The 288,358-nt window shown below is 39.2% G+C and overlaps 14 protein-coding genes, 1 long non-coding RNA gene and 1 other non-coding gene across 17 annotated transcripts; 8 read left to right on the forward strand and 8 right to left on the reverse strand.

Moving 5' to 3' along the window:
• The first annotated feature begins 12,530 nt into the window (after nucleotides 1-12,530).
• LOC134660425 (leucine-rich repeat neuronal protein 3-like) lies at nucleotides 12,531-22,609 on the forward strand. The gene is made up of 9 exons (XM_063516166.1): nucleotides 12,531-12,537; nucleotides 13,060-13,209; nucleotides 16,802-17,016; nucleotides 17,818-18,015; nucleotides 18,422-18,621; nucleotides 19,248-19,455; nucleotides 20,521-20,702; nucleotides 21,701-21,834; nucleotides 22,452-22,609. Exons 1-9 carry the CDS (start codon nucleotides 12,531-12,533, stop codon nucleotides 22,592-22,594), a joined length of 1,437 nt encoding a protein of 478 aa, XP_063372236.1. The 3' UTR covers nucleotides 22,595-22,609.
• Nucleotides 22,610-35,681: 13,072 nt separating this feature from the next.
• Nucleotides 35,682-40,471, forward strand: LOC134660463 (leucine-rich repeat neuronal protein 1-like). Its single transcript, XM_063516213.1, has 8 exons — nucleotides 35,682-35,800; nucleotides 36,032-36,252; nucleotides 37,019-37,216; nucleotides 37,760-37,947; nucleotides 38,446-38,650; nucleotides 39,228-39,415; nucleotides 39,938-40,068; nucleotides 40,329-40,471. Exons 1-8 carry the CDS (start codon nucleotides 35,683-35,685, stop codon nucleotides 40,442-40,444), a joined length of 1,365 nt encoding a protein of 454 aa, XP_063372283.1. The 5' UTR covers nucleotide 35,682; the 3' UTR covers nucleotides 40,445-40,471.
• Nucleotides 40,472-41,018: 547 nt separating this feature from the next.
• On the reverse strand, nucleotides 41,019-48,025 carry LOC134660426 (uncharacterized). The gene is made up of 8 exons (XM_063516167.1): nucleotides 48,022-48,025; nucleotides 46,431-46,497; nucleotides 45,527-45,588; nucleotides 44,940-45,003; nucleotides 44,148-44,173; nucleotides 43,623-43,794; nucleotides 43,106-43,176; nucleotides 41,019-41,173 (listed from the first exon to the last, which is right to left on the reverse strand). The coding sequence occupies exons 1-8, from the start codon at nucleotides 48,023-48,025 to the stop codon at nucleotides 41,019-41,021; spliced, it is 621 nt and encodes a 206-aa protein (XP_063372237.1).
• Nucleotides 48,026-48,296: 271 nt separating this feature from the next.
• Nucleotides 48,297-49,884, reverse strand: LOC134660553 (uncharacterized). The gene is made up of 3 exons (XR_010097887.1): nucleotides 49,794-49,884; nucleotides 48,968-49,037; nucleotides 48,297-48,359 (listed from the first exon to the last, which is right to left on the reverse strand). It is a non-coding gene; the product is annotated as an uncharacterized LOC134660553 (long non-coding RNA).
• A 2,013-nt stretch (nucleotides 49,885-51,897) lies between these two features.
• On the reverse strand, nucleotides 51,898-54,877 carry LOC134660427 (uncharacterized). Its single transcript, XM_063516168.1, has 4 exons — nucleotides 54,789-54,877; nucleotides 54,518-54,604; nucleotides 53,001-53,124; nucleotides 51,898-51,934 (listed from the first exon to the last, which is right to left on the reverse strand). Exons 1-4 carry the CDS (start codon nucleotides 54,871-54,873, stop codon nucleotides 51,898-51,900), a joined length of 333 nt encoding a protein of 110 aa, XP_063372238.1. The 5' UTR covers nucleotides 54,874-54,877.
• A 3,341-nt stretch (nucleotides 54,878-58,218) lies between these two features.
• LOC134660535 (arginine-hydroxylase NDUFAF5, mitochondrial) lies at nucleotides 58,219-70,262 on the reverse strand. Its single transcript, XM_063516312.1, has 6 exons — nucleotides 69,849-70,262; nucleotides 68,555-68,706; nucleotides 64,998-65,105; nucleotides 63,783-63,928; nucleotides 61,316-61,499; nucleotides 58,219-58,416 (listed from the first exon to the last, which is right to left on the reverse strand). The coding sequence occupies exons 1-6, from the start codon at nucleotides 70,165-70,167 to the stop codon at nucleotides 58,219-58,221; spliced, it is 1,107 nt and encodes a 368-aa protein (XP_063372382.1). The 5' UTR covers nucleotides 70,168-70,262.
• A 334-nt stretch (nucleotides 70,263-70,596) lies between these two features.
• On the forward strand, nucleotides 70,597-72,616 carry LOC134660428 (small integral membrane protein 12). The gene is made up of 3 exons (XM_063516170.1): nucleotides 70,597-70,726; nucleotides 71,085-71,214; nucleotides 72,489-72,616. Exons 2-3 carry the CDS (start codon nucleotides 71,085-71,087, stop codon nucleotides 72,614-72,616), a joined length of 258 nt encoding a protein of 85 aa, XP_063372240.1. The 5' UTR covers nucleotides 70,597-70,726.
• Nucleotides 72,617-75,716: 3,100 nt separating this feature from the next.
• Nucleotides 75,717-84,239, forward strand: LOC134660479 (odorant receptor 85c-like). Of its 2 annotated transcripts, XM_063516243.1 has the most exons (10): nucleotides 75,717-75,776; nucleotides 76,547-76,672; nucleotides 77,828-77,964; nucleotides 79,301-79,440; nucleotides 79,810-80,193; nucleotides 80,822-80,921; nucleotides 81,458-81,553; nucleotides 82,757-82,855; nucleotides 83,564-83,623; nucleotides 84,185-84,239. In XM_063516243.1, the coding sequence occupies exons 1-10, from the start codon at nucleotides 75,728-75,730 to the stop codon at nucleotides 84,227-84,229; spliced, it is 1,236 nt and encodes a 411-aa protein (XP_063372313.1). In that variant the 5' UTR covers nucleotides 75,717-75,727; the 3' UTR covers nucleotides 84,230-84,239. The 2 variants fall into 2 exon arrangements, with proteins under 2 accessions (XP_063372313.1, XP_063372314.1); XM_063516244.1 differs by lacking the exon at nucleotides 81,458-81,553.
• Nucleotides 84,240-84,841: 602 nt separating this feature from the next.
• Nucleotides 84,842-122,195, forward strand: LOC134660484 (MAP kinase-activated protein kinase 2). Its single transcript, XM_063516251.1, has 8 exons — nucleotides 84,842-84,931; nucleotides 107,402-107,527; nucleotides 117,044-117,181; nucleotides 118,179-118,385; nucleotides 119,116-119,247; nucleotides 119,720-119,842; nucleotides 120,722-120,874; nucleotides 122,084-122,195. Exons 1-8 carry the CDS (start codon nucleotides 84,842-84,844, stop codon nucleotides 122,153-122,155), a joined length of 1,041 nt encoding a protein of 346 aa, XP_063372321.1. The 3' UTR covers nucleotides 122,156-122,195.
• Nucleotides 122,196-127,519: 5,324 nt separating this feature from the next.
• On the reverse strand, nucleotides 127,520-127,591 carry Trnat-cgu (transfer RNA threonine (anticodon CGU)). Its single transcript has one exon. It is a non-coding gene; the product is annotated as a tRNA-Thr (tRNA).
• A 7,171-nt stretch (nucleotides 127,592-134,762) lies between these two features.
• Nucleotides 134,763-190,892, reverse strand: LOC134660510 (serine/threonine-protein kinase BRSK2). Its single transcript, XM_063516282.1, has 26 exons — nucleotides 190,512-190,892; nucleotides 184,876-185,016; nucleotides 181,639-181,733; nucleotides 179,262-179,347; nucleotides 178,884-179,024; nucleotides 178,182-178,332; nucleotides 169,024-169,140; nucleotides 168,560-168,658; nucleotides 167,138-167,272; nucleotides 166,521-166,585; nucleotides 165,399-165,534; nucleotides 160,973-161,046; nucleotides 159,451-159,506; nucleotides 157,864-157,929; nucleotides 155,888-155,959; nucleotides 152,624-152,725; nucleotides 151,346-151,432; nucleotides 149,355-149,471; nucleotides 148,870-149,039; nucleotides 148,084-148,188; nucleotides 146,970-147,051; nucleotides 144,577-144,708; nucleotides 140,029-140,150; nucleotides 136,997-137,056; nucleotides 135,599-135,686; nucleotides 134,763-134,912 (listed from the first exon to the last, which is right to left on the reverse strand). Exons 2-26 carry the CDS (start codon nucleotides 184,949-184,951, stop codon nucleotides 134,779-134,781), a joined length of 2,568 nt encoding a protein of 855 aa, XP_063372352.1. The 5' UTR covers nucleotides 184,952-185,016; nucleotides 190,512-190,892; the 3' UTR covers nucleotides 134,763-134,778.
• Nucleotides 171,522-174,429, forward strand: LOC134660360 (kinesin-like protein KIF23). Its single transcript, XM_063516091.1, has one exon. The coding sequence runs from the start codon at nucleotides 171,734-171,736 to the stop codon at nucleotides 174,344-174,346; it is 2,613 nt and encodes an 870-aa protein (XP_063372161.1). The 5' UTR covers nucleotides 171,522-171,733; the 3' UTR covers nucleotides 174,347-174,429.
• Nucleotides 190,893-196,612: 5,720 nt separating the features above from the next.
• LOC134660429 (uncharacterized) lies at nucleotides 196,613-199,583 on the forward strand. The gene is made up of 3 exons (XM_063516171.1): nucleotides 196,613-196,652; nucleotides 197,252-197,492; nucleotides 199,449-199,583. Exons 2-3 carry the CDS (start codon nucleotides 197,253-197,255, stop codon nucleotides 199,581-199,583), a joined length of 375 nt encoding a protein of 124 aa, XP_063372241.1. The 5' UTR covers nucleotides 196,613-196,652; nucleotide 197,252.
• A 1,649-nt stretch (nucleotides 199,584-201,232) lies between these two features.
• On the reverse strand, nucleotides 201,233-202,555 carry LOC134660554 (zinc finger protein 26-like). Its single transcript, XM_063516328.1, has one exon. It carries the CDS (start codon nucleotides 202,286-202,288, stop codon nucleotides 201,305-201,307), a length of 984 nt encoding a protein of 327 aa, XP_063372398.1. The 5' UTR covers nucleotides 202,289-202,555; the 3' UTR covers nucleotides 201,233-201,304.
• Nucleotides 202,556-203,403: 848 nt separating this feature from the next.
• LOC134660430 (uncharacterized) lies at nucleotides 203,404-214,353 on the reverse strand. The gene is made up of 5 exons (XM_063516172.1): nucleotides 214,335-214,353; nucleotides 205,325-205,434; nucleotides 204,094-204,225; nucleotides 203,703-203,895; nucleotides 203,404-203,582 (listed from the first exon to the last, which is right to left on the reverse strand). The coding sequence occupies exons 1-5, from the start codon at nucleotides 214,351-214,353 to the stop codon at nucleotides 203,404-203,406; spliced, it is 633 nt and encodes a 210-aa protein (XP_063372242.1).
• A 13,466-nt stretch (nucleotides 214,354-227,819) lies between these two features.
• Nucleotides 227,820-260,410, forward strand: LOC134660431 (IQ and AAA domain-containing protein 1-like). Its single transcript, XM_063516173.1, has 21 exons — nucleotides 227,820-227,930; nucleotides 228,680-228,855; nucleotides 230,849-230,951; nucleotides 231,506-231,613; nucleotides 232,563-232,620; nucleotides 233,664-233,742; nucleotides 234,382-234,507; nucleotides 235,667-235,784; nucleotides 236,461-236,609; nucleotides 236,879-237,029; nucleotides 237,700-237,867; nucleotides 241,136-241,293; nucleotides 241,768-241,915; nucleotides 253,224-253,333; nucleotides 253,813-253,976; nucleotides 254,645-254,793; nucleotides 255,622-255,721; nucleotides 256,304-256,427; nucleotides 257,772-257,891; nucleotides 259,054-259,126; nucleotides 260,270-260,410. The coding sequence occupies exons 1-21, from the start codon at nucleotides 227,820-227,822 to the stop codon at nucleotides 260,408-260,410; spliced, it is 2,634 nt and encodes an 877-aa protein (XP_063372243.1).
• Nucleotides 260,411-288,358: the final 27,948 nt, after the last annotated feature.

Below are 288,358 nucleotides of genomic sequence, written 5' to 3' on the forward strand. Positions count from 1 at the left end.
CACCCCACCAGCTGGTAAAGACTCTCTTGATAGTTCAAAAACTATATACCTCTTTATCTTTATACCTTATATTGTAATACAAAGTTTCAGAGCAATCTAGCTAGTCGTTTTAATATGAGAGCGTAAAGGATGACTCACGTTAGACCGGGCCGTGTCCGGGCCGGAGCTTCCGGAGCTTCTTTTTCTATAGAAAGCATCACGTACCTGTCATCTGTCATACAAAAGTAAGCGCCGGAAGCTCTAACGTGAGTCATCCTTAACTACGTTTGTATGGAGAACGGAGCTTGCTGCGGATAGTTTTTAAGCAACTCTAGAATTAGAACTCACAATTACTAGATGCAATTACCTCGTTTGAATGCGTCTTTTTATTCATTAATAATTTAATTCTTCAATAACTACACGACGTTTAAACCCAGTTTACAAACACGTGCCCATAACAATTGTGTATGAAAACAAAACGATTGTTACATGTATCCCACGGGCAATTTGAACGCATTGTGGTGGTGTCGGGGGGAAACTGGGGCGAATTGGGACAAATTGGGCGCAAACCTAATTTGGCCAGGGGCTTTGTTGGGAAACTGTTCGATTTGAGAAGTGATGGAAAGAAAGTTAAACTTTGTTCATAATGAACCTAAGCTAGTCGGTAGTGACCCTGCCTACGATTCAGGAGGTCCCGGGTTCGAATAATGGTACAGAGTTTTTAACAAGCTTTTATTAGGTCGACCTGTATGTAACTAACTATGTAATGGAATCTAAGGTAACTAATTTAACCATCTTCCAAGGATCGTAGCGTCATGAAAATTGGCAGCTGTATGTAGTTTTGATGACAATACAATAATATGGTACTGTCGAACTGATCTGATGATGGAGACAGGAGGTGGCCATAGGAACTCTCGACCTGTATGTAACTAACATGTAATGGAATCTAAGGTAACTAATTTAACCATCTTCCAAGGATCGTAGCGTCATGAAAGTTGGCAGCTGTATGTAGTTCATGACAATACAATAATATGGTACTGTTGAACTGATCTGATGATGGAGACAGGAGGTGGCCATAGGAACTCTGTGATGAAACAACGCAACCTAATTGTGTTAGGGGTTTTTAGAATTATCTCGATGAGTATTAGTTGTCTGTTGTAAGAAAAGTACAGTCAGCGATAAAAGCTTGTACCAAAAATTTAATTTTTGCCAAAAACTTTTTTATTTGCGAGAATTATGGTCAGGTACTATGTGATGGACTTAAAATAATTAACACAGCGTGGCTCATCGCCATTTTAGTGCCATGAAAATTAAATTATACAATTTATGCATGGGTTATTTATGGTAAGGACATTTATGCATAGCCCGACATGGTCTTGGCTAGTTTATTTAATTAATAAATCCAACGCATTTAATACTCATAATACAAATTTTCAAAGTTAAAGATATTACGTGAGATTCCCCGCCCGATTCGAACTTTAAGAAACGTCAATTAATAGATCTAAACACCATATGGACTAGATGTGTCAGTGTCAAAAGTGACGTTTCTGTTTAAAGAAACGTCACATTTGATACTGACCTATCTAATCCATATCGTTTCTAGATCTATTATTAATTGACGTAAGTATCTTAAAGTTCGAATCGGGATATTTAACATTTACACATCGAATACGAATGCCATGCTCATAAAGTGCAAGCTTTAATTAAATCAATTTTAATCAATATTGTCATAACGTTCTCAAATTGAACATAATTCGTGTAACAGGGTGCACGCGGGGCGCCGTCATTGATGTTTCTAATAAACCGAATTAAGTGCAGCTCTATTATTCGTTTCAGAACGTATTAGTGGACCCTTGACATGACACTTGGTGCCTTACCATGATGTCCTTATTGCGATTCTGTTTAGGACCTAAACTGAATCGCAATAAGGACATCATGATGGTATGGCCCCTGGTGTATAGTCGGATATTTCCTCACATGCTTAAATATCTGACTATAGGCACCAGGGGCCTTACCATGGTGTCCTTAGGGCGATTGTGCACTACAATGAATTTTACTGTCCGGCAGTCCGAGTTTTTACGGTCCGATATGGCACGCCATTAAATGTATATAGTAGCTTGTGCACTAGACGTAATTTTACCGTCCGACATTTTACTTTTCCCCATTCCGGACAGTTTTTTTCCGGTCCGAGATGACAGCCATGAAAAACGTGTTTATGCTTGTGCACTGCGTCTGGAATTAGTATAATTCATGACTTGGCCGAGCGGGGGCGGGCCTCTCTTTTAGTAAAAAGACGGACAAGTGCATAAGCCAATCATCCGTTTTTTTCATGACACTGCGCCGCACCTGCGAGTAAAAAGACGGACAAGTGCACAAGTCAATCATCCGTTTTTTTCATGCCATATCGGACCATGAAAACTCAGACTGCCGGACAGTAAAATTCATTGTAGTGCACAATCGCCCTTATTGCGATTCTGTTTAGGTCCTAAAGAGAATCGCAATTAGGACATCATGGTAAGGCCCCTGGTGCCTATAGTCGCATATTTAAGGGTGTGAGTCACCGGATAAAAAGAAAATACACGATAAAATCTACTTGGATCAAGTGTTCGGAAAACGTGCTAATAACGGTTTATTAGCTATTAAGAATGATCTTTAACAATCCATTTTCCGAACACTTGACCCAAGTAGATTTTATCGTGTATTTTCTTTTTACGGTTTTCAATGACGAAAAAATCTAGCGTTATTGCAACCCAAAACAAATCATTTAAGCACCATTAAGATCATTGAAGTACTATTTCAACCCTTCATAAGCGCAGGTAAAAAGCGCAATCGTGCATTTTCATAATTAACCCTCGCACTGCCGTGTTGACACAACACCAGACGTGTGTTATCGGCCATCGGCAGCGCTTGAAGTGTTAAGTGCTCGTTAGTTTTTGTGGGAAACTAATTAGTGTACACTCTTATTCGTGGTTTTGCACAGTCTATTTCGTCGTTTGGGTCGCGAGATTCACGCCAAGGGCGTAGCCAGCCAGTGAACTAGGGGGTGGCGAGTTGATAGGCCAGGGGGGGGGGGGGCAGAGGCCACAGAGGGACATGCATTGTATGTAAAATTTGAGTTCCAGGGGGGGGGGGCTGCTCCCCCCTGCTTGTACCTGCCTACGCCCATGATTCACGCTCCACTTCTGTTTGTTGTCAAAACCACAACAACTTTTGACGCAAAATACTGGTTCTGTGTGCCGGGTCTATACGTAGTAATATTAGTTCAATGTGACGAATCTGAATCTCAACAAGGTCAGGCGTGTCTCACTCCGCGATTTCGTCGCTTTGCTACAGGTAGCTAAAAGTACATCCGTTCGGCCCCATTTTTGGGGAAAGCCATAAGGCGCGCGTGGCGCTGTTGCCACCTAACGGCCATATCTGTGCTGATCGTAACAGACGCGTTTTGTTAGAGAGTGAGTCTTCTGTACTTAGTACTATTATTTATTCTGTGACAAGGTCTAGATTCTAGTCGTGTTTTTGTTAAAATTAGTGCCTATTCTAAATCTTTGAAAAGGTAGAAATTATACTTATTACCTACCGAGCTGCATAATATCTAATACCTTTAAACAAGCAATTCTTGTATATTTATTTATAATAATATACCTATATATTTATATAACGATTTCGATGGAATTTGCTATATAGGGGTTTTGTGGGCGAAAAAATGATCTAGCTAAGTTTTATCTCTGGAAAAATGCGCATTTTCGAGTTTTTATATGTTATCTGAGCAAAGCTCGGTCTCCCAGATATTATTAATAAACCGGGAAAAACTCTGAAGTATACTTAAACATCACTTCCGTCTATTTAAGAGTCAACGCTCTAATAGATCTTTAAAAAAAAAGCTTAATTACATGTCAAGACACCACGCGTCTTTAGTAAAACGGCAGGATATCCTAAACAATGGTGAACAAGCAACTTGAGTGGCGACACGCGCCGCCACGCGGCGAGTAGCGGAACTAAATCCTACAACGAACAATAGGTAACCTCAAAATCAAACCAACTTAAATATATTGCTAAATGTTTTGCAATTTTGGACTTTGTACATGAATAGTTAGGGTTTAAATTGATTTGGTTGTATGACTGTTGTTAATATTTTATGGATTTAGGCAAATTTGTGAAGTAATTGTAACACAAGCATGTAAGTATTTATAGAATCAGCTGTTATTTTGTACTTTAAGTACAGGTGTTAGAGTTGAAATTTAATTTGCTTTCTATATTGGAGTTAGTACATTATGAGTTACGCGTTTTTTTGAAGTAATCCGTAATTCTATCTAGTATGAGGGGGCTGTATCAGATTTGACTCTTTGTTAAGCTTGTTTTGTTGGTGAAATATTGTTTAGTTGAATAGATTTAGATATATTCATTTTGCTAAACGCTGTCGTAGCCAAAAATTGACAAGTTAAGGTGAGTTAAGTCAGAAAAAACTTATAGGTAGGTATCAAGTTTTATTAGTAAGTATTTTAAATTCTCACGCACGGCACGACTTTCACATCCAGACCATTAGAACGTAGACTGTCATCAGAGTGATATCTGAATGATGTCATTTAGTTATAGTGCGTTTCGCTCGCGAGCAAAATGCACTAAAGCTTTGGTTTCCTCCAAAAGCGGTGCCGTCATATAGCGGCCGTCTCCATACAAATACTACGACATCCATATTTAGCCGTATTATTTAGTATGGAGACGGCCGCTATATGACGGCACCGCTATCCTAGGAAAACCGATCTTAACTGAACATATTACGTTGGCCTATTAATTTCACTTACACCAATCAGCGTGAGCGATCTTTAATAGTGATGGGTAAGACATCAATTTAAAATGAGTTTGTATGAGTACCTCATTTTCTAAAATGAGGTGTTACAATGTCTTACTTCAAATGAGGTGAGGTACTAGCATATTTTCAGCATCGACTATTCCATTAATTCCAACAGCGACAATTTTTCAGCGATATTCAAGTACGTCGCGTGTCTGTCTCACTCCCTCTTTGGGTATTTCTAATTCATTGTTTCATTTGGAAAGGATTTTTGAGGGGTTCATGTCACAGAGAGGCGGTGAGTGGTACAAACTCAACGCATTTCTCGGTGGACCTTTTGTCGTTGCAATAAGGTTTGTAGTTTGGTAGTTGACAGTGTGAACCATTACTCGTTTCTTCATTTGAGACATTTGAGTTTTGAGTGTCGGCGAGCAGGCGAGCACCTAGCGCCTCGCGCGATCCAGTGACTCTCTTGCGAGTTGTACGAGTTTTGAGGATCGCGAGACTCGCGAGTGAATTTGAACGGATTTTTTTTGAAATTTGAAGTGTGTGAATGATTTGTGTGATGGTGGCAAGAGGTGTTTGTGATGCGCGCGAGTAAATGAGTGAAATGAATAGAGGAGTGAAGTAAGACATTGGTACGAAGTACTGCGACAAATTAACAAAATGAGTGGTACAAATGAGGTGCCTCACGAGTGAGCGACTCAACACTAATCTTTAAGGTCGTATCAAAACAATATCAAAACCATTACAAATTGTGAAATCAGAATCGGGCTTCGGTTTTTATAGGAGACTGATGCTATTTATAAATATAAATTAACCTCTAAAGAATGAGTAAGTCTTGAAATGTATTGTTCTAAAGAATCTAAAGTGATGATAAGAAATACTAAGAACTTACGTAAGTAGGTACCTATGTTCCTCGTATTTATCTAGGTACTTACATATATAAGCAACTAGCTATTGCTCGCGATTTCGCCTGCGTGGAAGGATATAAAAACTATCCTATATCGTTCGCGGGCCTCAAACTATCCATACTAATATTATAAATGCGAAAGTGTGTCTGTCTGTCTGTCTGTCTGTCTGTTACCTCTTCACGCTCAAACCGCTGAACCGATTTAGTTGAAATTTGGTATAGAGATAGTTTGAGTCCCGGGAAAGGACATAGGGTAGTTTTTATCCCAGAAGTCATCCTTTAAGGGGGTGAAAAGGCAGGTGGAAGTTTGTACGAGGAATCGATAAAAAGCAGATTGGATCAAAAATAAGCTACCTACCCAAATTACTAACTCCACCCGGACGAAGTCGCGGGCAAAAGCTAGTAGAGAAATATGAGTAAAGAAAGAGTGGTAACATACATCAGTTATTTTTATCAAAACGCGAGTTATTTCGTAGTCGACATCTAACGACATCTACTCAAGATAATTTTTCAACGATTTTGATAGCACACGCAGTGCAATACGTCATAATTTCATAGAAGTTTGACGTTTAAAATAACACTGCGTGTGTTATCAAAATCGTTGCACACTTATCTTGGTCTTACTCTGCACAATTTACTATGTCTGATTATAAATCATTCATTCAGAAGTCAGATACCTTATTCTACCTCTGGACAGCGGACAGTGATGACGCAGGTTATCTTATCACGGCAAGCTAAAGCATAAGTAAAACATTGATATAGTTATAAATCAATAAATATTAGCCTCCTGCGGCCCAAATAGAATAGAATAGAATAGTTTTTTATTCGTAAACACACAGACAATACACATAATTACACAAAAAGAACATACTTAAAGTCTATTTTTTATTCGGTAGACTAAAATGACATTTCATAGTATGAAATGACATTTTATGTTCATACTATGAACTGTCATTTCAGTCTACCGAATAAAAAAATAGACTTTAGTGAGAATAAAGGTCACAAACTGGCCCCATCTCAGCATGTTGCTGGCGACTTCCAGCGCTGACCTTCCGATGAGACCATCAAGTGAGAAATAATGAATGAAGCCATAGAAATGAAAAATGAAAAGTTTGCCACGGAAATTTTAACCTGTAGTGTAGGGAATAGAATTGATTTTCTTTTGTTTGAAAACTGTACTTTATTTCAATTGAATATGATTTATATTTCATTGAACTGAATAAGTAGGTACCTACTATAGCTATAATTAGGACCGTGTAAGGGTTTTAGTCATACAGTAAACTCAATAAAGCTTATGTTGTTACTAGACGATGATATATATAAGATATAGCTACATACAAAAAAAAATAGCTACATAGAAAAATTATTCGTGATATACACTTACCGGGATTCGAACCCGGGAACTCTTGCTTCGTAAGCAGGGTCACTACCGGAGCTAGAATAAATAAATAAATATAATAGGACATTCTTACACAGATTAACTAAAGTCCCACAGTAAGCTCAAGAAGGCTTGTGTTGTGGGTACTCAGACAACGATATATATAATATACAAATACATAAATACACAGAAAACACCCAAGACTCAGAAACAAATATCTGTGCTCATCACACAAATGAATGCCCTTACCGGGATTCGAACCCAGGACCGCGGCTTCACAGGCAGGGTCACTACCCACTAGGCCAGAGCAGTCGTCACCTAAAAGGCCGTCAGATGTTTGCAAAATACAGATACCTCGTTATACCTCTCGTCAGCATTGATAAGACCGCGCCCAATGATAATAAAGATAAGATAGCGTCCATTTTGTCAGTGTACTGAGTTTCTATATGTGCATAACACGCTTTCTTGAAAAACTATTAATTTATGTGATTTTTAATGTGTTTTAGTGATTATTAGGTGTTAAAGGTGAGTTTGTGTTTCAATTGTTTTTGAAAAATGAGATACCTAACAGATAGAACCCGCTTAGTAGGATTTAAATCGATTTTTTGCATAATACGCCATTTTACAGGTCTCTACAATTTGTTTTCATAGATTCTTATATGGTTAATACGCTTTTCCGCTTTAGACGTGAAGACTTAAAAAAGTCCTTTCAGAATGTTAATCTGATTTTACTTAAACTAGCAACCCTCCCGCCTTCTCACGGGTTACAAAAAACCTTAACCATGTAGGTGAAAACCGCATGAAAATCCGTACAGTACTTTTTGAGTTTATCACAAATATAGACAGACGTGGCGGGGTACTCGTTTTATAAGGTGTGAGAACTGTGAGATACTAACTACACACAGTGAAATCAGTTAAATTATCAGTACTTGGTAATCTTCGTGTATCTAATAAACTTGAGTGACAAATAATTATAGGTGCGAGTGTGAATGGAACATGGAAAGTTTTTACTGTAGTCATCTACATATAAATCGATAGCTATATGCACCATACTGTTGAAAATGTAGGTAGGTATATGTTTCCTGATAAGGACTCATTGACTTACCTATACCTGCATAGCATAAACTATCTTACTCAGTCTAAAGGAGACGTTTGGATAACTGCTGTTGTATTTAGTAAGTAAAAGCAAAGACATATGTAAGTCCGTATAAGATGAATAAAGTCTATCTAAAGGGGCCCACTGATTAACAGTCCGCCGGACGATATCGGCCTGTCTGTTAGAACAAAAAGTTGACAGTTCCGAACAACTGACAGGCCGATATTGTCCGGCGGACTGGTAATCAGTGGGCCCCTTAAGGAAAAAACGTGCCTCGGAAATCAAGAAAAAGTCATTCTCGGATAGATATTACCTTTGGCCTATGCTCGGCTAGATGGCGTTGACGACACCGTTTGATATTCAACAATTTTAACACATATTAGTGAAATAACATGGGTCAAAATCATATAAAAATTAAAATGTATGAAAAAATTAATGAATGAATATCTGTTTTAAAACCCGTACAAAACTATAAAGAGTAGGTAATTTGATCGTGACGTCACATGCTAGTGTTTAATATAAATTCCATAGTAGCAAATATTAAGCTTAGAATTGGATGACTTTAAGTAATAACAAGTATAAATTTAAAAGTGGAAAATTACTGCCTTGGTTGAGACGTGAACTCACGGCCTCTGGATCGTTACTCCAGCGCTCTGCCAACTAAGCCACCCGGACCTAATCCATACCCATACCCAAGGCAGTAATTTTTCCACTTTAACATGCTAACAAGCTAATTCTCCTGCAAATTTATAATAAAAAAAATAAACTGATTTGACTAGTAGTCAGATACCCTATTGCAGGCTATTGCATTACGACCTCTAAATGTATTCGCCGTATCTATGCAATCTAAGAATTTTAATTATTTGTGAAGTTATCTATGAAAAGGGACCTTATTGTCGATGGCGCTTACGCCATTATTAGCGATGCTCCGATATAAATACAAGGCCACGGGACGCTGTGCTGCGTAAGCGCCATCGACAATAAGGTCCCTTTTCGTAGATAATGCCCCATTTATATTTTTATGCGCCAGCGCAAGTAGGTATGCGCTGACCGGTTATTGTTTTGGTCGCAGCCGGTCGTGTGATAGCGATGCGCTCAGTTTGTGATTTTTTGCAGTCGTTGTGTTGTTAAGGAATTAAGGGCCCACTTCATTGTCCCATTAACTCGGGGCCACTGACAATCCAACCTCTAGACTGAGCTTAGGCCAATTCTTTCATGAAACCGATGCTGCCAAAAATACGGGGGTGCGGGGGGACGAGGTGAGCGAATCCCGTGCCGTGATTGGCCCCTTCAAAGACACGGACCAATCACGGCACGGGATGGACTCGAAGATGGAGTAACGCTACCGTATGTGTGGCAGAGGGGGTAGCGCGACTATGCTATGTCTAGAGGTTGGATTGTCTGTGCTCGGGGCTAAGTGATTAAACCGTTAAGCTATTGTCAAATTGTACTGGTAACCATGGTAACTCCAGGTTTAACCGGTTAACTCGGGTTAGTGGAATGGTGCAAGTGGGCCTAGAGCACACCTCCTATTCAGAAAAGAGCTTTTTCTTCCTTGCTAGGAGGGATCAAAGTGGCACTTTTCCTCCCTGCTAGGAGGGATCAAAGTAACACTTTTCTGTTCTAGCACACTATTTTTGCATTTTTTTGCACATAATTTTTAAGTGAAAACTTCTTTAGCGGCGCTGGGCACTTTTTGAGGTGGGGAAAAATTATAAACTCGAGACAGCGTAAGGCGATCACGTGACCGTAAGGGGCGTAAGGTGGCCACTCATAATTTAGATGGCATTTAAATCAATAAAGAAAAACTCAATGTTATTTGACATTTATGTTGCGGACTCGTTTTCAAGACTCTTTACCTATGTTCAAATAATTTGACGTTGTCATGGCAGTATGTAAATAAACATGTCAATGAAAAAGTGTGATCGTATTTGAGAATGATAACGTAATATAATAATAAGTAAATAGAATACCTCCGCTAAACGTATGTATCGTGTTACCGGGCGTCGGTAACATAGTGAGGTGAGTTTTCACTTCTATCGGCACTCCCGGAGTGCAACCGTTGTTGCTTGTTTTTGTCTTCCTCATAGTTGATGTGAAAAGCAGTATGTGTCACACGGTATCAAAATTATTTCGTTATGGGCGTTAACACATGAATCCCTCATTACGCTTAGGATTCAATGTACGCCCTTGACGGAAATATATAATTTTGATCCCTTGTAACACATACTACTACCTATTAAATACAGTTAAATACCCTATTGTTGTTGCTGGTACTAACAATGAACCCGACCAAATTACATAGGTACCTAGGTTGTTTTTGGTAGGTAGGTAGTTTTTAATTTCGTCGCATTCCGTATCGATAGTATAAAACGATGGTCTAAAACGCTAACTTAATACAATATCACTACACCTTATAAAACAAAGTCCTCTGCCGCGTCTGTCTGTTTATGTGTATGTTTGCGATAAACTCATAAACTAACGAACAGATTTTCATACGGTTTTCACTTATCAATAGAGTAATTTTTGAGAAAGGTTTAGGTGTATAATTTGTTAAGGTTTACCCGTGCGAAGCCGGGGCGTGTCGCTAGTTGTCAATATTCTTTGACGTTAAAAGGTTTAACAGTATTCCATAAATTGTGACGTTATCTATTAAAAGGGACCTTATTGTCGATGGCGGTTACGCCATTTTTAACGACGCTCCTATATAAATACAATGCCGCGAGACGCTGTGCGGCGTAAGCGCCATCGACAATAAGGTCCCTTTTCATAGATAATGTCCCAATTGTGATTGTATTTCTAGGTACAGATAATATTACTGATTATTTTTATCGATAGCGATAGCTTGTATGAGTCAGTATGTCAAACGTGTTTGTGGATTTCAGGGAAAATGGACCGATACACATCCTGTTTGGTTTTGGCGTTATTTCTCATTGGAGCCAACTGTCAAGGTGAGTAAGATTGTTAATTAGATAATTAAGATACTGTATAGAAGTATATATGTAATTATGTATATACGTAACTTGTCCGGCGAGCTCTGATATGTATTATTTGAGAACAATATAAAAGCAAATGGCCAATTCACTAGGTACCCAATCGTCCTGAATATTCTACAGTCAAGTGTAAAAATATGGGTGCACAACTGCACACATCTTATGTCGGCGAATTTTGAGAAGTTGTAGGTACCTATACATCCATATTTTTACACTTGACTGTACATATTAGAAAAAAAATGATTAGTTAAGTCTCAGCAACATAATTAATTGACCACTGGAGACTTATAAGGAGCAAGAATGGTAAAATTACTGTGTTAACAGTAGACGCACATCACTCTTTTGTGTAGTTCATAACGCCATCTCTTTCCGAGTAGATGAACTGTTGTTTTGATCTTAGACAAGCAGTTTTCAAGATTACAACTTTAACAGTTGTCAGCGCCATCTGCGGTTGAGTAGCAAAACTAATAAATGTCTAGTTATCTACCTACAAAGTTTGGGCAGATGGGTAGAACATTGATCAGTCGAATTGTTATTTTAGCATCTAGGATAATAATCGTATTTAAAATGTCGTGAGACTGTGAGTCATACTAATATTAAATCAATTTATTCTAAGATAAATACTCCGCTTTAAGGATGACTCACGCTAGACCGGGCCATACCGGGCCGAGGCCGATGACATTTTTGAAGTGAAAACTTCTTTAGCGGCGCCTGGGCACTTTTTGAGGTGGGGAAAAAATGATAAACTCGAGACAGCGTAAGGCGATCACGTGACCGTAAGGGGCGTAAGGCGATCACGTGACCGTAAGCCCCGTAAGGTGGCCACTCATAATTTAAATGGCATTTAAATCAATAAAGAAAAACTCAATGTTATTTGACATTTATGCTGCGGACTCCTTTTCAAGACCTATGTTCAAATAATTTGACGTTGTCATGGCAGTATGTAAATAAACATGTCAATGAAAAAGTGTGATCTTATTTGAGAATGATAATAATATACCTATAATAAATAAATAGAATACCTCCGCTAAACGTACCTATGTATCGTGTTACCGGGCGTCGGTAACATAGTGAGGTGAGTTTTCACTTCTATCGGCACTCCCGGAGTGCAACCGTTGTTGCTTGTTTATGACGGCTGATCGGTGATCACGTGGTACTTTCCATAGAAAACGAAGCGCCGGTATTAATACTATTCTGTGGCGCCGGAAGCTCCAACCCGGTCTAGCGTGAGTCATCCTTTATTACATGGTAAATACCGCAATATTAACACATTCAGTGCCGAAAACCCGACTATCGGGTATTTTATGATTTCGTTCCCTGGCCAGACGACCCGATAGTCAGGATCGTGGTACTACAGCTTTATATGACGAAATTTTTGTGGCATGGCGCGTATGTCTTGTTTGGATGGCAATGAATGTGTTAATAGACTCTTATTAATAGTAATTAGAACGCATCAAAATAATTTGTTTAGGTGTCCTTGCCTCCGCTTGAACCACATATGTTGGTAATACATCAAACTAGTTTCCATGTTGCTGGATTCGTCAATCTATGCGTCCAAAGTTAAAACGGCCGTTTTTGTTTTGAGTTTATAGATTGACGAATCCAGCAACATAGAAACTATACTTGGTCAAGCAGATCTTGTCAGTAGAAAAAGGCGGCAAATTTGTAAAATGTAGGCGCGAAGGGATATCGTCCCATAGAAAATTTGAATTTCCCGCCTTTTTTTACTGACAAGATTTGCTTGACCAGCTATAGTTTGATGTATTCAAAAGGTACTTTAATACAAGATACAGTCCGTAGCGGCCCCCTTTTTTTAAATATGTTTCGTTAAATTGAAATAATCACGATTATTTAGCAGTGGCGCTAGTGTGCACGTTGATGGGCTATTAAATTATTGTGTTTTTCTTTTAGATGAATCTAACACAGCGCCAGACAGCACTGCAAAAGACAACGCAGTGTCGAAAGAGACCGGGATCTGCCGCGTTTGTGTTTGTAAAGACGGCAAGGTGAACTGCAAGGAGCAGAAGTTGGGCGCTTTCTTCAAATTAGAAGAGTGGGCAGGTAAATCTTCTTTTCGTGTCGAGGTTCTTTTTTAGGGTTCCGTACCTTAGAACGGAACCCTTTGTTTTCCGTCCGTCTGTCTGTCAAGAACCTTTATCTCGGGAGCGCGAGGAGGCATCGAGTTGAAATTAAAACCATTTACCCAAGTTTACGGTCCCTTGAAGCTAAAATCAAACTTCTAAGTTAACGCAAAAAAAAGATACGGCCGTTTATGCCGCAGAAAAAGTATACCTATTTCGACACTCTCAACTCTCAAGGGAATCAAAATTGTTAGGGTACTTCCCGTTGACCTAGAACTATGGGCAAGTAATATCGTCTTAAGCTTTGGTTTCCTCCGAAAGCGGTGCCGTCATATAGTGGCCGTCTCCATACAAATACTACGACATCCATATTTAGCCGTATTATTTAGTATGGAGACGGCCGCTATATGACGGCGCCGCTATCCTAGGAAAACCGATCTTTACACTACAAATATAGGGAATATCCCGAATATCTGAAATCTATAAATTTGTAAAAAATAAAAATAGTTACATTTATACGGAACCCACGGTGGGCGAGTCCGACTCGCACTTGTCCGGTCTTTTATACGATGGATGCATAGCAGGCAGCGGTGATGACAGCCCTGGGTAAGTTTTAATTATTTATTTATTTTAATACTTTTAATTTATTTATTTTGTACTTAAATATAATAATAGCTTATAATTAATTGTTATAGAGTCTGTGCGGAAAGAGAAGAGTCGTGAAATGTATTGGGCCCCATACATTCCACGACTCTTCTCTTTCCGCACAGACTCTAATAGTTATGTTATTGTATTTAAATATCTTATTCTCTAAAACTATATAAATAACATACCGTCGAGTAGTAATGTTAAACAAGCGAAAATTTAACTTCTAAAATATATGTTTGTTCAACGTAAACATGCTACCACATGGTTCTGTCCCGCGCCATTAGTCGCTGCCACCGCTGCCACCGCCGCCACTGCTGCCACCGCCGCAACCCCTGCCACCATAATAGGCCGCCGCCATGCGAGAGCGGCCACTGCAGCCACCGCTGCCACTGCCGCCACTGCTGCTACTGCTGCCACCGCCGCCAGTGCTGCCACCGCCGCAACCCCTGCTACCATAATAGGCCGCCGCCATGCGAGAGCGGCCACTGCAGTCACCGCTGCCACTGCCGCCACTGCTGCCACTGCTGCCACCGCCGCCACTGCTGCCACCGCCGCCACCGACGCCACTCCGGCTATAATAGGCCGCCTCCACGCGAGAGCTGCCACTCCCGCCACTGCCGCCACTGCTGCCACCGCGGCCACCGCCGCTACCGCCGCCACTGCTGCCACTGCAGCCACCGCCGCGACTGCAGCCACCGCCGCCACACCCGCTACTGCCGCCACCGCCGCTACCGCCGCCACTGCTGCCACGGCCGCCACTCCCGCTACTGCCGCCACTGCCGCCACTGCTGCCACCGCCGCCACTCCCGCTATAATACGCCGCCTCTACGCGAGAGCCGCGACTCCCGCCACCGCCGCCACTGCTGCCACCGCCGCCACACCCGCTACTGCCGCCACCGCCGCTACCGCCGCCACTGCTGCCACGGCCGCCACTCCCGCTACTGCCGCCACTGCCGCCACTGCTGCCACCGCCGCCACTCCCGCTATAATACGCCGCCTCTACGCCAGAGCCGCGACTCCCGCCACTGCCGCCACTGCCGCCACTGCTGCCACCGCCGCCACTGCTGCCACTGCCGCCACTCCCGCTACTGCCGCCACTGCTGCCACCGCCGCCACTCCCGCTATAATACGCCGCCTCCACGCGAGACATGAGGAGTAATGCGTCCCCGTCCCAAAATAGATTTTAAGCAATTTTATTAGTGTCTAAAATGAAAGTAGATTAAAGGATTAATATTATGAATGGGTGGAGGGGTGTTATAAGTATATACGATTAGCGTATGCATGTGTGCGTGGCTGCGCACACCACGATGCCAATACATCAATAAACCAGTGCATAACTAGCTATCTACCGACCGGTGGTTTCATTTGAGTCCATGTCTACTTATCCTCCTAAGACCTAAGGCCTAGCCATACAAACGAAACATCCAAAATTTGCCACTGAAATTTGAACCTAAACTGTAGGAAAAGGAGGTGATTTTGAATTGATTGAAAATGAACGAAACAAAGCAAAAGCGACTCTGTTCCAATTGAACATGGTTTAAATTACATCGAACTGAATATGTACTATAGGTAGGATCTTGGGCCGTAGGAGGATATCTAAAAATATCTTTACTTAGATACCTATTTACCAATTTAGTGAACGAAAATATCCCAATTCCCAATAAAGGGTGACACGCTAAACCTAGGCCTCCGACATGTCATTTCCTATGACGGCTGATCAGTGATCACGTGGTGATTCCATAGAAAATAAAGCCTCGGAAGCTTCGGCCCGGACCCGGCCCGGTCTAGCGTGAGTCATCCTTTTTTATTTCCTTCCTGTTTTGTAAGTTTAAATGGCATTGTTCGCTGCAACAGCCAGTGAAGCATGAATCCGTGGAGGGACAACAAATACTGTTACTAGCACATAAATAAATACACACACACACACACACACACACACTCAAATAATAATTCAGGAACATAGTTATACTAATATAAATTATGTAGGTACTTAGGTATGGAAGAGCGGTGCCTCCTATAGCATAGGTTATTTTGTAAATAACTTACAGAGAGACACCAGCCATTGTAAATAAGTAACGGTTTACAATGAAATAAAGAATTTTGATTTTGTTTTTTTATTTTATTTTTTACTGTTAAGCTGAATAGGCTCCCGTCATTGCCCTATCCTAAATGACCGGTGCAAATCCCTAGATCCTGACATTTTAATTTTATACTTTTGACCATGCCGCCTCGAGCTCCCCTCGCTGTGGTAGTGGTGCTTCCTAGGGGCCCGCTGGTTGCGCCCGCCCCTTAGATCAGCAGTGAATGTGGCCGACGCTACAACATTTTTTGTGATAGTCAGCAAACGAGCAGACGAGCCGCCTGATGGGAAGCGGTCATCGTCGTCCATGGACATAAGTTGAAAGTTACGTTTTATTTCTGATTATTTCTCACTGCACCCACATGGACGCTTTTCTGTTTCGCCCTATGGTGGACTGGTAGAGAATGCCTATAACGGCATTAAGTCCGCCTGTTGTACTTATTGTTTGTGCAATAAAATAAAATAAAAAATAAGCAACATTACAGGAGCCACTTAAGCGTTCCTCTCCCTGAAACACTCCTACTGAAAGATACATAAGATTATTATACTTTTCCGTTCGGACATTTCCCCCCACCGCTCATGTCTGATCCAGTTATGCTAGATTCCTGCTATGAAATGATACTGAATAATGGCGTATCCATGTGGCGGCATGTCAGTGCGGTCATGGTTCCGATAGTCATGACTGCACTGCCATGCGCGCGTTCTTCCGCGTCAAGGGTCGGGTTTGCTCTCTTTTTTTCTTAAATACTATACCTGACCAACTAAAGTTTAGGCTGTATTCATCCGGTGGCTATTATGCATCCGGAAGCTACCTTCGAATTTAAAACTACTTTCAATATTTCAGAGCTAACCGACATCAAACCCACAATAGTTGACCTGAGTGACAACGTCATAACCAACATCACATTAATGGCGGATCTTCCGATTGAAGAACTGAATCTCTCAAATAACAAGATAGAGAACATCGAAAACGCCAGCTTCAGAGATCTGCAGGAGATGAGGGTCCTGGATTTGAGCTATAATAGGCTGACGTCTAAGCTTAGTCCGCATGCTTTTGAGGTAAGACCACCTGCCTAAAACTCCTTCTTTCTGCCCTTATCCCACCTCACGGGGGGTCGGCACAACATGTTTTTCTCTTCCATTCTCCTCGATCTTGCGTCACCTCAGCACTCACTCCTTTCTTTCTCATATCCTCTTTCACACAAATTTTACACAATCCATCCATCGGTTTTTGGGTCTTCCATCCTCTGTCCATCAACATTCATCCCTAACATTATTTTGCCTATATGGCATTCATCCCTCCTCATTACATGTCCATACCATGCTAGAGTCTTTGCGGAAAGAGGAGTCGTGGAATATATAGGGACCAATAATGCCACGACTCTTCTCTTTCCGCACAGACTCTTGCCTAATACTGACTTCCATAAATACTTAATATTAGGCTATCATAATTAAGGCCATCAGAATGATTCCAACAGTCTCAAGAACGTCTTCAAATTGATTAAAACAGAGATTAAATAACAAAATAAATAAATAAATCATAAATCTAAACTAGCCTGAAAATACTAATATTACTTATTTATACTTACTACTTACTTACTCCAAAAATGCTAGGAGGCTTATTTTAGTGTCATTAAGTTCTAGTTAGAGAATAAAATCTGTAACTAAATGTATACCCCTCCCCCTCCCCTTGGCCATCGACCATATCAACTGCCTTGCTCTTGTTACACGATTATCGGTCAATCTTGTTTAGAGCTTGTTATAATATAGTTGTTGTTAGCAGTTCACCACGACACTGTAAAGAGTATAACGAACAAGAAGAAATCCGTACTTCATCATAAATAATTCACATTGTTCCAGGGTAAATTCTCCGCCGAAGAATACGAGCCACTCTCCTCCATGCGCACCCTGAACTTGGCCTACAACCAGTTCCACTCCCTCAACCAGGATCTGTTCGAGCACCTTCCTGAGCTGACGGCCCTGGACCTTACTGGGAACCCACTGACTACCATCGACCATGTCACCCTTATTGCTATCTCCAGCTTACCTATGTTGAAGGTACGTAAAAGATGCCTCGTTTTTGCAGCGCGTCAGGACTACTTCGGTGCGATAATACCGCAATAGAACTGCCTTCCTGATGCGTCGCGTGCGTAACAGTTCCAACAGCCTCTTGCGCCTAGTGCTAGAGTCGCTTGCTTGCGGCTTCTGGAAACACTGGGACAATGTACATATGGGATCCAGAAGTGTAGTTTATAATTTATATAATTTAGTATAGGTTTCACTAACATAGGATTATGAGAATGTATGACTGCTAGGTGACGCAAGCGCGAGCAGGCGTCCGTTCCATAGCGGTGCGTGGCAACTACCATGGCTAGACACCAAACTTGGTGTTGGCCACATGTACTTGTAGCGACGCGAAGAAATCGCGGAGTGAGCCACGCCTAACACGATGTTTCCTCCCCAGGACCTCCGCCTCCGCTCCTGCCAGCTGACCGAGATCCCGGACAAGTTCCTACACACCCCCCGGTACCTGGAGTACCTGGACCTCAGCGACAACAAGCTGACCATGGTGCCCCAAGAGCTAGAGGAGACCAAGAACCTGGTGTATCTTAACCTGAACCAGAACCCGATTGTGGAGCTGGATATGGACAAGGAGGATGCTCTGTGAGTGCTACTGCTACTTACCTAAGGTTGTCTGGAAGAGATCGGGGATCGGATTTAGCGATAATACCGCCTGTTGTTTACCTCTGCTTGTGTTGTTTTTCTTTTTGCATTGTTTTCTTTTATTGAGGTGTGCAATAAAGAGTATTTGTATTGTATTGTATTTATTGATATGTATGTCTATTTTGAGTTTTCCTTATCTGTGTACGTTTATTTACTGTAATTGTGGGTATGAAAGTAGGCTTCATGACGATTTATGCAACATCTACTCTTTTTGACTAAATTATTTGTTTCCGCTACCCAAAGTTTGTCTGGAAGAGATCGCTCTTCATCGTTGAAGAGACCGCCTGCTGTTGTAAGATCCTTAATCAATTGTTTTCTGTAAAATGTATCTTTGACAGAGGTGTGCCAATAACTACCTAACCATCTATATCTTATATCTCTATATCTATAGCTTATAATCGTTTGTCCATCTGTCCGTATGTGTTTGTAAGAAAGGGATAAAACATAATTTAACTAAATCAGGCCCGTAAGGTTTAAAAAATGATTGACTATTACTCCACCGATAAGAGCAAAGCTCTTATGATGATGATGATGAGGTATTGAACAAGTTCTTTCCCCTATTCCAGCGGTTTCCCAATCCTGCGCAAACTGCAAGAGCTACACATGTGCAACATGCCAGAGCTCCGCCGCATTGCCACCGGAGCCCTAGCTGGACTGAAGACGCTGTCCAAGCTGCATATCAGCTTCAATCCCAAGCTGGCTGAGATTGCGCCTAAAGCGCTGGCGAGGCCTGATGATCAAGGGGAGACCTACGTTTGGCCGGTGGTAAAGGAGGTAGGACTCGATGATAAAATAGCTTTTATTAAAAAAGAATTTTTTATCATTTATAAAAATATTTGTCATTTATCTTAATAAATCCAAGGGAGTATATAGTGGAGTGCCACAAGGTATCATACTAGGTCCACTCTTCTTATTTACCTAAAATATAATTGCTTTGATATTTATAGCGGCAAAATCATTATTCGGTATTTCTCTAAGATTCCCACGATGGCCACGATACAGGTGCCTAGTGTGGGGACCACTGTACTGCTTTTATTGATACTTCTGTATTTCATGAAATAAATATATTTTGAATTATAAGACAAAGATAAATAGAAGCGGACCTATGCATCCTAAATGAGTTCAGCCAGCCTATTATGGATAGCTTTATCCATCTTTATCCACGTGATAAAATAACTGTCACTGTTTAACACCGTGGGAAAGAAAGTGACGGACACCGTTTTATCACGCTGTCACGTAGACAAGAACGACCATCATATCCGTACAGGGTCCGTTTTTGCAGCCTAATAAAAGCCACCCCAAGAACTAACTTATGAAAAAGTAGATCTTGTTGGAATTACTCCGATTTACTTGTAATATGACATTTATCCACAAGTATGTTGAATTGTAGCGAACCTATATAGTCCCTTAGTAGTGGAAATCAAAGGGAAGAGGCCTTTACGCAGCAGTGGGACATTCAAATTATGGGTAGTAAAATAAATTTATTTTCTACTCATCATCTTCCTCGCGTTGTCCCGGCATTTTGCCACGGTTCATGGGAGCCTGGGGTCCGCTTGGCAACTAATCCCAGGAATTGGCGTGGCCAGTAGCTTTTACGAAAGCGACTGCCATCTGACCTTCCTACCCAGAGGGGAAACTACGCCTTATTGGGATTAGTCCGTTTGCCTCACGATGTTTTCCTTCACCGAAAAGCGACTGGTAAATATCAAATGATATTTCGTACATAAGATTCGAAAAACTCATTGGTACGAGCCGGGGTTTGAACCCGCGACCTCAGGATTGCAAGTCGCACGCTCTTACCGCTAGGCCACCAGCGCTTCTTATTTTCTGCTGTTTCAGCTATACCTACAATCTAACAACCTGACAGAGATCGACCGCCGTTTCCTCTCCCGCTGGGAACTGGTCGAGAAACTAGACGTCTCCGACAACCCGTGGTTATGTGACTGCTCTACGCAGTGGATGGTTGACGATCTGGTTACCTACGTCGAGCGTCGGGAACCCAACGCGTCAGAGAAACTAATGTAAGTTTATATAGAAACTAGACGTCTCCGACAACCCGCGGTTATGTGACTGCTCTGCGCAGTGGATGGTTGACGACCTGGTTACTACGTCGAGCGTCGGGAACCCAACGCGTCAGAGAAACTAATGTAAGTTTATATAGAAACTAGACGTCTTCGACAACCCGTGGTTATGTGACTGCTCTACGCAGTGGATGGTTGACGACCTGGCGTCTGCGTCAAGCATCGGGCAACCAACGAGTCAGAGACACTAATGTCAAGTTTATACAGCTTGTTGAAGAAGAAGAAGATGAATTCTATAGTAATTTAAATTGTATTTTTTTTCCTTATTTTCTCGTAATGCATGTTAATTATAAGATGTAATTATTTTTGAAAAGATGTGTCCCGCCGAGTTTGTTGCCGGTCCCATATTGGGATACCCTCCTCCAATTGAGGGGGGATTTAAATCTTCTCGGGGCAGAGGTGTAGGGTTGGAGCCGGTTAGCTTTATTTGACGTTCATAAGCGCATAGTAACTATGCCTACTTGAATAAACTATCTTTTATCTTTTATCTTATCTAAGCGACGTGTCTTAAATTCCATGACTGATAAGTATGTGCCTATCTTCGGATGTGTGCGCGGATGTAGTGAGTGTTGTGTCGGACTATTGACAATAGTTATCATATGTGTGATAGATGGTTTGAATGTTAGATGTCTTGTAGACTTCGTCGGGTTTTGCTTAGACATCAGTTATCCGCGAGTGATTGTCTTAGGGAATATTAGTTGCCTGTACAGTCATCAACAAAAGCTTATATTAAAAACTTAGCGACCCGCCCCAGCTTCGCACGAGTTATCAAATTATACATAAACCTTCCTCTTGAATCACTCTATCTATAAAATAAAACCGCATCAAAATCCGTTGCGTAGTTTTAAAGATCTAAGCATACATAAGGACAGACAGACAGCGGGAGGCGACTTTGTTTTATACTATGTAGTGATTAATTGTCAATAATCTTTATTCAGTTGCCAGGAACCGATCGAGATGCGAGGTCTCACCATGAAACAGCTGCACGATAAGAAGAGCCACATGAGATGTGTAGACAAGTACGGCAACAGGCCAGAGAGGGACGGCGCTATACTCCTTGGCACGCTTATTGGTGAGTGATTCTATATGGGAGTTTCAAGTCTTGTTCTTCATAAACTGAAATAAATGTACATATACTAAGAAAAAGTGACCAAGGCCTCCAGTGCCCCAGGTTGGAATCGAACCAGCGTCCTCTGCTAACGCGGTACGCGCCTGTGCCATTCGGCCACCGGGCCACAGCAGCATAATTAGGTCGATTTTTTCCAAGATGCACTTTTTACTGAAGGCTTATAGCGCCCCCTGGTCTCAAAGTATTTTTCACCACACCAACTGGTAAAGGCTCTCTTGATTGTTCAAAAACGGATAGCAAAGTTGTATTTTATTCACATGTGAGGCAAAGTAATCAAAATCAAATTTTGAGTTTTTTTCTAATGTTTGCTGGTAGAATTGACTTTTACATGATAATTTTGAATGATAAATATTTAATAACATTCATTTAAATTTTAACGCTCGTGCTTTGAACCCTCGCAACGCTCAAGATTCCATTTTTCGAACCACTCGCTCGGTGTATTTAAAGCAACCTGGGGTACTAATGGTAGTGGTGGAGGGTATGGATACCCTGAGCTACGAGAAGTAGGGCCCAAGAAATAGCATACCTAGTCGAAAACTCATTGAACCTATGTGTTCCAGGCGTTCTTCTGGCAGTGCCCATAATGCTGTCGCTGATGTTGCTCTGGAGACGCGGCTACTTCGGCTGGCTCGGGTTCCCGGGGCCCGTGGACGTGTCCCGGGCCTTCTACAAACGTGCCCCGGCCGAGGACAACTATATATAAACTATAATGCAGTCCCAAAGTTGACTGGGCTCCGACCCATCTAACAAAACCTGCCAAATATTAACTCACATTTATAGACGGGTCTATCGCCACGACCAGTGAAACCTGTGTCGAAACGTCGGTAAATAAAGGTAATTAAATAAATTTCGCGATAAATGTGAGTTAATATGTGTTCAAAACGCGAAAGTTTTAAATATTCGGGACCTCTTGACCGTCTTAATGAGCATGAAATATAGTTGGTCAAGCAAATCTTGTCAGTAGAAAAAGGCGGCAATTTTGAAAAATCGCGGTTAGCAACACTACGTTTGAATTGTTTGAAAATCGCGTGAAAATTTTGTTTACATATCATCGTTGTTCATGTATACTTGGTCAAACAGATCTTGTCAGTAGAAAAAGGCGGCAAATTTGAAAAATGTAGGCGCGAAGGGATATCGTCTCATAGAAAATTTGAATTTCGCGCCTTTTTTTACTGACAAGATTTGGTTGACCAGCTATACATTGCTGTTTTTTGTTCTTTTCCTAGGGATACCATTCTTTAGTTTGCTTTACATTGCTACTGACATATCCAGCTTGACACACTATATTATTGATAACGTTCAGATAGCCCCAGCCCCCATCGGTCAGAATATCGTCTTATGTCCCAATGGGTCGCGACTTATAGTTTGGGAAATGCTGCTATATATAATGTATGAATTCCAATTATATGGATTTTCAAAGAATGCAAACAAAAATCCACGTGACACTGTCTTTCAGCCAATGAGGTACAACATTTTGTATCTATGGAATAATGTCATTGGAGGAAGGACTGAGTCCCGTCATTTGTTTGTTTACATTATTTTAAGATCCATAATAGACTAAGTATTACTTAGTAAATGATTATTTTTACTGTTTTATTAATTAAATTAAACTTAGAATAAAACAAGGTATTGTTATATTATAAGGTTATAAAATATAATATAAAATGTTTAATTAAAGTATGTTTTGTTAAAATAGTTTATTTATTTTTAAAGTACCTAACCAATCCGTTTTCTCAACCGCCCATTTGTTGTATATAAAATTCACGCACACGCCAAAATCACTGCAAGCTAGACATACAAACCTTTAAAATCAAAATCGTTAGGTACTTTCATAAGTAGAAACCATCCTTAACTGAATATCAAATCTGTGGCCCTGGTGAATAGGGCTTATTTAGACGGGACGAGAACTTGCATGCGAGTTTGATTACATTGCGTCGTTTGATCGGTCGGCTGAATTGTTGTAACCTAACTGGTCCGCAATGTGACGACTAAAGTCGCATGCGGGATCGCGCGCCGTCTAAATGAGCCATTACTTTAGAAACCATCAGTAACTGAATATCAAATCTGTGGCCCTGGTGAATGGGATGCGAACTCGCATGCGAGTTTGGTTACATTGCGTCGTTTGATCGGTCGGCTGAATTGATGTAACCTCAATGGTCTGCAATGTAACCAAAGTCGTATACGAATTCGCGCGCCGTCTAAATGAGCCCTAAAGGGACCCACTGAAGCGATTACCAGTCCGCCGGACGATATCGGCCTGACAGTTGTTCGGAAGACTAGTGTAAGACAAAGATAGTATAATTCTCTCTGTCTATGTTTGATATGAGACAGTCCTTTGACAAACTATAATTCTAGTAAATTAGATTTTGATACCATTCCCGTGCTCGCGGGTAATAAATAATCAATAGCAGATTACTATCAGATTTTTAACCCCCGACACAAAAAGAGGGGTGTAATATGTTTGACGCCAATGTCTATCTGTCTGTCTATATGTGGCATCATAGCTCTCCGACAGATGGACCGATTTCGATGCGGTTTTTTACGTGAAAGCGATTGTCCTTGCGGTGGTCCTTAGCTATGTTTGATTAAAATCGATCCAGCAGTTTGAAGAGTATCCGCTCTTTTCCAAAATGATTGAAGGCATTTTTGGAATAAAATCGATTTATTTGGCATATGCGTTGGAGCGTAGGAGGTTTAACATTTTTAATTTAACAGTTAATATCTGGGAGAGCTAGCTTTGCTCGGAAAACATAAAAACTCAAAAATGCGCGATTTCCCAGAAATAAAACCTAGCTAGAACGATTTTTTGCCTCCGAAAACCCCCATATAACAAATTTCATCGAAATCGTTAGAGCCGGTCCCGAGACTCCGAAATACATCTTCTATCTATCTATATATATAAATGCACGTGTCCTGACTGATTGACTGACTGACTGACTGACTGACTCATCAACGCAGAGCCGAAACTACAAACGCTAGAAAGTTGAAATTTGGACACTAGGTTGCATTTATAAAATGTATAAGAGCTAAGAAGCGATTTTGAGAAATTCAACCCCTAAGGGGGTTAAAAAGGGGATGAAAGGTTGTATGGAGTGCAAGTTTTATTTTAAGCTAGGAATTTAAAACTTTGTAAAAATGTACTATATTAAAAAACAAGAAAACTAATTTCTGCGTTTTCGAAAATTCATCCCCCAAGGTGGTGAAAAAGGGGTTGAAAGTTTGTATGGAGATCAAATATTTTTGTGAGTGTTGGACTTGAAACTTTGTATATGGGGATATTATTATAAGACGGGAAAAGTAATTTCAGCGTTTTTGAAAATTCATCCCCTAACAGGGTTAAAAAGGGGTTGAAAGTTTGAACCCATTACAAATGCTTTGAAACTTCTTAGAAAGACATAATAGCCGATGACAAAAAAAAAGGAATTGCGACGTTTTAGGTAATACAACCCCTAAGGGGGTAAAAAAGGGGATGAAACTTTGTTCTGGGGTGCAAATTTTATTTTAAGCTAGGACCTTGAAATTTCGTAAAAAGGTATTAAATTAAAAAACAAGAAAACTAATTTCTGCGTTTTCGAAAATTCATCCCCCAAGGTGGTGAAAAAGGGGTTGAAAGTTTGTATGGAGATCAAATATTTTTGTGAGTGTTGGACTTGAAACTTTGTATATGGGGATATTATTATAAGACGGGAAAAGTAATTTCAGCGTTTTTGAAAATTCATCCCCCAAGGTGGTGAAAAAGGGGTTGAAAGTTTGTATGGAGATCAAATATTTTTGTGAGTGTTGGACTTGAAACTTTGTATATGGGGATATTATTATAAGATGGGAAAAGTAATTTCAGCGTTTTTGAAAATTCATCCCCTAACAGGGTTAAAAAGGGGTTGAAAGTTTGAATCCATTAAAAATGCTTTGAAACTTCTTAGAAAGACATAATAGCCGATGACAAAAAACAGGAATTGCGACGTTTTAGGTAATTCAACCCCTAAGGGGGTAAAAAAGGAGATGAAACTTTGTCCTGGGGTGCAAATTTTATTTTAAGCTAGGACCTTAAAACTTCGTAAAAAAGTAATTAATTAAAAAAACAAGAAAACTAATTTCAGCGTTTTTAAAACTTCTTCCCCCGAGGTGGTAAAAACGGGGTTGAAAGTTTGTACGGAGATCAAATATTTTTGAGAGTACGGGACTTGAATCTTTGTATTTGGGGATATTATTAGAAGACAGGAAAAGTTATTTCAGGGTTTTGTAAAATTCATCCCCTAACAGGGTTAAAAGGGGGATGAAAGTTTGTATGGAGTTCAAATTTTATTTTAAGTTAGGAACTTGAAACTTCGTAAAAATATATGTTATTAAAATACAAGAAAACTAATTTCAGCGTTTTTGAATTATCATCCCCTAAGGTGGTAAAAAGGGGGTTGAAAGTTTGTATGGATATCAAACATTTTTTCGAACGCGGGACTTGAATCTTTGTATTTCGGGATATTATTAAAATACAGGAAAAATAATTTCAGCGTTTTGTAAAATTCATCCCCCAACAGGATTAAAAAGGGGTTGAAAGTTTTAATCCATTACAAATGCTTTGAAACTTCTTAGAAAGGCATAATAGCCGATTACAAGAAAGTAATTGCTATTTTTTGGAAATTCAACCCCTAAGGGGGATAAAAAGAGGATGAAAGTTCGTCTTAGGGTGCAAATTTTATTTTAAGCTAGGAACTTGAAACTTTGCAAAAAGGTATTAAATTAAGATACAAGAAAACTAATTTCAGCGTTTTTGAAAATTCATCCCCTAAGGTGGTGAAAAAGGGGTTGGAAGTTTGTATGGATATCAAACATTTTTTCGAACGCTCGACTTGAATCTTTCTATTTGGGGATATTATTAGAAGACAGGAAAAGTTATTTTAGCGTTTTGTAAAATTAATCCCCTAACAGGGTTAAAACAGGGGGTTGAAAGTTTGTATAGGGTTCAAATTTTATTTAAAGCTACAAACTTGAAACTTTGAAAAAATGTATTTTATCAAAAGAGAAGAAAACTAATTTCAGAGATTTTGATAATTCATCCGCCGAGGTGGTGAAAAAGGGGTTGAAAATTTGTTTGGAGGCCAAACATTTTTTTGAGTGCGGGACTTGAATCGTTGTATAAAGGCATATTATTAGAATACAAGAAAAATAATTTCAGCTTTTAAAAAATCATCCCCTAAAATGATTAAAAAGGGGTTGAAAGTTTGTATAGGGTTCAAATTTTATTTAAAGCTAGGAACTTCAAACTTCGTAAATAGGTAGTTAGGTAGTAGGTTTTATTAAATAGAGGACATGAAAATCTTCTAAGGGGGTTTAGAGGGATTATATCGAGGACAATTTTATTCAGTTAGGGGCTTGAAACTTCGTAGGTTGTGAAAGACAAAGTCTCATGCGTTGTATAATATTAATAATTAACAAATGATTAACCGTCCTACCGCAATCACTTGCTGCACAATGTTCTAAGCTAATGTAGAAATATATAACCACCAATATACAAATCCACGCGTACGAAGTCGCGGGCAACAGCTAGTATATAAATGCAAGTGTCCTGACTGACTGACTGACTGACTGATTCATCAACGCAGAGCCGAAACTACAAAAGCTAGAAAGTTGAAATTTGCACACTAGGTTGCATTTATAAAGTGTACACGAGATAAGAAGCGATTTTGAAAAATTCAACCCCTAAGGGGGTTAAAAAGGGGATGAAAGGTTGTATGGGGTACAAGTTTTATGTTAAGCTAGGAATTTGAAACTTTGTAAAAATGTATTATATTAAAAAACAAGGAAACTAATTTCAGCGTTTTCGAAAATTCATCCCCCAAGGTGGTGAAAAAGGGGTTGAAAGTTTATATGGATATCAAATATTTTTGTGAGTGTGGGACTTGAAACTTTGTAATTGAGGATATTATTATAAGACAGGAAAAGTAATTTCAGCGTTTTTGAAAATTCATCCCCTAACAGGGTTAAAAAGGGGTTGAAAGTTTGAATCCATTACAAATGCTTTGAAACTTCTTAGAAAGGCATAATAGCCGATTACAAAAAAAAGTAATTGCGACGTTTTAGGAAATTCAACCCGTAAGGGGGTTAAAAAGGGGATGAAACTTTGTCTTGGGGTGCAAATTTTATTTTAAGCTAGGACCTTGAAACTTCGCAAAAAGGTATTAAATTAAAAAACAAGAAAACTAATTTCAGCGTTTTTAAAAATTTATCCCCGGAGGAAATGAAAAATGGGTTGAAAATTTGTATGGAGATCAAATATTTTTGAGAGTGCGGGACTTAAATCTTTGTATAAAGCCACATTATTAGAACACAAGAAAAGTAATTTTAGCGTTTTTAAAAATTCATCCCCTATAAGGGTCCATAACGGGTTGAAAGTTTGTATAGGGTTCAAATTTTATTTAAAGGTAGGAACTTGAAACTTCGTAAAAAGGTATTTTATTATAAAACAAGAAAACCTATTCAGCGTTTTTAAAAATTCATCCCCCGAGGAGGTAAAAAAGGGGTTGAAAGTTTGTATGGAGACCAAATATTTTTGAGAGTGCGGGACTTAAATCTTTGTATAAAGCCATATTATTAGAGCACAAGAAAAGTAATTTCAGCGTTTTTAAAAATTCCTCCCTTAAAAGGGTTAAAAAGGGGTTGAAAGTTTGTATAGGTTTTAATTTTATTTAAAGCTAGGAACTTGAAGCTTCGTAAAAAGGTATTTTATTAAGAGAAAAGAAAACTAATTTCAGAGTCTTTGATAATTCATCCCCCAAGGTGGTGAAAAGGGGGTTGAAAATTTGTATGGAACCCAAATATTTATTTGAGTGCGGGACTTGAATCGTTGTATAAAGGCATAATATTAAAATACAAGAAAAGTAATTTTAGCGTTTTTAAAAATTCATCCCCTAAAGGTTTAAACGGGTTGAGAGTTGGTAGAGGGTTCAAATTTTATTTAAAGCCAGGAACTTAAAACTTCGTAAATAGTTAGTTAGGTAGTAGGTTTTATTAAATAGTGGACTTGAAAATCTTCTGGGGGTTGAGAGAGATTATATCGAGAACAATTTTATTGTTAGGGGCTTGAAACTTCGTATTAGCGAGGTTGTAAGGGGTAAAAAAGGGGATGAAACTTTGTCCTGGGGTGCAAATTTTATTTCAAGCTAGGACCTTGAAACTTCGTAAAAAGGTACTAAATTAAAAAACAAGAAAACTAATTTCAGCGTTTTTAAAAATTCATCCCCTGAGGTGGTGAAAAAGGGGTTGAAAGTTTGTACGGAGATCAAATATTTTTGAGAGTGCGGGACTTGAATCTTTGTGTTTGGGGATATTATTAGAAGACAGGAAAAGTTATTTTAGCGTTTTGTAAAATTCATCCCCTAACAGGGTTAAAAAGGGGTTGAATGTTTGTATGGAGTTCAAATTTTATTTTAAGCTAGGAACTTAAAAGTTTGCAAAAAGGTATTAAACTAAGATACAAGAAAACTAATTTCAGCGTTTTTGAAAATTCATTCCCTAAGGTGGTGAAAAAGGGGTTGAAAGTTTGTATGGATATCAAAAAATTTTTCGAACGCGCGACTTGAATCTTTCTATTTGGGGATATTATTAGAAGATAGGAAAAGTTATTTCAGCGTTTTGTAAAATTCATCCCCTAACAGGGTTAAAAAGAGGTTGTAAGTTTGTATGGGGTTCAAATTTTATTTTAAGCTTGGAACTTGAAACTTCGTAAAAAGGAATTATTTTAAACGGGCAATAAACTAATTTCAGCGTTTTTGAAAATTCATATCTCAAAGTGGTGAAAAAGGGGTTGAAAGTTTGTATGGAGATCAAACATTTTTGTGAGTGCGGGGCTTGAATCTTTGTGCAGAGGCATATTATTAGAATACTAGAAAAGTAATTTCAGCGTTTTTAAAAAATCATCCTTTAAAAGGGTTAAAAAGGGGTTGAAAATTTGTATGGGGTTCAAATTTAATTTTAAGCTAGGAACTCGAGACTTCGTAAAAAGGTATTTTATTAAAAGACAAGAAAACTCATTTAGTGTTTTTGAAAATTCATCCCTCAAGGTGGTGAAAAAGGGTTAAAATTTTGTATGGAGATCAAACATTTTTGTGAGTGCGGGGCTTGAATCTTTGTAAAATGGTATATTATTAAAATACGAGAAAATTAATTTCAGCGTTTATAAAAATTCATCTCTTAAAGGGTCGAAAGGGGGTTGAAAGTTAGTATAGGGTTCAAATTTTATTTAAAGCTACAAACTTGAAACTTCGTAAAAATGTATTTTATCAAAAGATAAGAAAACTAATTTCAGAGATTTTGATAATTCATTCCCCGAGGTGGTGAAAAAGGGGTTGAAAATTTGTATGAAGGCCAAACATTTTTTTGAGTGCGGGACTTGAATCTTTGTATAAAGGCATATTATTAGAATACAAGAAAAATAATTTCAGCTTTTAAAAAATTCATCCCCTAAAATGGTTAAAAAGGAGTTGAAAGTTTGTATAGGGTTAAAATTTTATTTAAAGCTAGGAACTTCAAACTTCGTAAATAGGTAGTTAGGTAGTAGGTTTTATTAAATAGAGGACATGAAAATCTTCTACGGGGGTTTAGAGGGATTATATCGAGGAAAATTTTATTCAGTTAGGGGCTTGAAACTTCGTAGGTTGTGAAAGACAAGTCTCATGCGTTGTATAATATTAATAATTAACAAATGATTAACCGTCCTACCGCAATCTCTTGCTGCATAATGTTCTAAGCTAATGTAGAATATATTACCACTAGCTGTTGCCCGCGACTTCGTACGCGTGGATTTGTATATTGGTGGTTATATATTCTACATTAGCTTAGAACATTATGCAGCAAAAGATAGCAGTAGGGACGGTTAATCATTTGTTAAGTATTATACAACATAATTATTAGATTTGTCTTTCACAACCTGGCTACGAAGTTTCAAGCCCCAAACTGAATAAAATTGTTCTCGATAATAAGTAATCCCTCTCAACCCCCAGAAGATTTTCAAGTCCACTATTTAATAAAACCTACTACGTAACTACCTATTTACGAAGCTTGAAGTTCCTAGCTTAAAATAAAATTTAAACAATCTTTCAACCCCTTTTTAACTTTAACCCTTAAAGGGACGAATTTAAAAAAAAAACGCTGAAATTACTTTTCTTAAGTTCTAATAATATGGCTTTATACAAAGATTCAAGTCCCGCACTCTCAAAAATATTTGATCTGCATACAAACTTTCAACCCCTTTTTCACCACCTTGGGGGATGAATTTTTAAAAATGCTGTAATTATTTTTCTTGAATTCTAATAATAAGACTTTATACAAAGATTCAAGTCCCGCAATCTTAAAAACATTTGATCTCCATACAAACTTTCAACCCCTTTTTCACCACCATGAGGGATGAATTTTTAAAAACGCTGAAATTATTTTTCTTGAGTTCTAATAATATGGCTTTATACAAAGATTCAAGTCCCGCACTTTTAAAAATATTTGATCTCCATACAAACTTTCAACCCCTTTTAAACCACCTTAGGGGATGAATTTTTAAAAACGCTGAAATTATTTTTCTTGAGTTCTAATAATACGGCTTTATACAAAGATTCAAGTCCCGCACGTTCAAAAATATTTGATCTCCATACAAACTTTCAACCCCTTTTTCACCACCTTGGTGGGTGAATTTTTAAAAACGCTGAAATTATTTTTCTTGAGTTCTAATAATACGGCTTTATACAAAGATTCAAGTCCCACACTCACAAAAATATTTGATCTCCATACAAACATTCAACCCCTTTTCCACCACCTTGGGGGATGAATTTTCGAAAACGCTGAAATTAGTTTTCTTATTTTTTTATATAATATATTTTCACAAAGTTTCAAATTCCTAGCTTAAAATAAATCTTGAACCCCATACAACCTTTCATCCCCTTTTTAACCCTTTTAAGGGATTAATTTTTAAAAACGCTGAAATTACTTTTCTTGAGTTCTAATAATATGGCTTTATACAAAGACTCAAGTCCCGCACCCTCAATAATATTTGATCTCCGTACAAACTTTCAACCCCTTTTTCACCACCTCGGGGGATGAATTTTTAAAAACGCTGAAATTAGTTTTCTTGTTTTTTAATTTAATACCTTTTCGCAAAGTTTCAAGGTCCTAGCTTAAAATAAAATTTGCACTCCAAGACAAAGTTTCATCCCCTTTTTTACCCCCTTAGGGGTTGAATTTCCTAAAACGTCGCAATTACTTTGTTTTGTAATCGGCTATTATGCCTTTCTAAGAAGTTTCAACGCATTTGTAATGGATTCAAACTTTCAACCCCTTTTTAACCCTGTTAGGGGATGAATTTTTAAAAACGCTGAAATTACTTTTCCTGTCTTATAATAATATACCCATATACAAAGTTTCAAGTCCCACACTCACAAAAATATTTGATCTCCATACAAACTTTCAACCCCTTTTTCACCACCTTGGGGGATGAATTTTCGAAAACGCTGAAATTAGTTTTCTTGTTTTTTAATATAATACATTTTCACAAAGTTTCAAATTCCTAGCTTAAACTAAAACTTGAACCCCATACAACCTTTCATCCCCTTTTTAACCCCCTTAGGGGTTGAATTTTTCAAAATCGCTTCTTATCTCTTGTACACTTTACAAATGCAACCTCGTGTCCAAATTTCAACTTTCTAGCTTTTGTAGTTTCGGCTCTGCGTTGATGAATCAGTCAGTCAGTCAGTCAGTCAGTCAGTCAGTCAGGACACTTGCATTTATATATATATAGATAACCACCAATATACAAATCCACGCGTACGAAGTCGCGGGCAACAGCTAGTAGACTATAAATAAACAAATTATTTGAATTAATGCCACTCCTTATTTGCTTAACAAGCTTATCCTTTTAAGCAATAAGTATCAATAGGGTTTCATATCGAAGATGCGCACATCCCCACAATGTTATTGAATATTCAACGTTATTTACTCTCCATTAAGTATCTATATAGCAAAGCACACGGCTCTGTGGATGGCTTATCTTAAGATAACCAAATCTATAATCTTGGGCATAGAATAAAAGTTATTGAAGTCAGAGGCGACATTTCTACGTAAATTGCTAGTAATAGTAGCACAGAATAAGTAATAGTACGTGGGTCATACTGAAAGTTTCTGGATTCTGATATATGAGACGACTTATTTTTTCTAAGTGGCCAGTCCAGGAATTTTCAGTATGCCCTAAGTATTATCATACAGAACGGCCACGCACCGCCCCGCCCCAACTCGCATTACCTCGCCCCGCGACTGGCCGCGACATGAATCTGGCGGACTTCTGGCGTCCTCTCAGTGAAGCGACTTACCTACACATACACAATGACGCGTGTACAGACGTGACACATATAAACGCAAATTATTTTTGATGTATGGCGTGTCCGCCCTGTGGTAGTAGTTTACACTGTATGGAGGATAAAAAAACCGGCCAAGTGCGAGTCGGACTCGCGCACGGAGGGTTCCGCACCATCAACAAAACAGAGCAAAACAAGTAAAAAAACAAGCAAAAAAACGGTCACCCATCCAAGTACTGACCCCGCCCGACGTTGCTTAACTTCGGTCAAAAATCACGTTTGTTGTATGGGAGCCCCACTTAAATCTTTATTTTATTCTGTTTTTAGTATTTGTTGTTATAGCGGTAACAGAAATACATCATCTGTGAAAATTTCAACTGTCTAGCTATCACGGTTCGTGAGATACAGCCTGGTGACAGACGGACGGACGGACGGACGGACGGACGGATGGACGGACGGACAGCGGAGTCTTAGTAATAATAGGGTCCCGTTTTTACCCTTTGGTTTATCATTCTAACCTATCTTCTTCTTCCTGCCCTTATCCCACGTTACGCGGGTTCGGCACAACACGTTTTTCTCTTCCATTCTTCTATTGCGTCACCTCAGCACTCACTCCTTTCTTTCTCATATCCTCTTTTACACAATCCATCGTCTTTTGGGTCTACCATCCGCTTTCCGTCTACGATTCACCCCTAACATTCTTTTTCATTCCTCCTCATTACATGCCCATACCACGCTAACCTATTACTTTTGAAATGAAAATGAAATGAATAACTATATTTTCAGGCAACTATTGGCCCATAGATAAATACCTTAAAACTAGCATACATATTATTATTATTTCTGCACAAATTTCTTATTATGGCTGCAATGCAGTTCGCAACCCCGCAGTGTCAGGGAGCCGGCCGCGGAACCGCCGGAACTTGACGCTCTTCGGCCAAAACTCCTCCTTAGTGAAAGTCCCTAATAGGTGTTCAGTCGGACCGCTCACCGCAAAGGAATTAAAACTCACAGTGTTCAGTTCATTCAGTTTAACCTATCTGTTCTTAAAATACTTAATCTCTGATGCCGTATTCGTCTTGTCGAATCGTTATCAGCAAGGACCAACGTTTTTCGTCAGTTGTCGGTTGTCGATTGTCGCCAACGCGTTGGACAAACCATGAAGCTTGGTTGTAGTGTGTGCTATTTGTTCTTATTGTTTTGTTTGGTGAGGTCACAAAATGCAGGTATGTTTGAGAATATAAGTATAATATAATAATTCAGCCTATATACGCAGTGCCGGCCCGAACCCTTGATCAGGGTAGAGCGAAATCGGGTTTTGGGGCCCTTCGTTGAAGTTTTCAAGCGTATTTTGGGCCCCCTCCACACTCGCGTCTTTTAAAACTTGTTTTTTTCCTTTGCCATTTTGGCGCCCCCCTTGCCATCCGGCGCCTAGAGCGGCCGCTCCACTCGCTCTACTTACCCTAGATCCGGGCCTGTATATACGTCCTACGCACTGCTGGGCACAGGCCCAGACGCCTACTCTTATGCACGAGAGGGCTTGGGCTATAGTCCCCACGCTAGCCCAATCCCAATGCGAATTGGGGACTTCACCTTCACCTTTGAATTTTATACAGATGTATTTATACTATTTATGTAGGTTTCCTCACGATGTTTTTCTTGTCCGAAAAACTAGTGCATTTGTATCATCAACCCTACCAGCGAACATGATAGCAACTAAAATTTGCATAAAATTACTTAGCCAGTCTTCTTGTGGATAAAATGCAACTTTCTCATCAATTTGAGAAGAATAAAGATAACCTTTACGCGATGATGTAGTGCAAGATATATTATACAAACATACACACATACATATTATACTCATACTATGTAGTAGGTACCTAACTAAAAGACATCCTATTGTTTTTGAAATCATAACTTTTTTATGTGTTGTTTTGAAATTAGGTATTTTATGAATGAAGTATGTTGTGTGGCATATCTACGGATTCTTAGATAATCTCAGATTATACTGATTTCGATGACTCAATACAACACGGAACAAAGTATTTTATACTTCATATACTTGTGAAACATATAGCATAATAAAGTGTCATTCAATAGAACTTGCTAACTATGTAAACAAAAGTTACTAGTAATTTGACATTCAGTGTCAATTTTAGTATGGCGGTTTGTTTACATAGTTAGCAAGTTCTATTTATTGAATGACATTTTACATGAAAATTACATTAGCAAATTGCAGCGGATGCGATACTATAACCTCGTGAGCGGCACGAGGCACCATACAAAATTATAGCCATATTATTCCTAAAACATTTTTTCAACGTATTTTTGGGCAAACCTGTACAAATCATATTCCTCAAATATACAGCGCCTTCTATTGAACGAATTTTGAATTAAGGTCTAAATAATATGATAGACATTGTCTGTCTTGTTCAATTCGTCCATACAAATATGAAATAACATGATGTATGTTACAGAGGCGCCCTCTGGCGTGATTTGCACAACATGCTCGTGCGCAGACAACCGCGTCGACTGCGCCAATAAGGATATCCGGGCGTCTTTTTCTGTGGATGAATGGAAAGGTATGCCAACATTTGAAATCATGGTTACATTACACGTTAAAAATAGAGCCATATGCCATGTATAGGCCAGCGTGTGTTTACTTAGTTCTAAAGTACAACCAACTTTAGTTAGGGTGTTCCTTAGAGATACACTCGAATATGCAGGAGCGATAAAATACACAACAAAATTTGGATTTTCGTTTTTCGCGGTAGCCCCTCTGATTAGTTATTAATGTGACGTAAATTTTTCAGCTCTAGAGACCTTCCGACCAACCGAGATTGACCTCAGTAGAAACCGCATAGCCACCTTATCGGAACTGCCGGCGCTCCCAGTGCAGAATCTAACGGTGTCGAACAGTGAGATCGAGGTTATAGAGACTGCCTGTTTCAAGCATCTGAGAGATGCTCTTGTTACTTTGGATTTGAGTAACAATAAGATAACTACGTCATCGTTGGATAGGAGGATTTTTATGGTATGTTATTTTAATTGGAACATCTGTCGAGGATGTACATCACTTCCAAATGGAATGTGTCCGGACTCGAGACAAGAGGGCACAACTATTTCAAGAAAAGGATTATGCAGTAACGGATATTGGGGTTTTTCAATCAATATTGGCGGAACCCCTGTCTAAAACTGCGAAATTCGTGTACAGTTTTTTTGATGTCGTTGTCATAATAGTAACACTTATTAAAATTCTGTAACATAGAGGCCCAACGGAGCCGACATGTCTTATTGATAAAGGCTTCCTTTAAATATGTAGAAAAAAAAGCACGGCAACAATTTATTATATTAAATTAGCAGTTAGCCTCAAGCTGTAATTTCTGCCAATGCCAGGTTTTTTTTTAAATTATAAATGGGCTTACATGAGTAAGAGCCATGAGGCCACAGACTAGGCGAGGCGAAGACGTGGCCTACGATGGAGCGAGCCTGCCCAGAAGGTGCCTGTTCACCCTTACAGATTCACAGATTCAGTGCAAAGTCTAACGGTGTCAAACTTAAATCCTAATTATATCTTCAGAAAAATGTTGAGAAATTAGTTTTAATCTGGTTTTGATTTATGGCAGATTAAATGCCTCTTATGTATTTTAAATTATATTGAATCCTAATTATATTTTAGCACATTTATAAAAAGAAATGCTTATAACATGTTTTTATTTTGATTGATTATTTACATTAAAACTTAGAGAATGGTTATAACTTTGTTAAACCATTGCTATGTATAAACTATTTAATTTCAGACTACAGTGGAGGAAGACAAACTTCTCCCATTCAGTAAACTGACGTTCCTCAGCCTGGCCAGCAATGATATCCACTCTCTACCCAAAGATATGTTCATGACCACCCCAGAGATAACACATCTGGATCTCAGTGGGAACCCACTGGCTTACGTCGACTCTATTACGTTGGGCACTATCAGTGATTTAACTATGTTAAGGGTGAGCATTAAATTATAATTAATTAGAATACAATCATCCAATGTTATCGATTTCATTGATTATAGAAAGAGAGCCGGGTCCAGAACTCTACCTTGTGGAATACCGGAATCCACAGGAGCTCGAAAGTTACTATTGTGTTTAATTTTCCCACATTTATGGGATAAATTTATATCTGATATATAAGTACTGAAAAACTAATCAAGAAGTTGCCTGTGATTCCGAGAACTTCAATTTCTTTGAAGAATCAGGACCGAAACAGACTCGAAAGCTTTAAGAAAGTCAAACAATTGAATTACAATACTCACCTAATTTGGACGACCATGAAATTCTAAAACTTGTGAAGTTGAAAGTGATATGAAACATGAAACAAATCGATATTATTATTAGGAAGAATTTAAATTAATTACAAGTTAATTTGCTAAATTCTGGCTCATTTTAGTGACCACTCTGTTTTCGTGTCAAATCGTGCTTCGGGATTGTTACGTTACTGCTAAGTGAAAACTTAGCGTAGTCAAAGAGCTAAAATATATTTAACTCTTTCAGAACCTGTCCCTCAGCTCTTGCGACCTTGAGACCCTGCCCGAGGGTATATTCCGACGGCTGCGGCAGCTGCAGGGTCTAGACCTCAGTTCGAATAGATTCACCACCGTGCCTGCCACCATTAATGAGGCTCCGAAACTTCAGGTCCTGATCTTGGACAAGAACCCTTTTGAGACTATTAATGACAATACGTGAGTTACACTTTATTATTGCGACGTGGAAAACCTCCTATTTCGGTCAAAAATAATATTCAACACTTCGGGAAAGGCTAGAACTTGCGACATTTCAAAACACAGGTCCGATCGCTTTTAACCAACTCGGCTACCTTTTACCTAAGAAATTAGCGAACACACTTATCCTCTAGCCGCCCATACGTCAAACCTTGCCAAGCAAAATGAAGTTTTATTTTGTCAACACAAAGTTCAAATTAGAATGGAACAGGAGACCTTTTTATAGGTCTCTGGGCGGCTAGAGGTTATAATAACAAGATCCTTAAATATGATTAAATGAAAATCTACTGATGTTCCGTCGGTTTAAATTTTCACATGGAAACATTTCGGAAATTTCTTATATTTTTGTATCATAATCTATATTTTCGAATTTTTCGATAGTTATGTTTTCTGAACTGCACATCTGTATGAGAACCTAGCCTCCTTCAAAGGTAACCTTTAAACTGTACTTGTTTTCAGTCCCTTCAAAACATTAATAAAACTCCGTGAGCTCTACATCCGCCGCTGCAGTAAGCTCAAATCCATCACCGATGGGGCACTCGGGGGGCTGGAGAGCCTCTCCATCCTCCACATCTCTTATAACCCTCGATTAAGCACTCTGGAACCCAAGTTCTTGGTCTGGGAAGACGATGATGAGGTGGAGCAACATCCATTAATCAAAGAGGTCAGTATCAAAGGGACCAAATATATTAGGCTTGTTTTGCGACTTAGAGATTGTTTCATATAAGCAATAGATTCTGTGCGGAAAGAGAAGAGTCGTGGAATGTATGGGACCCAATACATTCCACGACTCTTCTCTTTCCGAACAGACTCTATTACTTGTATATTTTCTTGATTATTCTATTAGTTCTTGAGGCCTCCGTATCACTTATAGCCCTCGAGTACGCTGGAACCCAAGTTCTTGGTCTGGGGAGACAATGATGAAGTGGAGAAACATCATGAGTTTGAACCGTATAAGTGGTCGCTAAAACTAATTTTAAACTTTTTAATTTTAATTACTTTTTGTTTAAGTGGGTACTAGCAAATTCTATGGTTCAGAAGTTGTCTGAAAATAAACGCGTTCTATTTATTTTTTATTTTAATAAACGGGCTTGATCCTTCTCTCTCATGTCATATTTGGTAACTACCACGGTGCATAAAAGAAGCAATATATTGCCTTTTGTTTAACAGATTATGGTTTGAGCCGAAAAAGTCACTCAATCCTTAACTGCATTGCCTTTTCATCTTTCTTCTCCTTGCAGCTATACCTAAACAACAACAACATAACCGAAATCAGCGCGTACTACCTCGACCGCTGGAACCTTCTGGAGAACGGGGACTTCACCAACAACCCTTATGACTGTGACTGTGATAGCCAGTGGATGGTCGACGTGCTTATACCACTGCTGCAAGATATGGTTGGCTGCAGGGATCAGATGGCCTACATGACGTAAAGATTAATAAACTTATTCATTCATCCATCCATCCGTCTGTCCGTCCGTCCGTCTATCCATCCATTCAGTGGATGATAGACGTGCTCATACCGCTGCCGCGTTGCTGAAAGACATGCCCGGCTGTAGACCGGTGGCATATACATACTTGTAAGATTTAATACCCCCAATAATTGCCGAAAGCTCTAAACAAACTCTTGTGTAGCTTTCATAACGATTTAGTTTTTCCGTGGGAGGCCGGGTGTTAACCCGCCGCACAATGGAAACCTCGAAAGGATGGGTTAAGACTGAAGATCGGTCAGTCAAAAGGGCCGACTTGCATATAATGACGCCTACTTTGACACTTGGGTCGACCTGGACGCCGTCCTGTTAAAAGTCGCATTTTCCCTATTCTTGCAATTGTCCTGTCCTGACTGACTTGAATCAGCAGTTACTTAGCAGAACTGAATGTCGACGTTAATAAAATATTCCTTGTGTATTTCACTACATTAAGCAAAGTTTATATCATGCCTTTGTTTCAGATGTAAAACTCCGGAGCCGTTCCGTGGGCTGACATACAATCAGGTCATAAATTCGACGAGGCAGCTCGTATGTTTGGAGAACCTCGAAGAAGCAATTCCTGATTCCGCCATTATGTTGGGGATTATGATAGGTAAGTCACGTGTGTGTGTGTGTGTGTGTGTGTGTGTGTGTGTGTGTGTGTGTGTGTGTGTGCGTGCGTGTGTGTGGGTGTGTGTGTGGGTGTGTGTATGCGTGTGTGTGTCCTTTTAATGATGCGAATGACATATACGTTAAATTTTTGCCACCTTTCAAAAATTTGGTTCTGAACTGATTCGAACAATGCTTATAAGAAGACATAGCTGTACGATACCGATCTGTAGCCGGATTCTTGATAAGTTGTCCTTGTTCCAGGTGTGTTTGTCACATTCCCGATAGTGATCCTAGTCGTGTTGCTGTGGAGGCGTGGAATCTTTACTAAATGCAGGAAGAAAGTGATAGAGACGGACGAAGAAAAAGACATGTTTTAGTCGTTTAAGAATAAATTGTATTTTAAATTGTGCTGTTTTTATTACATTTGTTTACCATATACCTAAAGCTGGCCATACACACTAGGGTATGCCTGCGGAGTTTTGCCAACTGCACAGGTAAAACGTAGCGTATGTGGCATTCTGACTGTGCAGTTGAACTATACGTTTTTTAACAGGCATTTCGTTTCGTTTCCTGCAAACGATTATCATTTTGGCTAGTTTCCCTAGCCTCCTAAAGCCCAGACATAAAACTAAACATCCTGCCACTGAAATTTTAATCTAAATTTTTCGTTGTTTGAAAATTGAACAAAACAAAGCAAAAGCGACTCTGTTCCAATTGAACATGGCTTAAATTACATCGAACTGAATTTTTTGGGATTTTATATGTTTTCCGAGCGAAGCTCGGTCTCCCAGATATTTTATTTAGTCCCTGTCAATGATATAAGTTTTGGGTAAAGACATATTTCGTCGGGTGACAAGCAAAAGTCACTAAGTACTATCAAAAAATTAAACTAACAATGCACTTTATTCCACTTGTAACACGGTTTATTGTCCAATTTTAATTTCAATGGTGTTAGTTAGTGACTTTTTTACTAGTCACCCGACTATTTGGTGAGTCGTGATGCCTCTGCTCATGACTCCGTGATTTTGAGGTCCCTGAGGTCCTGGGTAGTCCGCCGTCGCTCTTGACACGGACCTCGGGCTTCGCTATGGCTGGGGCCTTATTGTCTGTGAGGATATACATACTTATTGAGATCGTTAGTGCTCACTCCATACAACTGGCTATTAGCCCAAAAGCTTGACATCACTACATAGTATAAAACAAAGTCGCTTCCCGCTGTCTGTCTGTCCCTATGTACTCTTAGATCTTTAAAACTACGCAGCGGATCTTGATGCGGTTTTTTTAATAGATATAGAATAATTCAAGAGGAAGGTTTATGTACCTATAATTTGTTAACCCGTGCAAAGCCGGGGCGGGTCATTATAAATAAATATAGGCCATTCTTACACAGATTGACTAAGTCTTACTAAGCTCAAGAAGGCTTGTGTCAGACAACGATATATACCTACATATAATATATAAATACTTAAAAAGAAAACACCCATGACTCAGGTACACATATTTGTGCTCATCACAGAAATACCTAAATGCCCTTACCGGGATTCGAACCCAGGACCATCGGTTACGGCGGCTTTATAAAAAGATTCTAGCTACAACTACAATAGACTATCGAATCCTAATGCTTCCATTATATGTATACTGTATTTGACTACTAGTCAATCAGTTTCCTTTTTCGAACTGTCAAAACGATTTTGCTACTACGGAATTTATATGAAACACTAGCATGTGACGTCACAATCAAATTACCTTACGGGTTTTCAAATAGAAATTGTGTCTAAAAGTAACTTATGTCTACGTAACTGTGCAAGTGGATCGCTAGCTTTTTGTCCGGCAGACGCATACGAGCTGTAGTAGACGGAAGCTGCTCCGATAGCATGGGCATTAACGCTGGCGTCCCGCAAGGTTCTGTGCTATCCCCAACGCTGTTCTTGCTGCACATCAATGACATGTTGTCTATCGACGACATTCATTGCTATGCGGACGACAGTACTGGGGATGCCTTTTACACAGGCCGTGCCAACTGCCAACATCCCTCGTTCTGTGGTGCTTGAGAGTCGTGAAAAGCTTGTGTCGGACATTGAGAACACTCTATCCAGAGTTTCGGTGTGGGGTCGGGACAATTTAGTCCGATTCAACCCCACCAAGACACAAGTTTGCGCCTTCACCGCTAAGAAAACCCCATTTACTGTGGTCCCACAGTTCCAAGGCACAGCCCTTACCATGTGAGGGAGTATTGGGATCCTTGGTGTCGACATCTCCAGTGACGTCCAATTCCGTAGCCACCTGGAAGGTAAGGCTAAGCTGGCATCGAAAAAACTCGGTGTGCTCAATAAAGCGAGGCAATACTTTACTCCGGGGCAAAGACTGTTGCTTTATAAATCGCAAGTCAGACCCCATATGGAGTACTGCTGTCACCTTTGGGCAGGACCACCTGGATGCCAGCTTGGACCCTTCGACTCAATCCAAAGGCGCGCTGTACGAATCGTCGATGATCCCAAACTCACAAGCGGTATTGAACCTTTAAGTCTGAGGAGAGACCTTGCCTCCTTATGTGTGTTCTACCGCTTGTACAATGGGCTGTGCTCTGAAGAATTGTTTGACATGATGCCAACGGCAGCGTTCTATCACCGCACCGCTCGCCATCGGCAGGGTGTTCATCCACACACCCTAGAACCTAAATGGTCGCGTACTGTGCGGTTTAAGAGGAATTTCCTCCCGCGGACGCTCCGGCTGTGGAATGAGCTCCCTTCCGAGGTTTTCCCGAGGGTCTACGGTATGCGGTTCTTCAAAAAAGGAGTGTACAGGTTTTTAAAAAAAGGTCGGCAACGCGCATGTAACACCTCTGGAGTTGCAGGCGTCCATAGGCTACGGTGACTGCTTACCATCAGGCGGCCCGTATGCTTGTTTGCCACCTATGTGGTATTAAAAAAAAACGTTTCTTTATTAATCTTCTGGTTATAGGTTTCATGCATGGTGTAAAATAATTTATTTTAAATACAGTCAAATACCCTATAGTACTTAATCTTTTCTTTACTCACATTGAAAGGATATTCTTTTCAAAAACTCAGGCACTACGAGCTTCTTGATTTTTCTACGGAAGATGTCCATTCTGCAAAAAACATCTTTAATAAAAATAAAAATTTGGCTTGGGTGCCTAAGTATATAGCCAGGGTACATCGCTTGCGCTACTACAACGAAACACTTTGTGTCTGTATCACTGTTCTAGGTGTCTGATGTGTATGGAATGCAAATTGGTGATTAAATTGTGTACATACACTAGATGAGATTGGCGCCAATTATTTTCCTGATCAAATCGGTCGATTTGCCCAGCCCGTCTGGACACAGCTTAACCTTTTCCACGCCGTGTCAAACACAAAAGCTGTCACTCAGACGCCATAATTGAAGTGTCAAAACTGGTTGAACTTTATGTATGCACGTAGGTAGATGTTGCTCTGTGGTCTGTGACCGATCGGTCTTTGGCGTGGAACCTACGGTGCGGATATATCGGTCATTTGGCGTCCAAAAGGTTAACCAGAATAGGGTAAATGTACTTACGTGCTCTTGGTTGGTCCGGCGAGACGCATGACCTGCTTTCTCATACACCGGTAACTGTGACACTGATGATAGTGTCTGCACCTGTCAATCAATAACGTTCTTACAACTACCCATACCAGCTGCAGAGATAACTGACCCTCTGCATTAAAATTTGCTGGGGGGTCAACTATGCCTGCAGGTTGACGGTACATTATAGTTATTAAAACCACTTTCGATGCATGAACGTTTATTCCATTTTAAAACTGATGAAATTCTATTCAATTCAATACCCGACTACTAGACTACCCGACCAGTACTTAGTAGGTATTTAGTATTTATTTGACAAAAATTAAATACGAGTAACAACAGATAAAAGGTGGGTCATTCTCAAAAAAATATGTCTGCTGTCTAATTACCGCGACCCATGCAAAATGTATGAAAAAGGGTCGTGGCAATTAGACGCAACCGCAACATATTCTCAGAGAATGAGCCAGTTGATTCACTAATCTATTCCAGAATATAGCCGTACTTACGGGGAAGTTTTACGGTCACCAGGAATATCCGCTTTGAGCCTAGAAAAAGAAATCATTTCAAGGCCCGCCCTGAAGGCTTAGGTACCTATTTACATAAATCCGAATTTTTGTTTAGTATCTGCTATTAATCTACTCATATCGCACAAATACGTAAGTGCAAAGCTGTGTTGCCTCCCTGTCACACTTACGTACAAATTTACAAGTGCGACAAAGAGACAACACGTCGAACGTGGTTCGCGGTAGACCCTCTGTAGATTTGACGCGTGCGGCTAAGTGTAGGGCCCGAGTGGACGCTCGAGTTGTGCGTGCAGCGGGGCGGGGCGTGCGGCGTGCATGTTAAACAAATGCAAACGTATAGGAGCGGCCTTAGTGCACGCTGCTCACATCACGCTGCACGCCCCGCCGAACGCTCCGCTTCGAGCGTCCACTCAGGCCTTACACTAATACAGCCCAATGTCAACGTTCGTGCATTCTGGATTTCGGAAGACCTTTTTGTGGACCCCTGGGCTACAGGATAGTTATGTGAAGTGTTAACCTATTATAGACACTTAAAAATATTTCGGATTTTTAGAAGCTGTGAACAGCTTTCATTTGCAATTTTACCTGATTGAATAATGTGACGCCTTTACCGTAGCATAATACAATACAAATCCCGTTTATTGCACAACCTCAGAATAAATGTACATGGAAATACAAATAATACAAGAAGCAGAGGTAAACAAGTTAAACAACAGACGGCCTTATCGCTAAAGGGCGTTCTCTTCCAGACAAACTTACCTACACTGACTGTTATTAAGGTACTTACCATCCTAGTTTGTAAGGCGTCATTTTCTTATTTATAGTTGAATAAAGTTTCTTGTATCCATTATCTGAAAGGAATAAGATTTTAAGTTATTAGTACTATCAAACTGTCATAATTTAATCATTAATTCTTGAACGTATGTCTTGAGCGTCTAATCACCACCTCTTTTCATCTTTGAGTATATAGCTTTTCATAAGTTTTATTTGGAATCGTGGCAATTAGGCCTCATACATATTTTTGGAAGCTGTAATTTAGTATTTTGGAATGTTTCACTTGCTCGGTTATATTAGTACGAGGATCGAGTTAAGCAACAACTTTAATACAAGGGTGTATTATAAAATAAATAACTACATATTGTTATATTATCCTCCTAAGGCCCAAGGTCCTACCTACAGTACCTATTCAGTTCGATGTAATTTAAACCATGTTCAATTGGAACAGAGTCGCTTTTGCTTTGTTTCGTTCAATTTTCAAACAACGCATAATCAACTCTATTTCCTACAGATTTGGTTCAAATTTAAGCGGCAAATTTTGGATGTTTCGTTTGTATGGCTGGGCCTTAGGAGAATATTGTCTTTAGTGACACTAACGTTGGTGGTCCACGACTTCATCATGGAATAGCATTCTGAGGCGTTCGTAGGCTGATCTGTAACTGAGCATACTATACAATTTAATTGTCGAATTTAAACTGTTGTGAGACATCGCAGCAGACACAGCAGCGTTCACGACGGCCGTGTATCGCGTACTTAAGCGATACACGGCCGTCGTGAACGCTGCTCGCACTGTTAGTGCTTGAGAAAGGAGACCTAGGCTCTCCGAAACATGTCGCGCGAGTGACTTAAAACAAGTGAGTCTAAACGGTAAAATTATTCAATATAAATTGTATTATAAACAATAAGTTCTGCCCGCGACTTCGCCTGCTAACAGTCAGCTTCAAATGACAGTCATGGCCAAACTGGATCAGGGATGTTGCGAATATCCGCATCCGCATCCGCAACCGCGGAACTTCCGCATTATTTTCAACATCCGCATCTGCATCCGCATCCGCATAAAATCGATGCGGAGTTTAATGCGGATGCGGATGTGGAACAGGTCGGTACAGGAACGTCTTAGCATCGGCGTAAGTGCTAGACTGCTAGGTAATTTAGTCATTAGCCAAAAAAACCTATTAGAAATGAGCAGTCAAGCGTGAGTGGGACTTAATGTACGGAACCCTTGGAACGCGAGTCCGACTCGCACTTAGCCGGTTTTTTGAAATAAAAATTACTAAAATGTAATATTTGACGTTTTTTATGTATCTATCTTGACATCCGCATCCGCGGATGTGGGCCTTTAAAAATCCGCATCCGCATCCGCGGATGTCAAAAAATCGGCATCCGCAACATCCCTGAAATGGATCTTGGGTACGAACCCCGATAAGGGAATTTATTTATATAGTGAGCATCTGAGCATAATGCTTCAAAAATATATGAGAAAAAAATATACAAAACTCACTCTTTCTCGTCGTTAATTCCAGCGATCACGCTAATGAGGGAACTGCGTTCTAGAATCTTCTTTTTGACTGGAAATTAAATAAATTATCAGACGATATTGTAAAGTGTACAGTAAATATTTGCATCCCTAAATAATTTCATAGAATCTTTCTTAGGGAAAAACTAAACTAAATTTGTACCGATTTGGCAAAGGACAACCACCAAAAATTTTGTCAACTTTTTGCATATTTTACGAAAATGATATTTCTGCTCTAGATAGCACAAACATAGCACAAACGAGGTTTGAACGCACGACTTTTTACCACCACACACAAAGGAAAGGTTAAGTCAAAATGCTGCCCCAATGTGTCGCTTGCCTAGTCTTAAAACTTATATAAGTGAACGTAGACAGACTGTACCTATGCGTATAAATACTTACAGACTTTACAAGGATGTTTAACAATGTATTTAATTATTTGGTCCGGTATGCCCCTGAAAAGAGAGGGATGAAAATACGCTTATGCAACAAATAGCCTGAAGAAAATTAAGGTAATTCAGAGTTCAAAGTTCAATAGGGAATATTACGCGAAACTCGGCGTGACTTAATAATTCATATTAATATAAATACAACTCAAATAAAAATATAAAAATTACAGTTTAGAATAACGTCTATCAACGAGTAATTTCTTTACAATGCTCTAAGTAAACAGTATTTCCAGTAGAAAAAGACGCGTAATTCAAATTTTCTCTGAGAAGTCAACTCTTCGCACCTATATTTTTAATTTTGCCGCCTTTTTCTACTGACAAGGGCGCTGTGCCAGAGTATAGTTTATAATTGGCATCCCAACATTTCCAACCCAAGAATCATTTTAACTTTACATGTACTTATATATAAAACTGCTTATAATAAAATTAAAAACTAAACGAACCTACATTAAAATACATCTAAATAAGGCCCCCGCGGCATTGTTCCAAAGATTCTGGCAGCATTCCGTCGTTGAATGGCAATACTTATGCGCTGCGAGAGAAAGCTGCCAGCTCTCTGGTCACCCGTAGTATCAATGAGCTTTTTAACTAATAACAATCATTGAGATAAAGAGATAATTTTCCAGATTTTCCTATTGATATTGACGTGAAGCTGGCAGAAATGTCTAAAGACGATTGCCATACTTAAAAAAAACATTTTGATTACCCGTCCAACTCCTTCGTTCCACGATAATCTTGACATTCTGAATCTAAATATTCTTCGTCACTTGTGTGGCAAATTGCTGAAATATAAAATACAAACTAGAACAAATTTGGATGAAGCGAAAAGATTTGTAAGTACAAAAACTAGTGCAAAAGATTTTTTTTGTGTAGGTTAGTTAGGTAGGTACAGTCAGTTGCAGAGAGACCCCCCCCTGCATAGAAATTTGTTTGCAGGGGGGTCACCTCTTTGTAGCTGACTGTACATACCTTTTAGTTTAGTTTAGGTTAAGTTACTTTAATTTATACTGCAATAAAGGTGCTCACAAATATCTGATCACGCCTCTATTGTCAAGGCGTTAGAGTGCGTGTTCAGATATTGTGAACACCTTGGCCGCTCCGATATATCTGATGGCGATTGTACATACACATGTAGTTACAGATGTGCAAGTTGCGGAAAGTTTCCATAAAATTCTATAAATTCTCAGAAATTTCATGAAACTTTCACTAGGAAATATGGGAAATTTAATTATAAAATTGGAAAGTTTCAATTCTCATACAAAAATGTAAGAAATTTTCCGAATTTTTCCTACGTTAAATTTCCGAAACATTTCGCAATTTTGGAAAGTTTCCTGAGGCACATCAGTACATGTAGTAGGTACCTAAATAAATAAGCAGCATAGAAAATAAAACAAACGTACCGGAATCAACGTTGGTGAACATACTAATGGTTTCAGGTTCTGCAGCATTCTCCGTTATTTTTAATCTGTAAAATAAACATAAAACATAAACATAACTTATTTAAAAAACACGTAATTCATGGTTACATTCATATAAAACAAACATACTTAATATAACATATTTATAGCTGGTCAACCAAATCTTGTCAGTAAAAAAAGGCGCGAAATTCAAATTTTCTATGGGACGATATCTCTTTGCGCCTACATTTTTCAAATTTGCCGCCTTTTTCTACTGTCAAGATCTGGTTGACCAAGTATAATAATATTTATACAATTGGTCGTATGAAAATGTGCAGTATACGAGTAAAATACTAAACCAAGTTTCCAATGTTTTTTTTTTAGAGGGAAATCATTAATTTACTAATCAATTTTTAACCATATCTAGGGTTTGCACGACGGATCCGAAATGTATGGGGAGATCCGCGGATCCGGATCCAGATCCGGATAATTTCATACATTTCGGATCCGGATTGCAAACCCTAACCATATCATAATAATAAGTCTCGTACAATCTGAAAAAATAAATTTGTATGCAACCTAATTGCCGCGACTCTATATATCAAATGTATGAGAGTTTTCGCAAATAGACGCGTAGTCGGAAACATTTTTAGAAAAGTAAGGTAAAAAAACTTACTTAGATTGCACTTTTTTTGTAGACGTCTTTCTCAAAGCCATATTGGCGATCTCAAAGGAAGTGCCAATTTCTAAAAATAACAACGATATTAGTAAATATAGTCATAATATATCATGAAATTCATGAATAACGTATTGCTTATCCGCATTTTCGTTAGTCATTATTTGTTGTTTCTCAGAAACGCGTTACTTTTCAGGATTTCCATAAAACAAACCTAACCTATCTAATCTGCCTATAGGATAATTAACCTTACGAAAATCCTGAAAACTTACGGTTTCAGAATTATGACTAATGATATTCTGACAATCATTACATTATGCCTTTGAATAATTATGTCAAACAAATGGATCCTTAAGCGGCCCACTGATTAACAGTCCGTTGGACGGTATCGGCCTGTCAGTTAGAACAAAAAGTTGTCAGCTCCGTACACCTGACAGGCCGATACCGTCCCGGACTGGTAATTACCTGCTATTATAGTTCGTTTTTTTTAGCATTAGAAAGAACTTGAAAGAAGGTAAGCGATTTTGACATGTCTTTTAATTGAAAAACACTTTTTAAAAATCAATAACTATTATTTATGAAAGCAGAAGACTATAAAAGATCGTATTACTTAGATTCATAATTGTTACATATTTACCGTAACTTATTTTTAAAATGTGTTTTTCAATTAAAAGACACATCAAGATTGTTTACCAAATTTCTAATGCTAAAAAAAACGAAGTATAATCCACTAAATGTAAATGTTGTGAATTTTTCCACTTTTAATTTATTTCGAAGCTTAATAGCATCGTTCGCAGACGTTTCTGCTTAATACAAAATTAATTACCTGCTATCCTTAGATCGCTACACGGTTTTTCTTTTTTCATCTTCTTTTTGTCCTTTCGGTTTTTAGGGTTAAAGCGGGACGGCGAGTGAGATGTGCCCATTTCTCTGGAGCTCATTTTCTCTGACATCGAATCCCTTTTTAGAAAAACAAAACACATTTGTCCAAGGTATTGGAATCCTAAAAAGATTCTTGACAATTGTACTTATCTGGGGGCACGGCCGTGCCCCCGCCAAGACGAGGCAAAGGGCAAAAGGCAGTGCATACTTTTTCTCGGCACTTTCGTCGTATTTTCAAACCCCCGTAGTTTCGGCTTGGATAATGCTAGAGAGCTGAAATTTTTTGTTAAGTTATTCTCGGAAGATTTGGCAAAATTTCACAGAGATTGAAAGAAGGTTGAAGTTTTTTCATTGGGCGAAAGCTCACCATAGGAACATTTGAGAGATTTGATAATAACAATTAACTAATAATCATAAAAACATAAAAAGCTTAGGTACCTACGAATAAAAACAATTTATAGCAAAACAACGTGGTAATTACTAATTACATATTAAAACTTCGTTTGTATGAGAGAAATGATTATACAGGATGTTTGGTACATCGTTTGCCAAATGGCAGATATTAGGTTGAATATCTTCTCATCATGCCTTTAAAAAAAATATGCGCACGTTTTTTTCGCCTCTACGCCAGTTTTTCGTAAATTTCAAATTGCTACGTGCGCAGTAGTGAGAAAAACCGTGGGCATTTTGTTTATAGGCATGTGAAGATAGCAAATGACTCAACCTTTATGCCGTTTTAATTTGGCAAACGATGTACCAAACACCCTGTATTAATGACTTGGCAATTGGCTACTTTCCTACTAGTCAAATCAGCTTCTTTTTTAGAACTGTCAAAACGATTTTCTAATATGGAATTTATATAAAAACGTGTGCAGTGACGTCACGGTCAACTCGCCTATATATACTTTTTCTACTCCAGCACTTAAATGTGTCAATTAAATGTGACAGTGATATCTAAAGCAATGTCATTTGAATGATTTGTCTATAGGCTCATAAGATGACTGCTAGCAGTCATCTTATGAGCCTTATTATATCATTCACTGTTGCATAAACTACTATTTTATACTTCCATCCGATTTATTAAATAGAAATTGTGTTTAATAATAACTGCTATCTATGTTTTTCTAATAATTATCTGGTGCTTTATTTCGTGCACGGTGTGAAATAATTTATTTTAAGTAGAGGAAAGTACCCAATTATAGAGGACACGGTAATTATACCTATCAGGTTGCGGAGGTATCGGGAACGCCTGTGACCTGGGTTCTGGTAGCATACACTTCACATCTGCCAGCATACGTTGACACATTTCAGTACAATGGGTGATATCTGTCAATATAACAAATGTCAGATCTGTCAGATCGAGGAAGTCCTGAAGAAAGGCCAGGTCAGGAGCACCCTAAACCGGCGAGCGTGTATGAGGAATGTTATCAAAGTAACGGAAGCGAAAGAGGTATGTCAGGATCGTAGCAAGTGGAAATCCGTGGTCTCTGCCTACCCCTCCGGGAAATAGACGTGATTATAATTATATGTATGTATGTATGTAAAACAAATGTTTTGGTAAATAAAGGTACCTAACGTTAAAAAAATCGAAAATAAATAAACAGGCAATATTAATAATTTTAATTTTTCGATTTTGGCTTTAATGTGTCGCGAATTTTATGCTTTCATATGTGTGTGGTGAGCATTAAATCGTGATTCAAATTTCGGTTGGGCTATATCAGAGCAAAAAAATCGTTCTTGAAAAAAAATGCAAAATGATGACAAAAAATTCGAATTTCTAAGGTGTATAATTTGTCAACCCGTGCAGAGCCGGAGTGTGTTGCTAGTTTAGGATATATTCCCAGCGTACCGGCTGTATCGCTCTTGATGAGATTCTGCGTCTGATAATAGATGAAGTTGATGAGCCGACGCGCCTGAGTGATGACGTCAGGCACGCAGTAGCAGTCAGGGCAGGTGCGAGGGTCCCGCGCCGGCACTGCGGCCTCTGTCTTACTGACAAACAAATACAAACACACTATATTCATTCTAAAAGATACATTCTGTCAAAGTCAGGAGGGAGTATTGAATGAAAGACCTCTCAAAACCCTGAAAAAAGACATAACATCTGATTATGGCTAAAACAGCCGATTGCAGATAAAATGAGAGAGAAAAAACTGTACCTATTAATTCCTACGTATATGTATAGATGGCCAACCAGATCTTGTCAGTAGAAAAAGGCGGCAAATTTGAAAAATGTAGGCGCGAAGGGATATCGTCCCATAGAAAATTTGAATTTCGCGCCTATCGGAAATATAGGCCATCGGAAGGTTTCTAAAATATCAAAATTTCAAACTGAAAAAAATCGGTTTATCATAGTTTTGGATAGGGTTTTATTTAATTTATTTATTAGGCACACAAAACAGATAACATTTATTACATGAAATAATTATTTTCAGTAGAGGTCTATAGGTCTATAGTCTATAAGTTGATCCCATAGTAAAAGTTGCTCAGTATAATCCCAAAACCTCCCCGGCAACGGGAATGCAGTTATTTTTTAGCCACCCTGTGTATCGAGCGTATCACCCAGTACCACCTGTCTTGTGAGGAGGCGGTGTCAGAACGTGCGCGTAACCCAGTGTAAATTTGAAAGCTATCGTTTATAGTGATGTTATGAGCTCAATTCTTGTAATCAGTCCGAAAAAAAACGAAATTATTCCAATCTTATTCGGCTCGCATATTTTTATCCTAAATATCGTTGGCCGGACAGATCAGTGGAGGCAGATCTCCGTGAGCTCGACGTCGGCGAAAGCTGGCGTGATACCGCTCTGGACCGAGCAAAGTGGCGTGCTCTTGTGTTGGAGGCCAAGACTCATTTCGGGTCATCGCGCCAGCCAAGTAAGTATTTTGAAGCGAAAACTTCTTTAGCGGCGCTGTACACTTTTTGAGGTGGGGAAAAAATGTTAAACTCGCGACAGGTCACGTGACCGACAGATTCGACAGATTGAAAATTCGTAAGACAGACACGTGACCTGATCGAAAAACTGTTACAATGTTTGTGTTATTTGTTACTGTTACATGTGTGTGTGTGTGTGTCACTGTTACATTGATTTTTCACTTCTGCCGGCACTCCCGGAGTGCATCCCGTTGTTTTTTTATCGAGCGTATTACCTACCTGTTGTCTTGTGAGGAGGTGGTGTCAGAGTGTGCTCGCGCACGCTCAATAACCCCGTGCACGGGCGCGCGCCGCCGACGCCGCTGCGTGTGCGCAGGCCGTGCTCGGCGGGCCGTTGAACAACCTTGTACAAAAGTAACATATATAAACTTTCTTTCTTCTTATCGTTTGAAGGGATCATAACTAGATACTATTTTGCCAATATCTTGCCACCTCTAAGCCCCGGGAGTAGCTCTTATGAGGTCTTCTGTAGTGCACGTAGTTGGACATAGGGAATACTGCATCATATGTTGAGTTGTTTGTAGGTCGCCACATTCGCATAGTGCAGCGGTCGGCAACAAGCGGCCCGCGCGCCACATGCGGCCCGCGAACCTCTCACTTGCGGCCTGCGAGCCTCCCTGGCTCTTTTGTATGTAATATTGACTATGACAATGCCTGATAAGGTCACAATGTGCGGCCCACGTCAACTTCTTTAACTACTATGTGGCCCTTGGCTGCTTAAAGGTTGCCGACCGCTGGCATAGTGCATCACTTTGTCCCGGGTTGATTCCTTATTTCCCAACTACCTACTAAGTTTACTATACATATAGGCCCTATTGATTGTTCTAGATATTTGTATTGTAAGATAATTTCAAACGATACAGTTAAGGCAAACGTTACAAATCATTCGTCAGCTATAAATACATTAGAGATGCACCGGATATCCGGTTACTATCCGGTATCCGGCCTATCCGGCCGTTATTTTAGTATCCGGCCGGATACCGGATAGTGACCTACTATCCGGCCGGATACCGGATAGTAAAATTAACACATTTTGGGATAAAAAATGGAATCTAAAAAACAGTCATGGTCATAATGCTAACGACACAGTAGAAAGAAATGAATACGTAACCAATGTCACACAATACATTTATTTGTTTACACAAAAATACGCGCGCGCACTTGTAACTATAAACGAACTTACTACGTAATGACATGATAAAACTCGTTACGATCCTAGAAATGTGTCCGCGCGAACGTTCACTACGAAATGTCGAAACCTGCACGATGCGTACCTGCAAAACTCAAAATGGCCGGATACCGGATATCCGGCCAGTGTCCAGGCCGGATATCCGGTATCCGGTATCCGGCCAAACAACTATCCGTTGCATCTCTAAAATACATACAATACAACCTACATATAATCACGCCTATTTCCCGGAAGGGTAGGCAGAGACCACGGATTTCCACTAGCTACGATCCTGACATACCTCTTTCGCGTCCGTTACTTTCATAGGTACCTAACATTCCTCATACACGCTCGCCGGTTTAGGGTGCTCTTGACCTGGCCTTTCTTCAGGATTTCCCCGATCTGATCAGAGAAAGTCCGCCGAGGTCTGCCCCTTCCAACTCCCTCTACTACTTCTCCCTTATACACTCTCTTCGTCAGCCTTCTTTCATTCATTCTTTCTACGTGTCCAAACCATCTCAACATACCTTCTCAGCTTTAAATGAACAAATAAAGTGAAGAAACACACCTCTGAAGATGCGTCTGGCGCAGCTCGCACAGAAAATGACGCCTCTAAACACCTCCGCGCCGTGCAGGTCGGTGTCGCTGCACACGTCTGCAATTTAATATAGGTACCTACATAATAACATACATCACTACATAGTATAAAACAAAGTCGCTTCCCGCTGTCTGTCCCTATGTATGCTTAGATCTTTAAAACCAGGTACGAGTAATCATATCCATAATTTCGAACCCTGTTGGTACGGGACTCTTAAAAAAAGAGGGATTGAACAACTCACAACACTTCCGACAACGCCTGTGGTAGCTGTATCCCCTGAAAGCAGCCTCGCTATTCCGCACGGAGCGACTGCAGTGCTGGCACATCTCGTAGCTTCTAGAATAGGTACCATTGAGATTTCACTACCTACTACTAGAGTCATAGAACCCGCTTAATACGATTTCCCACAACCTAAATGAATGAAATCTTTATTTCAGGCAACTATGTAGTGGCCCATTCATAAATCTACCTTAAAACTAGCATACATGTTATAAAAATATAACTACACTAAAAATCACATTATGATTGCGACGCATTACGCAACCCCGCAGTGTCAGGGAGCCGGCCGCGGAACCGCCGAAACTTGACACCCTTATTCGGCCAAAACTCCTCCTTGGTGAAGGTCGCTAGATTTTCAGTCGGAGCGCTCACCACAAACGAATTAAAATTCGCATTGTGTCGAGATTCCAACTTCGCGACCCTCAGGATGGATCCGGTTTTTGCTTTCACATACTTTACGATATCATCGACCAAAGCTGGCCATACACACTAGGGTATGCTTGGTTTGCAAAAAATAAGCATACGATCATGATTATTACTATATCTTTAGGGACCTAAACTAAATCACTTTGAACCAAAACTAGGAATAAGTAAATTGTAAAATACTTACGGCATTTTCAGTTTTTTTCTACATTTTACGTTTTTATTCTATGTTTAATTTACACCAAAATTTTGATCTTCTAGCCGAATATGACGGATGACATGATTTGTCACAAATATTTTATAAATAGACAGACGTTTAGTGGCCTGTCATGTTATGTTTGGAGAAAGGATTTCTTCTCGTATAATAAATAAAAAAATGGCAAATTAGAGTCTGAACATCTTAGATGGGTACAGTCAGCAGCAGAAGTTGCTATGCGAGCGAGGTGTTCAAATTGCCTTGACACGCTCTTATTTTCTTAACAATAAAGTCGCGTCAAGATCATTTTGAACACCTGGCCCGCTTAGCAACTTCTGATGCCGACTGTACATAGGTAAAGTCGAAGAGTGAATTCCCGTATCATTTCGGACCTTATTGTTACAGTGACAATAAATATGAAAGTCGCTAGGGACCTCATACTATTGTCACTGTGACGACTGACGAGATACGAAATGGTACTGAAATTCAATTCTATGATCGTACATCATATACTTTACTAGGACCATCTAGGACTTACTCAAAAATATGTCCCATAGTTCTTAATTCGCTGACATAAAATCTATGGGACATATTTTTGCGTATGATGAGTGCACTCATATTTTTACACTTGACTGTACAAAATCTATGGACTCTAGTGTTAGAACTAGACATGCCACGAATATTCGGCAACTATTCGGTAGCAGTGGTGGCCGAGTGGATATGACGTCCGACTTTCAATCCGGAGGTCGCGGGTTCAAATCCTGGCTCGTACCAATGAGTTTTTCGGAACTTATGTACGAAATATCATTTGATATTTACCACTAGCTTGTCGGTGAAGGAAAACATCGTGAGGAAACCTGCATACATCTGCGAAGAAATTCAAAGGTGTATGTAAAGTCCCCAATCCGCATTGGGCTAGCGTGGGGACTATACTATAGCCCAAGCCCTCTCGCGCATGAGAGGAGGCCTGTGCCCAGCAGTGGGACGTATATAGGCTCAAATTATTATTTTATTATTATTATTCGGTATTCGGCCACTCGGCCGATCGATCGATCTAGCTAGGTAGTATCTCTGGGGAAACGCTCATTTTTCAGTTTTATATGTTTTCCGAGCAAAGCTGGGTCTCCGAGATATTGTCATATAAAGAGCATTGCATATCTGTCTATCGTGCATGGGAGACATAAACTTTTCTCTTAAATTAAACAAACGAAACACATTCATCAATTTATTTCTTATCTTCATCACTAAGTTCAACAGTTTTCACATCTTTAACTATTTCATCAATCCGGTGCAGGTCCTTCAGGGACAGCTGCCCGGAGCCCCGCGGCAGGGGCTGCGGCTGGTCGGGGGAGGGTTTCCAGCCGAGCAGGTTCACGATCTCGAAGGTCACGGGGACTCCGTAGGACTTGTGTTCGGGTAAGTTTGGAATCAAAAGTAATTTTTGTAGGTAGGTTGTCTGGAAAGATCGCTTTTTAGCGATAAGACCGCCTGTTGTTACCTACATATTTGTAGCTGTTCGTACTTTTGTACCATTTTTTTGTAGTGTGCAATAAAGCATTTTATTATTATTGTCATTTCATTTTTTTTTTTTCATTTATTTATTGCAATCATGTTCATTACATACAGGTGTTAAATAAAATATAGTTAGTACATGATTCTCTGTTAGGATTGCATATCTTTCTCTTGGTCATGGGAGATGGGAGACATAAACTTTTCTCTTAAATTAAACAAACGAAACACATTCATCAATTTATTTCTTATCTTCATCACTAAGTTCAACAGTTTTCACATCTTTAACTATTTCATCAATCCGGTGCAGGTCCTTCAGGGACAGCTGCCCGGAGCCCCGCGGCAGGGGCTGCGGCTGGTCGGGGGAGGGTTTCCAGCCGAGCAGGTTCACGATCTCGAAGGTCACGGGGACTCCGTAGGACTTGTGTTCGGGTAAGTTTGGAATCAAAAGTAATTTTTGTAGGTAGGTTGTCTGGAAAGATCGCTTTTTAGCGATAAGACCGCCTGTTGTTACCTACATATTTGTACCTGTTCATACTTTTGTACCATTTTTTTGTAGTGTGCAATAAAGCATTTTATTATTATTGTCATTTCATTTTTTTTTTCATTTATTTATTGCAATCATGTTCATTACATACAGGTGTTAAATAAAATATAGTTAGTACATGATTCTCTGTTAGGATTGCATATCTTTCTCTTGGTCATGGGAGATGGGAGACATAAACTTTTCTCTTAAATTAAACAAACGAAACACATTCATCAATTTATTTCTTATCTTCATCACTAAGTTCAACAGTTTTCACATCTTTAACTATTTCATCAATCCGGTGCAGGTCCTTCAGGGACAGCTGCCCGGAGCCCCGCGGCAGGGGCTGCGGCTGGTCAGGGGAGGGCTTCCAGCCGAGCAGGTTCACGATCTCGAAGGTCACAGGGACCCCGTGGGACTTGTGCTCAGGTAAGTTTGGAATCAAAAGTAATTTTTGTAGGTAGGTTGTCTGGAAAGATCGCTTTTTAGCGATAAGACCGCCTGTTGTTACCTACATATTTGTACCTGTTCATACTTTTGTACCATTTTTTTTGTAGTGTGCAATAAAGCATTTTATTATTATTGTCATTTCATTTTTTTTTTGCAATCATGTTCATTACATACAGGTGTTAAATAAAATATAGTCAGTACATTCTCTGTTAGGATTGCATATCTTTCTATCGTGCATGGGAGACAAACTTTTCTCTTAAATTAAACAAACGAAACACATTCATCAATTTATTTCTTATCTTCATCACTTAGTTCAACAGTTTTCACATCTTTAACTATTTCATCAATCCGGTGCAGGTCCTTCAGAGACAGCTGCCCGGAGCCCCGGGGCAGGGGCTGCGGCTGGTCGGGGGAGGGTTTCCAGCCGAGCAGGTTCACGATCTCGAAGGTCACGGGGACCCCGTGGGACTTGTGTTCGGGTAAGTCCTGAAATCAGTCATTATTTGGGGCCTTATCTATGAAAGGGGACGTTATTGTCGATGGCGCTTCCGCGGCACAGCGTCGCGCGGCATTGTATTTATATCGGAGCGTCGTTAATAATGGCGTAAGCGCCATAGATAATAAGGTGCCTTTTCATAGTAACGTCACATTTAGCCTCGTAAGACCCACGCATAGACAAGACATCGTCTAGACTGAGCATAGTAGCGCCCCTCTGCCACAAATATACGGTAGGTTTACTCCATTTTCGAGTGAAAGTGTCTTTGTGTGACGTCCGTGTGTTTGAACGGACCAATCACGGCACGGGACTCGCTCACCTCGTCCCCCGCACCCCAGTATTTTTGGCAGCATCGGTTTCATGAAATAATTGCTCTAAATTCCGTCTAGAGGATTCCTAGTCTATGGACCCACCATATAAAGTTTACTAATTTTTAATTTTGATTACATGTAAATCAGAGCGAATTTCGTTTTAAACTTAAATAAATGTCATATAAATCAATTTTTTAAACATGCAGATTACGTCTGCGAGCGATATTCCAAATTTTATATTAAAGGAAAAAATGGAAAAATTACGCTTCCGGCAGGACTTGAACCCGCAACCTCCGCAATCCGTGCGTTAGCTCTGCCAATTGAGCTACGAAAGCCTACCAGAATCTTGCGAATTTTTCCATTCCTTCCCTCATGCATACACGCCTTTGGGGTGGCGTATAGCGACATCTACCGAGAGACGATTACATCTTTTTAACGGCACCGGAGTCTCAAGTTGCATTGAGAATTCACCAGTAACAATGTGCTAACCCGTACTAAATCAATTTTTTAAATTTTTTTTTAAATTTTTTCCAATTTTTCCTTTAATATAAAATTTGGAATATCGCTCGCAGACGTAATCTGCATGTTTAAAAAATTGATTTAGTACGGGTTAGCACATTGTTACTGGTGAATTCTCAATGCAACTTGAGACTCCGGTGCCGTTAAAAAGATGTAATCGTCTCTCGGTAGATGTCGCTATACGCCACCCCAAAGGCGTGTATGCATGAGGGAAGGAATGGAAAAATTCGCAAGATTCTGGTAGGCTTCCGTAGCTCAATTGGCAGAGCTAACGCACGGATTGCGGAGGTTGCGGGTTCAAGTCCTGCCGGAAGCGTAATTTTTCCATTTTTTCCTTTAATATAAAATTTTAAATGTCATATACTAAGAAAAAGTGACCAAGGCCTCCAGTGCCCCAGGCTGGAATCGAACCAGCGTCCTCTGCTATCGCGGCAGGTGCCTGTTACCACTCGGCCACCGGGCCACAGCGGCATAGGTCGAATTTTTCCAAGTATATGCACTTCTTACTGAATTTAGTTTGTTTTAAAAAGCAATCTAACAAAAGAAATGCAACTTTATCTGGTTCATGTAAGGTTCAAATTAGATTGCACGAATATGTACATTTTAATGTACATTTAGTCTCAGGAGGTTAAAGTAGGCCATATTTGACGCTTAACTTCAATCAAATTCGGATTAATCCATCTGTCAGAGTCGGAAATTATGCGATTTTGGTATTAACACATTCAGTGCCGAAAACCCGACTATCGGGTATTTTATGATTTCGTTCCCAGGCCGGACGACGGAACCCTTGGAACGCGAGTCCGACTCGCACTTGACCGGTTTTTAGGGTTCCGTACCTCAAAAGGAAAAAACGAAACCGTCCCGTTGTCACAGCCTTGTTTTCTCCGAAACTACTGGCCCAATTAAGTTGAAATTTGGCACACATATATACTTAGACTACTTATATGTAATTAATTCTGTTTACATATATTTAATTAAAAGTTATATTATAAAAAAGTAATAATATGTATATGTGTATGTTAATATTATTATATTACCCATATTGCAGTGTCATCGCTCCAATATTTTATTTAAGTACTTAACGTACCTACATACTATAATTACTGTTAAGATAAGGATATTGGTGTCTTGAAAATGATGCCCAATAATATAATATGTATATGTGTATGTTAATATTATTATATTACGCATATTGCAGTGTCATCGCTCCAATATTTTATTTAAGTACTTAACGTACCTACATACTATAATTACTGTTAAGATATTGATATTGGTGTCTTGAAAATGATGCCCATGAATGCGACTTACGACGTTTATACTGCCCATTATGTGTGAACGAACTGTTTTGTAGACGTAAGGAAGAGTAACGCATAACTATTCTAAAATATTGTAGCTCTATATCAACCTTAATGAATAATAAACAGTTTTAATATCTATGGAATATCGTTTTAATATGTCGAATACGTATTACCAATGTTTATAATCATAGGTTGCATGTCTTAAGTACTTTTTTAAGTGATAGGCCACTTATGATTAAACCTCTTTACCTAAATATGTGTATGAGTAAATCAGATGTCACATTATGTCATGAATATATAGTTACGTATTTCGTTATTGTGATGATCGCTGATATTTATTAGGTCTAGAGCTGTACATAATTTACTTGTACTTAATTAATGAGGATGAGTATGAGTATGAACTTAATTTTAATGTTAACAAAGACTCCATAGCTCTCCTTAGTCTTACCGTGCTAAAAAAACTCCGAGGCCTGTTTATGACCCAAAGATGGACGTGTAACGTAAACAAATTAATTTTAAATATGGAGGCCAGTTATTCAAGAAAATAGGCAAAAAATTACCATTCCCCCCCCTTATCTACGAAACTACTGGGTCTAAAATTTAAAAAAAATACACAAAATAGTTCTTTACCTATAGATGACAGGAAAACCTATCAGAAATGAGCAGTCAAGCGTGAGTCGGACTTAATGTACGGAACCCTTGAAATGCGAGTCCGACTCGCACTTGATCGGGTTTTTAGTTTACCCTACGATGACACTCACCTTCCCGTACATCTCTTCGTAAATTGCCGCGGCGGCAAACTGCACGTCGCGGTTCAGCCGCAGCGGGCGGTTAAACGCGGCGTTTGCCTCGCCGAGCGCGCGCAGGTCGTGCATCACGTGCCACGCGCTCGGGTACCACACTGTGATTGTGTCCACGTCTACGGTCTGTAGCGTGTAGCCGCTCCTGAATAAACGCGCGTTTTTTTAACCGCCTTCCTTTACTTCACTACATAGTATAAAACAAAGGCTTCCCGCTGTCTGTCTGTCCCTGACCCTATGTATGCTTAGATCTTAGACTACGTAACGGATTTAGATGCGTTTTTTTTAATAGATAGAGTGATTCAAGAGGAATGTTTATGTATAATTTGGTAACCCGTGCCATAGAGAAAAAAATACATAGAGTGCTCACTCCATACATCAGTTTTAGTACCAAAAAGACTATTAGCAACTTACTACTATTAGACTTGACAATAGATGTAGCCACCGACCGGAAAGTCTTATGCTGTTGAGATAAGACTTTCCGGTCGGTGCTACATCTATTGTCAAGTAGCAGTACTGATAGTTCCGCTACTCGATGCTAGATGTAGACACTGAAATTAATAGTCTGAACTGATGTATGGAGTGAGCACTCTATGTATTTTTTTCTCTATGCCCGTGCGAAGCCGTGGCGGGTCGCTAGTTACCTATATGTATGTGTATGTGGCTAGGTTGTTAATGAATGGCCCATTCGCAAAATTTACCTTTGGGAATAACTCCTCTTCTCTAAATAGGTCTATCAAGAAAGACTTGCCTAATAACTGCCCCATTAGATAAATGATTCTCCTAAATTTTCGCCCGATTTGCAAAAGAGTCTAAATTATTTTATTTCTCTTGTTTCTGACTACTCTTTTTTTTTTAATACCACATCGGTGGCAAACAAGCATACGGGCCGCCTGATGGTAAGCAGTCACCGTAGCCTATGGACGCCTGCAACTCCAGAGGTGTTACATGCGCGTTGCCGACCTTTGTCACGCTTTTGCCCCTCTCGCCATATGCCATACTTATGAAGTTATGTCGTTTTGCGTTGTCATACTAAAAAACTAAAAGAAGTCAAGCGAATTTACTACAACTGTAACTATCACTAAAGTGATAGTTACAGTTGACAACTGTGATTATCACTAAAGTGTCATTCAATAGAACTTGCTAACTATGTAAACAAAAGTTACTAGTAAATTGACATTCAGTGTCAATTTTAGTATGGCGGTTTGTTTACATAGTTAGCAAGTTCTATTGAATGACACTTTATGTTAACATACTTACGCATTCAATAGCCCGCCTATGTCCCTCACCCGTACGAAAGGGGAGATGTGAGGGGTCATGCCCCCTAATCGTAAGTAACGAGGACTCATAATCACAATAATTGTATATTATTGTGATTATGAGTCCTCGTTACTCGAAATAAATGAATTTTATTTTATTTTATTTATTATTATTTTTTTTTATTAATCTCTCAGTATCTGCTAGTTGGAGGGACTGTCATAGCTCCATGAGTGTGCTACTGTTATACTAAAATAATTACTATGATGTAAATATAGCTATGTTAACAGACTTACGCATTCAATAGTCCGCCTATGTCCCTCACCCGTACGAAAGGGGAGATGTGAGGAGTCATGCCCCCTAATCTCTCAGTATCTGCTAGTTGGAGGGACTGTCATAGCTCCATGAGTGTGCTACTGTTATATTAAAATACTTGCTACGATGTAAATATAGCTATGTTAACATACTTACGCATTCAATAGTCCGCCTATGTCCCTCACCCGTACGAAAGGGGAGATGTGAGGGGTCATGCCCCCTAATCTCTCAGTGTCTGCTAGTTGGAGAGACTGTCATAGCTCCATGAGTGTGCTACTGTTATACTAAAATACTTGCTATGATGTAAATATAGCTATGTTTACATACTTACGCATTCAATAGTCCCCCTATGTCCCTCACCCGTACGAAAGGGGAGATGTGAGGGGTCATGCCCCCTAATCTCTCAGTGTCTGCTAGTTGGAGAGACTGTCATAGCTCCATGAGTGTGCTACTGTTATACTAAAATACTTACTATGATGTAAATATAGCTATGTTAACAGACTTACGCATTCAATAGTCCGCCTATGTCCCTCACCCGTACGAAAGGGGAGATGTGAGGGGTCATGCCCCCTAATCTCTCAGTATCTGCTAGTTGGAGGGACTGTCATAGCTCCATGAGTGTGCTACTGTTATATTAAAATACTTGCTACGATGTAAATATAGCTATGTTAACATACTTACGCATTCAATAGTCCGCCTATGTCCCTCACCCGTACGAAAGGGGAGATGTGAGGGGTCATGCCCCCTAATCTCTCAGTGTCTGCTAGTTGGAGAGACTGTCATAGCTCCATGAGTGTGCTACTGTTATACTAAAATACTTGCTATGATGTAAATATAGCTATGTTTACATACTTACGCATTCAATAGTCCCCCTATGTCCCTCACCCGTACGAAAGGGGAGATGTGAGGGGTCATGCCCCCTAATCTCTCAGTATCTGCTAGTTGGAGAGACTGCCGTAGCTCCATAAGCGTGTCACCGCCGAATAGAGACGCTATGAACGCCTGTGAAACAAACAAAATTAATGAAATCACAAAAAAATATGTGTGAAAATCGTACAGGTTAAATCACAAAATGAAACACTTATCACCCGATATGATACTCGTAAAAGCGTGGTAACGTTTTTCAAATCAGTCCATCCGTTTGTCTGTCACCAGGCTGTAACTCATGAACCGTGATAATTTCACATGACGTATTTCTGTTGCCGCTATAACAACAAATACTAAAAACAGAAAAAAAAATTAAAATTAAAAAGTGGGGCTCCCATACAAACGTGATTTTTATTCCGTTTTTGCGTAATGGTACGGAACTGTACGTGCGCGAGTCCTACTCGCACTTGGCCGGTTCTTATTCATAGACCATTTCCTACCTGGGGCCCCGTTTCTTAAAAGCTTGTAACTTGTAATATTTCATATTTATATTTCATATTTCTTTATTTCGTATATGCACGGATACATTACACGTCAAAACATTGTAGGTACTTAGAGATAAGATTAAATTAACACTTATTCTTAATTACATTTTCCATTATTGATAACAGAATGAGCAAAGTTTACTTTGAAACAAATTATACAATGTCAGGTTAACTAGAATAAGAAATAGCCATAAATTTAAAAATTAAACTAAAGTAAATTCAATTTAAATGTCACAGAATTCTCGAATGTCATAAAAAGCATTATTAATTAGCCATTTCTTTAATTTCCTATAAAATGAGTTATTATTTTCTATGTTTTGTATGTCATTTGGGATAGCATTGTATATTTTCGGACCGATTACATAGCTGGTTTTGGCAGACTTGGTTAGTTTGCATTTTGTTGTAGTTAGTTTGCCCCTTGGTCTGTCTCTCAAACATCGCAGATTGTCGGGCCTTAATGGGAAGTGATTAATGTTAGTCCTTACGAATTTTGCAATATTGAAAATGTATTGTGACGGAATTGTCATTATGTTTAGAGATATAAACAGATATATACAAGTGGAAGTCCCTTTCTAACAAAAGGTGTCAAAAAGTAACATCCTCTTGGATTACAAGTTACAAGCTTTTGAGAAACGGGCCCCTGGGATTTGAGTACTTACGCCGTCAGGTTTCAGCACGTTCATGATTTTGTCAAAGGTGCCAGGGAGGTCATTGACCCAGTGGAGGCACAATGATGAGACCACCAAGTCCATACTGTCTTCGGGTAACTGCACAGAGATTGAATAGGATTATTCCGTAACACACTGCAAGCCTCAAGCATAGAGAAAAAAATACATAGATTGCTCACTCCATACATCAGTTTTGGTACCAAAAGTTTTTGGCAAAAATTTAATTTTTGGTACAAGCTTTTATCGCTGACTGTACTTTTCTTACGACAGACAACTAATACTCATCGAGACAATTCTAAAAACCCCTAACACAATTAGGTTGCGTTGTTTCACCACAGAGTTCCTATGGCCACCTCCTGTATCCGTCATCAGATCAGCTCGATGGTACCATAATATTGCATTGTCACCCGACTTACATGTGTATGCAAAATTTCAGCTCAATTGGAAACCGGGAAGTGGATCAAATTTAACTTGCAAGATTCCATTACATAGTTACATACAGGTCGACCTAATAAAAGCTTGTTAAAAATACATAGATTGCTCACTCCATATCAGTTTTAGTACCAAAAAAAAAAAAAAAAAAAAAAAAAAAAAAAAAAAAAAAAAAAAAAAAAGCTTGTTAAAAATACATAGATTGCTCACTCCATATCAGTTTTAGTACCAAAAAGACTATTAATTTCAGTGTCTACATCTAGCATCGAGTAGTGGAACTATCAGTACTGCTACTTGACAATAGATGTAGCACCGAACTCACTGAAATTAATAGTCTTTTTGGTACCAAAACTGATGTATGGAGTGAGCACTCTTGTCTTACTATATTTCTCTATGCCTCAAGTAGCTTTTAATCTTTTGTCTTAATCTGTCATTTTGACTTTTGTATTTGTAAGAAAGGGATAAATTTAAGTTTGTAAAAATTTATGAATAAGGGACTAAGAAATCTTATTGAAGTACTGCTGAATATGTAAAAAATTGAGAGGCTGTGTCAGGGACACAGCCGCAATGGTTGAAGTGAAACTGGTGTGGATAGCTAATGAGAAAGCCGAAGGCCGAGCTCTGTGTAGCGCCGAAGGCCCGAAGCGTCATAGTAGTAAACGTGTCCAAATGCGAAGGCCGAAGGCCGAGTTCCGCGTAGGGCCGAAGGCCCGAAGCGTCCAGGATGCGTGCTTAAACACAGAACAATAGTAAATGTGTAAGTGCCAAGGCCGACGGCCGACCGAGTGCCGCTGGCACATGAACATTATTAGTCACACTTAAAGAATGCAGCACCCTTCACACTTAAAGGTCGGGCGAAGCCCGACATTCAGCGCGCTTCGCGCGCTCCTTCATAATACAGGTAGGCGCCGTTCACACTTAAAGGTCGGGCGAAGCCCGACATTCAGCGCGCTTCGCGCGCTCTTACATACAGAGCGCCCTTCACCCTAAAAGGTCGGGCGAAGCCCGACATTCAGCGCGCGAAGCGCGCTCTTACATACAGGGTGCCCACGGCGCCCTTCACACTTAAAGGTCGGGCGAGGCCCGACATTCAGCGCGCTTTCATACAGGGCGCCTGCGGCGCCGTTCTCAGTTAAAGGTCGGGCGAAGCCCGACATTCAGCGCGCTTCGCGCGCTCTTAAGTATAGGGCGCCTGCGGCGCCCTTCACACTTAAAGGTCGGGCGAAGCCTACGCTTAAGTAGAGTGCTTGCTTTCTTGTGAATTTCTAGCACGGAGTTGTACATAAACAATGATGTGACCGTCATTACTTCCAGCTTAAACACAGAACAATAGTATTAGTGTCTAAGTGCGAAGGCCGAAGGCCGAGCTCCGCGTAGGGCCGAAGGCCCGAAGCGTCCAGGATGTGTTTTGACACACTTATGTGTGTTGTGTACATCCACTTAGGTACATCCTTCGGCCTTCGCATTTCGTTAGACACATGTACTATGTACTATTGCTTTGTGTTTGAATACCGAAGTCGCGCATCTCGCGGAGTTTGATGTATTATAATAATTAATAATTATGAGTAATATCTTAAATGTTATCTGTAAAGATTATTTGGGGTGATAATGATTAAGAAATGAACACGGCATTTATGGGAAATTTTAAAATAATAAATTACAGCGTCACACCTGTTTAATTATAAATGATCAATTCATTTTGGAGTAATTAATGTAATAATTAGGTACAATTTTTTTGTAAATTACACACCAAAATTACGAGAATAGATATTTTATACGGGTAATACACGTTTTATAGCAATCTTGTTCGCGTCTTTCCTGTAGACATCGCAAATTTAAGGGAATCTAAAATCATTTTTTTACGCAGCACCTTTACAGGCGGAATACATGTTTTCAGTTCTTGAGACTCAGATGAGAAAAACGGGATATATACGTACCAGAGCCGTTACCTTTTAATGTATTGTCCACAGAAGTGACCTTTTCTAAAATTTGTTTGACCCATACAGCAGAAAGTACTCAACTAAGATAGTAATTAGGAATAGAAACTCGAGATTGTCAAGCAGCCGCCATACGTTCGTTCTACGTATTCTTACTAACTCGCGCCGCCGCGCCGCCATAGATTCTAATGAACTATTTGAGGAGATTAACAGGTTTCACTAGAGTAAAAGTGATATGTAAAGAACCGTATTTGCGTTATCTTACTACTTCAGGTAATTTGCGTCAGTTTTGCGCCTTAATTTTCGCACACAGTGGCCTCAAACAAGAGCAGTGATAAAATTTCTGTAAAAACTGTCACTCTTTTACCTTTTTGCAGCTTATTATAATTTCGCGTGTTTTATTTTTCTCCTATTTCGTTAAAATGGAATAAGATCTATCAAATGACTCCAATTTTACCGAAATCGGTTAATGGGCTGATGAGTAATTACTAAATGAACACTGAAAATAGGGGTCATTTTAGCTCCTATTGCTAGCGTAGAATCAGCGCCATCTATGTCAGCGGAACATTTCCGAGTAATGGCTACTTTCCTCTATACATTGATGTTATAACTAAATATATAGGTAATACAGTTACAGAGATATAAGCCACCGCGCCATAACACTTTTCGTTACACTTGGTTTTTGGTCCGGCACCTCTACTACGAGTTTTTAAAGACGTTTCACGTCAAAATTATTAAAGTTCAATTTGAGTAGTGTTTGTGTGTGTGTGCATGCGTGCGCGTGTGTGTGTAAGTTTGAGTGAAAACATGTAGGATGTAGGTTAAAATACCAAATTATCTCAAAATAGGAATGCTGATGGTAAATCAAGTTCTATTCCCTGCCATTATAACTTACATCAATATTATATACTTAAATAAATGTCATATACTAAGAAAAAGTGACCAAGGCCTCCAGTGCCCCAGGCTGGAATCGAACCAGCGTCCTCTGCTATCCAATACCTGCCGCTATAGCAGAGGACGCTGGTTCGATTCCAGCCTGGGGCACTAGAGGCCTTGGTCACTTTTTCTTAGGATATGACATTTATTTAAGTTTATAATTTATATAGTAGTGTGTCTACTTGAAATAAAAACAAATTAAAATATTTTCTGAAAAATAATTTAATTTGTTCTAATACGTACATCAATATTCTCTTCGTCCATAACCCGTTTCTCAAACTGAACTCCATCCCCAATGATAGCTTTGGTGAGGTGTGTCTGCGATGTGTCACAGAGTGTGACCTTCTCTACGGAGTCAGGTAGAAGGTGTCTGGACACGTAGCCGCGACCAGCACCTGGAATATAATGGTTGTTGTTGTTGTTGTTGTTGTCCTATGGCACCCCAGAGGTGCAAAGGGCCTTCACAAGCTCGCGCCACACCTTCCTATCTTCAGCGACCCTTCTGGCCTCGCTCCAGCTCAACCCGACTGCTCGTAGCTCATTTGCGACGGACCGTTGCCAAGAGTGTACAGGGCGCCCGGGTCCACAGCTCCTTTTGTCCGGCGGTTTCCAAACGAAAGCGATGGTTGCGTTATTCATTTCCCCTCTTCGAATCGTATGTCCTATCCGTCTCCATTTCCGTGTCGCGATTTCTTCGCCAATGGGTGTTTGCCGGCATATACTCCATAGGTCTTCATTCCGAATCGTTTTTGGCCAGAAAACGCGAAGGATCGACCTGAGGGACTTGTTGATGAAGACTTGCAGTTTATTCGTTAGGCCCTTAGTCACTCTCCAAGTCTCGCAGCCAAAAAGCAAAACTGATTTCACGATTGATTCTTCGAAGAGGGAAAGATAATGGTGATGTAAAAATATTATTACCAGATTGTAAATTAAGGTGGAGGGAAGAACTCTTTTTTCTATATTATCAGTCTTAGACATACATCGGGGTTTTCGGTGCGGGAATGATTTCGTGTATTTGTAACTGTTTGTTGTAAAATAATTACCAAACTATGAATTAAACGTAGGTAAGGTCCAAATGTGCTTAGAAATGTTAAATTAGTATCGTTTTTTACAGTTTTTACCTGTTATTTGGCTAGTGTAAAACATTCCCGCACCGAAAACCCCGATGTATAGTCATAAAATTTGGAAATTACAAAAAGAAACTAAAATGTTGAAACTTTGGAGGTCTTGTAATTTTTATCTTTTTTTTTTGTTGATTGATTGATTTATTTATTTATTAGTAAAATTGGTTGTTTTACAAGTCAAGATTTCTACATTGTGTCCAATTTACTGTGATAAATTGCTCAATTTCTATCTATTTAACTAGATTTTGTTATAAATTCAACGTGTATCATCATTCCAATTGTACACATACTTCTTTCTTATTTACTTTGAATCTGATAAAATAAACCAGGAGCTTACAGAAATTTTCTTCTGCAAAAAAGAATTAAAGAGCTATTTATACATTAATTCAATTCTATGAGGTTTCTCCACTTACCAAGTTCCACGGCGTTTTTGAATAGCCTCTTAATATCCAATATTCTATCGGCCGTACGCCACCCAACCTCCTCTTTTATATATTCTGCCAAATGATAATCCTCCCTCTGCGCCGACCGCTCCCGCTGAAGAATCTTCGCCTGTCTGTCGAATATGTTCATAGTACGGTACACAGAGCTCGCAGTCTTCTTTCTAGCAGCATTTGTGCCTTTATATCTTACTAAAACTTTGGTTGTATTACGTAAATATTTACACTCGTATTTCATGCTATTTAACCAACATAGCCGGGTTGTGACGGTAAGTAGTTGTGTGTGAGACATTTTGATAAATGTTTTAACTATTTAATACTATAAATAACACAGTTTTAACATATTTTATACACTTTGAAGAACTGCGAAGATCGTTTTGAGGTTGTTTTTGTTGATTGACAGTTGACACTGACAGTGACATACTAAGTGCGTTCAGAAACAACTGAAAATAAACCAAAACAATTTAAAAAAATGTGTATTTTAAAACAATACACACGATCATATACGATAAAACCATGATAAAACTGCTATTCTATGCTAGCACATCCATTAATATCATCTGGAAAAAAGTTATTGGCGAATGTTGAAAAACGCTTCAAAACTGTAAATAGTGTTGGCTTATAGGACTCGCATCCAGACCATAATATAATTGTTTAAAAAAATGTCCTGGCTTAAAGGTCTCGTAACCAGGCCATAAAATAAAAAAAAATGTCAATAGTGTCAACTTTGAAGTCTTAGAAGGTTATGCCGATTTTTCATTCAAAGTTTATTTTACAGCATAAATAAACGTTTATTAGCTATTTACATCACTATTTAGAGTCGATAGACACGCTCCTATAATCTAATCACAGTAAGTAGCCACAATTCCAACTCAATATTTATTAAAAAAACCTCAACATAGGTTATGTTTCTAAGTTTACTAGTTATAAAAGTAAATGATATAATAGCACAAAACAAGTAATAAATTAGATAAATAGACTTATTTCTTACAACGTGCTTTTTAGTATTGCATATCTATTATACAATTCATATTAACCAGTGTTTAATCATACATCAGCTGCTGTTGATAAAATAATTATTTGCCAGTGATAAAGAAGAACTGTTACAGGGACAATATATAAACATTATCCTTGAATTACCAACATTATTTCAAACTAATTTGATCGAACACACAATATACTTATACTTACAATAATTTAATTTTTCAGATGTGGCCAATACTAATGCAGTTTCTCCGGAGCAATGCTCCCTATTTGACACTCCCCTTTGCAGCCATCATCGGTGTTGTAGGCTACAACTTAGAGGGATACTTCTCTGATAGATACACTCCTTATAACAGTAAGTACTCCTTATATCTTACTCAGGTTGAAGGGCTTCCAGTTTTATAGTCAGCGAGGCTTAGAAAAATGTCTATTGGTGTCCTAGACCCAGCCCAAGGTCCAGTCTCTCTAAATTTAAATCTCATCAATTTCGTGATTTATTCTTCTTTATTTATTTTAGTATTATAAAAACGTGTCTTTCATGTAAGAAATGGCTCTTCGTATTTATTTATTAAATTGAAAAAAGGGTTAAAATTGATTTGAAAAATTTCTTACCGACTTTAAAACAAAAGCTAAATAAAAAGTGTGTGTAAAAGATCTTATTTCCATCAGAATTCTCATTATCGGCAAACTTCATGCCAGAACCATTCAGAAGTGAAAGAGCATTCATCATGATCACCTCCGATGGTTTAGATCAAGGAATCATTGGCACAGTGACCCACCGATTCGAAAGCAAAGTTCTAAAGCTGGTCGCTCTAAAACTGATGAAATCCGAAGAGTTACAGATACACTACAAGGATTATAAATTGGAAATATCAGGACCTGTTGTTCCTATGGTTTGGGAAGGCCTAAATGCTGTGAAGACTGCACAGGCAATGCTTGGTACTTCCAAACTTCGGCCGGGGACTATTAAGGGAGACTTTTGCGTTAAAGTTAATTGTAATTTAGTCTATGGATCAGATAGTCTGGAGACAGCAAATAGAGAGATAGCTCTATGGTTTTCAGATGAAGAACTTGTTAAATGGAAACCAGCTGTGGAAGAATGGATTTATGAATAAGTTTTGTTTTTTTTTTATTTTGTCTGATACTTATAAAGATGAAGGCTAGAATAAAAAAAAATGTTTTATAAGCGTTTTTTCTTGAATATCACCCATGTTTGATTTTTATTATTAAAAGAAAAGCGTTGGTGTAGCGGTAAGAGTGTGCGACTTTCAATCCGGAGGTCGCGGGTTCAAACCCCGGCTCGTACATACCAATGAGTTTCGGAACTTATGAACGAAATATCATTCGATATTCGCTTTTCGGTGAAGGAAAACATCGTGAGGAAACCGGACTAATCCCAATAAAGCCTAGTTTCGCCTCTAGGTTCGAAGGTTAGATGGCAGTCGCTTTCGTAAAAACTAATGCCCACGTCAATTCTTGGGATTCAGTTGTCAAAGCGGACCCCAGGCTCCCAGGAGCCGCGGCAAAATGCCGGGACAACGCGAGGAAGTTATTCAGATAGTTCCTTGAAAAAATTTTTTTTTTTCCGAAATGTTCCCGACTCCTGACATAGACTATTTATTATTGCAGAAGCGATAGAAGACCAGAGGCTAGAAAGGCAGGAGGATAAACTGCTTGCGGACCCGACCAATGTTGAGAAGTTGAAATATAAGGAAAATGTTTTAGGGAAAAATGTATCGCCGTCATTACAAAAATAGATAAATAGATAACAAGTATGTATATGTACCATCAGCCGCAAAAGTGCTGGCGACTTTATGAACGAATTCATTAATAATTTCTCCATGCATTTTGGCAGCTCACTGTACACTTGTACAGTCACGCTCCATTTAGGATCCTAGCTAAAATGGTTGGTCAACAATCACGGAGTGTACTGTAGGTAGTCTTACATAGTGTTGGCAGGAACTCGAGTCTTTTGAGTTTAAATTTGAAGAACCCTACCTATTTTTACGAGACTGCGCTAAAAAAATCCGAGTCTCAGAGCCACCCCACACTAGCGTCTCCCGAGCGTCGGCGTATAGTCGACTCTTTGGCTGCTGCTCGACGCAACGCTGGCGCAACTGCGCAGCGACGCCGTTTTCCATAGCGCTTTGTGGTTAAATTGCTTAATTAAAAAAAATTGTAAACTGTACATTATGTACCTAAGTCACACACAATCCAACCTCTAGACATAGCATAGTCGCGCTACCCCCTCTGCCACACATACGGTAGCGTTACTCCATCTTCGAGTCAATCCCGTGCCGTGATTGGTCCGTGTCTTTGAACGGACCAATCACGGCACGGGATTCGCTCACCTCGTCCCCCGCACCCCCGTATTTTTGGCAGCATCGGTTTCATGAAAGAATTGGCCTAAGCTCAGTCTAGAGGTTGGATTGTCAGTGACCTGAGTATATGTACATGTACATAGACAACACTACATAGTTACCGTAAAATGGACTTATCTTTGCTCCCCTGTGGGTACTGTAATGATAAAGGTACCTACTAGGTACCTATAAACTGGGAAAATTACAAAGGAGTAAGGTGCAAAAGTGTAAACATATCTTTGGCGTTGACTGTACATCTCGATCTAATCCCAAGCAAAATACCTCAAAACTATAAACTCTAAACGTGAAACCTTAAGGTCGTATTTTGACTGGCCGATGTCGAGACCCTGGGTTGGACGGGAAAGATATATAGAGTCAGACCACTATAAGTCTGCAGCGATTTCTATAGCACAGTTGTGTTATACGTCATAATTTCATATAAGTTTGACGTTTAAAATAACGTTTTGTCTATAAAATATTTATTTATTTTATTTTCTCTATAAAATTCGCTGCAGGTTTATCTTGGTATGACTTTGCAGTTATATAATACCATATAATACTTAAGTGTACCTTACCTACTCAAATGCCAATATTATTTTAAGCCCCGTCTCCATATCGCGCGGCAAACCATCGAACATTGGCTCGCGCGGCAGCCGCGCGCAATGGATACCGGGCTGCCGCGCGAGCCAACTCGATGTGCCCGGTATCCATTGCCATAGAGAAATATAATAAGACAAGAGTGCTCACTCCATACATCAGTTAGACTATTAATTTCAGTGTCTACATCTAGCATCGAGTAGCGGAACTATCAGTACTGCTACTTGACAATAGATGTAGCACCGACCGGAAAGTCTTATCTCAACAGCATAAGATTTTCCGGTCGGTGCTACATCTACATCTATTGTCAAATAGCAGTACTGATAGTTCCGCTACTCGATGCTAGATGCTAATAGTCTTTTTGGTACTAAAACTGATGTATGGAGTGCGCAATCTATGTATTTTTTTCTCTATGCCATTGCGCGCGGCTGCCGCGCGAGCCAATGTTCGATGATTAGCCGCGCGATATGGAGACGGGACTTTAGGTTGTATAATGAAAATATGAACTTAATTGTAAATAGTAGTTAGACAGTCGTTAATTATATAATAAACGTTTTGTTTTAAACATTTGTTCTTATTAATATCCTTATACCACAGAATAAGTAATGGCATAGAGAAATATAAGTAAAGGAAGAGTGGTAACTCCATACATCCTTATTTCTCTATGCTTGAACTGACTAGTAATTTTCAACATGTGTTATTTCACGCATTCATGTTATGTAAGATTGACATGTCCCTCATTAACCCTCTTTAATCTTACAAGTCTTTTCAACGCCATGTCAAATGCAGTTGGCAACGCCCCATAACTCCATATCAGGGATGTTGCGAACATCCGCAACCGCGGAACTTCCGCATTATTTTCAACATCCGCATCCGCATAAAATCGATGCGGAGCTTATGCGGATGTCGAACAAGTCGGTACAGGAACGTCTTAGCGGCAGCGTAAGTGCTAGGTAATTTCGTCATTACCTATAACGAAATCGTGAGATCCAGAAAAGTCGGCCAAGTTACTGTTTATTAAATATAACGCACCTATAATTCTTGCTCAAATACTAAACGTTTCGTTTTTTTTTATAAAAAAAATACTAAAAATGTAATATTTGACGTTTTCTAAGTACCTAATCTTGACATCCGCATCCGCGGATGTGAGCCTTAAATATCCGCATCCGCGGATGTCAAAAAATCTGCATCCGCAACATCCCTGCCCCATATCATCGTGAAAGGCATGTTTGTCTGCATGTCTTTAGGTAACTCTTTCATATTTGAAACTAGATATTCTTTACCACCGCACGTCGCTGATAAACAACCCTGTAGGGTCTGCCTGATGCTATGTGTTCACCGTAGCCTATGGAGGCCTGCAACTCCATGGGTGTTATATACGCGTGCCTCTTGCGCATTGGCTTTCCCTCTTGGTCAGACCATGTAAGTAAGTATAATAGTGATAACACACTATCGCACCGCACCGCGACCTTGGTGCGTCGCACCCAAAGAGTAGTATAATATTGGTCGCACCCATAAGTGTGAGCGAGAAAGAGATATCTGTTTCTCGCTCTCACTTATGGGTGCGACGCACCAAGGTCGCGGTGCGGTGCGATAGTGTGTTACGGCTTTAAGAGAAAACGTACATACGCAGTAACGACATCTGTTGTGAAGTGGCTGAACATAAAACGTTTTGTCGGTAACCGTAGTTCTGCCACTCGACGCTAGATGACAATACTTAGCAAGTTTGTATTTCAGAAACCTTATTGTTATTTCTGAAAAAGTCGTGTAGATGTAAAATGAAAAGGAGGATGGAAGCGCACAAAGTCGCGGGGAAAACTAGTAAACTAAATTGCCTTAGGCGGAACACTATTGCGAAAGATATTGTGGTAAGTATGTATATTGTATGATGGCACTCAATCGAAAATAAAAATGGATGGAATGAAGGCCTTTTGGACTAGTGATAGTACAACCGTATTTGGTAAGTAGTAATAGTAATATTTTATTTTATTAAACTGGTTTTTTCATTGGCCTTTGGTTGGCAACTTCAACCCCCATACTTTAGACACCCTTTACTTTACCCCCATACTTTAGAGGCCCTTTTCATGAGACATGTCTTGCTCCTATCATTCAGAGAAACCAGCGAGAAGATTTTGTATACCTAATCATGTCCATGCATGCAAGTAACACCTGACTGGGAACATTTTTTTAGGATCGTAGTTAGGATGCCAATTAGGACGACTGAATTAGGTTTAGGTTAGGTGTGCCTGTGTGAAGCGTTTAAGCTCATCTATAATCTCGAAAATACAGATATAAGTACAGGTACTAGCATAGTCCCTAAGTCCCTTCGGTCGATTCTCCGCATATTCTGGCCGAAGACCATAAGAAATGAGGATTTGTGGAGTATGTGCCGACAACCTCCGGTCGCCCAAGAAGTAGCGCTGCGGAAGTGGAGATGGATCGGTCATACCCTGCGAAGAGGAGATACAAACATCGCCAGTATCGCGTTCGAGTGGCGGCCTCAGGGCGGGAAGCGAGCCCGCAAACGCCCTGTGCACACCTGGAGGCGCAGCATAGAGAACGAGCTGACAGCCGTAGGACTGAACTGGAACGAGGCCAAGACGGTTGCTCAAGACAGGAAGGCGTGGAAGGATCTTGTGGAGGCCCTATGCACCTCCGGGGTGCCCTAGGACAAACAACAACTAGCATAGTATTCGTAACTCAGGTAAATGTGCCAATAACGGTCTACAGTTCCAGTGTCCGACGGTGTGGAATTCAAGCCGTTTCGCGAAACGTACAAGATTATAACGTTCAACATGGTAGTGGGTATGCTGTATCCCACCCCGGAGACCGCCGTGTGCAGGCTTGTTGGAATTGGTGAAGTTTTTTAATAGTTATTAGACAGTTCCCACACTAGCGTCTTTTGAGCGTCGGCGTCTAGTCAGCACAATCATAGAGAAATATAAGTAAAGAAAGAGTAGTAACTCCATACATCACAGTTTTCTTAACAAAACGCGAGTTATTTCGTAGTCGACATTTAACGTCAAGTACCTAGTGGAACCATCAGTACCGCTACGCTACTTGATACCAGATGTCACCAGTTTCACTACTGACGAAAAATGTACTACTAAAACAATTTACAACTTTATGAGCAGAAGGAGTTGAAAAAAGAGTTCCGGTTATAATATTAGGTAAAAATTGTCGAGCATTACAGTTTTTGTTTGCCGCGACATCTATTGTCAACTAGCAGTACTGATAACGTCCGCTACTTGACGCTAGATGTCGACTACGAAATATCTCGCGCTTTAGTAAGAAAACGGATGTATGGTGTTACCACTCTTTCTCAGTACGTAGTAGGGTTGCCAACAATTTTAGTGTTTACATACATACATTTTTTGGTTTTACATACATACATATTGTATTTTCCAGAATAAGGCATCAAAAATATAGTAATTTCAAAAAAATATAGTACTTTTAGATAAAATATTAAACATAAGTGTAAAATACGTTTAATCGGAAATATAGTATTTTAGCGTAAGTACTATATATTTTTCCAAAATTATATACTATAGAGAGCCAAAATATAGTACAATACTATATAATATAGTACGGTTGGCAACTAGGGTTGCCAGATGGTCGGGATTCGGCGGGATTCTCCCGATTTTTAGCATGTGTTCCCGATTCCCGACAAAGTGAAAATTGTCCCGAAAAACAGCATCACGTTATAAAACAATAATTTCAAGTTCTGAACTGTCGTCGAGCGAACCAGCGACCCGCGTCGAGCCCGTCAGCGAGCGCGCGGGGCGCGCGTTGCGAGATTGGGCAGAGCAGCTGACGTAGTGCCAATACTGCCAATAATGTAAAATATCGTTGTTTTTAATACAATTAATTTAATTTGAATGGTTCATTTTCCCGGCTTAAGACCCAAAATCCCGAAAAATTTATATTTTTTCCCGATAATAGCGCCTTTCGATCTGGCAACCCTATTGGCAACCCTAGACGTAATAGCTTTAATTTAGCATTTTCCCGCAGTTCTGGTACTGATATCAATTGCACCAGCCGCTCTCATCGCTCTTCTAGACGTGTGGCACAGCTGGCAGAGAGGGGACATCATCAACATCGTCAGACATATCACCGTGCTGGGGCCGTTTCTTGCAGTTGTTTTTAAGGTATACTCTGGCAGAGTGACCTTGTCAGTAGTGTCCACAGACATAGAATCCGCGCTCGCATAGTGTCAATAGGGAATAAAGTCTGCATAGGGGGCGCCACTCCAATAATAAGTGACAATCTAAGGGTCTACCGCAAACGACAGTCGAAATTTTGTTATCTAACCTCTCCGTCACTCTTGCATATTCGAGCGATAAAGAGACAGATAGCTGAGTATCGATTTCGCGTTTCCCGGTAGGCCCTTTGTAAACAAACCGCCTTGATGTGTATCAATGTCATATTTGATTGTCTGTGAAAATTTGTCAAAAAACAGTTTAAGGTACAGTATGTATAAGTTACTCTATGGTATACTTGCTGCACTCTGGCGGAAAAACATTGCAGTAATACATTAAAAAATTTAGGCGAGTTAGGTTGACTTCCCATAGAGAATTTGAATGTCGCGCCTTTTTTGACTGATTGGGCTACGAAGTGCGAAAAATGAATGTGCGACAAAATTTTATCGCAACAAATGTTAGTTCGAAATCACGAAACTGCGACAAATTATTAGTCGACGCACAGAAGTGCGACGAAATTGGGCGTGTTTCACCGACGAACACCGATAGTATCGCTCGCTAAGAGAGCCTATTAGTTCCGCTTGATAACTTAAGGCCATGCAAGAATGTCTCGGAAAGCCCCATAGATCTTACAACTCTACAAAAATGCCTTGTGTCTAGCAGTACCTATTTTAGTTTAGTCTGCTAATAATATGCCGATGTACCTACTCACAGTAGGTACCTACTCAGTACCTACTTACTCACAGTTCTCCCAATTTGAACGACAACACTAAGGGTCAACCCACACTAGCGTCTCCCGAGCGTAGGCGTCTGCGCAGCAACGCTCTATTTCCATACCGCTGACTAGACGCCGCCGACGCTCAAAAGACACTAGTGTGGGTTGGCTCTAAAAATTCAAGCCCCTGAAAACTATTTTTCACGGATCTATATCTGAATCCCTAAAGTCTTTTCTCCTAGCTTTGCATTCCCTAATATTGTTTGTCATAATGATCAGTTGTCCTAACACTAAAAGCCCTAATTTTGGTTTCCCTAATTCTTGATTACTTATCCTAATGTTATTAAGCATATTTTCATTTTTGCGAGGGTCGCAGTTCTAACCCTAACCTAACCCACTTGTGTGGCAGCAAGTTCTAAAACTTAACCATTTTTAGAACCTTACATTATGGAAAATAATCGTTATGACAATTGATCGTTAGGGCATGTGCCCATTAGGACAAATCAGTTAGGGCAAGTGACTTTAGGGCAAAAGTTGTTAGGGATTCAGAATGACACCCATTTTTCACAGATGATGCTATTCTATTACACACGGAACGAGGCGTGGCGTGTCATCAAAAAGATTGATTCAGATCACGCAAAATACAACATGCTTCCAGAATCGCATAAAGAAATCGCCCGTCGTCACATACAAAATACACAATACTACAGGTAAATAATAGTTATTATTAGGGTCAAAAGCCTTATTAACTCTAATATGCTATAATCATAATGAGTTTCAAAAATTATAGCAATTAATATAGGAAGCGAAAATTTTCTGACTACGACACGGCCAACCTGCAAGACACACGCCCCAGTATGTCCAAACATTGAAATTTAAAACTTAACATATATAGATCGTTTTATATGTGCACATGTTTGTCAAAGTTTAACTTTCGGCACCTCCGTCTATCTTGCTCTTACCATTTCGTGGAAATAGACGAAATTCGAAGTTCAAATTACCTCCTCTCTACAGAATTTCCTTTTTATTCGATATAATATTATCAGTGTCTCTAAATCTATATATATTTTTTATTACAGCGAAAAATGCTGGGCCATAACCGTCGTCGTTACTGTCCTCACGTTTCCATTCACCGCCGTCGTTCTCAACTTCTACAATTTCGCATTCAAAGAGGAACCTGTCAAATACATGATACATGACCTTGAAAAACCATTTTCACCCCCCGAAGACAGATTTACGTCCCCTTATTTTGAAATAATGTTTGGCTATATGGCGTACTGTTCGCTGTGGTATATTATTAGTTTTACAGGATTTGACGCGTTTTTCGGTATAACTATTAACCATGCTTGTATGAAGTTGGAGTTGGCTTGTAAAATAATGGAGGATGCTATGTTAGAGAAGGATAGAGATAGTAGACAGAGGAGGATGAAGGAAGTGATATTGGAGCAGAATGACTTTTTCAGGTACTTATTTAAAACCATTAAAATATTCTTTAGTTCGTTTTTTTAGCATTAGCAAAAAGGTAAACAATCTTGACGTGTCTTTTTATTGAAAAACACTTTTGAAAAATAAGTCACGGCAAATATGTAACAATTATGAATCATGATTATATACATTATTTTGCTTTCATAAGTAATAGTTACTGATTTTTAAAAACGCGTTTTTCAGTTAAAAGACACGTGTCAAGACCGCTTATAAGTTATAACACTTGCTTTTGGGCTATAACCGCAAACACCTAATTTCGCAAATTGTGGGCATCTTTCTCTGTCACTCTAATTACGCCTTAATTGGAGTAAAAGAGAAAGATGCCCGCAACTTGCGAACTTCGGTGTTCGTTTTAGGCCCTCTGCTATTACATTATTTTTTTATGTATGTACCTACATATGTATAAACTCTTTATTGTACAAAACACATTACACAAATTTATGGGACAGGATAGGCAGTACAAAGGCGAACTTATCCCTTTAAGTGATTTCTTATTTCTTCCAGCGTTATAGTATCTAAATTAATACCCGCCTTGGCCCATCTTTTGTTTGAGAATATTGCCTCTCATCTTAAGTTATCAGAATATATTATTTTGTTTGTCCACAGCATGGTGGAACTAATACAAGAAACTTTCAACTTTTGGCTTGGTTTAATTGTCATAGCAACAATGTGTCAGATATGTAACTGTATGTACCAGATTATTGAGGTAAGAACGATGCTTTAAAGAGAATTGATTAAAGCATCAACATAAATAATTATTACAGGGTGAAATTCACTAGCCATACTCTGCGTAGTAACTTTATATAAAAATTGGCTATTTCAATTGTTTTCGTAGTACATTTTTCGTCAATAGCAACACTTGTGCATCTGGTGTCAAGTAGCGGTACTGATAGTTCTACTACTTGACGTTAGATGTCGACTACGAAATAACTCGCGTTTTGATAAGAAAAGGCCCCAGTACCATAGAGAAAAAAAAACTATATTTCTCTATTGGGTCCTCTACACAATAGGCCAGCGCCGGCCACACCAAGGGAAGCATTTATGCGTTAGAGGGAGCAAGTGATATTGCTATCTCATTCTACCGCATGGCTGCGTCCCTTGGAGTGGCCGGCGATGGCCCATTGTGTACTGGGGCCTTTAGGCTTAGATTTCTCTATGGTATGACCTATATAAAGTCACTATGCAGGGTATGGCTATGTCATCCTCTATGTTAGTACATAATTAAATGAATTGAATGTGCAGGGCTACGGAATTGATCCCAAATACATAATTTTTATTTTGGGCACCATCGCGCACATCTATCTGCCGTGCCGGTATGCAGCCAAGTTACAAGTCAGCGTAAGTATAGTCTGTCAAGCTGGATATATCAGTAGCAATGTAAAGCAAACTAAAGTATAGTATCCCTAGGAAACGAACCAAAAGAACAACGATGAAATATAAACAAAACAATTCCATAGATACCTAAGATATAAATGACACGCGATTTTCGAACAATTCAAACGTAGTGATGCAAACCCGCGATTTTTCAAATTCGCCGCCTTTTTCTACTGACAATATTTGCTTGACCAAGTATAGGATAAAAATTACATTATAAGGGCCTGTTTTACAATGTCCAAGTGAAGTCCCGAACTCCTGGTTCGGCAGTTGACAGTGTGGATTACTCGTTTCTTTATTTGCGGCATTTGAGTTTTGAGTGTCGGCGAGCACCTAGCGCCTCGCGCGATCTAGGGAATCTCTTGCGATTTGTTAGGAGTGTATGAGTATTGAGGGTCGCGAGACTCGCGAGTGAATTTGAACGGATAAGAGTTTTTTGAAATTTGAAGTGTGTGAATGATTTGTGTGGCAAGAGGTGTTTGTGATGCGCGCGAGTAAATGAGTAAAATGAATAGAGGAGTGAAGTAAGACATTTTTGCGGTACGAAGTACTGCGACAAATTAACAAAATGAGTGGTATAAATGAGGTGTCTCACGAGTGAGCGACTCAACACTACTCCCGAATAAGCTACTTGCCACTTCATCTTCCTCGCGTTGTCCCGGCATTTTTTTGCCACGGCTCATGGGAGCCTGGGGTCCGCTTGGCAGCTAATCCCAGGAATTGGCGTGGGCACTAGTTTTTACGAAAGCGACTGCCATCTGACCTTCTAACCCAGATGGGAAACGAGGCCTTATTGGGATTAGTCCGGTTTCCTCACGGTGTTTTCCTTCACTTCACCGAAAAGCGACTGGTAAATATCAAATGATATTTCGTACATAAGTTTCGAAAAACTCATTGGTATGTGCCGGGGTTTGAACCCGCGACCTCTGCATTGCAAGTCGCATGCTCTTACCGCTAGCCCACCAGCGCTTCAAGCTACTTGCCACTTGTATGACGAATAAAGCCATCGTTGGCTTTTCACAATCTTCAAATAAGCTTAACTGGTAGATAAATACCTTTACAATTTAAGGTAGTTTTATCTAGCTTTAGTTCGTTGTATGCTACGCAATAAATGTAGAGCAACCTTATGAATTTTAATTCTAATGTATAAATAATGTCTCCATTCAGGCACTAGATGTCGCCACACGTCTATACTGCTGCGGTTGGGAGAACGTGAACGACGAGCGAGCGCGCAAAATGATCGCCTTCATGATTGCACGAGCACAAGTAAGTAATATTATACCATACAGAAATATAAGTAAAGAAAGAGTGGTAACACCGACTGTACATCAGTTTTCTTACCAAAACGCGAGTTATTTCGTAGTCGACATCTAACGTCAAATAGTGGAACTATCAGTACCGCTACTTGACACCAGATGTCACAAGTGTCGCTAGTGACGAAAAAACTCACTACTTAAACAATTTACAACATGATTATACCAAAGAGAATAGATAGTATAGAGGGTTACTGTCATGTAAAATTTTGTAGTCACAGTAATTTACTGCCATATTTCGACACACGATTAAAACTACATATAAATAAAAATGTATTAAAACTATTTTCAAAATGTTTATTTATTATTTTTATATGATTTTGACCCATATTCTTTCACTGATATGTGTTAAATATCAAACGGTGTCATCAACGCCATCTAGCCGAACATAGGCCAAAGGTGTGACGCCATCTATCCGAGAATTACTTTTTCTTGATTTCCGAGCCACGTTTTTTCCTTAGACTTTATTCATCACGGTGTTATATGTCTTTGATCATACGTAAACGTCAACGTCATTTGACATTTATATGATAGACATCCCACACTTTTTATTGCAAAATAGAGTTACTTTGGTCCGAGTCTAGCTCTGTTCTTTTCCAGTTTTTAAAATATTTTTTGATTTTCCTACAGCTCTTTTTAAGTAAACATTGCCCTTTTTCAGGTTCCATTAAAGATCACAGCCTTCAACATGTTTTATTTCGATATGGAGCTCTTTGTTTCGGTGAGTATACTTGAGTAGGTACACAAATTGCCACCTCGGCCACCAGAGGGCTCGGCCACCTGCTAGTAACTGGCCACCCTAAACTAAAAATGATTCTATTCATCTATAAACAGAATTTATTTCAGTATAAGGTGGTTAGTTATTGAAGGCTGCTTATGCTAAAATGAATTCTGTTTATAGGTGAGTAGAATAAATTTTAGTTTAGGGTGGCCAGTTACTGCCGAATTACTCTATATGACATCATATGTGACGTTATCTATGAAAAGGGACCTTATTGTCGATGGCGCTTACGCCATTGTTAACGATGCTCCGATAGAAATACAATGCCGCGTGACGCTGTGCGGCGTAAGCGCCATCGACAGTAAGGTCCCTTTTCATAGATAATGGCCCATATGACATCTAATTCAGTTTAAAAGTAAGCACCATAACACACCATACCTAGGTAGAATTAATTTAATACTTAGTCGGCAATGTCTCGAAAATCTGTGGAACGCTTTTTAAACAATAGTAAATTGTGTCATTTCTAATTTATGTAATAATCAAATATTTATTTTGTTCCAGATATTACAAACATCATATTCACTGTTCACATTACTAAGATCTTAATTAATAATTAAGTTCCTTATAAGGTTTGTTTAGAAGAATTGTTAAGGTAGAAAACTCATTAATGGACAATAAAGTTTAAATCAATCACAGACCATGTGTTTTGTTTTTGAGCGTTGAATTTCGGATCGGCTAATGTGAAAAACCAAGTAAAAACGCTCTTCCTGAAATTAAAGACATCTAGCAGTGTACAACGGAACTATTTCGTTTAGGTCATGAATGCCATTCATGACACGCCAAACCAGTTCTGCTACGCGCCACTAGATGTCTATGGCGTCGAATAATGTTGTCTATGCCATTCATAATATTTATGCGTCGCAGTTGGTAGCATTGTATGAATTACTCATAGAATTTCACGCTGACGCTGTAGTATTTCTAATTAGTCTGTGGTAGGGTAGCGTAGTATAGTGACGACAGCGATTGCTCAACGAGTGTTTGTCATCCGTACGAATTTAGATAAAAATTTACAACCGAATAATTGTTCATTGAACACACGCGAGTGTAGTGAGTAAGTGCAGGATCAAATACAGTGTCAGTGACGAATCTTGTGTTATAAGTTAACAAGTATATGTGTGTAGAAGGAATAGTTGTTTAGAAACAATTGTAACTTTGAACATGAACAGTACGAGGCAGCCGAAAACTACGCCTATTACAGACGATTACGATATATCGAATACCGTACTCGGTCTAGGCATCAATGGAAAGGTGAGTTTTTCATTAATTACGGTAGAAATCTTGAAAACGCCGTTTCGAAGAACGATATTTTTTGATTGTTTACCCGTATGACGTAAATGTGTAATTTTAGACGGGTTTTTTTTTATCTCGTTTCCGCAGACGCCTGGTTTGAGTAGACGGTAAATCAAACATTTTTGAGGAAGATTTCACATGTTTAGTTTGCATCTATGGTTTGCATTGAGGATGTTTACATGTGCTATTTACTCATTTTATAGTGTCTTGTGTAATTGTTACTATGTGTATAAAACAAATTTCAAAGTTAACCAACATGGATATAGACTTGTGTATTGTTGCTGAAATCATATGAGAACATTATGTACTAGCATAGCATCATACTAGCATTATTATTTACATCTATTAATAAGAAACGTAAACAAATTCATAAAATTGCATTGCATGCGCGCTGTGCAGTTGTGGAACAAGTTGCCGTTATCCCTTAGACAGTCCCAGTCGGTAGCATCACTCAAGACTAAATTGCATAAACTATGGCTATCCAATGACTCGTGTTCTGGTTGAGTACTAAGTATTTTTATTTCATCATCATCATCATCATTTTAGCCTTCGGTCGCCCACTGCTGAGCATAGGCCTCTCTTATTGTACGCCACTTGTCCCGGTCCTGTGCTAGTTTAATATTTAATTATGTTTATGTATATATTTATTTATATGTATGTATTCATATTAATATGTATTATATATGTGTATTTATATTAGAATGTAGGCTAAAGGTTTTAATTATTTACTTGGGTAATAATTGACCCATAATTTGCTTTTCAGTACATGTGTTCATTTGTCTGTCATTTTCATTTGTCTACTCTCAATTGCTCAAAGGTTGACTGGAAGAGATCTCTTATATCGATAAGTTCGCCTTTGTACATTGTATACTTTCTTTTAATTGTATCTTAACCTGTCTTATGTACAATAAAGTGTTTACATACATACATACATTGCCGGTTGGAATTATCATGTGCTACCACGTCTACCACTGTACAATAGCACACGCAAAGCGCATAAAGTATGGTTGTTACACGGTTCGCCTTCTTCGGGTCCTACCTACAATATATCAACATCCAATAAACTATAGTTATTTGTTTTACAAGGGGTCAAAGTTGTTGTTTAACCTCTTGTGCTAATATTAATAACCGAGCAAGCAAAAAATGGAATCTTGAGCACTGCGAGGGTTAAAATTTTTTGCCCCCAAGTGAAATAATTTTTCACCACACCAACCCAAAGAAAATATTAACTGTAAGATATCAAACAAAATCAAATCCAAATGAATGTTATTAAATATTTATCATTCAAAATCATCATTTAAAAGTGAATTCTACCAGCAAACATAAGAAAACAGCTCAAAATTTGCATTTGATTACTTTGCCTCACATGTGAATAAAATGCAACATTGCTATCAGTTTTTGAACAATCAAGAGAGCCTTTACCAGTTGGTGTGGTGAAAAAAAATATTTAAAAATAAATTAAGTTGGTACAAAAGGAACCAAGAAATTATTAAAATGAACATTAATAGCATCCCATAGGTCTAGTAGTTTTTTTTCTCGAAATGATAATTATTGTGACATAGATAACAGTATGCGACATAGGTAATACCAAGGAAATACACAGATAAGTGAAGCGATCAATTTTGTTCCCACATACCAACAGCAAAACATAATTGATCATCAGTGAACCTTATTATCATTACCATAAGGTGCTAAAACTGTCAGTAAATATGTATGTTAGTTAGTACCATCGCCAACACTGTTAACTGATCATTGGTGGACCTTATTACAAAGGCATAAGGTCCATGGACAGTTAAGAGTGTTGCTGTTTGAACTATTTACATTAGATATCTTATCTTCACGTGATATCTGCAGAGCTTATGTCCATGGAATAAAGATCATAATTGTGTAAATATTGGTGTGATGGCGTTATGCAGTTACAACCTATATTATAATAACAGGTAGATATGTAGACATTTGAGAAATGGCTAACAATTGGGTAGATATGACTACTACTATAGTTCGTTTTTTTTTGCATTAGAAAGAAGGTAAGAGATCTTGACATGTATTTTAATTGAAAAACGCTTTTTGAAAATCAGTAACTATGTTTATGAAAGCTGAAGAATATAAATGATCGTATTATATTAATAATTGTTACATATTTGCCGTGACTTATTTTTAAAATGTGAGTTTCAATTAAAAGACACATCAAGATTGTTTACCTTTTTTCTAATGCTAAAAAAAAACAAACTACACATGAAGTGTAGTGCATAATTATTTTCCATCGTATTTTAACGGTAACGTACGAAGTTACGAACGTGTGAAACGTGTCTTTTAATTTCAATCAGTCTCGGGTCTCGGTACGAACAGCCCTAGTAGCACGGTCGCATTTTTATCGTTTATCACCATGTCTGTCACGTTCTAACAAGTATGTAAGTGCGAAAGTGACGGGCATAGTGATAGTCGATAAAAATGGAACCGTGCTGAGCCCGCTGTACTGAGTTTGACTGAAGTAGCATGCCAAATACCAACGTTTCCGAGAAAATACGATGGGAAACTATTATGCACTACATCTGTACTGTAGTCGCCATCAGATCGGAGCGGTCAAGGCACTCATAAATATCTGAACACGCCTCTATTCTCAAGGCGTTAGAGTGCGTGTTCAGATATTGTGAACACCTTGGCCGCTCCGATATATCTGATGGCGACTGTGCTTACAGGTCATAAGAGCATTTTTTTACTAGCTTATAAGATTTCATAGAGTCCACGAGGACAATGCCGTCCTCGAAACGTCGGAGGTAATTTTAAAGCGTAAGTATACGCGGAAAAGGGGAGAGGCCTTTGCCCAGCATTGTGGCACCATAATTTATTTATTTATATAATAGGCTAGTAAACAAGTATACGAGATTAGAACCCATTGAAGTAAGTATTAATATCACTGCGGTGGTAATGAGTGTCAAAATTAACAAAAAACCAGCCAAGTGCTAACGGACTCACGCACGAAGGGTTCCGTACCATTATCTATTGTTTTTAGTATTTGTTTTTATAGCGGCAACAGAAATACCTACATCATCTGTGAAAATTTCAACCGTTGCTATCACGGTTCATGAGATGCAGTGACAGACAGACGGACAGTTGAGTCTTAGTAATAGTGTCCAGTATTTACCCTTTGGGTACGGAACCTTAACAACTATGATCTAACTTAAGAAGATGTTTTTAGAACCGGTCGGTTTCAAAATGAGAGGTCTTCTATTTGACCCTTTGTAAATATAATATTAAGAATACAATTATGTATTCATTTTTAAGAAAAATCTTAGTATGTCTCAATATTGTTTTGTTACCTACCTACCCACGATCAAAATCTATGAGCTAACCACAAACCTATAACTATATTCTAAAATTAAAACAATGCTTTGCATGGCGCCAAGCCTTTTTTATCAGTTTATAGTATACTAGCGTCCCGCCCCGGCTTCGCACGGGTTAACAAATTATACATAAACCTTCCTCTTGAATCACTCTATCTATTAAAAAAAATCGCATTAAAATCCGTGGCGTAGTTTTAAAGATCTAAGCATACATAGAGACAGTCAGACAGCGGGAATCAACTTTGTTTTATACTATGTAGTGACTAGCTTCTGCCCGCGACTTCGTCTGCTAGGCATGATGATTGATAAAAACTACCCTATGTCCTTACTCGGGGTCCAAACTATCTCCATACCAAATTTTGTCCAAATTGGTTCAGCGGTTTAAGCGTGAAGAGGTAACAGACAGACAGACATTCGCATATATAATATTAGTATCATTAGTATGGATTACTATGGATCTGATAAAACAATGGACTATCAGGCGGACGAATGGATAGTAACAATTAGACTAATCATGATTATTAGTCATTATTATGTTTAATCGAAAATACTATAATGAATTACTAATAATCATGACTCAGTAGTATTTTGAGTTGTAAAATAAACCTACCTACTATTTGAAAAACGAAAGTTATGCAAATAAATATTCAATCAGAAAACTTACTAATTGGTACTTTCTGGTTCGGTTTTTATTTTGGTTGTTTTTTTCGTAAGATTACGATAAAATTTGGTGGATAGATCGAGTTCCCTATTCTGTACAATATAAACGCAATGTCAGCGTATGTCATCAAAATTAGGAAAACGTATAGTGTTTTCGTGACTCAACGGAATATTATATTACACACATCTTTTGAGACAATATTTGATTTCATATTTATTTAGTTCAGAGTTTTTCTAACCATCTAAATTGTATCCAAAGGTAAAATAATTCGCAAAATAATAAAAATCCCTTCTAATATGTCCTATTCTGTGTTTGAGCACTGAAATTACCTCCTGGACGCTTCAGGCCTTCGGCCCTACGCGGAGCTCGGCCTTCGGCCTTGCAATGTTGTACCTTGTACCACATAATAATACATTATGATACAAATGCAAAAAATAGGAAATTCGGAGGAATATAAACACGAAAATACGGCCGAAAGGAGTGTTTTAAATCGACAGTAGTTAAATTTTCGACATTATTATTATTCTCTTTATTTATTTTTCCTCTTAAGTTAGGTTATTTATAATATGAATATAAAAGTAAAATATAAAAACACTTACAAAACAATAAAAAATACATATAAACACATTATAAAAAACCCTAACCTAGAATGCCGCCGGCAGCGGGGCAGGGCCCAAGCCACCGGTGGTCAGGGCCGCAGAGAGAGGAACCGGCGGACTATCCGCGCCGTGTCCAAGATCACCGCCTTCTGCATCTGGCCCTTGATCCAACCACCTAGCGAGAGTCTCTCAAGATGTTGGTCGAGACTCTTCGCTATTAGACCGTTCGCTGAAACAACTATCGGGACAATGATCGTCGAATCAACATCCCACATGGCGGTTATCTCGTGAGCCAAGTCTAGGTACTTACTGGACTTGTCCTTCTCGGCTTTCACGAGATTCTCATCATGGGGGATGGTAATGTCAACGAGCACGGCCCGGCGTTGCGCTCGATCTATTATCACAATATCAGGCTTATTGGCTACAATAGTCCTGTCAGTGATAATAGATCGATCCCAATAGAGCGTGGCACGACCATTCTCAAGAACTGGCACAGGTGAATACTTGTAGTACGGTACTTCGCGGTCCACAAGACCGTATAGAAGAGCAAGCTGTTGGTGAATAATCCTGGCTACGAGATTATGTCTGTGCAAGTACTCGCCGTTAGCAAGATGAGAACAACCGGAAATGATATGCCTGAGTGACTCTCCGGGACGGCGGCATGCCCGACAAATGTCGACCGTACCGTCCTTCAGGATATATTTCCGATAGTTGTTCGTCATTATTACTTCGTCCGCAATTGCACAGGCAAAACCCTCGGTTTCTCCGAAGAGGTCCCCGAATCGTAGCCAGTTCACCGACGCGAGCAGGTCCACATCGGGTCCCGTGAGGGCCTTGTAGAACCGCCCGTGTAGCACCTTACTCTCCCATGCCGCCTTGCGATCCGCAGTACTTAGTACCACAGGTTTGCGCCAGTTCTCGTTTGCCAAGGAGAGCGGCGTGAGGTTTCTGTCTACTGCCACCACATCACGATGCATCCCACACTGGTTGTTAAGGAAATAATTCCTGAGATTGTACACCTCGCGGTTGTGGAGATCCTTGGCGTTTAGGAAGCCTCGGCCTCCACATTTCCGTGGGATGTACAATCTCATAACTGACGAGCGTGGGTGTAGCATCCGATGTGCGGTGAGCAGTGACCGGACCCTCCGATCCAGGGCATCCAGCTCGGTCTGAGTCCACCTTAGTATGCCAAAGGAGTATGTGAGTAGGGGCATTACCCAGGCGTTGAAGGCGCGCACTTTGTTGCCTCCTGACAAAAGACTGTTAAGAACTTTTGTGAGCCGACTGAAAAAGCGCTCCTTCACCGACCGTCTAATACCCTCGTCCTCAATACCCAACGACTGTGACATACCAAGGTATTTATAGGTTTCTGATTCAGAGATAGATCTGAAAGACATTGTCTCAGAAGGTTGTAAATTTGTTGAATTTACAACCCCCCCCCGCTGTACATGCATAACCGCACATTTATCGACACCAAACTCCATGTTGATGGCACTACTGAAGACTTCGGTGGTTTTCAGTAGCTCCTTCAAGTCTTGGTTATTTGGTGCAAATAATTTGAGGTCATCCATGTATAGAAGGTGAGAAATGACTTCACCCTCTCTCCGAAGCCGGCAACCTAGTCCCAAATCCTTCAGCAGGGTGCTGAGGGGATTCAGAGCTAGGCAGAACCATAGAGGACTCAGACTATCACCCTGAAATATTCCTCGCTCAATCCTTATGAAATCCTGCGGGCCAGGGCGGTCATCCCCGCCTCCTGGTTGACGAAGGACTGTGGTCCACTGCCTCATACACGCGCTTAGAAAGGCTCTCAAAGCTGCATCAACTTTATACAGCTCTAAGACCCTCCCCAGCCATGAATGAGGCACCGAATCATAGGCCTTCTTATAGTCAATCCAAGCGGCTGAGAGGGCCTCCCTGTTCCGCCGGGTTTGTTGGCAGATGGTCATGTCTATGAGGAGGAGCTCTTTAGTACCACGGGACCCAACCCTACATCCATTTTGAGCGGGGGCCAAAATATTGTTAGCGACAATGTGCGCGTTGATTTTTGTCCTTAAAATGGATGTAAGGAGCTTATAGAGTGTAGGTAAGCACGTGATGGGTCTGTAGTTCTTCGCTTCCGTGGTACTACCGGACTTATAGAGCAGGAAGGTGACACCAGTTGTTAAGGAAGGTGGGAGAGAACCAAGCTCAAGGGCTTGTTGAAATTGTGCTGCCAAGCACGAGTGCGAGCATCGGAACCATTTTAGCCAGAAGTTGTGCAATCCATCCGGCCCAGGACTTTTCCAGTTCTGGGTCGTGCGGATGGCACAACTTACGTCATCGGGGGTGATAGTGACTACCCCCATAGGTTCGATGGACTCGCATTCACGCTCGACAACATTCATCCAACTCCCCTCGGTGTGTCCGACAGGCACCGACCAGATGCTACGCCAAAAGTCAGTCATGGCAGTAGGATCCGGCGGCTGCGTGTCGGACTCACGAAGGTTAGTTTCCTCCCACTTTCGGTACACCTTCCTTTGGTCACTCTGGAAAAGACGATTCTGCTGGAATCGATCCACACGCTCTCTGTAGCGGCGAATACGGTTTGCCCATGCATAGACTTTCTGCTTAAGAAAGTCGATGCGCTCCGTGATATTGGCAATATAGTCGCGGGGCTCAATACCCGTCCCCACGAACGCCTGATTCACAAAGCGCATTACTCGGGGGCGGTTATTGCCCCCCTTATTATTATTATTATTATTTATTCAGGTAATTACAACACAATATCTAATCTTAATTACAAAAGTATCGGTAAACCAGTAAGGTTTGTCTCGATACTCCATCCGCGGTAGATTTTATACAACAATAGAATATCATATCTTTTAACTTAAGAAACTACTTACATTCATAACATGCTCAACTTAATCTATCATTTAAATTACAACAACCGACACCACTGCACTGAGCGCTAAATAAATAACATTTTTCCTTATCCTATTGTTCTGCCGACCGGCCGCTCTGGCCGGACCGGACTGCACTCGCCTGGGCACAGGATGCTCCAATTTTGTTTGAGTATTTAATTATTTTATTACGTACCTATAGTTAACTAATGACCCTACCAATGATTTCAAATTTTGTAGTTTAATATTTGAAATTAATTACTATTATTACTTATACAATAATATAAATACCTATAAGTGCGAAGTTGACTCTGCCTGTCGGTCTGTCTGTCAAGTCATCACGCTCTAACCACTGAACCGATTTTGATGAAATTTGATATGGAAGCTATAATTCTTAGGAAGCGAAGGGTGGGGGGGGGGGATGCAATACGAAAGTACTAATTCTAATTCTACAACTAATTTTCTTACAGCTGATTCAATAATGCTCTTTTAAGGTAGTTTGTAATATTGTTAGGTGAAATTTCTGCCTTCCATTCAGTTGGGAGTTTATTTATGAGATCTGGTAGTATAAATTGCGATGTACGTCGTCCATAGAAGTTTTTAAATTGAGGTTTCTTTAGCACGCTATTTGTAACCCGCCTGGTCGTTTTTGGATGATCAACTATATGCTGTATTTCGATCCTAAAATATTGTTCTTTCAGCATTTGGTATTCAAATTTCGTGTGTACTGGTAATACTTTGCACATTCTAAAGAGGTCTTTGTCAGATTCACGATTATTTTTAACATTGAGGGGTACAACAAGCTTAAGTAACCTAACCTGTAAATTGTATATTTTGTCAAGATAAGACTTAAAGGTGCGACCGTAGCTACTTAGACCGTAAGAAATAATGCTTTCAACAAGCGCGTTATAAATATCTAATCGTATTTTAAACGGGATTCTATTACGTAAGATATACATTTTTGCCATAACTGCCCTTAACTTACCACAAACGAGGTCAATATGAGCATCCCAATTAAACCGGTTGTCAATTATAAGGCCTAGATATTTTTGTTTTAGAACTTGTTCCAACTGTGGACATTTGCAGCTATTCGTTGAGTCTATTTTTCTTGAGTGCAGACAGTCGTGAACATGACCTACAATGTGAATTGCGCGCACCGTTCTCGATTGGCTAGAATGCACATGTAGAAGCTTCGTTTTTTCAGCATTTAAGACGAGACCTGCGTCATGAGACCACATACAAATCAGGTTAAAGTCGTTTTGCAGGTTCCTTTCAGCAAGCCCTATGTCTTTGTCTGCAGCTACAAGACACGTGTCATCAGCAAACTGATAGACACTACAGTTTTGGACACAGTTGTTCATGTTATTAACGTATGTCAAATAGTGGAGTGGGCCGAGCACAGACCCCTGTGCTGTGCCCTCTGTCACCAGAACTTTGTCACTGACAGTGTCTCCTATTTTTACATGGTAAGACCTATTACGTAAGTAACTCATGCACCACTCTAAGAGTTGACCTCGTACACCAGTGTCATCTAACCTTTGAATTAACGTATCATGCCGTAAAGTATCAAAAGCCTTACTGTAGTCAATAAATATAATAAGCACATGTTTTTTATCATTAAGGTGTTGGTTAATCTCGTCTGTGAACCTGGACAGCAGCATGGACGTGCTTTTGTTTGGCTGGAAACCATACTGATTTTTAGAGAGAACATCATGGGTTTGGTAAAATGTATGAATCTGACCACTAATATATTTCTCTACTATTTTGTCGATGGTAGGAAGCATTGTGATAGGCCTATAATTTGAACACTCCTTTATAGCACCGCCCTTATAAATTGGTCGAACTAGTCCTACCTTAAGCTCGTCAGGAAATAAGCCAGCGGCCAAGCTACTATTTATTAAGTGGGCTATCGCTGATGAGATTTTGTCAGCTATGAGCTTTAAGTCCACAGATCGAACACTATCTATACCCGGGGCTTTAGAGTTGTGAGTTTTCATAATTATATTAAATATATCTCTAGAAGTTGCCTTTTTATGTAACATAGACCTATCTATTGGTTTTCTATATCTACCCGAGTTAAGCAACGGAACACTGCAGTTGGGTATTATGTTTTGCACTGTTTGTTTGAAATTTCCCGCAAATAAGTCAGCAATCTGTTTATCCGAATGTAAAGATTGAAATGCACTACGTATGGTATCATTTATGGATGACGAAATTTTCCCCGACATTTCCTTTAAAACTTGCCAAAGTTTCCTAACATCTCCCTTTAGTGCTCCTATTTTATTCCTATAATACAAATTTCTCTGGGTTTCCACTAGCTTATTTGTTTTGTTTCTTTGCTTGTTATATTCAAGTCGGTTAATCATATTATTTGTGTCTTTAAGCCATTTTAAATACAACAAATCGCGCTTTTTACATTCCTTTTGAACCTTTCCGAAAACCCACGGTTGTTTATCTCGTCGGGAATCGTTAACTTTACAAGTATATCTTGAGTTTTTGTAGCAGTTTGACAGATTATCTTGGATGAATTTATAAATAGCTAATGGACAATTTAAATCTTCATGTGGAGTCCAATTGACCCCCGCTAGTTCAGTTTGCAATTTTTTATGACTAATTTTTGTAACATAATTAGGAGCAGCCTGTACGCAGGGCGTTCCCACGAGTGCCACCGCGGTCATTCTATGGTCGGCCAGTTTAGTGCAGAGCGCTACATCGTTAAATAATGTGATAATTATCGCACTAGATCGACATGATCTATCGAGCACACATTACAATGATTTCATTACGATTAACTGCTTTTACAATATCAACAAATGTACGTCGTACGTACGTACGTAACGTGAAACAGTAAAATTTAAGCTCGGGAGTCGGGACACACTTATCCCACGTATGCAACGTACCTATGCAATGCATTATGACATCTGCACCCTAAAATTTGTATGCTTAGAAACATACTTGTCATACGCAACGCAACGCATGACAAGTACCTATGTTTCTAAGCATACAACTTTAGGGGTTCAGATTGTCATAATGCATTGCATACGTTACGTACGTGGGATAAGTGTGATAAGTTGTAAAAACAACATGAAGATGCAATAAATATACTGAATACTGAATACTGAAGTGTGACCCTGCCTTTACTGCTTGGCTCGATAGGCTCATATGGAACTGTTTAAAGCATTAAACGTTAATGCAATTTCAATTGTTTAAACGATTTTTTTCTCAGTGTAGAAGATGGTATTTTTTAAACCTATGCATTGTTTAAACTACTTTCATTTTTTTTTTATACCACATAGGTGGCAAACAAGCATACGGGCCGCCTGATGGTAAGCAGTCACCGTAGCCTATTGACGCCTGCAACTCCAGAGGTGTTACATGCGCGTTGCCGACCTTTTTTTAAAAACCTGTACACTCCTTTTTTGAAGAACCCCATATCGTAGACCCTCGGGAAAACCTCGGAAGGGAGCTCATCCCACAGCCGGAGCGTCCGCGGGAGGAAATTCCTCTTAAACCGCACAGTACGCGACCATTTAGGTTCTAGGGTGTGTGGATCAGGGATGTTGCGGATGCCGATTTTTTGATATCCGCGGATGCGGATGCGGATGCGGATTTTTAAAGGCTCACATCCGCGGATGCGGATGCGGATGCGGATGTCAAGATTAGGTACTTAGAAAACGTCAAATATTACATTTTTAGTATTATTTTATTTAAAAAAAAACGAAACGTTTAGTATTTGAACAAGAATATAGGTGCGTTATATTTAATAAACAGTAACTTGGCTGACTTTTCTGGATCTAGACGATTTCGTTAAAGGTAATTATGAAATTACCTAGTACTTACGCCGCCGCTAAGACGTTCCTGTACCGACTTGTTCGACATCCGCATCCGCATAAGCTCCGCATCGATTTTATGCGGATGCGGAAGCGGATGCGGATGTCGAAAATAATGCGGAAGTTCCGCGGTTGCGGATGCGGATGCGGATGTTCGCAACATCCCTGGTGTGGATGAACACCCTGCCGATGGCGAGCGGTGCGGTGATAGAAAGCTGCCGTTGGCATCATGTCAAACAATTCTTCAGAGCACAGCCCGCTTTCATCCGCTTAGTTTAATTATGTCATAGTGTTAATACACAGTCATCAATTCATTATCATTTTGTAATGAATAATGATCTTCGAAGAACCGCGTCACGGTTAAACGATTTCCCAATCGATTTGTGACGAATCGATTGGGATTTTCGAGTGTTCAATCGAGTCGAGATCCTTTTGTTGATAAATCTATTGAGGAAAATACCTACTTTATGTCTTGCTGTCTGTCTGTCTGTTATCTCTTCACGCATCGCGGAACTGATTGGCCGTATTAGAAAATCGAGTCCCTTATCCTTATATTCTTGGATAAAAATTAGATAAAAATATAGTCGGACAGACAGACGCACGAGTGATCCTATAAGGTAAATCCTTTTGAGGTACGGAACCCTAAAAAATACCCTTGGTATTTTATTTTATTTTATAAACGCGTAGGTATATAAATTTAATTGAAAACGTCCACAAATATCAGTGATGTCTGCCATTGTTGGATGACTCATCGTGAAACCCAAGGGAGCTAATGCTGTAGAAATTCCCACTTTGCTCACTGGAAAAATGACTATCACAATACTGCATCGGTGTCTGGACATCGGATGATGGTAGCAAAACGTAGGAGGAAACGGGGTCATTTGAAGCATGATTTTTGGATGATTTTAGGGGCTGACAGTGTCAAAAAACTGACATATACGCTATCGTATACGTAATTTACTATCTATACATCTCGCTCGCACTGATGTGCGAGTACGAGCGAGACGCATAGAAAGTAAATAACGTTCTCGATGGCATTTATGTCAGTGCCAAACTGGTGGTAGCTACACAGTTCTCTTCTTTTGAACTTGGCTTGACACGCTGCCGCGTGTATAGATAAAATGGGGCATTATCTATGAAAAGGGTCCTTATTGTCGATGGCGCTTACGCCGCACAGCGTCGCGCGGCATTGTATTTATATCGGAGCATCGTTAATAGTAGCGTAAGCGCCATCGACAATAAGGTCCCTTTTCATAGATAATGCCCCAAATATCAATGGCGCTCTGTACTTCGTCACTGCGTTAGGTAATAGATGTTACTGTTGGAAGGGCGATGACTTTAAGATGAAATAGCAATAACCGGTTATTATTGTGTTTCACTCACTTACTTAAACGACGAGGAATTTCTTAGCACATTTGAACTCTACGAGTACTTCCCCAATGAGGCTGGCATTGTCATTAAAAAACCGTCCAAGTGCGAGTCGGGCTCGCGCACGGAGGGTTCCGCACCATCAACAAAAAAATAGAGCAAAACAAACAAAAAAACGGTCACCCATCCAAGTACTGACCCCGCCCGACGTTGCTTAACTTTGGTCAAAAATCACGTTTGTTGTATGGGAGCCCCACTTAAATCTTTATTTTATTCTGTTTTTAGTATTTGTTGTTATAGCGGCAACAGAAATACATCATCTGTGAAAATTTCAACTGTCTAGCTATCACGGTTCGTGAGATACAGCCTGGTGACAGACGGACGGACGGACGGACGGACGGACGGACGGACGGACGGACAGCGGAGTCTTAGTAATAGGGTCCCGTTTTTACCCTTTGGGTACGGAACCCTAAAAATGTAGAATAAAAAAAACAATCTGATTACCAGCCCGCCGGACGATTTCGGCCTGTAAGTTAAACGCGCTGAGTCTGACAGGCCGATATCGCCCGGCGGACTGGTAATCAGTGGGCCCCTTCACCTTTTAGGTAAAGAATAAGAAAGGTCACTTAACACGAGGATTTTAATACATGGACTGTATACTATTTTCCTGCTGGACGGAGCCGGAAAGCGGCAACTTTGTTCAGCGCAGCGGGCCGAAAGTTGATGCTTTCCGGGCTTTCCGGCCGTAGGGCAGAAAAGGCTTTAACAAACTAGTTGTCTACTTGTTTTAATAGTAAATTCTAATAATATTGAATACAAATACAAAACTTATAAAAGCGAGTTTCGTTTATTTCCATAATGTCAACATTTACTTTACCAAAAAATACAATAGCCCGTACCCGAACACAATACCGGTACAAGCCAATTTGAATTATATTTACATTGGTGAAGGTCAGAGTTCTGTTTAACAATTATCTGCCGACATAAAATTGCGTTAGTATTAAAAGGCCTTAAGCGTTCTGCACTCCTAGCACATGATTGGCGCGACAGTATCTTGCGGCGAGATAGACTAGCCGTCCCTCTTTTATTGACATAGTTAGAAAAAGACGGCTAGCCCGGCTGGGTTATGTGTTAACCCCGATGCAAAAAGAGGAGTGAAGCTTAACGTGTGTATTTTGGCTCATTTTTATTTTGTTGTAATTTTTTCATCAGATTTCGATGTTTGGTATATAGGGGCCCACAGATTACCAGTTCGCCGGACGATATCAGCCTGTCAGTTAAACGCAATACGTTCAGAAACAGGGCTATAGCTATAACCCCGAAAATCTAAGTTCGTCAATTGCGGTAATTTTTCTCTGTCATTTCTAAAGAGAAAGATCCCGGCAATTCGGTTTTCGCGGTAGACCCCCAGTTCGGAACAACTGATAGGCTGATATCAGTGTTGGCCGAAACGTTAATGCAATTGAAAATGTTGGCCATTAACCATTATAAATTGAATTGTAAATTGTAATCGTCCGTTACTGTTTAAGGTTCAATTTATAATGGTTAATGGCCAACATTTTCAATTGCATTAACGTTTCGGCCAACACTGGCTGATATCGTCCGGCGGACTGGTAATCTGTGGGCCCCTTAACACTTTCTTGTTGTTAATTATTAAACACATTCACTGCCAACGTTTTCGTAGTGCTACGCTCGTAGCCGATCCCAGCGTTTTCCCGCTTTGTAGAGGAAAGCGACTACGAAATTTGAGTACGAATAAAGTACATACCCGTCCAGCGGGTTCTCGACACTCAATGTGTTAATTTAATAGATATAGATGGTCAAGCAGATCTTGTCAGTAGAAAAATGGCAAATTTAAAAAATGTAGGCGCGAAAGGATTTCGTCCCATAGAAAATTTGAATTTCGCGCCTCTTTCTACTGACAAGATTTGCTTGACCAGCTATACTTTACCTACGCGATAGCCCGAACATAAAACAAGCTCTTTCAGAATAATGACAGAAAGTAGCTGTTTTCGTAACCTACTGTTTAGTTATAACACTTTAAACTCTCGCGCTTTGTACACATATTTAATTACACAAACGGGTCTAACGGTACGGTACGTTTTATCGGTAAAATTATTTTTGGCTAATTTTAGGTGTTTTAAGTATTTTTGGTATCTCTTCGTAATTAAAACAATGCATTTATTTACCATTTGGGTTATTTAGTTTTTTTGCATTGTAGGTATTTAAGTATTATGTTAATTAATTTCAAAACCATTTGAGTAATTCCCCATCGTAAGATTTTAATTTAGAAATATTACATTGTTTGTATTGTTTCTAATATGTATTATATATTTTTCTACTCGTCGACTGCAATGCTTGAATTAAGACTTCGTATACCAAAGTGAAATCGCATACTTTTTCCACTATGGGACCCCCAACTCAACTATAATATTCATTTCGATACAGTTTAGTCAACTATAATGAAATTGACCAATCGAAAGCGCGGAGCAAGTACCAGTGCCTCATGAGTCACGAGAAGGTGTCGTTGACCAACCGGCCGGGGGCGCGGGGCGCGGGGGCCGGGTCGCGTACGAGTATGAAGGTATCGCGGCTGCTCGCGCATCTTAGCTGTATACTTTTGGTATTTTTACCTACATATATGATTCTTCTACTAGTTTTAAGTACTTTTTTTGTTGACTCGTAGAAAAAGTATTGTATACAATAGTAATATAATCAAGCTTTTCAATCTCGTACCTTACTTAGGCAACTCAGCAAGCTTCGTTGCCTAAACACGGTACTCGACTGAAAAGCTCTCCATTATATCACGATTGTATAAAATTCTATTTTTCATTTGATATTAAATATTACTTACTCAAATATGCAATCTGTGATTGACCATGCTATGATCCGTTTTCGTTACTAGTTACTATAGGCATAAAAATCACGATAATTATCAAGGTAATTATCAATGATACTTAATTGTGACGTTATCTATGAAAAGGGACCTTATTGTCGATGGCGCTTACGCTCATAACGATATGCTCCGATATAAATACAATGCCGCGCGACGCTGTGCGGCGTAAGCGCCATCGACAATAAGGTCCATTTTCATAGATAATGCCCCATATTTATTTATTTGAAAATGTTTATGTCGGCGGCCGATCGTAAGATGAGGCATATCGTGAAATTCCTAGGCATATCGTGAAACGTGAAAATTTTTGACCCGTTCCCTGAGTCGAGCTCCTATTTCTGGGCAGTTTGCCCTTCGGTCATCTAATGCAACCTAAAGAAACCTATCCTACGAGGGGTATTCAAAATATTCTCGGTATGAGAATGAAAACAAACAAGTACGAAAAGTTTGATATTTTTATTTTTCAATATACTCCCCCCCTATGTTCATACACTTAAAAGATCGATCAATTATTTTTTTTAATCCCTCGTAAAAATATTTTTTATCTTTCGTGTAAAAATGCTCCTCCACTGCCGCCTTCAATGCTTCATCGTCAGAAAATTTATTTCCACGCAGATCCTTTTTAAGATTGGGGAGCAAAAAGAAGTCGCTGAGGGCTAAGTCCGGACTATACGGTGGGTGAGTAACAGTTTTAAACCCACATTCAACAATAGCTGCCTTGGCAATATGAGCAGTATGGACGGGGGCGTTGTCATGCAGAAGCAGAATACCTTTGGTTAACTTTCCTCGCCTCTTTTCTTTAATTACATCCTTTAATTGACGTAGAATGTTAGCGTAGTACTGTCCTGTGATATTTACACCTTTTTCTTTATAATCGATTAGTAATACTCCTTCACAATCCCAAAATATCGTGGCCATGACCTTGCCAGCTGAAGGGATGACCTTGAACTTCTTGGGATGAGCTGAACCCTTAATGTGCCACTGCATGGACTCTTGTTTACTCTCTGGGTCATAATGATGAACCCAGGTTTCATCTCCAGTAACTATTCTTTGCAGCACCTCATCAGGATTTTCACCGCACAGGTCAATAAAATCGGAACAACAAGCTACACGCATGTCTTTTTGAAGCCGAGTCAGCATTCGCGGAACCCATCTTGCACTTACTTTTGACATATTAAGATGGTCATGTATAATATCATGTACGGTACCAATAGAGAGATTGGTTACTTGTGCTATAGATTTTACCTTCACTCGACCATCTTCCAATATAAGTTTTTCCACTTTATCAATATTTTCTTGTGAAGTAGCTACTACAGGCCGGCCAGGTCTAGGGTCATCTTCAATACTCTCCCTTCCGCGTTTAAACTCGCTTGACCACTTTTGAATGGTAGATAAAGAAGGAGCAGACTCACGGTAAACACAATCCATTTCCTCTTTTATGGTTTTTTTATTTTTACCCTGTTTTGTCAAGAATTTTATCACGCATCGATGTTCTAATTTAGTTAACATTGTCAATTCGCACATGATGTTCATGTTTGTTCAGCAATTGCAGAAAAACAAAAGACCATCTGGGTTCGAATTATACTTTTTTTTAATGTCAATGAATAAACCTTAGCGGCCAGTAACGAAAGAAATTTTAGAAGAGGTCGTAAGATATCAATACCGAGAATATTTTGAACGCCCCTCGTACCTATATATTGGTTTAATGTCACTATCGTCAAAACATTACACAGGAACATTACGATCTGCCTGATCTTACGATCGGCCGCCGACATTTACATGACCTTACAGACGCAATGCGCCACGAAACTTAATACATATTAACATATAACAAACAGGTACATATAACTATTACAAATAACATCTAAATGTTTTAAACCTGGTTTTAACATACATCATTACGTCATGTTAGCACGTAATGTGCTCTGCGCAAATCGAATGCGCAGTGTGGGAAATAGAAGCAAATATTTACTTACCGAGAACACAGATTCCTGATAACTGCGAGAGGTAAATAATGCATCCTCTGAGAAATATCCTCTAGCCCAGCGGTCGGCAACCTGCGGCCCGTGAACCTGTCACTTGTGGCCCGCGAACCTCCCTGGCTATTTTGTATGTAATATATTGACAAACAACAATGTCTGATAAAGTCATAAATATTAAAAGTATGGCCCGCGTCAACTTCGTTAACTACTATGTGGCCCTTGGCTGCTAAAAGGTTGCCGACCGCTGCTCTAGCCGCCCAGAGACCTATAAAAAGGTCTCCTGTTCCATTCTAATTTGAACTTTGTGTTGAAAAAATAAAATTTCATTTTGCTTGGCAAGGTTTGACGTATGGGCTAGAGGTTATAGCGTCTTACATTACATATATACAGGTGATGTGTGTGTTGTATAGGTTAATTGTGTTAGTATTCGTCCAGCACCAGTTTTCGTCCACTTTAGGAAATTTGAATAGACTTACATTACTGCACATATACATATTGCAATCCTTAATGTCAAAACAATATATCTACTTATCTACGTCACTACATAGTATAAAACAAAGTCGCTTCCCGCTGTATGTCCCTATGTATGCTTAGATCTTTAAAACTACGCAACGGATTTTGATGCGTTTTTTTTAAATAGATAGAGTGATTCAAGAGGAAGGTTTATATATAATTTGTTAACCCGTGCGAAGCCGGGACGGGCCGCAGACTCGCTAGTATATATACAGAATGATTTCTGAGTCGTGATCCAAAACCACTTTCTGACTGTAAATGGTCTACATTATCATAATGGTAGTATTTAATTAAAATATATACCTAATTATTTTAATTTTTCAAGTAAAATTAATCTCATACTAAGTAATCACGGTCACCCTATGACTTTTGACATACGCTGTATGGAAAGCGGCAAGACGTCACATTGATTAGGGTGACCAAATTGTATGCAAAAATGTTTTTTCTACTTGTCATCTGAAAAATCGCAAATCACACAGGCGCGTATTCCGGGCGGGGCGTGAGCGTTTTATATGTAAAAGCGGCACGCCCCGCTCACTTCCCGCCCGGAAAACGCGCCTGTGTGACGGAACCTTAACAGAATCTAGAATTACAATTTCCTAGATCTAGATTTTCTATGCTAGGCATTTAAGCGGATTCTTTCAGCGATGTATCAGCATAGTGTATGTTATTGTTACAATTCTTATGATAAGTGAGTCAGGTCAGGTGTTACGTGGGTGGGTATGTGGGTAACAAACGTTTTACATTCACACGTTCGAAATAACAGGGCCTTGTCGTTCCAAGTATGGATAACGAGAGTAAATCGACCGATTTTTACAAGCTTTTATTTAACTTGTAATGTACCTATGTATGATGCATAGACTAGGAATCCTGTAGACGGAGTTTAGAGCAATTATTTCATGAAACCGATGCTGCCAAAAATACTGGGGTGCGGGGGACGAGGTGAGCGAGTCCCGTGCCGTGATTGGTCCGTTCAAAGACACGGACGTCACACAAAGACACTTTGACTCGAAGATGGAGTAAAACTACCGTATATTTGATGCAGAGGGGGTAGCGCTACTATGCTCAGTCTGGAGGATGTCTTGTCTGTGTTATGATGTAACTATGTTTGTACGGGTCAAATCTTGCAAGTTAATTTTGACCCACTTCCCGACTTGAAATTTTGCATAAGTAAGTCGGGTGACAATACTTTTACTACTACTGCTTTATTGTGTTTGGGGGTGGTTTGGGGTTTTTAGAATTGTCTCGATGAGGTTTAGTTGCCTGTGAAAATAAAAGTACAGTCAGCGATAAAAGCTTGTACCAAAAATGAAATTTTTGCCAAAAACTTATTCATTTATTTTTTGTACAAATTCTAATTTGCTTCAATAACGTACAATCGGGCGCCTGTCGCGCACATAGCCTATACGAGCAATGTAAACCTGAACGCGTTTGTTGTACAATATATTAATGTCTACTAAATACGCGTACGATGCCAAGTGCGACAAGAATTAGGTCATAATATTTATAAAAGCTATTTATATTATCATTTTATACAATGGGGCTTTTGTGTAAATTGTATCTATTTTTTATAATTATAATCATGTTGAATACCGTAAAACGGGGTGAATAGACACGATTTTCAACTTCAAGGACGATTTTCACCAATAATCCAAATGATAAAAGTAATAATTTCGACATCATTATTTGAGTCTTGCTTAGTTCTTCAATTCTGTTTACGTATTTTTAATTTCAACCCGCTTATTTTAGAGAAAATCAAGAAAAACTACCCGATTTCGACATATCCATAAAACGGGGTCGATTGATACGTCATATGGGGTGATTAGAAAAAACAGGCAGGGCTGTCACAAACTTCAAAAAGTTTTTTATTAGAATAAAAGTAAATATATAAACTGACTTTCAGTAAATCACTTATGAGAATTGTATGTAAAAAAATTAACATAGCTTACACTAGACGCGTATTCTTTAAGTACCTATCTATTATTTAAGGAGCAGTGATTCATATCAAAATACATACAATCAAAATTGGTCGGGTCTTTTCACCCCATACGACGTGTCTGTTGACCCCATATGACGTGTCTCCTCACCCTGTGGTAGTGTCTATTCACCCCGTTGGGAAGTAAAAACGGTTATGATTTGTTTTTTGCACATTTATCTTTAACTAAAAAGGAAAATCGGCATCATCTTTCATTATTTAAACACTAGAAGAACTGCTTTACTTAATACACTATAAATAACACAATAACTAACCTGTATTTCACTGCTATATCAAAGTTCAGCCAGGCAATATATCTTACTTTCACAAGGCCTCACTTCAAACTAAAATATGTATTACTTGTGATCAACTTCATGCTTGATTCATGTTACCAGATTAAAGATTGAAAATTCTACTATAATTGTACCTCAAAATAATTGGCAATGGTAGTCTAGTTTTTAAAATATAACAATGTAAAGGAAAGTACCGAAATTGTCTCTATTCACCCCGCGATTTCTGGTGACCCCGTTTTACGGTAATTGTGTTTATAGTTTGTCAAAGGACTGTCTCATTTCAAACAGACAGAGAGAATCATACTATCTTTGTCTTACACTTGGTACTAGCACTCAAAAGAAAATGATGAGTATAGTTTTTTTTTTTGTTCTTATTTACTGACAATTTGGTTTGACCAACTATATATAAGTTTACCTATAGCTATAGCTTATACTCAGAATCACTTGTATATTTGCATGTAATTATGAAGACTTCGGCCTCTGTTTTTAGTCAAAAAATCTGAATGTGCCACGGTCGAGCCGTGACCGTGACCCAGTGGCCGACAAAAACGTCAACAATGGCCACTTTTGCGTGCTAACTCCAATTAAACGTGAATACTAAATACAGTAGAAGAAAATTAATCACATAATATGCCAATAATATCTGGGAGACAAAACATATAAAAACTCAAAAATGCGCGTTTTCCCAGAGATAAGACCTAGCTAGATCGATTTTTCGCCCCCGAAAACCCCCATATACCAAATTTCATCGAAATCGTTGGAGCCGTTCCGAGATCCCCGAAATATATATAAATACACAAGAATTGCTGGTTTATAGATTCTTAAATGGACCTTATTGTCGATGGCGCTTACGCCGCACAGCGTCACGCGGCATTGTATTTCTATCGGAGCATCGTTAAAAATGGCGTAAGCGCCATCGACAATAAGGTCCCTTTTCATGGATAACGTCACAAATGTCCCTGCCTTATGTATGGCGGCGGCTCCCTGAGTGTTTATCCTCATTCAATCTTGTTTCGATTATGGGATTAACAACTTAATTTAACTACGTGACAATAAGCCAATGTGTGGTTTATTTGGTAATATTGGTAATTAATAATTTAATAGTAAAAAAGGTAATTAATAATTAAACGAGCAAAGCCAATAGATTATGCGCAAATAAATAAAGTTAATTACAAAATTTCTATAGGCTTATTCAAGTCGTTGTACTGAAGAATGAATATACGTTTCATTTCATTTCTTTATTGCAACCATAGGCTTCAAGGCTTTTCGCTATTTTCAAATCGACCTGACATAATCAATATCGTTAGGTATTGCAAAAATAAATATTTAAGTGGGGCTCCCATACAACAAACGTGTCTTTTCTGCCGTTTTATGCTCGATATTACGGAACGGGACGGAACCCTTCGTGCGCGAGTCCGACTCGTACTTGGCCGGTTTTTTAGACGCGTGTTCTTTACAGTTCTAAGCATATATCTATAAGTCAAAGTAGTTTTAAGAATTTCTTGTATAAAAACGCTATAGTATAGTCTCATAGTACAGTACAGTAGTTAATTTTTTAATTTTTTTACTCGTATAATAACGCTAGCTACATATATGCTAATAAGTTCTAATTTAACTATAAATATGTTATATTACTTTATACTTTAGGTCTTAATTAATTAGATATGTACTATAGTTCGTTTTTTTTTAGCATTAGAAATAAGGTAAACAATCTTGATGTGTCTTTTAATTGAAAAACACATTTTAAAAATAAGTTACGGTAAATATGTAACAATTATGAATCTAATACGATCTTTTATAGTCTTCTGCTTTCATAAATAATAGTTATTGATTTTTAAAAAGTGTTTTTCAATTAAAAGACATGTCAAAATCGCTTACCTTCTTTCAAGTTCTTTCTAATGCTAAAACAAGTTCTTTCTAATGCTAAAAAAACGAACTATAAGTATTAACGCATGTCGTGTTTACCTATAATTGGATAGACACTTATTATTCATGTACTTTTGGCTTTAATCTGTAATTTCTGTAGTGTTGTATCTGTTGGTAAACCTTAAATAAAAAAATAAAAATTAAAAATATGTTCTTTTCCAGGTGGTAGAATGCAGAGAAAAGCGCACAGGCGCAAAGCGCGCGCTGAAGGTTCTCCACGACAACGTGAAGGCAAGGAGAGAGGTGGAGTTACACTGGCGGGCCAGCGGGTGCATACACATCGTTGAGGTACCTAATCATAAATAAATATAACAAATAAATATTATGGGGGTTTTCAGAAAAAACGGTACCATTTACTTTTTTTCGAAAAACCATCCCATCAACTCCCTTCGCTCGTGTTTTAACGAAGTGCGCTTACAGTGCTCTGCGTGTCTAGTTCAATAACGGCTTCAGGATGCTGTTGGGGTTACCACGCTTTAGTACTGCGTCAGGCATGTTTGCGCAAGCAAGAATGGACGATTTTCATGCCATAACGAGGAAAATTAGAATCGCCTCTCAAATGTATCGCCTGCGGGGTAGCACCAACACTACCAACAGCTTGGGGACTCTCCGTGTACTAAGACACTGGGCGTCTGCTCATTGTCCTGTGTACCAAGACCCCAAATGAGTTTATTATTTAAAATTTGTGAGACCTAGGTTAAGATCTACTAACACTAGTAATGTAAGTCTGTATATAACTAACAATCTATGGGCAAACTGGCCTGAAATAAAGAATTTTATTATTTAAAATTCGCCACTCGCTGCACTTTTCGCACTTGCATCGTAAATAACTAATCATTTTGGCCGTTACGTGGGCGTGGCCTTACTCATGCGTTCATAATCACATGTGACGTTATATATAAAAAGGGACCTTATTGTCGATGGCGCTTACGCCATTATTAACGATGCTCCGATGGAAATACAATGCCGCGCGATGCTGTGCGGCGTAAGCGCCATCGACAATAAGGTCCCTTTTCATAGATAATGCCCCATACCGTATGCTCAAAATATTTCGAAACATTTGTGAAATAACTTCAATTGTTGTACAATAATGCGAAAAGTGCTCGGTCACTGTTACATTCAAAACACGATTGCGTCATCGTTGTATTGAATTTTGTCACTGAAACCGATGTGGGGTTCTATTCAGAATTTGTATAATTTGTACTTTTCTAGGTTAACGTTTTCCATGTACCTATAAGTATGTAGGTTATATTTTCTTATTGAAGTACGGTATGTACTGCAGGGGATATTTATTACATAATAATGTATTACGCGAAACTCTGCGTAGGGGGCGCCACTCCCACAATAAGTCTCAATCTAAGGGTCTACCGCAAACGTGACAGTCGAAATTTTGTTATCTAACCTCTCAGTTTAAGGTACAGTATGTATCAGTGTTGGCCGAACGTTAATCCCAATTACCATTAAAAATTAACCATTGAAAAGGTTAATTCGAATTAACCATTAACCATTGAAGGAAAATTAATTGTCAATTCGCATTAACATCAATTTGCATTAATATTAATTTATTTCGAACCATTAAAAATTAAAAATAATTAATGGTTAATGCTTCACAAACCATTAAAAATTAAATCAATTTTTAATGACAATTAAAAATATTATTGATAATTATCAATTAACAAAAATATATCGTAATTTTATAAAGGCGCCCGTAATTTTTATCTAGCTAGTGGACCTCAGGTTTGGTGCAACATAGAAACACGCCGTTTGGTCATCCGACTCGTCTTGATGAGCACTTGGGAGACCAGTACCCAAGATAGAGCTGATGCTGAACCCTGGGTGTACCTAGTGGAACTCAGGTTTGGTGCAACATAGACACACGCCGTTTAGGCTATTCGACTCGTCACAATGAGCACTTGGGAGAGCAGTACCCAAGATGGAGCTGATGCTGAACCTTGGCTGTACCTAGTGGAACTCAGGTTTGGTGCAACATAGACAAACGCCGTTTTGGTCATCCGACTCGTCTTGGTGAGCACTTGGGAGAGCAGTACCCAAGATAGAGCTCATGCTGAACCCTGGCAGTACCTAATGGAACTCAGGTTTGGTGCAACATAGACAAACGCCGTTTTGGTCATCCGACTCGTCTTGATGAGCACTTGGAGAGCAGTACCCAAGGTAGAGCTGATGCTGAACCCTGGCAGTACCTAATGGAACTCAGGTTTGGTGCAACATAGACAAACGCCGTTTTGGTCATCCGACTCGTCTTGGTGAGCACTTAGGAGAGCAGTACCCAAGATAGAGCTGATGCTGAACCCTGGCTGTACCTAGTGGAACTCAGGTTTGGTGCAACATAGACACACGCCGTTTAGGCTATTCGACTCGTCACAATGAGCACTTGGGAGAGCAGTACCCAAGAGGGAGCTGATGCTGAACCTTGGCTGTACCTAGTGGAACTCAGGTTTGGTGCAACATAGACAAACGCCGTTTTGGTCATCCGACTCGTCTTGGTGAGCACTTGGGAGAGCAGTACCCAAGATAGAGCTGATGCTGAACCCTGGCAGTACCTAATGGAACTCAGGTTTGGTGCAACATAGACAACCGCCGTTTTGGTCATCCGACTCGTCTTAATGAGAACTTGGAGAGCAGTACCTAAGATAGAGCTAATGCTGAACCCTGGCAGTACCTAGTGGAACTCAGGTTTGGTGCAACATAGACACACGCCGTTTTGGTCATCCGACTCGTCTTGATGAGCACTTGGGAGAGCAGTACCCAAGATAGAGCTGATGCTGAACCCTGGCTGTACTTAGTGGAACTCAGGTTTTGTGCAACATAGACACACGCCGTTTTGGTCATCCGACTCGTCTTGATGAGCACTTGGGAGAGCAGTACCCAAGATAGAGCTGATGCTGAACCCTGGCTGTACCTAGTGGAACTCAGGTTTGGTGCAACATAGACACCCGCCGTTTTGGTCATCCGACTTGTCTTGATGAGCACTTGGGAGACAAGTACCCAAGATAGAGCTGATGCTGAACCCTGGGTGTACTTAGTGGAATTCAGGTTTGGTGCAACATACACACACGCCGTTTTGGTCATCTGACTCGTCTTGATGAGCACTTGGGAGAGCAGTACCCAAGATAGAGCTGATGCTGGACCCTGGCAGTACCTAGTGGAACTCAGGTTTGGTGCAACATAGACAAACGCCGTTTTGGTCATCCGACTCGACTTGATGAGCACTTGGGAGAACAGTACCCAAGATAGAGCTGATGCTGAACCCTGGCAGTACCTAATGGAACACAGGTTCGGTGCAACATAGACAAACGCCGTTTTGGTCATCCGACTCGTCTTGATGAGCACTTGGGAGACCAGTACCCAAGATAGAGCTGATGCTGAATCCTGGCTGTACCTAGTGGAACTCAGGTTTGGTGCAACATAGACACATGCCGTTTTGGTCATCCGACTCGTCTTGATGAGCACTTGGGAGAGCAGTACCCAACATAGAGCTGATGCTGAACCCTGGCAGTACTTAATGGACCTCAGGTTTGGTGCAACATAGACAAACGCCGTTTTGGTCATCTGACTCGTCTTGATGAGCACTTGGGAGAGCAGTACCCAAGATAGAGCTGATGCTGAACCCTGGCAGTACCTAATGGAACTCAGGTTTGGTGCAACATAGACAAACGCCGTTTTGGTCATCCGACTCGTCTTGATGAGCACTTGGGAGAGCAGTACCCAAGATAGAGCTGATGCTGAACCCTGGCAGTACCTAGTGGAACTCAGGTTTGGTGCAACATAGACACACGCCGTTTTGGTCATCCGACTCGTCTTGATGAGCACTTGGGAGAGCAGTACCCAAGATAGAGCTGATGCTGAACCCTGGCAGTACCTAATGGAACTCAGGTTTGGTGCAACATAGACAAACGCCGTTTTGGTCATCCGACTCGACTTGATGAGCACTTGGGAGAACAGTACCCAAGATAGAGCTGATGCTGAACCCTGGCAGTACCTAATGGAACACAGGTTCGGTGCAACATAGACAAACGCCGTTTTGGTCATCCGACTCGTCTTGATGAGCACTTGGGAGACCAGTACCCAAGATAGAGCTGATGCTGAATCCTGGCTGTACCTAGTGGAACTCAGGTTTGGTGCAACATAGACACATGCCGTTTTGGTCATCCGACTCGTCTTGATGAGCACTTGGGAGAGCAGTACCCAACATAGAGCTGATGCTGAACCCTGGCTGTACTTAGTGGAACTCAGGTTTGGTGCAACATAGACAAACGCCGTTTTGGTCATCCGACTCGTCTTGATGAGCACTTGGGAGAGCAGTACCCAAGATAGAGCTAATGCTGAACCCTGGCTGTACCTAGTGGAACTCAGGTTTGGTGCAACATAGACACACGCCGTTTTGGTCATCCGACTTGTCTTGATGAGCACTTGGGAGAGCAGTACCCAAGATAGAGCTGATGCTGAACAGCTGGCTGTACCTAGTGGAACTCAGGTTTGGTGCAACATAGAAACACGTCGTTTTGGTCATCCGACTCGTCTTGATGAGCACTTGAGAGACCGTACCCAAGATAGAGCTGATGCTGAACCCTGGCTATACCTAGTGGAACTCAGGTTTGGTGCAACATAGAAACACGTCGTTTTGGTCATCCGACTCGTCTTGATGAGCACTTGAGAGACCGTACCCAAGATAGAGCTGATGCTGAACCCTGGCTATACCTAGTGGAACTCAGGTTTGGTGCAACAGGCTCACCCTATTTAGGTCATCCGTCACATCTTGAACCTGCAGGTACTGCCAGGGTTCAGCATCAGCTCTATCTTGGGTACTGCTCTCCCAAATGCTCGTCAAGATGTGACGGATGACCAAAACGGCGTTTGTCTATGTTGCACCAAACCTGAGTTCCATTAGGTACTGCCAGGGTTCAGCATCAGCTCTATCTTGGGTACTGCTCTCCCAAGTGCTCATCAAGACGAGTAGGATGACCAAAACGGCGTGTGTCTATGTTGCATCAAACCTGAGTTCCACTAGGTACTGCCAGGGTTCAGCATCAGCTCTATCTTGGGTACTGCTCTCCCAAGTGCTCATCAAGACGAGTCGGATGACCAAAACGGCGTTTGTCTATGTTGCACCAGACCCGAGTTCCATTAGGTACTGCCAGGGTTTAGCATCAGCTCTATCTTGGGCACTGCTCTCCCAAGTGCTCATCAAGACGAGTCGGATGACCAAAACGGCGTTTGTCTATGTTGCACCAAACCTGAGTTCCATTAGGTACTGCCAGGGTTCAGCATCAGCTCTATCTTGGGTACTGCTCTCCCAAGTGCTCATCAAGACGAGTCGGATGACCAAAACGGCGTGTGTCTATGTTGCACCAAACCTGAGTTCCACTAGGTACTGCCAGGGTTCAGCATCAGCTCTATCTTGGGTACTGCTCTCCCAAGTGCTCATCAAGACGAGTCGGATGACCAAAACGGCGTTTGTCTATGTTGCACCAAACCTGAGTTCCATTAGGTACTGCCAGGGTTCAGCATCAGCTCTATCTTGGGTACTGCTCTCCCAAGTGCTCATCAAGACGAGTCAGATGACCAAAACGGCGTTTGTCTATGTTGCACCAAACCTGAGGTCCATTAAGTACTGCCAGGGTTCAGCATCAGCTCTATCTTGGGTACTGCTCTCCCAAGTACTCATCAAGACGAGTCGGATGACCAAAACGGCGTGTGTGTATGTTGCACCAAACCTGAATTCCACTAGGTACACCCAGGGTTCAGCATCAGCTCTATGTTGGGTACTGCTCTCCCAAGTGCTCATCAAGACGAGTCGGATGACCAAAACGGCATGAGTCTATGTTGCACCAAACCTGAGTTCCACTAGGTGCAGCCAGGGTTCAGCATCAGCTCTATCTTGGGTACTGGTCTCCCAAGTGCTCATCAAGACGAGTCGGATGACCAAAACAGCGTTTGTCTATGTTGCACCGAACCTGTGTTTCATTAGGTACTGCCAGGGTTCAGCATCAGCTCTATCTTGGGTACTGCTCTCCCAAGTGCTCATCATGTCGAGTCGGATGACCAAAACGGCGTTTGTCTATGTTGCACCAGACCTGAGTTCCATTAGGTACTGCCAGGGTTCAGCATCAGCTCTATCTTGGGCACTGCTCTCCCAAGTGCTCATCAAGACGAGTCGGATGACCAAAACGGCGTTTGTCTATGTTGCACCAAACCTGAGTTCCATTAGGTACTGCCAGGGTTCAGCATCAGCTCTATCTTGGGTACTGCTCTCCCAAGTGCTCATCAAGACGAGTCGGATGACCAAAACGGCGTGTGTCTATGTTGCACCAAACCTGAGTTCCACTAGGTACTGCCAGGGTTCAGCATCAGCTCTATCTTGGGTACTGCTCTCCCAAGTGCTCATCAAGACGAGTCGGATGACCAAAACGGCGTTTGTCTATGTTGCACCAAACCTGAGTTCCATTAGGTACTGCCAGGGTTCAGCATCAGCTCTATCTTGGGTACTGTTCTCCCAAGTGCTCATCAAGACGAGTCGGATGACCAAAACGGCGTTTGTCTATGTTGCACCAAACCTGAGTTCCATTAGGTACTGCCAGGGTTCAGCATCAGCTCTATCTTGGGTACCGCTCTCCCAAGTGCTCATCAAGACGAGTCGGATGACTAAAACGGCGTTTGTCTATGTTGCACCAAACCTGAGTTCCATTAGGTACTGCCAGGGTTCAGCATCAGCTCTATCTTGGGTACTGCTCTCCCAAGCGCTCATCAAGACGAGTCGGATGACCAAAACGGCGTGTGTCTATGTTGCACCAAACCTGAGTTCCACTAGGTACAGCCAAGGTTCAGCATCAGCTCCATCTTGGGTACTGCTCTCCCAAGTGCTCATTGTGACGAGTCGAATAGCCTAAACGGCGTGTGTCTATGTTGCACCAAACCTGAGTTCCAGTAGGTACCTACTGCCAGGTTTCAGGGTCATTTTGTTGTCTCATTTTAAAATATCACGACCTGATAATTCACTGAAGCTTGTATTCATAATAATATGCTTATTTTTAATTTTAATACCTAGCTCCAAGTTTCTAAGCAATAGTAACATTAATTATTAGTTTATGAAAAAATTGATTTAATTGCATTAAACGTTAATTTAGATTGACAATCAATGTAATTAAACGTCTCAAAATTCAATTCTAATTAACTTAATTTAAATTGATGCGTAATGCAATTGACTAATTGCGGATTTAATGGTTAATGGAAATGATTAATTGTTAATTAGAATTACACATTACGGCCAACACTGGTTACTCTATGGTATACTTAAGTCGCTAGTGCTGCACTCTGGCGGCAAAACATTGCAGTAATACTCCCTATTGTAATAAATACAGGAAGGTTAACTAATGCTAAAGATCACATCGTATGCCTTTGCTGCAGCAAGAGTAGATTGAAAATATATATATTTCATATTAGCATTCAAAAATATGTAAGGTCACTGTGGGCAAGACCGTCTACAAGGCAAGTCCGTCAACACGTTATAACTTTTGAATTTGAAGGCGTATGCCGCTTTGGCAGAGATGCGATTTATTTGAAATACTTCTATTTAAAATGCAAATACAAAATGCAAAATACCTATTTTGTATTTTGCATTTAAATGCCTTTTAGTAAAAAACATTTTGTATTTTATTTGAAATACTTTTCGAGATGTATTTTGCATTTTTAATATTCATTTCAAAATGCAAAATACTTTTTCTACTCCAGCACTTAAATGTGTCAATTAAATGACTGACAGTGATATCTAAAGCAATGTCATTTGAATGCTTTGTCTATAGGCTCATAAGATGACTGCTAGCAGTCATCTTATGAGTATAATACAACTGCTTTATTTTTTTTAAAGATACAAGTTCCGATCATCTTGATTGAAAGAGGTATGTTTTCATTTACAATAATAACTCTTTTTTTTTTTGAAATAATAACTCAATTTTTTTTAAATAATAACTCTTTTTTTTTTAAATAATAACTCTTTTTTTTTTAATAATAACTCTTTTTTTTTAATAATAACTCTTTTTTTTTAATAATAACTCTTTTTTTAATAATAACTCTCTCTTTTTTTTTTTTTTTTTTTGCTGCAGCTGTCATAGAAAAAGTAATGTATACAACAGCTCATAATTGGTTCTTAAAATTCTCGGGTCTTTTTTTACAAAACTCGACTTTTTTTTTTTTTTTTTTTTGCTGCAGCTGTCATAGAAAAAGTAATGTATGCAACAGCTCATAATTGGTTCTTAAAATTCTCGGGTCTTTTTTTACAAAACTCGACTACGTCTCGTTTTGTAACTTCGACCCTTGAATTTTAAGAACCCTTATTATATCACTGTTGCATAAACTACTATTGTGATTAAGTTTAGCCAACATTACCAGTCAAACAAAATGAAATGAACGAATGACGCTTGTATTGCCGAATTTGACCCAAAGAGGTGCCTGCTAGCGCCTGGCGCCAGGTATTGTTAAAAAGCGTAATAAATAAAAATTGATGTTTATTTCTTTCACATACACACTGCCTGTAAATCTTAATTTAGTGCATGGTGCATGCTAATTGCTATTAGCAAACTTAATTTCGTATGCCCTTGGGTACGACATAGTGGAACAATTTTTCTTTTTTACCATCATATGCAATATCATGTGCACACCTATGATCGACGAATAAAGCATTTGTATTTTGTATTTGTATTTTTTTTTCACTTTTTAAAAATACCAGTCCGTCCAGTTGTTATTAATAAAAGAAAAGTGTAATAATAATAAAATAAAAACTAGATGCACAATCAACCGAAATAAATGGCCACACAAGTCACATAATGGAGCCATGGCTCTCTTTTCTTTAGTCTAGTTTTTTACATTATTTTAAGTGAGTATTATTCTCTTTATTCATTTTTCGTCTTAAGTTAGGTTTTATTACAATATGGATATAAAATTAAAATATAAAAACACTTACAAAAACAATATAAAAATATTATAAAAAACCTAATCTAGGGTGCCGCCAGCAGCGGGGCAAGGCCCAAGCTGCCGGTGGTCAGGGCCACAGAGAGAGGAACCGGCGGACTATCCGCGCCGTGTCCAAGATCACCGCCTTCTGCATCTTGCCCTTGATCCAACCACCTAGCGAGAGTCTCTCAAGATGTTGGTTGAGACTCTTTGCTATTAGACGAAGTATTATTATTAATAACAGAATTTATTGATACGCGTACTGATAAATATGACCAAAATGTCATGCATAAGGTGCCATGTTATTAGACGTTTTTGTTCGGCTCGGCATTGTGTCTCTATTTCTCATGACAAATACCTAAAATAAATAAAAATATCTGAGATTTGGTCAAAAGGTATTTTATTTTGAAAAAGTATTTTGAAAATACCTATTTTGCATTTAGCATTTGAAATACATAACGCAAAACTATTTGGTATTTTGCATTTGAAATAGTAAATCTGAAAAGTATTTTGCATTTTGTATTTAAATGCTTTTTTAAAACCATTTTGTACATCTCTGCGCTTTGGAGTCTAGTCGATTAATCAGTTTTGCGCGTTAGTTCCCTCACTCTAAAACAGATGGCGCTGTGACAACCAATTTCAGAGCCATCAGCCTAAACAAGTCATTTCGTGTTTTGAACTCGAAGTCATAGTTCGACAGCCGTTCGAAAAAAAATTGTACAAAACGAAAACCATTTTTACTTATTTTTATTATCGTTTGTGGATATACATGTGTCCTCTTTGCTCTAGATTCCTCACTCTGACAAATATCTAAAATAGATACAATTTTGTCCACAGATAATCGACGTATACGATAACACATACAGCGGCAAGCGATGCTTACTCGTAATCATGGAATGTATGGACGGCGGCGAACTTTTCCAACGTATACAGGACAACAGAGAGGGAGCATTCACGGAACGACAGGCCGCTGAGGTGAGTCCAAAGTTGTGCCGCAACATTCTAATAGATGGCGTTAGTAGCGCTATTTTCATATAAAGAGTGTAGGGAATGCAAATCGGTTATTTTTTGTATGGAAATAACCGCGGTTTCGGTTAATAATAATAAATAAATAATAATAAATTCATTTATTTAAGGACCATCAGGGATCATTTTTTGTTAGTACTTACGACTATGCCTTATAAAATATTGTTAGTATTATGCTCTATAAACTATACAATGTCATTTTGTAGCAAAATATAAATAAATTAAATTAATTGAAATTAAAAAGAAATGAAATTAAATTAAATTAACCGATTATTTCCATACAAAAAATAACCGAAAATAACCGATTTGCATTCCCTAAAAGAGTGCAACGTACATTCCCTGCACCGCGCTTACGGACTTCCGAACGTCAGTTACAATATATACGTCTTCTAAACAATTGTCATTGGACTTCAGTCCGAACTCATAACACCTTTAATGCAAGGCCTTTAATGCACCTTTAGGCTGGCTTTAGTGTCACGCGGACCGTCCGTGCACCGGACCAATATGTATCAAGTTCAGGGAGCGTTCTAGCTTGAGTATAGCTGACAGCTTTCTCATACTATTTGTCGGTGCGGAGCGATCCGCATGGATGGTCCGCGTGACACTAAGATCAGCCTATAATGTCTATTTACAGTTACGTGTGTTGCTATAGTTCGTTTTTTTTAGCATTAGAAATAAGGTAAACAATCTTGATGTGTATTTTAATTGAAAAACACATTTTAAAAATAAGTTACGGCAAATATGTAATAATTATGAATCTAATACGATCATTTATATTCTTCCGCTTTCATAAGTAATTGTTTTTGATTTTTAAAAAGCGTTTTTCAATTAAAAGACATGTCAAGATCGCTTACCTTCTTGCAAGTTCTTTCTAATGCTAAAAAAACGAAGAAGATTAGGTAAGTAGATTTTTTCAATATTCACTTATCAAACCTCTCTATTTCAGATAATGCACTCAATATGCGTAGCCGTCCGTCACCTGCACGAGTCCAACATAGCCCACCGCGACATCAAACCCGAGAACCTTCTATACACTTCCGCGGAACCCAACGCCATCTTGAAACTAACCGACTTTGGGTTCGCCAAGGAAACACTTACACCGGCAGACACGTTGCAGACACCGTGTTATACACCTTATTATGTCGCTCCTGAGGTAAGCATACAAAATTACATCTCGGTAGCAACAGTAGTAGACACAGCCAAGACCGTACGGAGAACTTTTACACGTCAGCGGAACCCAACGCCATCTTGAAACTAACCGACTTTGGGTTCGCCAAGGAGACTCTTACACCCGCAGATACTTTGCAGACACCATGTTATACGCCTTATTATGTCGCTCCTGAGGTAAGCATATAAAATTACATCTCGGTAGTAGACACAGCCAAGACCGTACTAAAAACCTTGACACTTCAGCGGAACCCAACGCCATCTTGAAACTAACCGAATTTGGGTTCGCGAAGGAGACTTACACCCGCAGACACGCTGCAGACACCATGTTATACGCCTTATTATATCGCTCCTGAAGTAAGCATACAAAATATACACAAATATCGGTACCAACAGTAGTAGACACAGTCAAGACCATACTTACAACCTTTACACGTCAGCGGAACCCAACGCCATTTTGAAACTAACCGACTTCGGGTCCGCCAAGGAGACCCTTACACCCGCAGACACGCTATAGACATCATGTTATACACCTTATTATGTCGCTCCTGAGGTAAGACAAAATATAAACAAATCTTGGTACCAACAATAGTCACAGCCAAGAACCTTATATACGCTTCAGTGGAACCCGACGCCATTTTGAAACGAACCGACTTCGGGTTCGCCAAGGCGACCCTCGCGCCGGCTGATTATTAATTATATTTAATTGGGTACAGGTCCTAGGCCCAGAGAAGTACGACAAATCCTGCGACATCTGGTCCCTCGGCGTAGTGATGTACATCTTGCTGTGTGGTTTCCCCCCATTTTATTCCAACCACGGCCTCGCCATATCACCCGGAATGAAAAAGGTAAAAAACTAGTTATTTGTGAAGGTTCTGTACTTGAATGTCCCCTTATTTCTATCAGATTTAAGAACAACCTTATGTTTAAAAACATTAAAGTAAAAGGTTAATATATATTGCCAAAATAGTATCCTTAATGTTGCTCAAATAGTCAAATACATATAATCTCCAACTGTATCTTTCAGCGCATCCGACTAAGCTAAAACTTACTCGTTCATTTGCCAATGTAGTCTCTCAATAACAGTTTTGAATGATTCACGGTTAGTTTCACTAGACTTCTATCGACCGGGATATGAACCGTGATTACCTTTTGATGATGATTTTTTTTGTGATGTTTTCGAGCTCCCGATATTTCGACGCAGCAAATCACCGAATGATTTTCGGTGCATCTAATCACGGTCCATATCCGGGTCGATATAAGTCTAGTCTCTCAATATTGTCCAAATAGTCTTAAATAATACTCAACTTAATCTTTCAGCGTATCCGACTAGGCCAGTACGACTTCCCCGAACCGGAGTGGTCCAACGTGTCGTCTGAAGCCAAGAACCTTATTCGCGGCATGCTTTGCGTGGACAGTGCCCAGCGTCATACAATATATCAGGTATTTAAATTAAATCTACCTTGCAATAGACACCTAGATGTGTCCAAGTAATTTTCAAATACAAATTTCTTTATTAACAGTATTAAAGTAGGTAATTATACATTTATAATACAAACATTACAGTTAGATTAACAGTAGCACTCACACTAGGTCAAGCCTGTGTCGTGAGGACTGTGGTGAGACAGTAATAGCACATATAATCCTTTATTCCTTCATTTTGGACAATATAATCCTACTAATGTTATAATGAAGAGAAAAAACAATAAGAGAACATTTTCTTCAAATTCTTTTTCTGGAAATATGATAAGTACGTACGACAAATACATTCAAAGGTAAAATTGAATACTATGGAACCGACCCTGAATATGTAAAAAATATGTTAACAATTTTGGAACCTACGGTCCAAATAATTTTTGGACTGTAAGTGTTATCACTAGGCACAACCATAATAGTTATTTTCGATACAAGTGCGAAAAAGAGGAAATTCGACACGAGTGGCGATAAATTAAAACACGACCGAAGGGAGTGTTTTAAATCGACACGAGCTGCGAATTACCTATTCGCACGTGTATCGAACAACGTTTTACAGTACATATGGCACTTTAAAGTTTCGACATCGCACGAAAAGTCCTATTTTACGCACTAGTGCGGAAAAGTAGCCCCATATGTACTGTAAATAATGTTTACAGTACATATGCCTACTTTTCCGCACTAGTGCGGGAATGAGCACTTTCCGTGCCTATGTCGAAAGTTTAAAGGGCCATATGTACTGTAAAACGTTGTACGATACACGTGCGAATAGGTGATTCGCACTTGTATCGTAAATAACTATTTTCTGTGTTTGCATTACCCAACTGTATATTTAATTTTAATCCTCAGGTGATGTCCAGCCCGTGGATCCGCCAATACACCCAAGTACCCCAAACGCCCCTATACACGAACGCGTTACTCCGTGAAACAGGAGAGGCTTGGGCCGACGTGCAAGATGAAATGACTCGGTCGCTCGCCACCATGCGCGTCGACTACGACCAGGTATGTTGCAGCGCTAGTCTCTAATATTGCCGCGGTAGTCACTGACAATATGATCAGTTAGGTGTAACGTGCAGGAAATGACGCGATCGCTCGCCACGATGCGCGTTGACTACGACCAGGTATGTTGCAGCGCTAGTCTCTAATATTGCCGCGGTAGTCACTGACAATATGATCAGTTAGGTGTAACGTGCAGGAAATGACGCGATCGCTCGCCACAATGCGCGTTGACTACGACCAGGTATGTTGCAGCGCTAGTCTCTAATATTGCCGCGGTAGTCACTGACAATATGATCAGTTAGGTGTAACGTGCAGGAAATGGATCGGTCACTCGCCACCATGCGCGTTGACTACGACCAGGTATGTTGCAGCGCTAGTCTCTAATATTGCCGCGGTAGTCACTGACAATATAATCAGTTAGGTATAACGTGCAGGAAATGACGCGATCACTCGCCACAATGCACGGTGACTACGACCAGGTATGTTGCAGCGCTAGTCTCTAATATTGCCGCGGTAGTCACTGACAATATGATCAGTTAGGTGTAACGTGCAGGAAATGACGCGATTACTCCCTACAATGCGTGTTGACTACGACCAGGTATGTTGCAGTGCTAGTCTTTAGCAATATGAATAATATTGCCATGATAGTCATTGACAATATGAAACCATGTGTAAGAGTGGATCAGATATTGATGTTGTTGCTAAGGCTGCTCTAATCCATTTGCATTGTAACTAATATTACCGCAATAGTCATATTGATAATATGACAAGCATACATTGACTCTAGTCTCATTTCATCTACTGCGGATCTATAACAATGTAACGTGGCAGTAATGTTGGCGTGGCAGTATATATAGGAAAATATGTGGAATTATTTATAGTTTATACAATGAAATAGTTGTACCGTTATGCCCACATTGCTGACGGTCTAATATTACTGATGACTTTAAGTATTCCGTAGCCAAAACGCCAATAACGGAACCATTATACATTTTAAACTGAAATAGAACATATATTTTACCATGACATTTTTTGCAGTTTATAATTTATCGTATATATCGTTCACTACTTTAAAAACAACCCAAATGAAAATATATAAAAAAAAAATTGGTAATTTTCAGTTGAAAATATTTTACAAAATTATTTGTTTCCTTAATTTTCTTATAAGTAAAATAATGTAAGTTGTATTTATGTTTTCCTTTTTAATTGCAGGTACAGATAAAAGCACTGGAGCAGAGCAACAACTCCCTACTGAACAAGAGACGGAACAAGGTCGGCGCCTGAGAGACGGACTACTGAGCTTCCACTAAACTATAATAACGGCTCACTTCGTAACGACCATAGACATAAGTACCTAACTAGCGACCCGCCCCGGCTTCGCACGGGTTAACAAATTATACATAAACCTTCCTCTTGAATCACTCTATCTATTAAAAAAAACGGCATCAAAATCCGTTGCGTAGTTTTAAAGATCTAAGCATATATAGGGACAGACAGCGGGAAGCGACTTTGTTTTATACTATGTAGTGAAGAAAGAGTGGTAACTTCATACATCAGTTTTCTTACCAAAACGCGAGTTATTTCGTAGTCGACATCTAGCGTCAAGTAGTGGAACTATCAGTACCGCTACTTGACACTAGATGTCACAAGTGTCGCTACTGACGAATGTACTGCTAATACGATTTACAACTAATATAAGTGGAAGGAGTTGAAAATAGAGTTACGGTGCATCCGGTTATTAGCTGAAAACTGTTAAGCATTAGAGTTTTAGTTTGCCGCGACATCTATTGTCAACTAGCAGAACTGATAATGTCCGCTACTTAACGCTAGATGTCGACTACGGAAAAACGCGCGTTTTGGTAAGAAAACTGATGTATGGAGTTACCACTCTTTCTTTACCTATATTTCTCTGTGGTAACAACAAAACTCGGTTCCTACCGGCTTGCCAACTGACCACCTTAGGGGCTGTTCATAAATTAATTTGAAATGACGTAATTTATGAATAGCCCCTTCGTACAAAACTTTGTTCACGTAAAACTTGAATATGGGATCACTTCGGTCTTGTTATTACACGTCGGTGGCAAATAAGCATACGACCCTATCTGATGGTAAGCAGTCACCGTTGCCTATGGAAGCTTGCAACTTAAGGGGTTGTTGTTATACGGGTCTCTGGGTAAATAATATAAAAGTGATGAATGTACCTTCCGGTACTTTATATACACAATTATTATTAAGCTTTTTGCTCCTATTAAGCATAAATATATAGAAAAATACACGGGGGTACTATATGTAACCCTTATTTATTACAATGTATTAAGCATCACTAGTTTTAATATTAAGTGTAAAATGAAAACAATCACAATACAACATTTAGACGTAAATATAATTATATTTATGATGAAAGATATTTTAATTTAAAGAAACCCGCATTTTTCTCCAAATGTTAGCACTAATTTTTGTTGTATACATTAAAAAAAAATTGTCTCACATTTTCCCGAAAATTAATGAATTTTAGGTTGTGACTGTTAGCCTAAAATAGATCCAGGCCTGTATCAAAATTTTAGGCATTCTCAAAAAAAACTTTTGGAACAGAAATAAAATATTTGAAACTTAATTTAATACCTATAGCGACATAGACAAAGAGAATCTTAATTCTCTTAGAGAGTCTATAGAGGCAGTAAATATGTAAATTTAGTAAAGATGGCGGTAAATTTACTGTGGGTACAAATTTTACTTTGACAATCCGCCTCTATATTAAATTCTCTTTGGTAGATAAATGACCATAGTAATTTTTAAACGTGTCAACTTTGCCTAAAGCATAATTTTCCGTTGTAGTAATTAACTAGTAAAATTATTGGATGCTATTATTATTAGACATTAACAATTTTATGATTATGTGGGCAAAGTTACCCAATAGTTGAGTGGGCAAAGTTTACGATTGGAAGTAATTTAATAATTTCATTTACCATGGTCGTATGTTTGGACTAATAAATGAAAAAGGTTGTAAAACGCCATTTAAAGTCGAGTGTAATGTCAATTTCTACTCTTAGGTGCTGTCGCTAAGATTTCTATGCTTTTTGACGTCTTATAGTAGATATAGCGATACTATTAGTAAATGTTTAAAAAAAATCGTTAAAATTAAATACTTATTTTATTGAAATTGTATTGTATCTATATTACAATAATAGTAAATGTTAAATGAAAGACGAACTTCGCATTGCCATTTCGAAATGGTTCCAAAAACTATTGTTACGTAATAAACTTGAAATTATTCGCGTCAATATTTTCGCTATTCACTCATGTGTGAAAACTACCCAATGAAAAATAAGCCTGTAATAGTACATTACGATACAAGTGCGAAAAGTAAGAAATTCACAACGAGTGGCGATAAATTGTCACACGACCGAAGGGAGTATTTTAAATCGACACGAGTTGCGAATTACCTTTTCGGACATGTATTGTAGAACGTTTAACAGTACATATTTTTAGGCCCCTTTAAATTTTCGACATACGCATGTTGCTAGTTACCGCATTAGGGTAATAAATTAGCACCATACATGTACTGTAAATTTAAATGGGCACCAATAGGAAACGATATGATTATACATACGTATAATATAAATACAAATATTTATAATAGCCGCCATATTTGATAGGTACAACTAGTAAATGCTGCTTATGTCCAGATATTCGTCAAAATGTTGCTTTTTAGGGTTAAGAGGGTGTGTTAATTTTATGTTTGCCGTCCAAACGAGAGATGTAGGGAATATTTTTCTAAAATTGGAAAATGGTGCATCATTTTTATATAGTTTATTAAATGATGAACGAAATGACATGAAATTAAAGTATTGTATAACTTTCGATTATTCTTAAATACTACAATAAGATTGGTATGTTTACTAAATATAAAAAAATAGGGCCAAATAATGTGCTTGGAAGATGGAAGTTAGTATTTTTACAGACAATACTTACTTTCGTATAAAAAAAATCGTGTAAAATAATTAAGAAAAACGGGCTTTGTCTCATTCAGTATAATTAGCACAATTTGTAAAAGTCACAAATATAAAAGCTGTATATATGACATCACATTGCCATTATGTATGTAGGTATATGTACGTAGTTTATAGTATACTTATGTAATTTGCATTTGTTTTTGCTGAAATCCTATTTTTGCATTATGTAACTAAACTACCTACTTAATAAAAAATATCATTTGTATTACGATATAAAAAGTAAAAACATCACAAAATCAGGAAGATATTTACGAAGAAATATTATTTACGAAGGATTTTGGTAAAAACTGTAACCTTAGTTGTAACAGACTTAATTATTGTGAATAAGATGCGTGATTATTGGTTATTAAAATTGTACAATAATCATTATTTTTTATTTAATAACCCTGTGACTTTGCTCCAATTAACTTCAACTTTTCCCCAATTACTTTCAACTTTGCCCAATTTCAATTTAATTTCATAGAAAGTATTCATAATTTGATCACCTGTCATGTCATGCGTCACTTTCGCACACACATACTTATTAAAACGTGACAGGCATGGTGACAAATGAAAGAGCCGACCATCTTAGCCCTGATGTGTTGAAATGAAACGAAATAATTTAAATAGTTGTTTTCTTTATTATTTTTTTATTAACCAATACCTTAAGCAATACAGTACAGATAGCGATGCTTATAATACGAATGTACAGCAGTCGCTTTAGAAAAGGCATAAGTCACATTATAAGAGCTCACGCCTTCTCCGGGAGTACAGTCGGCAGCAGAAGTCGCTAAGCGGGCGAGGTGTTCAAAATTACCTTGACGCGCTCTTATTCTCTTAACAATAAAGTCGCGTCAAGATAATTTTGAACACCTCGCCCGCTTAGCAACTATTGCTGCTGACTGTAGGTCTCCAAACAAAAAGCTCTAACTTCGAAGACCTTAAATATATTACAATAGTCACAAACACATCAAAATAACAATTTATTATTAGTATTACATTTTGCCCGTTCAGTGCGCACTAGAAGCATTTAAAGGTTTTTATAGCAATTTAAAAGACGTCGAATGCCTCGAGTTTGTAAGGTTCCTATATTCATCGCCCATATTAAATGGTATATGTACAAGGAACGCTAGAAAAAGTCACAAATGAAAAGTTTTTAAGGGAAACAAAAAATTTAACAAGCTTTTTTTTACAGTCAACGTAAAGAAGTATGAATTGGGCAAAACAGGAAGAAGTTATCGTTCAGATATTTGAAATTATAGATTAAATGTGACAATTCATGAAAAGGTTGATTGTTCAATGTTTTTTGTCAACTTTGCCTTGAATCAATACGTTTACTAATTAACATATATTGACGACTTATTTTTTAGCGTAGCCTATTAGGGGTCTTCTTTTTTTACATTTCAGGCCTTTTCATGTTGTCACAAGTAGAAAATGAATATTTTGTATTGGCCATTTTTGCTAAACGCTTTTTTATATCATAAAAAGCTAAATTACCAATATACTTTCATCAATTGAGTACAAAAATTACATTTCACAATGTTTAAATCGTCCAAATTAGATGAGATCATGCATAACTTATAAATTATAAGTTATAATGCAATGAGTATTAAGATACAAGATCCCATATTATTCAGACCACATTTTTGAACACAAAAATATATCATATTTTTATTTATACACGTGGGGTCTGACTTAAAGGCAATATCATTACAATAAACAATATACAATTTATTTAGGATTTAAATGATCCATCCATTCTCTCTATGACATAACCTACCTTTACCGACTTATCTTTTTTAAGGCAAATTCTATTGCATTTTTTAAGCATACCTAGAGAGTTGGGAAAATACTGGACGCCATATTAGGACAAGTATCTTGGTACAAGATTTTTTTGTACTTTTTATCTCTTATTTTTCTTTTTTAAGAGTCAGACGATGAAGATTGACAATTGCATGTTTTAGACTTATGACTTATCTAATAATAAGCAATCCAGGATGCGTTTCTATACAATTTTAACGTACCCTTACATCCACAATTTTAATAACAAAACTTCCGTGAGACAGACATACTAAATATATTAACAACGCAACGCAACGTTAACGCAAGCTCCTGATGATACTCCTCGGTACGGAGTGAAACATGTCGAGCGTTTTCGACTTAAAATGCGTGAGTGATCCGTTTTTAATATATTTAATATATTATTCAATCGTTAGGTGTTCTTATACGGCAGGATTTTTTTTTGCGATAAAAATCACAAACATAAGCACATGATAAAATGATCGGTCACATACAGACAAGTAAGTCTTATAGATGGCTGACTGGTCATCATTATTAATGTTATTACTCAAATAATCTGAAAAGCAAGATGGAAGAAAATAGTTAAGTGCGGTAAAGATATATTATACCTGACATATGATATGTGACTTCAGGTAATCAATGATATATGCATGACAGGGGCAATTTGTGATGATAAAAAAATGTACTTATGTATTGTAATTAATGTATGTAAAAAAATGTACAAATGTTTTTCGCAGTTGACGAGGTACAAGACTACTTTGTATTCAATTAAAATGAGCAACTGATTTTTGAGTTGTGTAAGATATAAACTGAAATAGATACCATACACTAAAGAAAATGTGACTAAATCCACCGGTGGCCGAGGCGGGAATCGAACCCGCGTCTTCAGTTTACGCGGCTAACGTCCTGACCACTAGACCACCCGGCCACGGCGGTACCCGTCCCAAATTCCCACGTGTATGCTATCTTTGAAGCGCCTATATTGTGTAAGGTAGATCTTATTTCGAAAAAACTGGTGTAAACCATTCAGTAAATTTGTTATAATTTTTGTGTTACCTATAATAAGGTATTTTGAATAAGTTGGAAAAGTCATGTATTTATTTAATGTGTCAAAAGGAGTTTTAATTAATTTGCATAACCTTAGTAAATCATTGTAGCCTTGTCAACTGCCAACGCTTACAATAAACTTATAAATAACGAGATCATTATTATAAACTAGCACCTGAACATAAATTACAAACTAAGTGTAATTGATACAATTATAATAAATGTACAAATATCAACGAGTATAGTAACTTAACATCCAATACTGCAATGTTCCATCAACAATTTAGCTAAGTGAAACCTGAAATTATTGATAAGTAACTTTGCCCATAAGTAATTATAACTTTACCAAATACCATAATCGCACTTTATTTTATTCGAATAAGTGAATTTGCTTTGTTTAATATTTCGCGATTTTTAAAAAAGGTGGGCAAAGTTACATTAGACGGGCAAAGTTACATAAACTTCATGAAAATTATATAAATTAGTGACTAGATTTTATGTTATGTTTTGGTGATTTTTGTATATGATAAAAATACATGATTCTGTATTTCACTTTGACTGAGATCTCCAATAAAATTAGACTTTCGCGTACTTAATACAGACAGACACATTTATAGCTCTCTGCTATTTCATAATACAGTAATATTCAACTATATGGTTTATACAGCATTAAATTATGTTTTAACAGGTAAAACAAAATAATGGTTTTAATTTAATTAAATATAAATCGGTAATATAGATAACCCTTTCATTTGTAACAGGGTGGATCAACTATTTCTTGTTGTTATTCTGTCCGGTCAGCCAAGAGACAATTGTAGCATAGTTTGTTAGAAGACATTGTCCACCACCTTCTTCTGACACGCTTGGTAGACGACCCTCTATGGAAACGGTATATAAGTGTTACAAAAAAGCGTGTTTGGAGAATTAATTAAAATGCCTAAAAATCAGGTTTTAAAGAGTGACCCAGGGGAACGTAACCATGGCAACGAGTGACAAGAAAAAATTGATCCACCCAAAAATTTAATGATGGAATACGATTATACTTTCGCCATTTAAAATTATGTGTATGTATGTATGTCGGTGCTATGAATATAATCATTAATATCATTATACAGTCGCCATCAGATACAACGGAGCGGCCAGATTGCTCAAAAACGTCTAAACATGCCCTTTAACTTCTTGATAATAGAAGCTTTGTTCAGATACTTGTGAACACCATGGCCGCTCAGATATATCTGATGGCGACTGTACCTACTATTAGATATCTTCATCAATTATAATCATGACCACAAATGAAAGGGTCTCCAAGTCAGATTAAATTGACATATTTGTTACATATGGCAAGTTTCGCCCCTGCATCGTACAGTAATAGTATATAACCGGACATATAAGCATTTATACATATATTTAATGTGGACATCGGTCTCGACTAAGTTATGTGCACACTATATAATCTATTTATACATAGGAGGCAGAAATCGGAATGGTAACATGTATTATTGGACAGTTTTTTTTGTTTTAAGTACTGTAATCCACTTTGATTATACAATATGACGATCAGCCCTAGTAGCACGGTCGCATTTTTATCGTTTATCACCATGCCTGTCACGTTTTAACAAGTATGTAAGTGCGAAAGTGACGGGCATAGTGATAGTCGATAAAAATGGAACCGTGCTGAGCCCGCAGAAGTAGAAAATACATTAATATATACGTGTATGGTGTACCGTTAACCGATTTCTGCTGAATCTCTAAGCAATGCCTATGGTTACTATGGCAGTAGGTAGGACAAGACAGATGACCGAAGGCAGTCGCTAAAATGTATTGCTTTTAAGTTTGAATAAGGCTGGGAATTTAAAAGCATCTGTCAAGGTTATAGCATACTTATAGATATATACGTTTATGACTTGACAATTGACAAGGAATGTCACCAAACATCGTCATTTATGCTTTTACATAATTTTTATTTTAAGTGGTTCGTGGGCAAAGTTATATTTTATTTTTTCTTATAACTTTGCCCACAACAAAATCATAGCTCTTGACCGTCGATCATAAATCTTGTCCGAAAATGTAATAGGGTTTCTTTAAACACATTCTTTGCAAAAATACAGCGTTAGGTTTATATCTCCAGGACTTACCTATGTTAATTATAATTCAGTACATGGATAGCATTTAACATACAATGGGCGGTTTCAATATTGTTACACGTTGGGGATACATCTTAATTTAACGATCGGCCCATTTTGGTTATTTTAACTGGTGACCTAATGAAGTAATAAAGGTTGACTGGTAGAGAATGCCTTATGGCATGAAGTTCGCCTTTTGCAGTGTGTTTTCTTATGTGCGAAATGACTTACAAATCAAATAACACAATTCAGTTAAGTACCTAGTTATATTTAAGATTATTTAAGTCCTTTGAGGACTATGCTTTAAGACTCGACTGTGTTTTTCAGACTCGTAAAGTCGAATCTCGAATTATTTTCTACTAGTTGAAGACCCGAGTCTTTTGTAGAGACTTTAGTCCATTTCAGAGGACTACCATTTTTTTTAGAAAAAATATTTAGAATGAAATGTAAAACTCATGACTTAGGTAAGTACATCATAAAATAACGCTTAGATATTTTATTTACTGCTAGTATTTAGATAATATTTATTATTTCTAAGTGAAATAATAAATTTACAACATAAGTATGAGGAATTATAGAAAATTAGACCAGCTCCTCCAAGTTTCGATCTTATAACTAAGGTGTGCCCCCAACGCATATAACTTTTAACGTACATCGATTAAGCTTACTAGATACAGCTATTATGTATAGTATATATAAAAAAATTCGCTAATTCTCATTGGGCGTTAAAAACTCGAATTTTGGCTTCAAAATACCTTTTAAAAAACCGACTCTGATACCGAAAGCACTGTTATATTTGAAGATTTTTGGGATTCCTTTTTCAATTATTTGGTTTTCATTTTTCAATTTATATGATGAATTGAGAGAAAAGGCCTTTATTTATAACTGTTTAACCCTTTGACCGCTAAATACTAATACCTACCTTCGTGCATTCCGATAAGGTTCACGACCTTACCGCGCACTACAGGCGTGGCATTCAAAGGGCACAAGGTCACAGAATAAATAATAGTACTAAGTACAGAAGACTCACTCTAACAAAATGCGTCTGTTACGATCAGCACAGATATGGCCGCTAGGTGGCGACAGCGCCACGCGCGGTTTATGGCTTTCCCCAAAATTGGGGCCGAACGGATGTACTTTTAGCTACCTGTAGCAAAGCGACGAAATCGCGGAGTGAGACACGCCTGACAAGGTGTTAGTTCATGAAAAAGGAAATAATATAATATTATTATTTAAAATAATTTCCCAAAAATCTTCAACAGGCCGCGAAGCCAACATGCCAATCGCTTACGCTCCGTAGCGATTGAAACGCAACTGTCACTAATATTGAAGAGTAATAGAGACACAAAGCGTTTCGTTGTAGCGATAGCGATTGTCACCTTGACTAGGCCGGCAGTGTATCGTTATCGTTCAGCATATTCGCCAAAAAGTATATACATCATAACTACCTACTCCAGAGTCGGTTAAAGATTGGAAGTTCGCCGAATTTTCTCGAAAATGGTGTTCGTAAGGAAGAGTCGGTGAGATTTCTAAAATCTTATAACCGTCATTGGCGTAACTACGAGTATTATCAGATATTTGCAACAATTTCGTCGTGTTTTCGCAGTTTTGCTATACTTAAAGGGATAAACATTGTAAACAAAGTGAGTTTTCCGCAAAAAAGTTTTTTTTTGAAGTGAAAACTTCTTTAGCGGCGCTGGGCACTTTTTGAGGTGGGGAAAAAATGATAAACTCGAGACAGCGTAAGGCGATCACGTGACCGTAAGCCTCGTAAGGTGACCACTCATAATTTAGATAGCATTTAAATCAATAAAGAAAAACTCAATGTTATTTGACATTTATGTTGCGAACTCCTTTTCAAGACTCTTTACCTATGTTCAAATAATTTGACGTTGTCATGGCAGTATGTAAATAAACATGTCAATGAAAAAGTGTGATCTTATTTGAGAATGATAATAAATATAATAATATAATATAATAAATAAATAGAATAACTCCGCTAAATGTATGTATCGTGTTACCGGGCGTCGGTAACATAGTGAGGTGAGTTTTCACTTCTATCGGCACTCCCGGAGTGCAACCGTTGTTGCTTGTTTTATTTACGTCATAGTTACGCCGATGTCAACTGTAAATAGCCAATTTATAAGTCCATCCGTTTCCATTTTTGTGCACTCCATAACAAGCCTAAGCCAACTAATTACCTATATCTTAATACTTTATAGTTTTTGGCGTAAAAAACGAATTTGACTAGATGCTAATAATATCTCTGGTGTAAATGCCATGATGTGTTTTCGAATTTTGCCTATTTTTTACAACTTTGCCCACCCAAGTTCGCAATTATAACTCGCTAAGTAACAAATACCTATCGACCTCGGTTATTCGGTATTGATTAACCCCTATTCATAAAACTTTACGGGCCTGATGTAATTAAATTATATTTTATCCCTTTCTTACAAATACATAAGTAAAAATGACAGATAAGGACAAACAATTATTAGCTAATTGAGGATTGTAGCGCGTTTATACTGACGTACAACAACAATTTACACCAAGGATATTTATTAGCAATTTAAAACTGTACAAAAACTATTATCTCAACAACACGCGTATTATTTGTTTAATTATTTGCATTTAAATACGCAGAATGATTTTGTCTAAAAAACCTTTCCATTTTAATACATAACATTTGAAACTGGTTTGATTTGGGGTATTTAATACATTTGAACGTGACGCCTTCACAATATAGTTGTCACAATTGTGACATTGTCTACTATAGTTCGTTTTTTTTAGCATTAGTAATAAGGTAAACAATCTTGATGTGTCTTTTAATTGAAAAACACATTTTAAAAATAAGTCACGGCAAATATGCAACAATTATGAATCTAATACGATCATTTATATTCTTCTGCTTTCATAAGTAATAGTTTTTGATTTTTAAAAAGCGGTTTCAATTAAAACACTTGTCAAGATCGCTTACCTTCTTGCAAGTTCTTTCTAATGCTAAAAAAACGAACTATATGTGAATAGTACAAAATGTGACATACCTACAATAGTACACATACAAGGTATACACATGCAATGTGAATATGTGTACTATTTTATGTTGTATTTTATGGTGCACTATCCAACAGTGTAAGATACAACACCAATATGGTATCTACTCCGATACAGCAGCATGTATTACAAATATTACAATAGGCTACATGACTAATTTTTTTTATGGTATCAATCGATCGGGTTTGCTTTTAGGATCAAATGTCTATATGGGACCCATTGCATTAAAGTAACACAAAAGTCAGAAATTGTAGTCAAAGGCCGACAGTCGCACTTAACTCGCGAAACGCCCTATATAAAACGGCCAAGGGCCGTGACGTCATCGCCCATCTTGTAGTATGGACAAAACAAGAAGATTGCGTTTTTGTCGGTGAAATATTGCGTTTATGTATATAGTTGCTATACAATGTTTTATTGCATGAAATGTAAGGAATCGAATGGTACCCTTACTTTTATCGTTTTTGGAAGTAAAAAAAAAACTTAAATTTTGAAACTTTCAGGTCCTGTATTTTTGTAATTTTTCAATATTTTATTTTCATGTCCACATTATTGTGATAAATTGCTCGTTTGCTATCTATTTAACTAGATTTTGTTATAAAATTCAACATGTGTCATCATCCCTATTAACCCCAATGTTCTAATATAACATTGATGAATTTTAAATTCAAAACGTGTCTGAAAACTTTGAAATACTTAATTTGAAATTCATCAATGATATATTTTTCTATGCCGACATTATTCGGCAACTTTGCCCACCAAGACCTCACGTTTAATTTGCCCATATGAACATCAAATTGAATTTATTCTAACATAATATCGCAACTTTGCTGGCATGATTTTCTGATTTGACTTTTATTTATTTTTATACTTAAATAAATACATAAATAAATGATTATGCCAAGACGTCACGTATCAACATTTCCCACACGCTAATTCGATTTTGCCAATATAAAATAACTTTGCCCAAGTCACGTGAGCCACATTTACATAATGTAACAGCTTAAAAGGAGTATTATGAGTCAAATAGCGAACGCGTATATGTTCGAATAGCGTTTGTAACTTACTAGGTAGGTAATCTTTTCTGAAAATAATTTAATTCGTTCTAATACTTCTAATAGTTACTAGGTAGTGTTTGCAGTTAAATAGGTAGCCAAGGTGGCAATCGACACACGCCAAACGTAAAGCAAAATGTATCGGGACATTGGCTAGAGTCCTGCTAGAGTCGGACTAAGTTAACACCGCATGTCAATTGCAATCGCAAATTGTGAAAATAATACATGAACTCAGGAAAAATCACTCGCTATTCGTCTCATGTAACTTCCAAGGTCAAATATTTGTAGTGTCTGTCAAAATTACTACAACTTTGCCCACGCGTTACCTCAACTTGGCTGACATGGCATAACTTTGCCTAGGCAGAACACACGTAACTTCCAAGGTCAAATATTTGTAGTACCTGTCTGACCCGACAAAATACAACTTTGCCCACTCGTTACCTCAACTTGGCTGAAATAGTATAACTTTGCCCAGGCAGGACATACGAAACTTCCAAGGTTATTTGTACTGTCTGTCTACCGCGACAAAATACAACTTTGCCCACACGTTACCTCATTGGCATAGTATAACTTTGCCCAGGCAAGACATACGTAACTTCCAAGGTCAAGTATTTGTAGTCTCTGACGCGATAAAATACAACTTTGCCCCCACGTTACCTCAACGTAGCCTAACTACCATAAATTTGCCCAGGCAGGACATACGTAACTTCCAAGGTCAAATGTAGTGTCTGTCAAAAATACTACAACTTTTCCCACACGTTACCTCAACTTGGCTGACATAGTATAACTTTGCCCAGGACATACGTAACTCCCAAGGTCAAGTGTTTGTAGTTCGCGTCTCACGCGACGCGCGGCAGGTCCCGCTCGCCGCGGCGCTCGCGCAGGCTGTTGTTGCGACGCAGGTCGTCCTTGAGCGACGAGCGAGAGTCGAGCGAGTCTCGGTGTTCGGAGGACGAGCGTTTTGTGTGGGTGCCTGAAAAACAGAGGAAATATATAACCTCTAACCGCCCAGAGACCTATAAAAAGGTCTCCTGTTCCATTCTAATTTGAACTTTGTGTTGACAAAATAAAATTTCATTTTGCTTGGCAAGGTTTGACATATGGGCGGCTAGAGGTTAATATAGAAAAAAAAACTACATAAGCCCTTAATCTGTCAGCTCCCACGGCTCATATATGAGCCAGAACGCTTATGGTGACGTCATATCGTGGGATTCGACAGGTTAAGCTGATAAGAAAAAGTCAATCTTCAACTTTAACAACCATAACTTACCCGGCTTTACTTTGAGCACCTTCTATTTTGCCCTTTAACAACTATGGCCACCGACATTTGCCTCCTACAACTTTGCTCTCTTCAACATTGCCCACGTGTTTAATATCAAAACTATATCTTACCGGGCAGCTCCCTAGGACTGCTCATGATCTCGTGGTCGATTGAGGCGGACCGACATTTTGCTGCAATCTAGATAACTAGAACCTACAACTACGTCCATCTACAACTGTACCAACCATAACTTTATCCGACTTTACTTTGCCCACCTTCTATTTTGCCCTTTGACAACTATGGCCACCAACATTTCCCTCCTACAACTTTGCCTACCTTTAACTTTGCCCACTTACAGGTAACTTTGCCCACGTGTTTAAATCTAAACTATATCTTACCGGGCAGTTCTCGTGGACAGCTCATGATCTCGTGGTCGAGGGACGCGGACGCCGGCTCGCGGTCGACGCGCCGCCGCCGCACACTTTGCTGCAATCGGACGACTGTCATCATGCATAATGATAGCGTTACAGCAATGCAGCACATGGGTATCGCGCGGTGTGTGAGCGAGACAACGCTATAGACATATAGCACTGTCTCACTCGCGCACCGGATATAGATTATTAATCAAGCGTTCTGATTTTCTTTAGGCCCTTTTCTGTCTTGGCAATTTCTTCTGGATAGATCTTCATATTTTTTTACAAGCTTTTTATTAACTTGCAATGTATCCATGTATGTAACTATGGAGCATGTTTCTATCGCCCCTGACGAAATGCGAGCAAGACAGCGCTATAGACACGCATTGCGCTGTCACGCTCGCACGCCGGAAACACTGTTTTGAATTGCTTTAGGCCGTTTTCTGGTAGGAAAATATCAGTGCGAAATTAATAAAGCTACGCCAACCGGGAAAAAAAGAAAAAACCGGCCAAGTGCGAGTCGGACTCGCGCACGGAGGGTTCCGCACCATCAACAAAAAATAGAGCAAAACAAGCAAAAAAACGGTCACCCATCCAAGTACTGACCCCGCCCGACGTTGCTTAACTTCGGTCAATAATCACGTTTGTTGTATGGGAGCCCCACTTAAATCTTTATTTTATTCTGTTTTTAGTATTTGTTGTTATAGCGGCAACAGAAATACATCATCTGTGAAAGTTTCAACTGTCTAGCTATCACGGTTCATGAGATACAGCCTGGTGACACGACGGACGGACGGACGGACAGCGGAGTCTTAGTAATAGGGTCCCGTTTTTACCCTTTGGGTACGGAACCCTAAAAAACGGGAAAAATACTATACCGACAAGTCAGAAAAGGGTCTTATTGGCACAATAACCGAAAAAAATCATAAAATGCTATAAAGTTAATCCAGTAAAAATACCTATATCTACAAATGTGAGACAGTTGAAAAGTTCAAATAATGACACGTCTCCGCCATCTCATAAATCCGTCTGAATATTTAAATGGGCAAAGTTACCCATGTAGGCAACTTTGCCCAACAATAATAAACTTTGAATAATATAAAATCAATTGGTATTAAAATACAAATAAACATTAAATACTTGACACTACTTTTTAGGCAATCGTGTTAAATAGATCTTTAAAATAGTGCAAGAAAATAAATTTCAAATAATAATTTATCTCACGATATAATGCTTCTTGACCATGTAATCATAAACTTTGCTTGAATTATATGTAAATTGTTTTTTTTCGTGTTAGATACTTGTTTCAAATTGATTATTTCATAATATCGATGTTTAAAATGCAAAAATTTAATATAAATGTTTGGAGGAGTAAATACTTACTTTGTATCCACTCGAACCGCTTGTTACTGACGAACTCGATCCGAGAGTGTGGGATCCGTTCTGCAACAACAAAATTGATTAGAGATGCCACGAATATTCGGCAACTATTCGGTATTCGGCCTATTCGGCAACTTTGCCGAATATTCGGCCGATAGTTGCCTAATACGGCCTGATACCGAATATCTGTTGCACCTACCTAAAAAGAAAAATTGCACAAGAAAATAACCAAAAACTAGAAAACTAAATTTTAGAATGTGTTCTTGGAAAGTTGTTAAATACAAAGACGAAATCGCGATCAGTTTTCATAATAATTGTGACTCAAAATGTTCGTATGTCGTGCCGAATATTCGGCGCTTCGGCCGAGAGAGGGGCCGAATATTCGGTATTCGGCCAAAATCACTATTCGGGGCATCTCTAATATTGATCATTATACCTACACCAATACAATACAAGTATTAAATTACTCCGAAAAATACTTGAGATTCATCGCTTGTCAAGTTAGCGCATAGTTAGTTTGGTCTGAATTTATACATACCAGAGAGAATTTGAAATAGGGGCGAATTGTCAAAGTAAATTATGTACGACAGAAGACTAAAACTTGCAGAACGCCATTTGACTTTGATCCTTATTCTTTCACTGATATGTGTCAATTTGGCCTAGTCGAGACTAGGCCAAAGGCATCTTGCAATCTTTTCAAGCGATGGCGCCATACCTTTGGCCTATTGTCGATTAGATGAACAAATTAACACATATCAGTGAAAGAATAAGGATCAAAGTCAAATGGCGTTCAAACAGTTTTAATCTTCTGTCGAAAGATGGCAGTAAATGTACTGTGCCTACATCATTTTAATTTTTGATATTTAACAAGTTAACACATATCAGTGAAAGAATAAGGATCAAAGTCAAATGGCGTTCTAACAGATTTAATCTTCTGTCGAAAGATGGCAGTAAATGTACTGTGCCTGCATCATTTTAATTTTTGATATTTAACAAGTTAACACATATCAGTGAAAGAATAAGGATCAAAGTCAGATGGCGTTCTAACAGATTTAATCTTCTGTCGAAAGATGGCAGTAAATGTACTGTGCCTACATAATTTTAATTTTTGATATTTAACAAGTTAACACATATCAGTGAAAGAATAAGGATCAAAGTCAAATGGCGTTCTAACAGTTTTAATCTTCTGTCGAAAGATGGCAGTAAATGTACTGTGCCTACATAATTTTAATTTTTGATATTTAACAAGTTAACACATATCAGTGAAAGAATAAGGATCAAAGTCAAATGGCGTTCTAACAGATTTAATCTTCTGTCGAAAGATGGCAGTAAATGTACTGTGCCTACATAATTTTAATTTTTGATATTTAACAAGTTAACACATATCAGTGAAAGAATAAGGATCAAAGTCAAATGGCGTTCTAACAGTTTTAATCTTCTGTCGAAAGATGGCAGTAAATGTACTGTGCCTACATAATTTTAATTTTTGGTATTTAACAAATTAACACATATCATATCAGTGAAAGAATAAGGATCAAAGTCAAATGGCGTTCTAACAGTTTTAATCTTCTGTCGAAAGATGGCAGTAAATGTACTGTGCCTACATAATTTTAATTTTTGGTATTTAACAAATTAACACATATCAGTGAAAGAATAAGGATCAAAGTCAGATGGCGTTCTAACAGTTTTAATATTCTGTCGAAAGAAGGCAGTAAATGTACTGTGGCTACATTTACTATGACTGTAACTCTCGTCTCTACCACAGGACGGACACGCCATACATCAAAAATCATTTGCGTTTATATGTGTGCGCGGCACGTCTGTACACGCGTCATTGTGTATGTGTGGGTAAGTCGCTTTACTGAGAGCACGCCAGAAGTCCGTCAGATACGTGTCGCGGGGCGAGGTAATGCGAGTCGGGGCGGGGCGGGGCGTGGCCGTGCTGTATGATAATACTATTACTTATTCTGTGACTTTACACTCTATTCAAACATCAAACATCAACATTTATTCAGCAAAAAATAGGCCACAAGGGCACTTTTACACGTCAACATGGAATTTACATACAGCAAAAAGAAAAAAAAAACACATCAAAAATTATAAAATACATCTAAGCCGCAAATATCAAATCAAAGTATTACATAGAGATGTATAAAGTCTCTAAATGTCGAATTACAAAAAAATCTATAATAATAGTATTGAAAAAAAAAACAAAGATACAAAAACTATAATCTAAAATTATTTAGAGGTGTAAATGTCTCTAAGTGTCATAACTAAAAGATTACAATAATATCGTTAATTAAATTATCCTTAGAGATGTCTGGTCTCCAAGAGTCAAAAATTCTGTATACCTAATTAAAACATTAATTAAGAGAAAAAATGATAATAAACATAAAATAGCATACGAGAACCGAATGAGGTGTGTCCATGTAATTATCCTCAAAAATAAAGTTACTAAGGGCCACTTGCACCATTCACTAACCCGGGGTTAACCGGTTAAACCTGGAGTTACCATGCTTACCAGTACAATTTGACACTGGGTTAACGTTTTAACGAGTTAACCCCGGGTTGATGATGCAAGTGGCGCTAAATATAATAGCTCGTGTTAGCTTAAATAGACCAGTCTCCACAAACAGCACCCGTATTCTCTTAGTACACTGGTCTCTTGGTATAGTTTGTAGCTTTCTAATAGACCCCGAAGGCTAACCCTATTGTCTATTGTTCAGTAAAACCGCACGTGCTACTTACCTGCAAAAAAGGGTCCTAATTATTCTATTTGGCACCTGAGCGCGGGCTAGTCCAACGCTCAAAAAACCAGTGTAGGTGCGCTCTCCGATAACGCGCCTTTGTTACGCATCTCGATGACACATTTTAGACTGGTTCTGTAGCGTCCGACTCGCCGGCACTCAGTAACCGAAGTACCGATTTTTTATGCAGGTGGTTGTGGCACGTGGCACGAGCGGTTTTTCTTAACAATAGACAATAGGATTAGCCTTCGGGGTCTATTAGAAAGCTACAAACTATACATAACTCACCTGGTCTAGGTTGTCTATGGAATTGTGGCTGGTGTTGGTGGGACTTTTCGTGGTGTCGAAGGCCGTGTCGTCGTGATCCTGATTATGAGGTGTCTCTGGACTATCTGGGATCTCGTTGGCCGCTATAAAAAATAAAAAAGGAGCTTGTAATATTTCTTCAAAATAGTTTTTAATAATAATAAATAATAATAAGCACCCTAGGTTAGGTTTTTTTATAATATGTTTATAAGTATTTTGTATTGTTTTTGTAAGTGTTTTTGTATTTTATTTTTATATCCATATTATAAATTAACCTAACTTAAGATGATAAATAAATAAAGATAATAATAAGTAAGTGTTTTTGTATTTTATTTTTATATCCATATTATAAAATAACCTAGCCTAAGAGTTAAAATAAATAAAGAGAATAATAATAATAAATCATTTATTCCAGACAACAACGATCCATAGGTATGTATACATTTGAGATAATATTAAAAATAAATAAAATTAGGTATAGGTATAACATAAAAATTCATGACTAGACATTAATATTAAATTAAACATAGCATTTGATAACTGATATTGATAGGTAATAATTAAAATTCATTGATTATTAAAATTTTAAAACTATAAAACTATAATTTTAATGTAATTTAGTTATAAGACTGTAGCTATACGTTATATGGATTCCGTATTGTCCGAAATAAATGAATTGTATTTAATTTTCTTAATTTTTGACGTGATAACGTCTTATAAATCGATGTATACGGTAGCATGCATAAAAAGGGCCACGTTGTGGACAGATCTCCATGGTAACGTATAAAAGTGTGCAATTTTTCATCAATGTTTTCTTATGACGTTGGTTATCACGCAAAATTATCGTCTGTAAACCGGATTTACAGACAACCATATTTATTTTATTTTATTTATGTATGTAGGTAGTAATTTAATCAATTTTCATTTCTAAATCCAATAGAAAAATACGATTAATGCCAGAACACAAAAACAGTAGAGTAATGGAAGGAACACATCGAATCGTATTTATATTTCATCATAGACAAGACATCCTTTAGACTGAGCATATTAACGTTACCCCCTCTGCCACTACATACGGTAGTTTTACTCCATCTTCGAGTCAAAGTGTCAGAATCCCGTGCCGTGATTGGTCCGTGTCTTTGAACGGACCAATCACGGCACGGGACTCGCTCACCTCGTCCCCCGCACCCAAGTATTTTTGTCAGCATCGGTTTCATGAAATAATTGCTCTAAACTCCGTCTAGAGGATTCCTAGTCTATATATTTCATTAACATTATAAACATTTATCTTACTCTGATTTAGATTTTATTCGTTGGAACATTTTATTCTCAAATTTCAAACGGTACTCATGTTCAGGGTATTTTAACATAAGCCGGAGAGTTAAATTTTAAACGACGAATCCTTATTGAATCGTTTTGACGATCCTTATTGGGAGACACAATTAATATTATTATTTTTCATTTTAAATTTATAATGTAAATAATTTTTGATGATCATGATGAGAAGATAATCGTAATTTTGACGAATGTAGCAAATTTATAGTGCAATTTTCATCTTGAAATAAATAAATCTAATCTAATCTATACTTCGTTTTTTTTTAACATTAGAAATAAGGTAAACAATCTTGATGTGTCTTTTAATTGAAAAACACATTTTAAAAACAAGTTACGGCAAATATGTAACAATTATGAATCTAATACGATCATTTATATTCTTCTGCTTTCATAAGTAATAGTTTTTGATTTTTAAAAAGCGTTTTTCAATTAAAAGACATGTCAAGATCGCTTACCTTCTTGCAAGTTCTTTCTAATGCTAAAAAAGCGGCCAAGCGCGAGTCGGACTCGCCCATGAAGGGTTCCGTATTTAGGCGATTTATGACGTATTAAAAAAAAACTACTTACTAGATCTCGTTCAAACCAATTTTCGGTGGAAGTTTACATGGTAATGTACATCATATATTTTTTTTAGTTTTATCATTCTGTTATTTTAGAAGTTACAGGGGGGGGGGGGACACACATTTTACCACTTTGGAAGTGTCTCTCGCGCAAACTATTCAGTTTAGAAAAAAATTATATTAGAAACCTCAATATCATTTTTGAAGACCTATCCATAGATACCCCACACGTATGGGTTTGATGAAAAAAAAAATTTTGAGTTTCAGTTCTAAGTATGGGGAACCCCAAAAATTTATTGTTTTTTTTTCTATTTTTGTATGAAAATCTTAATGCGGTTCACAGAATACATCTACTTACCAAGTTTCAACAGTATAGTTCTTATAGTTTCGGAGAAAAGTGACTGTGACATACGGACGGACAGACGGACAGACAGACATGACGAATCTATAAGGGTTCCGTTTTTTGCCATTTGGCTACGGAACCCTAAAAAACGTACTATAATCTAAAATACTCACGGTGTGATAGTATATTCCTCCTGTGCGCCCTCGGGCTGGGCGGGTGCAGGGGCGGAGCCCGGCCCGCCCCCGGCGCGCGGCACACGGCGGCCTGCACCACCTCGCACACGCGGCGGAAGCGGCGGATGTTGCCTACGGACGCACACAGCATGACAATACTCACGGTGTGATGGTATATTCCTCCTGTGCGCCCTCGGGCTGGGCGGGTGCAGGGGCGGAGCCCGGCCCGCCCCCGGCGCGCGGCACACGGCGGCCTGCACCACCTCGCACACGCGGCGGAAGCGGCGGATGTTGCCTACGGACGCACACAGCATGACAATACTCACGGTGTGATGGTATATTCCTCCTGTGCGCCCTCGGGCTGGGCGGGTGCAGGGGCGGAGCCCGGCCCGCCCCCGGCGCGCGGCACACGGCGGCCTGCACCACCTCGCACACGCGGCGGAAGCGGCGGATGTTGCCTACGGACGCACACAGCATGACAATACTCACGGTGTGATGGTATATTCCTCCTGTGCGCCCTCGGGCTGGGCGGGTGCAGGGGCGGAGCCCGGCCCGCCCCCGGCGCGCGGCACACGGCGGCCTGCACCACCTCGCACACGCGGCGGAAGCGGCGGATGTTGCCTACGGACGCACACAGCATGACAATACTCACGGTGTGATGGTATATTCCTCCTGTGCGCCCTCGGGCTGGGCGGGTGCAGGGGCGGAGCCCGGCCCGCCCCCGGCGCGCGGCACACGGCGGCCTGCACCACCTCGCACACGCGGCGGAAGCGGCGGATGTTGCCTACGGACGCACACAGCATGACAATACTCACGGTGTGATGGTATATTCCTCCTGTGCGCCCTCGGGCTGGGCGGGTGCAGGGGCGGAGCCCGGCCCGCCCCCGGCGCGCGGCACACGGCGGCCTGCACCACCTCGCACACGCGGCGGAAGCGGCGGATGTTGCCTACGGACGCACACAGCATGACAATACTCACGGTGTGATGGTATATTCCTCCTGTGCGCCCTCGGGCTGGGCGGGTGCAGGGGCGGAGCCCGGCCCGCCCCCGGCGCGCGGCACACGGCGGCCTGCACCACCTCGCACACGCGGCGGAAGCGGCGGATGTTGCCTACGGACGCACACAGCATGACAATACTCACGGTGTGATGGTATATTCCTCCTGTGCGCCCTCGGGCTGGGCGGGTGCAGGGGCGGAGCCCGGCCCGCCCCCGGCGCGCGGCACACGGCGGCCTGCACCACCTCGCACACGCGGCGGAAGCGGCGGATGTTGCCTACGGACGCACACAGCATGACAATACTCACGGTGTGATGGTATATTCCTCCTGTGCGCCCTCGGGCTGGGCGGGTGCAGGGGCGGAGCCCGGCCCGCCCCCGGCGCGCGGCACACGGCGGCCTGCACCACCTCGCACACGCGGCGGAAGCGGCGGATGTTGCCTACGGACGCACACAGCATGACAATACTCACGGTGTGATGGTATATTCCTCCTGTGCGCCCTCGGGCTGGGCGGGTGCAGGGGCGGAGCCCGGCCCGCCCCCGGCGCGCGGCACACGGCGGCCTGCACCACCTCGCACACGCGGCGGAAGCGGCGGATGTTGCCTACGGACGCACACAGCATGACAATACTCACGGTGTGATGGTATATTCCTCCTGTGCGCCCTCGGGCTGGGCGGGTGCAGGGGCGGAGCCCGGCCCGCCCCCGGCGCGCGGCACACGGCGGCCTGCACCACCTCGCACACGCGGCGGAAGCGGCGGATGTTGCCTACGGACGCACACAGCATGACAATACTCACGGTGTGATGGTATATTCCTCCTGTGCGCCCTCGGGCTGGGCGGGTGCAGGGGCGGAGCCCGGCCCGCCCCCGGCGCGCGGCACACGGCGGCCTGCACCACCTCGCACACGCGGCGGAAGCGGCGGATGTTGCCTACGGACGCACACAGCATGACAATACTCACGGTGTGATGGTATATTCCTCCTGTGCGCCCTCGGGCTGGGCGGGTGCAGGGGCGGAGCCCGGCCCGCCCCCGGCGCGCGGCACACGGCGGCCTGCACCACCTCGCACACGCGGCGGAAGCGGCGGATGTTGCCTACGGACGCACACAGCATGACAATACTCACGGTGTGATGGTATATTCCTCCTGTGCGCCCTCGGGCTGGGCGGGTGCAGGGGCGGAGCCCGGCCCGCCCCCGGCGCGCGGCACACGGCGGCCTGCACCACCTCGCACACGCGGCGGAAGCGGCGGATGTTGCCTACGGACACGCGGAACACATCATGACAATGGCACAGAATAACTTAAGTTATATTAAAGTTTAAGTCTTTATAAGTTTATTAAAGACGATCGTCCCAAATAATGTAAGAGGAAAAATAGACAGCCATTAAGAATTATTACAATATTGTAAAATTATTAGTATACACAAGAAAATTGACATGGCAATAATCAATGAGGAGATTGTAAACCTAGGAAGTCTAAACAAAAACTGTAGACCTCAACATTTACGAAAGTTATCCTATTTGCCTCGATTTGTCCTACCAAAGTGTGTTAATACATATGGAAAACGACGATGGGAATATTTGTTACCACATACCCTAAACGAACTACCCGAAGTAACTTATAATAATATTAGTAACAACCCACATAAGTGTAAACAATTGAAAGCCCTTTATCTCAGTTAAGTAAATTTATATTACGTCACACTTATAGGAATGTCTCATATCACGAAGACGGGGCGCATGCGGAATCTAGACTCTAACACCTCATTATAAGATACATGAATGCCGACTTCGTGAAATACTCCATAGTTTAATATAATATATTAAGAGTAAATATAAGAGCGATTACAGCGGCAGTTAAGCCTCAGGGGGCTTTGTTCGCTGTCATAATTTTTTGAATGTAAATATTTTGTGTTAATAAATAAATGAAAAAAAAAACTAATAGTATTATTATACAGAACGGCCACGCACCGCCCCGCCCCGACTCGCATTACCTCGCCCCGCGACATGAATCTGACGGACTTCTGGCGTACTCTCAGTAAAGCGACTTACCCACACATACACAATGACGCGTGTACAGACGTGCCGCGCACACATATAAACGCAAATCATTTTTGATGTACGGCGTGTCCGCCCTGTGACAATGGTCACTCATTTATAGATCACGTCAATATTAAGCGAAACTCTTTGTAAGATAAGATAAGATAAAAGATAGTTTATTCAAGTAGGCATAATTACAATGCGCTTATGAACGTCAAATAAAGCTAGGTAGACCGGCTCCAACCCTACACCTCTGCCCCGAGAAGATTTAAATCCCCCCTCAATTGGAGGAGGGTATCCCATTATGGGACCGGCAACAAACTCGGCGGGACACATCTTTTCAAAAATAATTACATCTTATAATTAACATGCATTACGAGAAAATAAGGAAAAAAAAATACTAAATATGATAGGGGGCGCTACTTCCACAATCCGTCACAATCTTAAGGTTTACCGCAAACGAGAGAGTCGAAATTTTGTTATCTATCCTCTCTATCACTCCTGCATATTCGAGCGATAAAGAGGCAGATAGCTGAGTTTCGATTTGGCGTTTCCCGGTAGGCCCTTTGTAAACAAACCGCCTTGATGTATCAATGTCATATTTGTCTGTGAAAACTTGTCACAAAACAGTTTAAGGCACAGTATGTATAAGTTACGCTATGGTTTACGATGGGGGCTAGTGCTGCACTCTGGCGGCAGAACATTGCAGTAATACCCCCTATTCCAATCAAAACACTCATTAGCTCACTATTATCAAAAACATATGTAACTCCGTATAAGATGAATAAAGTTGAAGGAAAAACGTCCCTCGGAAATCAAGAAAAAGTCTTTCTCGGATAGATGGCGCACACACCTTTGGCCTATGCTCGGCTAGATGGCGTTGACGACACCGTTTGATATTTAACAATTTTAACACATTAGGTATCGGTGAAAGAACATGGGTCGAAATTATATATAAATTATAAATGTACATATATAAATATATGTACATTTTTTTGATAGTTTTATGCATTTTCATTTTGGATTTCAATCGTGTGTCGATAGATGGCAGTAAATTTACTGTGACTACAAAATTTACTATGACAGGACCCCTCTATAGTATCTATTCTCTTTGCTATTATAGTAGGTCTACTAAATAAACAATTTCACAGTGGCATTGTTGTTGAACATGTTGAACTTACCCATAGAGAAATATGTAAGACAAGAGTGCTCACTCCATACATCAGTTCAGACTATTAATTTCAGTCTCTACATCTAGTATCGAGTAGCGGAACTATCAGTACTGCTACTTGACAATAGATGTAGCACCGACCGGAAAGTCTTATCTCGACAGCATGAGACTTTCCGGTCGGTGCTACATCTATTGTCAAGTAGCAGTACTGATAGTTCCGCTACTCGATGCTAGATGCTAATAGTCTTTTTGGTACTAAAACTGATGTATGGAGTGAGCACTCTATGTATTTTTTTCTCTATGACTTACCTGACAATAGTGTGAAAGTGATGGCGTATAGATATTCTTTCCCGTTCTCGCCTGGCGCCTTAGTTATAGTTGAAATATCAACCTGAAACACAATTAATTATGTACTTATTTATTAACCAATAAAATTTACTAAATAACACCAGGACCCCTAATGTAAGTTTCATTAGATAGCGTGACGTGACGTACGAGTTTGCGTAGTGTCATTTTGTATGGGATTTGAGTTTCCAAAACGTCCCGCTTGGCGCGCTGTACGAAATACATACAAAAATAGACAACGCAAACGCGAACGCACGTCACGCTATCGAATGAAATTTACACTAGGGGTTCTGTGCGATTCAACTTTTTTACTCAAAATAATAAGTTTTTGGCAAAAATTTCATTTTTGGTACAAGCTTTTATCGCTGACTGTACTTTTCTTACGACAGACAACTAATACTCATCGAGACAATTCTAAAAACCCCTAACACAATTAGGTTGCGTTGTTTCATCACAGAGTTCCTATGGCCACCTCCTGTCTCCATCATCAGATCAGTTCGACAGTACCATATTATTGTATTGTCATCAGAACTACATACAGCTGCCAATTTTCATGACGCTACGATCCTTGGAAGATGGTTAAATTAGCTACCTTAGATTCCATTACATGTTAGTTACATACAGGTCGACCTAATAAAAGCTTGTTAAAAACGCCTTTTCTGAGGGTAGAGGTCAATACATACAACTCGTAGTTCACTTTCCATTTTTCTTAATTTTCCAGTTTACCTTTGTTTTTCATTAACTAGCACATAGGGTAAATCGCCAGTAACTGGCCACCGGCCAATAACAGGCCACCCTAAACTAGAAATGAATTATATTCACCTATAAACAGAATTCATATTAGTATAAGGTAAGGTTTCAATAACTAATAGCCACCTTATACTAAATTCTGTTTATAGGTGAATAGAATTCATTTTTAGTTTAGGGTGGCCAGTTACTGGCGAATTACCCTACCTAAATAGTAATTCCAATTTTAAAACGGCGCTGACAGTTGTGTCAGTACGTTTTTATGCGTGTATCTTTTCTTTACAGTATGAAAGAACTCTGACTTGGAACAGCGCCATCTATATATTGTTACCTGAAACCGGACGTGTCTCTGAAACATGGCGGGCGCGTTGGAACCCCTCTTGTACTCTACCCGGAAAGACATGGGGCTCAGGACGCTGTGGGACAGCTCTGCTATCTGTAATTGAAATAATATTGTTAACTAGCGACCCGCCCCGGCTTCGCACGGGTCAACAAATTATACATAAACCTTCCTCTTGAATCACTCTATCTATGATGGCGCCGATATTCCACAATTTGCAAGGTATCGGGCCAAAAACGTAGAAATTCAAAATGGCGTCAATTTTTATAAGCAGAACAGAACACTTACACTTAAAAATGCATGTTTAAGTTCCGCTTTGCCAGTAGCACGACGAGATCGGACTACAGCGAAGAAATTCAAAATGGCGTCGACATTTTACCAGTACAATTTCTAAGCAAGACAGAACGCTTACACTAATAAAGGCCTTATAAATTAATTTGATGTATATTTGGCACTCGTGAATTGTTTATAGTGAATTGTTTATAATGTAATTTAAAAATATATATGACTGTATATATTTTAGAAATAAGATATAAATTATAGTTTGACATGCATGTTTGAATATAATGTACCTAATTTAGTATTATGCATTATATAGTATGTAAGTGCTTTGGTTTAGTACTGTAAACTTGCATATTTGGAAATAAATAAATAAATTAATTAATGAGATCCGCTCTGACAGTAGAAAGGCACGATTGGGCTAAATATGGAGAAATTCAAAATGGCGGCGACTTTTACAGTTCTTTTTACAGTTTTTCAATGGAATATTGGACTTACACTCAAGAAAGCATGTATGAGGTCCGCTTTGACAGTAGCCAGGGGTTTCCCCTTTACGAGGGCCGTGAAGGTCTCCTCTTTATCAGCTGACAGTAGGAGCGACCCGAACCAGGAGCGCTTGGTTAACTCTGGCGATGTTTCCGGGGTTAGATGGACTTCTTCTGACGACGCTGGGGGTGAAAAGGGGTTAGTTAGCCAGGTTAGAAAGAATAATTATCAAGGGTGATTGTCATAATAATGATTCATATACTTATTGTTTTTACTATAAAGAAATTATTGACCGAAGCATAGTTCATTTTTCTTTAAGGAGTTAATAAAAAATATTTGTTGGATATTCAATTTTAATAGCTGTAAATAGAGTTAAATATTATATCCGCCATAAACGGCTTCGTATGCTGTTAAGGGAAGATCATGAAAATATTTTCAAAAAAATTTTTTTTAATAAATCAGGGGTGTTCAACCCCGAATTAGATAGGGCAACTCACCCTGCATCTTGCGGCGGTGGAATCGCGGTGATCCCAGGAAGGAGTTCTTGATCGTGGCTAAACGCGCGCGCCACGGCGCCGCTGCGCCCGCGCCGGCGCCGCTGCCGCCCGCCGCGCCTGCGCACACGCACAACAACCACGTCACACTCACAACCGGGGTGAATAGGGACGGCCGAGGCCCTTTCACCCCGATTAACGGTACCTATTTAAACGGTTCTTCATCTTATTTGCATAGTGCCTCCGAAGAGAATTAATTGTAATAGAGAAATAGAATCTAAGAAAAACACGTGTCTCTTAGTTTGACGTCCAAAACAGATGGCGCCGTACATACTGTGCCATATTCCAGGCAATCCAGGCGCTGATGAACTAAGTACTCTATTGTAAGACTTCTATTGCCATTTTCAAATACGCTTTTCCCCCCTCTCTTTTTGTACGCATGTGTGTCTGTGCGTAGTAGTTGCTAGCATTAACATAATACTTTGTAACTATCTGTGAGTTCTTTGTAATTGGCTTCCTGTTAGTGATGTACCGACTATTGATTTGGCCGACTAGCCGAGTAATCGGCGCTCGGATGGCCGATTAGTCGGCCGACTAGTCGGCCAGATCATTAGTTTGGTCTAAGTTCGGTTCAAATGCACTAAAAACAATCGTTTTACCCTTTCGTCGCGCTATTTATCATATAGTAACGCTAAACAATTAAATAAAAAAATCCTAAGGTTATATCACCCCACAATCGGACATAAAAAAACGACCACAAGGTCAATAATTTCGAACAAAAGTTTTCGTAAGCACCCTAAATAAAAATTTGGGTAAATAGGTAAAAAGCTTATGAAAATATGTGCTGTTTATTACTTTTTGCCCTGTTTTTCTGTCACTTATAAAGTGCCGACTAATCGGCCATTTTTGCCGACTAGTCGCCGACTAATCGCCGACTACAAATGAGGCCGAATAGTCGGCTTTCCCGACTAGTCGGCGACTAGTCGATACATCCCTACTACCTGTTTTTAATCTTGTTGTCTATTGTAAGGTTTAAAGCTGTTGGTTCTCCAAAACATAAATAAATACATAAATATGTTTTACGGCCACTGAATTGTCAAACGTCAACTTTTGACAATCAGAGTTACCGCAAAATGTATGGAGCTGTTCAGCGCCATCTCGATTAAGTACCTGTCAAATTCGAAGCACGAAATTGTCTTATATTTTACTACGCATCTTATTCAATCAATGTATCTTTGGTGCCACTATGGATCTCAAACGCCGACGTATATATCAGGGATGTTGCGGATGCCGATTTTTTGACATCCGCGGATGCGGATTTCATAGGCTCACATCCGCGGATGCGGATTTTATAGGCTCACATCCGCGTATGCGGATGTCAAGATAGATACATAAAAAACGTCAAATATTACATGTTAGTAATTTTTATTTCAAAAAATCGGCCAAGTGCGAGTCGGACTCGCGTTCCAAGGGTTCCGTACATTATGTCCCACTCACGCGTGACTGCTCATTTCTAGATTTTTTTGGCTAATGACTAATTACCTAACAGTCTAGCACTTACGCCGATGCTAAGACGTTCCTGTACCGACCTGTTCCACATCCGCATTAAACTCCGCATCGATTTTATGCGGATGCGGATGCGGATATTCGCAACATCCCTGGTATATATACATTTCAAGCAAATAATCATCCATTCCAGACGACCGGTCTGGCCTAGTGGGTAGTGACCCTGCCTGCTAAGCCGATGGTCCTGGGTTCGAATCCCGGTAAGGGCATTTATTTGTGTGATGAACACTAATATTTGTTCCGGAGTCATGGATGTTTTCTATGTATATAAGTATGTATATCGTCGCCTAGCACCCATAGTACAAGCTTTGCTTAGTTTGGGGCTAGGTTGATCTGTGTAAGATGTCCCCCAATATTTATTTATTTATTTATTATTTATTTATTTAAAAGTCAAAACCTGGGGCATGTAAAAATGAAAACTCGCTTACCAGTAATAGTATTTAAATTGGGGAAAAGAGACGGCTGCGCTGGCGACTGCGTGCTCGGAGGGCCGGGCAGGGACGATCGTTCCCGAACTGCAAGTTAGAGAGAGACAGTCATGCGAGGGCGGGTGCGGCATCACGAGCGGGTGACCGGTTCTAATGGGATGTTTATGACTGTGCTTTTAGGTGCCTTAAAGTCCTAAAAATTCTGCATAAAAAAATATAAAGTAATCATGGTCACCATATGACTTCTGACATACGCTGTATGGAAAGACACAAGACGTCACATTAGGGTGACCAAATTGTATGCAAAAATGTTTTTTTACTACTTGTCGTCTGAAAAATAACCCTCGTGCTTTGAAACCCACGCAACGCTCAAGATTCCACTTTTCGAACCACTCGCTACGCTCGTGGTTCAATTTTGGAATAATTCGCTTGCTCGGGTATAAATATTAGCACGAGCGGTTATACAAAAACTTTGCCCCCATGTAAAACAATAGTAGTTTGTGTTACAAGGGATCAAAATTTTCGTCAAGGGCGTACATTGAATCCTGAATGAAGCGATGGGTTCTACAACCCACGGGTTCTAGAATCCTGAGCTTAATGAGGGATTCAAGTGTTAACGCCCAAGACGAAATAATTTTGATACCGTGTGACACATACTGCTTTTCACATCAACTATGAGGAAAATAAAAAAAATCTTAATATTGACACAATCTGATGCTTAAACAGATTATTTAAGCTAAAAAAATAATGTGCAAAAAAAATTAAAAATAGTGTGCTAACACAGAAAAGTGTTACCGTAAAATGGGGTGAGTAGGTTTCGCGGGGAGAGGTGGGTTATGAATAGGGAGAGAAGGTTTGAGAGGGGGGTGAGAAGGGATTTTAAGGCTACTGCTACAAAAATAATGTATTCCAATTTAAAATGGAGCTATAGTAATACGCATAATAAAAAAAAATCGATCCAACATTCTTCCAAAATCACCTTTGTATGAAAAGCCCTCTCACCCCAAATACGAGGCACTACGGGGTGAGGTGGGTTTTCCTCTTTATCGTCAAAGTTATGAAATGGAACTACCCAAAATAAGATAAAAACTAAAATACAAACGTCCGGAACACTTATTATATACATTCAGTTTGCATATGTAAAAATAAAATGTTATCGAGGTTTGAATGTCAGTTTTGCGCCTACTCACCCCATTTTACGGTACTTTGATCGCTCCTAGCAGGGAGGAAAAAGCTCTTTTCCAAATAGGTGGTGTGAAAATAACTATTGTATATTACCTCTGTGTGACTGCGAAGAAGGGCTGTGCGGTCTGACTGGCACTGTGTTGCCTAGCAACGGAGATTCGTTTATAATGATAACAGCCTCCCCTGGCTCGCCGCCTGAAATATACGAAAATTAGTCAATCAGTGTTTTTTATTATAAAAAAACCGGCCAAGTGCGAGTCGGACTCGCGTTCCAAGGGTTCCGTACTTTAAGTCCGACTCACGCTTAACTGCACATTTCTAATAGGTTTTCCTGTCATATATAGGTAAAGAACTATTTTGTGTATTTTTTTCAAAATTTTAAGACCTAGTTAGTAGTTTCGGAGTAAAGGGGGGGGGGGGATGGTAATTTTCTTAAATAACTTCGTACCTATTTATTTTAAAATTATAACAAAAATATATCTGAAATTCTCAAAATGAGCTCTTTCATGTGATATATACCTATTTTAGACCCAGTAGTTTCGGAAATGGCTATTTTTTTAATAACTTCTAACCTATTTATTTTAAAATTATAACAAAAATATATTTGAAATTTTCTAAATGAGCTCTTTTATTTGATAGGTATATAACACGATATAAACTTTATTTTTTAACTTTCTTATTTACCCCCCAAAAGTGGCCCCCATGTTTAAAATTTATTTGTTTACATTACATGTCCGTCTTTGAGTCACAAACTGACATATGTGTGCCAAATTTCAACTTAATTGGTCCAGTAGTTTCGGAGAAAATAGGCTGTGACAGACGGACAGACGGGCAGACGCACGAGTGATCCTGTAAGTGTTCCGTTTTTTTTTCTTTTCAGGTACGGAACCTTAAGAAACGAAATTTGCTTTTTAACTTAGGGCAAGATCACAGTCTTCAATTACACTAGTCAACCGTCTGAATTAAGTGAAAGTAGTAGTTAAGTTATAATATCTGGGTGACCGAGCTTCGCTCGGAAAACATATAAAAACTCGAAAATGCGCGTTTTCCCAGAGATAAGACCTAGCTAGATCGATTTCTCGCCCCCGAAAACCCCCATATAGTAAATTTCATCGAAATCGTTAGAGCCGTTTCCGAGATCCCCGAAATATATATATATATATATATATATAAATAAATAAATATATAAATAAACAAGAATTGCTCGTTTAAAGGTATTAGATATATCTATCCTGGCCCAGCCATACAAGTAAAAAAATCTAAAATTTCCCTCTGAATTCGAACCTAAAGTGTAGGAAATAGAGTTGATTTTGCGTTGTTTGATTTTTTTAATATTATAAATGGGCTTACTCATGGCCACAGACTAGCCGAGGCGAAGACGTGGCCTATGATGGAGCCTGCCAAGGTGCCTGTTCGAATTGAATTGAACGAAACAAAGCAAAAGCGACTCTGTTCCAATTGAATAAGATTTAAATTTCAATGAACTGAAGAAGTACTATAGGTAGGACCTTGGGCATTAGGAGCAGGGATGTTGCGAACATCCGCATCCGCAACCGCGGAACTTCCGCATTATATTCAACATCCGCATCTGCATCCGCATCCGCATAAAATCGATGCGGAGCTTATGCGGATGCGGATGTTGAACAAGTCGGTACAGGTACGTCTTAGCGGCGGCGTAAGTGCTAGGTAATTTCGTCATTACCTATAACGAAATCGTCTAGATCCAGAAAAGTCGGCCAAGTTCACAGACTTAAATATACCTAGATGACGCAAATGCATCTACTTCGCGTGTCCGAACCCCGACGAATCGTCGAGGTTGACCGTCGCTACTGACAGTCCACGCGCGTCAGTTGTTGCAGCCGGTAGTTCGTAAAAAATTAAAAAATGCCTCGTTGCGTGATAAGTAACTGCAACAGCCCAAAAATTGCAAGCACCCAAGGGCAAGGACATATTTCCTATCACAGGTAAGTAATTTTAAAAAGATATTATGCGTAAATTCATTTTAAAACAATTTTTTAAGTATTCCAAGTTGTGTTTCCAATAATATACCTAAGTAACTATAGATTAACGTTACAAATCTATATTTTCATTACATTGCGCGTTTGCTTTGAGCGTTTGATCTGACGTTGTGTGTTAAAGAGTCGATGAATATCGGAACTAGCGATACTGTCGCGCATCGCTTGAATCGCTTCGACTTCGTGGTACAGGCCATTTCTCATTCGTCCGTCAAATTTAGCGACTAGTGTTGTTCGTTCTACAATATCAATAATCGATTCTAATCGATTACTCGATTTCGAACAGACGAATGATATTATCTAGTATCATAGAGAAATAAGTAAGACAAGAGTGCTCACTCCATACATCAGTTCAGACTATTAACTTCAGTGTCTACATCTAGCATCGAGTAGCGGAACTATCAGTACTGCTACTTGACAATAGATGTAGCACCGACCGGAAAGTCTTATGCTGTTGAGATAAGACTTTCCGGTCGGTGCTACATCTATTGTCAAGTAGCAACTATCAGTATAGTTCCGCTACTCGATGCTAGATGCTAATAGTCTTTTTGGTACTAAAACTGATGTATGGAGTGAGCACTCTATGTATTTTTTTCTCTATGCTAGTATTAAAAAAAAAACAATTTAATCATTATTGTTAAAAAAGGAGGGTAATTTGAACATATACGAATATATGTTTATACGTTTAGTATGTTTATAAATTACTACCGTGTTTCAAAAAAACTTTCATTATTTTTGTTTTCCACATGATCCAGTCATAGATTTTGAAAATACCAGTTTCACTGAAGGGAAAAGTTGGGAAGAAGATCATTCGTCTGTCAGAAAATCGATGTCATTCATGACAATCGATTTGTGATCTTTGGCGTGGTTCGCGGGGGAGCGGGGAGTGAGCGAGCGAGACCGCAGATATAAAATCTATGAGTATGAGCAAGACAGTTGAATCGTAGCGGGGCAGAGGGGCATCGGTGTCTTTGAATCGGTTAGGGTTTCCCATCACTAAATTGCGACTGTGACGTCACAGTAGGTGGTAAAAATCGGCACGCTTGGTTTCAATACAAATCGTGATATTTGCTTTATCTATGGTATATTTAAGTCTGTAGCCAAGTTACTGTTTATTAAATATAACGCACCTATATTCTTGCTCAAATACGTCAAATACTAAACGTTTCGTTTTTTTTTAATAAAAAAAATACTAAAAATTTAATATTTGACGTTTTCTAAGTACCTAATCTTGACATCCGCATCCGCATCCGCGGATGTGAGCCTTTAAATATCCGCATCCGCGGATGTCAAAAAATCTGCATCCGCAACATCCCTGATTAGGAGGAAATGTATAACTCACTTATATTGAGGCTTATCGTAGGTCCCGTAGAGTTGGCCCTCTGGTGGTGATGCTCGCGGACCGACGGCGATGCTACAAATACAAGTTATATAGTTCGTTTTTTTTAGCATTAGCATAGAGAAATATATAAAGACAAGAGTGCTCACTCCATACATCAGTTTTACTATTAATTTCAGTGTCTACATCTGGCATCGAGTAGCGGAACTATCAGTACTGCTACTTGACAATAGATGTAGCACCGACCGGAAAGTTTTATCTCAACAGCATAAGACTTTCCGGTCGGTGCTACATCTATTGTCAAGTAGCAGTACTGATAGTTCCGCTACTCGATGCTAGATGCTAATAGTCTTTTTGCTACTAAAACTGATGTATGGAGTGAGCAATCTATGTATTTTTTTCTCTATGGCATTAGAAAGAACTTGAAAGAAGGTAAGCGATTTTGACATGTCTTTTAATTGAAAAACACTTTTTAAAAATCAATAACTATTACTTATGAAAGCAGAAGACTATAAAAGATCGTATTAGATTCATAATTGTTACATATTTGCCGTAACTTATTTTTAAAATGTGTTTTTCAATTAAAAGACACATCAAGATTGTATACCTTATTTCTGATGCTAAAAAAAAACAAACTATAATTGGTCAAACCAATCAGTCAGTTATTGAGGTGTGCACTAAAGAGTATTTGTATTGTATTGTATTGTAATAATATATGTAAGTTGGTCAAACCAAATTATTCATATTCATATTTTTATTGATAAAAGTAATTACACGTCAAGATTTGTTACATACAATTGGATTACATTTACCTAAATGTAAATTATATAATCGTTTCAATACAAATGTCAATTTCATTATTTACAAATTGAAAATCCAAGTACACAGGTACAATGGAGACATTAGAAAAATGCAATAAATAATAACTTATGATCTATTTACTTATTTACATTGTGTGCGTGGATCGATGACACCTTCAGTAAATAAGAAAAAAAAACAACATGTTGCATTCCGGGAGTGCTGGCAGAAGTTAAAACTCAATCACTATTGCAAAATGTCTGCAGCACTATGTATAATTGAGGTTGACGCCAGAAAGTTTCAAAATTTAAGTTTTTTTTAACTTCCACAAACGATAAAAGTAAGGGTACCATTCGATTCCTTACATTTCATGCAATAAAATATTGTATAGCAACTATATACATAAACGCAATATTTCGCCGACAGAAAAGCAATTTTCTTGTTTTGTCCATACTACAAGATGGGCGATGACCTCTGATGGGCCTCTGGCCGTTTTGTATAGGGCGTTTCGCGAGTTAAGTGCGACTGTCGGCCTTTGACTACAATTTCTGACTTTTGTGTTACTTTAATGCAATGGGTCCCATATAGACATTTGATCCTAAAAACAAACCCGATCGATTGATACCATAAATGAAAATTAGTCATGTAGCCTATTGTCTCCTCGCTGATGGGACAGCATTCTGTCATTACAACAAGAAATAGTTGATTGACCCATATACTTGGGTGCCCTGAAAACCAGCGTAGTGTCTTAGAGACACTGCTTATGCTGAGCGGCATCCTATTTGGTCATAGAGAAAAAAATACATAGAGTGCTCACTCAATACATCAGTTTTAGTACCAAAAAGACTATTAGCATCTAGCATCGAGTAGCGGAACTATCATTACTGCTAACTTGACAATAGATGTAGCACCGATCGGAAAGTCTTATGCTGTTGAGATAAGACTTTCCGGTCGGTGCTACATCTATTGTCAAGTAGCAGTACTGTTAGTTCCGCTACTCGATGCTAGATGTAGACACTGAAATTAATAGTCTGAACTGATGTATGGAGTGAGCACTCTATGTATTTTTTTCTCTATGATTTGGTGTACCTTTCTTTAATTAATTTTCTCTTGTACCTAAATAATGTATTTTTTTTACGCCAAATAAATATTTTCTATTCTATTCTATATAGAATACGTACCTAGTGGTGACCCTGGGGTGGCAGGCGTGCCTCCCAGAGACGATACTCGGTGCGGCGTGTGGCCTGCTGTCACAATTTTATTTTATTTTATTTCAATACAGCTACGGGGTCCCGTTGTTTCCCATAAAGTTTTTAGTCATAATGTATTGTTTGTCATATTATCATTAGTCATAAAACTGAAACCGTTCACTTTTCAAGATTTTCGTTAGGTTATCCTATAGATAGGTTAGGTTAGGTTAGGTTTGTTTTTTGGCAATCCTGAAAAGTGACGCGTTTCTGAACCAAATGAATTATGACTAACGAACATGCGGGCAATACATTATGACTTTTTGTATTTGGGAAACAATAGAGACCTATACAGCTATATACACACACACACACACACAGCACAGCAGCAGTACAGCTATATTTTTACATGGTTCTATTTTGACTGGTGACATTAAGTCCGCCATTTGTACATTCTTTTTATGTTTGTGCAATAAGGTTGAAATAAATAAATATATACTTGGTCAAGCAGATCTTGACAGTAGAAAAAGGCGGCAAATTTGAAAAATGTAGGTGCGAAGAAAATTTGTATTTCGAGCCTTTTTTTACTGACAAGATTTGGTTGACCAAGTATATATTTCAAGACTTTTTATAAATCACTAGCGACCCGCCCCGGCTTCGCACGGGTTAACAAATTATAAATAAACCTTCCTCTTGAATCACTCTATCTATAAAAATCAGTTGCGTAGTTTTAAAGATCTAAGCATACATACATACAGACAGCGGGAAGCGACTTTTTTTTATACTATGTAGTGATTATTCAAAATCATTAAAAGTCTAACCTATGAATTGAATAAACAGCATAAAAATGGAATCAAAATACTTTGTACTCTTGTGGATAAAAATACAGGGGGTTTAAATCCTCTCGGGGCAGAGGTGTAGGGTTGGAGCCGGTGTAGCTTTATTTGATGTTCATAAGCGCATTGTAATATGCCTACTTGAATAAACTTTATCTTATCTTATCTTACATTTTGCTCATTGTTTTAATGAAGAGATCCTTTCACAGATGAAAACATCATTGATGATTTTACACATAGGTACCTATCGTCACATCCTTACTTCAAATTTGAGATATATATCAGGGATGTTGCGAATATCCGCATCCGCAACCGCGGAACTTCCGCATTATTTTCAACATCCGCATCCACATCCGCATAAAATCGATGCGGATTTAATGCGGATGCGGATGTGGAACAGTTCGGTACAGGAACGTCTTAACATCGGCGTAAGTGCTAGACTGCTAGGTAATTTAGTCATTAGCCAAAAAAACCTATTAGAAATTAGCAGTCAAGCGTGAGTGGGACATAATGTACGGAACCCTTGGAACGCGAGTCCGACTCGCACTTGGCCAGTTTTTTAAAATAAAAATTACTAAAATCTAATATTTGACGTTTTTTATGTACCTATCTTGACATCCGCATCCGCGGATGTGAGCCTTTAAAAATCCGCATCCGCGGATGTCAAAAAATCGGCATCCGCAACATCCCTGATATATATCATGAATATAGACCTTATATGTATGTACGTAAGGTGTATACTCACTCGGCGGGCTGGCGGGCAGCTGCGGCGAGCTGCGGCCCTCACGACGCGACGCTGACCTACAACACAATAAAACGTGCTAAATTCGACCTTATACGCTAATAGATAAGATCGGATTTAGAATAGGGACTGTGTCACTTATGACCAAATGTAACATACTCTGCTCAATACATGGGGCCCGTTTCTCAAAAGCTTGTAACTTGTAATACAAGCGGATGTCACTTTTTATCAGCTGTTGTTAGAAAGGGACTTCCACTTGTATTACAAGTTACAAGCTTTTGAGAAACAGGCCCAAGGTCTTTGAAATTAACCAAAATGCCTAAAACATGCATTAGACGACGCGGATCGCAGCTACGTAACGAAATAGGGTAATTCGCCAGTAACTGGCCACCTTAAACTAAAAATGAATTCTATTCACCTATAAACAGAATTCATTTTAGTATAAGGTTTCAATAACTGGCCACCCTTCAATAACTAGCCACCTTATACTAAAATGAATTCTGTTTATAGGTGAATAGAATACATTTTTAGTTTAGGGTGGCCAGTTACTGGCGAATAACCCTAAATATCGCAAAATCGCTTAGTCTCTCTAAGGGCCGATTACACCAACCACAGTTAATGGACTGACTAACGTCACTCAGTGAGCTATGTGACTTCTCATACAACAAAATGTAGCTAACTCTTTAACGGTGACACACGGTTTGGTGCAACCGACCAGGGATGTTGCGAATATCCGCATCCGCAACCGCGGAACTTCCGCATTATTTTCAACATCCGCATCCGCATCCGCATAAAATCGATGCGGATTTAATGCGGATGCGGATGTGGAACAGGTCGGTACAGGAACGTCTTAGCATCGGCGTAAGTGTTAGACTGCTAGGTAATTTAGTCATTAGCCAAAAAAACCTATTAGAAATTAGCAGTCAAGCGTGAGTGGGACTTAATGTACGGAACCCTTGGAACGCGAGTCCGACTCGCACTTGGCCGGTTTTTTGAAATAAAAATTACTAAAATGTAATATTTGACGTTTTTTATGTATCTATCTTGACATCCGCATCCGCGGATGTGAGCCTTTTAAAATCCGCATCCGCAACATCCCTGCAACCGACCCTAACTTAGTCGTTTTATACTGACCTACGTTGACACAGGATGTGTTTTGGGCAGAAAAAACGACGCATTCTTAACTAACAAGTAGGATAATTCGCCAGTAACTGGCCACTTTTAGTAATTGGCCACCCCAAACCTAAAAAGAATTCTATTCACCTATAAATAAAACTAATTTTAGTATAAGGTGGCCAGTTATTGAAAGCTGGCCAGTTATTGAAACCTTATACTAAAATAATTCTGTTGGTAGGTGAATAGAATTCATTTTTAGTTTAGGGTGGCCAGTTACTAAAAGTGGCCAGTTACTGGCGAATTACCCTATCGTATAAATTACCGTACAAAACCATTTAACACATAATGTGCCTAAAATCATACCAGACGAATTGTATACGGGTCTCACCAAAATGTAATATTGTCGCACCTGAATTGTGACCGGCGGGGCGTGATAGGTGACCCTTCACTGATTTGACCGAAATGGGCAGATTGGCCGTTCACCTGAAAAATAATATGATATTAAAAAAAAACAGTAATAAGTTTTTGGAGAAATAATCATTTTTGGTACAAGCTTTTATCGCTGACTGTACTTTTCTTTCCACAGGCATAGACAAGACAAGACAAGACAAGACACGACAAGACAAGACAAAAGAAGACAAGGTAAGACAAGAGTGCTCACTCCATACATCAGTTAGACTATTAATTTCAGTGTCTACATCACTGACAATCCAACCTCTAGACTGAGCTTAGGCAAATTCTTTCATGAAACCGATGCTGCCAAAAATACTGGGGTGCGGGGGGACGAGGTGAGCGAATCCCGTGCCGTGATTGGTCCGTTCAAAGACACGGACCAATCACGGCACGGGATTGACTCGAAGATGGAGTAACGCTACCGTATGTGTGGCAGAGGGGGTAGCGCGACTATTCTATGTCTAGAGGTTGGATTGTCTGTGGTCTACATCTATCATATCTATTATGCTGTTGAGATAAGACTTTCCGGTCGGTGCTACATCTATTGTCAAGTAGCAGTACTGATAGTTCCGCTACTCGATGCTAGATGCTAATAGTCTTTTTGGTACTAAAACTGACACTTACGTATTCTACGTAGACACACCGTTAGCGCGATGTAGGATCCACGTCCGCTTGTATAGCACCATCTAGCGTACGGTTGGGTAAACTTTACTCACTCTGAGCGTGCCCAGGCGCTTGCGAGGCGGGTCGGGCGCAGGCGGAGCGGGTTGAGGTCTCCGTGATTTACGATTTAGAAGCAGGAAGTAAGCACCCAATACCTCCTTAACATTGACACTAGACACTTATGTATTCCACGTAGACACACCGTTAGCGCGATGTAGGATTGTCATCTATCAGTACACCGCCATCTAGCGTACGATTGAGTAAACTTCACTTACTCTGCACGTGTCCAGGCGGGTCGGGTCGGGTCGGCGGTCGCCTTCTCTTACACTCCAAGTAGAAAGTAGATACCCAATACTCGACCCAGGCATATTATTCGCGATAGTAAAAAAGTACTTATGCATTCTACGTAGACACGCCGTTAACGCGATGTAGGAATCACACGTACCTGTACAACGCCATCTAGCGTACGATTGGGTACTCTGCACGTGTCCAAGCGCTTGCGAGGCGGTTCGGGCGCGGGCTGTGGTTTCATTCTCTGGCTTCTCTTACACTCCAAGCAGAAAGTAGATACCCAATACTTGACACTGATATATATATCCAACGCGATTCACTAAGTACTTATGTATTCTACGTCAACATATCGTTAGCGCGATGTAGGATTCTCATCTATCTGTACAGCGCCCTCTAGCGTTCGATTGTGTAAACTCACCCTGCACGTGTCCAGGCGCTTGCGAGGCGGGACGTGCGCGGGCTGGGGTCTCCGTGCTATACGATTTAGAAGCAGGAAGTAAGCACCCAACACCTTCTTGACATTCACACTAGATACTTATGTATTCTACGTAGACACACCGTTAGCGCGATGTAGGATTCTCATATATCTGTACAGCGCCCTCTAGCGTTCGATTCTGTAAACTCACCCTGCACGTGTCCAGGCGCTTGCGGGTCGGGTCGGGTCGGGTCATATTATTCGCGATAGTAAAAAAGCACTTATGTATTCTACGTAGACACACCGTTAGCGCGATGTAGGATCCTCATTTATCGGTACAGCGCCCTCTAGCGTTCGATTGGGTAAACTCACCCTGCACGTGTCCAGGCGCTTGCGAGCTGTGGTTTCCTTCTCTGGCTTCTCATACACTCCAAGCAGAAAGTATACCCAATACTTGACACTGATATATATATCCAACGCGATTCACTAAGTACTTATTAATTTTACGTTAACACACCGTTAGCGCGATGTAGGATCCTCATCTATCTGTACAGCGCCCTCTAGCGTTCGATTGTGTAAACTCACCCTGCACGTGTCCAGGCGCTTGCGAGACGGGTCGGGTCGGGTCGGGTCGGGTCGGGTCGGGTCGGGTCGGGTCGGGTCGGGTCGGGTCGGGTCGGGTCTGGCGAGTGGCACGACGAGAGGACACAGCGGTGTGCAAGCACTGTGACAGAGGTGAGGAGGACACGGCGCATCACACCCGCGCCGTATGCCCTGCGTGGGATGAACCGAGATCGGAGATGGCTGCGGTTCTTGGAGCGGACCTATCGCTGCCGGCAATAGCCAGTGCGATGGTCCGCAACAGAGGCACCTGGGAGGCGGTCGTCGCGTTCTGCGACGCTGTCATGTCCCTAAAGGAGGCGGCGGAGAGAGAGCGAGAGGACGATCCCCTCTCGCTCCCTATCCGCCGAAAAAGGACCGGGCGGAGGCGGGCCGCGTATGACCGCCGCTTGCCGCCCTAACTGGGACCTCGGGCAGGAGATCGGGGGGTCTCCTGCCTGACGAGAGTGTCCCGAGGCGGATAAGGCGCAAAAAGTGCACACATGGGAGGGACAGTGGCAAAAGCCGCAATAGCCGAGCCCGCAAGGGCGACACGCACATGGCAGGGCCGAGGTAAGCGCCAAGCGTTCCCTTAGCCCTACCTCAGGCGGAGCGAGGGTACACCGAGGGGTTTTAGTGGGTAGGCCTCCCCCTAAGGGAGGAGAGTCCCACATAACTCCCGAACCCCCCCCCGGGGGGCGGGAGTATGCGAAACGCATTTCCCCTCGTAAAAAAAAAAAAAAAAAAAAAAAAAAAAAGGGTCGGGTCGGGTCGGGTCGGGCGGCGCGGGTTGGGGTCTCCATGTCTTACGATTTAGAAGCAGGAAGTAAGCACCCAATATCTTCTTGGCATTGACACTAGATACTTATGTATTCTACGTAGACACACCGTTAGCGCGATGTAGGATTGTCATCTATCTGTACAGCGCCCTCTAGCGTTCGATTGTGTAAACTCACCCTGCACGTGTCCAGGCGCTTGCGAGGCGGGACGTGCGCGGGCTGGGGTCTCCGTGCTTTACGATTTAGAAGCAGGAAGTAAGCACCCAACACCTTCTTGACATTCACACTAGATACTTATGTATTCTACGTAGACACACCGTTAGCGCGATGTAGGATTGTCATCTATCTGTACAGCGCCCTCTAGCGTTCGATTGTGTAAACTCACCCTGCACGTGTCCAGGCGCTTGCGAGGCGGGTCGGGTGTCGCCTTCTCTTACACTCCAAGTAGAAAGTAGATACCCAATACTCGACCCTGACATTATTCGCGATAGTAAAAAAGTACTTATGTATTCTACGTAGACACACCGTTATCGCGATGTAGGATTCTCATCTATCTGTACAGCGCCCTCTAGCGTTTGATTGGATAAACTTCACTCACTCTGCACGTGTCCAGGCGCTTGCGAGGCGGGTCGAGACCTCTTGACATTGACAGTTGGCACTAGATACTTACGTATTCTACGTAGACACACCGTTAGCGCGATGTAGGATTCTCATCTATCTGTACAGCGCCCTTTAGCGTTCGATTGTGTAAACTCACCCTGCACGTGTCCAGGCGCTTGCGAGGCGGGACGTGCGCGGGCTGGGGTCTCCGTGCTATACGATTTAGAAGCAGGAAGTAAGCACCCAACACCTTCTTGACATTCACACTAGATACTTATGTATTCTACGTAGACACACCGTTAGCGCGATGTAGGATCCTCATCTATCTGTACAGCGCCATCTAGCGTTCGATTGTGTAAACTCACCCTGCACGTGTCCAGGCGCTTGCGGGTCGGGTCGGGTCGGGTCGGGTCGGGTCGGGTCGGGTCGGGTCGGGTCGGGTCATATTATTCGCGATAGTAAAAAAGTACTTATGTATGCTACGTAGACACACCGTTAGCGCGATGTAGGATTCTCATCTATCTGTACAGCGCCATATAGCGTTCGATTGTGTAAACTCACCCTGCACGTGTCCAGGCGCTTGCGAGGCGGGTCGGGTCGGGCGCGGGCGGCGCGGGTTGGGGTCTCCATGTCTTACGAATTAGAAGCAGGAAGTAAGCACCCAACACCTTCTTGACATTCACACTAGATACTTATGTATTCTACGTAGACACACCGTTAGCGCGATGTAGGATTCTCATCTATCTGTACAGCGCCCTCTAGCGTTCGATTGGGTAAACTCACCCTGCACGTGTCCAGGCGCTTGCGGGTCGGGTCAGGTCGGGTCGAGTCGAGTCGAGTCGGGTCGAGTCGGGTCGGGTCGAGTCGGGTCGGGTCGGGTCGGGTCGGGTCGGGTCGGGTCGGGTCGGGTCAGGTCATATTATTTGCGATAGTAAAAAAGTACTTATGTATTCTACGTAGACACACCGTTAGCGCGATGTAGGATTCTCATCTATCTGTACAGCGCCATCTAGCGTTCGATTGTGTAAACTCACCCTGCACGTGTCCAGGCGCTTGCGAGGCGGGTCGGGCGCGGGCGGCGCGGGCTGGGGTCTCGGCTCGTCGTCCCGCGCGGGTCTCCTTCTTTTACGTTCCAGAAGTAGGAAGTAGATTACTTTCTCCGTGTTATGGCTGAAAATATAGTCACATTTCACTACTAAGGAACAAGTTAGTGATGTACCGACTATTGATTTGGCAGATCATTAGTATCGTCTAAGTTCGGTCATAGAGAAAAAAATACATAGAGTGCTCACTCCATACATCAGTTTTAGTACCAAAAAGACTATTAGCATCTAGCATCGAGTAGCGGAACTATCAGTACTGCTACTTGACAATAGATGTAGCACCGACCGGAAAGTCTTATCTCAACAGCATAAGACTTTCCGGTCGGTGCTACATCTATTGTCAAGTAGCAGTACTGATAGTTCCGCTACTCGATGCTAGATGCTAATAGTCTTTTTGGTACTAAAACTGATGTATGGAGTGAGCACTCTATGTATTTTTTTCTCTATGGTTCGGTTCAGATGCACTTAAAAAACAATCGTTTTACCCCCTTCGTCGCGCTTTTCGACATATCAGTAACGCTAAAAATAAATAATAAATCCTAAGGAAGAAAGCGACCACACGGTCAATAATTCGGGCAAAAGTTTTCGTAAGCACCCTAAATAGGAATTTGGGTAAAATAGGTGAAAAGCTTATGGGAAATATTTGCAGTTTATTTATTATTGCCCTGGTTTTCTGTCACTTATAAAGTGCCGACTAATCGGCCATTTTTGCCGACTAGTCGCCGACTAATCGCCGACTACAAACTACAAATGAGGCCGGATAGTCGGCTTTCCCGACTAGTCGGTACAAATAGAACAAATCAAATCTGACGTTTACAACCAAAAGGTACCACATTGTCTGTTTTCGATAAGGTTGATTTCAAATTGAAGCTATATGGAAATAGCATCTAATAGACAACCAACAATAATTACCCTTTTGGTTGAGAATGGCACAAATTAGTTCATAACACTAAAATACAACAGTAAAATAATTAAATTCAAGATACAAATAGATAAGTACAAACTATAAAATTGAAATATACAAATAACAATATGAAGAAACTATTTACTTACTGTGGACTGAGTAACTCTTGAATTAACTTGTCGCGTTGTTTGAAACATCCTAAACTGCATATAGCCTGCAACAGAATACATATTATGTATAAATATTTACGGTAGCTACATATGGTGCTACTTTACCGCCCTAGGGCGGGATTAAGGACAATACGTGCCTATGTCAAAAATTTAAAGGGCCAAAACGTTGTACAATAGACGTGCGAAAAGTAGGTAATTCGCAACTCGTGTCGATTTAAAATACTCCATTCGGTCGTGTTTTAATTTATCGACACGAATTGCGTATTTCCTACTTATACCGTAATGTATCGTACACTTTTATCGTAATGTAATATTTAATGTATACATATGATTACCTATGTGCACATCTGCGCACGCTGATTATAAATTTTCATATTTTTTCATTCATACAAAATATAAGAAAAATTCAAAACCCTTGGAACTATGAGGTTTTTTGCATTTTAAAGTAATTCAAGGGGTTAAAAAGACCTTTATTGCTTTACACAATGCTAAATCAATATTTCGATTTTTATTCCACCACCATCATGGGAAGCTCTTGTTCTAATTCACCCCGGCCTATTGCCAGATATAGCTAACTATACAAATGTCTATAATACCTGTAGAACATCAGGGTCTATAGCTTCAGCACTGGGTAGCACCCTGGTCTGAACCACCTCCATCATGGGGAGCTCCTGTTCTAACTCGCCCCGGCCTCCTGCAGTCACCCAGCCGTGTCGGGTTATCTCTGCAAGCTGTGTAAAAAACATCAGTATAAATAAATATTGTGGGATAATCCAATTGTAGGTATCCCTGTCTGGCCCTATGGTTGACTGGTAGAGAATGCCATTTGGCGTTAAGTCCGCCATTTGTACGTTGTTGTAAATATTTTATGCAATAAAGTTTAAATAAATAAATGAGTCTGAATAAATTAACAATAAATTAAATAATAGGTGAGTTGGTCTAAGGCCAAGCGCGCACCACGATTTTAAATCGTGCGACGCGATTTTAAAATCGCGCTGTAATACATATTTTCTTGTCGCATGTGCGCGCACTGGCATATAAACACATACGTTGCATTTCTGCGACAAAATAATTGCGCGACAAATAATCGTGGTGCGTTCTTGGCCTAATAGCAAAGAGTCTCGACCAACATCTTGAGAGACTCTCGCTAGGTGGTTGGATCAAGGGCCAGATGCAGAAGGCGGTGATCTTGGACACAGCGCGGATAGTCCACCGGTTCCTCTCTCTGCGGCCCTGACTACCGGTAGCTTGGGCCCTGCCCCGCTTAGGTTAGGTTTTTTATAATGTGTTTATATGTATTTTTTATTGTTTTGTAAGTGTTTAATTGTTTATATATTTTACTTTTATATTCATATTATAAAAACCCTAACTTAAGACGGAAAATAAATAAATAAATAATCTGTCTGAACAAGCAAATTGCACTTTTTTTCTGAAAATGCTCATAGATGGAAGAAATATGTCATGTGTCAAGAAATATGTCTAAGAACAAATCAAAGATAAATATGAAATCAATAAATTTTTATCAAAAAAAAAAACATTTTTGGTACAAGCTTTTATCACTGACTGTACTTTTCTTACAACAGACAACTAATACTCATCGAGTCAATTCTAAACACCCCTAACACAATTAGGTTGCGTTGTTTCATCACAGAGTTCCTATGGCCACCTCCTGATCAGACCAGCTCGATGGTATTATAATATTGCATTGTCACCCGACTTACATACGTATGCAAATTTTCAGCTTCATTGGAAGTCGGAAAGTGGGTCAAATTTAGCTTGCAACTTTTGACCTGTATAAACATAGTTACATATTTGCATAGGTACAGTCGGCCAAAAATGTGGTCCACCACCCTACGGTTGAGGTTTGTTTGAACGTCATGAGACAACAAGGTCGATTATAATATTATGTCAGTGACAATTGTCAACCTTAACCAGAAACTTTTGTCAAAACTGGTAGACCACTTTCTTGGCCCACTGTACATTGCAAGTTAAATAAAAGCTTGTAAAAACAGACTTACAGTCATCCTCTTCTCCGGGTTGACTTCAATCATGCCTCGCAATAGCTGCTGGCAGTCTGGTGGCACAAAGTGTGGCACGTGGAACACACCTCGCTTCACCTGTAACAAAACACATTGTCATCAGTCAGGATTAGAAGTGGTGACAAGGGTAACACATTGTAGTCCTTAATATATGCCAGTAGTATATGCGTGATAGAATAAAAGCCAGACCACCTGCGGCAATATATATAACTATGTTAACGGTATGCTCGCAATGTCCGCGAACTTTTACTGACAAGATCGGCTAGATCAGCCACTTGCGAGCACACCAGCGACAGCAACACTTTAACAGCGATTTTACTATATAAAGTGACTAAAAACTGATCTCGCAGCCAACATTTAATTACAATTTTGCAGTTTACTAACTTTTCTACCTTTCATATACAAGTTTAAAAAGTTTTGGACGTTAGCGAAAGTAAACAAACCTTCTCAAGTAACTGTCGTAGATTATCATCGTCAAACGGCAGGGCGCCGACGAGCAGCGCGTACAGGATGACGCCGCACGACCACACGTCCGCTCTTCGGCCATCGTATTTCTCGCCCTAAAAATATAAAGGAGTATAAATTTATTAAACATTTTGAACTGTAAACAAACTCAAGTCTACACAAACGGACGCATGACGTGACGGACGCACAGCCGGCACAGCGAATGTAACTGTCGCTGTCAAATACGGAGCTGCCATATGGCAAAAGCTAAAACCCCCCAAGGCATTTCTTGAGGCTGTAAAATATGCAGACACACATAACATTAAAAAAACAATTATCTTCTCTGACAGCGAGTTGCCTGCAGGCAATTGTAGGCAATCAATTCAAATTTAAAGCAAAATTTCTATTGATCCTTGAAATTAAGGCTGTGCTACGTAGGTGTGAACTGCGGGGCCTACATATTGTTCTCGGATGGGTTCCAAGCCACTGTGGTATTAGAGGTAATGAGATGGCTGATATATGGGCAAAACGGGCGATTGAGATTGGATCAATAAAACAGGAAATTTACAGTACTGACCTGTTGAGTTGTGCGCTATCTGATACTTGGAGGATACAACTAAACGGAGTAGCCATTAACAGGCTTTCCCCTCTGTCGAAAATAGGCGGCCAACGGTCATACACAATGTATGGACTGACGTTTATCTGACATGGCTATTTTTACGTTACGCATACATTTGACGTTCCCCTCCCCCGCAAAAATCGGCAGACTGTTTTGTACAGAAAATTACAGACATGGCGTCTCCGTTTGATTATATCCTCCAAGATCTGATATGTTTGATTCATGGCAGGAACAATGGGATACCTCTAGATTAGAGACCGGTAAACATTATGGCTGTATACAACCTCGAATTACTCGAAAACCGTGGTTCTATCGATTCCGTACTTCTCCGAAATGGGTAATATCCACCATTTGTCGCTTACGCTTAGGCAAAGTATGTACCCCGTTATTTCTGGCTATGATTGGTGTCCGTGCGAATTCAATGTGTGAATGTGGGTTGGATGAGGGCAACTTGGACCACATCTTCTTTGCTTGTTCAAAATGTAGCTACTCGCTGTACGATGTATTACCCGAAAATGTTCCACGACCTGTATGCTTTAGCTCGCTACTTTATCACATGGATACTAAGCTAACTTCTATCTTAATTAAATATTTACAAACGAATAACATTAAACTCTAAATAACGTCTTATCTTTTCTAATTTAATTCGTTTAATTCATGTCAATTTATACTCTATATCTAATATATCTCTATCTATATTATATATATAAAGTATTCTTCTCTTCCACTTCCTTCATGTTGGCACTACTAACGTTCTGTCACCCGCTTCCCGTTTTTTTGCTAATTTTTGTATTCGTCATGTGTTTGTCTGTGATGTTCATAACAATTATTTGTTTTTAGGGTTTCCCAACTACATCCTTCCAAAAATACAAAATTATTATACCGAACCTTCTCCTCACGTGTGAAAGTCAACCAAAGAGTAGTATAATATATATAACACCGACATTGGCAAATTCACCCTGGGCAAAATTGCAGGGAGTAAGCCAGGAGAAAAAAAAAACCCCCAAAATATTTCGCCTCTGAGTTAAAAATTCTGGATAATGGTTTAAATATTTTGACTCTATATCAAAAAAATTGCTACGTAATATTTGAAATGAAGGAATTTGAAATATCTAGTAAGAATAATAAGAATAAAATAGAAGTATAGCTGGTCAACCAAATCTTGACAGTAAAAAAAGGCGCGAAATTCAAATTTTCTATGGGACGATATCCCTTCGCGCCTACATTTTTCAAATTTGCCGCCTTTTTCTACTGACCAAGTATATGTAAACTTCCGGTGCATATTCATCCATTTTTACCTCTCATTTAAATGAATTTTATGGTAGTGGCAACATTTGAACGATCCTTCTTACGCAAAATCATATTCGATTATATTTAAAATAAATAATATATTAACAACACGATTCTAAAACATGTTTTATTATGATATAAAATATTCACAATTCAGGATATTAAATAGTCGATCAAAATTAAATTATATTTTTATAATTTTGAGAAAAGGAGCGTTTTTAGTGTAGCCATGTTAGGTTGCGTGCGACGCTCAGGGAAAATAACAATGAATAGCAATCAAATATTTATACCGGTTTAAAAATGAAGTGTTTGAAAAAACAATAGAAAAAACACTTTAGAAGTATCTCGAAATATGTATTTAAGATAAGATAAGATAAGATAAGATAAGATAAAAGATAGTTTATTCAAGTAGGCATAATTACAATGCGCTTATGAACGTCAAATAAAGCTTTATTAACAAAGAGTCTATTTACGTTTCGGACGTTTAACGCGTGGGAAAATAACTAAAAAGCTTGCAACACTCCTCGCTAGTAAACGTCATTTTTAATGCTACCCGACCCATTTAAAGAGTCAAGCTTTTCAACAGTAGAAAGAGATGCCGCATATAAATAGCTCAAGAGTAAAAGGGACAAACTTCTTCTGACCCTTGAACTGACAATATTAAATTTGTTCGCATTTAATTTAATCAATTTGCAACGGTTGCTTTGATTTCGTATAACCGTCGAAATTGTAAAACGTTAATTCTTATAAACAAAGTGTGATTTCTCGTATTGCGAGTGTAAAAACGGACATTAATTAAAATGAAGTCTGCCAAATCGAAACAGAAAATTACGCCGGCGCGGAGTAAGCAAAACTTGAACGGCGACCGCGATCCAGTACAAGTTTTCTGTAGATTACGCCCGATGCAACGAGAGTCCGATATCCCGTGTATGAAGATAATTTCACCGACAACAGTGCTCCTAACTCCACCAACAACGGCTTTGAGCTACAGAAATGAGAACAACAAGTCGATGAAATACACTTTCAAAGAAGTTTTCCCCCCTGAAACACCACAGCAGGAAGTCTTCGATAAAGTCGCATATCCGCTCGTAGAAGGCCTAATCAAAGGTAAAAATGGTCTATTATTCACTTACGGCGTCACCGGCAGCGGGAAAACCTTCACAATGACCGGTGAGCCCCATAATTGCGGCATTTTGCCAAGATGTCTGAACATCATATTTAAAACTATAAACGAATGCCAGGCGCATAAATACGTGTTTAAACCTGACAAAATGAACATGTTCGAAATTCAAACTGAGGTGGAAGCCATGTTGGAACGGCAGCAGGAGCTCCATAAGTTCAAAATAGGGAAGAAAAACAACTCAAACCCAGACTTAGCAATGGCTTCTATGGAGGTGACGAAAGTAGAAGGTTTGAATGAAGACAACCAGTATGCCGTGTTTGTTTCATATGTAGAAGTCTACAATAACAGTGTCTTTGATTTACTGGAAGACGGACCGCCGGTCTCAAAGAATTTACCTGCGAAAATCATCAGAGAAGACGCAGCAAAGAACATGTATGTACATGGTGTCACTGAGATTGAGATTAAGTCTGCAGAGGAAGCATTTGACGCATTCTATTTAGGATTGAAACGGAAAAGGATGGCTCATACAACTCTTAATGCGGAATCAAGTCGGAGTCATTCGGTTTTCACCATCAGGCTGGTGCAGGCACCGGTAGACGAGGTAGGTGAGGCTGTAATCCAGAATAAGAAGTTTCTATCCATCAGCCAAATAAGCCTGGTTGATTTAGCCGGCAGCGAAAGAACAAATCGGACGAAAAATACTGGGCAGCGGTTACGAGAGGCTGGCAACATTAACAAGTCGTTAATGACGCTCCGAACGTGTTTAGAAGTTTTACGGGAGAACCAAGCTACAGGGGCTAACAATATGGTACCATACAGGGAGTCCAAGATCACTCACCTGTTTAAAAACTTCTTTGAAGGAGAAGGGCAGGTACGTATGATTGTTTGCGCTAACCCGAGAGCAGAGGACTATGATGAAACGCTCCAAGTTATGAGATTTGCTGAAATGGCTGCAGAAGTAGAGGTAACTAAAGCCCAAATAAACGATGTTGCAGCCTCCATCGGCCTGGTATCTGGCCGGCGTAAGGCTAACAGACTATTTGCAACAGCGAGAGACAATCTAGCTAGACCTGATGCAAAAGAGCTTGAGTTAGACCTAGGTCTAGTCTACAGCTTAGGCCCAGACATCCCAAGCCTAGAACTGAATAGCTCACAAGCTGGCCACATTATTAAAGAACTCATGGCCCATTTAGAAATGAGGTTAGATCGGAGAGAAACATTATTAAAACGGAGCAAAGCTTTGAAAGACGAAAGGTTCAGAGCCGCTCTTATAGACTTAGAGAAAGAGTCTCTGGAAGTAAGAGGAGAGAATTCCGCTTTAAGAGGGCAGCTGGCCGCATCTGAACGTAGAATCAGAGCTTTAGAGGACCGTCTGACAGCTACAGAGAACGAATCTACTTCTAACAAACGAAAACTCAACGAGCTGACCGAATACACAAGCACTCTTAAACGGGAGCTGCAAGAGAAGGAGCTACAGCTCAGCCAGAATAAGCTAGAGAAAGAGAAAATGAAGCGAATCTTAGAAAGGAAATACAATCACAAGATAGCGGCAGAACATGAGCGGGCAAAAGAAATTCATACTGAAAAAGAGAAATTACGGAACGCTATAGAAGATAAAGAGAATCGCTTAAGGATTATAGCTGAAGCGTTAGGCAGAGGTGATAATGAGCCGAAGCATACTGGAGAGTTTGCAGCGCAGACTAGTGTGAGAGAGAGAGACTATACGCCAGGGTCGACACCTAGAGCTTTACCAGCTCATTTACTGACTCCGTTCAGCTCCGTACCCCATACTAGGGAAACTAGAGACACACCAGCATCGTCCCGACGCGGTGTGGCTGTCGCCAACCCTAGGCACCGTCGTTCGCTATCCGCTGACGGTAGAGGTTGGATCGAACACGCTCCTAACAAACTCGTCCCAATGGGTACCGTTATGAAACCTTCCATAGTCAACAGCAAAGTTGTCAACAAGCTAACTACCGTTAAAGACATAGCTAATTCTAAAGCGTCCAAATACTGCCTTATATCCCAAGAGCAAGACACAGATGGGGAACTAGAAACGAAGCTTTATAAAGGTGATGTTGTACCGACTTGTGGCGGAGGCGCTCAAGTTATATTCAACGATGTAGAAATGCTGAAACAGTTCTCTCCGACTCGGGAATCTAAGGAGTCATCAAATACTCAGAGAACATCGGGCTGCGCCAGGCATTCAGGAAAGAGAAGAGAGACGACGCATTCTCCACCGCAAACTCCGTCTAATACTAGCAAGAAACAAAGGGTAGATGATGATTGAATGTGTTGAAATTGTGACAGGCAAGGGACTAAGCCGATTTGTGGTATAGTATAGGTATATCTCATAGTCTAAAAACCATACTTTAAACTAAAGTGTCATTCAATAGAACTTGCTAACTATGTAAACAAACCGCCATACTAAAATTGACACTGAATGTCAATTTACTAGTAACTTTTGTTTACATAGTTAGCAAGTTCTATTGAATGACACTTTATATACATGTATTATATTTATAACGCTTTAAGTAAGTCACGTATTTTAAGTTCAACATCAATAACAATCACTATAGAGGTCTTAATTTTGAAAATGCTTAGCATCGGATATACCCGAGCTACGAGATATATACGAGCAATTCTTGTTTGTTTATTTATTTATTTCGGGGATCTCGGAAACGGCTCTAACGATTTCGATTAAATTTGCTATATGGGGGTTTTCGGGGGCGAAAAATCCCCTTCGGCCGTGTACGTAACCGACCTTTCGTAACTGGTAACGAAGGAAGAAAAAATGATCTTTGTACGATACTGGTTTCGAATAAAGATCATTTTTTTCTCGTACGTAATCAGTCACCATCTTTCGAAGGTGGTTCGTAACCAGTTACATAGTAAGAATTAATTTTCTTCATACGATCCTTCGCCTAGACTAAGTAAGGACTAGATTACATAACGAAACTGACTGACTGACTGACATATGAACGCACAGCCCAAACTGCTAGTTCTAGAGATTCCAAATTTGGCACGTAGGTTCCTTATAAGGTCTAGGGGTGCACTAAGAAAGGATGTTTCAAAATTCACCCCCTAAGGGGGTGAAATGGGGGTTCAAAGTTTGTTTGGGGAAAACCTCATTTTTTAGTAGTCTTAGTACGCCGGCGAAGCCGCGGGAAAAAACTAGTTAATTACAAAGAAAGGCTTAATAGATCTATATTATCATTTAATTATAATTTGGTGCACCTAGTACACTAGCAACTGTATAATGAATTAAAATAATTGCTTGGCGCATAATGTAATGATCCGTTTAAGGGCATAATTTAGTATCGTATTCCCGATTTAGGATCAACTCGTCACACCAAAATTTTGTTCTAACCGGTCATACTGCAGAAAGCAATAATATTTGTTTCAACCCGTCACAAGTAAATTTAGTTCTATTAAGTCACATAGGAATTTTGTAGCTATTGATGATTAAAACATTTTGACTCAGTTACGTATGAGGAATAGATAGTCTTTTTTCGTAATTTCAAATAGAAAATTTCTTCTCTCGTAACTATGGTTACGTACGAAGAAAAAATAATCTTTATTCGAAACCAGTATCGTACAAAGATCATTTTTTCTTCCTTCGTTACCAGTTACGAAAGGTCGGTTACGTACACGGCCGAAGGGGAAAAATCGATCTAGTAAGGTCTTATCTCTGGGAAAACGCTAATTTCTGAGTTTTTATATGTTTTCCTAGCCAAGCTCGGTCTCCCAGATATTTTTTTTAATTTAACGTAATAAAATTGTGTAATGAATGAACGAATGAATGAATGAAATCGTTTATTTCAGGCAACTAGTGGCCCATACATAAATACCTTAAAACTAGCATACATATTAATGTCACTAGTTCCAGTTCCACACATTTGTTATACTTGTTATAAAGCGAAAATACCACAAATCGGCCTACAGCCACCTTGCCCTAAAGAAAAGTGTGTTAAATCTAATTGTGGAAAAATAAAAACATGCTTTTACTTGTTTGTTAAGATTTTCAACCTGTATATTTGAAGCATATTTTGTACATTGTGGTCCTGAGATACCTGACAGATTTTGAAAATATTATTTCTTGTATTTTGGTTTATAAAAAAATAAAAAATTATGTTGATCTCATGTTTCCCTTAGATTGGTTGGAACATAGAACATGAAATAAAGTAGTTACTTTCTTAGTATAAAAAAAAGATATTTTATATCTAGTTATCTAAACAGGATAAATAAATTTAAAAGTATAAAAATTACTGTCTTGGGTGAGACTTGAACTCACGGCCACTGGATCGATACTCCAGCGTCCTGCCATCTGAGCCACCAATAGCGTTCGCAGACGTTTCTGCTTGTTAAAAATTAAAATTAGGATAAATAAGCCTACTTTATTGATTTATTTATTTTAAACTTTATTGCACATAAAAAAGATAGTCTTAATGCCTCATGGCATTGTCTACAAGTCAACCATAGGGCCAAACAGAAAAAGTATCAAAGCTTTAATACTACCTACATATGTTCTTTATAGTGACAATGTTAGGACACAAAAAAACTTATATTTAATCTGTCAGGTTACTTAGAGTCACGGTGTATAACATTTGGAGGAAATCTCAAAACCTGATCAGTACATTTTTAATCTGTGATTACATTTGTATTTTTAATTGTTTTTAAGAACAAAATAGATTTAGTTTTTTACTTAGTTGATTGGGTGATTGTTTTTTTAGTTTAATTAAATTAAAATAATTGATTACATTTGATTTAATCATGATTCTTGTAACTTTTGATTACGGTTTTGATTAAATATATGTGCACAGACGAAACGTTAAAAAATGTATACACAATTATATTCCAAATGTAAAACGAAATATTTAGCTGTATTATGATGTACTTAATTAGGTTAATATTATATTGAAATTTAACTACAGACATTTAGACTGCCAATTTCCATATAAAGTTGACTTTCAAATGTGTTTAGAACGGACAGCAGTCTTTATTATTGCCTTGTCTCTAATTTTATTGACCATTTAGTTAATTTTCAAGCAATACGGTTTTCACATTGGATGCGGATACGCAAGCCTCTGTTGTGCGAGCGGGACATCGCTATATACATGCATAGTGATGTCCCGCTCACGCACCAGAGCAACGTGCGCCAGTGTTATAAGTTATAACTAATTTAGACTATTTTATATAAGAAACCCAATACCCGTTAAACGACTTTGTGAATATTGTAGTTTTATATTAAGTTGTAGCTTTTCTAGCAGTATTTTGTTTGTACGTAGTAGGTATTTTCTTTTGTAAACGAATAAATTACCCTATTCGGTATAATTATAGGTTTTTTTATTACGACTTTGTAAACGTATACCCTGAAAGGAGGTTCCTTTTTTCTAAGATCAATACGTATGTACAGTAAGCTGCAGAGTTAAGTAACCCCCCTCCCCCCCCCTCTGCAAACAAATTTCTATGCAGGGGGAGGGGTCACTACAGCTTACTGTACCTATTGGACGTAGCGTTAAAATGGTCAATATAATATATTAATGTACTAGCGCCATCTTTGGGCGAGTAGCAAGAGTAGGTAATTTTCTCGCTACTCGTAGTCTCGACGGGCGAGTAAAACCGTGGTTCTGCGGCTCTTCGGTACAGCTCGCCAGTATTCTCTATGGTATGAGGTAGAGTTAGAGTATTTTGTGACTTACCCTTATCTTATAACTTCAGGCATGTAATGCGGACTCCGACATAACGTGAGACGCCATGTCGAAATAATAATAAAAATCTCCACTAGATGTCGCTGTAACAACTCACACGTATTTAGTAGACTTACCCTTATAACTTCAGGACAGGAGTAATGCGGACTGCCGCACGACGTTTCTAGCATGGACCCGGCGGGCTGTAGACGCGCCATGCCGAAATAATAATAAAAATCTCCACTAGATGTCGCTGTAACAACTCACACGTATTTAGTAGACTTACCCTTATAACTTCAGGACAGGAGTAATGCGGACTGCCGCACGACGTTTCTAGCATGGACCCGGCGGGCTGTAGACGCGCCATGCCGAAATAATAATAAAAATCTCCACTAGATGTCGCTGTAACAACTCACACGTATTTAGTAGACTTACCCTTATAACTTCAGGACAGGCGTAATGCGGACTCCCACACGACGTTTCTAACATGGAACCGGCGGGCTGTAGAGATGCCATGCCGAAGTCCGCTATCTTGATATTGTTTCGTTCGTCTAGCAATAGGTTCTCGGGTTTTAGGTCTCGGTGGCTGTAACAGAAATATTCATAGACTGAAATTTATGTCTTAAACTAACACGACTAAGACCAGCTGGCCTAGCCAAGGTGACAATCGCTATAGCTATGATGCCTATGACAACGAAACGCTTTGCGTCTCTTTATCACAGTATCACTCTTTCATACTAGTGCGACAGTGACAGTTTAGATCGCTACGAAGCGTAAGCGATTTGCATATTGGCTAAGCGGCTAGGCCTCTAGACTAGGCCGCCCGGGCCCGGCCATGGCGAAACCCGTCCTTAAGCCCCCTTCACACTCGTGCGCGAATCGCGGCTTCGCGTGTGGAGGGGGCTTTATATGCAATCTTTGAAAGGCTAGGCGTCTTTGACAAACTCTAAAGGGCGAGCATTACGTGCTTGGACCTATACGAATTCCTTACGGGAATTCGCTTAGCGAGAGAGATGGTGCTGCCATCTATATAACTAGGAAACAAATAAAATAATTTGAATCCCATCGCGTTCGGCAAAAACCCGGGTAGAACACTAATCTATTAACTATTAATTCTTTCAGAATCGATTTACTCACCATATAGAATGGCTATGACAGAAGTCGAGTGCAGATATGATTTGTCTAAAGAACCTCCGCGCCTCCTTGGGTGTGAGTCGGCCTTTCTTCACGAGGTAGTCGAATAACTCGCCTCCGCTTACATGCTCCAGCACCAGGTACCTGTAACAGATTGATGTTAGCGCCATCTTGTGGTGAGTAGAGAACATTACGCAGTTCTGTAAGTTTTTTGCCAAGGAAAGCGTATGTTGCGTCAGGTTGTGTGCAATTTGTAAAGGAACCTTACGGCACAGAATAAATAATAGTACCTACTAGCTAGGTGCGATATTCTGTTAGCACACTTACGGTGGTGGCGCTTAAGAAAAGTATTAAACTTAAATTTAAAATAGTAGCACTTACAGGTATTTCTTATTTTCATAGACATCAGACAATCCTAGGACATGCGGGTGTTCTATTAATTTCATTATTGCTATTTCTCGCTCCACCTGAAACAAAAACAATTGCAAATTTTAACTTTATCAAAAATATTATAAACAAAAAACCACTTGAATGTTTACTTTTAGTCATTGACATTTTACGGCAAAGTTGTACTTGTACGGTAAACTTATTACAAAGTTTAGGAGAAACATTTGACATTGCGAATGCGGCCCACATTTTTTACGAAAAATGGGCCTTATTTTATCTTGTTGTCGATTTTTTTTGGTCACATTTTATTAATTTTTGTTTAAGATCCCTACCTGTTCTTTACAATACCTATGTCACAGGGTGTCATAAAAATCTTCCTCTAAGTTCGGCAACAAATAAAAATTGGCCTAAAAGTTAAAAACATCGCATAAGTATTTGAATTCAATATTATCTGACAGAAATCCGCTGCAGAATGACCTTAAGCTTTCATGACACCCGTTAAGCCAGTTAGCCATTGATTTTATTAAGCCTTTGCTCGCCAAAACTTATCTTTTCAACGTCAATGACAAATTTAATCCGCTAAGGCGTAGAGAGCGACCTTCGTGCATTTTGTAGATGTAGGGTTTATTTGACGTTCTTAAGCGCATTGTGATATGCCTACTTGAATAAACTATCTTATCTTAGACGGAACTTTCGTAAATACCATCAGTTACGCGGATGACATGGTGTTGCTGAGCCCGTCGATAGACGCCCTTAGGACGCTAGTAAGTGTTTGTGAGCGGTATGCGGAGGCCCAGGGTCTCAAGTACAATGTCTCTAAAAGTGAGCTGCTGGTTTTCAGGGGAAGAACTGTCCAATTAGACGACGAAATGTTACCTCCGGTGAGACTGAATGGCACTCCTCTTAAAGTAGTAAGAGAATTCAAGTACTTGGGACACTGGGTAACCGCATCGCTAAAAGATGACGTAGATGTGGAAAGGGAGCGTAGGGCGTTGGCGGTAAGAAGTAATATGTTGATTCGTAGGTTCGCAAAGTGTACTAGCAACGTTAAAATCACCCTTTTTAAGGCGTACTGTCAGTCATTTTACACTTGCAGCCTATGGATCAACTTTACTCAAAAAACTTACAGCGCCCTACGCGTCCAATATAATAACGCTTTTAGGATGCTGTTGGGGCTGCCGCGCTATTGCAGCGCTAGCGGCATGTTCGCGGAGGCGCGCACAGACGGCTTCCACGCCATCATGCGCAAGCGGGTGGCGTCGCTGGTGCGGCGCGTACGCGGCAGCGCCAACAGTCTACTAGCCACAGTCGCAGACAGGATGGATGGCGCTTTCTGGGAGTACTGAATTAGCCTTCATGCTTGTAATAGTTAAAATTATAGTAATAGATTAGATATATATATATATATATATATATATATAGATACTGTCACTAACATAAAGAAAGAGGTGTGTCAGGATCGTAGAAAGTGGAAATCCGTGGTCTCTGCCTACCCCTCCGGGAAATAGGCGTGATTATATGTATGTATGTATGTATGTATGTATGTCACTAACATAGGTTAAGAGTTATAATAATAAGTTACTAATATTATGGAAACTATTTTCTGAAATAAATAATTATTTAATTTAATTTAATTTATCTTGTAAGTTTACGGTTTAAAATTTATTTTTACATTATAAATACTACGGATATCATTCTATCACATAAAAGATTTTTAGGCCAATAGAGCTGACGAGGCTTACCCGTTGACAGCGACTATTTCCACCATATCCTTCATAGCAGGGATCGGAACCGGTTTTTCGGTAACCATATTTTTCGAATTATTTTATACTCGAAATGTAGGGCTCATTTGTGTTTATAGGTAATGAGTTCGTATTATTAGATTGCACAATTAGAAATGAAATAATTAGCAAAGAACGAAAAAATATCGTTTTCGTTGCCATACAAAAAATACCGGTATCAGATCCCTGCTTCATAGCGCCTAGCGACATCTACCGTAGGATTCATACATTAAACGGTTATGAAACATTGATAATGTGTGTCAAAGGCAGGGGCGTATTTACCCTAGGGCCATCCGGGCCATGGCCCGGGGCGCCAACCCTCAGGGGCGGCATGGGGCGGCAGATGCCGCCCCTAGCGAATTGCATTTTGTTTTTCTTCCATGACTTCTGGGGCGGCGAAACGTGTTGGCCCGGGGCGCCAAATTTCAAAATACGCCCCTTCAAAGGACTGTCTTATTTCAAACATAGACAGGGAGAGTCATACTATCTTTTTCTTACACTAGTACTAGCACCCAAAAGAAAAGGATGAGTATAGTTTTTTTTGTTCCTATTTACTGACAAATTGGTTTGACTATAGTATTGATACGTACTTTCATTAGCACGGATTCGCTAAGCTTCTCCCTATTGATGATCTTAACGGCGACCTTCTTGCCGGTGACGCAGTGCACGCCCAGCTTGACCAGACCTGTAGACAAAATGTTTATTTATTATAGAGTTAAAATAAAAACAATCTTATTAAAACGACGCAGAAGTAGAGTAGAAGATGAGTGCCGCGAAAATACGCTCTTTTGCCGAAGATGTCGACTACGAAATATTTCGCGTTTTGGTAAGAAAACTGATGTATAGAGTTACCACCCTTTCTGTACTTATACCTATTTCTCTATGCTTTTGCTTGTATGGTTTTCTGTATTGTATGAAGGAGCCCTCCATTAAATATGCATGGATCGACACGCACCTGGCCGGTTTTTTTTAAATCACTCCATTTCACGGCTAGTCTGAAGATGAGAGCTTTATCTAGGGCTCTAGGGCAATAGATGCTGTCAGCTCTGTACACAAACTCCAAGGAATCCAGCCTACATTTATAATTCCATTCATGCTATGTGAGAAATTCTGCATATTCCTCGGAGCCTTACGGCACTAGTTTAGTAAACTCGTATTTCGCATTGTTAAAATTAAAAAGCGTTTTTTATTTTGTTGTCGATTTGTTTATTTCGTCAGATTTAGATAAAATTTGGTAAGTTTGAGACAAAAAAATGTATGTAGGTAATTAAATTTCTGTTGAGTTAGAAGAAGTCTCAGAGGAAGATTATTTGGACATACTTGTACGGTGAAATAACGATTAAATATTTTACAGAATAGGGAACATCTACTTACATAAATTGAATCGAAATCTGCCAAAAATAAATCGACAGCACAACAAAATATTGACCCAGATACGACAATTTCAAAGTAACCATTGAAATGTTGGGTGTATTGGCACCAATATTTGCGATGTTTGTAGTGACTGGCTCAGTCGTGCAAACCTTTGCCAATTTATACTTTAATTGGTTTTTTAGCTCTTATGAAGTGGTGACGTGACGGTGTGAGGTAAAAAGTTAACGATGAAACATATTGAAGCCTAGAGCAATATGAAAGCTTTGAAAATTTAAAATAATTCTTACGGTTAACTATTTTTGTTCTTCGACTTAGTTTAAATGCAGGTAATTTTACAGAATATTTTAAATATTTATGAGTACCTACACCTACTTAGCCGCTGCCATTCAATCGTAAAAAAAACATTAATTCATTCATCATCATCATTTAAAAAAAGCTCTTATTTTATAAAGAAATTCTGAAATAACATTTACATTCAACATACAAGGTGTAGGTAGGTAACAAAAATAGTGGGGATATTCGGTATCGTTATCTGATCCGCGAAAAAGTAGAATAAAAACAATATTGACGCAAAAAAAAATTCTATAGGGCAGAACGTCTAAAGATGGCCAACCCTCCATAATAAGCCCACGATTTTTTCGTGACAATTTTTTTTAAATGTTTTTCCTAATCAGGAACGCGATATCGAATACACCTTGTTATCTATGTCTGGCGGTCTAGCATAAGTTGCGTTCTCGCGCGCGAGTCCATACTTGAAGTCGCGCGTCGCGCTTGATGTATGAAGTCGCGCGACGCAACTCATGCTAGTCGACCGCCTGGTAATATTTTTTTTTACAAAGAAATTAGATCGAGGAAGTTTTACATACAAACATTCTAATACTCGCTTGCTTTTTGTATACCTACCAATTTACCCGAGAGGCGAGACAAGGCCCATATTTGACATGTTTTAAATGTAATTATCTGTTTATGTTTTAATTTAATTTAATCATATTATATTATGTAGCTCTAATCCCATATGGAAATATTTTCTGGAATAAACTAATTTCATTCATTCATTTATTCGTAAAATTTTTGGGAACGAAAAATTACCATACCGATATTTGGTGTCAAACTGTATAACCGTGACGAATTGCATAAGAAAGGCTTTTTCCCAGCAGTGGGACGCAAAATAGTCTACAGAAAGAGCAAACAAAACAAAGTTACAACATTGAATAAATTGGTCCATATTATTGGAAAAAGGAAAATTGTCTGGACAACGGTGACCCACATACATTCAACCAACGGAAGTGTTTCTATTCGCGCCGTTCTGACGTTTCGCTAACATTTTCAATATTGTATTTTGTTGACTTTTCCCTTATTGGTAAACGGCTTTAATGGCAATATTGCTATGATGTACTTGTAGTATAAATGTATGAAAAATTTAATAATTAAATTATCGGTAAGTAATTAATTATTCGACAAATTAATAAATGGAACAGTTTCATTCAAACATCCCAACCCCAACGTATTTTTCTTTTTAGGGGTCCGTACCTTAAAAGGAAAAAACGGAACCCTTATAAATAGGATCATTCGTGCGTCTGTCTGTCTGTCCGACCATTATCTCCGAAACTACTGGGTCCAAAATTTTGAAAAAAAAATACACAAAATAGTTCTTTAACTATAGATGACAGGAAAACCTATTAGAAATGTGCAGTCGTGCAGCGTGAGTCGGACTTAATGTACCCTTGGAACGCGAGTCCGACTCGCATTTTGCCGGTTTTTTTAGAAGTTTAGCATGTAACATTTAAGTAATAAAAATATCGCAAATACATTCGATGATATTTTAAATTAAGCCCAACCAAATGAGACTTGAAGGTAACTTTACTGTCATAGGGATCATCATCTGGGGCCTTATTCGACAAGCGACGTTTGAAAGACGTATCGTGTTGAACTTCCGTTGAATCTGAACAATCCTGTGTCAAAATTTGACATTAGCAATCCACAGTGACAACCAGACTAAACCATTATAAACCTTAAAGTAGTAATAAAACAAAGTTGATATTTGTTGAATTATTGATTGTACCAAATGATATTATCCGCACTTGATGAACATGCGATTCATTCAACTGTTGAATTGAAGTGGACGCGAAATCTGACAGTTGTACATGTCGAATAGGGGCCCTGATGTGAGAGTCAAGGTCAATGTGGCTAATTCCGTCATAAGGGCTACTTATTTCGTCCATACCTAATCGTTTTTCTCGTACAACGAACAAAAATGCTAAATTCATCGACAAAGCAACGATTGCTTTTAGTTTCAGCAATCAAAAGCAAATGGTTTCTTTTCCTACGATTGAAAATCAAAGAAATATACGCTCGTGGACGGAACAGCTATGACGGAATTAACCAAATTGACCCTTATTATTAATTGCGAGCTTCTGCAGCCCTCTTAAAGAGGTCATAAACCAAAAACTCACCGGTCTGCCCCTTTCCCAGGGTCTTCTCCAATCGAAAGGGCCCCACATACTGGTAGGCCTCCGTCGTGGTCTCCATGATGGCGGTCAGAGCCTCATGGCGTCTGCGGGTTGCTTTTTAATCTTGTCATAACTGTTTTATCACTGGAAGTTTACGTTTAGTTAAAGGTTTAACGTTTTAGCGCAAAATAAAAAGTCAGTGCCTTTATAATTATAACTCATTAAAGTATTTGAAACGATTTGTATTTTTATGTTGATTTTATTTTAATTTCAATAAAATTTGATGTAGGTACTTATTGGTTAGAGTTCCCTATTCTGTAAAATACAAGCGGATTTTCATGAATCATTTTTCTAGAGTTAGTAAAAAAATATAGATTATATGGTATTTTCGTAACCCAATTGAAACTATAATACATTTGTGATTTCGTAATTTTCCCATCCATAATGGGAAATTGAATCCAAAAACGAAAAAAAAATACAAAATTAATAATCGGCCCATTTACTTACAGAAACTAAAAGTTGTTTCCTTGAAATTGATTTTTTTTTGTTATTGAAATTTACAGTTACGGTACACATCAGTGGCAGCGTGTCCATAAAAGCCGACTCCCACCGGCTTACCCGTTTTGGGGTCGTCCAAAACAGGCGGGTCTGGTACACGTCAATACCTACTCTTTTATAGGGCAATTTAAATAAAATAATATTAACTTTACTTGTAACTAACAATGTAACAAGTAATATCATAAAATCTGCTTCTATCTTAACAAGTTTGTGACATAAGGTTTCCTAAATCACATCACTAAGCCTCTACCATCAGTTGCCAGAGTATTTCTCACTTACTTTATGTGAATAAACGTGCCTCATGTCACGTTTTACGTTTCTTTACGGTCTAATGTGCCTAACTTCACTCCACTAGAAACGATGCTGTCCCTTTCTAAGTATACTAAAAAACAGTACAAGAATTATATCGGAGCATTGTACAGCGCCCAGAACCTAAAGAACTAAATATCAAAGTAACCTACCGAAAACATCGAAGTTTGCAAATTGCTGGCATCTTTCTCTGTCAGTCTAATTACTCCTTAATTAGAGTAAAAGAGAAGCATGCCCGCATATTGCGAACTGTGAAATGTTTTAGCTGTTTCTATGGTTTCTAATAGGGTGATCAAAAACATAAATGTGAAATGAGAGCCAAGTCCAATATTTAGAATATGCCTCGGTGTTGATTTTGCGGAAAAAAGAATTGATATCTAGGTATATGGGTGCCGAGTTCTAGTTCGCTTGTGATGTAATTAAATTTCAGGATTTTACTTGACTAGTTTTTACGTACACGCTATATTATATTTGTCTATGTTACTTGTCTAAGAATTTAGTTTGTTGGTATAAAAACTAGACAAGACAAATTCTGAACTTTAATTTCATCCCAAGCGAACTAGGACTTGCACCCAGGGTAATTCGCCAGTGACTGGCCAGCTGGCCACCTTAAACTAATGATGAATTCTATTCACCTATAAACAGAATTCAATTTAGTAGTTTCAATAACTGATGGTCAGCTTGCAATAACTGGCCACCTAATACTAAAATGAATTCTGTTTATACGTGAATATAATTCATTTTTAGTTTAGGGCCAGTAACTGGCAAATTACCCCGTATAGGTATAGATTTCAATTCGTTTTCCGGCGAAGTCAACAACGACGCATATTTTTTATAAGTACCTAGTATTGAACTTGACTTTCATTTAAAATTTATGTTTTTAATGCGATATCATTACTTTTTGTACAGAAATTATTAGTATTCATCATAGTTGATTTCGAAACTAACATTTATTTCTATTTAACAATTATTTCTAGTTAATATAACACATTAGCCGCTGAGTCGCCAGTTCTCTTTTAAACTTGGCTTGACACGCTACCCGCCATTCTTGAATTTGTGCGAGCTATTTTGTCACTTTTTACAGATTCAACCTTCATTCTACAATTTTTAAAGATTTGACGTTGCCATAGTTACGAAAATATTAAACATATCAATGTTAGTAAACAATGTATAAACAGTGCTGTGTTCAAGAAAAAAATGCAAAATAATATATGATAAATACGTAAACACCATTAATAATCGTGTTAGAATTATACCTTTGCGTGTTAAAAAATATGAAGCAAATTATACAGGCTACTTTTGGCTACATAAATAAGATTATTATGTACTTATGTTGAAAATAGTACACACATGAGAAGAAATCTGTATTAAAATAGGTATGTATATATGTTAGGTCTTGCCCTGGCCTCGCTTTGTGTAGGTTGCTGTACATGCCGGCGTACTAAGTAAGTAACATTATACGGCCTTAACAGCGATCTAAATTTTATGGTACCTAAATGATCTCGATCTTAGCACTTTCAGTGCCAAGCGCCCCTTCCCAATACAAAATGAACCCACTCAGCCGGTTTTTGGGCAGTGAATGTGTTAAACCTTATTTTAATTTTCAGATTGTGAACTACCAGCAAAAAATGTTAAGTTTTATATTTCCTGTTGCCAAACTGACGAGACATGAAACATCATCACCACACACATGAAACATCGAACTGAACTTGAACATCGGGAAATAATATATAGGTACAGAAAAATAAATAAACTCACAGAACATTTGTATGTTTTATTTTATTTAAGATATAAAATAAATAGGTAATAATATAAAAAATACGTAGGAACTCTCTCTGTGTACATATAAACAATAGGTCTTGCAGTAAATATGTATATTGTGTTACTATGTGGTATGTGCACCCGGCAACAACAACACAACATGCCTATGTAATGTACCGCTCCTTGACATCATCATCTTCCTCGCGTTGTTATCCCGGCATTTAGCCACTTGCCAACTAATCACTTCTACAATGCATACAACAATGAACGATCTGCTTGCACGCATGTACCGCTGGATGCCATCCGGGTTTGTATGGAAATGTTGTTTTCAATCATAGGTTCATGCCTAAAAGCAAAAACTGCTCGTATGTAGTGTGATCTTTGCAAATGTACTTAACTAAACAGCAGAAATAGGAGTAAATATAACTCATTACCTTTGTATCAAATCAGCCTTTTTTCGAGCTACTAATTGATTTATTCCGTATAGTTTTGCCTGGAGTTCACGTACTGATATAAATAAATACATACTACGTTGAAAATTGCAAAGATAATCGTGAAAAATATGTTTATTTGTTGTGTTTACAAGTTGACAGAAATGTAACGTCGAAAACGCACGTATTTTTCGATGACATCTGTCACGTTTATTCGCGTAAACGGCGTAAAGTAATTAACTTGTATAATTCTGGCTCAGTTTTCTTTACATAGTTAGAAAGAGAGCGTTTTAGGTGTGAAGTTAGGCATGGATAGAAAACTTACGTAAAAACGTTAGGAACTCATGGTACCAGTTGAAATTTTTAGTTCTTTAAGTGACCGGTAGAGGCACTGTACAAATACTCCATACATTTTCCTTAACGTTCTCACTATCGACTGTCATTTACGGAACTCATGGTAGTGCTTCAGGTGATTGATAGATATGTTACGTGAGTTACGTGACCTAACGTCTTATGAATACGATAATAATCGTTATCAGATAGCAATTTTCTCCTCCATAACTTCAATTCGTAGGAGCTAGACTAGTTGGCACGCTTCCAATGTTACTGGGTATGCAGGCTCTTTAGGGTATTAACTGTCTTTGTACGGAGACTTGCTAAGTACTTGTATTTGCCAAGCGAGGTAATTTAGTTTAACACATTAACTGCCAGCGACTCGCTAGGGGATTTCACTGTTCGTAGGCGCTTTTCGCTACATACGGTTTTTCCCGTGTTATCGGCTACGCTCGTAGCGCGTAGCTCGCGCTGGCACTGAATGTGTTAAGGTGCATAGATTAAGTAGTTTAAGAAAATTGTGTACGCTGCGAAAATATGCGTTTAGAGTCCGTCTAAGTTAACTTTGTACCGAATTGAATAGAACAAAGTGTAAACGTCAAATAATAAATAAATAATAAATAAATATGTATGTATGTCTAATTATGTATGTATGTATGTCACTTTATTGCACATAAACAGGTTTACATAAAACGGACAAAAACAAAACAAAAATAAGAATGTTATGTACAAAGGCGAACTTATAGGACAATAAGAATACTTATAGGAATATTATAAGACATTATTACACAAATTGACTAAGCCCCACGGTAAGCTCAAGAAAGCTTGTGTTGTGGGTACTCGGACAACGATATATATAATATACAAATACTTAAATACATAGAAAACAACCATGACTCAGGAACAAATATCTGTGCTCATCACACAAGTAAATGCCCTTACTGGGATTCGAACCCAGGACCGCGGCTTCACAGGCAGGGTCACTACCCACTAGGCCAGACCGGTCGTCAAATAAATGTATAACTTTGATTATGTCATACCATACGACGCCAAATAACGAAATAACCCAATGTCCAAAGTGCCTCGCAGCATCTAAAGGTAACGGAATCTTAATACAAGGCCTATAGGGGATCTTTTTATTTAAAAAATATTAATCATCAAATTGGTATCGTATTTATCAAATCTGAATTCGGGTTAATATGTAATTGCTAAGCTTGCTACAAACGCTACGCTTTCGTAGCATTTTCGTGTGTTTTGAATATTAGTTTAAATTTAAACTTTTAGACACATTATTTCCAGTCATCCGGTTCGAAGGATCATTGCAACTGATGATTATTTTATAACACTGATATTACCGTACGTTTATAAACACGTTCTTATAATATAACTTCGTATTGTAGTATTACATAAGCACACAATTAGATAAATTACAAATTTGATTAGGTATTTATATTTACAGTCAAAGAGATTTGCACTTGTAAATGCGTAAATACACTGTCATTTTAAATGCTTATATTTTCTACATATGTCGAAAATATTTCGTCGTCAAACCTATTGTTATAAAATGATGTTCAAAATACAACATATAGTTACCCAAAATTTTTATTGAAAAGGTAAAACTATATTATGAATAAGATATGCTTCAAACATATGAACAGCAAACGCTAGTAATAGTTCTATTACCTTTTGGCGACAGGTGCTTGGAATTGCTTGAAAGGTTAGATTGATTTATCCAATAGCATTTTTTTCCTCTTATTTACAATAATATTTTTGTTTGAATATAATTATTTAATCTGGAGATAAATGTATGTGTATAGGAATTAGTAAATGTAATCTTGAGTTATTCATTCGATATCCTTGCAAGACATACGCAAAACCATAGATAGTGCGATTACAAAGTTAAAAATAGAACCACCCACGTCTAGCTTTAGATTGAACTATCGATCGAGAATTGGTGCCTAATATTTTTAGTCGCAATAACTAAACAGTAATAACTAAATTTTGATTTGTATTTTGAATTTGATATAAACATGTCGTCTATTAAAAGTATGTTTTTGTTATTTTTTTTATAATTTTATACCTGCATTTAATTAGAAAAATAAATATTTAATCCAATTAGAATGCGTTTATGATTGATTTTTAAACTGCATTTTTTCTAATTTATCTTTAATTGTAAAGGCACTGATATTTCTATTATGCTTCGATTTTTTTGTTATATATTTGATTGAAACACTTCGTTGCACTTACTATAAATAAATTACACTACATATATACGTATATGTACACTGTAATAACACAGTCCGCATTCACGGGACGTCACCAGAAAATCAATATCTGTTTTCACTATAGTCCGTTTTAAAAACTAATTTAACAACACCCGCGAACGATCGAACGCGACGTTCCGTCAAAGACATTTCACTTGATATTTTTTTTATTAAAAAACTTATGTGTGTTACATAATTATTGTGAATTTGGTGTGTTTTCGGTGCGGCACGGAGCGCGCGGGCCGAGGGGGCTCGGGGAGGCTCGGGAGCGATCGGCCGAGGGTGAAGAGTGAGTCATTAGCCTCGCAGGGGTGGTTTTGCGTTTCGTTTCACGCATTTTATTTTAACACAAACTATTTAATTTGTTTTTGTTTTGGTGCAGTAGTAGTAATTAATAAACATATTGTATATGTAAAGCAACCATATATTTTTTTATAAAATTATGATAAATTAAATATGTGCTTGCAATTCATTACAATACAAATACTCTTTATTGCACACATCAATAAAAGAAACTTACTAAGCAAAGTCACTTACCACATTTGATACTTATAAAAAATAAAACGTTCTTTATAATTTATTATCATTTTATTTAAACTTTATAATATCGATTATTTATATGTCGGAGCGAGACACCAGAAAGACGTATTGCAGCATTGCAGTTCATAGTTAGACGCCTGTATAAAATCGATTAGCAATGTTTGGCGTATTGTTGAACTAAATGACAGGTAGAAGGCTTTGGAACGTCAAGATGACGTAGTATCTTGAGTGAACGTAGGCACGAGCAGGCATTTTTGTCGTTATGTTGGTAGACTGGTCAGGCAGGTTTACCAACTTGAATTGGAGGGGGGAACGGTTGGCTCCGCCGCTGGGACTGGCTTCCTTCTTCTTGATCGGATCGCGCTAGAGATCGGACGTTAGCCAAGCTCGTGCCTAATTCGCTACGTTCCTGAAGGCTTACACCTGAAGGATTATTCTGAAAGCTTATAGATTCTCACGTTGTTTAACCGTTTAGCTAAATGTTTTATTCCAAGTGTTATTTTGATTTCTTATGTGCCATTAGAAGCTTACTTTTGTAAAATAAAGAAACTATGTGTTGTTTTGAAAAGATGTGTCCCGCCGAGTTTGTTGCCGGGTTAAATCTTCTCGGGTCAGAGGTGTAGGGTTGGAACCGGTTTAGTTTGACTTAAATAAAGATTTGAACGATTTCATGTGATCTTTTTATTTTTATTGAATTCCGATTCCATCGTAAGATCGTTTAGTTATTTTTATTATTTAGTACTCAAATAATAGTAGGCACTAGTATGGTTAATGAGTCCGAATGTTTATTTCATGCGTAGGTAGCATACCTACTATTTTGGCTGTGAAGTAATACATCTAGGTACTACCCCCACGCGCCCACCGCCATCGGGACCATCCGTCGCCGACATCAGAAGTGGGATAGATGCGGAGTTTCATGTATTGCTTACACAGTCACCTGGGAGCGTGGTGTATTTCTGGTGACCTACATTCCATAATCTGGACACTTTGTAATGGTAAGCTCACGTGTCTAACCTTGATTGAATGGTGAGTGTAATTCATTGTTATTTGGTGAGAATTATTGTGAAATTGTGAATTATGATTGAGGCAGTCGAGCATAGCGGGCGGTCGTTACGTGACGTCATCTCTGGTATCGCCGCGTTTCTTTACAATTAATTTTTGTAATCCATTTAGATCGAAGTGATCTTAAGTTATTTTGATGTGAAATCCATATTGTTAATTAAAATCAAATATTGGCTGTCGCGACGTGATATTATTTCATCGCTCACTTGTGAATCTACCCTCAATAATTGATTTGAAAATACAATTAATTTTTAAAATCCGTTGAAATCTAAGTGATCTTAATTTATTTTGATGTGAAATCCATATTGTTAATTGAAATCAAATATTGGCTGTCGCGACGTGATATTATTTCATCGCTCACTTGTGCATCTACCCTCGAAAAATATTTTTTTTCATAAAAATACAATGCACCGTTAGAAATTGATCCTGCTGATTTGCCAATGCAAGCATTATGTAATCTTTACCCTGTAATGTTTAGTAATTAATAAAATTGCGACAAATTATTGCTCGTAATGCCGTGATAGATCACAAATCGTGCATACTATGGAAACATGAGCTACGCATATGAAAATTAATGTTACAGTGTCCTGCAGCCAGAGCCGAGCGAACTTGCAGACACCATTACGCCCGTGACACAGAAGCAGCTGTGCAGTATCTTCTGTGCTGGAGATTTGGAAATAAAAGGACAGGTTTCGTTCTAATTGTTTATTACTGAATTTTATTTTGAGTGTAATGGCGAAGCATAACAGTCGAACGTAACTAATAAACTGTCACTTTTCGTATTGGCCTATTTACCGTGTTACTTATTTTTGGAACACGTGTTTGTTTGTTCATAGAAGGAAATAAAACGCACTCATTGAAGTTTAAATTTTATTCTGAGATTTTTGAAGTCCCGTATACATTGGAAACATGTTTTTTTGTGTCTGCTACCTTGCATTTCATAAACCTTTTGAGTATAGCCTGCATTCATGATAAACCTGATACCGTGCAAATGATGATTTCAGTATCAGCCAGCTATGTTGAACCACATCGTGTCTCTCGCAATCTGCCGCAGCAACGGCAACGGCAAGCGGAAAGGATCAGCCTCCGTGCTTGGGTTGGACCTCACCACCACCACCTTTGACTTGGTCGCGTGCATCATACTTTATTAAGCTGGTGAGCAGTTCCCATTTCGTTGGGATTATTTTGAGATGTCTTACATCTGTTTAGAACTCTTGAGCGAGTTTCTGTTGTAAAAGCTAAAGTAAAAAGCGATTTTCAGTTATTTTGATCAGTAAAGTTCAGTGTCAGTCGATCAGTTGACGCTGATAGTGTCAGTAATTCTGAGTTACATGATTGTAACACCTGTGTTTATTTTCTTTCCGGGATTCACTCTTAACATTTTTTTGTGCTTTCGATGGATTGAAAGCTTGTACTTTCGTAGGACTGAAATTACGCCCGATGGACTGGGCACTACTCTTTTGCTTTCGATAGACTGAAGGCACGCCCGATGGACTGGGCAATACTGTCATGCTTTCGATGGACTGAAGGCACGCCCGATGGACTGGGCAATACTGTTTTGCTTTCGATGGACTGAAAGTATGCCCGATGGACTGGGTATTGTTTAGTGACCGCATCAGAAGTACCGGAGCATGTAAGAGGTGCACGTGGTCTGCTTTTTATGTGCAGAATGCTCTTTGCGAGGAGTAGCACTTACGCGGCTGAGATGGTTACTTCTGACGAGGGTCTGGTATCTGCCGAAGGACTGGCAATGCACCGAAGGACTGGTGTTGTTTTGTTAAAAATGAATTCCCGTTTATGTACTGTGTTCATACGAGTAAAATTGGAACTATCAATTCAGAATGTTATTTATTTTAAGATGTCTTACAAAAATGTAGATCACATATGACCAATTTTTTTTTATGCCAGATAATTTCCCTGTAAATTGATATTGACGACAATAGTAGTGACACTGTCGAGCAATGAATTAGAGCTGTTGTGATTTGTGTTTTTGATGTTTGGGATTGTTTTGTTTTCACATAAATTTGAGAGTATCCGCCAGATGGAGGCGATGATTATTGGTGTGTATCCGTTAGATAGCGGCGATGATTACTGATGATTATTTTTATTTAGTCGTTGCTCGATGGACTATTTTTTGACTAGAGAATTGAGTATTGTTAAAGTAATTTTGAACAATTATTTTTTCTGGTTTGATTGATAACAAAGTTTGATTTTAATAGTAATTTGAGTGAGACCCAAATTGTTGGTCAGGAATGACCGAGCGATGAGATACTGTGCTGTATGTTTTGTTTCAGTATCAAATGCATACACCCACACACGAGGACGTGTGTAACGCAGGACGGCCGTGTCGGAGCGAGACACCAGAAAGACGTATTGCAGCATTGCAGTTCATAGTTAGACGCCTGTATAAAATCGATTAGCAATGTTTGGCGTATTGTTGAACTAAATGACAGGTAGAAGGCTTTGGAACGTCAAGATGACGTAGTATCTTGAGTGAACGTAGGCACGAGCAGGCATTTTTGTCGTTATGTTGGTAGACTGGTCAGGCAGGTTTACCAACTTGAATTGGAGGGGGGAACGGTTGGCTCCGCCGCTGGGACTGGCTTCCTTCTTCTTGATCGGATCGCGCTAGAGATCGGACGTTAGCCAAGCTCGTGCCTAATTCGCTACGTTCCTGAAGGCTTACACCTGAAGGATTATTCTGAAAGCTTATAGATTCTCACGTTGTTTAACCGTTTAGCTAAGTGTTTTATTCCAAGTGTTATTTTGATTTCTTATGTGCCATTAGAAGCTTACTTTTGTAAAATAAAGAAACTATGTGTTGTTTTGAAAAGATGTGTCCCGCCGAGTTTGTTGCCGGGTTAAATCTTCTCGGGTCAGAGGTGTAGGGTTGGAACCGGTTTAGTTTGACTTAAATAAAGATTTGAACGATTTCATGTGATCTTTTTATTTTTATTGAATTCCGATTCCATCGTAAGATCGTTTAGTTATTTTTATTATTTAGTACTCAAATAATAGTAGGCACTAGTATGGTTAATGAGTCCGAATGTTTATTTCATGCGTAGGTAGCATACCTACTATTTTGGCTGTGAAGTAATACATCTAGGTACTACCCCCACGCGCCCACCGCCATCGGGACCATCCGTCGCCGACATATAGATAATTATTTAAACTTTATTGCACAAAATACAAAAAAAATACAAATGGCGGACTTAATGCCTAGTGGCATTCTCTCTCTGTCATTATCATTGTATACCTTTTACTTTCATATACAAACCTGAAATTAAAATAAAATACCGTAATGTCAACGTAAAGTATATTACTATGCGGGAGCGCCATTAGCAAGTCTATTTTTATGCTAATAATGATACCCATTGAACTTATAATTAATGCCCTGAAGTTTTATTAATTAAAGTAACTTTTGATCCCAGGTGCTGTCAACATTTTATTTTATAAAAACGCACACGCGACTTAGGACGTCGACTCAGACAGAAAGGGGAAGGCCCCCGCACCGAGTCGTTCCTCGTGCAAAGGCTGTCCCTGGTAATCCAGCGTGGCAATGCTGCGAGCATCATGGGCACCTTTGCGCCGGGAACGACTTGAAGCGTTGTCTTTTTTTTAAATTTATAATTTTAATTTGTAATTATAAAAATAAAATACCTATTTTATAAAGATTGTGAGTATTGTGACTAACAAGCATATATGTCCTGTCTGAAGGTAAATGATACTGTTACTGTGTGCCTCGGCTATATGTAGTTCGTTTTTTTAGCATTAGAAAAAGCCTATGCGATCTTGACGTGTCTTTTAATTGGAAAACGCTTTTTAAAAATCAGTAACTATTACTTATTATGAAAGCAAAATAATGTAAATAAACGTATGATTGTTACATACTCGTATTTGCCGTGACTTTTTTTTTTCAATAAAAAGACACGTAAAGATTGTTTAGGTAGGCCTCAAGATGATTATCGTACATCGACAGACGCCAAACGAATAGAAAAAATGTATCGGGATCGGGATGATAGATGCTACGAAAAGTCACGTGACTAATATCCGTACATTATTTAATTTTCGATTGACGTATTCTATCAACGATTGCGATCCGTTGTTTGATTAAACCGCGAAAATCACAAAATCGCATCATCATTGGAGTAAAAGAGAAAGATCCGTGCAACTTCTGTTTTCGCAATAGCCCCTCAGGTTACCATTTCGCCGGACGATATCAGCCCGTCAATTAAACGCAAAAGGTGACAGTTCCGAACAACTGACAGGCTGATATTGTCCGGCGAACTGGTAATCTGTGGGTCCCTTTATTATCGCTCCATCTCACTCTGTTGGGTATCGGCCCAACGCATCGGATATCGCATACGTTTGGAGAGGCCTTATTATTATTAAGGCCTAAGTAAATTAAAAAATGTTGCTAACCCCTGATTTGTTGAGAAACCTAAATTTGTTTACGTTCTTTTTTCCATCAGTTGTATTTTTATAACCGACTTGTTTGTATCTTGTGTATAAAGAAAATCAGGTAAAGATTTACAAATATTAGTTGTACATTGTTGTTCAATACAATTTTCGTGAACAGCTACTCACTAAGACATCTAGTATCAAGTAGCGGTACTGATAATTCCGCTATTCGATGCTAGATGTCGACTACGAAAATAATAGTATTTTTATGGTATTTTTGGTACCAAAACTGATACATGTATGAAGTGAGCACTCTATACTTTCTAGAGTCTGTGCGGAAAGAGAAGAGTCGTGAAATGTATGGAATCCAATACATTTCACGACTCTTCTCTTTCCGCACAGACTCTATATTTCTCTATGCCAAAACTCATGTACCTACGTAAGTGAGCACTCTATGCTTATATACTATATTTTTCTATATGTTACCTAACCCACAGGCTCGTGTAGAATGTCCGACTGTAGGCTTTAACCTTTTAACCGCAATAGAATTCGTCATCGAGCGTGCTCGTCTCGCCGGGGGGTACGAAGTTCCACGAAGTTTTGTCTTATTTATCAGACCGCGGCAAAATAAGGCCGATTTTGTATGTCTTATATATCTGTCTACGGCGGTTAAAAGGTTAAAAAGTAACTTCCATAAATAATAAATGTCTTGTTCCTCAGAATGACGACCGCGGCGCCATCTTTAAGCAAGCACAGCCGCTACTTCACCACCGTCACGCCGGAGCGCTTCGCCGTCCTTCGCGGCCGCTTCGACCAGTTCATCGTCGAGCTGGACAAGGACGTGTCGGTCGTCAAGGTCTTCGACCAGCTGCGGGACGAGCAGCTGGAACAGCTAGCCGTCATCAGGGAGGTCAGCCAGACGCTTCAGCAGAAGAAGGATGAGGATATCTTGAAGGCTAAGGTGAGATTGTTTCAAATCACGCTGCGCTCTAGAACTCGCATTGATCAGCTGCGGGACGAGCAGCTGGAACAGCTAGCCGTCATCAGGGAGGTCAGCCAGACGCTTCAGCAGAAGAAGGATGAGGATATCTTGAAGGCTAAGGTGAGAGATTGTTTCAAATCACGCTGCGCTCTAGAACTCGCATTGATCAGCTGCGGGACGAGCAGCTGGAACAGCTAGCCGTCATCAGGGAGGTCAGCCAGACGCTTCAGCAGAAGAAGGATGAGGATATCTTGAAGGCTAAGGTGAGAGATTGTTTCAAATCACGCTGCGCTCTAGAACTCGCATTGATCAGCTGCGGGAGGAGCAGATGGAACAGCTAGCCGTCATCAGGGAGGTCAGCCAGACGCTTCAGCAGAAGAAGGATGAGGATATACTTATTGAAGGCTAAGGTGAGAGATCTGAGATTGTTTCAAATCACGCTGCGCTCTAGAACTCGCATTGATCAGCTGCGGGAGGAGCAGCTGGAACAGCTAGCCGTCATCAGGGAGGTCAGCCAGACGCTTCAGCAGAAGAAGGATGAGGATATACTTATTGAAGGCTAAGGTGAGAGATCTGAGATTGTTTCAAATCACGCTGCGCTCTAGAACTCGCATTGCTGACGTTGGCAAAAAAACTCAAATGGGACTGGGCCGGCCACGTCTATATGCATCCGGATCAGGGATGTTGCGAATATCCGCATCCGCATCCGCAACCGCGGAACTTCCGCATTATTTTCAACATCCGCATCCGCATCCGCATAAAATCGATGCGGATTTAATGCGGATGCGGATGTGGAACAGGTCGGTACAGGAACGTCTTAGCATCGGTGTAAGTGCTAGACTGCTAGGTAATTTAGTCATTAACCAAAAAACCTATTAGAAATGAGCAGTCAAGCGTGAGTGGGACTTAATGTACGGAACCCTTGGAACGCAAGTCCGACTCGCACTTGGCCGGTTTCTTGAAATAAAAATTACTAAAATGTAATATTTGACGTTTTTTATGGTACTATCTTGACATCCGCATCCGCATCCGCATCCGCGGATGTGAGCCTTTAAAAATCCGCATCCGCATCCGCATCCGCGGATGTCAAAAAATCGGCATCCGCAACATCCCTGATCCGGATAGGTGGGCTAATATAGCCACCAAGTGGATGCCGACGAAGAAGCGTGGGCGGGGAAGGCCAAGGCAGAGATGGCGGGACGACTTTGACGCCTTCCTTAACAACTGGCCGGAAGAAGCGCTGAATCGGGAGTCATGGAGAACCAGGGGAGAGGCCTTTGCCCAGCAGTGGGACACACAAATAGGCTAAGAATATAGTACAGATGTATGTATAATTGTTTTCCATCGTTTTCCTCGGAAACGTTCGTATTTGTCATGCTACTTCAGTCATAGAGAAATATAGTAAGACAAGAGTGCTCACTCCATACATCAGTTCAGTTCAGACTATTAATTTCAGTGTCTACATCTAGCATCGAGTAGCGGAACTATCAGTCCTGCTACTTGACAATAGAAGTAGCACCGACCGGAAAGTCTTATCTCAACAGCATAAGACTTTCCGGTCGGTGCTACATCTATTGTCAAGTAGCAGTACTGATAGTTCCGCTACTCGATGCTAGATGCTAATAGTCTTTTTGGTACTAAAACTGATGTATGGAGTGAGCACTCTATGTATTTATTTTTCTATGCTTCAGTCAACCTCAGTGCTTTTTGTAAAGAGACTGAAATAGCAAAGATACGTTCGTACGTTTCCGTGAAAATACGATGAAAAATGCACTACGTCTATTTAAGATTCACATGTTGACATTGTAATTTTTAGGATTCATAATAAATATTACTAATTTATTGTCACATAACTTGTACAAATCCTCTTTGATAACAGCGCCATCTAGCGGCGAGTGGCAACATAATCAATATGAACATGTATTTTATTTACAGCAAGCGGCAGAGGAAGCTGAGAAGAAAGCAGAGGCTGATGCAGCAAAGAAAGAAGAAGATAAGGTGGAAGAAAAAAAAGATCAAGAAGTTAAAGAAGACAAAATGGAGACTGTAGCAGCGTTATACTCGCAATAAATGAATGATCGTTTTTTTTTTTTGTAACATACCACAATTTAATGTAATAATTAGTAATAAATACAATTTGCATTAAACAAGCGTGTATATACATAGGTGTTCAATATTTCATTACAGAACGGTTCTTGTTTTGCCATGACAGGCGTACAAATATTACTACTTACTAACTAGCTAATCTAACTATGTACAAATAAAGCTAAACTTACACACTACGATTATTCATGCAGTTCTGTACCTACATATCATAAATGTTCATTAATTAATCATTATAATTCTATTTATTCATGATAAAATTATAGTAAATATGTTAAGAGGAAATTAACTGTTTTATTTTAATGATTACATAAACTCTCAAGATGAAGGCCTTAATAAATAAATAAAATTGCTTATTTAAGATTTTAAAATCCAGTGTTGGTCTACTTACATCGAAACTTAAAAACTAGATGTTAATAAACGGGTGTAAAAATTATACTCCCGCCTGGATTACAGGTTTTAATTAATTTACAACATATTTTACCACCTTTACCAGAAGACCTTCAATTCAAGAAAAGATTGTACTCCTATCTTAAAAGCCGGCAACGCACTTACGACCCCTCTGGTGTTGCGGGTGTCCATGGGCGGCGGTAACCACTTAGCATCAGGCGATCCGTCTGCTCAATTGCCTCCTATATCATAAAAATAAATCTAGTAAATCGTTGCAAAATTCCTTTTGGACGCCAATGACCGATATATCCGCACCGTAGGTCAACGCCAAAGACCGATTAATCGGTCACAGACCACAGAGCAACATAGACCTACGTGCATATGCATAAAGTTCAATTTCAGTTTTGACACTTCGGTGACGTGGCGTCAGCGTGACAGCTTTTGTGTTTGACACGGCGTCGAAAAGGTTAAATTAACCTTTGCATGTTGCTCTGTGACCGATTAATCGGTCTTTGGCGTTGAACCTACGGTGCGGATATATCGGTCATTGGCGTCCAAAAGGTTAAACATTTTTTAAATTCCTAGATACTAGTGACCCACGGGTTACACAAAACCTTAACAATACAATAGTTATTTGTACAACAAGAGATCAAAGTTTGATATTTCTTCGAGTGCTTATTTTGAGTCCCGTGCAAGCGAAAGATTCTATACTAGATCTAATTTAGAATCTTAAGCGTAGTAAGGGACTCAAAAGCGCACGAGATGTAAATAACTTTAATCTCGTGTAGTTCACAAAACTTTTCACCTCAGCAGTGAGAACATAATTAGAGAACCCGAAAAATGTATTCCTTCTTCATCACTTACCTATTCACTCATGTTTTCTTAAGATATACCAACAATTAAGTTTTCACCTCAGCAGCTCGAACAAGGGTACTTTGCTACTTAAAAACAGTGAGCAAAATGCGATTTTGCTCACTGTTTTTAAGTAGCAAAGTACCCTTGTTCGAGCTGCTGAGGTGAAAATTATATTCCTCAACCTTCCTCAACAATCAGTCTATTAATAGGTGAAAACCGCATGACAATCCGTTTAGTAGTTTTTTTTTAGTTTATACCACACATACATACATACAAACAAATAGACGCGGATCTACATGTCATTAGTTTCTTTTTGCATTCAATGACTAATCCAACACAAAAACCAAGGTCAGGTTAACAAAAACAACTCCTAATGGTTAGAATAAAAAAGTATAATTATATTTAATCCAATACATGATAGATTACAGAGTAAAGAAATAAAACTAAGAGTTATCCGTCATAACATCTTCTTCCTCCTCCTCGGGTTCGGCTAGGTCCGGATGGCAGACGCGTATATGCAAATTCAGGTTGATCTTCACGATGAAAGACTTTCCGCAGGTCGAGCATTTATAGGGTCGCTTCACATCATCATCGATGTTCGGAGGATGGGCACGGGCCAGATGTGTGCGCAGAAGTGACGAGTGCATCGTACGGTCACACTGCGGACACTTAACCAGGCAGTCCACTGGCTGCCCCTCATGCGTAAGCTTATGCTTCTCCATTGTAATCTTCGAAACGAAGAGCTTGCTGCATATATCGCACTTGAAATTCTTCACTTTCGTATGTTTCTTCATGTGAACTTTAAGACAGTTCTTAGTCGGAAACATCTCATCGCATTTAGAGCATTTGAACTTCTTTATATCGTTATGTAGCTGCATGTGAAGCTTCAAATAAGCTTGCCCGGTGAAATTTTTGTTGCAAATCTCACAATTAATAGTGCTGGTCGCCGAGTGAGTTTGCATGTGAGATTTCAAGAACTGAGCCGCCACGAAACTACGGTCGCATACCTCGCAAATGTACTTCTTGGAGGTGACACCCTCATGCTTACTGCGGTGGATGTCCAGGTGATACTGGCTGTTGACTTTGACATCACACTGGTCACAGCGGAACTTACGACGTTTCTTCGCCGTTTCCTTGTGACTCTGCGGCTCGGGGTCACGGGAAACTGGCCCGGAATCCTTGTCATTCCCGTGGAATTTCTTGTGCAGCATCAAATATTCCATCCCTTCGAACGTCAGATCACATACGTCGCATCGGAACCGGGAGTCTTGCGAGTAATTCACTTCCGACCCGTTGTAGGCTTCCGCCATTTTCTCTCGCTTCACCGATTGACGATTATCGCTCGATTTCTCGCCGCCGGCCGGCTCCATCATGCTTTTCATCCAATGGTGGTGAACGCCAACGCCTGAGCCTGACTTTGCCTCCATTTAAAGAGCGACGCTATCACAGCATCGCGACGCAACGCAATCTCGATATTGATCCGTAATAACGGGGACGTGTAATCAAATTCGTGTACGCGCGGCCCGTCGTTATAGAAGCTTTAATTGTGCATTGTTGATATGATTTGCACCGAATTTACAGCATTCACGGGGCGAGACACAAAAGGAAGCCTTGTTACAGTACCATAAATTCCAAAAGAGAAGCGAAGCGCGTTGGTTTTTTTTTAAGCGGTTAATGACAGTGATAACTTTTTAATTTTGACAGAGTTTCAGTTGCCAGAGTAAAATTCAGGTCATTAAGTTTACTGAGTTGTATTGTTGTATAGAATAGCGCAATATAATGTGAAATATAACATTAAAATAAATAATGGTAAATTATAAAAATAAAACAAGAAATATTTCTAAATGTTTAATCAAAACTATAAATAAAAGTAAACAATGTTACTATGCCAGAAGCTTTCGTGTGTTTATAAAAGCCATAACACACTACCGCACCGAACCAAATTTCGATTTTTACGGTGGGCCCCGGCCGCGTAGCCAACGTGCCAATTGCTTACGCTCCGTAGTGATCGAAACGCGAGTTGGTTACGAGCGTTAAGCCCCCTCCACACTCGTGCGCGAATCGCGTCGCGAAGCCGCCAATGCGAGTGTGGAGACGATTTTCGCTTTTCGCAGACAGCGAAATCGATTCCACACTCGCGTTCGCGGCTTCACTCGCGATTCACGCACATAGTCTGGAGGGGGCTTTAGCGATTGGCATGTTGGCTACGGGGCCAGTACGTTTTGTCACGATTTTATATGGTCTGTCACTGTTTTTTGTATGGATTAGGTCCTTTTGATTCTACAAGTAGAAATGAAAACGATGTGTAAAATCTAGAAAAAAAAAACGTACTTTTCCTGGGAACCTCAGGTAAGGTAAACGTTTGAGTGCTCGTCACTGTTCCAGTACATGCCATTTTTCTATACTTAATCTTAAATCAATAGCTATAGGGGTGACAACAGAGTGTCATATATTAAACATTAGCATGTCGAGCACTGGGACGTTTACCTTACATACCTATATTAGGATATCAATTAAAATTAACCTTAATATTAATCAATCTTCACTTTTTCTTCACAATCGCGTACAAATCCTTCAAAACGTTTGAATAATCCGACTCATCTGTCGCCTTAAATGGTCTCTGAGACTTAGGAATAGGTTTTGCGTACAATTCATTATTCTCATTATTATTTACACCAATTGTAGCATAACCTCCTTCAGAGTTACCGATTGCAGCATAACCTCCTCCAGAGTTACCGATTGCAGCATAACCCCCTTCTGAGCCACCTATTGCAGCATAACCTCCTTCAGAGTTACCAATTGCAGCATAGCCTCCTTCAGGGTTGCCTATTGCAGCATAACCTCCTTCTGATTGACTTCCAATTGCAGCATAATTCCCTTCCTTAGGCATGTAAGGTTCCGCATAATCTGCCTTGTTCGGTTCGGCGTAAGTACACGGTTTGGAGCCGGACTTAACGTACGGTTCGGCGTAAGTCTCGGAACCCTTGAAACGGTTCGGGTCGGCGTATAGGGCTTCGCTCATGTCTTGGGAGTCCTGGAAAAATAAATAATAATTCACAAATAAGAAATTTGCTATAGCAAAATAGTTTATATACTTCTGCTGGTCGTAGTTTGTGGACAACATGTATGGTTAATATGAAAATGTATCATTGATCAAACGATTAACCAATCTGCCATTGTGATTAAAATTTTCGTTCGTTGTCACAGTTTTATTGCGTGGTTCACTGTGTACCTTTGGCTCACTGTAGGTGCCCTCAACTGTCACCTTCGGTTTGACATTCTGCAGGGTCCTCGGTGCTGGCATCGGTAGGGTCGCGTAGTTCTTTTGATCTTTGGTCAAGTTTGCGTAGGTTACATCTTCTGGCTGGAAGGGAAATATGTATATCAATATTAATGGAGCCGCCAAGAACGACCGAACGCTGCAGTTTCCCCCACTGGTCATAGCCACAAATGAAATTTGTTTTGACAAAACCAAGGTCAATTTCTACCTTCTAATCATAGAGAAATATAAGTAAAGAAAGTGTGGCAACTCCATACATCAGTTTTCTTACCAAAACGAGAGTTATTTCGTAGTCGACACCTAGCGTCAAGTAGTGGACATTATCAGTTCTGCCAGTTGACAATAGATGTCGCGGCAAAGTAAATCTTTAATGCTCAACAATTTTCAGCTAATTATATAACCGGATGCACCGGAAGTCTATTCTCAACTCCTTCTGCTTATAATATTCGTTGTAAATTGTTTTAGTTGTAAAAATTTCGTCAGTAGCGACACTTGTGATATCTGGTGTCAAGTAGCGGTGATAGTTCCACTACTTGACGTTAGATGGCGAATAGGTACGAAATAACTCGCGTTTTTGTAAGAAAACTGATGTATGGAGTTACCAATTTTTCTTTAATTATATTTCTCTATGCTTCTAATTACTGGAAAGGGGAAATCAAGAGAGAACCAGTATGATACAAAGTGTAGTTGAAATTTAAATTATTTATTTCAGGCACATATTCATAGAATGGTATAATTTACTAAGCGGGCAAAGTTGACAATTTACCGGCGGTTTTTTGCGATAGTACGCAATCATGCATACCACGACGTAAAAAGTAATAGGTACAGAGCAACCACCTAGTACACATTTTAGCTAGCTCAACATACTTAGTCATAGAGTGCTCACTCCATACATCAGTTCAGACTATTAATTTCAGTGTCTACATCTAGCATCGAGTAGCGGAACTATCAGTACTGCTACTTGACAATAGATGTAGCACCGACCGGAAAGTCTTATCTCAACAGCATAAGACTTTCCGGTCGGTGGCTACATCTATTGTCAAGTAGCAGTACTGATAGTTCCGCTACTCGATGCTAGATGCTAATAGTCTTTTTGGTACTAAAACTGATGTATGGAGTGAGCACTCTATGTATTTTTTTCTCTATGACATAGTTTACTACATGGGCAAAGTTGCCAACTTACCAGCGGTTTCTTCTTGCGACAGTACACAATAACGCACACCAGGACGCAAAGTGCAATTATGGCTGTACTACCACCCAGCACGAACTTAAGCCACCAGGGAGATACACTTCCTGAAAAGAGTCTTCATGTATTATGCGTGTCTCTCTGTAAATGTTCTATTGAGGTTGTGCAATAAAAAAGATTTGTATTGTATTGTATGTAAAAATACTAAAAATCTGTAGCATCTCAATCTAATTCAGGGGTCACCAATTAGTTTCTTCAGGGGTCCTGTTCTTAAAATAAAATTAGCATCGCGGTCCGTTTCTCTTTGAGTATATTAAATAAGCAAAAAAAAATATGTCGGCGGTCCGCATCCGCCATTTGGTGACCCCTGATCAGTGATCTAACTTAATCTAAATCTAAAAGAGGAAATTTGACGACCGCTTCTCCATACAAACGCAGTCCCCATTTTCCTCTCAGGCCGAGTAGCCAACATGCCAATCGCTTACGCTCCGTAACGATCGAAACGCAACTGACACTCACACTAAAGGCACCAGTACACATGGGCCATCGCCGGCGTGTAAAATTTTACACGTCATAAATTCATAGAAGTTTGACGTTTAAAATGACACTTGCACTGCGTGGGCTATCAAAATCGCTGCAGACTTTTCTCGGTCTGACTCTACCAGCCAAGTGCGAGTCGGACTCGCGACGAAGGGTTCCGGTACCATTACGCAAAAACGGCAAAAAAATCACGTTTGCTGTATGGGAGATTTGGTTTTAGTATTTGTTGTTATAGCGGCAACATGTACATCATCTGTGAAAATTTCAACTGTCTAATTTAAGTAGTGTAACTATCACGGTTCATAACAGGGATGTTGCGGATGCCGATTTTTTGACATCCGCGGATGCGGATGCGGATGCGGCTGCGGATTTTTAAAGGCTCACATCCGCAGACGCGGATGTTAAGATAGATACATAAAAAACGTCAAATATTACATTTTAGTAATGGGCACCTTTGCGTCAGGGACAGCCCGGGACGGGTTTTAGTAAATAGTTATTTTTTATATTTTTAGTTTGTATTTATATTTAAGTTTTTGCAATAAATGTTGTTTTTTGGTAATAAATAACATATAGGTTTTAGTAATTTATATGTATTTCAAAAAACCGGCCAAGTGCGAGTCGGACTCGCGTTCTAAGGGTTCCGTACATTAAGTCCCACTCACGCTTGACTGCTCATTTCTAATAGGTTTTTTTGGCTAATGACTAAATTACCTAGCAGTCTAGCACTACGCCGATGCTAAGACGTTCCTGTACCGACCTGTTCCACATCCGCATTAAACTCCGCATCGATTTTATGCGGATGCGGATGCAGATGCGGATGTTGAAAATAATGCGGAAGTTCCGCGGTAGCGGATGCGGATATTCGCAACATCCCTGGTTCATAAGTAACAGTGGTAACAGCCTGGTGACAGACAGACGGACAGCGGAGTCTTATTGTTAGTAATAGGGTCCCGTTTTTACCCTTTGGGTACGGACGGAACTTCATCGATCAATTAATTTAGGTTTACAAGTTGTTTAAAAGTTAAATAGTTTACCTGCCACAGACCCGCTACCTTTGCTTTCTAAAACTGTAGGTGATGGCACTTGAACTGTAGATATGTCAGTGCCCGCTGGAGAAATAAATAAAAATATGTATTTTTCATTTCTCATGCTCTGAAAGTGGGTCGTTGACAAAAAAGTATACAGAAAATGATCTGTTCAGCCGTTTTCACGTGATGCGCGTTCAAATAAGGCGATTTGATCAGGAAAATAATTGGCGCCAATCTCATCTAGCGTCCACACGTACACAGTTTAATCACCAATTTTAAAACCGGCTACACACTCGACGAACTGTCCTAGCATTCCATAGATAACCTCGAAAATTGGCATTTTTGTGTCCGCACCTGCTGATTTGATCGGGCAATCGAATCGGCGAGCCAAATTGGCGTTTGCGTCCGCACGGCCTGGTTCGATCGGACAATTTCATCAGATTGGCGAAAAATTGTCTCGTCTGGACACGGCAATAAACAGACAAAAATTCTAAAAACTGTTGGAATGTGTTCTGTATCCCCAGATCCCCAGATTCCCCAGCCAACTTTTTTTCGAATATCTTCCATGTACAGACTTTCGACCCTCTTCAGCTTTATTATTCAGATATTCTGTTTTCAGTATTTGTTGTTATAGCGGCCACAGAAATATATCGTCTGTGAAAATTTCAATTGCCCAGCTATCACGGTTCATGATACAGCCTTGTGACAGACAGACAGACAGACGGACAGCGGAGTCTTAGTGTTAATAGGGCCCCGTTTTTTACCCTTTGGATGCGGAACCCTAGCTAAAAAAGCGGCCAAGTGCGAGTCGGACTCGCCCATGAAGGGTTCCGTATTTAGGCGATTTATGACGTATTAAAAAAAAACTACGTACTAGATCTCGTTCAAACCAATTTTCGGTGGAAGTTTACATGGTAATGTACATCATATATTTTTTTTAGTTTTATCATTCTCTTATTTTTGAAGTTACAGGGGGGGGGGGGGGGGACGCACATTTTACCACTTTGGAAGTGTCTGTCGCGCAAACTATTCAGTTTAGAAAAAAATGATATTAGAAACCTCAATATCATTTTTGAAGACCTATCCATAGATACCCCACACGTATGGGTTTGATGAAAAAATTTTTTTGAGTTTCAGTTCGAAGTATGGGGAACCCCAAAAATTTATTGTTTTTTTTTTCTATTTTTGTCTGAAAATCTTAATGCGGTTCACAGAATACATCTACTTACCAAGTTTCAACAGTATAGTTCTTATAGTTTCGGAGAAAAGTGGCTGTGACATAGGGACGGACAGACAGACGGACAGACAGACAGACATGACGAATCTATAAGGGTTCCGTTTTTTGCCATTTGGCTACGGAACCCTAAAAAGGGTTGAATTAGGTAGATACTTACGTGTTGCCTGGGTGGTAGATGGAGTAGACGGTGGCGGGATGTAGTTAAGAAGTACAACAACAGAATAAATGAAACCGCCTTTTCTCCTCGCTTTACATTCTATTGTGTCATTCTTGTCCTTTAGGGTAATTTCATTAGGTAGTGTTGTAATAGTTTGCCTTTTGAGGGCTAAAAACCAATAGAAAAACGATAATTTTAATGAATACTTATAAAAACTAATTAATATAGGTATGTATACGCAAGAAAAATTGGCCAAGAGCATGTCGGGCCATGCTCAGTGTAGGGTTCCGTAGTTATCAGTCTATCTATAATTCTGTATTAGTAAGTACATTTATACAAGCAAAAGGAGTACTTTCGCAGCGCTTTCGCAGTACAAAGGGTATAGCCGGGTAAGCATGGTCAAACTGCCCTTAGCGAAAAAAACAATTTCCTTTTACTGGATTATTAACCTATGTATATGTAGTGCTTTCACCAAATATTAAGCCTGAAATGCTTCAGATTTAAAAAAAAAAATGCAAAAAAAGAAAAATCATTTTTATTTTATTACAGCCAAAGTAATAATCCGATTTCTTTGTAATTTGGGTATGTTGTATATACAATTAAGGTCGCTTTCTGAAAAAAATAATATTGAATTATCTCTTAAAATAATAGTAAAAAATTGAGATGAAAATTTTCAGAAAAATAAAAAAAATACGTGCGAGATAGCGACAGTTACCAAATTTACATATTTTATGTAGAATTTAATAATGTTTAACATATATTTTTTTCAAAAATTAAAATCGGGATTAACAGTGTGAAAAACTCGAATTTGTAACATCCCATAATACTCTCTCTTCATACAAGCAAAGCTAAGTAGTCATAAACGAATGAAGTATATTGTGAACGCAGTCTTTACGAATTTGAATTTAGAATGTGACGTATTTTATTCATCAAAGGAACATACATTTTTCAATCGTTAACGCTCTGTATAAAATTCGTGCCTATTTTCCTGTTCCCGCGCTTTTTTTAGGGTTCCGTAGCCAAATGGCAAAAAACGGAACCCTTATAGATTCGTCATGTCTGTCCGTCTGTCCGTCTGTCCGTCTGTCTGTCCGTCCGTATGTCACAGCCACTTTTCTCCGAAACTATAAGAACTATACTGTTGAAACTTGGTAAGTAGATGTATTCTGTGAACCGCATTAAGATTTTCACAGAAAAATAGAAAAAAAAACAATAAATTTTTGGGGTTCCCCATACTTCGAACTGAAACTCAAAAATGTTTTTTTCATCAAACCCATACGTGTGGGGTATCTATGGATAGGTCTTCAAAAATGATATTGAGGTTTCTAATATCATTTTTTTCTAAACTGAATAGTTTGCGCGAGAGACACTTCCAAAGTGGTAAAAGGGGGGGCCCTGTAACTTCTAAAATAAGAAAATGATAAAACTAAAAAAAATATATGATGTACATTACCATGTAAACTTCCACCGAAAATTGGTTTGAACGAGATCTAGTAAGTAGTTTTTTTTTATACGTCATAAATCGCCTAAATACGGAACCCTTCATGGGCGAGTCCGACTCGCACTTGGCCGCTTTTTAAATCTCTGAATGCCGTTCGCCCTAGCCGCATACAGCCACGGAGTTTAAGGTCCGCGCTCAGCGAAATAAGTCGCGTTCTAAATTCAAATTGCGTTGGGAATATAACTTTCTAGTATAACGTACAAGTTATTTTGTATGAAGAGAAGGTATTATGGGATGTTACAAATTCGAGTTTTTAACACTGTTAGTCCCGATTTTAATTTTTGAAAAAAATATATGTTAAACATTATTAAATTCTACATGAAATATGTAAATTTGATAACTGTCGCTATCTCGCATGTATTTTTTTTATTTTTCTGAAAATTTTCATCTAAATTTTTTACTATTATTTTAAGAGATAATTCAATATTAATTTTTTCAGAAAGCGACCTTAATTGTATATACAACATACCCAAATTACAAAGAAATCGGATTAGTACTTTGGCTGTAATAAAATAAAAATGATTTTTCTTTTTTTGCATTTTTTTTAAAATCTGAAGCATTTGAGGCTTAATATTTGGTGAAAGCACTACATATACATAGGTTAATAATCCAGTAAAAGGAAATTGTTTTTTTCGCTAAGGGCAGTTTGGCCATGCTTACCCGGCTATACCCTTTGTACGAATTTTTACTAAGAAGAGAAGACTTTTTGTAACAATTAATTAAAATCGGCTAAAGTGATCATGTTCGCTATAGTTTTCATTTAATGTTTTTCTTAAGCTCTGTTTCTACGATTCTTTTTAATTTTTTTGGACCCATGGTTCAAAAGTTATCTTTATTTTTCTTTCATATTCATTTATTTCGTAAAAACTAGTGGCAATTCTTGGGATTAAGTAGTTGCCAAGCGGACTCCAGGTTCCCATGATAACAATATTCATAAATCATACCTATTGTCTGTATATCTCCAAAACTCATAGGGTAGTCTTCGGCAAGTATTCCGGTTAAGGTGCAGTTTAAGGGAATTTTGTCTCCGAGTGCCATGGCGCTAAAAGCATAAGTGCATGTTTTCTTAAAATTAACTTTGTCAATTATTTTACAACTGTCGTCAGGTAATCCAGTGACGCTGAGGTCTACTACAGGTGAAGCTGTAAAAAAAATGAAAACTGTTTATTTTCGCGACAAGTAAAGTAAAGTATTTATAAATTGATAACTGTGTAAGTACATAAGATGTCATATACAGGAGATAGGTATTGAATCAACAGTTGCCCATTTCGAGCATACAATATTATCTTAAAACTACTAACTATACTATAGCTTAGCTTACTGACTCACTTATACTTAACAAACTGGTGATTCCAGAAAAAACTCAATAAGGTTGTAAAATACATTTTCTCAAAAATGAACGGCAAAGTCGACGTTGCCGGTTAAAAAATTGGTCGCGAAGTGCGTAGTTTATGGTCAGTCAAAAAATTAAAAAGTTAAAAACATTGCAGTCTCGATTTCGGGACTGCAATGTTGCATACAAATTCCATTATTTAACGAGTTCCAAACTTTTTAAAACTTTAAATGGCCATATCAAATGAAGGCATAGGTCCCTTAAACAGCCAAACAGATGATCAGCACTTATTATTATAAAGCCTTTAACAGACTATCGCACCGCACCGCGACCTTGGAGCGTCGCACTCATAAGTGAGAGCGAGAAACAGATACCTATCTCTTTCTCGCTCTCACTTATGGGTGCGACGCTCTAAGGTCGCGGTGCGATGCGATATTCTGTTACAGGCTTAATGTTGGTACCGCGACTATTTAGGTGTCTCAAATAGGTTGGCGTATTTTCAGCAGAACTTCTTTTTTTTTTTAAGGCGGCAAGCAAATATTTTTAATAGTTTTACCTTTTTCTGTGAAAATTTGAACGTTGCTTCTGTAAAATATTTCTATTTCTTGGGCATTTCTATTTAAAGTTGTACCCTTGAGTTTTTCGCATGTCCCCTTGCATTTTTTGCGATTTACTCTTAAGACGAATTTTTTAACTGGACTAATGATGTTTTTTATTGAAATATATTATATGGACACATCATTTATTAAGTTTAATGCTCAATAAATCACTTTTTTCTTACTTAAAATCAGGTTTTTAGATATGATAAAATCACCTCGTAGTACTGTCCCCTTCACCAACTTCAACTTTTGATGGACTTTTACACATATTTTTTCTATGAAGGCAACACCAAGTAATGCATTCCTGGCATAGTTTAAATGTTGAAAAATGCGTAATTGATGAAAAACAGCTTTAAAAACATCCATAATAGGGTTTAAATTCAATAAAACCGTTGTCCCCCCGAATTAGCGAATCGGACATAGTCCGGGTTGGTTACGCAATTTTCGACAAGTAGCGAAATATTTTTTACCATTTTATTTTTATTTTATTAGTTTTATTTTATCCTGGCAAACCTGTGACCATAGATAAAGCTTATTTAAACGTTAAATTTGATTTGAAACGGTCAAAATCGTGACCATCGTGGCCTGCTGGAGTTGACTTGTAATTTTACTTAATTTTTTGTCCGTTTTGTTCAACAGTTTATGCAGCTTAAACCTTAAGTAACTGAAATACTGTTTATATTAAATAAAACTATGTCTCATACTGTTATTTGTCAAATAAATAAGTTGAATATTGTGGTTAGTTTTGCATTATTTTGAATATATTTAATTCTGGCCCAGACAAATCGTTACGTCCGTTTGGTAACAATTTGAAGCGTAACATATAACCGGACTAGAAAAATGTAACCAAACAGACACGGTAAAGTCGCACGCACATTGAGTATATGTAGTTTTTACCGTGACTTTGTCTGTACTTATTTAATTCATGTGCAAGTAATAAGTAATATTTTATGAAGTAATATTGAGTTTTTTTATGTTTAAAACTCTATCTACTGATTTTAGTACATATATTGTAGTCCTTTTTTTATTCACTGAGTATTTGTGTAAATTTTTGATTATTGTGATCTCGTCTTTACTTTATCCATTAAGTTACATGGGTGTCCATTTGGAAATGTCCCCTTGTTTTCAAAAGTATTTTTATTGTTTATTTAATGTTTAAAAGCTAAAATATTTAAATTTTTTGACAATAATTACACGTTTTGTTAATTCTAATGATTGTTATTCGTCACATGGCAGTAATACCAATAACTATTTAATAAACCTAAAAATAAGGTACGATTTGGGGTCACCTCGTAACCAAACCACCTAAAATTCCCTTTTATGAAAAATGTTGGTTCTTAATCGGTCAATGATGATTGTTTTTAGTTTGTTCATTAACAGTTCTAAGCTTTGAACATAAAAACATTTGCTTCAAGTATGTCGTTTATTTACTACATCAAAAACCATTTGTAACCAAACGGACCACAAAAAACCTCCCTCATCCTATTAAATATTAATTTTAACTGGTTTATCCTAAAAATATGACGATTCTCTTTGGTGTTTGGTAAACTAGAATATATTTACTCATAGAATTACATGAAAAAGTACCAAATAATGCAAAATATATTTTCAACTCGTCAATTGAGTCATGGTACAACTTTAAATAGAAATGCCCTCTTGCACCATTTTTGAGAAAAGCACTATATATGACTCGGCTGGAAGGCTACTTGCTGGCTTCGGATTCAATTAAACGGACTCCCAAGGTCGTCCGTTTAAAACGAATCCTCAGCCTGCAAGTAGCTACTTCCGATCCTCGACAATAATGTACTATTTCAATCAACCAGTTTTTTAACTTAAATTTAAAACGATTCCCCTCTTACATTTTTCATTTTTTAACAGGTTTTTTTTTTTTTTTTTTTTTTGTTTTGTTTCTATTGCCGTATAGCTCTTATACCACCTAACCTTATTGTATTAATTATATCGAAATAGACGTAGAATGTATTGGGCCATTTGGGCCCCATATATTCCACGACTCTTCTCTTTCCGCACATACCTACTCTATTGACATAACTATCTATCTAATACCCTGTAAACGCATAGCCTACGATGACTGCTTAGGCGGCCCGTATGCTTGTTTGCAACCGATGTGGTATAAAAAAAAGTAGACCGTCAATAAAAGTTAACCGGGGTGAATAGGTATGGCTGGGGTGAATTGGGACAAAATTTCAATGTGAATTACCTACTTGAAATTTTTTTAATAACTATACTCACATAAATTGTATCATACTAGGTACTTACTATTATTTTCATTCGAATGATAATTATCCTAATTTTCTGAATAAATCGAATGAAGCAATTTTTGTGAGTTTTTTTGAGAAATTTTCAGGTAAATCAATTTTAAAGTTTTGTCCCCATTCACCCCGGTTGACGGTATTTATTTATAATTATATTTCGGGGATCTCGGAAACGGCTCTAACGATCTCGATGAAATTTGCTAAATGGGGGGTTTCGGGGGCGAAAAATCGATCTAGGTAGATCTCATCTCTGGGAAAACGCGCATTTTTGAGTTTTTATATGTTTTCCTAGCAAAGCTTGGTCTCCCAGTTATTTATTATGTATGTTGGTATGCTTACCGGAGCTACCAGCTCCCATTGTAGCCACAGTAACACACAAAATTATTAAAAACATCACCATATTTTCCCAACATCACATCACCAAACTCCCCAACTTTGCACTATTGATTAATATTATATTATAATGTAAATAGCACGGGAATATCATAAGGATAATGGTTTCAGCTGCAGGTTTCCTGGCAGCCATATTGGTTACAACAATAAATGTGAATCATTCGTACATGTCATTGGTGTTTTAAACACGTCAATTTCCTTATCGTAATAACCTTTTGTGATTTTCATAATTAATAACAGATATACCTAACAATAATTGCATTAGAAAGAAAGAGGTACCTATAGGTACATTATTTAAAGATTTAAACGAATTTTAACTTTTAACCAGCAGAAACGTGTGCGAACGATGCTATTAAGCTTAGGATAAATTTAAAAGTGGAATTAAAAATGACTTTCTTGGGTGAGACTTGAACTCACGGGCTCTGGATCGATACTCCAGCGCTCTGCCATCTGAGCCACTAAGACCTCATCCATAGCCAGCAAATCTTTCCACCATATGGGTCAAGAGCGACATCTACAATAGCATCGTTCGCAGACGTTTCTGCTTGTTAAAAAATAAAATTATCCCTAACTTTTTGCAATTCGGACAACAAATGTCACTTTTACGTTAAAATATCGTAATACCACAAACCACTGGTATACGCTTTTTCACAACGGCGCGAGAAACTGCCACCGGCTCAGCTGAACCAATTGTCTTTTATCAGCCAGTTTACCACTGACATCGTCCACATCGCCGGGCAGGATAACATCGTGGCAGACGCAATGTCGCGAGTCGAGACCATTTCGCTCGTCGACGACTACACCGCCCTCGCCGCATCGCAGCAAGCGGACGAGGAACTCGCCAACCTGCGACAGGTCAACTCGTCGCTCAGGCTAGAGCGCATAAACATCCCAGGTACCGACGTCATCCTGACATGCGATACGTCGACTGGTAAGGCCCGCCCATTCGTGACTCTCGCATATCGCCGTGCCATTTTCAAGAAACTACATGGTCTCAGTCACCCCGGCCCACGCGCTACAGCCAAGTTGGTCAGTGACCGGTACGTATGGCCTGGCGTAAAAAAGGACTGCCACAGGTGGTCACGCCAGTGTGAAGACTGCCAACGAAGTAAGGTGAGTAGACACGCCCACTCACCTCTCGGGCAGTTCCCACCAACTGACAGGTTGAGGCACGTCCACATCGATATCATCGGACCCTTGCCACAATCGAACGGTTTCATGTACTGCTTAACTGCCATCGACCGGGCTACCCGCTGGTCCGAGGTGTGGCCGATGCGCACAATAACCGCCGAGGAGGTTGCTGAAACATTCACCCAGGGGTGGATAGCTCGGTTTGGTGTCCCAACCACGGTCACCACCGATCAAGGTAGGCAGTTCGAGTCCAACCTTTTCCAACGCCTCATGGAAATGAACTCCATCACGAGGAACCGGACCACCAGCTACCATGCTCAGGCGAACGGTATGGTCGAACGCTCTCACCGTCAACTCAAGGCTGCCCTAATGTGTCACCACGACACCTGGACCAAAGCACTCCCCATGGTGCTCCTCGGGATGCGTTCTGCCATCAAAAGTGACTTAGCCTCGTCAGCAGCCGAGATGCTATACGGTGAGCCGTTGCGCCTCCCTGGCGAACTGCTGTGTCCTCCTACCACAACACAGCTCCACACGGACCCAGCAGACTTCGTCCAACAGCTCAGGACGAAGATGGCGCAGTTCCGTCCCACTCCGGCATCCCGCCACAACCGCGACAGTTATTTCACGTTCAAGGACCTGCCTACCGCAACCCACGCTTTCCTCAGGGACGACTCAGTACGGCGCCCGCTTCAGCATCCGTACACCGGACCTTACCCCATACTCCAACTCAGGGAGAAAACCGTTACGCTACTTATCAAAGGTAAGAAGTCGGAGGTTAGCGTCGACAGGGTTAAGCCCGCCTACGTAATGACAGAGGAGGACACCACGAGCACACCCAGCCCGGCCGTCACTACTGTGCCCCCGCAGGTACCGACCGCCCCCTCCTCAGCTCCGTCGAGCCAGTACCCCTTAGCATCGACCTCTCCGCCGCCCGTCGTGCCTCCGGCTGTTGCTACACCGCCACCAGCCGATCCTCCTCCGGTAACTGAGCCACCTCCCACCGAGTACTCCACACGCTCGGGTAGAAGGGTCCGTTTCAAATTACCTTACGACATCTAATATAAACTTAAATTATTAATATAACTTATAACTGTGATCTCATTTCCCTTAGGTATAACTATTACTGTAGGTGTTACTCTCACATCTTTTTATCAAAAAAACAAATCCTTAGGCTACAAGTTCCTACCCATGTAATTACTGTGCAATATTTCACTTGTGAAGTGTACTTTTAATTTATTCTTAACTTAGCTTCCCTTGTCACTACATTTCACGAAGTGTATACTTATGTAACTTATGATGTACCTATTTTGTACCCACTAAGTGTTATAACTCTGTGTAAAATTACTGTAATAACCATTTTTTTAATTTCATAAACAAATATTGTATACTTTAATGCTATCAACCTACAATATGTACCTGTAACTATGTTTAGCTCTGTGTAATAATTTTTATGATGTAATGTATCTCTTAAACTATTAATGTAATTAGTATTAGCCTTAATAGTTTCCCCTCCCTGGGGGGGTGATGTGGCGCCACTGTGCCAGCGCCGCACTTGTTAGTTTATCTCATTTATTTATCTCGTTTCAAGTCATCACCTAATTGTACCCATTCTTTACGCAATTTGTTCTTATCTGTGCAAACTTCGATTCGCGGGACCAATCAGGGCCTGGCTTCCTACAGAAGCCACCCCTGATTGGCCGCGCGATCCACTACTACCAACTTAGACACCATTTTCTCCAATTTTGCAACTGAACTGTTCTTTCTTCTGCTCCTGACCACTGTCACGAAAACACGGTGACATAATTTGTAAGACCGACTCTTTGTGTCCTCGAAGAAAATAAATATCTTCACCACTGCATCAGCGTTTCCGTCGATAGCCCTCACCAATACCCCACGGGCAGGGTCTTACAATATCTTGTGGAAATCGTTCAGGAGTATCTCCAGACCAGAATCGCACAAATGTCAAATTTGACAGGCAAGATCTTAAACATATCGTTGTCGTATCTTGGTGATATCTAATAGACATCTAATAGATGTCTAGTTCCAAATCGTATCGGGCCCCCAGGCAAATTAAGGGTTCTACCACGGAATGAGAGATAATAATCTGGAAACTTGTATGCACCTTCATTATGTCGTTTCAAAGGTTTTCTTAATAGTCAAGTATAAAACACAATAACATACCGGTTGATGCGGGATCATAGGAGAGATATACTATATTATAATAGTGTTGCTTAGTTTCCCTTAATATACAAGTTATAATTTTATCATCCTTTTTGAGTTTGAAAGAGCGACTGATGTTCTTCGCTGAAAACATGTCAACAATTAGCAGAGCTATTATATTTTTTATATATTTTCAGTTTGTATTTATATTTAAGTTTCTACAATAAATTAAAATAATATTTATTCTAATTAATAGGTACATAGGCAATATATTTACTCTATTACAGTTTGTTTGCGTCAAATTAATTAAAGTAACTTAAAAATCTAACAAATACATTTCATTTTAATAAGATGATGTAAATTCTATTTGGATTAGATATAGATCGGCCCCTATTTCACCACGGCGACAGGTGCGACAATTCGACAAATGCCACTGTTGCTGACGTCACAGGAATCCATGAGCTACGGTTACCGCTTACCGTCGGGCGGGCCGTATTCCTGTTTGCCACCATCATGGTATTATTTAAAAAAACTTTATTATATCGGCAAAAAACAGGTATTTCTTTTTAGAAGTTTATGATGATGATGATGACAATTGTCACACGTTTTATACAATGCAAATCTTATATTATAGAAAGTGAGCGTATATCTTGTGAATTTTATATTAATAATTGGTATGTATTATATTACTTACCCAATCTAAGCATTTAGTCAAAAAATAATACACACTTGTTTGAGTATGTACTCGTACCTACCTACCTGGTTTATATTGTTTTTTCGATTGTTCATTTTCATTTTCAGAATATAAAGTCATTTTGCCATTTGATTTGTATCCTTTAATTTCACTCAAACCACATTCGAATTTAGTGTCTTCGCCATCCGTAAAGTTGTAGTAGTATATTTGTGTATTATTCTTTGGGAAATACTTCCCTCTTGTCACATTTGGTGTTTGTATAACGGGAAATATCGGTGGCACTGTAATAAAACATATATGTAATAGCTTTATAATAATAATTTCGCAATTATATTTTTTTAACTATTACCGTAAAATGGGGTGAGTAGGGTTCGCGGGGAGAGTTGGGTTATGAATGGGGAGAGAAAGGATGAAAGGGGGTGAGATGGGATTTTAAGGCTACTGCTACAAAAATAATGTATTCCAATTTAAAATGGAGCTATAGTTATACTCATAATAAAAAAAATCGATCCAACAATCTTCCAAAATCACCTTTGTATGAAAACCCAACTCACCCCAAATACGAGGGACTACGGGGTGAGGTGGGATTTCCTGTTTATCGTCAAAGTTATGAAATGGAACTACCTACCGAAAATAAAATAAAAACTAAAATACAAACGTCCGGAACACTTATTATAAATACTTACACCATTCAGTTTGCATAATGTAAAAATAAAATGTTATCGAGGTATGAATGTCAGTTTTGCGCCTACTCACCCCATTTTACGGTAGTGATTACGAGTATATTCACCCCTATTAACCCTTATTTTGTCACTGTCCAAAATACTGTACAAAATGTCTGACCCTCTTTCTGTATTTTTTTCTTAACCAGAACCATTGACACTATTGAGCGCCGAGGTTAAGTTTATTTGAACCTTCTGTGATTTCTGCCAGGCCCCTATTTCACCACGGTGACAGGTGCGACAATTGTCAACATCACTGTTACTGACGTCACAGGCCTCCATAGACTACGGTAACCGCTTACCATCGGACGGGCGGTGTGCTTGTTTGCACAACAATAAATAAGTTCTTATTTTGCGAAGCTAACGATAATTGTCACAAGAAACACGAAAATTGACACGAAATTCCGACACAGTAGAACTCATTTTCTGTCAAGAATTACCGAAAGTTCTATTAAATCGTGTGACAATTGTCATCATCATCATCATAAACTTCGAAAGAGAAATACCTGTTTCTTGCCGATATAATAAAGTTTTTTTAAATGATGGTGGCAAACAGGAATACGGCCCGCCCCATGGTAAGCGGTAACCGTAGCCCATGGATGCCTGTGACGTCAGCCACAGTGACATTTGTCGAATTGTCGCACCTGGTCGCCGTGGTGAAATAGGGGCCAGGTAGCTAAGGTAGTAAAGAAAGAGTGGTAACTCCATACATCAGTTTTCTTACCAAAATGCGAGTTATTTCGTAGTCGACATCTACGAGTAGTGGAATTATCAGTACCGCAACTTGACACCAGATGTCACAAATGTTGCTACTGACGAAAAATGTAATGCTAATACAATTAACAACTCAGTACCGCTACTTGACACCAGATGTCCCAAATGACGCTACTGACGAAAAATGTAATGTTAATACAATTTACAACTAATATTATAAGCGGAAGGAGTTGAAAATAGAGTCCCGGTGCATCCGGTTAAAATATTAGCTGAAAATTGTTGAGCGCTAGAGTTTTAGTTTGCCGCGACCCCGCGACATCTATTATCAACTAGCAGAACTGATAATGTCCGCTACTTGACGCTAGATGTCGACTACGAAATAACTCTCGTTTTGGTAAGAAAACTGTTGTATGATGTTACCACTCTTTCTTTACTTATATTTCTCTATGGTAGTAGGTACTTACGTGGTATATAATGTAGATTTATTTCAACTATCGGGTTAGGTGCGTCCGGCCGAGAGCCTTGGTCTACCGCTGAACATGTAATAGTATGGTCAGCCTTCTTGAGCTTAAATTTGTATGTCAATGATTCGTTTGAGTGGGGTTTCAAAGAAGCTGAAAAATAAAAATGTATCTGTTTATACAAAATAAAAACAGCTGAACGGATTTTAATAAAATGACACAGAACTAAAATTTTCTACTGAACACTTAATCCATAGAGAAAAAAATACATAGATTGCTTACTCCATACATCAGTTTTAGTACCAAAAAGACTATTAGCATCTAGCATCGAGTAGCGGAACTATGAGTACTGCTACTTGACAATAGATGTAGCACAGACCGGAAAGTCTTATCTTCCGGTCGGTGGTAAATCTATTGTCAAGTAGCAGTACTGATAGTTCCGCTACTCGATGCTAGATGTAGACACTGAAATTAATAGTCTGAACTGATGTATGGAGTGAGCACTCTTGTCTTACTATATTTCTCTATGGTTAATCTTATTTATTGTTTATTTATATATTTCGGGATCTCGGAAACGGATCTATTTTAACGGATCGATTTAGATGAAATTTGCTGTATGAGAATCTTCTCTTCTGGGACGAAAAATCGATCTGGCTATAGGTCTTATCTTTGTGAAAACGCGCATTTTTTAGTTTTTAAATATGTTTTGTCTCCCATATATTTAACATTTAACGGGGGCAGCTGGTATACTATACCGACCTACACAAATGAAATATAGCGATTATAATTTTTGTATGTATGTAAATCTTACACACGCTCTATTTTCTTCTGTATGGCGTCGGCTCTGTTCTGGCGACTCAGCGTCAAGATGTAACAGACTGACAGATTTACTATCGCCAGTGGCGAAGCGTGAACCAATCTGCGAGGTCCGTTTCAATGCGTTTTCCCAAGGTAATCAAAAGCTTGGCTTTGCGAGGCCCCCCCCCTAAGTGCGAGGCCGTGAGCAAAGGCCTCATTCGACTACGCCTAGCTAGGCCACTCACTATCGCATTTATAATATCAATATCACTACATAGTATAAAACAAAGTCGCTTCCCGCTGTCTGTCTGTCCCTATTAACGCTTATATCTTTAAAACTACGCAACGGATTTTGATGTGGTTTTTTTTTAATAGATAGAGTAATTCAAGAGGAAGGTTTATGTATAATTTGTTAACCCGTGCGAAGCCGGGGCGGGTCGCTAGTTAAGCCCTTGCTACACGGTCGCCGACAAGCCTTCTAACCGTCTGTCCTTGGTCTGACCTTGGTGAGTTTTGGTAAAATTTTGTTGGAAACAACTGTCTACACGGTCCGTCCAGACCAAGGCCACGCGGTCTGAGGGGCTTGTCGGCGACCGTGTAGCAAGGGTTTTAGTGATAAGCTAAAGATGTAAATATACCTATTCCACTTGTTTTGGGCTCCCCATCCATATAATAAGAGATTTTATATTTTTCCTCGTTATCCGTGGGGTTAATCAGCACACAGTCATATTCTATCTCTTCTTCATGTGTAAATGATATATTGTACACTCTCAGGCCCAAATTCTTAATTACAAAATTATTATTTAACTGCTTAATTTTGAGGGATACAGTCGGTGAACCTGTAAAAAAAGTTTTAATTAAAATATTTACCAAATAAAATACAAAATAACGTAACATAACATTATTATTGGACATCAGCACACATATTTGAGATGTTTGAATTGTAAAAAAAATACAGGTCAAATTTTATCTACACCTTGCTTTTTTGAACTCTGTTAATTGCAAGGATACATTCCTGAGATTAAATTAATAAGTTAATTTCGCAGACACCGGTATCCTATTTAACTACAGTTTTAAGGATAATCAGTAGATAGTTTATTTTTATCTGATAAAGCTGCGTTTTCACCAAAGATGTGCGAGGATGAGTAGCGAGGGATGTGTTTGTTACGAACCAATAGAATAAAGGCTTCGTCACACAGGCATGGTTTACGGGCAGCGCGTGAGCGGGGGGCGCGCCGCTACACGGTCGCCGACAAGCCTTCAGACCGCGTGACCTTGGTCCGTCCCGGACCGTGTAGACAGTTGTTACCAACAAAATTTGTCTAAAACTGACCAAGGACAGACCAAGGTCAGACGGTTAGAAGGCTTGTCGGTGACCGTGTAGCAAGGGCTTTTACATATAAAACGTTCACGCCCCGCTCACGCGCCGCCCGTAAAACGCGCCTGTGTCGAAGCCTTAAATAAATTCATTTATTTTCCTTGCTCAGCGAAACTCGCACCAAATGGGCATAATGTCATTCTCAAACGCGGAACAATGATACAAATACCTAATCTCAGATTGAATGAACAGTGGAATCTCATATTTCCGGATCCGGAATCCCGATACACTGGGAACTTGGGAAGATTCCGGAATAGGGTATTTGACTACTAGTCAAATCAGTTTCTTTTTTCGAACTGTCAAAGCGCTTTGCTACTATGGAATTTATATGAAACACTAGCATGTGACGTCACAATTAAATTACTTACTCTTTATAGCTTTATACGGGTTTTAAAGTAGATATTGTGTCTAAAAATAACTGCTGTCTACGTTTCTCTATTAATCTTCTGGTGCTTTATTTCATGCATGGTGTAAAATAATTTATTTTATATACAGTCAAATACCCTATTCCGTCCGGATTTACCGATTCTTACCGGACGTCCGGGTTTCGGCCTCTCTCTGTGTTTCTTCTTCTAGGAAGTCCTTAGCCTCTACAATCGGTGGCACGGGTCCACTTGAATACGGCAAACCACGTTCTACTTTACCCGAATAACTCACAATTTCTGGGAACAAATGAGGCAGGGACAATTAATTTTTATTGAAGTGAAAACTTCTTTAGCGGCGCTGTGCACTTTTTGAGGTGGGGAAAAAATGTTAAACTCGAGACAGCGTAAGACGATCACGTGACCGTAAGATGGACACGTGACCTGATCGAAAAACTGTTACATGTAATGTCATTGAGTTTTTCTTTATCGATTTAAATGCCATCTAGTGAGTTTTGCTCTAACTGGTATTAATATAACTCGAGTACTAACAGTGATGTGCTTAGGGGTTTCAAGTAATTAACGCTAACGCTAGATGGCGTTAACCTCAATTATACATAGTGCATTTTGCACTAGTCATTGAGTTTTCACTTCTGCCGGCACTCCCTCAGTGCAACCAGTTGTTTTTTTTACTTATTATTCAGAAATCAACTTAAAATTGGGAGTAGAATCCGCTTATAATGTCATCGAAGGGATGTTACAAACACAAACACGTCATACTAAGCGGGTGTCATGTAAAGCCACAGAATAAGTAATAGTATTATCATACAGAACGGCCACGCACCGCCCCGCCCCGACTCGCATTACCTCACCCCGTGCTCGCCCCGCGACATGAATCTGGCGGACTTCTGGCGTGCTCTCAGTACAGCGACTTACGCACACATACACATATAAACGCAAATGATTTTTGATGTATGGCGTGTCCGCCCTGTGGTAAAGTATACATAGTTGTACAACTTCTTATTTTTGTTAAGTTTTCCAAATTAAACTCTAATTCCTATGTGAGAGATGAGTTTTATTAAATTTGTAACAAATATCAACTTGTCGCTGAGACTTAAAACTAAAATATCTTACACGCCACGAACGCACCAAACGTCCTCGCAGGGAAAGTCGTGGAGATGGCCACGAAAACCAGCGAATGTGTCAGTATAACCACGTATAACCGAACGTAATTTTCAGGGAAATATGATTTTTAGGTCATAGTAAGCGATTTGTCACTATAAGCGAAGTCATCTTATCCGAATTTGTCACAAAGAATTTTATATGAAAACCAAACTTCGCACAGTAGTTACGTCATAGTAAGCGGTTGGTCAGTATAAGCGGAGTCATAATAAACGGATTCTACTGTAAACAGTTTACAGAAATCCCCGCCAAACTGTGACGTTTGATGGCAAGAGGCGCTCATTGTTACATCTTAAAAGCAAAAAGAAAAAACTGTAGGTACCTATTTTTTATTAAATAAAACAATAGTAACTAACACTCAAGATAGTGAGTGCTGATATTAGGGAATCAGAATCATCAGTTAGAGTAATTATAGCGCCTGGATAAAATGTAATATCAATCATTCAAATTGAGTATTGCTTACATCAATTATCAGGCAATTCATAAACTCTTTCAATACCAATATCCTTTGCACCCTCTATAGGGAGGATTTCCGACATAAAACTATCCCGTCCTAACTATCTCTATGCCAAATTTCAACTAAATCCATTCAGCGGTTTAGGCGTGAAGAGGTAACAGACAGACAGAACTTAAAGACATACAGACACACTTTCGCATTTATAATATTAGTAGGGATAAATGGGAATGATTTATATGGAAACACCTATTCCCATCTGTACCCGACGGGGATAAATGGGAATACACCATAAATGGAAAAAAATACGTTGATTTTTTTTGACTCCGGCACATTATTGTTGATAAGTTTATTGCGTTCATGTATCAAAGCTAAACGAGACAATTTTGAAGAAAAAATGTTTTTTAGTTGACTTGACATACACTTGCTACACGAAGTGCAGCCGCCGCGAGCACTCAAGCCTGAAGAAGGACCCCCGACGGGCCCGAAACATGTCGCCAATAGCGACTAAAAATTCAAGTGAGCTAAACCGTTATCGTCTAAACACCACAAATATATCCTATAACCGCCCAGAGGGCCGTAAAAAGGTCTCCCGTTCCATTCTAATTTAAACCTCATTTTTACTAATCAAAATTGCATTTGTAATGGCCAGTTTTGATGTCTGGGTCACTCTGGGCGGCTATATAGGATATGAAAGGGTAACCCTTAAATGCACTATGATGTAAATCTACATCGTAGGTATATTTTGATGGCCCGTGTAGCTCAATATGGATACATTATTTTTTAATTACTATGATTTTTTTCTTTATTTTTCCCAGAATCTAAACAAACAAAACAAACAAACAAACAATAATCTATATTACCCATCTAATTCAATTTATTAGGAAATTATACGAAAAATAATGCATTTAAGGGTTAAGGGATCTCGCCAAAACAAATTTACATGGTAAATACTCCGTTTTTCAACAGTAATTTATAATGTTAATAAATGTTAGCTTGAAATAGCATATATATATTTATATAAGTTTTATCACAAACCTGTGGCAAGGACTTTCACCGAGAAAAGCAATAAAATAACTAGCTTATACATTGTATAATAGTGAAATGTATAACTTATATATTAGGTTATGTTGTTACTTAGTGTTTCACTGAAACGGGTCACGCAGTGCACATTTGAGTCATAACTGAGGTTTATCCTCCAAGGATTATTATTTTCCCTGTTCATTTCGATATAGGTACTTACATCAAATTGTGTTTTAATATTTGTTATTATGTACATAGGGTAATTCGCCAGTAACAGGCCACCGGCCAATAACTAACCACCCTAAACTAAAAATAATTATATTCACCTATAAACAAATACTATACTGTAAGTTTCTGGATTCTGATGTATGAGAAAACTTATTTTTTCTAAGTCGCCAGTCCAGGAATTTTCAGTATGCCCTAAGTATAAGCAGCCTTCAATTGAGTTCAATAACTAGCCACCGTATACTAAAATGAATTCTGTTCGTAGGGGAATAGAATCATTTTTAGTTTAGGGTGGCCAGTTACTGGCGAATTACCCTACCTATCTTCAGAGTGCAGGATAATTCAGATACGAGTACTGACACATTATATATAATAATAAATAAATAAATACGTATTTTTTGTATTTACCGTTCGAATGACACAAATGGATACATGTGTATTTATTCACACGATGGCGTTGGCGTTTTTTTCCAAGTGGTATTGGATTTTCGACTTTAAGCCATGGTCGTAAAATTGAATTTAGTGTGCGGACAGATTCAAGCGCTTTTTTAAGGCACGTTGAAAAAGCGCTCGTGCGTATGGAGCCTTATACTTATAGCTGGTCAACCAAATCTTGTCAGTAAAAAAAGGCGCGATATTCAAATTTTCTATGGGACGCATGGGACGATATCCCTTCGCACCTACATTTTTCAAATTTGCCGCCTTTTTCTACTGTCAAGATCTGGTTGACCAAGTATACTTTACTCTTTGGATAAGTCAGTCAAGGAAATGACAACAACACATAGAAGGTAGGATCCTATAGAAGTGGTATACGCGTGCCTCCGTGAGGGACAAAACATACGCAATGCGACACTATGATTGGTCGAATTTATTTGTTGCCCACCATAACCCATACTAATTTATGGTGGGGAATAAATAAAATTTGAGACTGTGACAAGGACAAACAATAATAGCGCTTTCGCTGCTACTCCTACTGAAAGATAGGTACATAAGACTATCCCGTTCGGTCCCCCCACCCATGCCTGGTCCAGTTAAAATACTAGGTTCATACAACAACATGTCAGCAGCCTTGACAGAAGAATGAAGTGTTAGATATGTCTGAGTATTAGATTGTCGAAATTCCAAATTTTCGTTATCTCAAAATTTTCTGTGAATGTAAAATTATTTGTAATCACTAATCCCCTTGTGAAATTATTTGTTATGTTTAGTAAATACCTGTACATATTCAAAAATTAAGTACCTAATTTAGAGTTTAGAACTTTAGACCAAAAACTCAAGAATTAATATAACCTAAAGCTGCCCAAATATTTTTACCAACAAGTTTCATAGCTACGCGAGGAGAAAATCTCACTTCCTGGCCAAGGCAAGACGTAAAACTTTAGACAAACCACGGGCGGTAATTCATAAAGCCCCAGATCGCATATTTATGGCCCTCACCTTCGGTTCGGGCCACAAACACCTGCGATCTGGAGCATTCACGAATTCACCTCCTATTCCTTATTAAATTGTACAACGGGACAATCGCGTATATAAGATTGATTGATTGATTGATCATTTATTTGTCAATAGTGGGTTCACAAAGAGGTCTTAAAACTATTTACAATATGTAAGTACATAGGATCTCCACATTGTGCCTACAAACTGGCATACAAATTTAATTAATCTAGCCTAATTACATGCATATTAAAATTAACTTATCTATTAAGTTTTAAGATTGACCTCCGACGTTTTGAGGACGGCGTTGTCCCCGTGGTCTCTCCACTCCGCAGTGTTGGCCGAAAGTTAATGCAAATTGAAAATGCTGGCCATTATCCATTATAAATTGAATCGTAAACTATAATCGTCCGATACGGTTTAAGGTTCAATTTATAATGGTTAATGGCCAACATTTTCAATTCGCATTAACTTTCGGCCAACACTGCCACTCCGTCACTTAAGCCAGTCTTCTCCGAGACCACGGGGACAACGCCGTCCTCGAAACGTCGGAGGTAAATCTTAAAACTTATATACGCGATTAAGTCCCGTTGTACAATTTAATAATGTGTAAAAATCGTGAAAGTTTAAATCAGTGTTACTACTATTCTTTATTCTTAAAAACAATAAATATTCCTACCAGCTTGAAATATGCCGCCCACGATACCTTCAAATCTAACAATGTCCATTGAAGCACATCAGAAATGGGTGCGAGTCGTCCAGGAGACAAAGACGTTGATAGATAAGGATACAGAACTACAAGTAAGAAACTACAGTCTGTTAAGCTGGATATGTTAGTAGCAAATACATAGTGTAAGGCCTAAGTGGCGTGGCGTCGGGCTCACAAGTAATTTGAGCAGCGTGCACTAAGGCCGCTCCTATACGCTTGCATTTGTTTAACATGCACGCCGCACGCCCCGCCCCGCTGCACGCCCAACTCGAGCGTCCACTCAGGCCTTACACTTATGTAACTCCGTATAAGATGAATAAAGTCTAAGGAAAAAACGTGCCTCGGAAATCAAGAAAAAGTCATTCTCGGATAGATGGCGCACACAACTTTGGCCTATGCTCGGCTAGATGGCGTTGATGACACACGACACTGTTTCATATTTAACAATTTTAACCCCATGGTCCTGAGAATTTGTAAAACACATACAAATAATAATCCATACTAATATTATAAAGGCGAAAGTGTGTCTGTCTGTCTGTCTGTTTGTTACCTCTTCACGCTTAAGCCGCTGAACCGATTTAGTTGAAATTTGGTATAGACATAGTTTGAGTCCCGGGGAAGGACATAGGATAGTTTTTATGTCCGAAATCATCCCTGAAGAGAGTACAAAGGGGGGTGGAATTGAAAGAGTTAATGAATCGCCTAATAATTGAAGTAAGCAATGCGCGTATTGAATGATTGCTATTAGGATTATCCAGGCGCTATACCTACTTTAGCTGCTATCACTAATTCCACGCAGACGTAGTCGCGGGCAAAGCTAGTATAATAAAATATTTTTCAGACGAAAGCCGCAAAAGGTGTCCGCCTGAAAGAGCGTCACGTCCCACCGGAAGTGCTTGGGGGGTTGTACGCGAAGTACTGCAACCTCGCCAACCGGATGTACCAGGCGTATGTAGACAGCATGCAGTTACAGCGCGCCCCATACATTGCAGATATCATCACGGTTGTGATGAGACGGTATCTATCTTTCTCACTTCTTCCTCGCGTTGTCCCGGCATTTTGCCAAGGCTCATGGGAGCTTGGGGTCCGCTTGGCAACTAATCCCAGGAATTGGCGTGGGCACTAGTTTTTACGAAAGCGACTGCCATCTGACCTTCCAACCCAGAGGGCAAACTAAGCCCTTATTGGGATTAGCCCGGTTTCCTCGCTATGTTTTCCTTCACCGAAAAGCGACTGGTAAATATCAAATGATATTTCGTACATAACTTCCGAAAAACTCATTGGTACGAGCCGGGGTTTGAACCCGCGACCTCCTGATTGCAAGTCGCACGCTTTTACCGCTTAGCTAGGCCACCAGCGCTTCATGAGACGGTATTTATCTACCTTTAATTTTATATAGTTTTTTTTTTATTTACTTTTTTTATCAATTCGGTTGTGTTTTTAATGTTTGTTACTCGATATCTCCGTCATTACTGGACCGATTTTGAAAATTCTTTATTTGTTTGTATATATATGCATACAGATTGGTCTCGTTATTTCAAAACCCAGTTCTAATGATGGAATCCATGAGGAATCTAGGGAACTTCTCAAATTTTAAAGGCATATATTGATTTTTGTGTTTTTATCAACAAATCAAGCATATACATTAAAAAAAGCGGCCAAGTGCGAGTCGGACTCGCCCATGAAGGGTTCCGTATTTAGGCGATTTATGACGTATTAAAAAAAAACTACTTACTAGATCTCGTTCAAACCAATTTTCGGTGGAAGTTTACATGGTAATGTACATCATATATTTTTTTTAGTTTTATCATTCTCTTATTTTAGAAGTTACAGGGGGGGGACACACATTTTACCACTTTGGAAGTGTCTGTCGCGCAAACTATTCAGTTTAGAAAAAAATTATATTAGAAACCTCAATATCATTTTTGAAGACCTATCCATAGATACACCACACGTATGGGTTTGATGAAAAAAAAATTTTTGAGTTTCAATTCGAAGTATGGGGAACCCCAAAAAATTATTGTTTTTTTTCTATTTTTGTGTGAAAATCTTAATGCGGTTCACAGAATACATTTACTTACCAAGTTTCAAAAGTATAGTTCTTATAGTTTCGGAGAAAAGTGGCTGTGACATACGGACGGACAGACGGACAGACGGACAGACGGACAGACAGACAGACATGACGAATCTATAAGGGTTCCGTTTTTTGCCATTTGGCTACGGAACCCTAAAAAGTGACATTTGAGGAAGTGGAACTGCTGATGATGATCAGAACGGAACTCTTTAACGACGCATAGTCATAGAGAAATATAGTAGACAAGAGTGCTCACTCCATACATCAGTTAGACTATTAATTTCAGTGTCTACATCTAGCATCGAGTAGCGGAACTATCAGTACTGCTACTTGACAATAGATGTAGCACCGACCGGAAAGTCTTATCTCAACAGCATAAGACTTTCCGGTCGGTGCTACATCTATTGTCAAGTAGCAGTACTGATAGTTCCGCTACTCGATGCTAGATGTTAATAGTCTTTTTGGTACTAAAACTGATGTATGGAGTGATTTTTTTCTCTATGGCATAGTTCACGTTTGGAGATTTGTCCTCTTCGTTATGGTTGTTAAACATGTTTAGTTTTTAAGCCACATTTTTTTCAAGCTTGAGTTCTGATGATAGTAGTTATTAGCTGTTAACATACATTTCTATGTTCAGGCATAGAGAAAAAAATACATAGAGTGCTCACTCCATACATCAGTTTTAGTACCAAAAAGACTATTAGCATCTAGCATCGAGTAGCGGAACTATCAGTACTGCTACTTGACAATAGATGTAGCACCGACCGGAAAGTCTTATGCTGTTGAGATAAGACTTTCCGGTCGGTGCTACATCTATTGTCAAGTAGCAGTACTGATAGTTCCGCTACTCGATGCTAGATGTAGACACTGAAATTAATAGTCTGAACTGATGTATGGAGTGAGCACACTTGTCTTACTATATTTTTCTATGTTCAGGTTATATGAGCTGCGGAAGGAACTTGTACTCATGATAGTGAATGACTACATATACGTGGACTCCGCCCTTATACAGCAGCGGCTCACTCCGCAGGATATTGAGGTACCATCATAGAGAAATATAAGTGTAAGGCCTGAGTGGACGCTCGAAGCGGAGCGTTCGGCGGGGCGTGCAGCGTGGCGTCGGGCTCACAAGTAATTTGAGCAGCGTGTACCAAGGCCGCTCCTTAATAGCGGCCCGTCCCGGCTTCGCACGGGCATAGAGAAAAAAATACATAGATTGCTCACTTCATACATCAGTTTCGGTACCAAAAAGACCATTATTTTCATAGTCGACATCTAGCATTGAGTAACGGAATTATCAGTACTGCTACTTGACAATAGATGTAGCACCGACCGGAAAGTCTAATGCTCAACAACATAAGACTTTCCGGTCGGTGCTACATCTATTGTCAAGTTGTACTGATAATTCCGCTACTCGATGCTAGATGTCGACTAGAAAATGGAACCGTGATCACGCGCCTGAATCCACGGGGCCTTAACCCCTCAACTGCCTTGTCCCGTATAAGTCCCAGACAATTTGGACTGTAATTAACAGTTGAAAGGTTATTAATTCAGAAGCAAATTTTTGACAACGGCGTATGAATATCTGTGCAGGTGGTAGTCCCATGTCACTTTGCGATGGAGGCACGAAAAGACTCCATAGAAGAACTACTCCAGGCCATGTGGGCGGAATCCATACAGAGGATTGCTGCTCCAACTATGGTACGGCTTCAAAACTTTTATTTTAGTTTAAAAGATAAACGCTCAAAGCGGAGCGTTCGGCGGGGCGTGCAGCGTGGCGTCGAGCTCACGCGTAATGTGAGCAGCGTGCACTAAGGCCGCTCCTATACGCTTGCATTTGTTTAACATGCACGCCGCACGCCCCGCCCTGCTGCACGGCCAACACTAGCGTCCACTCAGGCCTTAGTGTAAGGCCTGAGTGGACGCTCGAAGCGGAGCGTTTGGCGGGGCGTGCAGCGTGGCGTCGAGCTCCCAAGTGATTTGAGCAGCGTGCACTAAGGCCGCTCCTATACATTTGTTTAACAGTATGCACGCCGCACGCCCCGCCCCGCTGCACGCCCAACACTAGCGTCCACTCAGGCCTTACACTAAAAGATAAAGATAAAATATTTTTATTCGTGACGATCACAAAACTTGTACGGACATGTACAGACAACAAGAGAAAGAAAAGAGGAAATCAATGTGCATCACGAAATGGGCCCAAATCATATTTAAGTTGTTGTTGTTTAAGAATATTTTTATCCCATAGTCCATTTTCTTCGAGCAATTCGCTAGGTGCACGACTGGTGCTGCCCTCATTTTGTCGGACTTTCTACGTTAAATCTTATGGAGTAAAATTAGTTCAAGTGGCTGCCGCTAGTACTAATGTCGGACATTCCATAAGATTACCTGTGTTTGTGACGATCAGCGCTGCTTCCCCCTCCACCGACTTCGCACGTTGCCAATACCGGCTTCCGACACGTCGGAAGGGAGGAGCCCAAGCGATATCTTACGTACAAATAATTCTGCCATTTTTTGCGGAAACGTACGTGCACACCGTCGCATGCAGTAGCAGTCCATGCGATTTTGTACCCAATTCGCGTCATTTAGTTTAGTTGAAAATGTAGTCATTATTTCAATACCTATAGGATAGGTAATCTTGATTATACAGGTCCACAAATCCACCAGTGCCCTATACAATCGCCAACTAAGCAGCGAAGAAGCCGCAGGTATGAATTGGTAATTTGTTTAATATTTTTGAACTGCATATAATTTATCAATCAAAACATATTTGCTACAGTCACCGGTCATAATATGTTATACAACGAAGGCCGCAAAAATATCTGACACGATCTTATTTGTAGAGCCTTAAGAGCTTATTTAGGTAACTATTTAATTAGACCAGCATATTTTTGTAAAGCTGTGTCCAGACGAGACAATTTTTCGCCAATCTGATGAAATTGTCCGATCAAATCAGGACGTGCTGACGTGTAATTTGGCTCGCCGAATTCGACCGCCGATTATGACCGATATTACTGATAAAATTGGGTGCGGACGCAAGAATACCAATTTGTGAGGTAGCTAGTATTTTCGTTTTGGAACATTTTTTTAACTTAGAGGGCTCAAATATAAATCTTAAATTGGTGATTAAATTGGAGATTGACGCCAATTATTTTCCTGATCAAATCGGTCGATTTGCCCAGCCCGTCTGGACAGGACACAGCTTAAAAGATTTAGTCGGCGAGAACTCCCGTATTTGTGTACGTACTTCGCTCAGATACAGTCAGAAAGGAAGGGCTTCGTCCCCTCTGCTCTACCGAAGTTCTGTCAGGCGTGGCTCACTTCGCGATTTCGTCGCGTCGCTACAGTACATGCGGCCCACACCATTGTTGGTGTCTAGCAGTAGTGGTTGCCGCGCACCGCTACAGAACGGACGCCTGCTCGCGCTTGCGCTACCTAGCGGTCATATCCGTCGTAATAGACGCGTTTTGTTAGAAAGTGAAACTTCTATACCTACTTCTGTAGTACTATTATTTATTCTGTGCTTCTGTAAATTGTGCACAAGCACTGTATATTTGCGAACTTTCCTTTTCGCCATCAATCCTTGTATTTAACATTATTTGAAATGAAATGAAAGGAATTAAATGAATTTATTTGACACAACAATCTTATATTTGACAAACCATTGGCATCCATTAACAGTATACCTTCTTGCATATCTATATATCTATCTATCTATCATCATCATCATCATCATAATTGACTGTTACAGTTCCCGTGAAGAGCGACTCCGTTATTGTCCCCGAGGCGTACATTCGAACTACCATCATCCAAGCACACGAACGATATAGGTATAGTGTTGTTAAAAGACTAGTCTTGAAGACTTTAATGTTAAATAAATGAAATGAAATGGCTTTTAAACCTTTAAAGACTTGCAAACCTTGAAGGTTCAAGCTTTGAAGACTCAAGCGTTAAAGGTTTGAGCTCAGTAACGGTTTAGAACCTTAACGACTCAAGCTTTTTATGAGCTCTTAAGAATAAGTCTTTAAGACTCGGGCTTCATAGAGAGCTCAAGCTTTAAAAACTCGAGCCTATTGAAGGCTCAAGCCCCGAACCTCTAAGGCCTGAGTCAAGCGTTAAGAGCTCAAACAACGAGCGTTATAGGCAGAAAGTATTATTGTGTATTTATTTTTAACCCTTAATTTGACGGTGTCCGGTGTGGCGGTCTATCTAGTATTTAGGGGTCCGTATAATAGGTAGGTGGACGGCCGCTACTCCACACAAACGTAGTCCCCATTTTCCTCTCTGGTTAATGAAATTATGGAATTACCTATTCGCACATGTATATTAGTAAAACATTTTACAGTAGGTACATACGGCCCTATAAGTAGATATATTACTAATTCATAAGTGCTTGTTGCTAGGCCTACATGAATAAAGTACGTATATTTGATTGATTGATTGATCCACTTTTCCAATTGACGTTCCAGACAGTATTTCGTGAGAGACTACAAATCCAAATGTATGCGGAGACGAATGTATTTTGCGAAAAATGTGAAGCCTGCTCCGAAACTCCTGAGGGTCGCAGCCGCGAGTCTCATCCAAAGAGTGTATAGGTATGTAGTAGCATAGACACAGAATAAATAATAGTACAGTCACCTGCAATAGTATGTTACTCTTCGAAGGCCGCAAAAATATGTGACGCGCTCTTATGGCTCTACAAATAGGATCGTGTCAGATATTTTTGCGACCATCGTTGTGTAACATATTATTGTAGGTGATTGTACTAGGTACAGAAGATTCGCACTCTAACAAAACGCGTCTATTACGACATATATGACCGCTAGGTGGCGCAAGCGCGAGGCGTCCGTTCCGTAGCGGTGCGCGGCAACTGCTATGGCTAGCCAAACCACACCAAAATTTGTGTGGCCGCATGTAATGTAGGTAGTTGTAGCGACGCGACGAAATCACGGAGTGAGCCACGCCTGGCATAGAGAAATATAGTAAGCATAGACTGCTCACTCCATACATCAGTTTTAGTGCCAAAACGCCTATTATTTTCGTAGGCGACATCTAGCATCGAGTAGCGGAATTATCAGGCGGCCTAGCCAAGTTGACAATCGCTTGCGCTTCGCCATCGAATCGCTTTGTGTCTCTCTATCACTCTTCCATATAGTGTGACAGTGACAGTTGCGTTTCGTTCCCTGCGGAGCGTTAGCGATTGGCATGTTGTCTACACCTCTACGGGGCCTCTACCGCTACTTGATACCTACTCAGGCAATCATTAACCTTTTGGACGCCAATGACCGATATATCCGCACCGTAGGTTCAACGCCAAAGACCGATTAATCGGTCACAGATCACAGAGCAACATAGACCTACGTGCATATGCATAAAGTTCAATTTGAGTTTTGAGATTTCGGTGACGTGGCGTCAGCGTGACAGTGTTTGACACGTCGTCGAAAAGTTTAAGATCAATTATCAATTTATCAGGTAATCATAAACCCTCTCGTTTTTTCACTCTCCTTAGGGATGATTTCCGACATAAAACTATTCTATGTCATTCCCCGGTACTCAAACTGTCTCTATGCCAACTAAATGGGTTCAGCGTGCAGCGGTTTAAGCATGAAGAAGTAACAGACAGACAGACAGACACACTTTCGCGTTAGTAATTTTTTGCTACACCCTTTCCAGGGTCGATGTATGTAATCTCTACTATGGTATGCAAATAAAGATCTCTATCTAATGTTAAGTATGGATTTTGTTTATTTCTAGGCGGTATATGGAAATCAAGAGGCAAAGACTCCGAGACTATAAGAGGGATGTTATATTGGGCATAGTTCCGGACCCGTGGAGCAAGGGTCAGGTGGACCTCAAAGAAGAAAACAAGAAAGTAAGGCCATTAGTCGAATTCAAACTGTTGTGAGACACACTAACATATACACGGCCGTCGTGAACGCTGCTCGCAATGTTAGTTCTTGAGAAATGAGACCTAGGCTCTCCGAAACATGCCGCGCGAGTGATCTAAAACAAGCGAGTCTAAACCGTAAAATTATTCAAAAATAAGGCCATTAGATTTAACTCTCACTAGCGCCCCGCCCGCCCGACTTCGCACGGGTTACACAAAATCTTAACAATTTATACACTTAAACCTTCCTCAGGAATCACTCTATTGATAGGTGAAAACCGTAGTTTTTGAGTTTATCTCGAACACACAATCAGACAGATGCGGTGGGCGACTTTGTTTTATAAAGTGTAGTGATGCTTTTTTCAGAACTGAGCTAGCAAATAAATAAAAACACTCGCCACGCCATCTGGTTCAAATAGACTCTATTTAACAGAGTATTGAGCGTTGTGAATGTTTTAAGGCATACAAAGCAAACCAACTTTGCAGTCAAGTGTACTAACACTTCCCCCACCCCCAACCCCTGGCCGACTAATTGCGGCCTATGAAAACCTCACACTGATATGTTTGTCGACCACGGTTTCGCCTCGGCCGACAATTACATGTGTTTTGAGACATTTCTTACTTTACTGCCTATATATTTGTCATACATAAACAATTTCAGCTGTACTCATTGCGACGCCGTATCAACATGAGAACGAGACAGAAATATATGGAAGAGTTGGAGAAAGAGAGTACGAGGCTTATAATGTTCAAGAGAGACGTACAGATAGATGACATCACCGACCATATTCGGGAGTGGTTTAAAGAATGGTATGTTTGTTTGCCCCCCCCCCACCCCACCCTGTCAGCAACGCGCACGGAGTGCAGCCGCCGCGAGCACTCGAGCCTGAAGAAGGACCCCCGACGGGCACGAAATATTTGCGTTGCCAATAGCGACTAAAAATTCAAGTGAGTGTAACCGTTGTCTAAATATTTTGGTATGTTTATGATAAAACAAGAAAATTCTACTGAGGATTTGAAAAAATGCATGAGCGAGAAAATAGGAAAAGCAATTTAAAAGTATTTTATTTGTCGTGTAGGTTGTACGGATACGGGTTCTTCCCCGACTACCCGTATGATGCGGAAGGCGGCACCATTCTGGTGATACGGGGGCAGTATATCACCGTAGAGGAGAAGATTGAGGCAGACGAGAACCTGGCAGCTGCTACCAAAGGGAAGACTAAAGAACAGGTGATTGACACATCAAACCAATTCAAATAAAGCCTTTATTACGTACGAACTGTGTTAACATTTTATTTGAGCATTTCCTTTATTTTTTGCCACTTTTGTGTTATTTTTTGTCAGGATCGTGAGCCCTTTCATCCTTATAGGAGAAAAAAGGTGTCCTATAATTTCCATACATTTTTCAAAATTTTCTTTTTTGTTACCGCCATACAAAGTATATGGGGGAATAGTAACACAATAGGAAAAAATATCTGGCACATTTTTTTATCCCATTAGGATCGAAAGGGCTCGTGATTCTGAGTAGAAATAACACAAAAGTGGCAAAAAAGGTCACAATATATGAAAATGCCAAAAAAAAGAAACGCTCATTTTAAAGGTATTTATTATAATTTATGTTTATAAAATTTGCATATGCATGTTCGTAAGGTCTTTTTGTTCTCCTCCGAATCGCCTTTTTCTATTATATTTTGTGTCCAAAATTTTCTTCCATTCTTGTCTGTCTGTTGCCATTTCTTTCCAGTCTTTTCCTACTGTGTATTAGGTCTTTTTCCCATCTCGTTTTTGGTTTTACAAATTTACAAATTTTTGTCCATCTGTTATTTTTCATCCTGGCTTTCATTTCTGTTCTTATTTCTAATTGTATACTATCCAATTTTTACTGTTCTTTTATATTCAGTTGAAACAAGAGAAGGAGCGAGCGAAATTCGAAGCCATCGAAAAGGCTATAGCCCAGAAAGAGATAGAAAAGAAACTGGCCGAACAGGAACACAAGTTGAAGGGAAACCCGCTGTTTGACCCTGGATACAAGATGAAGCAATCGCACCATATGGAGGACTTGCATCAGGTAATAGGGGGTATTACTGCAATGTTTGCCGCCAGAGTGCAGCACTAGCGACTTACGCATACCATAGAGTAACTTTTTATACCATAGAGAAATATAGTAAGACAAGAGTGCTCACTCCATACATCAGTTTTGGTACCACAAAAATACTATTATTTTCGTAGTCGACATCTAGTATCGAGTAGCGGAATTATCAGTACTGCTACTTGACAATAGATGTAGCACGGAGCGAAAAGTCTTATGTTGTTGAGCATTAGATTTCTCAGTATAAGAGCAATATATGTATTTTTTTCTCTATGCTTATATACACACTGTACCTTAAACTGTTTTTTTTTTAAGTTTTCACAGACAATAAAATATGACATTGATACATCAAGGCGGTTTGTTTACAAAGGGCCGACCCGGGACACACGAAATCGAAACTCAGCTATCAGCCTCTTTATGGCTCGAATATGCAAGAGTGATAGAGAGGTTAGATAGCAAAATTTCGACTCCCTCGTTTGCGGTAGACCCTTAGATTCTGACTTATTGTGGGAGTGGCGCCCCCTACGCAGACTTTCGCGTAATATTCCCTATTACATTACTTACCATTACCACATCAAGTACACAGACACCGTTTAATGGGCGTTTTAGACCTATGTCCGTAATTTTTAGGGTTCTGTACCTCAAAAGGAAAACACGGAACCCTTATAGGATCACTTGTGCGTCTTTCTGTGTGTCTGTCCGACCATCTCCGAAACTACTAAGTCTAAAATTTTGAAAAAAATACACTAAATAGTTCTTTACCTACAGATGACAGGAAAACCTATTATAAATGTGCAGTCAAGCGTGAGTTGGACTTAATGCCTTGAAACGCGAGTCCGACTCGCACTTAGCCGGTTTTTTCTATCGAACGAAAATAGTATAATCAGGTTTCGAATCGATGATGTGACAAGAGAAAGACCTCAAGATTGCTATTCATACTTTTGGCAAACTTATTAGAGTAAGACCAAAGAAAGTCTGCAGCGCTAGATTAAAAGTAGTTTTTAAAAATCAGTATGCGACAACACCACAGAAAATGGATTAAATAGTCTTGATACTTGTGAAATTTCTACCATATTTACCGTCTATGAAAAAATTAAGCTGTATGCTCAGCTTAATTTTTATGGTAAAATAAATTTCATTCCAACAATAGATGTCACTATTAATATGTAGACATATACTAATATTGATAAATAATATTGGGAGAATGTGACATTTGGCTTCATCAAAATTAATAAGCTTTTGTAATATCCGCGACGGCGGTAAATAGGTACAGAGGGCCTACCGCGAACACCGAAGTTCTCAATATGCGAGCATCTTTCTCTTTTACTCCCATTAAGGCGTAATTAGATTGACAGAGAAATTGCCCGCAATTTGCGAACTAAAGTTTTCGGAAAAACGAAATAAACCATTAAAACAATAAACATATGTATATTAAAAATTAATTTTAGCCATGGTATAATAATATACTCCGCCTGGTACTCTCTTCCGAGATTCGCGAATGACCTAACTGTCACTTGACTACGTCATCATGCTGTTTACAGGTTCTCAAACTTTAAAATGTGGGAGAATTTTAACCAACGGTGAAAATTATTTTTACGGCATTAATTTTAAGTTATTCATGTAGAAACATAGTATAATAAAACAAATCTATACTGCACTTTTCACTCCTACTCTTACAGTTCCGAATAGAGCAGCCAACCATTTTCGTAACAAAACATTAATTACCAAGCTTACGACGTGAAAAGTTTGGAAAACACTGCGACTGCTGACACTGAGCGAGAAGGAAATAACAATTAACACGCGTTCGACAAGGATGACGGTCAGGGACAAAATGGCGGATTGTCAAATGTGACAGCGCTAATCTGTGTTGCCAGTAGTGTAAACAGAATTACCCGAACGTCTGAAATTTCTTTCGTGAATCAGAAGATATTGCTAACGAATAATTAAAAATGACGTGTTATTGTAAAATTTAAGATAAAATACATATAAATGAAAATTATAAAATTATAAAGAAATATTTTAACTTATTAACCATAGATATAATGTACCCATGTAACATGTTATGTTGAAATAAAGTGGCAATGTTATTGTGACGTAGGCAAGTGACACTCTGGGAAGAGAAGACCATGTTTTATTAGACCATGATTTTAGCTTTAACTAGTAGGTACCCATGCCGTGAGCATAAGCATGGAGGTTGTGGGTTCGAGCTCAAAACCCGGCTAGTACCAATGAGTTTCTCGAAATGTTAGAGGAAGTTCATAAGTATGCCTATACCTATTAGGTGTGTTCAATTTGCTGTGAAACCTTAGTCTAAACCAATATTATATTATCTAAGTAGGTACATATGGTGAAGTATTAAGATGTTTCATTCCACTTACCCGTCATCAACTCCAAATTTTGTAAACATTGTCGTTTTTCAGCTTGAATCGCCTCGTGCTGACTTTTTACAAGTGTAAAATTATTCGTCATGCGGAAAAGTAACTCCCGCACGCCGGTTTTGTAAGGTTTCACCATGTTTATTCCGTTCATCACAAAACACAATGAATATTTAAACGATTTTGACAAACACATACCATAGTGTATGACGTTTACCGACTGCTTAAAAAACATTGCCATATGTAGTTTTTTAATTCGATGTCAAATTATTGCGCTGCAGACTTTCTTTGGTTTGTCTCTATTATTAGTCCGCCGGACCATAGAGAAAAAAATACATAGAGTGCTCACTCCATACATCAGTTTTAGTACCAAAAAGACTATTAGCATCTAGCATCGAGTAGCGGAACTATCAGTACTGCTACTTGACAATAGATGTAGCACCGACCGGAAAGTCTTATGCTGTTGAGATAAGACTCTCCGGTTGGTGCTACATGTATTGTCAAGTAGCAGTACTGATAGTTCCGCTACTCGATGCTAGATGTAGACACTGAAATTAATAGTCTGAACTGATGTATGGAGTGAGCACCCTTGTCTTAATTATTTCTCTATGGCCGGTCGACATCAGCCTGCTGACAGGCAGGAAGGAAGTCGTGCTCTAACTGATTAGAGCAAAAAGTTGACAGTTCCGAACAACTGACAGGCTGATATCGTCAGGTGGACTGATAATCAGGGGGCCCTTTAAAAATACCTCTGTAGTAGTAGTAGTTTAGTAGTAGACTCTTATTTTAATGCCTCTCATTGTGTAGCAGTCACATAAACTAATATTATTAAATAAAAAATAATGACTCATTGCCTATACTGGTTTTTACAGGTTCTGCAGCGATACATAGGCTGCTGGTCTGTCTACGATAGCTTCTCACCAGAGCTGGACGGCGAGGTGGTGTATGGCTACATCCGCTCCATCATGAGCGAGGACGTGATGAACCAGCTCCATGAGGAATGCAGGCGATATGTGGACGAGCTGATGAGGTAGAATATGGTTCTGCAGCGCTACAACGGCTGCTGGTCTATGGTAGCCTCTCGCCAGAGCTGGACGGCGAGGTGGTGTATGGCTACATCCGCTCCATCATGAGCGAGGACGTGATGAACCAGCTCCATGAGGAATGCAGGCGATATGTGGACGAGCTGATGAGGTAGAATATGGTTCTGCAGCGCTACAACGGCTGCTGGTCTATGATAGCCTCTCGCCAGAGCTGGACGGCGAGGTGGTGTATAGCTACTGTGACCCTGCCTGTGAAGCCGATGGTCCTGGGTTCGAATCCCGGTAAGATCATTTATCTGTGTGATGAGCACAGATATTTGTTCCTGACTCCTGAGTCATGGATGTTTTGATTTATATATCGTTGTTTGAGTACCCACAACACAAAGCCTTCTTGAGCTTACCGTGGGGCTTAGTCAATTTGTGTAAAAATGTCCTATAATATTTATTTATTATTTTATCAGATTGGAGTTGAAACTCCTCGTGGAAGCGCACAAGTTGCAATACAAGATGGCGGGCCAGAAGTACCCGGCGAGGAAGCCGCGGAAGGCACCTCCCCTTCCTCCCGTCACGGTTCCTAAGCCCCTTAAGGATACGCTTGACGGTTTTCAGGTAAGGGTCTATTTGGGCCATTATTTATGAAAAGGGACCTTATTGTCGGTGGCGCTTACGCCGCACAGCGTCGCGCGGCATTATATTTATATCGAAGCATCGTTAATAATGGCGTAAGCGCCATCGACAATAAGGTCCCTTTTCATAGATAACGTCACATTTATATGCGTACCATCACCCACACTGTTAACTGTCCGTCGTTGAGCGTTTCTTTTATGTTTTGCCATTTTTATATATTGTGAAATTTTTTGCCACTTTTGTGTTATTTCTAGTCAGGATCGCGAGCCCTTTTCATCGTTATAGGAGAAAAAAAGTGTCCTAAAATTTCCATACATTTTTCATATTTTCCTTTTTATTACCACCATACAAAGTATATGGGGAAATGGTAACACAATAGGAAAAAAACTCTGCGACATTTTTTTACCCTATTGGGATCGAAAGAGCTGGTGATTTGTGTAGAAATAACACAAAAGTGGCAAAAACGGTCACAATAAATAAAAATGGCAAAAAATAAAAGAAACGCTCCGTTGGACCTTATGTCTTTTGTAATAAGGTCCACCGATGTACAGTTAAGTACATAAGAGTGTTGCTGTTTGTACGCTAGCATGTACAGTCACGCTCCGTGGTTGTTACGCCATTTGGGGTTCTAGCTAAATCGGACATTCGATAGCGTAAGTATGGGACAACCAATTTAGCTAGGACCCTAAATGGCGTAACAATACCGTGTGGTAACTGTAGGTACATGTCGGAGGATCGTGAGTATCGTGACCAAGCTTTCTATGTGGACTGGTTCTTTGACCTATGAACTGCCTTTTTATCAAATAAAATAAATAAATAAATAGAAATGATTTATTCAGAACTTAATAGCTTAACAATATGCAGGTTGGTGTCTCTTTTTAAGTAGGTATACAAGATACCTGTGTCAAGAGACACCGCTCTTCCTTACTGGTTTGCTAAGTACAATACCAAAAAAACAGTTTAAAATTAGAATTAAGTACATTTAAATTAACGTAACAGGAACCATGAATCAACTTAAACAGAAAAGAAATATCTAAGCTAGATATCTATGAGCCCCTTGTGTGTGTGTGTGTGTGTGTGTGTGTGTGTGTGTGTGTGTGTGTGTGTGTGTGTGTGTGTGTGTATGTGTGTGTGTGTGCGCGAACGGATGCGTGAAGTGTATGTGTTAACATCAGCCTTCTGAATCCACGGATGTTACTCCAGTGTTGGTTTTGGCCCATTACAGTCATCAGCAGAAAAATGATCTTGACGCGACTTTATTAGGGGGTGTTACTGCAATGTTCTGCTGCCAGAGTGCAGCACTATAGCACCCATCGCAAACCATAGAGTAACTTATACATACTGTGCCTTAAACTGTTTTTTGACTTACCTACTTAGACTTCCTGTTTTTAGACTTGTCGGTTTATTGTTTACAAACGGAAAAAAAAACCGGCCAAGTGCGAGTCGGACTCGCGCACGGAGGGTTCCGCACCATCAACAAAAGATAGAGCAAAACAAGCAAAAAAACGGTCACCCATCCAAGTACTGACCCCGCCCGACGTTGCTTGACTTCGGTCAAAAATCACGTTTGTTGTATGGGAGCCCCACTTAAATCTTTATTTTATTCTGTTTTTAGTATTTGTTGTTATAGCGACAACAGAAATACATCATCTGTGAAAATTTCAACTGTCTAGCTATCACGGTTCGTGGGATACAGCCTGTGACAGACGGACGGACGGACGGACGGACGGACGAACAGCGAAGTCTTAGTAATAGGGTCCCGTTTTTACCCTTTGGGTACGGAACCCTAAAAACGAAACTCAGCTATATCTGCCTCTTTATCGCTCGAATATGCAAGAGTGATAGAAAGGTTAGATAACAAAATTTCGACTCTCTCGTTTGCGGTAGACCCTCAGATAGTGATGGACTGTGGAAGTGGCGCCCTCTGCGCAGAGTTTCGTGTAATATTCCCTATTGTTAGGAGAATAAGAGCGCGCCAAGGTAATTTTGAACACCGTGATCGCCTTCCATGAAACTGATGTAAAGGGTAGAAGAAACTGTGGTTTCAACATTTTTTTAGGATTTCATGAGTCAGTTAGTCTGACCCAGCTAACTCTGCATGGCATAATGTGGCAATGTCATCGTTAATATTTAGTTTAAGCAATGTCAAATTTCTTTGAAAATACGTCGTTTATAAATACACCACTCACCCTGTTCTACTTCTACTTATTCAAATCGGTGCAGTTAACTGAGCGTTTCTTTTATTTTTTGGCATTTTTTTATATTGTGGCATTTTTTGCCACTTTTGTGTTATTTCTAGCTACTCAGAATCACGAGCTCTTTCGATCCTAATGGGATAAAAAAATGTCCCAGAGTTTTTTCCTATTGTGTTACCATTTCCCCATATACTTTGTATGGCGGTAACAAAAAGGAAAGTTGGAAAATGTATGGAAATTTTAGGACACTTTTTTTCTCCTATGAGGGCTCCCGATCCTGACTAGAAATAACACAAAAGTGGCAAAAAAGGTCACGATATATAAAAATGGCAAAAAATAAAAGAAACGCTCAGCTTAGACTTCCATAATTTCAAACTCGGGTAAATATATTCGACCCTATCAGAAAATATCTACCCTATTTATATAATCTGTGACCCTATTACCTTTTCTTAATACTAAAATCGCATAATCTGACAGATGGATTTACCCGATTTTGAAGTTAAGTGACTCAAATAAATATAACATCTATTCCTACACAACGTAACAAAATATTCATAATTTTCTTTTAGCCGGTAGCACATTAATCCTTGTCTTCCAGCAGACCATCGTATACGTCTCTGTGTTGAACGCCAAAATTGCCACAACCACGCCATACTTACTCGCACTGTTACCATGGAACGCATGGTCCAACTTATTAATATCCACCCTATTTATATTATATACCCCTTTCTTCAACATGCAATTTTCAGCAAAAGGAATACCCATCGCATTGAAAATCGCTTTTAATGCGAAATTTTCACATCTCAGTTTGTCAAATTTAAAAATCCATTCGACTCCATTTTGAGTTTCGTGACCGACTGATAACGACGCGTGATACTTATCTTGTTTCATATCCTGCTTCAATTCTACACGACCCCGAAGATAACTGACTCCTTTGCTGTTGTTATACAATTCAACATGGGCGTTCAATGTAATATCCTTTTTATAAGGCAATGGCGGGTTCTCGCAGCTTTCTAGCGACTTCCATGTTGCCACGTATTTTTCAGATGCCAATACTATTTCGAAATACATGGAAATTGTTAAAAGCGTACGTAATTTCATGGTGGGTTCAGCTTGAATTATGTTCATGTAACCCATTTTCCGAAACTACATAATGCTATCATTTATCAATAAATGAATGTCGTAATTATTATACAGTTTGTTTTTTACATCATGTAGCAAATGTTTTCGATTAAGTATGTTTTAGGGTTTCGTCAACCGTACCGTAACATAAAGAAGAAACTTGTAAAATTTATTGTAGGTAATACACAAAAACATTTTCAGGGGTGCTAAGATTATCCTAATTATGTACAATTGACAAAGTGTAGGTACCTCAGCTAAGAAATATATTATGTCAGGTTGCTCTGGTTCCTACACTAGGCTCAGCCTGTCTCGTAGGTAACCCAGACTCAAGTGAGTTTATACAATTGAAAACTAAAGCCAAGGAAGAAGAAATACTTACTAACAGAAATTACTTTTACATTTTTACAATAAATGAATTAAGAAACAGTGTAAAACTATCTTAAATTATAATAAAACTAAATTAACCTAGATATAATTTAAACTTATCCATCAGCGTGCGACTCAATCAAGTTAATAATTGTTGCTAGTGAATGTGTGTTTGTGTGTGTGTGTGTGTATATATATATAAATGTATGTGTGTGTATGTGAAAAGAAAAAGTGGTTATTTATCAACTTTTAGAAGTTCTTCTATGTCCTCGTAGGAAAAGGAGCTGAGCCATGAAGATATTTTTTTCTGAACTTCCCTAACAGTCAATTTTCTGATTAGGATTTTAGTGTTGACTTTGTTATAGACAAACGGATGGATGAAGTTAGGCAGACGTTGAGCGAAAGCTGATACAGTCGGGGGAACTGGGACTTTGAACGTGCGTTTTTGTAGCATGCAGTCGTAGATGGAGGACTTCAAGACTTCTCCGTGAATCCTTGACACCACACGGAGGATAAAAATACCACAAACACTGAGGACATCCAGATCGCTGTACACTAGGTAGTTTGGTAGGGTATCTAATTGGTTTTCGAAGGGAGACCTTGATAACAGCTCGTTGCGCCCTCTCCAGAGTAATCAAGTAGGTTTTTCATGCTCCGCCCCAAGCAGTTATGCAGTATGCTAGTACAGATTGGCAGATGCTAATGTAGACTGTTCTGAGCAATGATTTGTTTGCGGAGTTACGTAGCTGCTACTGTCTACTCATACAGTAGCAGGTTGTGTGCAGATGTCAGCCGCACCTAATAATTAGTAGCTACCTACTTGTTTAGTTTTAGATTAGTATACCTAGCTTTAATTTTATTGTATTATTGTAAAATGTAATGGGTTTATACCTAAATAAATAACATTTTATTTATTTATTTATTTATTTAAAATTTTAAAAACGTTAATAAGTTTGCGTACCCAATTTGCTGTGGTTTTTATGTGCTCCTCGAAATCCAGCTTCTCGTCAATTACTACCCCAAGATATTTTACGGAAGTAGCCCTGTCGATCGGCTGGCAAGAACAGGAAGATGTTGGTGATTGGGTTCGGTTACAAGTGTGAATTTTGATACTGGGTGAAATAGTAGGAGCTGAGGCTTTTGTTTTATGAAAACATATGAGTTTTGTTTTTGTAGTGTTAAGTGTAAGCAAGCTGCGTTTTAGCCAGTCAGCTACAGCACCCAGCCCTCTCTCTGCGGCTTCAGCAACATTTGTCCAGCTGCGATCGTGGAAGATAATTGCCGTGTCGTCGACATAGCAAATTATATCAGCGTTGGGTAAATTGCTTAAAGCTATGTCATTAATGTAAACATTAAATAATATAGGCGCCAATACACTACCCTGCGGGACTCCGAAACCGATTTCCATATTGTTACTTATGTCTTGGTCTATCTTGACTCGCTGTGTTCGGCCTGACAGATAGCTGCTAAACCATTTCAAGGCGATCCCTCTCACTCCTACGAGCTCTAGTTTTTTTTAGTAGGATTGGGATTGAGACAGTGTCGAACGCCTTGGTTAGGTCCAGGAAGACACCGATGCAGCTTTCGTTATTGTCGATCCTGATATTAACTTTGTCATGAGTACCACTGCGTCTTCAGTCGACCTTTTTTCGCGAAAGCCAAACTGCCGATTTGAGATTATGTTATATTTTTCCAGGAAACTGACCAAACGTTTACTGACCAATTTTTCTAGGATTTTTGAGAGAAAACTTGGTCAGTAAAGGATATATTATTTTCCTACTATTATATCTTGAAATAAAATGATATAATTATTTATAGATTTTTCGACTTGGATAACTACAAATTTTTGTTGTGCAGTAAAAATAATTTTATGGCAAAAAAATACAGTTCGATTTTACCTAATTCAAACTCGAAATTTCAACTTCATACTCGTATTTTTTTTTACTTTAAAAATAACCACCAGCCTAATAATTTAGCTAAAAATTGCAGACGTTCGTTATCATAAATTATAAAACGATTAGTAATTTGGCCATACCTAGCTAATCTATAAAAAAATTATGATGATATTATGCGACAAAAATACGATAATTTACATTGATTTATAACTCAAGATAGGTTATAGGCGTTCCAAATTGAAGCGCTTAACTTGTGACAAATTGGACAAGTTTCCTTTAGAAGCGCACGTGCTAACGAGCTCCCGCACACCGAAAGAGAAAGAGACGACCTTATGTTTAACAACGAGTGTGACAAAGATGGATGTAATGAGATAAGTAATCAAAAATAACAAATTTCTTCGTAGGCACAGAAATAAATATGGAAGTATTTTTTGTGCTCCTCAAGTATGAATATAACCTATCTATGGTTATATAATATCATTGATAATTTATGCTTAAATAGGCATTACAGATAATAATATATCAACCATTGACATTCTAAGAATGGTGCTAGTTCAGTGGTGTTACTCACGAATTCGAGCCAATCATGCAGTCTATAACGCAACTAAAGTCTATTTTTTTATTCGGTAGACTAAAATGATATTTCATAGTATGAAATGACATTTTATGGCTCCTCTACACGATGGGCCAGCGCCGGCCACTCCAAGGGACGCAGCCATACGGCAGAATGAGATAGCAATATCACTTGCTCCCTCTAACGCATAAATGCGTCCCTTGGAGTGGCTGGCGCTGGCCCATCGTGTAGAGGAGCCATTATGTTCATTCATACGCAATGCAATTATTATGCAATTGTAGTCTACCGAATAAAAAAATAGACTTTAGTTGTGTGGGATGCAATGCTGATGCGAACTCATTAACCAATCGCGTTGTGGCTTTATTAGACTGCACGATTGGGTCGAATTCGTGTGCGTGACACCGCTGTACTGGCCCCATTCTTATTGCCCGTAAGGTCTTTAGATATATGTCAATGATATCAACAGAGAAGTTGCAGGTACAGTCAGCAGCAGATGTTGCTAAGCGAGCGAGGTGTTCAAAATGATCTTAACGCGACTTTATTGTTAAGAGAATAAGAGCGTGTCAAGGTAATTTTGAACACCTCGCCCGCTTAGCAACTTCCTGCGACAACCGACAATAAGTACAAGCGACAACTGACATAGCCTCTCTTAATTTTTTGACGTGAAACGTTAGGTGAACGTCTTTAAAAACCTGTAGTAGAGGTGTCGGACCAAAAACCAAGTGTAACGAAAAGTGTTATGGCGCGGAGGCTTATATCTCTGTAACTATAATACCTATATACATGTATAGTTTTAACATCAGTAGATTTGCAGTGTTCATTTAGTAATTACTCCTCAGTTCATTAACCGATTTCGGTGAAATTGGTGTCATTTGATAGATTTGATAGATAAGTGTCTAAGTGCGAAGGCCGAAGGCCGAGCTCCGCGTAGGGCCGAAGGCCCGAAGCGTCCAGGATATCAGTGTTTTAACACAGAACAATAGTACATGTGTCTAAATGCGAAGGCCTAAGACCGAGCTCCGCGTAGGGCCGAAGGCCCGAAGCGTCCATGCAGGATGTCAGTTCTGTGTTTAATAGTTGTTTGTTTTTTAGGCCCGACGCGGAGCTTGGCCTTCGCATTTAGATACTTGTACTATTGATCTGTGTTTGAGAACTGACCTCCTGGATGCTTCGGGCCTTCGGCCCTACGCGACCTCAGCCTTTGGATTTTGCGATTTAGACACTTGTACTAATGTTTTGTGTTTGAATACCGAAGTCGCGCATCTCGCGAATGCTTGATGTTTTATAATAATGAGTAATATTTATCTTAAATGTTATCTCTAAAAATTTTTTCCGGTCATAATGACCCACATCTACATAAATGAACTTGAACACAGAATTTGATGGGAAATTTTAAAATAAACAATTAAAGCGTCACACCCGCCACACCTATTTAATTATATGACCAATTAATACATTTTGGAGTAATGAATGTATATAATGATTACTATTTTTTCGTAAATAACACACCAAAATTACGAGAATAGATATTCTATACGCCGGGTCATACACGTTTTATAGCAAACTCGTTTGCGTCTTTCCTGTAGACATAGCAAATTTAAGGGAATCTAAAAGCAATTTTTTTACGCGGCACCTTTACAGGCGGAATACATTTTTTCGGTAGGTACTTGAGACCCAAATGAGATAAACGGAATATCTAATATGTACCAGACTCGTTACCTTTTATTGTATTGTCCACAGAAGTGACCTTTTCTAAAATGTGTTTGACCCATACAGTCGAAAGTACTCAACTAAGATAGTAATAACAATAGGAACTCGAATTTGCCAAGCAGCCGCCATACGTTTGTTCTATATATTATGTGTTCTAAGAAACTAACTCACGGCGCCGCGCCGCCATAGATTCTAATGCATTATTTGAGGAGATCAACATATTTTACTTGGCTTAAAGTGGATCCTAAGGAACTGTTTTTGCTTTATCTTACTATTCGAGGAATTTTGCTTCAGTTTTGAGCATTAAGTTTCGCACACGGTGGCCTCAAACAAGAGCAGTCATAAAATCTCGGTAAATCCTTTCGACCCTCTCACTCAACGACTTATCTACCCTATTACCTTTCCTTAATACCAAAATCTGACAGTTAGATTTACCCGAGTTTGAAGTTAAGCAACTCATATACCATCTAACTATTTCTACACAACGTAACAAAATATATTTATTATATTAACTCACATTTATAGACGGGTCTAACGCGAAATTTATTCAATTAACTTTACACACGTTTCGACACAGGTTTCACTGGTCATGGTCGCGGCCAACTCGAAACGTCGGTATATAAAGGTAATTGAATAAATTTCGCGTTAGACCCGTCTATAAATGTGAGTTAATATGTGTTCAAAACGCGAAGGTTTTAAATATTATATATTTATTATGTTTTTCTCTTAGCCGGTAGCACATTAATCCTTGCCTTCCAGCAAACCATCGTATGCGTCTCCGTGTTGAACGCCAAAATCGCCACAAGCACGCCATACTTCCTCGCACTGTTACCATGGAACGCATGCCCAAGCTTATCAATATCCAGCCTATTTATATTATACACCCCTTTCTTCAACATGCACCTTGCAGTAAAAGGAATACCCATCGCATTGAAAATCGTTTTCAATGCGAAATTTTCACATCTCAGTTTGTCAAATTGAAAAATCCACTCGACGCCATTTTGAATTTCGTAACCTTCGGCTAACGACGCGTGATGCTTATCTTGTTTCAAATCCTCTTTCAATTCTACACGACCCCGAAGATAACTGACTCCTTTGCTGTTGTTATATATTTCAACATGGGCGGCCAATGGATTATCCTTTTTATAAGGTAATGGTGGGTTCTCGCAGGTTTCTACCGACTTCCATGTTACCACGTATTTTTCAGATGCGAATACTATTTCGAAATATATGGAAATTGTCAAAAGCGTACGTAATTTCATGGTGAGTTCAACTTGAATTATGCTCATGTAATTCATTTTCCGGTCTACGTAATGCTATCATTTATAAATAAATGAATGGCGTAATTACCTATTTTCCGTTGTTTGTTACGTCATGTAGCAAATGTTGTCGATTATGTTTTAGGGTTTCGTCGACCGTACCATAACATATTCAAAAGGATACCTACATGTCATTCAATTGTGATCTTGAAATAAGACTTGCTGTATGCCTATATTAAGTTTTATTGATTTTTTTTATTCTATATCAACACACATTTTACTGTACTGAACGTAAAGCTTCCAAAATCTTCGACTATATAAAATCTTTTGAGCCTAAACCAAAAGCGTAATAGTGTGTATTATCATCCGTCATTGGCCATAGCATCTTTGCAGATGATAGTTGCAGCTAGGAGGTATTTTGAGGAGGTAGTCTATAGTTCGTTTTTTTAGCATTAGAAAGAATTTGCAAGAAGGTAAGCGATCTAGACATGTCTTTTAATTGAAAAACGCTTTTTAAAAATCAAAAAGTATTACTTATGAAAGCAGAAGAATATAAATGATCGTATTAGATTCATAATTGTTACATATTTGCCGTAACTTATTTTTAAAATGTGTTTTTCAATTAAAAGACACATCAAGATTATTTACCTTATTTCTAATGCTAAAAAAACGAACTATAAGAGCCTATATCGACTGCGGTGTATAGACCAATGGCCGATCGGCATTTCTTGCCGCATTGATCACAGATGTGTCTTGACTCCTTGGGGTGGTCCAGCAGCTCTGCGAGTTCGTTTCTGCTTAAGATGGTCCAAGCAGAGCTAGTCGTGCTTTGCCATGCCTTCCCGCAGGTTACGACGCAACTCCGGTCTCATCTCCACGCGTTCCTCCCAACAGTTAGCCGGAATGTCGAAGCCGTTCATGTCGCGTATCCTTGAAACGGAGTACAGGTCGACCAACAGATCTCTTAGTTTCGGCAATCTGTTCGAGCATGACTTCACGTGGCAATCTGTCTCTTCTATGAACACACAGATTCTACAATATGTATTATACACTGATAGCATAAGCCATGACTCAGAACGGGGATTATTCCCTGAGGCGCTTGCCGAGTTCTCAGAAGAGCGCACGTGCCTCCCGTCCCCAGGGCCCGGTTGTCTCGAAGGCGACGGGCACGAAGTCGTAGACTCGTAGGTGGCTCCCAAGGCAGAGTATTGCCGCTTGTTTTTGGCGGCAGTCTCTGCCGCTGAGCCTGCCGACTTATCGGTGTGTTCTACATGAGATGCAGCAAATGTGCGTTGTTGAAGTTGCGTCCCATATAAGACACCGCCCTCTCTGCCAGGGAACCAGCGTCGTCACGGATCGTTTGCCGTCTGTTCGAGATAGCCCTGGTGGTTCAAGGAGGCACAGAACACCCACCGACAGCATGGCTCGACGTACAATTTCGTTTAAAGAATGGTGCCGGGGGAAACGGCCGGCGAATCTCCGGCACTCTCTTTTTCTAATTCAAACTTGAAATTTCAACTTCATATTTTTTCAACTTTAAAAAGAACCACCAGCTTAGTAATTTGAGCTAAAAATATCAGACGTTCTCTATCATAAATTATAAAAAGATTAGTAACTTGGCCATACCTAGCTAATCTATAAAAAATTATGATGATATTATGCGACAAAAATACGTTAATTTATGCTTAGGCATTACAAATAAAGATAATATATCAACAGAAAAGTTGCAAGTAGGTACAGTCAGCAGCAAAAGTTGCTAAGCGGGCGAGGTGTTCAAAATGATCTTGACGCGACTTTATTGTTAAAGGATAAGAGCGTGTCAAGGTAATTTTGAACACCTCGCCCGCCTAGCAACTTCCTGCGACAAACCGACACTAAGTAGTAAGTAGGTACCTATACCTACCCTTTTGGTTGGGAATGACACAAATGGTCCTGTGATTACGCTTATAGCAGGCGTGGCTCACTCCGCGATTTCGTCGCGTCGCTACAAGTACATGCGGCCCACACCAATTTTGGTGTCTAGCCGTAGTAGTTGCCGCTGCCGCGCACGGCTACGGAATGGACGCCACGCGCTTGCGCCACCTGGCGGTCATATCTGTCGTAAAAGACGCGTTTTGTTAGAGAGTGAATCTTCTGTACCTAGTACTATTATTTATTCTGTGCTTATAGTACCTGTTCGACCTGGGGATAATTTCGAAACCATCGGAAAAGATCGACGACATCATCGGGGACTCTAACTACGCAGCCTACGAACAAAACATTGCGGATCCGAATTCAAGGTATCCTTGTCTTTATTAGGGTGTTAGGTACCACATCAATCGATCGATAATCGATCGATGGTAGAGTGGTAGAACGGAAAAGTTGACGTTCATCGATCGATTGGTCTACCATCGATTGAATCGATCGATCGGTAACACCCTTGAAGATAAAATTAAATAGATTGTATTCCATGAGGAAAGCTAGTTGAAAATAAGTTCGTGATTCGATTGTCACATAAATATGAACCTAAGGTTGCCAGAGCTTAAAGGTGCTCCACACCGCTGCTTAAAAAAACGGTGACGTTACGGAATATATATTTAAGTAATTATATATTTCGGGGATCTCGGAAACGGCTCTAATAATTTCGATGATATTTGCTATATGGGGGTTTTCGGGGGCGATAAATCGATCTACTCTGGTAAAACGCGAATTTTTGCGATTTTTTAAGCAAAGCGCGGTCTCCCAGATAATTATTAATTTAATTTATTTATTACTACAGCTTCCCGCCGCCCGGGTACGGCGACGTGCGCCGTCGCCTCGTCCTGTCCTGCGTGTTCGGGTCCGGACTCGAACCCGGGGCCGTGCGCAACCGAGCCGTGATGCTCCTCGGCCCGCGCCGCAACGGCAAGAGCTTTCTCGTGGACTGTGTCGCTGGGGAAATGAGTTAATACAGGCCGCGTAGCCAACATGCAAATCGCTTAGTGTAAGGCCTGAGTGGACGCTCGAGTTGGGCGTGCAGCGGGGCGGGGCGTGCGGCGTGCATGTTAAACAAATGCAAGCGTATAGGAGCGGCCTTAGTGCACGCCGCTGAAATTACTCCTGACCGCGACGCCACGCCGCACGCCCCGCCAAACGCTCCGCTTCGAGCGTCCACTCAGGCCTTACACTTAATTACCCTTCGTAGCGATCGAAACGCAACTGTCATTGTCGCACTAATATGGAAGAGTGATAGAGAGATACAAAGCGTTTCGTTGTCGTAGCGATAGCGATTGTCACCTTGGCTGGGCCGGCAGGTTGTTTATTTAGTCACCTGGGGCCCGTTTCTCAAAAGCTTGTAACTTGTAATAGCGGATGTCACTTTTTGACAGCTTTCGTTAGAAAGTGACTTCCACTGCAATAATTTACGGCCTGAATATATAGGTCATACTGGAGCAAATTTTACTATCGGAAAAAAATACTCTCCTATAGAAAATGTCAAGGTTTTGACACTTCGAAAAAAGAAACTGATTTCACTAGTATCCCTATTGCAGGACACTAAATTATATTGTATCCCTGTATTATTGTTTAAGATAAAAGTTTAACACAATAATTTTAAATGCTATCCACACTAGATGCAGTGAAAATCGACATATCGCCAGAAATGGTGAGCGCCGTGGTGGCGAGGCCAGGAAAAACGATCCAAGACGTATTCCTGGCCGCACGGGCGTTTCAGCCTTGCGTGGTCTACATGAGAAATGTGGAGAGGGTCTTTCTCAGTCGCGCCAAGGTAATCTATAACTGAAGGGTCCACGGAAAGAACTGATATACTTACTTAACTATAAAAATAAGGTGTATTCGGGTATTTCCGAATGAACGATAGTGGCGGATAATTCCGAAAGCTGACTCTTACTACAACGAAATATGAGTGACTTAACAATGATTTTCGGAATTACCCGAATAAACCTTAATACCTGTACAAAATATGAAATATGAAAAATATCATTGTAGTTGTTTTTTGTTTAATGCTTTGGGTGTACATACAAGCTATCTCTGGTAAAAAAATCCCTTAACCCGCATACGTATCAAAGTGGTTCAGTAAAGGGGACGGACTGAAAATCAGCGTTGCGCAGGCAATTTGTGATGAAATGGCTGACGCAGCGTATGCTGAGCCCATTGACATAGATATCTAGGGACTGGCTTTACGGGCAATAAAAATGAGGCATGACAGGGGCCAGTACAGCGGTGTGAAACCGCTACAACGCGATTGGTTGATGAGTTCGCATCACGCGCGCGATTGGTTGACGAGTTCGCATTACGCGCGCTATTGGTCGCAACTATAGTTGCGTTAGACTGCACGATTGGCTGGAATTCATGAGTAACACCGCTGAACTAGTACGATTTTTAGTGCCCCTTAGCCCGTCCTTAGATATTATACGTCAATGGCTGAGCCCATTCCTTTTGCCGCACTTGACAATTTTTTGATTTTATTATATTTTGTAATTTACCTATCTGTTTTGTGTGTGGCAATAAATAGATTCTTATTCTTATTCCTATATACAGGTTGTTTTTTTATATATTAAGGCGCGAAAAAAAAAGTTTGTTGTTTCAGGTTCCACGAGAGCAGAGATACTTGAAGGCAGGACGTGTGAAAGCGGCATTAGTGAAGTGTGTGAAAGGGATAGCTGCCGAGGACAAAATCATTTTTATAGGTAAGTTTATACGTCGTATCATAACAATTCACAAACGCAGGTTGCATTGATCGGGGTCGTCAAATAAATTCGGTATTAAATAGGTATGTTTTAATATTAGCGACCCGCCCCTACGGGTAAACCTAAGCTAATTATATACCTAAACCTTCCTCAAGAATCACTCTATTGATAGGTGAAAACCGCATGAAAATCCGTTCAGTAGTTTTCGAGTTTATCGCGAACATACATACCTACATACAAACAGACAACCCGGCGAGGGACTATTTGACAGTCAATCTTGTACTGTCACGCTCCGTGATTGTTATGCCCATATGCCATTTAGGGTTCTAGTTAAATTGGACATTCCATAGTGTAAGTATTGAAAATCCAATTTAGCTAAGACCCTAAATGGTTCAACAATAGCGGAGCGTGGTGGTACAGTCGCCATCAGATATATCGGAGCGGCCAAGGCGCTCAAAAATATCTGAATACGCCTCTATTGTCAAGGCGTTACCTACAGTGCGTGTTCAGATATTGTGAACACCTTGGCCGCTCCGATATATCTGATGGCGACAGACACATTAATTAGTATAAAAATTTCAGCGACATGCACCAATCCTTTTGGCTTTAAGGCTGCTCCAATGGTGTCAATTTTCAACGAGATGATCCTAGTACCGCGTACCGACTACAATAGTCTACAGCTCTTCTTTTACAACAAGCTGCAAAGGTATTTCGACCTTATTTTATTTGTAATAAGGTTAGTAATCTAACAGCGGATCCTATGGGTGCCGCGTACCGACTACAATAGCTCTTCTTTTACAACAAGCTGCAAAGGTATTTCGACCTTATTTTATTTGTAATAAGGTTAGTAATCTAACAGCGGATCCTATGGGTGCCGCGTACCGACTACAATAGTCTACATCTGTTCTTATACCACAAGCTGCAAAGGTATTTTAGACCTTATTTATTTCTAATAAGGTTCATTAGCTAACAGCGGTGCCGCGTACCGACTACAATAGTCTACAGCTGGGGCCCGTTTCTCAAAAGCTTGTAACTTGTAATGTAATAAAAGCGGGTGTCACATTTTGACCGCTTTTGTTAGAAAAAAAAAAATTATGGGACAATCTTACACAAATCGACCTAGTCCCACGGTAAGCTCATAAGGCTTGTGTTGTGGGTACTAGACGACGATATATATAATATATCGATACATATAAGTACTTAAATACATAGAAAACATCCATAACTAAGGAACAAATATTTGTGATGAACACACAAATAAATGCCCTTACCGGGATTCGAACCCGGGACCTCCAGCTTCGTAGGCAGGGTGACTACCGGCTAGGCTACGGAGGCCGTAAGGGACTTCCATTTGTGTTACAAGTTACAAGCTTTTGAGAAACGGATCCCTGTTATTATACCACAAGCTGCAAAGGTATTATTACTGAATCGCGATTAGAAAGGGATTGAGATAGCTGTCAATCCATATTGATTTTGACGTAAGTGTATGGAAATCTGTTATTTCTAATCCCTTTCTGATCGCGGCATGATAATATTTTTAATCGATTTTCGGTGGACCTGAAATTGTAATAAGATTTACCTTCCGAACGGTCATTATTTATTTATGTTATTAGTCAAACAAGTAACACAGCAATACAGTAAAACCAAGGCGAAACATATGTCGCGCGAGAGACTAAAAACAAGTGAGCAAAATGATTCAAAACCGAGGCTACTTATTGACACTAGATTTCGACTACGAAAATAACTCGCATTTTGCTAAATGCTAAACTGATGTACGGAGTCAACACTCATTCCTTACTATATTTCTCTATGGTCGAACTTATGGCAGGCGTGTCTCACTCCGCGATTTAGTCGCGTCGCTACAAGTACATGCGGTCAACACCAATTTCGGTGTCTAGCCATAGTGGTTGCCGCGCACCGCTACGGAACGGACGCCTCGCACACTTGCGGTCATATCTGTCGTAATAGACGCGTTTTGTTAGAGAGTGAACCTTCTGTACCTAGTACTATTATTTATTAAATATGTGCTTATGGTGATGTAATGTTCCAGTATAAGAAGCGTGAAGCGTGATTACTGCGTGCAGGGTGTAGCCAAGATGCTCCAGGGATACGGGTTCGGAGTCATCACGGAGGTGTTCAACCAAGTCATGAGTGCCGAGAGAATTGTCAGGTCTACATTATTCACAGAGTTATATTACTATAGAGACGACATATTAAATAATAGCGACCCGCCCCGGCTTCGCACGGGTTAACAAATTATAAGTACATAAACCTTTCTCTTGATTCACTATATATTAAAAAAAACCGCATCAAAATCCGTTGCGCAGTTTTAAAGATCTAAGCATACATACAGACAGATAGACAGCGGTAAGCGACTTTATTTTATACTATGTACTTAGTGATTAAAAACCGGACTAGTGCGAGTCAGACTCGCGTTCCAAGGGTTCTGTACATTAAGTCCGACTCACGCTTAACTGCACATTTCTAATACCTAGGTTTTCCTGTTGTCTATAGGTAAAGAACTATTTTGTGTATTTTTTTCAAAATTTTAGACCCAGTAGTTTCGGAGATAAAGGGGGGGAATGGTCGGACAGACAGACAGACAGACGCACGAGTGATCCTATAAGGGTTCCGTTTTTTCCTTTTGAGGTACGGAACCCTAAAAACGGGTCACTCACGTATTTTAAGTCGAAAACGCTCGACATGTTTCACTCCGTAACGAGCAGTATCATCAGGAGCTTGCGTTAACGGTGACGGACCGGCGCAGACTGAAAATACGTGAGTGACCCGTTTTTAGGGTTCCGTACCCAAAGGGTAAAAACGGGACCCTATTACTAAGACTCCGCTGTCCGTCCGTCCGTCCGTCCGTCCGTCCGTCCGTCCGTCCGTCCGTCCGTCCGTCTGTCACCAGGCTGTATCTCACGAACCGTGATAGCTAGACAGTTGAAATTTTCACAGATGATGTATTTCTGTTGCCGCTATAACAACAAATACTAAAAACAGAATAAAATAAAGATTTAAGTGGGACTCCCATAAAACAAACGTGATTTTTGACAGAAGTTAAGCAACGTCGGGCGGGGTTAGTACTTGGATGGGTCACCGTTTTTTTGCTTGTTTTTTTTGCTTGTTTTGCTCTATTTTTTGTTGATGGTGCGGAACCCTCCGTGCGCGAGTCCGACTCGTACTTGGCCGGTTTTTTAATATATTTAATATGTTTTACTTTACTCTAGTGCTGGACTCTGGCGGCAAAACATTGCAGTAATACTCCATATTAATAATAATAATAATATACTTACAGCAATACATAATCTACTATTTACGACATTTTCTAGACTGAACATCACTCCGCTATCACCGGAGGAATTCACCAACGCCATGGAGAATTTCGAGGCCCTCAGTTTAGAGGTATATTTGTGACGTTATCTATGAAAAGGGACCTTATTGTCGATGGCGCTTACGCCATTATTAACGATGCTCCGATATAAATACAATGCCGCGCGACGCTGTGCGGCGTAAGCGCCATCGACAATAAGGTCCCTTTTCATAGATGATGCCCCATTTATACGTTTTAATAAAGAGCAAGTAGTGGTGGCTAGTTATTGAAGGGTGGCCAGTTATTGACACCTTATACTAAAAATTAATTCTGTTTATACAAATCACTGGCTCAGTGACCCAAAAAGGATCTTGGCCTCTGACACAAGAGAGCGCCACTCTGCCCTATCCTGCGCCACTTCACGCCAGTGGGTGGGTAGATGGGGGGTGTCATGACAGATCACCTTGGGGAGGGGTATAAGACCTCACGTGTATTTTTGCCCAGCCAAAAACCTCACCAAATATCACCGGGGGGGTCAAAAAGTAGTAATTTGTGACACCGCTGAACTAGCACATTCTTATAGTGGAATTATTTTTATTTGCGTCTTTTGACACATTATGACTGACGTATATAGAGATGTAACTAACCCAAATCGATTGTCACAGCAAGCGATTACGATTGGATGGCACCTAGACTGAGGTATCGAATTGTGACGTTTAATGAATTTTTATTTGAGATTTAAATAAAGCTAGAATTATATGGTTAATAAATAATAATAAGGCGATATAATAAATTTAATAATCATTTGTTATAAATATCTAATAACTATTTTACGAGTAATATGAATGATTTATAACAACATTTACCTAGATTTAATAATGTTTAAAAAGTTGACGTGTAAAATGTATATTTTATGAATAAAACATTGAATTGAATTGAATTGTCGCGACCTAAAATTAAAAAGTTATATCGATTTACTTAGACGACTACCGATTCATAACGATTCATAACGGTGGTGTCCGGCCAACACTAAATTAAAAGACGTAGAACGTAAACGTTCGCAGTGCAATTGTCTTCCTTTGTAATTTCGATGTGCAAGATATTTTACGTTCTATTGCTGTTGTCAGTGTCATGTGTTAAATGATGCAAATACGAGTGCACAAGGTATAGTGCTCGTAAGGCCCGTCTTTAGATATGTGTCAATGCTATAAGGCCATCAGTGATTTCATTGACAGGACTACCAGCTGTACGTAGACTTCTTCATCATGAACTGTTATCTGAAGAAGCCGAGAGCTGACCTGATGGATATAAACAGGCGGAGGGCGGACGTTTATGAGATGCTTAGGAAGAAGGCGGAGAAGGAACAAGAGAAATAAGATAGTAGTAAGTTTCCCTTTTACGCATTCCTTTTGGACGCCAATGACCGATATATAGTATATATACGCACCGCAGGTCCAACGCCAAAGACGTATTAATCGGTCATAGGTCATAGACCACAGAGCAACATAGACTTAGGTGCATACGCATAAAGTTCAATTTCAGTTTTGACACTTCGGTGACGTGGCGTTTGAGAAACAGCTTTTGTGTTTGACACGGCGTCGAAAAGGTTAATTTTCAATTTCAATTTCAATTTATTTTATTCAATAAAGATAACACGATCTTATATTTGTTAGTACATTCTTAAAAATAATGTTAGTACTTAAAAGCTAAATTAGAATTGACATTTTAAATTATTTCATTAATTACAGGACAACACACATGATCAGCTATCATCTTTAGGATGCTGTTCGGGCTGTCCCTCGTTCTGCTCAACAGAGACGCTGCTTTCTTGCGCAAAATTGCTGCAAATCCATCCGTCCGTGACTCCGCGAACATGTTGGATGCACTGCAGAACTTGGGCAGGCCAATCAGCATCCTAAAGGCATTGTTGTACTGCACCCTAATAGCATTGTATGACTTTTGGGTATATCGGACCCACAGGCTGCCAGCGTAAAAAGACGAGCAGTATGTCTTGAATAAAGTAATGTACACTCCGTTTCAATCTAATTAGAACCTTGCATAAACCAAATAAAGTAGCATTTTTTTTATTTCATTGCTTTCTCAAACAAACGAAAATCACTCTATTCAAATTAAAAGTAGGAAAACTTTGTATGGTTGACACACTATAATAAGTACCTATATGTAGGTTACATTTTTAACCAATTTCAAAAAAGATTCGAAAACAACTAAAAGTTCTGCTTTATCCAGTGATCCATTGTCACTGACGCATGATATTCCAAGGTTTGACCACTCGCTATTGTCACGTACAGACAATTTGAATAATGTTTTAATAACAAAATTCTTTGGCGCATTGTTTCGGCGCGAGCACGTAGGTAGGTATATATTTATATTTTATTATATCCATACGTTTGAATGGTCGCACTGCGTTCTCACTCCTCGCGAAATTGTGATTAAACGGGTATGTTTTAGTCTGTGACATTGTTAAAAAGTCCTTGGTGAAATATTTTAACCTTTCATATGTTGTGGTGGTGAAAAAATCGTGGATTCAAACCTTAACTAGTTGTGCTGTATCTATTTAGTTTATTGACTTATTTTAATATTTCCAACAGATAAACTTATATAATGACGGCCAACAGAAAGATTGGAATAGTAAATGAAGCATTTGAAATTCAAGAAGACGACACAAATATAAACTATAACCACAATATGGATTTTATGGATGAAAATGATGCTGTACCTGAGAATATAAGTGATCATAACGATCTAAATGACATAATCCATGATGATGATTCAAAGTTAGATATTGAGGAAAACACCAATAAGATAGAAATCACCAATAACGATAATTATAGTGAAAGTAGTAACATAAATGCAGAAAACATAACAATTGTTGATAATAACGGGAGTGATGATAATTGTTTTGAAATAGACGAGGGTCATTTAAGAAAAGTGAAGAAGTTTTCAGGTGTGTTTATAAGTTTACGAAAGAAAACTAAGAGAAAATTGTGGAACAGACGATCGTATCGCGAATACAATCTGGAAAGCGAAAGCAAGTGAGTGTTGTTTTACATTTTTTAACTACAATGTCATTTTTATTTAATTAAACTGAAAATAGAGACAAAAAATGGAATATACGATACAGTTATATACAGTTTATAATAATTTTAATTTTAATAATAGGAAGATGATTAGTATGTACATCGTCTGCCAAATTAAAATGACAGATAGTTTGAATAATTTTCTATCTTCTCATGCCTAGAAAAAGAAAAATTGCGCACGTTTTTCGGGAATTTCAAATTGTTACGTGCGCAGTAGTGAGAAAAACCATAGGTATTTTTTATCTAGGCATGAGAAGATAGCAAATGACTCAACCTATCTGCCGTTTTAATTTGGGAAACGATGTACCAACCATCCTGAATATAATTATATAACATAAATATGATCATTTATTACTGGAATTTAATATTCAGTTTTATCTTTTAGTAAATGTTTTCTAGCGTGCAAATCAAAGAATGTGATTTGAGTTAAATAGGTACCTACCATCCACCAGCGGTACACATACGTCAGATATATCTGAGCGGCAAAGGAGGTGTTCACAAATATCTGAACACGCCTCTATTGTCAAGGCGCTAGAGTGCGTGTTGAGACAATTTTGAGCACCTTGGCCGCGCTGATGTATCTGATGGTGATTCAATCTGTATAGGTATCAATAACCAGTCAATACTCAAGGATATATGCACATTATGTGTTTGTTTATGGGAAACGTCATACTTACCTCGCATATGGGGCATAATGTATGAAAAGGGACCTTATTGTCGATGGCGCTTACGCCGCACAGCATCACGCGGCATTGTATTTCTATCGGAGCATCGTTAATAATGGCGTAAGCGCCATCGTCAATAAGGTCCCTTTTCATAGATAACGTCACATATGTATTTGCAATTACACCGTTTACGGGCTATAAACGTTTTTATGATAAGTAGCTACTTATAATAGAAACTAGGATTGATTTTACGATTTTTTTATTGTACAGTCGCCATCAAATATATCGAAGCGGCCAAGGTGCTCACAAATATCTGCACACATCTCTGTTGTAAAGGCGTTAGCTAGTGCCTGCTCCAATATATCTGACGGCGACGTACAAAAGACAGACCTTACGCTACCGGCAACGAACTATAGATAGAAGTTTGACTAGAGACAAAGAGAGTAGATAGTATTATTATAGAGGGTTACTTTCATATTGTAGTCTCAGTAAATTTACTGCCATCTATTGACACAGCATTAAAACTAAAAAATTATAAAAATATCAAAATGTATGGATAAATCATATAAATGTTTTTTTTTAGAACGCCAAATGACTTTGACCCATGTTCTGTCTCTGATACGTATGTGATAAAATTATTAAATATCGGTCTCGTCAACGCCATCTAGCCGAGTATAGGCCAAAGGTGTGGCGCCATCTATTCGAGAATAACTTTTTCTTGATTTCCGAGGCACGTTTTATCCTTAGACTTTACCTATCTTATCACGCCTTAGCGTCTATGCAGACGATTTATGGTGTAAGACATTACACCTCCTGGGACGGAATTAAGGAAACGCAGGGATGCCCAGCACCTGCATTACCCTCTCGGCTTCACTGTCTTATCCCACAGGAAACGCGAGCCAACGTGTGGAGACAGGTCGGCTGCAGGAATCTGCCGTTTATTCCAGGTTGGACCCTACTCGGGCCTTACGGAAACTCCATTCCGGGTTTTATTTTGGCGTATCCTTCTCCTAGATGGATTGCAAACCAATGCTAAGAGGAATCTCCCCTATGACGAAATAGCTACTTGCTTATCTTATACGGATATAGACACATAAAGCAATCGTAATTAATCCCACTGATAAGAGTTATCTAGGTATGCTTAAGATATAGACTACACAGACGTCGCATTGTGAAGCGTTTACGCTGAATACGTAACCATGCACATATAGTTTGTCAAAGGACTGTCTCATTTCAAACATAGACAGAGAATCATACTATACTGGGTGCAGTGGCCTGTAACGTTGAAATATGATGGGGAAGGGTAGAAAGTAACACCACTATAGTCGGGTAAATAATGAATACTTTAATAGAAACTGGTGGCCTTATATACTAATTTACATCCTTTGTCTGAGTTCAATCATGTGGAAAATCGCAATGAATCATAATTGTGTCGTCTCGAGTTACATTGGAATGCCGATTATTATTGAAGCGTGAAAAGAATTATAATTTATCTATTTGTCAGCTGATCAGCTGTGATCAGCTGTGTGGCCTCACTACAACGTAACGTAACACGAGCAAAAAATTAAACTGTAGGCTGTAGGTATCTACTCCTCATGCTGACCAACATTTGTTCAGCGACTTTCATAGCATGCTCCTAATAGTCTTAATAGTCTGAAATAAATGCTTTTTATTTTTATTTATTTGTCGCAGACCGTCTATTATGAATTTATAACGACTGCGTTTGATGGAATGTCAAGTATTGAAATAGTCTATGCTTGAGTGTGTTTGACTGCGATACAGTGACTTTTATTTGAATGACCTGAACAGCTTCTTTAATGGATTGGTTCCTGGCTGATTTTGAGGACAGCCCGAAATGAGATGGCACCCTGAGTGGAACCGTCAGTTAGATTTGAATTGGAAAGTGTCGCAGTCAACCTCACTACATTCCTAATAATTAATATTTTATGAAATGTATCGTTTTACCTATGCCGTACATTGAGCAGAGATGTGAAAAATACTTTATAAAAAGTATTTAAATACAAAATACAAATACTTCCTTGATATACTATTTCAAATGCAAAGTACAAAATAGTTTTTGAATTTGTATTTAAAATACAAAATACGAAATAGGTATTTTCAAAATACTTTTTAAAAATACAAATACTTTGCGATAAAAGGTACTCTGAATAGTGAATACCTAGTCTGAATTAAAAAGTATTACTCAGAATATCCGAATTGAAAAGACTCTCTTTATTCTTTGAAAACAGTGTGTCAATCAGTCCTCTATCTAAAGTGCAAATTTCTAGTTGTTTTCTCATATTAACCGGAAGGATGGATGGATGATGGTTTATAACGGACAATTTTTAAAAGTTATTATTTAGATTTGTAATGTTTTACAGCTAGTATAATGCCTCTCGTTAGTGTGATAAAAACGTCTCGTTTGTGTTTCATCAGGGCAGAAAAGTTTATTCTCCTCTCGTACCTTGAAACCCTCGTAACACTCAAGATTCCACTTTTTTAACCACTCGCTACGCTTGTGATCATGTGCCACCTTACTAAACAGATTCAACAGTTCCATGTTAAAAGAATGAGAGAGTTGCCAGGATTGTAAGATCAGAAGAGATTGTAACTCCTACCTACATTACCTACTATAAAGTATTTTGTATTTTGAAAATAGAAAATAGGTCCCAAAAACTATTTCAAATAAAATACAAAATAGTTTTCTTCAAAAGGTATTTAAATACAAAATACAAAATAGGTATTTTCCATTTTGTATTTGCATTTTAAATACAAGTATTTCAAATAAGTCACATCTCTGACATTGAGCATCTTTAATTTACGTGATCGTTTATCTTTAATCGACATATTTATTTAAGTACCATAGAAGCTCCTGCTTAAGTCATTTATGCCAATTTCCGCCATTTTGAATAATTTACAAAAACGAAACTACAGAATAATAAAAAATATTCAACCACCGAACCTACTAGAAAAAAAAATCACAAGAATTGGTTAAGAAATGCGACCTGGGGCCCGTTTCTCAAAAAGCTTGTAACTTGTAATACAAGTGAAAGTCCCTTTTTGACAGCTTTTGTTAGAAAAGCTGTCAAGAAAAGCTGTAGAAAAGTGACGATGATGACACATGTTGAATTTTATAACAAAATCTAGTGAAATAGATAGCAAATGAGCAATTTATCACAATATTGTGGATATTAAAAAAAAATATGGAAATAATACAAAAATACAGCACTTGAAAGTTTCAAAATTTAAGTTTTTTTTTTTTAACTTTCAAAAACGAAATAAGTAAGGATACCATTCGATTTCTCACATTTTATCCAAAAAAAGAATGTATCGCAACTATATACATAAACGCAACATTTCACCGACAAAACTGCAATTTCCTTGTTTTGTTCATACTTCAAGATGCAATATCAGTGACCTTGACGTCACGTTCACATAGCGATTTGTTAGGGGCGTTTCGCGAGTGAAAGACAACTGTCGGACTATCATTTCTGACTTTTGTATTGCTTTAATGCAATGGGTCCCATATAGACATTTGATCCTAAAAACAAACCTGATTGATTGATACCATAAATGAAAATTTCTCATCTAGCCTATTACAAGTTACAAGCTTTTAAGAAACGGGCCCCAGCACTGCAGAGGAGAACATCCGGACATGCGAAAAGCGTTATTGCCGAATCTGAAATGAAGACCTTCGCTAACACTCGGTCAACTACATAGCAATCAGCGGGCTCAGCACGGTTCCATTTTTATCGACTATCACTATGCCCGTCACTTTCGCACTTACATACTTGTTAGAACGTGACAGGCATGGTGATAAACGATAAAAATGCGACCGTGCTACTAGGGCAGGACACACGTTTTTGTCGATGATATCTGATATTACTACGTAGGTGTAGGTACCTAGACAATCAATATATAAATATACACGTGACAGTAATTAGTGAGTCAGTAAATTGCCTAATATTTTCATCACATTTGCTTATGTAGTAATTTTTTTTATTTATTATATTTTAGAAACATACAGTCGTTTACAAACAGTACTTATATATACAATATTGCTTAAGTTTAGACCTAGAGTTTCATTTGTTACATAAAATCAACAGTCTGTTACAATTTTAAATGTTACCCAAAACTAAACATTTGAGAGCGTAAAGAAAGGAAAAGATATTACCTAAAGAAAAGCACGTTTTAAAGTATTAGTAGAACAAGTAAATATATCTATGTTAGAGAGCTTGTCATTTTCGTTAAATAGTTTGCAGGCACGTCTTATGAATATACATTTTTTTGTGCATAACACGTTCTACTGTTGGGAATCGAGAATAACCTTTTCTTCTGACAGTGGCGCTGACGTCTACGAGGAACCCTGAGCTGTATTTGGTGTAGTAGTGAGGGGACATCTAACATATTGCGCATAATTTTATAGAGTAAGACGGAATCTGCGATATCTCGACGGTTACTGAGTGTTTGAAGTTTATGGTGGATCAGTGATTCGCTATAGCTAACATGTGTGTGACCAGTTCTAAAATCGAGAGTTTTTATTATTAAATGAAACAAGCGGAGAGCTATGAACGAACACACATTTTATTCCAGTAACGGTAAGACGGAAGTGACATACATACATGTCATAGATAACCATATGTAATACCAACATACACAGTTTATTTGATGTTACCATACAGAAATATACTTATCCTAACACCCCAACTACAGCAAATAAACCAAACTTTCAATATATATAGGAGTAAAAAAAACTTTTATTAACATTGACTAACTCCCATAGCTTCTATACATTTATAATGTTTAATTGCACATAATGCTTTTGTTAATACGTCAGCAGGCATAGCAGTAGTTGGCAAATAATTTAAATTAATTATTTTATCATTAACTGCATCCTTCACAAAGTGATAACGAATATCAATATGCTTACTCTTTCTATGACAACCATAATTTGCCACCAACTTCTGTGCACTCTGGCTATCATTGAACAAAGGTACAGTATAACAATCACCAGTAATTTCATTTTGCAAAGCTCTGAGATACATAGCTTCTTTGCAAGCTTCCGCTATTGACATCAGTTCTGATTCCATACTCGACAAAGCGACTGTCCTCTGTTTTTTACTAAGCCAGGAAACAGCTGACCCTGATAATTTAAAACAAAAGCCGGTATAAGACCTCCGGTCTACAATATTACTAGCCCAATCGGCATCTACATATCCTTCTAGCTGATTGAGAGCCTTTTCTTTTACATACATCAAACAAAAGTTTTTAGTTTTGCTTAAATACCTAAGTATTCTTTTGGCATAATTCCAATGATGTTTAGTATAACATTTGTTAAATTGACTAAGAAAACTAACGCTGAAAGATATATCAGGCCTAGTCATCACTGATAAATACATAAGTCCTCCAATAAGGTTCTGATATGGAATTTCTTTATCACAAATTTCTGATTTATCTATACTCAATTTACATTCCATTGGAGTATTAGCCTCTTTACATTTAGACATATTAAATTTTTCTAACAAATTGTTTATATATTCTTCCTGGTCTAATGTAACAACATTTGCATTTTTATCAATTTTAACACGCATACCCAGGCATTGCTGAACTTGTCCTAAGTTTTTAATATTAAAATTAGAACTCAAAACAGAAACTAATTTGTCTGTCTCTTCTTTACTGTTTGAATAAACAAAGAAATCATCGACATATAATGCGATAATAATTTTCACATTATCATTCATTTTTGTAAACACACAAGGTTCTAACTTACATTTTTTAAAGCCTAATTCACACAAACATTTTTCAACTCTTTCATACCAAGACCGAGATGACTGTTTCAAGCCATATATAGCTTTGTTAAGTTTAACAATCACCTTTTTCTTGTTAATATCACAAGAAATATCTGGTTGATACATATAAATGTCCTCTTTGAGGTAACCATTTAAAAATGCGGTTTTAACATCTAGATGTGTAACATCAAAGTTCAATTGCACAGACAAGGCAAATAACAGTCTTAAAGTGGAATGTCTGACCACAGGTGAGAAAGTGTCATCATAGTCTATTCCTGGCTTCTGCGTGAAACCTTTAGCCACTAAACGCGCTCTGTAACGCACACTTTTATCACTGTTAACTTTGATTTTAAAAACCCACTTACACTGCACTAAGGTTTTACCTGAAGGTAACTGTTCCACCGGCACCCAAGCTTGATTTTCTTCAAATGCTTGCAACTCATCCTGCATAGCCTCAATCCATTTATCCTTATCTGGCCTAGACAGGGCATCCTGAACAGACACAGGATCACTGATGTAGTCAGGGTTCGACGAGGTGCATATGTTAGTAAATCCATAGCGCTCTGGTTGCCTCCGGACTCGTTTAGTTACTACTTCCACTGATGCAGGCTCCTCTTCTGACTCCTCCTGCTGTAATGTATTGTCCAAATCAGATATTGCATTGTCATAATCAGACTCTACAGAAATGTTCAGATCTGAGTGATCAGGTTCACTCCTACTCATGACTGTCTCCTGCTTTTCGTCACAGGCAGTTTCCTGTTCCTGACAAGTATCCCCAACTGAAACTGATACTCTGTCATCTGAACAATTCTGACAAGTATCCCCAACTAAAACTGATACTCGGTCATTTGAACACTTCCTTTCAGTATCCTCATGTATATACACATCTCTACTTGTACTTATACACTTTTTAACGGGATCATAAATTCTATATCCCTTGACATTTTCTGGAAAACCAACTAGGATGTTTTTCTTTGACTTAGTGTCCCACTTAAGCCGCTTTTCTTTGGGTACATGAACCATAACCGGGCTGCCAAAAATCCGGACATGACTTAAATCTGGCTTTGTATTAGTCCAGAGCTCAAACGGTGTCTTGTCATTTAATACTGATGCAACTGATCTATTTTTAAGATAAACTGCAGTATTAGTAGCCTCTGCCCAAAATCTTTTATCTAAATTTGCATCAAATAACAAACAGCGAGCTCGTTCAACGACTGTACGTATACTCCGTTCTGCCAATCCATTCTGTTCTGCCGTGTAGGGATTAGACTTTTGATGCACTATGCCTGCTTCCTTCAAATAAGTCTCAAACTCGTGGCTACAGAACTCAAGTCCATTATCTGTCCTAAAACACTGGATTTTCCTACCTTTCTGGTTTTCAACCATGGCTCTAAATTCTTTAAAACATTTAAATGACTCACTTTTTGCTTTGAGAAAGTAAACAAATACCATACGACTATAATCGTCAACAAGAATCAGGAAATACCTTGATCCGCCAATTGAAGTAGTCTCCATAGGTCCACATACGTCTCCATGCACTAACTCCAGTATTTGGCTGCTCCGTGTTCCTGTGTGACTAAATGGCAAGCGAGACTGCTTCCCCTCACAACATACGGTGCACGTATTTTTGCTGATATCTGATTTATCACTGTATGATATACCCGTAACTGCCCCATCTCTCATCAGGTTTAATGACTTCATATTCAAATGTCCCGTTCTACGGTGCCAAACTTCACTACTTGCCGGCGAGCTTGACGTAAATAAACAAAGTTTACTTTCATCCATAATCAATTTGTATACACCGTCGATTAAGTCCGCCACAGCAACAAGTTCCTTGTTTTTGTTATAAACAAAGCAGTTTTTCTTCTTAAACTCCACTTTATTACCGTTCTCAACTAACTGGCTAACTGATATAAGATTCGTGCTAAGGTTAGGTACGCACAAAACGTTTTTCAATGTCACTTCGTATTTACATCTTGGAGTCACTGTCACAATATCCACATCTCCCGAGCACAATACTGGCATAGCACTACGATTAGCTGCTATAATCTCCTTTACGCTGGGTGTAAATGATGTATTCTGGATCATGTTTACATCACGTACAAAGTGACCACTTGCGCCCGAATCTATATAAAAGTCCGTTTTGCCGTAGTTCCCGCTCATAAATACTGCCGAAAAAGCGTGTGTTTTCTTTATTTGTTCCGGTTGCTGACTACTTGCTTGGCATTGATTCTTATAATGACCGTAAGATTTACAGCGGTAACACTTTATTTTCGACTTATTATCACCATTGTTATTGTTGACATTTGCCACAGACAATCCGCCGCCATGATTCTTTTTCTTGTCAGAGCTACCAACTTTCAAGTTTTTGCTGTGGTAGTGCTGCCCTCTACTCAACAATGCGTTGCCAACTTCACTATCATCGACTGCCAAGTCGATGAGTTTCGTTTTTATGACATCTGCAGTAATGGCGATTCCGGAATGTTCAATTGCCATTATCATTGGGATGTATTTTTCAGGTAATCCAGCTAACATCAAGCACCCGATCCACTCGTCGTCCACGGAAAAACCGGTCCCCGATAATTTCTGAGCCGTCTCGATGATTTGTGTAACATAATTTTGCATGGATTCACAGTTTTCGAGTCGAATCGAAATTAAATTGCGCAGCAACGTTATTTTTCGGGAAAATCCAGAATCATCAAACAATTTTTGTAACTTCGTCCACAAATCCTTAGTTGATTTTGCTTCCTTTATGTGAACATACAGCGACGGATCGATCGTTAAAATCAATTTTGCTTTTGCTTTTGCATCACTTGTGGCTGCTGATGCGTCGGGTTCAGTCTTTATTGAATCTCCCGTGCCTTCTAAAATCAACAAATTCTCCACTGCAAAAGCCCATTCCCGATAGTTCTCACGTCCCTTCAACTTAGGAACGTTGGTCAGGAACGAATTTGAAGCCATGATGTTGAATCACGATTTCACGAACCACTTTTGAAAAAACAATGTTCTGGCACTAATTTGATGCTAGCTACCTAAAACTAACTTTTAACTATTCCCTAATGGGCATAACTGGGCCCAAAACCTATTATTAAATGAAACAAGCGGAGAGCTATGAACGAACACACATTTTATTCCAGTAACGGTAAGACGGAAGTGACATACATACATGTCATAGATAACCATATGTAATACCAACATACACAGTTTATTTGATGTTACCATACAGAAATATACTTATCCTAACAGTTTTAAGGAACTTTCTTTGTATCCGTTCCACTCGTTCAATATGGATATTATGATAAGGTTTCCAAACTGTGCTAGCAAACTCGAGATGGCTGCGAACAAAGCTGTTAAAAAGGATTTTGTAGGTGGTACTATTTTTAAACGGTTTACCAACTCTTAGAATGAAGCCTAGTTGTTTGTACGCCTTTTTTATGACAGAATCTAAATGAGGTATGAACGACAGTTTAGAATCCATTAGAAGTCCAAGATCACGGATTAGTGTTACTCTACGCAGGTAATTATTACATAATGTGAAGTTATATTGTGCATTATATTTTTTCCGTGTAAAGTTTATTACAGAACATTTATTTATATTTAAAAATAAGTCATTATCTTTACAGAATGTCTCAAAACTTATTAAATCATCCTGTAGCAAATAATAATCTTCAATCGTATTTATGACTTTATAAATTTTCGTGTCATCTGCGTAGAGCAAAACCTTTGAGTGTTTGATGTATTTATCTAAATCGTTAATAAATAGCGTGAAAAGCAACGGGCCTAAATGAGATCCCTGGGGTACACCGGAACTAATTGTTTTCCATTGAGAAGTGTAACCCGATAATACTACACATTGGCTTCGATTTTCAATGTAAGATTTAATCCAACGGAAAAGGTCTCCGTGTATCCCGAGGTGCCAAAGCTTGAGAAGAAGCTTGTTGTGAATAATTTGAGGGAATACTTTGAATGATCCTAATCCTGAATGATTATGTGTCTTTGGACGTAAAAATATATTTTTGTAAAAAAACAACATAATAAGACTTACTATACCTACCTACCTACACTACACTGTAGTATTTTATGCAACCGTTGTTTAAGAGAGGTCAAAAAAGGCGAGTGGCGTGAGTAACAATTTGAGGCGAAGCCGAAAATTGTTAATAAAGACACCACGAGTATTTTTTGACTCAGTTAAACAACGTTGCATACAATACTTTATCTACGACCAAGCACTTACTTTGAAATAAAATTGTAAATTTAACAAATATTTTTAATGCAAGAAGTAGCAAAAATGGTGGGTACGGGCGGGAAAAGAATGAGTGAATGAATGAAATAAAAAAAAACATTTCTATGGTTCACTTATTTGTCAGAGATGACATTTAAAATAAGTTTGGCAACACTGTATTTCATTCAATATTTTTTAAGTGGTCATTACACGAAGTATCGTAAAATCGCCAAAAAGATATTGCGTGTATGCACAAATTCTTTTTTGGGGAATAGACTAAAGACTTGTCTTGACAACTAAATGACAAATAAAAGTACGGGAGTAGAAAAACTTACTTAAGCTACAGTGCCCAAATGTCAAATAATGTGCACATGAAAAAGAGACCTTTAATTAACATATTACATATTACATACCAAATTTCAGCAGGACTGTTCTAGACATTTCGAGGTAAGACCTAATCCGATTGTGCTACTTGCAGAGTTTGCAAGTTACATAAATGGCTGCCCGGTATAATAGGTATTTATATTATTTCAATGCACTTACTGCAAATGAGATGTGCATAATTAGTGACGTAGACTTAAATACCTACACTCCGACATCGAATACTAATTGCCAGCATTTATTTTTCGTCATAGGAAGTAAATCGCTGCACATTTCATCTCGCGACCTCTCCAATCGTGAAAACTGCGTAACGAAACGTATTTTCCCCATATAAATATAACAAAACATGTGACATTTTAGTTTTAACGTATATACAGTCATTTTATGTTACACTTGATAACGACAACGTCGATAAAAATAATAATAAAAACAAGCAGTATGCAGCCGCGCGCCAACGCGAACGCACGCGTTTTAAAAATAAAAATTAAAAAAATAAAACTCGTCTGTGATCTGTGACCGTTTCGCGCCAAATGTATAAATAGAAGTGTTGTGTTTTCGTAGATTATTAATTAATGTAAATGTTGCCGGTTGCTAGATAATCCTATTACGGAGTGCGTATTAGAAATGTTAATTATCATAATCTATACATTATGAGTTATGAGTGATTGTTTTGACTTCGTTTAAGGGATAAATGGAATGTCCCCAAATCTGTTATTAGATTGTGTTTGTCATTATGAGGAAATGAGTGTTCTCATTAGAAATAAATTTCTACATCAATTTTATTAATGTCCTTTTCATGAATGAAGTAGTTCGTATGTTATCTTTATTGATTACGAATAAGTAAGTAGGTACTTATTTTATCAAGGGCGTGCTATTTTTTGGTGTAGGTACTTAAGTAAAATTGTAAATAAGTAAGTAGGTAGGTTCTTTTCAAAAACAGTAGGTATATATATATATATATATATATATATATACCTACTGTTTTTGAAAGTTATTTTTGGAACAAAACGCTTAAAAACAACACAAGGTTTATTTACGAATATTTGAAAGGGCTATTAAATTAATCAAATTAAAGATTTTTAAACATAAACAAGACAATCAAATAATAAACTTTAGTATTTTGTAAGTAAAACTCATTTTATACTTTGAATTGCAACCAGTATTTTACTTAGAACATGGTTCGTATGAGTTAGTGACTCAATAAAAAAAAGGCATAACTCCCGTGGGAGTGAAATGGAATTTCGCTGCACATGCGTGAGCGAACTTTCTGGAACTTGCACATCAGCTTGGTGCGACTATCAAACAATAATTTATGAAAGAAGCGTATTTTTGGAGGTCTGTATTATTAATACGTCTCTGGCATTCTTACGGTATAAGCAGACAGACGTGCATTGACATCCCGGTCATCCGAGCGTTGCGAGGCTAAATATAGATCCAGACTTACGGCGGGTTTAGCCTAGATCTACGTCTGTCAAGGAATTTGATTTCGGTTCTTAACAAACATGCCATCCCATCCCGAAGGCCGTATAATTCATTTCAAATCGATATCATAGATGGCGCTAAATGTCACAATCGGCCATAACGAAATTTTCATCTCACAGATTAAGATGGATTAAGAGATATTTAAAGTGTCATAAATTAAAAACATTATAAATGAAATGCAAACATTCATAACAATACGAATTCAATGCATTTTCAAAAATTTAAGTCACAATTATATTGCGACTGACTACGTTATGAGCTGTTGCGCAGGACAGTTAGTTATGTGTACCTAGCTAATAAGACTCATTTTGACGGTGCGAGAACTCGCATGCGATTTTCTTTACATTGCGTCATTTGATCGGTCGGCTGAATTTCCGTAACCTCAATGGTCCGCAATGTAACTAAAATAGTATACGAGTTCGCGCGCCGTCTAAATCAGCCCTTAACAAACAAATCCCTCGCTACGCAACCTCGCTCTGGTGTAAACGTAGCCTTAACGCTAAATACTTAAGTGGTTAAGGTTACACAATAATCATTGGATCGATAAACAAATCACACTGCCATTAAACTCATTAATATCAATTATCTTATCTTGCGGTCATAGCGCTTGTGAACTAGATTTAACGACCAAACAAGATAATTATCACTCAGGTCTTGAGTCTAGAGCTAGTTACATTACCGTGGTAATTCATTATAATATTTATCAAGGCCTCTTCTCAGTCAGTTAGAGAGAAATCACTACATCTTATAACACAAACTCCACCGCGCCTGTCTGTTTGTATGTTCGCGATTAACTTGAAAACTTCTAAACCGATGTTCATGCGGTTTTCACTTATCAATATAGTGATTCTTGTGGAAGATTTAGTTGTATTATATAAATAGTAAAAAATATATTAGAATACGGGGCTGGAGTATTCCACAAAATTTTCGACTGTTATCCCGTATAAACGCGATTATTCCGAAGATTTGCAGAAAACGAAATCATGAAAACATGTCTAATTTTAATTTCTTTTTAGTTGTATGTCTAGTAGAGTCATTAGTAGCAAGTTTTTTAAGAGTCTTTCTTTGATTTAACTATGTAGATTATATTATTTTAAATCACTCTACTGTAGTGGCCTCTAAAACATTCTAGTGATCAGATAACAGTGGAAGTGGTTACTTTGATGACTGCAGAGATAAATATTGCAATTATACAGCTGTCGTTATACAGAATATACAGTTTATGTAGTGTTTCAGATGAAATATAGCTACGTTATAATTTGCTTCAGTCTTAATTAATTAGGCATAAACTTTAGTAAACTAGATGAAGCTTGAAACGAAAAACAGAAATTCTGAAAGTTGTCCCTTATTCATAAATTTTAATATAGGTACCTACCCCGCCCGCAGCATAGAATTTACCTAATAGGTACATCATTAACCGCTATTTAAAAGAGAAGATATAACGTGTAACTTTTTTTCAAAGCGGAAAAGCCAAAAACATATGAAAGTATGCATGCAAGCAGATTTTTACGATGCCTGTTTTGAGAGATGGCATCTTGAAAATATATACGCAATACAGTAGAACATTAAAGACTTGCTTAACGTCTAAGGGTACCCGCATCATAATGATCACACGTGATCTTGTGGCAGGGGGGTTAAAACTAGGCCAAATATGATCACATGATTTCTGGATGACCCCTTTTAAAAATACTAAGTCTATTTTTTTATTCGGTAGACTAAAATGACATTTCATAGTATGAAATAGACGTGTGCGCCGCGCCGGCGCGCCGCCGCCGCCGGGTTTTTTTGCCACGCCGCCGCCGCCGATAAATGATCGGCGTGAAATCGGCGTGACCTTGAGTTTTGTTAATCAAGTATTCACTTGATATTTGGATTAAAATTTGGATTTAGTTGTATTGCCTATATATATGTTACAGTGTCAAATTTTATTCAATTAACTAGGCAACTAAAACACAGTGCTTATTACCATGGGCCCTCAAGGTGCGACGGAAAAGGAAAACTAAATAACTAATGTTGCGATCATCATCATTGCTTATACTATTGTTGACTGGCTGACAGGATTATAACATCAAGAAATACATCGAAATGGCGGCTCTGAAGAAAATTGAAGTTGAAAGTTCTAAGGAGGTCTCAAAATCAACCGTTCCAAGACCAAAGTAATGGTAGTAGACAGGGCAAACGTACTCCGAGGTCTCGGAGTTACCTACCGACGCACTCGGCGATTACGAAAAAGCGAGCTAAGTAGTTTGGGTTGATAACCAGTGCCGGCCGGCGGTTGCACCGTCGAGATATGCCGCAGATCTGGCATTGCTAAGAGTGCAATGGCTTCGACGTGCAACTAAAGTGCACTTAGTAAGAGTTCTCGTCTTTTCAATATTCCAGTATGGTGTCGAAATCGGTGTGTGGAGCCTCAAAAAGTGTGACGTCTAAAGGTTGACGCTTTTGAGATGTGGTGTTGGCGAAGACTGCTGCTTATACCTAGGACAGTTAGAAGAACGAACCTCTTAATTCTCTGAGAGCTCAATATCGCCATTCGGCTCTCCACAACATCTTTCTTCGAACATATTATGCGAGTTCCAACGCATAATGTGGAGAAACCGAGGCCTAAGGCCCTATGGATGGCGAACTTGCTCAGAGTGGAGCATGTGTAAGATAGTCGATAGCTGGCGGCAGTCTATACCGTGCAGTCCAAACGGTTTATGACCGCAGCCGCACGAAATGGAGACAGATTACAAGTGGTTGCAATCCTCAGCAATGAGAAATCGAGAAAGATGAAGAGCCTGGTGCGTGTGCGACAAGAAAACCATTAAATGGAAGCCATAGCAGTCCACTATGTCTAGCAAATTTCAAGGATATTTAAAGATACCTAAGCCATGGACAGCATGAGAAAACGGAGTTAAAGAGAGATACAGATCGGATCGAAAGTAATTGGGAACAGGTAACCCCTTAATGCAAGCACTGGCTTGCAATAACTTGATTTTCCTAGTAATTGTACTAGGACAATCAAGTTATTAAGTACATATCCTATATTCATATACAAACGCGACCCTATTTTACTCACAACCTATTCAAAACTATACGTAGATTACGTAGTTCACTTACCACCAACCTGGATTAATCAAATTTTTAAGAAAAAACGACAAATTAATGATTTTTCTTTAGAAACCTAAAAGTCAAGTTCACGCCAATTACACGCCGAAAACACGCTGCCGCCGCCGATTTTTTGGCAAACGCCGCCGCCGATCGTTTTTTAATCGGCGCACACGTCTAGTATGAAATGACACATGATGTTCATATATGAAATGTCATTTTAGTCTACCGAATAAAAAAATTGACTTTAATTGTGCCTAAAAATTACTGCTGTCTTCGTTTCTCTGTTAATCTTCTACTAATAGACCCTATTTAGAGCTGTTAAGAGTTATCGTCTCTGTAAATCTGCTGTTTCATTAAGAGATTCTTATTATTTCTTTGAACAAGAACAAGCGGTTGTTAACTAATTATATTATATTACTTATTGTCATCTCTTATGTACCTAACGCTACGTCTTACGTAGGCGAACAACGCGCGAACGCCGCGCGGCCGCCGCGCCGCTTCGCGTCTAAATCGCTCACGTACGAGTAGGACATACCTATACGTATCAACGGTTTGTTTCATCCTCGCCGCGCCGCGCCGCGCCGCGCCGCGCCGCGCCGCGTTCGCGCGTTGTCCGCCTACGTAAGCCGTAGCGTAAGCGTGTATATGCTATACAAGTTTGCTACATAATAAGGATGTTACGCTTTTGCATTTGCTAATAGTTTGCGGTCTAGTACATATTTATGGCTGCCACCAGGGGCTCGTTTCTCAAAAGCTTGTAACTTGTAATACAAGCGGATGTCAGCTTTTGTTAGAAAGGGAATTCCACTTGTATTACAAGTTACAAGCTTTTGAGAAACGAGCCCCAGGGGCCCATTTCTGGAACGTTATTAGACTAATATTATTAGTGCGTTGCCATGGTAAGCCATACGATTTGACAGTTCGTGGACTAATATCCTGGGCTCTTATGACTTTTGTTTACATAGTTAGCAAGTTCCATAGAATGAGACTTGACATTCTAGAGCTGCAGTAATAAAAACTACATTTTGATTACTTTTGATTTCGCATATTCGCATCTTGAATATTTGAATTCGCATTTGCGATTGTGTAAAAAGACACTCGTGACTTCATTTCTACTTAAGTACACACACTTTGTTGTATAAGCGTGAAATATTATAGCTTTTAAAACGATTTTCTGTCTCATTTATATTAGACACATAATAGATTAGGTAGGTAGGTACTAACTATTATTTACATTGAAATACGCGATTAGGTAAGCGCTACCATACGGAAAACGTGAGCTAATACTCTAATACATATGTAATTTAGTTATCTAGATAAAATGTATACAAAATTACAAATATAATTATATTTGACACGTGGGTCAAACACAAAACTGTATTCACGTCTTTCCTGTAGACATAACCAAAAGTTAAGGGTTGTAAAAGTTAATTTTCTTATGTAAACCTTATCCACATGAAAACGTAGGTACTCCTTTTATTTGGATAAGTATGATAAAATCATTACCTACATGAACACAAGCTGTTGTCCACAGGAGAGAAAACTTGTGTGTTCGTCAGAACTGTAGAGTTTTCTCTCTCATACTTACCTAAATAAAATCAAAACATCAAACAACTCGTCAAAAAATGTACCTACTTAGTTATAGTTCTTGTACCGACACAGTTTAAAAGGGGTACATAGACTTATCTTGGTCTAACTCTAAACTGCTAAATTAATAGCCTTTGAATTAATAGTTATTCGTACACAAATCGGCGTGAGCAATCTCCAAGGTCATATCAAAACATGATAAAAATCTTTAAAGAATGTTAAATCAGAATCGTGTAAAAAATAAATGTAAAATCATACTGAAACGGGGTAACTCAGCGGCGTGTCGAGTCGTAATTAAGTTATTAGGGGTGTGTTACAGTTAGGGGTGTGTAGTCTGGTCTGGAGCCAAGGTTGACACAAACCCAGCTGTTTTGAAGTTAATGTATGAGTTTTTATCGTAACTTAGTTGAGATCAGGGTTCGAAAGGATAATTATCAATGATATTTATCTTTATAATTATCGTGATTTTTATGCCTGATAATTATCGATTTGATAATAACCTAATAAATTGTATAACAAAATAGCAAAAAAACGTCCAATAATTTTTTACTATCAAAGAAATCAAAGAAAATATACAATATGGCACCATCCGTACCTGGGATAGTTATCAAAGACTTAATTATCTGGATAATTCCGAACCCTGGTTGAGATAAATTGTTTTCCATTTTTCATGCTCTGGAAGAGGGTCATTGTTGTTCTAAAAGGTGTGCAGACAGTAATACGTTTCTGCACTAGAGCATTTAACTTTCCAAGTACGATTTTTTAAATGTTTAAATAAACAATTGAAATGTAGTTTTAAATGGATTTGTTATACCATTTCCATTCTGATTTTCAACTACCCATTACATAAATAACGATTCTTTTACCTAAATTGTTAATTGAAAGTACCCTCGAGAAACAGTATAAAAATTTCTACTCAGTCATGTTTTTTTAAAATCACATGCATTTTACTTTCCTCGTATTCGAAATGAAAAGTAGAGTGTTCAACTCGGGTGAAAGGCATCAATTCAGCCTCGGACTATTGGCCAAACCACCTCGGCAGAAATGAGTGCCTTTCAGCCATTGGTTAAGAGCCCATCAACGTGCACATTGCTAAATAATCGAATCCAGCAACATAGAAACTAGTTTGATGTATTCAAAAGGTACTTTAATACAAGATACAGTACGTACCGGCCCCTATTTTTAAATATATTTCGTTAAATTTAAATAATCACGATTATTTAGCAGTGGCGCTAGTGTGCACGTTGATGGGCTCTACTTCCATAGAGCCTAGAGCTTCTACGCTCTCCTATATAGATATTGATCTTTCCGAGGGATTTTACGAGCATATTTTTAAATTGAGGAATTGAGGTAAATAACAACTCAAGCGACGGCTATTTTGTCGTTGCAAAATTCGCGCGGCGCGCCATATCATTTGATTCTTTTTGAATTACTGGGGCCCGTTTCTCAAAAACTTGTAATTTGTAATACAAGTGGAAGTCCCTTTTCTAACAAAAGCTGTCAAAAATTGACATCCGCTTGTATGTATTACCTACAAGTTACAAGCTTTTGAGAAACTGACCTCTGGTTTTACGTCATTGTTTTTTTTTGCATTTTTAGGCCAACTATATACATATCATCATCATCATCTTCCTCGCGTTGTCCCGGCATTTTGCCACGGCTCATGGGAGCCTGGGGTCCGCTTGGCAACACAATATAATAGAAATAAACATACTCAAGAATCTTTGTCATTTTATGAAGGCATTATCCTCCAAGTAACACATAAACTTATGAATTTAAATTAGCTATTGTGTTTAATGCAATACAGAACTGCAACGCAGACATGGTTTGAATTATTTAACGTATTTTAGAAATATCTACTTCATGCGCAGTCGTTTGGAGAATATCAAATAATTTTCTAAGATTTTTCCTCTCACGATTTTTTGTTTTGTTGTCGGTAAAATATTTTACGTCATAAGTTAAGTAATTAATAACGTTTGAATAAAATACCTACATCGGACGTGGGTAAAATAAAACCTTTTAGGTAACATCATATCAAAGAAATAGAATTCGTATTTTTTCCTGTTTTACTTATCTTTACCTGTAGTTTTAGAAGAAAATAGCTTATTTTTATCCAATCTGTTTTTTATCGATTCCCCACACAAGCTTCCACCACCCTTAAAGGGTGATTTCTGGGATAAAAACTACCCCTATGTCTTTCCCCGGGACTCAAACTATCTCCATATCAAATTCCAACTATGGAAATCGGTTCAGCGGTTAAGCGTGAAGAAGGTAACAGACAGACAGATACACTTTCGCATTTATAATATTAGTATGGATTAATATTAAACATCAGGGATTATTTTATGTATTCATCTATTTGACTAAAGCTAAAATGTCACAGTCAAATAGATCCCCAATATCCCCATACAGGGCTTGTATTAAAAACTCATTATTTTCGGATTTACAATGTCATTTACACTATACGATTATATTATCTTTTTTATCAAGAAAAATAATTCAGATGTCATTCAAATATCGTGCATTTCGCTCGTATAGTCACGCTCCGTGATTGTTACGCTATTTAGGGTTCTAGCTAAGTTGGATATTCCATAGTGTAAGTATGGAACAACCAATTTAGCTAGGACCCTAAATGGCGTAACAATCTAACAATCCCGTGTGGTGACTGTACTTGTCTGTATAAGTAGTAAGTACCTATAGGTACATAATTGAAGGGATGTTTACAAAAACAACATAACTGCTTAGATCGGTTGACACTTTTTTAAGAACATTGTTAATCGTTTCAGGTGTCAACCAGTGTAGTCAGTTATGTTGTTTTTGTAAACATCCCTTCATATGTATTGGCGTGGGCGAAGCGCACAATAACGTAATAATATGATTCAAATATCATTCTAATAGGTACTGTTAATAACTACCCTTTAGGAAAACAGAAAACTTTATCAAATAAAAGGACAAACTAACTTTGAAATACATTGTTAGCATGTTATCTAGATATAATGTTAGTAATTAAACTGATATTGACTTTAGATCACTAGTTCTATCCGGATATATTACTATGTTTAATCACTGTTATTTATACGTAGGTATAGTATATGGCTAATTCGAACAAATGAAAATCGGGTTTTTATGAAGATATGAATTAATATTATGTCTTTTTTAACTTCTATGAAATGATGACGTATGCTATCAAAATCGTTGCAAACTTATCTTGGTCTATCTCTAGCGGTAATTCAAGAATAAAATATCTTTGTATAAGCCTAGGGTCTAGGTAATACCTAATACCTACGTATCCGTAACGCAGCGTACTACGTAGTCGTAGGCGAACAACACGCGAACGCGAAACGAAGCGATGCGGCGCGGGGTGAATCAATCAATCCTTTGATGCCTATAGAAGTGTCCTACGTGGGCGATCTCATTGCGAATTCGAACGCCGCGCCGCGGGCCCGCCGCGCCCGCGCCGCTTCGCTTCGCGTTCGCGTGTTGTTCGCTTACGTAAGACGCAGCGTAAGCCGATCGTGTCGTGATCGCCACCGTGTCGTCCCGTGTAAACCCAACCTTGAACTGTAAAGTCGTTAAGCTTACGTTTGGGCGTCGGCGTATTATTTCGGCGCCTCTGTTATTATTTGTGTGTGCCGCCTTATCTGATCTTAGTGAGTGGAGTTCTGTGTTCGGTCGTACAGTCGGCGAGAAGATGTGTTATGGAAAAATAAATAGTAATGAAGTTTGATTAAAATAAAGATAACACTGATTTAAACTTTCACGATTTTTACACATTATTAAATTGCTCTAAGTTTTAAGATTTACCTCCGACGTTTCGAGGACGGCGTTGTCCCCGTGGTCTCGGAGAAGACTGGCTTAAGTTGACATCAGCATCTTCTAACCGCGCGAGTTTTTCGAACTACCCGCACTTGGTCTTGTTTATCCGCTTGTTTGTAGTGCTCAAAACGTTCAAGTTACATACAACACCCAAGACTCAGGAACAAATATCTGTGCTCATCGCACAAATAAATGCCTATACCGGGATTCGAACCCAGGACCGCTTCACAGGCAGGGTCACCACCAGACCGGTAGTCCCGACAAAGTTCTCCGTTTGTACTTTTTTTAGCAATAAAGATTAAACAAATATGACTATGATTATAGTAGATTGTAATTGAATTATTATTATTGCCACTTTTTCTTCCAACTGTACTTGTGAAAATTCAGTGTTAACAGAGGTGGCGACGGGACGCCCGCAACTCGTCAACCGCCTAATATTGTTCTGACTCTGTGGTTAGCCTGTGGTTTACTGATATCAATTCTATCGCATATATGTCATCATCTTCCTCGCGTTGTCCCGGCATTTTGCCATGGCTCATGGGAGCCTGGGAACTAATCCTAGGGGCCCGTCTCTCAGAAGCTTGTAACTTGTAATACAAGCGGATGTCACTTTTTGACAGCTTTTGTTAGAAAGGGACTTCCACTTGTATTACAAGTTACAAGCTTTTGAGAAATGGGCCCCTGGAATAGGGTATTTGACTGTATTTAAAATCAATTATATTACACCATGCACCAGAGCATTTAAGAATGATTTCCGACATAAAAACTGTCCTGTGTCCTTCCCCGGGACTTAAACTATCTCTATGCCACATTTCAAGTAAATCGGTTCAGCGGTTTAAGCGCGAAGAGCCTAAAGAGGTAACATACAGATTACAGACAGACAGACAGACATACTTTCGCATTTATAATATTAGTATGGATTGGTTAATAAATAATTTTTACTTTTTTACTTATAAGATTATTTTACACTTCAGTCACATAAAATAATTAATTAAGGTTACAAATAAAATTAAAAATAATAAATTTAAAAAGACAAACCGCTTCATGCCGTTCCTGGCGCAAAGGTGCCCATGATGCTCGCAGCATATCCAAAATGGATTGGACAAAATTACAAAACTACAAACGTATCCAACACCTGTCTATACTAAGTGTAAGTGTAATGTAAGGCCTGAGTGGACGCTCGAAGCGGAGCGTTCGGCGGGGCGTGCAGCGTGGCGTCGGGGTCAGGAGTAATTTGAGCAGCGTGCACTAAGGCCGCTCCTTAGTGTAAGGCCTTACACTAAGGCCTGAGTGGACGTTCGAGTTGGGCGTGCAGCGGGGCGGGGCGTGCGGCGTGCATGTTAAACAAATGCAAGCGTATAGGAGCGGCCTTAGTGCACGCTGCTCAAATCACTTTTTAACCCGACGCCACGCTGCACGCCCCGCCGAACGCTCCGCTTCGAGCGTCCACTTAGGCCTTACACTAAAAACTACATGTTGTTTCTCTTAACACACTTGTGACAGGTGTATGTCTGTTTATTTGTTTATTCACTCCGTCATCTGACTCATGCAGTGGAATGTGTTGATAATGCACATTGCTATGTTTACCATTACAGCCTAAAGTCTAGGGGATAAAGGTCAAAGTTGCCTGTTTTTATCGGTGACTGTGTTTGTTGTTGACAAAACAGGGTGTCTATTTCACTGGCGGTAAGATAGGTAGGTACTCGACACATGGCTATTCACAAGTTATTAATAGTGTCCGACCGAAACATGTTTTTTTGCCGAAACCGAAACCGAAACCGAATGTTCGGCTTTGGCTCTAGTTTCGGCCGAAACCGAAACCGAAACCGAAACTTTTGTAGACTTGTTAAAATCGTTGAAAAAATGTCATAAAACCGCTTTTACACACATATTATGGGGCTGTCAACACCCAATGTCCTTGAAATTGATGTTACTTAAGCAGTTTTTTATGAAAATTACTAGAGTTAGACCAAGATAATTCTGCAACGATTTTGATAAGTTGATAACACACGCAGTGTGTTATTTTAAACGTCAAAACTTCTATGAAATTATGACGTATAAATAACCTTTGCACTAGTTGCACTGCGTATGCTATCAAAATCATTGCAGAATTTTCTTGGTCTAACTCTATTCATTCACCAGTCAAGCTAACATGTAGACACAGGGTCAACCAAAAACGCGAGCGCAGCGAGCGCGAAATTTTTTGTTAAGAATATCGCAAGGCCGGGTACCGATCTTCACCTGGGCCGAAAAGTCCGAAGTGCCCCATTGAGGCGAACTTTCATGCGAAGTCAAAGCCGTGCCTAAGGCTTCAGGATAAGTAGTTGAGCACAGACTCCAACCAATGTCCATTGTATTCAAAAGCTAGACCGCAGGCCGAGCATGGCGCAGCGAGGCCAAAGGCTAAGCTGAAGTAGAGGACATGTGGAACACAAACCAATGGTAAATTGAGGTAAAAAGTGAGGCTAGTTTTCTTATTATTATCTTGCCCAGGGCCCAGTAACATGCGACAGTGCTATCTCATTCACTTATAGGTATTGACAGCCTCTTAAGACTGCGTCAACCGACCAGGTGGCGCCCTCATTAGTGGAATTGTGTTTTATAATAAACCAATTAATGTCTGTACCTAATATACATGAATCAGTATATGTAGGTATTAATATTGTTGTCCTACTTATTCCCCAACTTTTGGTCTTTGTCCGAAGTACCATTTCATAAGTTTCGGCCTGGCCGAAAGGTTCGGCCGTTTTTTGGCCGAAACCGAAACTACAGCCGAAACATGATTTTTTGGCCGAAACTGGCCGAAACCGAAACCGAAACCGAACCTTCGGTCGGACACTAGTTATTAAACGTTTATTGAGCGTTTATTTTATATTTTTGCCATTTTTAGGGTTCCGTACCCAAAGGGTAAAAACGGGACCCTATTACATTACCAAGACTCCGCTGTCCGTCCGTCCGTCCGTCCGTCCGTCTGCCACCAGACTGTATCTCACGAACCGTGATAGCTAGACAGTTGAAATTTTCACAGATGATGTATTTCTGTTTCCGCTATAACAACAAATACTAAAAACAGAATAAAATAAAGATTTAAGTGGGGCTCCCATACAACAAACGTGATTTTTGACCGAAGTTAAGCAACGTCGGGCGGGGTCAGTACTTGGATGGGTGACCGTTTTTTTGCTTGTTTTGTTCTATTTTTTGTTGATGGTGTGGAACTCTCCGTGCGCGAGTCCGACTCGCACTTGGCCGGTTTTTTATGTTTTCTCGCGATCCTGACTAGAAATAACACAAAAGTGGCAAAAAAGGTCACACTATAGTATAAATATGGCAAAAAATAAAAGAAACGTGTTTCCTTGGTCTAACCAACGTACCTACTAGTTTTCGTTGCTAAAAATGGTTATACAAAGAAAATAGAGCGAGTAGAAGTTTTGAATTACCTACTCGCTCTGAATAAACTTGTTAAAAAGACACGATATTTTTTGTTGTAACTTGAAACAAGACAAATCTAACTCAAGTATGTTATAAGGCAAAATTGTATTAATTATGTTATAGCAACATTAAAAATACTTACTTTAACGAGACCACAGTAGAGTAGAGACAAATAAACAAAATGTTTCCAAATGTAACAGGAAGCAAGGAAGTCTTGTATTACAGCGTGCGACTTTGGCAACGTAACACAAAACTCGGTATTATGTGCTTAGCCATGATGCCAACGAAACTCTAATGTCTCTATCGCAGTGGAAGATTGATGGAGAGAGATTGTCGTGTCGCAAACGCTAGGCTTGTCTATGCCCTCTGATATGCCATTGGAAAGTTTTTGAAATTGCGAAATTTCCACATAGATCGGAAACTTGGATTGAAATTTTCCGTTTCCAAAATGAAACTTTCCTTTCTCGCTTTGACATTCCTATTCCTGATGAAACTTTAGCAACATAACACTTTAAACTCTCGCGTTTTGTACACATATTTAATTACACAAACGGGTCTAACGCGATATAATTTCATTGTTTTTACCTTTAATTCCGACGTTTCAGCTGAGTTGCACCAGCTGTGGTCACGGAATTAAAGGTAAAAACAATAAAATTATATCGCGTTAGACCCGTTTGTGTAATTAAACTTTGGCAACGTAAGACAAAACCCAGACGTTATGAGTTGTAAAAATAATTTCATCACACAAACAATTTTTTTTCATAAGACATTACCTAGATAGATTTTGGTCTCTAAAATTTGAAATATCGCCAAGATTTCGCTTCATTTCATTTCATTTATTTACTGCAATCCATGATACATATAGGTGTTATAGGTAGGTATAGGTAATCATTTAAATTGTAACAGCATGGACCCGTAATAGGGTTTCAAAGGTACTCTCTGGGTAATCTTTAATCTTTATAGCTCGAAACGAATTACATATTGCAAGTTGCGCAAAGTTTCTAAAAAAGTTATCGAAAATTCCGAGAAAATTTCTCAGTTACCGAACAAAAGAAACTTTCATTTCGGAAATGGAAAATTTGGATTCCCACAGAAGGATATGAGAAGCTTCCGAATTTTTCCGTGTGAAAATTCCGCAATTTTGGAAACTTGAGGCCACATCAGTAACTCAAAGGAGCAATAATTTTATAATGGCAATGCCTCAAGCTCATAAAGTGTCAGAAGTCACTAGTAAATTCATATTTTTTGACAGTTCATTATGGCGGTTTGTTTACATAGTTAGCAAGTTCCATAGAATGACATTTTACATATCACGATCAAATCAACACATTTCCAACTAAAAATAAAATCTTGTTATCCTCATTGCCAACATTCTTTGCTAAAAACGGCGGTTACGATCTTTCATTACAAATAAGAAAGCGTCTGCACGAGCCAATAATGAAACGGCAGTATCTTATATATTATTTATATTTTTATCTTTATTTCTAATATAACTTGATCCCGTACTCTGTAAGAACTGTACGTAATCATGGTTCAAGTTTACACTGGTCCTAAGGCACAAGAATAGCTCAGCACGTACATTTTTAGAGTGAACGACCTTCTTAGAGAATCCGGTTATTACATAATAGAATGTTTGTAAACATTTGTTTCTACGGTAATGTCGACCGATCGAGTGTATCGGATTAACAATAATTTTCTAAGTATTGTATATAGGTACGTCAGCAGCAGAAGTTGCTAAGCGGGCGAGGTGTTCAAAATTACT

This window comes from Cydia amplana, chromosome 27 (genome assembly GCF_948474715.1).
Source record: "Cydia amplana chromosome 27, ilCydAmpl1.1, whole genome shotgun sequence".
Lineage (NCBI taxonomy): Eukaryota > Metazoa > Arthropoda > Insecta > Lepidoptera > Tortricidae > Cydia > Cydia amplana.

Coding starts and splice junctions, on each gene's coding strand:
- LOC134660425 (XM_063516166.1), top strand. Junction 19,456..20,520: donor TTTGGCCGGTGGTAAAGGAG/GTAGGACTCGAT, acceptor CTGCTGTTTCAG/CTATACCTACAATCTAACAA. Junction 21,835..22,451: donor ACTCCTTGGCACGCTTATTG/GTGAGTGATTCT, acceptor TATGTGTTCCAG/GCGTTCTTCTGGCAGTGCCC.
- LOC134660463 (XM_063516213.1), top strand. CDS start 35,683: ATGTATGTTACAGAGGCGCCCTCTGGCGTGATTTGCACAACATGCTCG. Junction 37,217..37,759: donor GTGATTTAACTATGTTAAGG/GTGAGCATTAAA, acceptor TAACTCTTTCAG/AACCTGTCCCTCAGCTCTTG. Junction 38,651..39,227: donor AACATCCATTAATCAAAGAG/GTCAGTATCAAA, acceptor TTCTCCTTGCAG/CTATACCTAAACAACAACAA.
- LOC134660426 (XM_063516167.1), bottom strand. Junction 45,589..46,430: donor GGAATTAACGACGAGAAAGA/GTGAGTTTTGTA, acceptor TAGTATGCTCAG/TTACAGATCAGCCTACGAAC. Junction 44,174..44,939: donor ACGCCTTACAAACTAGGATG/GTAAGTACCTTA, acceptor TTCTTTTTCTAG/GCTCAAAGCGGATATTCCTG.
- LOC134660427 (XM_063516168.1), bottom strand. CDS start 54,873: ATGTGCCAGCACTGCAGTCGCTCCGTGCGGAATAGCGAGGCTGCTTTC. Junction 54,605..54,788: donor CAGGCGTTGTCGGAAGTGTT/GTGAGTTGTTCA, acceptor ATTAAATTGCAG/ACGTGTGCAGCGACACCGAC. Junction 51,935..53,000: donor ACCTCCTCACAAGACAACAG/GTAGGTAATACG, acceptor GTCTTTTTTCAG/GGTTTTGAGAGGTCTTTCAT.
- LOC134660535 (XM_063516312.1), bottom strand. CDS start 70,167: ATGTCTCACACACAACTACTTACCGTCACAACCCGGCTATGTTGGTTA. Junction 68,707..69,848: donor CAAAAACGCCGTGGAACTTG/GTAAGTGGAGAA, acceptor ATTATATTCCAG/GTGCTGGTCGCGGCTACGTG. Junction 65,106..68,554: donor TGGACGAAGAGAATATTGAT/GTACGTATTAGA, acceptor ATCTCTGTGCAG/TTACCCGAAGACAGTATGGA.
- LOC134660428 (XM_063516170.1), top strand. CDS start 71,085: ATGTGGCCAATACTAATGCAGTTTCTCCGGAGCAATGCTCCCTATTTG. Junction 71,215..72,488: donor TAGATACACTCCTTATAACA/GTAAGTACTCCT, acceptor TTATTATTGCAG/AAGCGATAGAAGACCAGAGG.
- LOC134660479 (XM_063516243.1), top strand. CDS start 75,728: ATGGATGGAATGAAGGCCTTTTGGACTAGTGATAGTACAACCGTATTT. Junction 75,777..76,546: donor TGATAGTACAACCGTATTTG/GTAAGTAGTAAT, acceptor AACGGTCTACAG/TTCCAGTGTCCGACGGTGTG. Junction 80,922..81,457: donor GTATGTACCAGATTATTGAG/GTAAGAACGATG, acceptor TTGAATGTGCAG/GGCTACGGAATTGATCCCAA.
- LOC134660484 (XM_063516251.1), top strand. CDS start 84,842: ATGAACAGTACGAGGCAGCCGAAAACTACGCCTATTACAGACGATTAC. Junction 118,386..119,115: donor CTTATTATGTCGCTCCTGAG/GTAAGCATACAA, acceptor AATTGGGTACAG/GTCCTAGGCCCAGAGAAGTA. Junction 120,875..122,083: donor TGCGCGTCGACTACGACCAG/GTATGTTGCAGC, acceptor TTTTAATTGCAG/GTACAGATAAAAGCACTGGA.
- LOC134660360 (XM_063516091.1), top strand. CDS start 171,734: ATGAAGTCTGCCAAATCGAAACAGAAAATTACGCCGGCGCGGAGTAAG.
- LOC134660510 (XM_063516282.1), bottom strand. CDS start 184,951: ATGGAGACCACGACGGAGGCCTACCAGTATGTGGGGCCCTTTCGATTG. Junction 178,333..178,883: donor TGTCATAGCCATTCTATATG/GTGAGTAAATCG, acceptor TTTCTGTTACAG/CCACCGAGACCTAAAACCCG. Junction 148,189..148,869: donor TCATACATGCTTTCTTGAGT/GTAAGTCCAATA, acceptor TTTCAATTACAG/ATAGCAGAGCTGTCCCACAG.
- LOC134660429 (XM_063516171.1), top strand. CDS start 197,253: ATGACGACCGCGGCGCCATCTTTAAGCAAGCACAGCCGCTACTTCACC. Junction 197,493..199,448: donor AGGATATCTTGAAGGCTAAG/GTGAGATTGTTT, acceptor TTTTATTTACAG/CAAGCGGCAGAGGAAGCTGA.
- LOC134660554 (XM_063516328.1), bottom strand. CDS start 202,288: ATGGAGGCAAAGTCAGGCTCAGGCGTTGGCGTTCACCACCATTGGATG.
- LOC134660430 (XM_063516172.1), bottom strand. Junction 204,226..205,324: donor GTCGCAAGAAGAAACCGCTG/GTAAGTTGGCAA, acceptor TTTCCCTTCCAG/CCAGAAGATGTAACCTACGC. Junction 203,583..203,702: donor TGGAAGTCAATCAGAAGGAG/GTTATGCTGCAA, acceptor ACTCTGGAGGAG/GTTATGCTGCAATCGGTAAC.
- LOC134660431 (XM_063516173.1), top strand. CDS start 227,820: ATGCCGCCCACGATACCTTCAAATCTAACAATGTCCATTGAAGCACAT. Junction 227,931..228,679: donor ATAAGGATACAGAACTACAA/GTAAGAAACTAC, acceptor AATATTTTTCAG/ACGAAAGCCGCAAAAGGTGT. Junction 232,621..233,663: donor AAGCAGCGAAGAAGCCGCAG/GTATGAATTGGT, acceptor TGACTGTTACAG/TTCCCGTGAAGAGCGACTCC.